The sequence below is a fragment of the Hippichthys cyanospilos genome, chromosome 18 (genome assembly GCF_059441005.1).
Source record: "Hippichthys cyanospilos isolate Australia breed blue-spotted pipefish chromosome 18, RoL_Hcya_1.0, whole genome shotgun sequence".
NCBI classification, from domain to species: domain Eukaryota; kingdom Metazoa; phylum Chordata; class Actinopteri; order Syngnathiformes; family Syngnathidae; genus Hippichthys; species Hippichthys cyanospilos.
Genome location: NC_142386.1, coordinates 9,605,728 through 9,890,527, shown reverse-complemented (window position 1 = coordinate 9,890,527; position 284,800 = coordinate 9,605,728). Strand labels below are relative to the sequence as shown.

The following is a 284,800-nucleotide window of genomic DNA, read 5'->3' as shown; positions in this document are numbered from 1 at the left end:
TCAGTGGTAGACCCCAGACTGTCAGGTCACATCATCGCTTTGGAAACGCCCGTGGTGGACCCCAGAAAGCAGAAGTATCACGTTCCCTCTGGTCCATTTGCCAGGGAGAAACATGATAGAGGGTTTTGCTATACCGAGACTGGCTGTTCATTTCGTAAACAGCCTAATTAGGCTGCATACGTGTTAAAGAGGCATTGCATCACCATTAAATATGTTATCAATGTATGCAGCTCATTATATTTAAGATGCAAGAAAAAAATATGGCTAATGATTCAAATAAACCTGAAATATCACATTATGCAAAAATATATGCTCTCACACATATTACCCATGGTGCATGAGACTGCTTATCTTGCCTACAGGTGTGAATGGGGTTGTCTATCTGTGTTACATCACAACCTGACAGATTTTCTTTGTCTGGTGCTCCGCTGCAAAAAAAGATTATGTAAGGTTAGATAGGCAGCTATTTGAAGTCAAAGTGACGTATACTTTGATTAATATACGCCGACTGCAACATTGGGTCCATTTGCTGGCCATATTTTGATCAGCTTTCACTTATATAGAACAAGAGCTGCGGTAAATTCAGCGGAAAATTTGACAATATGTTTCTGTAAATAGTAATTAAACAACATTTCTGCGTGTTTTTCATAGGTTTGTGCAAGTGTACTATATCTAATGGCCATTGAGTGTTTGGTTTGAATATTTTGCCACGCCCCCTGAAGTAGGAGGCTAAATTCCTTTCAGCACCAAGGACAGTGCCACGAGGGAGAAAAGCTGTTCTTGTTGTGTACACCTAATTAGATTAATTAAATTAAATTTCACAGTCACACCAGGTACTTAATGAAGTTATCACCTTAATTTCATGATGTGCTCTATCTGTGACTGTTGGCTGTTTCTGTATTTGTCAGGACATTGTGAACTGAAAGTGGCTGGTAAATTCCTTTTAGACGATTCATATTATTTGCCAGTCATCCACCCGCAAGATACTTGGAAGCTATAGTATATTTGCAATGTTTAAATGAAACATAAACAGATTTGGAACATTTCATTTCCGGCAAAATCAGAATTAGAGCAGTAGCATGTATGTGTCACTCAATGTAGGACAGTGTTGCTCTAAAAATGGCAGCCACATTATTATCGTTCTACTGTTAAAAAATCTCCCTATTCAATAGTCGCCTGTTCAAAGGTGTATTGTTAAGCATTCCTTCCTGCTTGAAGGAAGCTTTTTGGGATCCGTTGCATAAGATCTGAACGCTGTGTTTCCATGACAACCGCAGTTTGGTGCATGATGCAGTTCCAGTTGTGTGTCCTAATTTTGATGTACATCCCCCACATGGAACTGTCAATATGTTATTTCCAAATGCCCTTCATTATACACGGTGATACTGCACCAATGTTGCTTGTCTAATATAGTCATACTTGTATAAGGTTGCCATTTCTTTCCTGTCACTGACTGCACGTGTACATTGTCAAAAAAAATCCTATTGTACTATTTACAAGTGACAATATAATGGAATATTGATACATCATCTATAGATGTAGATTGTTGTGGATAATACATTATAAAGGGGCAACCACGTAATAGTTCATAGCTAATTAAAAGACTGGAGGTTAAGGGGAACATTTGATGGCTTTTTAAATAGAGTATGCAATTAAAGCAAATACATAAATCTGTATGAAGTGCCCAGTGCGGCCATGTGGCATGTTCCTTCAGTCTACAAAGGTTGGGTCAAAAGTTCTTCAATTAGGGTAAAAAATTGGCAAATTCAATCATCTGGGTTGATTAAAAAGAGTACAACCCAAATTTTGGGGTTAAATAAATAACCTCCAAAATTAAGATAGTCCCCATTTTTACCTAACTGTGTTTAGGAGTGCGGGTTTGCTATGTCACCCAATTTGGGTTACTTTTGAATAAAAATGGAGAGTACACATACCAAATATTGCTATCTGGCCAATACTTATAATTCAAAGTATCGATACTCTAGGTTTTCTGACTATAAACTATAAAATGAATCCACGCATGTACTATATTTTATCTACCATGCAGACTTGCACATCATCATAACCTACCCACTTACGGTTCATACTTGTCCTCTGCCTCTTGTGTGTTGTTTATACCTTGTTTTTTTGTCTTAACTTGGTACTTGCTCTGTTTTTTTTTTTTTACGACGTTCGTGTGGCCAACAAAGTAAGAGAGTAAGAGAAACATATTTCTACTCTGTGCACAAGAAAATAAATACTTTGAATCTTCAATCTTCAATGTTGAATTAATCAGAATATTAAATCAGAATTAAAAATTACATCATTTTTTGTGTGGGTGGTAAATTTTGTGTATCAAAAGTACCCGTGGTATCGATCATTTATACTAGTCTCTGTAACCACTTTATTAGTTAGTACTCACACCACTAGTCTGAAAGTGGTATTGAATATCACTACTTTAACCCAATTTGAGTTAAAAAAAATAGACTGACCCTATACAATTATTTTTCCTAATGTGGTATATGAACAAGAACAGCAAAATCGCATTTGTTTTGTACAGCCCCCACCTCAAGAAAAAAAAAGTCAATTTTGACCTAAATTAAGTTATTTTTTTATTCAACTCTTATTAGGGTGCTGAACTTTAGTTTTGATGTGGCTACTGGGGAAAAAAGTGTAATGGCCAAAATCATAATGCAACATTGACCCCTTGGCAAGGGCAGACACATAAATAATCAGCCATTGGCATCACTCAAGATGGAGCCCGGGCTTGACTGCACTTAGCGCTCACATGCTCCATCAGACTGTCCGCAAGATCAAAACACACTTCAGTCACTTGTTCCTTTGGGAATATAAAGCCTCTTCCTCATTCCAGTATGGACTTTGACTTATAAAGAATCCAATAATTGAAATAGAAATTCTCTGTAATCTACAGCGCCGTTCCCCTCATCAAACAAGCCTTAGTAATGTGCCATAAAGGCAATGTGAGAAAAGTTGTCTTTAGAGGTTTGCATTTCACATGGCATCCTTTTTGCAGATGCACTAACACGTTTGTATTCCTGTCCTTGCTTTCTGTGTGTTTTCAAATCAGAGTGACAATCTGTTCATATCTGTTTCTGCAGCTTTGAACTCGCTGACTTATCTCCTCACACAGAGCCTCCTCTGAGTTACGGCCCGAGCCGTGCATCACATACAGAGGCTCTAGGTAAAAACACTTTATGACCCATTGTGAATGCTTTTCAGCTATGCTCCGTGCTGTTCTAACAACCTCATAAGTAGGTCAAATGTCTAAATACTCCTTTACACATAATTGACAACAAGGCCTTAACTGAAAAGTCAAGTTTTTTTTTTTTTTTTTTTTTCATTCTCTGTGAAAATGGGTGAAAAAGCCAGTTTACATGATTTTGAGCAAATATTTCCATCCGGCTGTAATGATGTTTTATAATTGTATCTAATATTTACCTACCTCGGTTAAATGTTTCATGTGTGTAATAATAGCAAGTGTTTGCATTAAATATGAAAGTGCCAGACTTGCCTGCTGACACATGAGGATGAATCACGAACACCCTGATCTCTTAATGGTCTCAGCGTTTAAAGACACAGAAAGAGGGCGACAGTGAGCATGTTTCTGCTTAACTGTCAGTACTCGCAAGAGCTTGGATGGACAGTTGCCATCTGCAGCCTTAAATTTTTTCTAGTCTAGAAAGTTATAAACGTTCTATCAATTTGACAAAGAAAAAAGTTAAATGTTGCTACTCAATTCTGCAAATGATTGATCTTTCTGTGAATAAACAAATACTGAATAAACAGCTCCATATTGACTTTCTAATAGTTATTGAGGGAATAACAAACTTGGCAAATCAACATAATCTGTTTGAAATCCCCTAAACCGCTTGTATCCAAATCTGAAAATCTACATCTTTTAATAACCTAATCCACACAAAAAATACTGATACTGATACCGAGGCCAAGTGGCTTCTGTAGTCTAACCCAATAACTGATTATTCAACCTGATTCGTCAAACATTTCTTTGATAATCTGCTGATAACTAGTGCATGTGCATCAACATGAAATTTAGAGGTGATGTATCGTGATTGTGCAACTCAGTCAAAATGGGAGTTACTGTATAAGTATTCCCTTGACCACATCAACCCCAAAACACAATGTGCACATTTAATATTTTTCTTGTTAATGTTTTGTCATTATATACAAGCAGTCTCTGTAGGGTCATTCAAGGACTTGCTAGCAGACTGCTGGCAGGCAAGACAAAGTCGCTGTCCTGGTGCCTCACAGTAAGTCTCTCCAGCTCTAGATCAGAAAATCAGGACAAATGTATGCAAAGTACTACTGAGTTCTGGGAGATTTTATTCACCAGATGTGCAAAACATCCTAGTTTCTGGTTTGTTTACTTCAGCACGCTCTTTTACAATTAAATTAGATTCAGGAAAAAACTGTTTTTGATTTTAAAGTACAGTAAATGTCAGATACTCTAAGACCTTTACTCAAATAATAGTCGACAAGCTGCCTGTCTGCCATGCAATTGGTTGGCATTGTAATGAGGGTTACCCCCACCTAATACCTGTAGACAGATGGGATAGGCACCAGCAAGCCAGCGACCCGGGTGAGGAGAAGCGGTTATAGAAAATGGACGGATGGAAGGATGGAAGAATATGCAACAAGCTGCCTTGAACTTCTAAAAAAAAAAAAATGCTTTGACTGAGTAAAGCAGTCTTTAAAAAGAGTTTTTTTAAATGATCGTACATAAATTCCAAGATTTTATTTCATTAAATATCTGTTATAAGCTTAAAAAGGTTATTTATTTATCATGATACATTATAGAAGAGTTTGTGATCAATTACTTAAAGGAATTTTTAGACCTGGTAAGTCTTAAAGTGAAAGCCAAGACAAGCAAAAACAACTTGAGACAGAAATAATGGAATCATTGTATTACTGTAAAACGCAAACAAGGAAATGAGGCTAATATATATATATATATATATATATATATATATATATATATATATATATATATATATATATATATATATATATATATATATATATATATATATATATATATATATATATATATATATATATATATATATATATATATGGTCAAATCTGCAGGTTGGTTTTTGCTTGTTTGTTTTTTTAAGATTTGGCTAGCAACACAAAAAAACCACACACACACAAATTTTCTAACACCACTGTTGGCACAGTTGTTGTCACAGTTGTTGACACAGCTGAAAGAACTCGATTGCATGCTTTGGCTCTCACATTCAGGATGACCAATGTCTGAAAACCTTTGGTTTCTTTTGAATCAAGTAGACTCAGTCAAGTTAATGAAAAGAAAAGTTAATTCAACAGCCAATCAAAGACAAATCTGAGTCAGACACCAAGGAGTTGAAGTTGGGTATGAGTGGCAAGTGTACGGAAGGATAAAATAAAGAAAATATATTTTAATCCAGCAGTTTTTGGAGTGATGGTGTGTTTAAAGACCTCACACATATTTTTTGTCAAGCAGACACAAATGAATGAATGGTAATGAATGTTTTGAGGCTTTATTGCAGTCTGACAAAGCATTTATTGGTGCTTCTGCAAGTTGGAGCGTAAGCACACTTCACTTATTTGATTTCTGAGAATGAGCTCATAGCATTTAACAGAAACTGGGTCAGGATGTGTGTATACAGTCTAGTATGTGTGTATGTGTATGTGTGAGTGAGAATGAGCTCAGGGAGAGCGGTTGTCTTTGTCACCAGACAAGTCACTTTCGATAACTTCAGATTTCTCTCCCTTTTTATCCATCAGAGGCACAACAAAGACTGACTTTTGAAAAAAAAAAGTTTATTCAAATGATCATGATCAAGCAGAACATTAAAGCCAAATAAGCAACATCAAAACCAGACAATTAACTGGACTTGAAAAGAAAGCAAGGCCATTCTCTCCCATTCGCTCTTTGATCCACTAAGTGGAATGGAAGTTTAGTACATTTGATGTAACTCTCAAGTATACAATCTGACTTGGTGAATGGATGAAGCAAAACCGGAGCCGCATTCACAAATGAGAACTGATGACGACAAACAAGCGCCCGTGAGCCAATAGATCACAGTGAATGACAGAAGATATCAAAAAGTCTACATTATAAAAAACACACGTATAAAGTGTTTCAATTTACAGTAAATGCGTCTACTGGTTCGGTAAAACAAAAGGCTGACTTGCTATTGATCAATGTCTACACTGTATATGCAATATATTGTAGTATTTCATAACGGGAAATAGAATTTTACTAAGCACAATCCCAAAACATTTTAATCAGATGAAAGGTTTGCAACAGGGGTGTCCAAACTTTTTTCATTTGGGGGCCGCGTGCGCAAATTTAAGGATGCAAGAGCCACCTTTAAATTATTTGATTAATTTATTAAAACACCATTATCAGTCGAAGAATGAAAGGACATATTGTTAATATATATAATCTATGTATAATAATATTGTTAATTTCAAATTAAATTGATGCTATAGACTAGCTTTCTGTGAAAGGTGATGAGGCAACCAATTTTGAGTGTTTAACGGCCCTGTATCCCACCAGACCTAGATTCGCCTCTGCACTGCGAAGCAACCCAATCCCATCACATTTAGAACCAAAACAAGAGCAAATTGTGGTCAGTTACATAAAGTGGACACTAACATAGACACTTTCTAAAACAAAATTTTTTCTATTCACAGTTTTGCGTAGAACCTATCGTAAATTTTCTTTTTATCTTTGCATGAAGTTCCACAGTATATAAACCAATTCATTAGTAGTAGCATCACCTATATTATTATTATTATTATTATTACACCATCCCGTCTCTTTTTTTTTAATTTCACTAGACTTGTCATTTTTGACATATGTCGCTGGAAAAAAAACAAAAAAACGATGAGCCACAAAGGGCCCTCGGGCCGTAGTTTGGACACCCCTAGTTTAAAAGAATATTTGATAACATTTTCTTTGGCAGATCATAACACTTGTTTTTTTGTTTAATGCTCACAGCATATTTTCCATGTGCTTAAATTGCACAGTGTTAAAACAGGCAAATCTTCTGTAAGATCCTGTTGATTTACAATACTGCTTGTAATTAATTAATTCATTCATCAAAAGTGACTTAATAATTTTTTTACAATCCGGAAGGCACACAGAAAGCTTATCAGATGTGCAATTGAACACATTTGGAAGTGACTGGTTTTTAACTTAATCGCACCTATGCACCTTGTCATCTATAGTTTGTTTCAAGTAATAGACGCAAAAGTAACAAACACGCTTAGTATGATTGTGGAAAAATTATTCTTTTCATTGCATCATTGAGAGTGCTGCAAATCCCTTTTATGTTTTGTGCATATGTTCAAAATGTTGCAGTACTTAGCTTAATACTCGTTTATTCAGCAGTGCATGCATTTAATTCAGTACCTGAGCACTGTATGTTCAACCACATTCTCTTCCCCTGACACAAAGAGTATTTTTGTTAATGTTTTTTGACAAGCACCCAAAATACGTTGCTTTAATCAGCCACCTGTTTTTGAGATATGAAAGTCATGTGCCTTGCTGGAGTGTGATGACATTATATCGGTCAAGAAAAGGACAGCATTCTTTAAAATCTCAGTTAAAAAGTACAGAATACCAAAACATCAAATCCACTAAGCTACACAAATGCAACACAAAATGCCCTTGAAAAAGCCCACAGAAGCAGCATTAAAAGTTAAGACACAAACTGTCAAGAAAACCAAAAGCAATAAACCTTGTATGGACTTCAATTCAATCATAACCAAGATTAATACATATCAATATTCTATTTGTACAGAAATTTATAGCTTTATTACCAAAATTGAAATACTAACTCATTGAATCTCAAAGACATACATTTTCACATTGTTTTTATTTTTTAAGAGTCCAAGCACGCAGACTCAAATACTTGATTCGAAGTGTTTGGCTGAAGTGTCTAAAAATGTCTGTTAAAAAATTAATTAAGAATTAAAATAATCAACTACATTAAGAATGAAAGTAATTGATTACTTTGGTACTCGAATGGCCAAAATAAACGATTACTTCAGTACTCAATTACCTAAAGCTGTCTATTACTTTAGTACTTAAGTATCTGAACTAGTCAATTACTTTCTTTTAGTGCCTAAAGATTACTTTTGTACTTAATTCACCTGCAATTTGTAGAGCCACCTTTTAAGCATGACTGAAAGCCGAAAAAGGAAATAAATTAAATAATTAAAATACATTTGTCATTAATGATTCAAATGTTTCATTAAATAAGTATGTCATTAATTAAACTGATTTGTCATTAGTTAATTACTTTCGTATTCATTTAAATATTTGATATTTTGGTACTTTCGGATAAAAAAAGTAAAAATATTTCTTTGGGATTGAATGAGTTAATCTACATTTTCTGCTGTTTTTCTTTTTTTTTTTTAGATCATTATTGCCAGTTTGTCAGCTTATATTAATAGAAAAAACGATGAACATTTTTTTATGCAGTGGTATGGAGTTGTGGTAAGTTTGAATGTACAATCCACTTTGACCTAAAGTTTTTTATTGTTGTATTTCCTTAAATGTTTGAGGGTATGATTCCTTAAACCCTATTCCAAGTATTTCTAAAAGGAATACATTTTATGCCATGCCTTATGGCCCTGAAAATACCGATGAATACTAACAAATACATGGCCAGTCTGAATATTTAGAACAGTATCAAAGCCCAGAAATTCCCCATTTCATTCTGAAAGTTTTCAAAATATTATCAAGTACAGACAACAGACACACAAAACCCCAACATTTTTTTTTCCCATCCACGATCTTTCATTTTTACACATTTGTCACTATTGAGCACAATATGACAGGGAGTCAAATTACAAGCGGAAGCCTAATTGGACAACAGCTCCGCACGTAAAACAGTCAAAATGTCATTTTAGAAAGGAAACCACACGGCATGGAAACGAATGAATGAGATTGCCCGAAAAATGTCATTTTGCAAATCTGTTCTATGGAAGATTCATGTTGACCCTCACTTTTTGTTTTAGTTGCATTGAAAGAGAAATTGCATTGGGCTACTTGTACTCATATTCAGAATGATGATTTCAAATCATTGTCCAAATGAGAGATATTTTCGAATCATGCAGATTCATGCTGAACATAGAAGGTCTGGGATCTTGAAGCTGAATTCACTGAGGATGATTTCTTCACTTTCCTTACAATATTAATAAAGTATACAGGATCTATCTGCCTAACAAGCTAATGAAAATGTTTGGAGGATTGAAGGATTGAAGCGTTGCCTTGGCGGAGCTCGGGAAACTTTTACATCTGTATATGAGTCCATGACTGTCAGGAAGAGATGATTAAATCACGGCAGTTCTCTTCTGGTTGCCTGCTGAGAGACAGGACACAGAATTAGTCCTGACACGAACATGCTGAAGATTACGGAAAGTCCTCACTCATGCAACAGTGGATCGTGACTGGTTACTGCCACCATCACTGAAATGTTATTGTGGCAATATCTAAACAAAAAAATGGTCAAGGGATAGAATTTCTATTTTACAGATTGTACATATAAAATCACCATAGAGGACAAAACATGCATAAGCAGGCATCGATGTGAAATTTGGCAATTACATAGGCTTGGCCAGAATTTAGGGCGGCCAGATGTGCACAACACGACCCTGACCAGCAGCCAATTTCATTCTAATCTGTGCTCTCGCTAAGCTGTTTTCTTACTTGAGAGCCTGGCCAATTTGAATGTCGCATTTAAAATGGCACAGCGTTGGGCCCGTGTGGACAAACATGGCCAACAGCTGATCCAAGAAAGCGGCAGTCACAGGATTTGAAACCCAACCAGACGACTAAATATATTGAAATGAGCGTGCCGGTAAAAATATACACGGGATTTTCATGTGGAAATAGAATCATATAAAGAATGTTTGAAACAGTGCTTCTGCGGCAGAGCAACCGGCATACCTCCAGTTGTAGAATGGACCTCTTTTCATTTTGAGTACTTAAAACAAAAGAAAGAGACAAGTTGCGCAATGAGTGTGAATGTCAAACACAATGCACAAACATGCATATGTCACCATACATAGTACCAAAAGAAATCGATAAGCACTTGACCTTAGCACAAAAAATCCCAGCAAATATGTGACTGTTTATTTTAGTGATTTTTGAAGTTTTCCTTAAATGCAAGATTTGAACAGAGTATCTTCAGGTATAATAAAATATAATTTAATGCTATTTAATGCAGTGCTGGGGACAGCAATATTTTTCTTTTCAAATTAAAAGATAATTTATTTGAACATGAATAAGTGTATTAAAAAGCTTCCTTAGGATATGTCTTTATTTTGTTCAGTTTTCTACAGATGCAAAAAAGCTATTTTTCAGATGACCCAGAAATGAAACAGCTGATTTTACTGGAGTATGCCTTAAGATTACAACATATATCAAAGTTTACAGATGACAAAGTAGCGTTTTAGGACGTTTTTTTTTTTTCCTATTCAAATATGCTTTGCACTTGAGTATTTGTTTGAAAAAAAATTGGAAAAAATGATGGCGTCACTATGATAACACGTCTCACCTTTGAAAACAAACCATCAATCCAGACTTAGTTATGAATGTGAAAATATTAGTCGTGCCAATGACATTTTTTGCTAAATAATCACCAAATTTTACCAAATTAATTACGCTTAATCACATGGTTTTCTGTGTAGCTTTTAATGCAAGGTGGTCTGGTAAGACCTTTATCTTCATCTTTGAGGGTCACAAATGGAAACCCCTTTTTTTTCCCACTTCACTGACCATTTACCATAACTAATATAGTATTTGAACTTGCAATGTGTGCAAATTGTATTTATTTTTCTTCCAATGACCCCCTTAAGATACTTATTAAAGTAAAGCTATGTAAACGCCCATGTTTTTGTTCTAAATTTTGTTGCAAAACTAACAGGAGTTAATAGAACTGGATCAACATTTTCGCAAATTTAACATCCAAAGTTAACATTTTAACATTGGCAGCCTCTCGAGAATATTTAAAAGCCCTCAAAGTTAACAGAGGTGTCGGGATTGTAAAAATACATCGATGTTTCATTTCTGAAAGTTGCGATGTTTGACCTTAGGAGTTCCACTGTACATTTGCATGAACTGCTTGTGATCCGCTAGACTCCCCGCATGATACAGCTCGTTTAGCACATCTTGTCCTTGAAGAGAAGTGCTCAGTGTCTGCACTCTTTGAAGTATTCCCGCGCTTCCGACACCCACTACTGTGATATGCATCTGGGATAAACGACCTACATACTACATTAGACATTGAACAGTGGAACATTGTGCATGTGCACGAGGTGGGGGTGGTGGATTTGGGGGGGGGGGGGGGGGGGGGGGCGTATTTGTTTGACCTAATTATTCAATGTGATTGCTTGTTGGCTCTTTCAATACTCAAACGATTAAAAGCATCACTGGCTCTTTCGGTTAATTATTATTTACTCAGAAAAGAGTGCGTCATTTCACTCCTCCCCAATTTTATTTTTCTGCTATCCATTGACATACATGCATGTATTTGAGCTGGAACGATGGTGAAAAGTGAAATTTCATTTGATATTCTTTGTTATAATTTTTTATTGCATCTTGATTCAGGAAAAAAAAAATCTAGCGGTGAGACAAAATTTACACACATAATGGAATTGTAATGATCACAATTATTCAGCCATAAACACCTGTGGTCACAAATACTCTGATCAAGAGGGAAGTCATGTCAAAAATGTTCTTTATACAAATCACTCTATGCCACCCAACACAGTATTCTGAAATATGCAGAAAAATACACTCCCTCTTAACCACCGACCAATCAAGTCACAGTTTGGGAGTTACAAGAGCAAATGCTGAAAAAAAGAAGAAAGTAAGTCAAAATTTTTCTTTATAACAATATGCACTATGACCTCACTAGTATAAACTAATGTTTGGTAAAAACTGTGTTTGTGTTGTATGATTTCAGCAGGAAATTTCACCTATACAAATGGTGTGCAGCCATTTTGCCACTTTCTGCCAAGTGAAAATGACAGTTGCTCAAGGCTGAGGTAACGAACAATCACAGCTCACCTGTGCTCAGTTTGGTAAGCCGCGCTCTGATTGGCCATTACATGAGCCCTGCGCAGCAGTGACGTTGCTTTCAGTAGACATGAAGTGGCAAAATGGCCGCCCCCAGAGATGGATAAATATAGGTTATAGTGTTGTGTTTAATATTCGAAAAACAAAACATTAACAGCAAAACCATTTTTATACTTGTGGGGCCAAAGAGAATATACTATTAGTTCCCCTGTAACATTCTGTTTATGGACTATGAATTAAACAGAAAAACCCACATGTTTTACCAACATATTTATATATAAGACCAATGATAGTAATTACCTAAACTAATTGATTGTTAAATTCATTTAGTACCAGCCATTTTTAGACCCTCCTTGAACCAAAAACAGATGGATTCATTCACATACATCAACACGATATTAACCAGAATACCACGTTTAGACGAGTGCGTGCATATAAAATATTATTGTTAAAAAAAAAAATGACATGACTTCCCCTTTATGATGAATTGCATATATTGTCGGTAATGACATTTCGGTGTAAAACGTTGTACATTCTACGTACCTCCAATGTGGATGCTCTGGACTCAGTGGTCTCACTTGGCCCTATGCTCCTAGGTATACTGGACACAAAGTAGCCAGCTCCTTTGGGAATTATGGGCTGTCTCACCACCACTTTGCCTTTCCTGGTCTCTGCCAGAAACAGGCTGTACCAGTAGGCATCGCTGGAGATCAAGGTAGAGTCGGCAATGGTGGAGCTCCGCTGACTGATCACGCTATTCCTGCTGATCACACTGTTCCGGTTAGCAGGGGGAATCTTGATGGCCTTTGGCTTTGGTTTTTGACACTTCAGCACAATAATAACCAATATGGTAATAAGCAGCAAGAAGGAGACGGCCCCTAAACCGATGACTAAATATAAGTTGAGGTCTGTGAAGACGTCATACTCCAGCGGCAGTTCCGTTGTCTCGGAAAACGCCATGGAGTGTTCCACAGTGGATATTTTGATGGTGACTGTGGTCGAGAGAGCAGGGTTACCGTTGTCTTTTGCCACGATGACCAGACGTTGTTGGCGGGGGTCTCTGTAGCTGAACATTCTCGTCGTCCGGATTTCGCCGTTGTATTGATCGAGACTGAAAAGGGAGCTGTCACTGATTTGTAAGAGCTGGTATGTGACCCTGCCGTTCTGCTCGGAGTCCGCGTCGATGGCAATCACTTTAGCCACTAAATGTCCCTTATCTGTGGACCTGGGGATCACCTGCTCCACGACGGAGCCTTGCGCCCGCCACGGTGACACTATGACGGGGGTGTTGTCGTTTTGATCCAGAATGATGATATGAACGGTAACATTGCTGCTCAGCGGGGGGACGCCTGAGTCTCTTGCCTCAATGTGGAAAAGATACTCCCTCTCTCGCTCAAAATCAAAGGTCTTCAAGGCATAAAGGTCACCATTTTCTGGATTGATGGAGAAGAGCATCGACATGGACGTGTTCACTATCTCCTTCTCCATTATGAAATATACCAAGTATTGGTTCTCATTCAGATCTGGGTCAAACGCGCTCAGAGACGTCAGCAATGCTCCCGGCAGATTGTTCTCCATAACGTGGATCGTGTAAAAAGACTGAGGGAATGTGGGCGCATTGTCATTGATATCATGAATATCTAAAGTGAAGGTCTCGCTTTCAGTTAGCGGCGGCGTCCCTTTGTCGGTCACCTTCAGCGTTATTTCATATTTGCTCTTTATCTCTCTGTCCAGCGGCTTTGAAACCAGAAGCTCAAAGTAACCCTCTGAGGATTGATTGAGGATGAAGGGTAGGCTTTCCTGCTGACCTAACGTGAGCTCCACTTCCCCGTTGACACCGGAGTCCCTGTCGCTGACGCTGACCACGGCGATCAGCGTCCCCACGGCGGTATTCTCGGCCACGGCACTTTTTAGAGACTTGATGGTCAGCTCCGGGTAGTTGTCATTCAAATCCGTGATGGACACCATCACCTTGCAGTGTCCCAACAGCGGTGTTGAACCTTCATCCTGAGCTTGTATGTGCATCTCAAAATTCTGATTGTCCTCAAAATCGACAGCCCCCTTAACCTTGATCTCGCCTGAATGTCGGTCAAGGGAGAAGAGCTCCTGCGTCTTCTCGGAAGTGTAGAGCGTGTAAGAATATAATAAGCGTGCGTTTGTGCCTTCATCCAAGTCTGTTGCGTTTAAGGTCATGACAACTGTCCCTGCACCTGAATTCTCAGGAACATTGACTTCAAATACCGGTTGACTGAACAGGGGGGCGTTGTCGTTGATATCGAGGACATTGATGATAATACTAGCTGTGCCGGATCGGGCAGGAACCCCTCCATCCACCGCGGTTAAAATCAGATTATGGGCCGTGTCTGTCTCCCGGTCCAAATTGCCATTAAGAACCAGGTCTACATATTTGGAGCCATCGCTGCCAGTTTGTATGTCAATGTTGAAATATTTACTCTCACTCAGATAGTAAGTCTTGATTGAATTAGCACCAACATCAGCATCTACAGCATTTGTTAATGAGAATCTCTCACCGGGAGGGGTTGCCTCGGAAACATCCAAATAAATGGTCTTCCTCCGGAATATAGGCGCGTTGTCGTTAATGTCCATGATCTCCAGTTCAATGTTAAAAATACGAATTGGGTTTTCTAGTATGACATCCATTTTCAGGAAGCATGAAGCTGTTTTAGTCATGCAGATGCTTTCCCGGTCGATTTTCTCGCGGATGATGAGCTCTCCGGTTTCTTTGTTGATGTCAAGATAATTTTTGCTGTGAATGACATCCAGCTTTGCTTTCCGTTCCACCATGCTTCGAACATCTAGACCCAAATCGGTAGCAAGATTGGCAACAAAGGAGCCCTCTTCCATCTCCTCCGGAATGGAGTAGCGGGTGATTGAGAACGCACAGATCCATAAAGCACTGAACGTAAAAGCGGCGAAAAGAAGATGTGTCCGTAAATGCGCCATGAGAGAAGCCATTTGTCTGCCTTTCAAATATAGCGATCGAGCAAATTCGTCCTAATGTTCAGGCTGTCTTGTTGCGCGGAAGCACCGGTGTCATTCTTGCATCCACGCGTGGGAGCTGAAGCGAGCTTCCATGCATGTACGCGCAGCAACGCCGATTCCTGCAGGGGCGTGTGCAACGTTTGTGGAGGCTGGCCTTGAGTGGACCACCTCACATAAGAGGGGGGAGAAAAGATGTGGGGGGTAGTTCCTATCGCCACAAAAAGAGCAATACTGACGGATGTCTACTCCTATCAAAGATATATTAATGACGTTACTTAAATTCCTAAACGCATTAGTTTATTTAATTAGGTAATGCAATAAATAAATATTTGGTCTTCAGAATAGTATTTAATCCTTCAAATAATGGTCATAAAATACTGTCATTTTAAAAGAAAGCTGTTTTCATGTTCTCTAACCCCCATCAAGGTAGCCGAGGTCTATCCCACAGCGTTTATTTTCTTTCCATTTTTGTCAAATCTGCAACTCAGCACGTTTGCATCTTTCACAAAACTCTTCACATTAACTGTTAACATTAACCTAATTTTCTTTAATAAAAACCCTGAGCCCGCCTCCTTTATAATAACGAAGCTTTCTTTTTAGGTTACCATAGCAACCATTCGCTCTTTGTCATTGTAAATGCCTTCATTAATGTTATAGCACAAGTACAGTAAGGGGATGAAAAATGTTGCTTTCATTTGTCCTGTATTTTACTCCCATCTAGAGATACATTTAAGAATTACAGGAACATCCTTCATTAAGTGATGTACTCTACACCCCAATCCCCATCTCACTCACTCACTCACTCACTCACTCACTCACTCACTCACTCACTCACTCACTCACTCACTCACTCACTCACTCACTCACTCACTCACATTTTTGCAGAGGAAACGCGCTTTATATTTTGATTCAATTCAAAACACAACTTGGTTTATCAGGGGAGGTACCGAATCTGTGGTGGAGTTACCCCCTCTAGTGGCAAAATATTATTCGCTCACTCAGTTATCCAGGCGCTTGGGCAGTATTATAACAAAACACAACTTGATTTCTAGGTTAAACCTAAATATTCCATATGCATGTCCCCTGGCTACACATAGGCCGCTTTCAGCTTGCCTGTGATGCCAGACTGGTACTCAGTCTTGCGTTATTTCTCTGTAAACATTGGCAGGAAAATATGTTTGCAGCATTTGTTTGGATGTTATTCCAGTTGCCTCTAAACGCCAGGGAGTTCAGATGCATTAGAATAGATGGGGTATGAAGCAAGCATGTAAAATCGGTTTGCTTTGACCCATTTGGGCACTAAATTGCACATAAAACGATTGCAATTTGAGGTAGCTTTAAATTTAACAGGCCCCTGACATTTTCCTTAATATTCTCTTCATCGTTGGTGCTCACACAATTCTACTGTCGCGCTCACCTGTTCAACACAGCCCTATTCACATTGATTTACGTATTTATTTCGAACAAAACATGTCACTTCAAAACATATAGGTTCAATGTGAATTTATTAATATATATATGCTATACATACTTTGTACAAAATGAATATTTCTACTATGAATGAAAATATACTAGAATAATAATGAATTGTGGATAAGTACGAATCACATTACAACCTGGATTTCATAACACCTTTAAGTAGACACAGTTTGTATTTTCTAACCATCATGTTTAGTCTAATGACATTAAAAACCTCAAAAGGACCGGCATCAGTGTCCCCCATGCCAATATTATCATTAGTTGCGTGCGATATGAAAAATAGCAGAACTACTCAGAAAAATAAAGGAAAAACCTTTCCACCATATACAACACTTCTTGAGGAGGAATCAACAGTTACTTTTGGATTTTACATATGTTTATTCTTGAGAAATTATCAGGAAATCCTATGGAGAGAGGAAGCGTAATATTTTTTCCACAATATTAATGAATTTGGGGCTGTAGCTTTTGGACAAATATTGGGAAAACAAAATATTTTTTTCAGTAACCCCGTAACTCGCAATTCCAAAGACATATTTATACATTTTTTCAAAAGTCCATATATTAAATTAAAGGTACTTGTTTAGCACCTGAGGTGCTTGAGTAATCAATGACTTTACTACTTCAAGTAGTAAAGTCATGGATTAATTTAGTACTTACTTAAATAATTTATTTTGGTGCTTAAACACCTAAAATAATGTACTACTTTGGGACTTCATTATCTACCCAACCAACTACTTTATTTAATACTTTACTCATTCAATCCCAAAGACATCTTTCCAGTCTAGACATTCAGTCCCATGAACCCCTGTTGTAAAATATGTAAAATCACATCTTTGTGATCAAATCAATTAATTGTCTAAATGTATTGATCACTTGAGCACTTTATTACCTAAAGTATTTACTGAATTACTAACCCTTTGGTATTATCCATTTTTAGACTCTCCCTTGGCCAAACACAAAAAAATGTGAAAGGAATGTGAATAAGTAATGAGTAATGTCTGGCGTAAACGTCAAAACGTGTCTTTGGAACTGAACAATTTAATACTAGCTTGTTTGTTTTTTTTCTAACGACAGTTCGTTACTTGTTTGAAGACCTGTACAACATTCCCATGTGACACATTTTAATAACAAATATATCATACATCAGTGTGAACATAAATACTTGTCTTATTTTAAAATCCCGCTACTTATGAGCTCATCATCTTTGTCATACGGCTGTTCATACTTGGAGATCAATTTCTTTTTCTTCCCAAAAGTTGAAAAGCTGTTGTAGACGTCCAGGTCACCTCGAGGCGCAAGTTTGAGTGTGCTGTAGCCAGATGTGGTACCAGGAATGTACACATTGTGCTGGTAGTCTGCAGTATCGGAGGGAATATACATATTGTGCAGGTAGTCTGGAGCCTCAGATTGAGGCTGCGTGTACTTTGGAGTCCAAGTGAAATTGGGATTGCTTTCGTCTTGAAGAGACATCTTGCAGTCTGCAGAAACAGGCATTGAGTGTGAAAAGTGCACGATGAACCCCCAAATTTGCACTCATTCTATCCCAAACACATATTTTACATTTGTTCAACCATCTAGACGACAGGTGTCAAACTCCAGTCCTCGAGGGCCGGTATCCTGCATGTTTTTAATTATTTTTTATCAAACACACCAGTTTCAAATGATTGGGATGATTTTCAAGCCCCTGCAGTACTTGCTAATTATCTTATCATTTGAATCAAGTGTGTTGAGGAGATAAAACAGGAAAACATGCAGAATACCGGCCCTCGAGGACTGGAGTTCGGCACATATGGTCTTGACCTTTAATCCTAGGTACTAGTTAATGCATTTTTCAAAGGTCTGGCTAAAATAGAAAAAAAAAATCCTTAGAAATGGCTGCCAATAAATGAATTAAGTGCTTAAGCACCTCTTAAAGAAAATTTCAAATTATGTTTTTGGGACTGAATGAGTTGAGAATTGGCAGTCACCATTCATATGGTTTCCCCAGGTCCAGTACTGAGGGGCCACAGAGCAGAAATACTCATCAGGTTCGAACGGTTGTCGTGATAAAGTGCCTTCCATATGACCGGAACTGTACCTGAAAAAGGTAAAAATGCAACTTCAGTCCAATAAATGAAGGCATGTCCATTTCAATCCGTCAAGCTACTCACCTCTTGTATGCTGAATTCCGTTGATTTTTGGTCCAAGTCCAATCCTTGCTGGGATTCTTAAGCTGCATGGTTGAAACGCAGCAAATGCAAATCAATAACTTGCTCAAGTACAGTAAATGTGTTTTCTGCTTGACTGGTGTGCCCTTTTCTCCTTTCTTGATATTGACATTCATCATCTTATTTGGGGCTATCTTACTGAAACAAAACCAACAACTGATGCGAATACTGTATGCATTGGATATTGTATGTAGATTTTGTTATGGATCATTTCATTCTGCCCCATATTACACTAAACATTTATTGAAGGGATCTCAAAATAATCGAATAATCGAGTGCAATTATTTACAGTCATACTTTATGTTTTTAATCTGTTTTATTTGAGTATTTATTAGGCTTGAGTAACACTGAAATAGCTCAAGTTTAGCCTACCACATCAAGGCGAAGCATCCAGCTAACTTAGTTATAATGTTATGTTACTTATGTTCATTTTTAATTCCATGGCAATCGACAAAAGAAAGCAGCATCATTCACCCTAAACCTGAACTAAATGTTGCAGCAAGCACTTGAGCTTTGTCTTAAATGCACCTGACGATACATGGTGATAACGGCATCTGTTAAGGAACATATATGACATAAGCCACTTTTCTGTATCTGTAATTGAAAAAAAAAAAAAGCTCTAGTAGAGGGTTGATCTCCAATATGTTTAGGTGATCTTAAACAAAGATTACTTAGATTAATGAATTAAAGATTGATTAAATTTTTTAATCTCTTGACAGCACTGATCTATTCAAAATTAGGTTTAGCTGCACAATCAAAACTGATCACACATTTATTAAGTTGAAAAAAAATCAACATTACTTTCTCAATGTGCCGTTTTGCTACTCTCAATCATAAAACAAAACAAATAAAAAGAAAAACATTTCATTTAATCCTAATTTTGTGGCTGCATGCTTGATGATTTGATAGTACCCTGCTCTGAAACTGGGTTGAGAAAAGAAAAGAAACACTTTATTCAGGTTGTAATTTGTCATATACGCCTAGGGAGTTAAAAAAAAAAAAAAAGCAAACCCTAATGAGATCATGATGAGGTAATAAGCGAAACAAATTGATTTGGTGTGAAGTAACACTCAACTTGGGGTGCATGAAATGACAAATAGAATGAATAATGAATGTGGGTGCAAATTTAACAGTTCACAGCTAGCTAATCAGGGCCAATTTATAGATATACGTTATAGATATACACCGGCGCAGTCAAATGTGTGAAGACAATGTTTAATTCAGTTCTCTCTTAATTTTAAAAAATCTTACTTGTAAATTACAATGGACATTTTGATGGCTTTTGATTGAAAAATGTTCATCAAAACCAGAATGTTTTATGATTACGTTTTGCTCAGATGAAATTGTTGCCCATTTGAAGGTGACTCTTTTTAAAGTGTCCATTTTTTTTTCTAAACTTAATTCACATATTTACATACCAAATAACATTTGGAGGCTTAATTGAAATTGAGGAAAATAAGACATACATTTTAACAACATTTATTTTTGCATTTATCATAACATAACCGTTTTTGGTTTTGGCTATTCAATCGATAAGCTTCTCAGTAGCACTTTGATTGTCTTTAATATTTAAGAGCTAGGTTATCCCATCCCTATTCAAACAGAGAACAATGATGCTAAAACCTTTCCATGCTAACTGTTAGCTAACTCCTACGTAACAACATGAAAAGTGAGTGAAAATTTAAATTCAGCAACAATAAGGACTGGTAAAGATCATATATTGGTAAAGAACTTAGTGGTAGAAAGTAAGAAATTTTCCGTTTCAGCCATGTATTTACTATCCATGCTATAAACCTGTGAGCCAACACATATAGTGTTATAATTTTAGATGCTAACACTTGCTCTACAGTCAGTAAATCATTGGCAGGTACATTCATCTGTGAAAATTGCAGCGACTGAGTGGAACAAACCAAATGTCAGATGTCGGGGCATTGCTGTAATATTGTTGTTAAAATATTATGTTTCAGCAATGCAATGCGTGTTTATATAATTAGTGTTCTAGCCTGTTTAAACCAGGCTTACAAAAAAAAAAAAAAATCTCTTAAATATTTTTGGCGCAGGAAATCAATTTAGGGGTGCTCACGCACCCCCAAAAATGGGCTAGGAATGTCCATGTTTATTAGCATTGTAACAAATTTTAATCTGATTCGTTTTTTTTTTAGCTTGTTTGAAAAAGACTTAAAAAAAAAAACAATCTTTAAAATTTGGGGTGATTAGATTCAATTTAGGGGTGCTTGAGAACACCACAGACGGGGCCAAAAGCAGCATCAGCAATGTAAAGTATGTGAACACAATTTGTTTTCTAGTGTGTCTAGAAAGCACATAAATAAGTAAATAAATAAATAAATTTAGGTGTAGCTGGAATTCGACTTGGGCTGCACACCAAAAAATGGGCTAGAAAAGCACATGTATATCAAAAATGTGATGTTACTACAATTTGTCTTGTAGCTTTTTTTAAAGGACATACAATAAAAAAAAAAAAAAAAAAACACCTCTTGTATTTAGGTGGTGCTTGGATTCAATGTAGGGGTGCTTGAGCACCCACAGAAAGGCTAGAAACACCTGTATGTATGTAAGGAATGTAATGTAGGTTAATACATTTAGTTTTCTAGCTTGTTTAACAAGGAAATGCATACATATAAATGAATAATGTCTTAAATTTAGATGGTGATGAGATTCAATTTAGCAGTGCTTGAGAACCTCCAAAAATTGTCTAAAAAAACCCATGTGTAAATCTGAAGTCTATCATTATTGGAGAAAATAATAATTTTGAAAGCACCACCAGAAGCAAGAAGGCAAATTGATCAACAAGTAACTTTTTAAGTCAGTTCTTGTGTAAAATAAGGGATAAAAATGTGCAATGTTGATGTTTGTCTCTTTACACAACCTAAGCAACAAAAAGTTCTTTTTTTTTTGTGCTGTTATTGTTACCTCTTTTTGACTTGAAGTCCTGTTGTTGGCCAGCTCATTACGGTCCAGGGCGCTCCAACCCGACGTCAGGTAGTCGGTGCTTTTGGCATTATTCTGTCGTACAGACAAGACCGGACTGCAGGGCTTGAGGAACATGAAGTCGCTTTTGGAAGATTCCGGCGTCAGACACATCTTGTAGCAGTAAGCTTGCGGGAGCGCCCCGTTGCCGCTGCCGCTGGCCTCGCCGCATCCGACCGGCTCTGCTGACATCCTGATGTTCAAATTGGACTTTTTGAAGATGTCAGTGCCGCCGGGTGATACCGAGCGACAGCAGCAGCAGCACACGTTTGCGGGGGGGAAGTTGGACTCTTTGGCGGACGCTCTGTCCTTCAACCTCCTCACAGTAACAATGACGATGATAGCCACTAGAAATGTGAAGGAGATAGCGCCGAGAGACACGATTAAGTAGAGGCTAAAGTTGGAGCTGTGACGGGGGCTCAGGGACAGGTCACCCGGATCGGCCTGCGATCCCGGCAGGCTGTCAACCACTGACAGGATGATGGAAACTGTGGCCGAGAGGGGGACTTGGCCATTGTCCTTCACCACAATGACCAATCTGTGCCTCGTGGGGTCTTTCTCCACAAACTGTCGTATTGTCCTAATTTCCCCTGTGTATAAAGCCACGCTGAACAAGCTCGGGTCGGTCGCTTGAAGCATTTGGTAGAAAAGGCGCGAGTTCTGACCCGCGTCTGCGTCCGCGGCTCGGATTTTGGTGATCAGGTAGCCGGCGTCCACCGATCTGGGCACCGCTTCAATCGGCGGTGTGCCGTTTCGAGGAAGGGGCGACACGATGACAGGCGCGTTGTCATTTTGATCCAGGATAAAAATAGTTACGGTAACATTGCTGATTAAAGGCGGGAATCCAGCATCTTGAGCTTGCGCCGTGATTTGGAAGCTTTTTAGCTGCTCGTGGTCAAATGACCTGAGGGCGTAAATATTGCCGTTATCTGAATTTATGGAGACATATGTGGAGGCGGGCATCTCTTGAATGTCAGCATCTATTAAAGAATACGAGATGTAGGCATTTTGCCCATAGTCTGGGTCCTGTGCTGTCACAGAGCAGATTGAAGCCCCCGGTGCATTATTCTCAGTCAAGTAAACAGTATAAGCCGGTTGTTTGAAAAGAGGTGCATTATCATTCACATCTGACACTTGGACCACAATGGTCTTCCTTGTGAATAAAGGTGGAGAGCCCATATCTCTTGCAGTGAGTGTGATGTTGTACTCTGCCACGGTTTCCCTGTCCAAAAAATCACTTGTCACCAGCGTGTAGTAGTTTTTAAAAGAGGAATGGAGCTGGAAGGGGATCAGATTCGGGATCTCGCAATCAACGTTGCCATTTTCCCCCGAGTCCCGATCCGTGACGCTGATGACAGCGATGACAGTTCCCGGAGGCGCGTCCTCGTGCACAGGTGTGGACACGGAGGTCAAAATGACCTCCGGGAGGTTGTCGTTTCGATCCAAGACGTTCACCAGCACCTTGCAATGGACCGCGACTGCGGAAGGACCTTTGTCCTTCGCCTGGATGTAAATTTCATGCATCCTTGCTTTTTCATAGTCGATCACCCCCTTCACTTTGATTTCCCCCGTGTGCGCGTCTATCATGAAAAGCTGGCGCACTTTGATGGGCGCGTGCCCGCTGAAAGAATAGCTGATGTCTGCATTGGTCCCCTCGTCCAAATCGGACGCGTTTAATTTGATGACAACTGCGCCCTTTGCCGCGTTTTCAGCCAGTCTCACTCTATAGAAGGATTGGTCGAACACAGGCGCGTTATCGTTGGCATCTAAGACAGTGATATCAATTTGCGCTGTTCCCGACCTTTCTGGAGAACCTCCGTCCACCGCTGTCAGGACCATCTGGTGCGCACTCTGCTGCTCCCGGTCCAGCGGGGTTTGGAGGACGAGTTCGGCGAATTTACTGCCGTCACTTCTTGTCTGGATGTCCAAAGTGAAGTGCTCGTTGACGCTCAGCAAATAAGTGCGCAACGAATTGGAGCCCACATCCAAATCTTGCGCGCTCTCAAGTGGAAAGCGGGACCCCGGCGCTGCAGATTCGGAAATGTCCAGATTAAATTCCGTCCACGGGAAGCTCGGGGAATTGTCATTCACGTCCAGAATTTCGACTTCAACTCTGTACAGCTCCAGAGGGTTTTCGATGACAACTTGCAAATGGAAAGAGCACGCCAAACTCTGCTCGCACAGTTCTTCGCGATCGAGCCTCTCGTTTACGAACAAAACTCCATTTTCCAAATTCACCTCCACGTACTGCCGCCTGGTCCCGGACACGATGCGAAATCTTCGTGCAGAGAGTTTACTCAAATCCAACCCCAAATCCTCTGCTATGTTTCCCACGAAAGCGCCATGTTCCAGCTCCTCTGGGATGGAATAGCGGATCTGCCCACATGCCGAGTCCAAGAAACAGATAATAAACGCAAACGCGCAAACTATGTTGCGTTTTACGCATGCCTTTCTTCTTTTCGTCCGATGCGTGTCCATTTGGAGGCTGTCTCTAAACTCCCATCCAAAGTTGACACTGTTGATAGAGCCCCAGTTGCGCACGATGCAGTTTGGAGGGCAAACAATAAAAAAAACTTGACATTGGCGGGACTGATGCAGCTCCTGTCTGCCTGAGAGAAAGGAGAAAAGAAGGGGCGGGGTGGAGGGGGGACTGAGAGGGCTATCGCAGATTAGAGTGAGCGTGCACGGGTGTGTGTATGCGCGTGCAAACTCGTATCATTGGCCCTACTGTTTCAATCGGAGGCAAACGACATCTGCTTGGATAATCTTTACTGCCTACGAGCTCGATCCAATTCATGTCACAGTCCCAAGGCTTGAATTGCATTTAAACGGGCTTGGTTCACCTTTAATCATTGACAGCATTTGGGCTATAACCCGAGGCCTTACTAAAATAACACTGGAGTTTTTGCTGTTATTTGCAATACTGTTTAAATTCAAGTGTGCGGGATATTGAAAAGAAACTATACTGGTATGATTCACTAATATTGGTTCCCTCATTTGACTAATATTTCCACCAAACGGTTGAATTCACTGGCAGCCGACCAAAGAAATGGTTGACTTCATTGGAAACCAATCAAGGGTGTGTACTGCCTTCAATGTAAAGTCAGCAATATGTGTTCCCGTTTCTCTTTGACCATGAAAGGGGTTTATGATTAAAAAAAATGGATGAATGGATTTCATTCATTCATTTTACTTTCATATCACATCAGAGAAACAGAAGACTTGCATCATGTTTAGACAGCTTCAGTCATTATTTTTAAAGAACAAAGGGACATGCAGTACAAAGGTTTGCTGTAGCTGTTTGAAATGGATTGTTTTAAACACACACACGCACACATAGTTGAAAAATGTGTTTGGCTGTGGTTGATTATGAAAATATTGCAATTAATCAGTGACAATGTTTTAATCACTTGACAGCACATATATATATATATATATATATATATATATATATATATATATATATATATATATATATATATATATATACAGTATATATATACAGTATATATATGTGTGTGTGTGTGTGTGTGTGTGTGTTCAAAAAGACAATAATCCTCAGATGCATGTTAATTGAACAATGCGTTGATAATGGCGGACAGTAGTATATTTATTATTATGAGTGTCACTTATAATAATTTGGCTGAAATATCTTACTACATCAGAATAAACTGTATGGTGATGGTATAGATATAATGGTGTAACACGATAATATTGAATCTTCTAAAACACCATCCACTGAATGCATTTCATTTGGCTGTGCAGGAGTACCTGATATGTTGGATTTTACATGGAGAATGAAGAACATTCACACACACCGGAGAGTATTATCACTTAAACAGAGCAGTTTCATCTGTTTACCGTCTACTCAAGGCATGCTCGACCCATTTGCTCCCAAAAACCCAGTTACCCTGGCAGAGAACTGAAAACACAATCTGTCTGCAGCAGTGAAACCACAGCAGATGGCGAGGTTTTCCACGGGCTCATGCTCTTTTTAATTAATGGAATGGAGATTAGAGGGCATTTTCCCTGGATCATTAGTGAACAGAGGAATTAAGACATTTTGTGAGAAATAATCCCAAGGCTATCCATGTAATGCACATGTGGTTTTCTCTCAGTGGTCATATTGACCTGCTTTTCACAGCCTAAGTGCATGGCATCACTTACCCACTGCATAACTAAGTAGCCGGGATAAGGGGACACAACCACCACATTTACGGATCAAAAATACAAAAGAGATTATCTTCCTGTCACTCTTGCTCGCTCTCCAACACACACTGACAATCTCCCCCTTTCGCTCACTCAAGGGCAAAAGTAGCCAAGCGATGCTTTTGTCTTTAAACGCTTTTCAGTTTTAAAACCTTGGGATTTAAAACGACCATCCATAGGCTGCCTCAGCTTCTTACTCTTAATCCGTTTTAGTATAAAACAAATTTTGATGTGCATTCCGCTAAAATGGTTTCAAAAGCATGCCATGTGTGTTTTGAGGACAGTTAATTGCACCGAATTTGATGGTTTAACCTCACAGGGGGGAAATGGTCCAGATTTTCTGCACTACCTTCTTTGAACATGCCATGAGCAAAATGGTACTTTTCACATGATTGACTGCTCTGGTTATGGGGTTAATAACCATTGCCACCACTGTCCGCTCCCTCTTGTGGATCAGTTATGATGCTGCCGTTTTATGTCCATGCAACACAACATGAGGAAAACTCCAAAAAGGTTTGTTCCAAAGGTTTGTTGAAATTCTTATTTTCATTGGAGTATTTTTAAATGATTTATATAGTCCAGGCATTAATTACCAATTACTTATTTATAGTATCTATATGTTTATTTTCTTGCTTTATTTTTTAGATATTAACTATTTTGGATGTAATTTTTAATTTACAAAACTTTGAATTTTAACTGTGCACATGACATTATTATATTATATTGTATTATATATTTATTTGTTTGTTTTTGTGGAGGAATTTTGGGGGAAATGCATTTGCTTGTTTACATATTTTAGTGATTAAATAATAACTATTTTGGATGGATTTTTTAAATTCACAGCACTTTGGATTTTAACTCTGCGCATTTCCTGGAATTTACTTGATAAAATTTTATTTAATTGAATAAATGTTTATAAATCTTTTTTTTGCAAATAATAATTTGATTTACTATATGCATTTCTTTTTGTTCCAATCCAATCTAATAAATTTATCTATCCAAGATAACGTTTGAAAAACAGGGTAAAAAAAAGGTCTGAAAATGGCTAGCACCAAATGAATAAATATTTTTCCCAATACAAATCCATTGTAGGACAATCATAGTTTGATTAAAAACTTGGTTTTATTTAAGTATTCTTAGGGTTTTCAACCCGACTGAAGTGTGTGGCATTGATGGTGTACTTACACTATCCACCGCTAGGGCTACAGGAATTGACATCTTAATAGACTGTAAACGGGTTACATTATAGAGCAACTGCACAGTTTCCCATTAGGTACTTGGAATACTCAATGGCAATATTTTCAAACAGGAGCTAATAGAAGCCTCCAAAGAAGGGCACATGATTCAAACCGCAGATTCCTAATCAAGAGGAACTTTTCAGTCTTAGCTGCCTGACCTTTAAAGTAGCCTGAATAACACAGATTGAGAGTTATGTACACATGCATTTTTATAGGCTACTGCAATTATTGATAAGTTACAACACTGCTTGTGTTCAGAGGAAAAAAAAAATCCACTTTGCGGCTGTGAATAAATTTAACAAATCAATTTATCTATTAATAGTTCTATTAACGAATACTTCTTCCACATGGTTGATAGGTTTGTAATTAAACTCTGTGTTTCATAAATAAATGAATTGATCTAAGTGTATTTGCCTTATAAATACGTACAAAGAACCTGGCTCTAAAGTTGCTTTGAGTCAGTTTGATCTCCTTCATCGAGAAAGCAAAGGTATTACCATAGCTCACTGAACTTGTCTTTCAACAAGTAGCTCGGCTGTGGAACATAAAGCTTTCATTCCGTCATGCTTTGAACCTCCTACTTGGGTTTTCCAAAGGTCGTCACCTGTGACACGAAGCAAAGTACAGTTTTGATGGCTGAAATGAAAGTTGGAAAAAAAAATACTGTATGCTGTATAGCTGTTATAACCTCCAACGCCTTTGACATTGAACGCTCCTCTGACGAAGCCACAGCCACAGTATCGGTAAAATTTGTTTACCTAACAGCTTCACTTCCTTTTCATTTCCTGGTCAAGAATGAGAGGTAATATATTGCCGTATAATGATTTTTGAAAATCATTTTCAAATCCATAAACGCTTGAAGCAATGTCAGTGAAGCATGACATTGTCATTTGTCATTGTTGGCAGGCATATAGTAAACAATCATGTCTTGCCTACATCTCATGCAAGGAAACTGATGGTTGCTACCATGCTTTGTTTTATTAGGAATTCTCCCATTTGGAATTGTGTGCAGTTATGTCTTTTAGTCTCTCTTGTGTGTCCTTGCCCTTATCAGCTGTCATCCCTGTTTTCCTACCTACTGCTCTTTTGCCCCTCTTGTGTCTTGTCTGCTTTCTAGTCCCCAGCCTCAATGAAAACAAATTACCAAAGGGTTTTAAAACAACATGCCTTAAATCTTCTCAGCTATTCAACAAGCATTTTAACACATTATTCATGCATTGTTTGTTTACTTATTAGGTTGTACACTTTTTGACTGTAAAAAATGTAAATTGTAGAAAATAAAAGTTGCTTATAATAAGAAATATATTCTTACTTTTTGCCTAAAAAGGAACATATCTTGTATAGTAAACAATTTTTAAGAATTCTTATTCAATTATATTAAATCTAGGATTTTATATCTAGATTTCTTTGCTCAAAACAATATTTTTTCTCTTATCAAAATGAAAAGACGATTTCGAATTGTCTTTTATCAAAATGAAAAGACGATTTTGAATTGTCTTCAGCTCAAGATGAAAACCAATACCCATACAAATCATTTTCAAAATAAAGGAAATAATGACAAAAGCAAAATTTTATCATTAGAACATATTTAACACATAAGCATCTGTTTAAGCATTAACAGCAAGACACTTAGGTTTTCCGACTCTCTAATTTAGGTTATATTAGCAGAGGTGGGCACTTCAGGTCAGCACTGATGGACTGTCCTTCAGTCCTTCAGTCTTTCGCCAACGGACGCCCGTTTTGCTTATGGAGCGACGAATGACAGGAATACTAAAAAACACGGGAAAATAAAATGCTGGAATTGCAATTTTCATCTGTTGTTGTAATCGTCAGGATAAACATTATGTCAGAATATCCGTCAGGTTGCCACGCTCCTTTTTGCTTACTGGAATAAAATCTACTGTATAGTAGTCATTGTTTTAACTAATAGTCATTAGCAAGATTTTTGGAGTTTGTTTGAATCAAGCAAAACAGGCCTGAATTTTTCAATTCATGAGGAAATATTGCTTACATTTTACAGTATATCAGGACCATTTGCTCACATCTAGTCTCAAATGAGGAAAAAAATTCTTATTCTAAGATAGGTTTGGAAAAAAATTATCAACCAAACAGGCATTTTTTTCTTGTTTATAGTCCAGCACTTTTTGTGGTTGTTTTTACTGAATTTATATGGTAGTTGATTGTCACTAAGCCGCAGCACACAAAAAAGAAGATCATGCAAACACTCTTACACCCATGAGGAAAGCATATTCACACTTTGACTGGCGATTACAACACAATTGAGGTCACAGGCAGATATGCAGGGGCTAAACAATTAACTTGCCAACAAACAGATGTCTGAGATACAACACACCAGTCAAATGTATCAGTAAGAAAAGCTCCTTAAGGGGATCTCTGTCAAGACAAGGGTAATGCTTTACATAGTCTCCTGTCAAGTTCGAGAAAAGATCCACCCTCACGTCCTTCCATTCCTAATCGGAACATTGGATTTTGTCTCAGGTTCAAAATCAGTTCCCTTCTATCAACAGAAACACAGAAAATGTTAACAAATGATTCATAAAATAAGAGGAAACACAAAGAATAAAAATGGGGTCTTTTTGACTTCAGAAGAGGTCAACACTTGCAGGCTCTTCATGGAGATTTATGTACTTTGTCAGATGCAATAGGTTGGGGAGGAAAGAAAAGCAGAGCTGCAGAGGCATGCTATTGCTAGGCTAAGCTAAATGTTAACCACTTAATTCCTATATTAGCAAATCCATAACACACAAAACTGGTGATGTGGAAAAACAAGAAGTGAAAATTTTTTTGTCTGTAATTTTTCGGTTTTAATAATCAGCCAAAATAAAAGCCGGGGGCCATGGAAAACCTGTGGCTCCAGCCACCGGGCCGGGTTCTAAACATGGCACAATATCAAGTTTCATCACCAGATTATTTTGTCCCACATTGCACAGACAACTTGACAACTTTATTGCATGTTTACAACCAGAGTGAGGAAAAAAAATGATTCCAAAAATCGATCGATGGATAGCAAATGGTTTGACCGCTACTACTACTACACTGCAAAAATTGTCCAAACAAATACAAACAAAAAATAAATAAATATTAAAATTTAGGCCTATTTTTTTCAGCAAAGAATTCTGCCAATGCGGCAATGATTCTTTTCTTGCCAAGAAAATCTAATTTCAAATGGTTCTAAGAAGAATTTAAGTGCAAAACAAGAAAGTCTTAATATAAGCAGCTTGCACATCAAATTAAAGCAAATAGCTATCTCTATAAGGTCAAATTCAAGAAAATATTTTTTATTTGAGAAAATATTCATGGTTCTTTTTCAAAATGTGGGCCTAAATTTCGTTTTCATCAGTTTTATCAAAAAATAATTTGGTCATTTGAGCCTAGATGCATGTATATGAATATAATATAATATAATATAATATAATATAATATAATATAATATAATATAATATAATATAATATAATATAATATAATATAATATAATATAATATAATATAATATAATATAATATGCAAGCATTATTTTCTCATTAATTTACTAGAATAATATAATTATTTTTATAAGCATTTTTACTTAAAGCAGTACATATGACTTTAACTTTAACCTTTATCAGACATCTTGCAAATACTGCATGGTACATTTTCCATCTACATTGCGCTGATGTAAATTCGAGAGTATATGGAAATGAGAATAAGACATCTCAACTCCTTTGGTCGGCCATTGCGAATTAGCTTAAATAAGTCACGCAAGTGAATTTGGCTATTGATTTCGGGCGTGGCTAAAACAAAGCTTAAAATCACTTGAGCTTTTTATCCAGTAGAGTTCTTTATTTGTATCTTCTTTCAGTTAGAATCTTTAGCTCTTTTTCTTAGCTCTAGAAACCTGCCATTATTTCAGCCTGCTTAAAATTGCATTTATTTAAAGTCACAACATTGACATTTTGTCAACCAAATGTTAACCAAGCATACCTGAGATTTTTTTTTTTTTTTTAGCTCCACTTAGCTCTGATTTTGCTTGTAATATACCCTGTTGACTAGAGTCTTGTGTCCTCGTGTAAAATCAAGGTTTGGTTTGTGGAACAGAATGTTAGTTTAATGACCATTCTTAGAGAGCAATAAAAAGCAGTCCAACAGCTTGGGTCTTGAAGCACATACACTACACACTGGTAAGATACTATTGGAAAAGTGCATAGTTTCATATGATTAGATTTACAGAGTTAAATAATAATAAAAAAGCATAATACAATAATAATAATGCCGATGATGAAAACATATTTAGAAGACCCCTTTTAGATGGAAGGCAAATAAAATTTAACTTTAAGCTTACTCTTATGGTGTGTCAATAATGAACAGAATATTGCATGCTTGTCACACACTTCAGTATTAATAGTGAAGTCTGTGATGCCTGTTAGTAAAGTAATATACTATCACTACTGCAATTAATTTGCTTAATAATGCATGAAAGTGTCGCTCCCTGCTGGCAGTTGAATATAATGCAGCTTAATGGGCGTGCAAATTGTACATTTTACATTACATTTGGCCTTTTCATATATATATATATATATATATATATATATATATATATATATATATATATATATATATATATATTATTCCCCAGGTGAGTCTTGGCTTTTACTAATAAATAGAAATATTTTAAGCATTAGCACAACTAATACTCAATAATCATTTTCTGAATACACTTCCTCACTTGGATCACTGACCTGGATTACCGGCGCATGTTACTAGCTAAGTAAGCTAAAAATACTTGTCGGCTATATACTAAAAACATGTCCCATTATGTCATGGGGTATCAATATTTGCATGCACATACTCTGTGGCATTATGGGGAAAACTGCCTACCAGACATTTAAAGAAACTCACAAAAATTATGTATACATCTTTTTTTTTTTAACTTACAATGTTTGCAAGATGCTAAAAACATTTTTTTTATCATTTACCCTACATGTATGAACTCATTTACAAGTACAATGGGTTTGAACATATTTCCAATTACTATTGAATATATATGCAAGTATATGCAAGTCTTTAATGATTCCATAGAAAGAACAGTGTCTCAATTGACAAACAATTCACTTACATCAACAAATTAAAGAAGCCTGACCAAATATAACTCCTTTTTTCTTCCTCAAGGTGCGATAAAGGTAAACCTCTTCAAATCACAGTAGGACTTTATTAAGTTTGTGCACAAAGATGGTGCCATTCAAGCTGGCATGTGTGTGGGAGGAATAGGATAAAGTAGCGGACCTGTATCCCAGTAGAGCTATATTCCTAGCAATGCCCCAGCCGTGACAATAAGATAGTAGCTCTTCAATTGAGCAGCGATCCGCGAGATGCTCTCACTCCATGAGAGGACCTTTTGCATGCCACTTCATGTGCCAATCAATGATTGCTGCACTGGTATAACTTTTCCCGCCGCTGACCCTCATTCTACCCCCAACTGCTGCCACTTATATCCTAAAGGCTGTCATTGGCACTCTGTGTGCTGATGCCTACCAGGCACCTCTCCTCCGCTTTATTTTCCCCAATTTAGTCAAGCCTCTGGTTGTTTGTCAGGAGAGGATGATAGCCCAGTTATTCACTTTAGCTTGCAGCTTCCCTATAGCTTTGCCACCACTTTTGGATGTGTGCCCTAATTCTGATGATATCATTCTCATTATCTGGCCTACTCTAGTGTGTGCTGTAGTGAAACATCAAGGGATGCATTCCTGCATAGAAATTATACTGCGGTTTTTAAACATATATTTTATACGATTTTTAATTTCAATGAGAGCCTGGGACGTGCTGCTTGGTTGAAAGTGATGCCTGTCATGGTTGCAGGACAGGGTTGCACCTGTAGAGGTCAGCACATGTCTAATCTTTTTTATGATGGTACATGTTAAGCGTAGTCAGCTCACAGTCACTCCCCTCCATACCCGGAAAAAAAGAGATATGATTATTAATTCTTTTATGCTGTATTATCAATTCCTTATATTAAGGCAACAACCAAACATTGTTATATAGCACTTTAAAACGGGCTTTGAGGCATACAGAGTGATTATATATATATATATATATATATATATATATATATATATATATATATATATATATATATATATATATATATATATATGAACATTTAGATCGTCTTTTTCTGAAACTGATCAAGGATTCCACCCCATTGACAAGTTTTAAAGCTTTATTTCTCTAAAATGAGCCTACCAATGTATATCTTTGTCTATGCAATTGTATACATTATGTAGATTCAGAAAGCCCATTATGCTTGACACTGCATAACCCAACATGCAAATACTAAGCACGCATAGCCCTGGAAGCAATGTTTTCTACAGCATAATAATCATCCATTTATTTGGTGTTTTCATAAGTAAAATGGAGCACAATAATCATTTTGACACATGGATATTGTATTCAAACAACATACTCAACTGAGGGAAAAGCAAATTACTATAACAGGTTACTGTGATAAACTGGATTAGTGAAATATTTCGGGTTAAAATGCTAATTTCTGTGTTCTGTTAACATTTTTTTCTAGTTGCTGCAAGCTAGAACAATACATATTTATGTCTTCTGTCTCTTGACAGATCATATCAAGAGTGGAAATCATCTTTTTTTTAAGAACATGATTATTTAAAGTTATAACATTCTTGGTATAAGTGATACATCCTATTTATTGATAGTCCATTAAAGGTAAAATTTTGGTGACGCTAAAACATTCCTGATCAGTCTTTACAATCTGCCAGAAAGAGATTTGAAAGGCTAAAGATTATATCAGTCTATTGTGTATTCATGCAGTGCAAACAGATATTGGACCACGTGCCAGAAAAATGAGATATGGGCATCCATCATCATGAATTTCTTAAAAACATACTCTTTCAATTTCAGTTACCGTTGGAAACAAAATTCATTTCTTTTTACACATAAATGTTCAGGCCAGCACCGAAGAACTGTTATTTTTGGGTAGCTTTGGCGTTGCTCTTACATTGGGTGGCGGTGTAATACATTTATTAAACATTGTACATATTAATGCTATTTTTAATAGCATATTCTGTCTTTAAATTCTACACCACATTCAGCTTGGTTCGAGGAGTGCTTTATCTTGCCAATTATAATTAGCTTGAATCCCTCAATGTCACATCATGCCAAAATGGATTATTGACTAAATTTATAACTGTTCAAATGCCTCAGGTTAAGTCTATAACATATAAATCAAATCTTTCTAATTTAATTTGCAAATTAATTTTCAACAAAATGAGTCACATTTAGGTGGCAGAATGCCAAACTATTTTTAAGGCTCTTGTAAGTCAATGACTCACCAGATCTCAGATCAGGAAACAAAACAATTTGAAGAATAGAACACTTTAAAACATACAGTGGAAAAAAAAAAAAATTCCCATCATGTTAGAAGTGATTGTCAAGAGAGCTGGGATATTTTCGGAAGCTGACCTTGTTGATACAACATTGTGTTTTACGTACACCAAATGTAATCTATTGTATTATTCATGTAACAATAGATCTAATAAACAAGATGATATCCATTGAGATACAAAATAACAAATAGCCATAAGTCTACAGTACATCTTCATCCGGCTGCATTTCCATGACAGAATCCAGACCTGAGGAATGACAAGTGTGAATCTTTGCAGTCTCTTGATTGAATTCAAAGGGCGAGAACTTGGGATGACTTACTACATTCAAAATCATTAGTAATGAGCCATATTTCCCATAAATGAAAAAAATGACAGACCCTATATTTTTGAGTCTATAAAGAACATCAGATTATAATGCAATCTCAATGCATCTATTTTGGGAAAATTCCTCATTGGTAGGATGCACTGGGTGATAGAATTAAAGATGTGTTCTTTCGGCTACTCATTTGAAAAGCTGCAAAGAGGACCTGTGCACATTAGGATTGGGCAGTGTTCAATTTTGACACCATTTTCCCTTCCTCTCATCATACCGAATTATACGATAATACCGTCACTAACTTGACAAATAAACATTATATAGCACTCCTTTCACTCCTACAAGTCATGTCTCAGGGTAATTTTTATAATAGTTAAAAACATGGAGAATAATCGTGAGTACCTCATATTCAAGATTCAAGCTACAAGATGTACTTTATTATTATTACACTGCACAAGTACAGGGCAACAAAATTGACTCAAATGGCTCGAGTTGTCCAAGAAACATAGAAAGACTAGCAAGGTGTACAGGACAACATGGCTGGATGGGATGTGCCCCAGGAGTAGTGCCTCAAGACCTAGGAGATAAGAAAGTAAACACATAGTTAAGGGAGGAGAGAGAAAAAAAACATTTTAAAAAAAGCGTCTTCGGCCATGCCACAATGAGGGCATAGCACAAGCCTGGAAAAAAACCTTGCATAATATGTGAGCAAAATTAATATCTACTATTATAAGAATATTAACTAATACTACCAACAACTCCTAACCAACTAATATTTGAGTGATTCACATACTTAGTTGGATGGTACCAATAAGTCCACAGTCAGTGAAATAAAAAAAAAATGTGCGGTGAAACATACTGTAAACTTTAATACTTTGAGCTCCCTTCTTTGTTTTGGTGCACAAAGATTTAAATGGAGTCAGTCAGTTGAAAGAGGTATTTCAGCTTGGTAGCCTAGGTGAGTCGGCGGACGAGTATTGGGTATAGAAACCTCCTAAAAGGCCGAGCCAGCGAAGAAGGACTAATTCCACCACCCACAAGTCCTCCAACAGTTGATTGCCTGGGTGGGCAGCATCGGCGGCAATCCCTTCAGTCTACCTCTTTACTCTGCAGTGAGGTGGCTGTTCAGTGGAGAGCTACTGGCAAACAATAACTCTGTCATTCAGAAAACACACTGCAGTTTTTCCCCTGCCGCACGAAAACAGAGCAGGCGGAGGATTTACTGTGGCAGTGCACTTGTGTGCCTGTGTGACTGGCTATTTTACTACACTTAATTACACAGTACGTATTTTTTTTTCTTCATAAGCGTAAAACCAAGATGGTGGCACTCATATTTCTTGAGTTAAGGCACGGCACAGCGTCTGCCGTTTGGCGTTCACGAAAACTTACACCATGTTATGATCCACTGTGTAGAGTTAGGCTGAAATGGAATTTGAGAACAGCACATCATGAGTGGATGATTGGTGGTATTTATGGGTCAAAACGAGAAGCATAAGATCTGGTATGTGAGCAAAGTCATTATTAGATCTTAAAGACGGAGACATGGTTGCTAAACATTCTTGTACCGCATAAGCCAGTACAGTTTTCGCCTGAATGCTGCTTGGAATCCGCCAATAATGGAAATATGAAGAATGAGTGGAGGATGAAAATGTGGAAGAAGAAGACTTATGTGAAGAAGAAGTGGGAGAAGTGGATGAAAAACAGGAAGATGTAGAAGAAGAATGAGACTAAGAAGAGGTAAATGTGCAAGAAGAAGCAGATGAAGAGAAAGATGTGGAAGAAGAGGAAGATGTAGAAGAAGTTGATGAAGAGCAAGACAAAGAAGAAGAAAAAACAATAGATGACAGAGAAAGATGTGAAAAAAGTAGATGAAGAAGAAGAAGCTCTTTTTTCCTTCTCCCATAGGATTCCTATTGACACTGGTGCCATTATCGTAAAACCTGAGTCTTTACATCACCAACCCAAGATCTCTGGTACATAAAACAGACAACTTGGAATTACAACTTGGTGGAAATCTCTACGTTAAGTACGTGACTGAGGTGTTAATATAATCACAGTAACTTGGTTTAACTAAAGTTCATGCGATGCAGCAAGCCGGTCCCCATGGTTAAAAGCTGGGAGGCACAGAGTATACCCAAGCATTTCTAATCCTGGCAGCTTTTACCTGTACGTAAATAACCTTAAACTGAGAATTTGTAGTTAACATCTTGTTTGTTTCATTTAAAATATGCTTTGAGAAATCTTGACAGTGCGTCTCATAAATAGGTGTACCTTTTGTCTGATTGAAATTAAATAGTGTATTTTTTGCTGAACTTTTTGGTTATCCATAATGTGCGGTAATTCACCTTATAACCCACTAAACCTTACACAGTCTATTTCCATTTCCCAAAATAGACTTGTTCATTGAGACTTTGCCTAGTAATATTCCGAAAACTGTCTTTCTGTTTTAGAAATAGCAACAGGTGGATACACAAGTTGATTGCATTTTTAACCATCCAATCAACAGCATTTGTTTCTTTTTGTCTGCCACAGTATATTACTGACATGCACAGTATTGCATTGTAATTAAAATAATGTGAATATTCCCTGCAGCTCGGTGGCGCTGAGGTTAGCACATCCGCCTCACAGTTCAGGGACTTGAGTTCAAATCCACCTCGCTCCGGGCCTCCTATGTTGAGTTTGCATGTTCTCCCCGAGCCCACATGGGTTCTCTCCGGGCACTCTGGCTTCCTCCCACGCTACAACCTCTCTCTCTACTCAATAATATAAATGTAAGAATTGCAATGCAAAATTAAAGAATACAATTAAAATAAAACTAAACATGAATAAAACATACATACATTTAAGAGGTGTAGGTTACAGAGGTATGTCTTTGAGCTTGTTCTTAAAGACATGAACGTTCTCTGCAGCCTTGAGGTTCTCCAGTAGGTTATTTCACAAACGGGGGCTGTAAAACTGGAATTATGCCTCCCCAGTTTTATAAAAGTAACTAATAGACATTTTCATGCTGAATACTAACATAGCTTGATCTTGCTTAAGGAAATTAGGATTAGATTTGAGTTGAAGCTTTTGGCTTTGGTGGAATAAATGTCCATGTTATCAATGTATAGGATGCATCATTATAAACCTCTTCAGAATCATTGCTGGTGTTAAATATCCACGTGATTTCTAACTTCACGAGTAATTGATTGTTTTGTCTATTTGCTAGAGAGCTATTTTGTTTCTTACATAGATAAATAAATGATCTTTTATATACTTAGAACCCACTATGAAATGTGGTGTAAATGTCACTTTATTGGAAATACATGAGCATATCCACTCCCAGGCTGCCAATTGCAGTTAAAATTATGTCCAGATATTATGGATGTTTTAATATGCAAATACCTTAAGGACATAATCCTGTATGGATTGAGAGTGTTCAATGGGGTATGCAAAATTTATACGATATCAAAAAATGTGTCAAACTTTTTTCCTGCATTGGGACTGCACCCAGCTACTGGGGTTTGACAGAAGCTCCAAATCTTGGGAGCTTCAATATTACATGATATGACATACTGTACAGGCTTTTCTACTGGTTAAGCCTATGATGCAACTTCTAACAAATAGTACTCACTCAACTTCTCACACTTCCTTGGGTTTAATTTTTAACATGTACAGGATTACCACTCAATATCTCACAACACAGCTTAGACCAGTTATATGCCATATTTAAACAAATTGTAATAGAGGTAATTTATCCATGCCATAAGTTAGTTAAAGGTTATGCTTTTTATACTATATGGTGATGAAAATGCTGAACATGATGAAGCATAAACATTGTGAATAATCATTTTCAGATGAGAAATACTGGGTTTATAAAGTGAGGTTACAATTAAATTAGATTCATTTTTTGACATTTTCATATACAGGATGCCACGAGGGACCCAAAGGATACAGGAAGCAAGGAGACAGATAAGCTAAATAAATAAATAAATTAAATTAAAAAAAAAAGACAATGTAATACCACTCAGAGGCAACACCAACAAAACCAAAGTGTTACAAAGCACCAAATGAAATACAAACTACAACAAGCAAACAACTCATGTAATAGCATACAGAGACATTGACCTGACAGCTAGCTGAAAACAAACTGGGAACTAAATACACTAAACACTAATGAAGTAACGCATGACAGCTGGACAGGAACAACAGGCAAGAGAAGCTGATTGGTGACACAGAAAAAGTAGAAAACTACAAACAGGTGGACACAATCACATTAACAAGGAGAGACATGAGGGAAACTAACCTAGCATAAGACACGAGAACCAAACAAACCACAACTTGAAAATACAAAAAAAACTCTTTACACAGAAAACCAACACCAATCCACAAAAAAAACATGACAAAGGACACCCTACAAAATGGGTTATAAAGCACACTACTGCAAATTATAGGAAACAAATACTTTATTCAAGTTTAGTTTTAGAACTAGCCATATTCATTTGCATCTGTAAAGTAAATAGAAATGAATTTGAATCAAATATGACCAACTGCAAAGCTGACATCTGATAAGTTGCACTCTCAAGTTTTGCGAAATTTTTTACAATTTTAAATGTGCCTTACAGTCCGGAAAATATGGCAGATCGTTTTTTAACAGTATAAAGTACCCTTAGTTACTATTACTGTCTTTGTAGAGACGGTATCTACACACAATCCTTATATGGAGGTGTATCTAATGAACTGTTTGACAAGTGCATATAGGCAATCTGGTGTATCAGCAGGCTTTATCAACAAAGATAAAATAAATGGTGGTTATCAGGATAAAGTATGCTGATAATGGGTTCAACTTCCTCGTTGCGCTAATGGGTGGAATCAAAGGTAGTGACTGAAAAATACTGCAGAATCAATATGAAGCACTTATTCTGATTGGGCACAGTACCCACAAACAACTGGCTGGGAAGGTGTTAGCTTGCTTTTATCCCCAGACTCTGTGTTGTCTCCTCTTCAGGAAAAAAAAAAAAAAAGTCCAATGCTTGTTAGAGAAATGCATTCGGAGACACACACGTTCTTTCAAAGGAGTTACAAGAATTATCGTCTAGGTCAACGGCATTCATCTTATAACACTTCACTTGTCAAATATCCATTTACGCCATTTAAATTAATGTCATCTTGTTGTCAAATATATTCTTGTATGAACAATGCTATGCCTTTTTGCTTTCAAAGCGACATTGCCCAAGGCCTTGAACATGTAATTTGTGTCCATTTACCAAATGTTAAGCATATGACAGCTCATCAATAACCATGCTATTTTTAACTTTGTTCAAGCACAACAGCTTGGGGAGTATGTTAGATGAAAAGTATTAATCTTCCTCAACAATTCAATTTGTTGCCTTGTAAAATAAATAAACAAATACATCTAAAAAATATGGTGGATTGGGCACAGGCACTCAATCAGCTGCCGCTCTAGTCTTTAATTTTGATATCATTTTTGCCAACTAAAAAAGTGAGCTTTCCAGGTTTGTACAAAGTTCTAAACACAACAGTATATTTTTATCCGCAGTGTATTTCCCCCAAGGTTTTAATCAGGACAATTGGGATCCAGAGTGCATAGCTGCAACTGATTTGTAGCTTCTTGCCAGGCACATGTCCATGATAGAGTCGAGTCTTGCATTTGCCTCCCTCAAAGGCCTGCAGCTCAATGAATCTTACACCTTTCAGCTTGATGTAAATGCACAACGGACACTCCCTCATTCTTTTTATTCTCTCAAGTGGAAGCTTTCAATTGCAAATGTATGCATGTTCTGACACCAAGCCATTGGATCAAATCAATAGGCATTTTTTTTTAATGGATGCGATCAGCTTTTCCGATATGTAACGCACGGGTCTTACAGTAATTAAAGGCGAATTATGCCAGGTACCTAACGGTCTTTAGACAACACAAATGCATATCTTGAGAGAATTGTCAATGATCTATATAATTAATTTCATCTTGTGTTTAGTTTCCGCCATTAAACTCAAAAGGCCCTATTGAAGCAATTATTGTCTTTTTTTTTAACAATTTTAAACAGCGAAAAATCCCTGGAAATCAGTCATTAGATGGATGGATACTGAAGTAGGAGAATATTGAGTTTAAACACACACACGTAGTATAAACACAGCTCTTTCAATATGTGCATTTAATCTCTAATCTACAAGGGAGTTTAAAGAGGTCTCTCATAAAGACACTAACTACAAAAGGGCAAACGTGAGACCCATGGGCTAACTTTGCCAGTTATACCTGACTTAGCAAAAACTTGCACAAAATCTGGTATATTTTGCATAGTTGCACTTGCAAGGTTGTCGAGTTGGTCCTCTAAATGAATTATATCTGGGAAGGGCGTCCTGATTTCTTATTTTGTGTTCAAGATGTCACAAAGCAACTTGAACAAAGGACCAAAGAGAGGTCAAGATCTCAGTAGAGCTCAGTAGGGTCTCAAAAGAGAGAAACCAAAGACAAAATGATGTCATGGGTCGGTATCAGTTGGAGTAAATAATTTGGAAGATGATGATACTTATCTACTTGTCCCACATTTAATAAGCTATCTAAAAAGTATTTAATTCAAAGGTGCGGCCTTTCTACATGTAAACAAATTTAAATAACACTGTACACAAGCATACAAAATATCTTGTAGTGTCACAATCGAAAATTACATGGAACAGAGCTTTTATGATTGACATTTTCCTTTGTTTTGCAGTAGCAATTGCTGCAACACAAAATACATTTTTCCCACTGGTCAAGTGATGCCAGAAGTCACCAGAATGTTTGTTGTGGGGGTCAGGCACCTTTACTTCAGAGATGAGCTTTCACTTTCACTTATATTCCTGCACATACTGTTTATCAAGGATATGAATATGTAATTAGTAGCATTTATACTCACAAAGCCGCCTAAAGTGTGTCGACATTACACTATCAATTTCTCAAGGACCTTAGACAAAAGAGTTTCCTGAGTATCCCTGGGATGGGCCAAAATGTCCTTCCCAATGTAAAATGTTATTCTGAATGTTCTTGATCAGTGATATAGTTATATTGACCTTTTTCTTTTTTCTAATTCATCACCAAGGCTTGTGTTGAGAACTTTGAGGTTGAGATGTTTCCATAGCTTAATTGGAGTCCGCCATTGGTTGAATATGACGAAGAGGCACCCACCTTGTCTATATTAGTCCCATAGTGCATGTCACAGCGCAAGCCAACCATAAAGTTTTATGAAGACCTGGGGGATAGGATTGACCAGAAACATATCTGCTGCTTTGATTGTACCAATTAGCACATCCGCCATCTATAAATGGAAGAAATTCAGAGCCACCAGGTAGATTTGAGAATCATCACCTTGTCAATACCAATACAGTGATGCATGGCGATAGCATGGTGGCGATGGAAGAATGGCCAGGATTGAGTGAAACATTAATGTAGCAATGTAGTGATGCATAAAAAACTTGTGTGTATCAAGTGTTTTTATCCAATTTTGGAATAGAGTTATAACGTGACACAAAGTTGATATAATAAAGCACTGTGAATTCTGGATGCACTATAAGCTAAGATCATGTTCGATGCTTTGCTAATATGACTGCTGCCCTTTGAATCTTGTGAATTATATCCGAACATGTACCTCTCGCAAACAAAATTCAATTATTATTATGAAGGTCAGCTTTGCTACTAGGTGGGTAATATGCTCCATTCTTTGTTGAAAGGTGAATCCAATAAACAGGCAGAAAATAAAACAGACTCTTCAGCTAATCCCAAATCGGATTTTGCAGGAAATGATTCGATTCCCCATCATTTATCAAACAATTATTATTTATTAGTTACAAATACTGTTAATATACCTGTTTATCCACCGGCTGCCATTCATACACAAGACTAAGTCGGATTCTGCGAGTATATCCGATTTGCGTTTAATTAAACAAGCTCAGATTTCACGCCAACTCAGTGAATGTGTGAGTGACTTGAGATGATGCTGTCTTTTTTCTGTGACATTGTTTGGCTATGTTCCATGAGACTTTTTGTAAAATGGATGACCTGGTGCAATAACAGTTGGAAATAATTGCTCTATACATTTTATCATTCATGAGGAGGCTGATTTGGATAGTGAACTGACACATTTGGCACCTTTTACAAGATCAAATGACTCTGCGCATGCCATGGGAAAGTCAGAAAAGACACCTGCCCCCCAGGTGACACAATTCCACAATTTAATATCTGATGTCATCATGGAGTAATGGCTGTCTCACATTCTGACCAAGTATGCATTCTAATATAAAATGATGATGCAATTTGTAGCAATAACACAACCGCAATTAGAAAATAAAATTATCATTTGCAACCACAAAAGTTAAACGTTTTAACTAGATCTTGTTCTTTCCCATTTAATCTGATCTTTGTATTCAATCATACCTACATCTAAATCTGTCTAATTATGCTAAATAGTTGCCATTAAAAATAACTGTCTTTTTGTCCTTTTTAAAGTGTTCCCATGTTTTGAATTTCAAATGATATCTTGGAGAATTGATCTCATGTCTTTCTGCATTGATCTGTTTGTTTTCAATTGCTTTCAGTATGTAGGTAATAGTGATAGGAGTGTCTTATTCACAAGTGAGTGACATTGGAGTCCAGTCGTGTCAAGAAAATGATAAGCCTTTGCCTTGGTGAAAGGTGTTTATTAAAAGATATTGAACTTTCCATAGACATTCTCTATTTAAATTACAAGTAGTAGTGGCTCTGAGTTCCTAATGTGTCAACAGTAGACAGGTTGAATTGTTTAATCGTTGTAATAAAATGAATAGGAAGGAGTGAGAACGCCAAAAGACCTTGGCGCTCTCTCCTTTAGCAAAAACTCCTTTTGAATGGAGTTCTTTTTCCTTTTCTTTGGTCTCTTTTATTGATAACTCTGACTAAAGTGAACAAAGAAAACATAGCCTGACACCTATAGGAGTATGACCCACCTAATCTCCTTTAAGCATTCATAAATTGTTAATTCATTACAGACTTTACTTTTAGTTTGATTCTGCATGTTCATGAAGCTCACTCCTCTAAATTTAAAAAAAAGTAGCAAGCTGTTTAGCTTCATGGTTTGTGAGACTTTGCTGAACAGCGCTCACGGACTTGTAACCAGCACATTGTGATAACAGTAGTTATATGTATCATTTGATATGATCAATTTATTGGTTGCATCAGCTTATTAGGCACATTGTCAGATTTTTAGAAAATTGAAGGCTTTTGGGTGCGCCTTATCGTACGGAAAATGCGGTATACCTTTTGACAGTATGTTTTCCTGTAACAACTGCCAAGGATGAGTCAGGACGAGCTGGGAACTGTGTATACTGTGTATAGTCATGTCTAATAATACCTCCAGAGTACTTTCGGCAAATAAAGGTTACTGGAAAGAATCCTTCCAATGCTGATTATTGGAAAATGGCCAAGGGAGGGAAGAGTGGAAAGGCTTTTATTGTACATGAAAGCAGGAAGACTGCAGTGACTGAATTGATTAATTTACTCCTTAAAGTGTCAAAGCAGAGGATTCAGTGATGGGGCGAACCATTTCAAATATTCAAAAGGGTGAATGTTCCTGGGAAAAACCTATTAATCACTGAGATTTTTTAGCTGCACGAATGAATTGCAGCATCGTGATTCCGCGCTCGCTTCCACAGAATCATTAGCTACCACCGTCGCTCATTCGGAAGAAACATGGCGGCTAATCAGCGGCTCTAATGGACACAGTTCATAACTGTCAATCTCTTTGGTCGAGAGACCCGCACGGGAAGAATGGGAGCATACCAACAATCACAGGTCACTTTTATTTCATGAACTAAGGTGATATATTCCACATCCATTACCTTACCTCCTAATTTAACGCTAAAGTATATTCAACCGCCACATTCTTGTACTTAGTGAAGCGAGGTGAGCTTCCTGTAATTAAGGCAACCTTATAGACGATGTTCCCGGGCGAGTGCACGTATGAATACCTGTGTTGTCGATGTTTCATCTTTATTAGCCGGAGTATGGTAAGCCTAGCTCTTCATGCACTAATCCCCAGCTAAAGAAACAGCTTTCAAGGAATTAACATCAAAAGTAAAGCTTTGCATGCCAACGGGGGAGCTTTCAATAGAGCCTGCTTCAACTATCTTCTAAGTATTTTCAGAGCCTCAGGGATAAAGTAGAAGTTAAGTTTAACTTGCTTGGTGCTCGTCTTCAAGTCTTTGACCTTGTTTTCAGGTTCCCTAATAATCCCGGAGATGCTTGAATCTCAACAGTGGTCGGTGCAGATCCATGGGGCGCTGCCAAGGGGGATTTTTTTTTCTTCTTCCTCCTTTTAGGGCTTCAGGGTGAAGCCTTGGTGAAAGAAAACAAAAACACCAAAAAATCATCGATACTGCATATTATGTAGCTGTATCAGTTGCATTGTCATTGGAATTTGAAAGATATACAGTATATGGAACAATTTAAGTAATTAAACAGAGGGAAATGTCCTGGGTTGGAAAAAAGTGAAAGCTAATATTTGTGTGAAGCTACATTTCCGATAGAGCTGCGTAAATTTGATAGCCAGCTAGTACAGTTAACTTGAAATTTTGCAAAAGTGGCAGAAAGCTGGATGAGTGGATGAAAAGACGTGTTTACAATAAGTACAATACTTATCAATTAATTGTATTTAAAAGCTAGGCCACTTATTTATTCATTTTTTGTCAGGTGCCTTAACCAGGTATGGAGGTTGTAGACCCACATTTAAGGAACCTATGTTGTGAGGCATGTGTATTTAAAAATAAATAAATAGATAAAAAGTAATTTAATCACAGAATGAAAAAAGGCAAACAAGCCACTAAAACGAACTAAAACCAAGTCAAGTCTAAATAAAATAAAGTAATAACCAAAAAAAAAGAAAAACAGGAACAACAAGAAAATAAAAAGACAGACTGGGTAGAAGACAATGACCCAACAAGAACTGAAAGGAAATGATGAGAAAACAATGAACACCTGGACAAGATATAAGTGGTGCAGGGAGCTCATTGGCTGACAGAAGAGAACAGGTTGATGTGAACAGGTGAACACAATCAAATCACAGAACATGACAAAAATAACACCAAACTAGAAACTGAACTAACACCAACACAAAACATAGGACATAACATTTGTATCTGTAAAATTTAATATATTTTATATCGTACATATATTTTTTAGTATATTCTTATAGTATTTTAGTATAGTTTTCACGTACAATTCATACTTTTAGAAACACATGACCATATAGCCCAGTCTTAATATCGAATATAAACATTTAACAAACAATAAAAATCTTTGCTATGTTACACTATGTGAACCATATTTTTCGGAGGATAAAGCACATTAAAAATCGCTTCATTTTCTCAAAAATCTTTAGTGCCTAATGTCAAATTGAAGTCGAGTAAGCTGCTGTTACTGGTTCATTTCCCTTAATGTGCAGTAATGTGGCCTATAACCTTGTGCACTCTATACTGTAGATGGATATTTCCAAAAATAGACCAGTTTATTGAGACTGCACCTTATAAAATGGGCCTTAAAGCCTAAAAAAATATGATAAATAATTATTTTGTAGTTTGTAACACTACTGCGCATAGCACTGAACAATTCTTTTGGGAGAAAGTAGTGAAGCAAAAACTGTGACACACAATTCCTTTAAACATGCAAATGTCAAGTTAAAAATTATTTCTAATTTAATCCACCTTGTTTATGGTAAATATCCTCCTATTAGATTTGCAATTGAGATTAATCATAATGCATGTGGTGTTATGATCAGTTCAATTCTACAGTGCACATACAGTACATAAAGTTAAAAATCACAAACCAGTGTTCTATGTACTGTAGTTAGTTTGTTTGAAGTGATGTTTCTGTCCGGTGACAATTGCTGGTCTCCCGTATTTTCCCTGAACACTTCAAGTCTTTCAAAGATTGAGCTAAGGGACAATGATGATGATTCACTTTTTTTCTTCGCCTCAGATTTGACTTTCTGGGAAATTGACGGAGTGTGGCAGTTTGTCTTGTAGCTTCGAGCAACAACACAACCTATGTCTCATATTTTGCGAGGTCCGGAAGGGATTCTCTGTGGTAATATGAATAGCTTGTCTAATCTGAATGTCCCATCAGGCTGTCATCAGAAAGTCTTTCTTTTTTCCTTCCAAATCTGTTGTCAACTTTCTTGACAGCAGGTTATTTAGGCCATTTATTTTTATTATCCAAAGCTCTGTGACACTCAACTTGGTGAAAGTGCAAAACACGTCATATAGTTTCCCTTTTCTTCAGTAGCTGCTCACCACTTATCGTGAAGCCTAACAGAGTAAAGTACAAAGGTAAGAGGAAAATATTTTAAACAATTTAAAATATTTCTATTATTCCACTGTCAGCAGTCCAGTTGGATTAGGTTACTGCATGTTAATTTCATTTTTTAGTTTTATGGCTTTTCTGCATGATGGTGACAATAAAAGAGAAAAGGCATGCCTCATTAGCATAGTCGTGATGTCATAGAGCACTGGTAAAGGGTAATGTAGCAGTTAGAATTGTACTTTAATCTCTCATGCTGAGACAAAAAGCCCGTCTTTGACCGTGCGCAAGAGACAGCATCTGCAAATCCACTCTTGACACATACTGTGCAAGTATGCTGGACACAGAAACAATCAGTTGAAAGAATCGGAATTCTAAACAGCAGGATTCAAAGAGCACACACACATTATGAAGCCACTTCACAAGGCAGTTTGCCACATGTTGCCCTGCTTGTCCTTGTTTTCTGTCACTTCATGTTTTATACTCACACTTTGCTAGCTTATTCACCTCTTTGTTGTGTGAAGTCTTAGTATTTTTCTGAAACACATTTTCATGCGTGTTGGAAATAATGTAGTGAATTCTGACCTGTTGGTTTTGTTTATACAAAAGATAAAAGATAAAAGTGCTATGTAAGTGTACCATTTATTTAAAGAGACATTCAGATTTAAAAAAGAAATGTTTAAGGTATTCATTTTATCCATTATGAGCACGTTTCAGATACTTGCCATCGGACTGTCATCATTTCTTGGCAAGAAGAAAGGCATTGCTGAAATAAAGGTAAATGATTACCATGTGGGGGGAGGACATATGGAAGAAGATACTTCGCTCAAAGTTTTTTTTTGTAGCAAATTTTGTTCGATGACGATGATCACTGAATACTGTATTCCATGGTTACGGTGACCAGGTTTAAAAAAAAAATAGGACAAGTTCAGCGCTTAGTTCACACTTAGCACACAATCCATGCCCTTTTTGGATCTTACAAGATGGGTTTTAAAACATGACTTCAAAAAAGCATCTTTTTTTTTTTTCTTTTGAAAAACACATTTATGCACATGCTAGTCAAAGAAACCTTCACTTGCCTGGCCTTCAGCAGGGGTCTTAAACTCTAGTCCTCGAGGGCCGAAAACCTGCATGTTTTCCATACTACTCTCTTAAACACACCTGATTCAAATTTTCAAGGTCCTGCAGAGCTTGCTGATGAGCTAATAATTGGATTCAGGTGAGTTAATGACAGAAGCATTAAAAACATGCAGGATTGTGGCCCTCGAGGACTGGAGTTTGAGACCCCTCTTCTAAGGATTACAGGTGATAACATTCGAAGAAAGTAAAAAGTTGCATTTTTTTAAAATTGGTTTATTAAATAAATTGTTATGGTAAATGTGTGTGACATGCACATGGTCCAAACAGTTGGCTTGATGGGATAAAAAAACGAATGCTGGAATTAGTAGCCTTCATAAAATTGGTTAAAACGATGAGCAAATCCATGAGGACCTGAGACCCCGGACCACAAGGCTAAAAATCAGAACGCCCCCCCGTTAAAACGGGACATCTGGTCAAGCTATTTAATGGTGGAGCTCTCCCTACTTCCAAGCTGGCAGAAAAATAGTGCTTATAGATATTGGCATTGCCAACAATGCTGCCGATGAAGTTTGAGATGTTGCTCCACATTTCACAGAAGACAATGAACTCTCCCAGAGAATACAGGAAACAAACACTTGCACAGGAGATGAGTTGATACACACCAATGTGCACTGGGGTAAAAACAGCCCTGAATAGTAGTGATTTAATGAGAAGTGGAGGGGCCTGACAGGCACGTCTCTCATTAGACAGACAGAGTTTTAATTAGAAGGAGCACAGTGGCACTGTAGGTGTTTACATTTAGAGAGAGAATCTATGCCACGAGCAGAGGGGATCACACTGTTCACACCTACACAGAACAGTATGAGATGAGGATGTAAAAAAAAAAAGGCACACGTCGAACAACTTCACTTAAGTAAGCACTGCAATGACTGCATTAATTAAATTTCACCCTTCACTTAAGTTGCAAACAGCCAGCAGGGTGTCATTTTGAAATGAACCTTTAAAATGCATGACAGGAAAAAGTAATTGCAAGTAGTTGTTGGAAAGGGGCTGGTCTTCATTTTTACCACAATGGAAACGCTCTTGTGCAAGGCATTAAAACCATTCGACTCTCAACTCGGATTCGACGTCTCCTCGCATTCCTGCATGTGTGTGGTGTGCAACATCATGTATAAGAAGCAGAGTGTAAAATGGAGTTTCCCTTGAGGGATCATAATGAGTATAATTCATGTAAAAATAAAATGCATCTGGAAACTGGAATCTTTTCAATTTGTAGTATTACCAAGACACCCCTAAGCAAATTGTAATGAAATATTGTCATAAATGTTTTATCCATATCCCTCGAGGGCCAGAATGTAAACACGCATCCCGAACACCGCTATGGTGTTGACAATTTGATTGTTTATATATAATTATTTATAAACTTAGTAAGTAATCATATTAAACCAGCATGAAATGCATTTCATTTAACATATTTTATGGATTACAAGGCACAATTGGAACTGCGCCATGTAAGATGTTGACCGGGTCGGTGGCTTTTTTCTGGGTCTAACAGACAATTGCGTGAGAAGGTGTGTTTCTGGAAGGTTACTTTCATTTTTTTCTACTAAACACTTCTCAATGAATCACAGTCACAAAGGGTCTTTTGCTTTAACTTGATAGACATCACAAATGTGGACGAACAACGGAATTGAGTGATCGAAGAAGAATCACAATTATTGTCAAGATATTTTGGAAAAAAGGTAAATTACCCTCCAGATCTCTGATTTTTTTTCTCCCAACAGCCTTAAAATTTAAATACTAGTCAAAGTGTATGGACATACAGTATGTGATTAGTCTTAAATGTTGTTGTAGTCACCATGGCAGTGAGTGAATTTAGCCAACTTGAAGCTTCCACATCTCGAGGAATTTACAAACTTGGTGTAAAAATGCAAATCTTTACCTCCTTTGCCGTTTCACAACAGAAGACGCAACCCATCTTACCTTGGAACTTGACCTGTCAAAATTAATGGATTAATCGACAACTAATCGTGTGCATTGTTTATGGCTGTAAAAATTGAATTCACTCACTTGCTGTATTGGTATGAGTTTTTTTTTCTTTTCTTTTCTGCCTCATAACCCGGTGTTCCCTACATTTCCAAAAATCTACTTTTTTGTGTTGACTGCGCCTTATGATCCTGTGCACCTTATGGTCTAAAAATGTGGTATATTTGATCAAAAATCGACAGTGAGCCTTTATGTATGGATGTCAAATTGAAGTTGGATAAAGTTTGATTGCACTAGTTTGTTTTTTTTCCTTGTGCCTTATAACCTGGTACGGCTTATAACCTGGTGCACACTAATCATATAAGGAAATTTCCCAAAATGGACCTGCTTATTATGACTATGACTTATGATAGAGTATGCCTTATCATTCGAAAAATATGGAATATCAAAATATATGAAATCTCGTTGACATCCAAATATATCCTTGGGAATGTACTCACTATAATTGGAATTGCATCAGAATAGTCTGATGGGACAGTACCTTATCTTTCCATGACTTTCCACAAAGTCCAATATTTCTGAAATGATTCAAGAAGAATAACCACATATCATCTCAAAAAGAGCCACAGTTTGTTCAGTGAGTTTGTTGTTGTTGCAAAACTCCATTAAATTTAAGTATGAACGTTTGACTTTCTGTATTGATGTTATGAGAAGATTATAAAATCCACTGTCATGAACCAAAACCTCAGTAATGTTGATGAATCCCAAAAGGGAATGGTAGGAAATATATATCCCGTCTTCCACTGTCCTATCATGATAGCGCTGCTCATTAGGCCACGCCTCATTGCATTCCCTCACTTTCAGGCTGCATGGTGACAGACGCTAGATGTTGCGATTAACGCTGTGCTGGGTGGAGGCAGCTAAATTATATTGATCACTTGTTAGATGTGTTGCCTCGTAACCATGGTAGCGGGTCTTAAAGATGTGAAGACACACTTCAGTGTTACTGCTCTTGCACCAAGGAATTCACTGCTGGTGCAAGCAGTCCTTGTCAGTGTTGTTGTGTACAATAATGCGATACCATTACAATTAACACAGCTCATTACGCATTCAGACACGAAGCGCAGCACGGCAGACTGGTATAATCACCGCTCGGTGGAGAAATAAAGCTGGAAAAAAAGCTGTTAATGTCTAATGGTTGTATTATGGGGAGAGCTGTATCACCGAATAATAGATAAATCTTACTCCTATTGTGGGAATCTTTTTTTGGAAGCTGCACAAAAATAAACATATACTTGGGTGTGGTGAGATAGTATCGGCTCCTTTGTTCTGACGAATGTAGTTTGTGCTTGAGCAAACATTTATACTTGGGTTCCACCAAGGACGATTGTCATTTCAGTACAATTCCAGTAGTTTTCCTAGAAATTTGACAATAGTGGACATGTTAACTATGTTTTTTTTTTTACTTTTTTGTATTTTTGAAAATCAATGACTTTATTTGTATCAACATTGAACAACACAGAAGTAATCCCGTAAGGAATATGTAAACTAAATGTATTGTACTATCGTCTTTAATTAAGGACCTTTTTTTTCCAGACCGATTTCAACACAAGTACTGTTGAGTAGTAGTCACAAGATAAAGATACCAAGTATCAATGTAACATGTGGTTTTGATATGCAATATTTTCCCATATTTTAATCAAATTAATGGCAGTTTGTATTTTGATTTCGTAATCGTAAAACTGCTTCGAGAGAGCAGCCAACTTTAGTATCAATTGCCATGTTCAGTATCGACACCTTAAAATAAGGCCAGGAGTCGCCCTATAAACTTGGTATAGGTACTAACCCATCCCTACAACTTTATTGAACCATAAGTTCAAATCTAAATGAACAGATCTATTTTTTTAAATATCAACATATAGAACACACTGCATTATGAAGTGCACCCGATTATGGGGTGCATTACTATTACAACCATTCAAAAATATTTACATTTCATTCAATTATTTGGCTAAAGGAGGGTCACAAAAAATGGTTGGTACTAAATGAATTAAGTGTTGAAGTAATACATTATGTTAGGCATTTACAGTATAAGTATTTTTAAGTAATCAAGCAATATAGATACTAAAGTAGTTGATTACTTTAATAATAATAGTACCGGTCAGTTTTAGATCCAAAGTAAAAATATGTGTTTGATATTAAATGAGAGCAAATAAGTGGAACTTTCTTCAACTTCAATTCTATATGCAGCTTTAAAAAGATTGTATTTTCATTCATATGGAATCACTTGTAAACAGATGGAAAGTACCATCTTTTTAGACCATAAGGTGAAAAGAAATGAAAAGGAGTTTGCAAGATAATAAACATAATTTTAAATTAGCAACATATTAAAAAAAAAAAAAAAAAAAAAAAAAAAGCCTTTCTCGCCAACTCTCTCTCGCTCTCTCTCACTCCCCCTCGTTAAATGGGCCATACTCGCACGAAGCACAGTGGTGGAATTAGGACAGTGAGAAAAGTTTTGTGTCGCCTGGAGAGCAAAAATCAAAAAGTGTGATTAAATATATTTTCTTTCTTTTGTTTTGTTTAGCCTTTTATTTTTACACTTAATAAATGTGACTGTACGGTGGAGCTGACTTAAGGCATTCGTAGCGAAATAAAAAAAAATGAGTGAGCTATGACTAATGAAAGCATTATTCATCCATTAATTAGTAGCAATACAAATTCTAACTGTTTTTGAACCTGTATAGTCTTCATCACCTTCCCTGTTCCTCGATAGGCAGTAAGGTTTAATAATGACAACTTTATTACTCCGATACTCTATTATTCATGGCTTCCTCTTGACACAGTTCCGAAGAGCGAGGGCCACAATTCAGTCCATGTGTCGGCTTAATTGTAAGTGTGCTGACAAGTGTGCTGGAAGTAGCCCAGACAGCTGGTGGAACAACTGTTTACCCCAATTTGTATATTTCCTATGTGTTAAATACAACCCCACCTGGAATTAAAAAGTGCAACATTACAGAGGAGTTTCTGATATACTAACAAAGTCTCTGAGTGTTTTTTTGCTTCATGGGTAGATTCAAAAGTTGAAATTTTGAAACATTTTGCGGCAAGCATTTTTGAATTTTGCAATTTTTTTCTCGCATTGTCGATGGAGGTTTTCAAGTAGGCCTACATCTGGCAAAAAGGGACAATATTAAATATCTACAACACAGCTCACGGCGAATGTAATCTTTCCATAGACCCTGCTATAACATTTTTGCTGAGGAATTATTCATGAACCTGGCACCAATATGATACATTTATAGCTCCTCTTTTGCAGTGATAGTGATAGCAAGTAAACAATGTTTAGTGATATCACTGTTAAACACCAAGTGAATGAAAATCCACATCAGGGCAGTGATTCGTCGCTAGATTGGGCCAACTGCAGTAAGAGACAGTCTGCCTTGTTCAACTTGCACGGTGCTTGCAGTACTTATTATAGGGAGGCAGGGAAGAGTAAAATGACCCATGCAGGATAGAGACATTTACTGATAGGGATGGGATGGGACGAGGTCTTTTTTCTTTCTTTTTTTAGCTTGTTGGGCCAGAAGTGCGATGATATACACAAACTTGTGCTTGTCAGTCCATGACATTATACTATAATAACTGCCAAATATTGTGAGAAAACCAGCCAATACTTCAAAACAATGTGTACAATAACACATAATGCATGACAAGAACAGCCTTGATACACTTTTATTTTTAAGTTTCTCCCAGCAGCATGATCGTGACAAACGTCGACTTGATCATGTTTTTCTTCCAGAGAGGGAACAGCTCCTGAAAGTCAAGTGTTCTGAAATCGCTTTCAATTGTCAATTCAGGGTGAAAAAAAAAAGAAAAAAAAGCAAGCATGTGATCAACGCATTGAGTACCCCTATTGTACACACATTTACAGTAAAACTCCTCTACAATGAAACCTGCATGCACAAAAACACCCTCCAGTATGAAAAAATATTCATGCATTGAAGCCTTTCCCTATTTTTTAATTCCCCCTACAAAGAAAAATCCCTGTTACATAATCCAAAATGTTTTTCTCTGCATTTGCTTTGCACTGAAGTTGACTACAGTGAAAACAAAGCCTGCAGCAAATATCCAGCTTGGTTTATGCATGACGCGCCGGCACACGTTTTACAGCACTTCATACTTGGTGCAGCTTTCTCCTGCAGTCAGATGATATTTTCCCATACTATAGGTGGCGGTAAATGGAGTCTACAGCATACAAACAACAACACTCAATAACAGAGGTAGAGAATCCTAGTAGATTCAAACGACCTAAATTTTTCGAAGTGTTTTTTAACAGACTCATCTCTCTCCAACGTGGTGCTCGCCAGGAGTTATTTATGGTATTTAGGTCACGGTAGTCCTTTTCAGCACAATCATAAAGGTTTTTGTACCGACGAACTTCCATATGCATTAGTTCGTCCACCATGTTTTTCGCTCGTAAAGAATTTCTGGAAGGTACGCCTTGCGGAATATCTGGCCCGCGTGAACTCCCCGCAGATGGCCGTGGTTGACGAAATAATGTCATTTGACGTGTGGAGTTCACATTTGTGTCAAGCTTATACAAAGCTTAACACTTAACGACAGTCATAAAAGTAATAAAGGATGAAGGAAGCAAAGTGAAATAACAGAAGATATGGCAATTTCTGTCTTTCTTTATTTCAATGTAGGCTAGTTGGATGGTTTTGTTTTTAACTTCAGTCAGACTGTAGATTCCACAACATGTTTTTTATGTGCACGTCTGAGACATAAATTTCCTACAGTGAAAAGTTCCCTGTTGTAAAAAATATCTGTCTACAAACATGATCTTGTTGTTGAGGATTTCTACTGTATTATTGGAACCCACTGGCGCAAGGGGCTGCTGAAGTACTCAGATCATGGTTTTTTTTCTCAAGGACACCATAGCTGTGTGCCTGTCTAAAAATGCAAGGGTAGTACTCTATTTCTTTAGTAGACGGAAATTTGCCGCAGAGTGTGCTTCTCAAACTGATTATCATCTTGTGCAGTGTACGGTTGTTGTTCAAGATGTCCAGCAGGTTTTGGAGAGCCCTTTCCTCTGCAACACATGTTAAGTGTTCTTCCCTTGCTCCGATAACAGGGCCAGCTAACCTCAGCAGCTTGTACAGGTATGTAGCCTCCATTTGTCTAATAGTGTGTCCCCCAGCACACAATAGAAGAGGACACTTGGGAAAGCAGTCTGATAAAACATCTGGAGCAGTTTTTGACATATGTTGAAGTACCCAGGTCTCCTCAGGAAATAGAGCATATTTTGTCCCTTTGTGTTCATTGGATCTGTGCTTGTAGACAAGTCCAGGATGTTATCAAAATTCAAGGCACATGTATTTGTAGATCTTTGTGTTTTTCTTCATTTGAATCTTTAATTGTTTCTGTCACACATGCGGCAGTTTGGATCCAGAGAGCGACAGGACCCAGAAGTGGAAAAGCCTAGTTTTTATACACAAAAAGCCAATTTAACCAAAGGAGCGTATCAGAAACTAGATCTGGAAATCAAAACTCGAACTGATTTTTTGCAAGGCTGGCTGTCATCGATCACTTACTGGAAATGTTGCTGGGTCATTAGAACCATCAAAATAATATATTCTTCTTAATATGTGAATTGAAATTGCGCTCCATGATTTCCCAAGATGCTTCTTTTTAAACTATACATCTTAAACAAGTTGGGCTGAAATGGTTTTGTTGCACTAAGAAAGAAGACTTCCATTGAGCAGCACAATAATAATGCTTATATTGTGTAACATGGCACATAACATTGACACAAATAGTCTTTATTTGTGTTGCTTATTACATTTCGAAAAAGAGCTCATTATATAAAATGGCATCGCATTATTTTTGGGACTGAGTATGTAAAACTGAAAAACGTCAAACTATACCCTTTTGAGACTAATCTGGTGCGACAAGATTTGAACAGACATTCCCTTAACTCCTACCAAGAGTGCAAGAAGCAAGAACATCCAACAACATATCTGGTAGTGGTCATAGACTACTTTGCAAATCCTAGATGAAACAAAAGAAAAACAATCTCTTAACCTGAAATAAAACAACTCTACCATTATTATCATGTTGAATATAAAACATAGCATCTGCAATTCAACATTTGAATATGCCCTTTTAATGGGTCACAGTATTATGTTTGTTTCTGTGACAAAAGCTGCGACTAGAAGGTAAAGGTGCCCTTGGAATAAAGTTTCTCTAAAAAGTCAACCACAGAATAGAAAATGAGTTGAAGCAAATGCTAAGCAAAGGCTGCTTACATTTAAAACGTTTAATTCAAGCTTTATCATCACTTGTCAACATTTTTTTTTTTTATGCATTATCATAATACTGTGTTGTATTCCTGTGACTGAAAATGAGTGATCAAATTCCAGGTTTTTTTTTTTTTTTGTATTGCTGTTTCAAGCAGTTATTACTGGCATTCTTACCCTAATATTTTGTGCTAAGTGTAATATTTAGTGCATGAATGCAATTCCTTATAGAAAATCATTTATACCAGTGGTGAATTGTATGTTTTGGAATTTACTTTTTTTTTTTAATTTATTGAGGCATACTGTAAAAGCTTTTGATACAATATGGTGTTAATTGATCACACATTAGATTCCATTACCCTCATTAAATAAAACTGCACAACTCAGATATTTAAATATAGATTTTTTTATGATATACTGTATTTCTAGCAATCGAATGATCAATCAAAACTATATTCATAGAACACTTTTCACACAATGCTTTACAAATTATTATGATTATGATTATGATTATTATTATTGCACTATAAAGCAGATGTATTGGCTCAATAAGCACAAAGTTACAATGTGTACTATCAGTGGGCGATATGAAGCAAAAATAAGATTTGGAATTTTTTTCAGTGTCTAGATGTTAATTATTATGAACTGGGTTTAATCAAAGTGACAAATCAACAGTCATTTATCTGAAGTTGGTTCATTAAAATATGTTGAAATTATGTCCAAAATGTTCAGACAACAAAATCAAAATCCATTTTTACTGTAACCTTTTTCCTAGCTTGCGCAAAAAAAAAAAAATCTATTCATATCTTATGAATAGCTTGCTCAAATGCCACAACGAAATAGAAAATAACTATTGTAAACTAATGTTTACATCAAGTGTATCATTTGTGAGCTTTTGCTGAATTGTGATAACGCATGCGCCACATGCATGCATCCTCTTCACCGGTGTAAATCAACACCTTATTGAAGTGAAAAAAGACCATAAGTGCTCATTTTTCTCTTCAGACTACGCTGCTTGAGTGTTGCTCTGCTTCAGCTGTTTTCAGTTGTTATGGCAACCAAAGATATCGGACGCATTGGGCCTAAGTGGTGGTGTATTGAGACAGGATGGCCACTTTGAAACGGTAGTGTGACTAAAAAGAAAAAATGGCCAATGCTCTGATTTCTGATCATTGAGGTAACACGACAGAAGCATGTCACAGACATGCTTAGAGGACATTTGGGAATTGTTTAAATTGTTTTAAATTATGTATAATATTGTATGTCAAATCAATCAGTTCATTGTGTGTGTAAGTTTGCACCAATTAAAACAAACAAATTGCATTGTGTCGAGAAGCCAGATTTCAACAACAGCAGCAGATACTAAGGCAGGTATCCTTGTTTTGTACGATTGTTTCACATGACTGTCATGATTCTTCACGCTCACTGGTCCCTTTTTCTGAAATGTTTATTTTTTTTTTCCTCCCCTGATGATCCTGCATTTTAATTAGCCATTGATTCAGCTCATCAACCACTATTGTCAGATTTGAAAGCCATGTTGAGAGTCACATACCCCTTTTGTTCCACTTCACCATCCTCAATATCTCATACTGTTTTGTTTTTGGCTTGATAAAACATTTACCAGACGGAGTAGCCTGTTTGGCAGGTCTGTTGCTTTGTAGCATTCTATTTATTTATTTTTTTTAGCTTTGTCACAGTTTTTTTTTTTTTTTTTTTTATTCAGTAGGGAACAAACAAGTCCTAATAAAATCTATGCTCCTGGAAATATTTTTTTTCGGGAACTTCTGCAGCTTTACTTTTACGGTCATCTTGATGTCGTCATCATCTTCTTTGTAATTTGCATTTAAAGAGGCAGTACCACGGGAGTTCAATTTTTGGAGATCTCAACTATATTACAATGTTGATTTATCACCTTAAACACCCCGAAAGAGTTATTCCTCTTCATCGATGCTTTTCCACGCATTCTCTTCTTAATCTGCACACTGAAAAGCGTTCCTGCCCATGCAGATAAAGTTGACTTACGAGAGGCCTGATGACAATAGCAAGTTTTCGTACAAGAGTAAATGTGCGCCAACCTTATCCATGTCTTTTCGTTTCATTTTGGTACCAGAGGAGAGATCTTGCTCGACATGGCCAAGTGAGGCTTAGGTTTAGAGTTAGAACAACAGCGAAGAGGGGAGTGTGTGGGAACACACAGCTAGACAATCAACATTAGTAGTAAATAACGGTTTTTACGAATATCGGTTTCCAATGAGAGCAATGTGATAGGAGGAATGGCTCTTTTTGAGCATGGTCATTTGACACTGATTTGCATTTTAATGTCAGCAAAAAAGCCTGTTTTGGCTCCTTCATTCACTCCAATGGTGTAGTCGCTAGTGCGCCGCAAATTATGTGAGGATAAGCAGTCAAGATGATGGATGGATGTTTCGTGGCCAGCCACCATTGACCGACATCATGAAGGGGGTGAGGCAGTCACATGGTGAGCAGTGGGGCTTCAGTATACAAGATATTTTACTTGCTGGTAAGGAAATATTGGTAACATAAAACTCCTGTTTAATAAGAAATCATTGTGAAAAATGTAATGTATATGCATGTATTTCAGTGTGTAAAGTTTAAAATATCGTTATATGAGCCCTTTAAAATACTGTATTTCTCCAATGCCATTGTCTGACACATCTGTAACACTTTTTGTTTACAAGTCACAAGCAAATGGCAATGTGTGAAGCTAACCCAACAATGTATATCGATCTTCACTCAGTGCTCATCTCTGTTGCTTACACGCACAGATGGGCCTCATGTCACTCACTGACCAAGGGATTTGTGCAAAAAACATGCGACTCTTGAATGCAAACCCTCATATAGCACGTTTTAGATTTGATGTGCCATGCTCAACCTGGACAACTATCAATGTCCGCCTTTCTCTATGATTTCCAGTATGAACATTTGATTCCATTTTTTTTTTTTTTTTTTAGACTATAGGGCACTGTTAGTCAAAAATCAACAGTATACCTTATAATCAGGTGCCTCTCATTAATGGACACTGAATTGGAGCTGAACAAATGTAGACCCTTTTGCTGTACTGATGTTTTCCTCAATATGCAGGTATACTGAGTTAGAAGGTGCACCTAATATATATTATAAGGCTCAGTTTATAACTCTGTGCGAGTGATAACTCAGCGTGCTTTATAAATGGAAATTTTCAAAGATAGGCCTATTCATTGAGATTACACCACAATCCAGTATGCATTATAGTCCTCAAAAATGTGAAAACAAAAACACACGGTCTTTCAAAGTAACCTGTCAATGAGCCCAACACACCCACAACACTGCAGATAATTTCCGGATCCACAACACAAGCTAATTTCACAATCAAGTTGGAAAATCTCTATTGAATTCACGTCTCATGAAAACTCCACAATCCAGAAATTAGAGCTGCCATTGGACTTAGCAGAATCATGCCCCTATTATGGCTGCGCCACTTTTCACCGATTACGAATGGTGGCTGAGACGCCGAGATGGAAGAATGAATGCGAATGGAGAATTTGCAGCATGGCGACAATGGAAAAAAAATATTTAGAAGATGCCGGTAATGTGAGTTTGAGTATATCCTGTACCATCTGTCCTTCAGATCATTTTGGTCATCGTCCTCATTGGAGTTAAGAGAAAGCTAGAGCCTACGCATAATGACTTCAGCCAAAAGGAGGGGTACAAACAACGATTAACAGCAACATTCACACCTGAGGGAAATTTACAGTCTTCAATTAATCAATGAAGAACTGAGATGTGCCAATGAAAATCTGCATCTCCTAACAAGTTGGCAGCGATGTTAGGAAAATCCCAATATACCACCACTTGTGGATATTTATGATTCCTCTCCTCTCTGACATCCTTTAAGAAAATATATTGCCAAAAACAAATGTTTTAATTTTAAAAGAATTAAAACAGAGAGTGAAAGCACAACAAATCTGCTAGACTTGTTAATGCTTTGAGGCATATTGAAATTACCTTGACGGAGGTGGGCTTTTTGTTTTCTTCACTGACCATCAGAAATAGTGGCAATTGGAACAGGACATATTTTGCAATTGGACAAAGTGTCATTTATTCGTCTTGAAGGGATAGTGTGTATTTTTTTAGTGGATGGTGAAGGGATAGTGTGTAATTCATTGATTAATCTAGTTAACCTAATCTAGTTTGTCTAATGTTGTCATATTTGCACCTACCGTGGTTTCTGACTCCAACCTGCATTTTAAATACTGTTATTTTCTTAAAATATTGATCTCATCATCGTTTAAGCTACCCAGCATTCGCCAACATTTGCCAGAGGTTTCAAAATGTTCCTGCACTATTTTTGAACATGTTTACCATTCCCTTGCAACGAGCAGTCCAGGCGAAAGTCTAGTGAATTCTGGTGACAGTTTGGTGAACATCTGCAAACTTGAATACGGATAGTTATCGGCATTGCAAATACTCAGTTTATAGGAGCTTTATGGTTAAAAAAATACTTATTTACACGCATAACCAAAATATGCATACCATCACTACAAATGTATGACATTGAATTCAAAAGGTGTCAACCACCAGTATGTGGAGTTTTGTGAGAAATGTGCATTCCACAGAAATCTGTGTGGAACTAGTGAGGATAAGCGGCTATAGAAGATGAATGGATGGATGGAAATATACAGTATGTATGTATCACACTTTGGATGTGAATTTAGCTTCCTGAGGCTTTATTACGACGGTAACGTGTGCGGCTCATCTAACTTTGTAGGAGCATGGATTTGATCATTCTGTCTTCAATATATCTGAATAAAAACCATTTGATCACAATCAAGACTGAACAAAGGTTTAGATTTGGAGCCGTAGTATCAGTAGAAAAGTGAAAAAGATTGATTGTTGCTCAGCAACCAAGCTTGTATCTTGCAACACATGAGCGAGTCTCTACCAGGTAAAAAAAAATGTTGGAAATCTAATTCACAGTGCCACTATGACAACTTATTGTTGGTGTTCAGTGCTTTCAAACTCCATTTTCCAATTGACATGTGAAAAGGATGTATTTATTATAGAAGTTAGCAAATGGTTAAAAAAACACTTAGATGTACTGATCTGGACTTTTTACTAATATATACCGTAGATTACAATGACACACACACCCACACAAACACACACACACGTGAGTCAAAATGAAATAAAAACTATAATGAAAAATTCAAAACTAATATAACCCCGGTGAGAACAAATGAACACTGTCAACTCTGCAGGAATTGCGTAAAGGTCAGAATTTAGTCCTTGCCTCCAGTGGCCATTTTCTTATGTGGGTAAAACAAGGACGTGTTGAGTAAAAAGCTCTTCGTCTTGATAAAGATGAGAAAAGGTATCGGCAGGGAACTCTGCAACTAAAGGAGTATTGTGGGGTCAATGTCTTGCTTGTTGACATTTATCCAGACAGTAATAGGCTTAAAGGGGGACTTAAACCACAGTGTCGATAATTAACTGTTAATTACAATTTACAATTTACAATTGGTATATCTGAGGTAGGCATTTTACGTTTTTTGTCGCTGGTCCATCAGTCGTCAATGCTCCACTCCCCCTTCTGTTATCATCGGGCCACCATTTTTTAAAGCCAAAAACTGCAATAATCGGCCCGTCGCTTCCTTAGCCAATTGTCGGTTCATTGCTCACTTATGTCATCTTCATCATCATCATGATTATAGCCACTCCCAAAAGATGCGTTTGAACTAATAATTTATATCAATGCCTGGAGTGTGTTTCTTTGGCACCGGATTCAAAAAGCAATCATGTCCACATTGAATTATACGTGAAAAGCAAGGTTTTGCTAATCTTCATTTATGATGATGCCTTTTAATTAATTTATGACTGTCAAACTTGGATTTTCTGGCTAAGAGCATTGTCATTTTGCAATGTGCCCATTGGTTACTGGAATGACCATCTTGTTGCCCGCATTACAGAAAGCTTTGCTCAACTATGTGCATGCGATTAATTCATTCAAATCATTTAAAAGTTAACAAAAACATCCAATACTTTAATCTTAAACTGTGTTTTTACATTAGGCCTGCACAATGAACATGCTGAGCAAGACTGCAGACAGTATGCATTTCATTTCATGAAACTATGGCTGAAAAGCAGCACAAACACTGACCTCCCAGCCATCCCAAGTGGCTACTTTCAATGAGGAGAGGATTTTGCTCAGCACAATACATTAAGGACATTTTCTCTCTTAATAGTAGCTGCTGCATACTAATGCTTCAGTACTCAGCTAGTTATATCTAAGTGTGTGTATTTATGTACACAAAGTTTACCCTTCCATCCATTTTCTATAGCCACTTATCATCACTATAGGGTCGCTGGTTTGCTTGTGCCTATCCCAGTCGTCTTCAGGCGGGAGGTGGGGGACACCCTTGACTGGTTGCCGGCCAGTGGCTGGGGACACAAAGACGAACAACCATTCACACTCACAATTACACTTAAGGGCAATTTGGCTTGTCTAAGATACCAACAATGCACCTGCATGAGCAAGGGGAGAACATGCAAATCTCAAAGTAGAATTTCGGGGCGAGCTGGAATTGAACCTGGAACTTCTGAACTGTGAGGCAGATATGCTAGCCAGTCTTCTACTGTGCCAATATATGGCAGTTGAATCTTTTTTCAGGAAGTTGGAACATTTAACTGGGTGAGGTCAAAATGCTAAACAAAAATTAACTAGTGACAGTTGCTGACGATTACAACAAAAGATTAAAACGACAGACAAAAACTATTGCTTCATCTGTCTTATTCCATCATTTTTAAAATGGTTTCCACATTCGACGGTCTGTAAGTTCTGAAAAACTGCCCACCTCTATTGCATTCAAATGCACTATACATGCAAACAAACAACCAAAAAAAAAAAGACTGTCTTCTTATGTGCGATGTCTTAGACCAATTTGTTTGCTGTCACATTTGTAATCAAAAGGACACCCATGGGTATCTCTTATCTGATGCCTGACTTCCGAAAGCTTTGTGCAGACTAAAAGGCTTGGAAAAGTCAACCATTTAGTTCAGCTCAGAGATTTGGGGTGGCTCTTTGTTTGTGGGTGCTCAAAGGCTTAGAAAGGGCAAATGCTTATCATAGACCAAAAGACCTTTAAGGCTTTAAGGCCACCTGCTCACAAAATTAAATCGGTTTTGTGACTGTGCTGCTGCTGGTGATTAATGCTCTAGCAAGTGGACACGAAAACAGCCGCTCAGTTTTAAAATGATGTTGTCCTTTTCTATCTTCGAGCTTTAATTAGCTAATATTTACTAAGTTTGAAAAGTCACTACAACTTTAACCAGGAATGACAGTCTGTTTTTCTTTCTGAGCTCTTCCCCGCCAGCTGTTTATTTTGCCTGGAATTTAATATGTAATTTATGAATAATGAGACATGAGTTCAGGATCTTTTTTTGTCAATTGGATATTTTCATTCCCTCATCAATTCTGTCGGGGCTTGATATTTTCCTTTGATCATACTGATACCTAAGGTGCCCTCCTACCTGGTTGCTATGGGAACAGTTGTCACATGACATAGAGTGAGACAAACTTCGGATGATAGAGGCTTGGCTCCCCGGAGGTTGTCCGCTGCCCTCTCGATTCATCTGACACGGTTGCCTAGGAAACAAGACTGTGAGACAGGAAGCTGAGAGGAGATGTACAGTAAGTGCTTGTTTGTTTGTAAAAGAGAAAAGACACTTAGCGCCTTGGGGATGTGCTATTATTTTGAAGCTTAAAGTCACCGTCTCTATATGCCTGTCCTCTTTGTCAATCCTGATATTTAGCTGCTAGTAAGCGTGTATAAATGGCTATGGCTTTGAAATAACGCTACACCTTAGTATAAGATAAGTTCAAGCATTCATAACAGAAGCAGCTGCTTTACTTGAAATGACAGTAATCCCCTTTTCTCTTCAACTTGGCGCAATGATTAAACTTTGAGCTAAGAAATACATCCTTTTTTGTTCTGTTTTCACCGATTTAAGATGCAAAATGACCCTCTTGTCTTTTAACTATAGCTTTTGTGGGTCAACTGTAGCATTCCCACAATTTATCTCGCTCCTCTGTTCATGAAACAAAAAGCTTTCACAGAAATGAGGTAACATTGTATCACACCAATGAACTGCCGTCTTCAAGTATTCCTATACGCATTTGACCCAGTTGTTTTAATTACTCACTTTCAAACCCACAGCTGAAAAAAGTAGCACAATGATGTTCTAGCACCAGTTAACAAAGGGTCTCCCTAACAATCAGCATTTGATCAAGACGCTCTCTTGCTCACAATCATGAAAGAGAATGCATTAACCTAATATCATAGACCGGGCTATGTTTTTGTTCAAAGCAAAGGAATACATTCCAAGAAATATTGCATACTCTCCTCACAAGAGAAAAAAAAAAAAATCTATATGCTGTCATTCTAGGTATCGCATAGTGAGCAATAGGCATGTTTACCCCTTTTGTCAGCGATTTTTATATTTGGTCATTTTATTTAACTCATTCAATCACATATTTGTAAGCATTCCAAGGTACTCAATGGACTAAACATTAAAGTAATTGATTACTTAAGGTAATTAAGTATGTACTGCAGTAAATGATTACTTTACAATCAGGTACTCATTTTAAACATTCCAATTTAGATAATAAAGTCCGAAAACTAAATTACTTTTGTACTAAATTATTTGAGGGTTATCTTACTTTAGATCAATGCTTCTCAATTATTTTTTTTTTTGTATCCCCCACAAGTAAAGAGAAGAAAAATTGCACTCAACCCACCCCCTGCGGTGGCTTTAAATTAGATCATTACAGTATATACAAAAATTGTATATACATATATTGTGACTACACCTTTTTCAACATGTACAAAAGAAGAAGGCCTTTTAAATAAACCTTTGGCAAATATTAACCTTACTTTTTATAGGTTTTGTACAAGTTACAGCCTATTCTGAATCAGAGAAAAAAATCGCATGAAGTGCATCAAAGTGCCTTAAATTTAAAACAAAAAATGTCTCTCATTCAATCTAGAAACGTTTCTGTCCCAGTGATATATTTGATGCATAAAGAAAATGAATAAATAAATAAAAATACATGGAAATTGATCATTGAACACCAACAGCAATATTTTCAATATTTTAAACTGAAGAAAATGGTAAAACGTTGTGCAAATGTTTTTGACAGCAATTGAAAAATTCTCAACTCATATTTTGACAATAAGAGCACCATTGCACTACCTTGTGCCTTGAATGTGTAATTACATTACACAGTGCAAAAGCAAGCTCTTCTCAAAACAATTTACTTTACTTTAGGACTTGATTACATAAACAATCAGTTACTTTAGTACTACAGTGAAGTAATTAATTACATTATTACATAATTCCTTTCGGCCCAATCATTTTTGACCCTCCTTTAGCCAAATACTTAAACACATATAGTAAAATAATATAGAAAATAAGAACCTAGGATCAGATGTGTTTATTCTTGAACACAAAAGTATGTCTTGAATGTGTAAATAAAAGGTGGCAATACTCTTCTGCGCACACAGGTGCATTTTACTGGTGTTGCGTTGCATATTTAGCTATAATTATGCATTTTTGTTCCTCAATGAGCTCTGAAACATGACAGGTGAAAGAGATAAAGAGGAACAAAGACCTTACTTGCAGCCTGAAACAATAAATTGTACCATTGCCAGTGAAAGGTTAATAGCGGTTGCTTGGCCGTAAGGTCAGCAGGTGGAGTCAATGATTGCGAAGCCTCCCCCTGTTTATTTCCATCGCGTACATGTTTGACTTATCCAAGCAAGGGCAGCATAGCTACGAATGAAAACAGAACTGATTTGCAATCATTCTCAGTATGGCCAGAGTCAGCCCATTACAAAATCCCGGGCATGCCATACCTGGAATATTAAATAAATAACTCACCGCTAGTCATTGTGCCAGTACCTCTATTTACATGCTTCCTGTATTCATGTGTTGATAGGATGACATTTGGAAACACACATCCGGTTGCCAGACCGAAGCATGGCTGAGCCCTTTATTGTATGAAATGTGTGGAACAATATTTAATTAGTTTAGCTCGTAATTAATGCTTTAACAACTGTAACACGTTTCAGTGATAGAATACAAACGCTGATTGTGAGCTTACATGCCCGTGCTCTGCTTGAAGAGCAAAAAATAATTTGTGAGCCCACACAGCGCGTTGGTGGTAGGAACATAATATGTGAACAAATATGCAAATATTTTCCCATTTATTTGTACATATTTAAGGATTTGATCAACGCTGTTTTGGTAATAGCAGATGTTATGTCACAAGCTCTCTCCTGTCCCTTTGGACTACTAGTGCAAACAGCCACATGCCTCCAACAAATTAGTTGTTTAGTCTTAGTAATTAGTCTTCTTCAGCTGGTGCTCATGGTTTTCTTGGCTTGACTCCTGACTGATCTTCTCTAAGTCTGTCTTGGTCTCCCCACTTTCCCTTTCACCTGTGCAGCCCACTCCAGTGCCTGCCTTTTGATATCCATTACTTTTAGTTAAATATGCACCAGGCATCCCTATTTCTCTATCGCATCCTGGCTGGTAAAATTCTGGTTCCTTCTTGAATTGTTGTTGATTATCTTGTTTGTCTGGCCTGTGGATGAAGCTCTGTAGTTTACTGGTTTTGATCCTTGTCCCTGTGGTAATCCAGCCACTTAGCTGGAACTTCACACCCCCTGGTAGCCCAAATCTCTAAACTATTTTAGAGAGTAGCGAATACAGACATGCCCAACCCAGCAACCGTATCCTGTATATCTGCCACCAAACCGTTTTTTAGGGGGGAAATTAAAATGTTTTTTGTTTTTCAAAATCAAGACATGGCTATATGTTGTTTTACAGGTATACAAAATAAACTGCGCTAAATGGCCTAGCAATATAATGTGATTATCTGCAGCCAGTGATGGCCAAGTGGGTCGTATCACCACAAATTGACACAACGAGTCGGGTGTGTCAACATATGCAGGTGAGGCTTCGCCAAAACCCTGAGACCACCTCACTGGACCCAGGTTAAGGAACACTGCCCTAGCTGTTAAAATTGCCTTCTGATTGCCTTCATATTTACCAAATTTATTTATTTTAAGAAAGCACACTTAAAATCCTTTAATGTTTTTTTTTTTTCAAAAATTGACAGAACACCTTAAAAAAGAGAGGAATGAAGGCGAGTCGAAGCAAGAAGTATATATGTGCGAAAGAGAGGAACCCAAGTGGAAGTAAGACGATACAGGAAGAAGTGACGAAGGAGGTAGAGGATTTAAAGCATTTAGGGTCAACAGTCCGGAGCAATGGAGAGTGTGGAAAAGAGCCAAAGAAGCGTGTGCAGGCAGACTGCAACGTGTGGAGCAAAGTGTCAGGTGTGATGAGTGATAGAAGAGTTTCACCTAAAATGAAAGGAAAGGTGCAAAAGACTTGTGAGACTAGCAATGCTGTTTGGCCTGAAGACAGTGGCACTGAGAAAAACACAGGAGGCAGACTTGGAGGTAGCAGAGATGAAGATGCTGAGGTTCACATTGGGAGTGACCAGGATGGATAGGGTCAGCAATGAATACACCAGAGGGACAGCACATGTTAGAGGTTTTGGAGATAAAGTCAGAGGGGCCAGACTGAGATGGTTCCGAAATGTCAGGATGAAAAAGAGTGAATATATAGGTAAGAAGGATGCTCAGTTTCAAATTGCCAGGTAGGAGGACTAGAAGAAGACCGAAGATGAGGTTTGTAGATGCAGTGAAAGAGGACATGAAGGTTGGTGGTGTGAGAGAAGACGATGCAGGATGAAGAAGATGAAGGTAATTGTCGGCTTCTGAAGGGAAAATCCAGAAGAAAAAGATTGCTAATTCTCATTTGTTCCTATTTATTTTCACCTTACATCCTGTTGAATACAAATATTCACAAATCATCACAATTCAACAAAAATGTTCAATTGAAGTTGAATAAAGTATGACTTATTTTCTTGACTGAATTGCAACTCTTAACGTAAAGTAATATGCCTTCTAATCAGGTATGCCTTATAACACAGTGCACCCTATGTATGGACTTTTTCTCAAATTGAGATGTTCACCAAGACCGGGCCTTATACTCTGGTGACCGTTATGATCCAAAAAATACGGTAACCGTTTTTCTAGGTGGCTTGAGTGGCATCACAGTGCAGACCTTGCGGGTTTGATTCTGGTTCTTGTCTTCCTGTGTGGAGTTTTGGGTGTACCCCGCCTACTATTGATGAATAGAAGGGATTCCATATTTGTAGATTCCCTTTTTTGCAATTTTGTCCAACAAATACACAGACACTTGTTGTCAATGGGCATATATTCAATTAATACAAATGCAAATAGCTTAAAGAAACATGAAATTCAAAGTTTACGTCCATTTTATTCTTATTTAAGAGCTGACATAATTCACATAAATGAGTTTGAATTATGATATTTCCTTTGATAGAGCCACTGCTGTAATAGTGCTGTACCTAAGATAGAGAAAGGAACAAGAAATACACATTTTGATGAGTGAGAGGATCATGATTAATGTTTCCAATGACTGCAATGATCTGTATGAGCTTGCTAGGGTACTGAAAATTTGGAGCTCATGTTAATTTAATTAAAACAAACAAACAAACAAAAAAACAAATATATGCAGTTTTCTAACAGTTGTAAGTTAGTCTGGTACTACACATAGAAGTAACGGTTCAAATGCCCGTTCCTTTTCTTTTCATCCCACCTCAGTGACACATGATTGAATGCTGCCTGACTCTGTTGGGGCGAAGCACGTCGTACATTCTGTACATTCTGTACATTCTGCTAAAATGCTTTAATAGCGCAAAGAATTAAGCATGACGCCAAAAGAATGGAGAGGAATGTGACAAAAGGAGAGCATTAACAGAGCTGTCGTAAATGGCCTGCCAATTTACGGGGCAAACAACAGGAACAAACACCAAAACTCTGTGCCAAAAAATGTCACGGTCAAAACACAGCAAATCGTTCAAAATGATTTAGAACAACACAAAAGTAACAATAAGTGATAAATAATGGTAGAAATGTACAAAATAAGCAGGAAATTACTGTTTTTTGTTACCAAGGAAGTCTTTCCCCACACTTCGAGACACCTTTTAATTTAGTTTCTTACTAAACAAGTGCATTTTGATGATACAGAGAAATAACAAAATTAAAATTTTCCACAAAGCCGCTTATTCATATTGAATAGATGACCACAATAAATGTGAATAATTCATGATGAAAAGCCAATATTCGTAATATTGTATATTTGCTATATTATAAATCACTTTCTCATTTAAAATGCTGGCTGTGCGATCACAATTCCTGCCATCCTGTTTATTATCAATGGCTGGCTCATTGGCAAATTGTTGGCAGACAATCGCAGTTTTGGCTGTGAAACTCTTCCAGCAGTTGTATTAATTGCAGGGAGTGCTCACAGCTTATTTAACCGCCATGAGTGGAACAAAAATGGATATTGGCAGAGTGGTTATATTTCAGGGTGTGTTGACGGGGATTTGAGTCTATATTTTGAGCTGGTGTCATCATAATAACATCATCAAGTGCATGGTAATTATAGCCGCTGCTTCTTCATTGATCCCTGAGCATAAAAGGTGATATCCTCTCAAGTGAAAAATGATAGCTGCACCTTTAACCTACACTTCGCTCAATAAACCTTCTGCGATCTCCCTTGCTCTGAAAAAGACCTGTACTCCCATTAAAATTCTGAGGTCTTATTTCCTCTTAATTGTTATGAACAAAATTAAAAAAAAATGTTGTCTGCTGCTTTTGATTTGAGATGAGTTGATTGCTCCTTTTACTTCTGGTTTAGAAAACCCATTCTTTCTCAAATAAATTATTTAAACTTGTTTTTGAACCAGCCTTTGAGGGACTGGATTTTACTAAATAATTTATGTGTCTATCGTTTATAATAGGCTTTGCATTAAAGGTAATATGCTTTCTGTCATTCCACAGGGCAGATTCTTGCCTGGGCTTGTTATTGCACGAAAATAGATTTCCCAAGAATCCATTGTGCCATACAGCATCAGTCAAGAAGACTTTGTAAGGAAAACCACACAACCAAATAAAAGGTCTCACTGCATGTTAGTAGTCTTTAGTTCATCACTTTTAATACCACATAGAAGCTATGGTAAACCTAATTATCAACAGGGTTTGTAGAAAAGTTAGCTTTACATCTTGGATTTGAATATGAGTCTCTATCGAATGTGAGTTAATGCCTCCTCATGTGATTTCCTCCGACAGACTGGAAAAAAAACATAGAACATTTTTTTAAACATGTTCTCGCACACTCTTGTCGATAACAGCTGCTTTCTCACTCCGGCTTCAGTAGATTTTCAGCGACTTAACATGTAATATAGCAACTTTTTTATTATTATTGTGAGTTGTTCTCAGTTGAAATTGGTGGTTTTAGCTAATTATTTATTTTTAAGAGTCATGTGGCTGAAACACAAGAAAATTATGCAGTTAGAGTACTTAAATGCCTCTTTAACACCAGAAGGTCCAGCATTTGGCTTTACAACCTAAAAAGATCATCGGGTGGCACCAGGGTTTTTAGCTAACACCAAAAATCAACCTTGAACAGTTAACTTTCTTATGTAAATTGAACAGAAGAGAAGTTACACACCAACTTTATCTTGCTGGGGGAGCATCACACATGCAAATGTGTCATTATCTGTGTGTGTGTGTGTGTGTGTGTGTGTGGAGGGGGGGGGGGGGGGGGGGGCTTGCACAGACCCATCTTTTGAAAACTTTATACAAAAAAGTCAAAAAGTATAAATTTACCAAAAAATTAAAATAAAAATATGTACAGTATATGTGTCATCAGGGTACAGTCAGTGTCTGTGAATGAATACATTTCGACAATTATTCACAATCCTTGCACTGCCATCTCTGTTCTGCATGTACCACGTGTATATCTGTAGCAGTCAACATAACTGATGTCTGACCTGACACACGGCCCTTTTACCATGGCTAGGTGAGGACGGTCGTTCCCGAAGTAATTTTTCCTTTTGTGCCTTCTTTGCACCCACGTGACTGTGAGCCGACTCTCTTGCAAGCTCCACCTGTAAGTCCACCCGTCTCTCTTGTTTCCTGATGCATACTTGATACAGCACATATGCATTCAGGGCTGCCATATTGATCATGTTATAGAACACACAGTGACTGGCCGGCGCTGTGTTGTGCTTTAGAGCAATGCACCTCCTTCCAACTCAAGTAAACAGCCACATATTTTGACGTAGTGTTTCTACCAGGCAGCATCACACTTGGCAAATTTCTCCAACAGACATTGAAGGTCATAGTTTGATGGAAGCCTTCAGACGTACGTCATCAACAAATAGCAAAGACGGGACTTTTATTTTGCTAAAATGGACATTCTCGATACTTGCATATTGATATTATGTCCATAAAGATAATCCTGTGGATGAAAGCTGTCCTTGTCCAAGTCAAACTCATTCCTGTAAATTGAAACTAAGCAAAGATTCAAATATCACAGAGGCTAAAATGGTTTGCCATTGCTGCTGGAGCACACGTCGTATGTTAATAAGTGCAACACTTTTCCAGTCTGAGGTTCTGCCACTGAGATTTTTTTTTTTTTTACAACCTCAGCAAAATTTTCCCCAGTAATGGACATTCACACATATCTACCCTGTGTTACCTCTCCAACCCCTATAAGGGGCATCCAACTTAGAAAAAAAAAAAAAAAAAAGCTGCAACGATAACTGAAGCCCTGAAACCCTCCTTCAATTTAGGGTTGTGATTCATAAAGCTGACCTATTAACAAAATGCATATATCTTAAATTAGAGTGAATATAGGTTCAAGATGTTTGATACTGTCAATTGCATCTTTACAGCCTGTCAGGGTTTTTGAAGCACTTGGCAACTATTCATAGTTATTTGGTACGTTATTTGCTTGGATTAAAGGCAGAATGACTTAATGTGCATGACTCATGCTTAGGTTGTGTGCTGTAACTGAATCAGGAATAGAATAAAAACACAGGTTGGTGTAACCTTTTTTATTTATTTTTTTTCAGCCTCTCAGACAAACACCTACTTGACGCTCATAAATATAGTCAGATCCTGATTTGACCTCTTTATAATCAAAATGCATCGAACAACTAAGAAAGTTGAAAGCAGCTTTCTACATGTATCTCCACAATCAGGTGTGCTATTAATGAAGATTTAACACAGAAGTGATTTATTTCCCACTTGTTTTATTTCACATCTGAAATGAAAGGCACAAGGGAAGTAAAGGACAGTTAATCAAATAGTTCTGTTTCTCGCTCAGTAATAATTACAGTTAGACCAGCTGCCCAGTTACAGCACATGATTTATGACAGAACATCATGGATATTAATGGATTTTTTAATTGGTGCATATGTTTAGAAAACTAGCTGTCTGCTGCAACATGTACTGAAAAGATGTTAGCCATAAGCATTTGTCCCATGGCCAGCCATCTGAAAACAGTGTAAGAGCAAAGAGGCTGATACCTCAAGAAGACCCGATTAAAAATAAACATGCTGTGCTTTTAATATTAAACATTGCAAAGGTTTCTTAGACAAAATTATCTATTGAAAGAAGGCTTTCTGCTCAGCTTATGTTTGGGCCTGGTTGATTTTTTGAAATTCAAACGAAGAACAGCAAGCAGAAGATCACAATGTCACAGCATCAATTCTAAAGGTTTCTCAGGAACCCTTTGCCCGGTTATTTTATCTTCAATGCTCACAATGCTCAGAGTACCGTATTTTCCGCACTATAAGGCGGACCGGATTATAAGGCGCACCCTCAATTAATTACATATTTTAAAACTTTTTCCATATATAAGGCGCACTGGATTAAAAGGTGTACCCTCAATTAATGACATATTTTAAAACTTTTTCAATCACAATATAGTAATACTCGAAGTAATAACTATAATATTTCAATAAATCTAAACTCTCAAGAGCATCATAACTCAATGTCAATATGACCACCCTTGTTCAACTGTAAACACACAAAAGAAACGGTAAAGCTTACTTTATCAGTTCATTCCCCATCTACAGATCCCATCTCAATATTGATCCAAATATAAGGCACACCTGATTATAAGGCACACCATCAGTTTTTTAAAACAAATTAAGGCTTTTTGGTATGCCTCATAATGTGGAAAATACGGTAATTTCTAGAAGGCTGCATGATAGTCGTTCAATTATTTAATGTATGCCGGAACAATGGAGTACACAGCTGTGGAGACTTATTCTGCTGGAAGGGGTCTTCCAAATCATAAAATTGTTCATATTCTTATTCTGCCTTGGCCGCCCACCTACAGTGAGGATGACTCCACCTAACCCATGTGACTTTGTGTGGCCTGACGCTCTTGACTGGATCCAACTAGATGATGTGTTCCAGGGAGCGTACGGATGGAAAGATGCAGGTCAAGGAAGGTCACAGCAACACAACGGCCAAGCTCAAGTCACCTATCAAAACATACATGATGTGCCTGATATAACCATTCGAAAACAGCAGTCTGTGCGATGGAATATGAGAGTCTGATCCAATACGACCTCTCAAAATGACAAATCACGACTGCAAATGCTGTGGCAGTTGTTGTTTTTGTTACGAGACGTGCCAGGATCAGTCAACGGCGAGCTGGCTTGCCCTCCATCAACTAGTCACCTGCAGAGGTTTGAAGGTGTCATTGAGCAACATGAACATATGATGTCTGTAGAAGTTTCAGATTTGGCAAGCAGCTGAAGCAAGCGCTCATAGTTTCAGCCAACAAACTGCAGAAGATCACAATTTTGGTGTCTATACCTGTACCTTCTCCAGCTTCTCCTGCTTCAATACTTGAAACTTTCCGGGAGAGCTTTCTAGAACGCAAACTCCTGACATCCAGGAGGGCAGCTTAGAACACTAAAACATAATGGAGACCCAGAAACATATGATGTCTTACCAAAAAACTGCTTCTTGCTGTTTTCATGACAGCCACAATTGTATTTTTGCCTCAAACATAATTGAATTTACGATCAACTACTGGGGGCTCGGCTGTGTGGGACCACAGAGGCCGTGAGACTCTCCAATCATGGCACTCTTTCCAATCATTTTGGTGGTATGGAAGGTTTTTGAATTGGGAGGTTACTGAAATGGCACCGGCACTGAGAGGAACAGGACAGTGGCTGACTTCTTTAGAGACTTCATTACCAGAGCCAGCATGATCCATTGTAACAATTTTTTGTACCCTGTCTGGGCATGAAGGTCTTGCATGCCTCTTTGGCGATTCCTTTATCAGTGTTGGATGGGGTCATTGAGCTGACCTCCCAGACTCCCTGACAGTGTGGAGTGGAGCTTTGAGGCCCTTGAGTTTTTTTCCTGTGAAGTGGGTTATGTCCCAATGATGCTCCCATAACTGCTGCCAGGCAAAGCAGTATGGAGATGGAAATTGGATGTCGGTTCGAATAAGATTTTTTCGAGTAACATTCTGACATCTAACAAAGTCTCTCAAAAAAACAAACAAAAAAACAATATGTTCCTCCACTCTCTTGTGCCAACCTTCTTGTAGAGGGTGTGGCCCTCATACTCATTACCTATGCAAGTGTATACTCAAATGACCTCTTCTTTGTTCCCTGAGAGACCGCTGGGCACCAAGGTTCTATTACACACAGACTCCAGATTCCTATTCCGCGGGGCAATAAAATGACCCTTTTCTTGTAGTGACCCTTACTATCATACAAGGAAAATTCACACGCATTTTAAATTGCTCCTTGGAATGTCCATTACCCACCTACCTTTGTCTCTCCTACCTTTGAAGTCTAAAACCTCCCTCGCCTGAAAAGATCACACTAATACAACAAAAGTTCAGCACTCTTAGAGTTAATAAAAGGTTAGCTTTTCTGTACTATACCTTTCAGTATCTACCTGTGTCTCTTGCTAAATTACCAAGGGAAACAAACTAGTACAGCCAATGAATCAAGTCTGAAAAATGCGGTACATATCGGTTTCTTTATTACTTGTGTCTCACCTGCAGACTGTGTGTAGCAATAGAGACACGTCAACTGAGAGATCATATCATATAAAAGCACACTGTACCTTTTACCTTGGGAAGGCTCTCAACTAAAGCGGGATCTGCTCCTGTCCTTAAAATGTTTTTTGTTTTTCAATAAATGCCTATTTCCAGCACAAGGATTGACACAAGGATAACATTAATACAAGAATAAAATCATAATAAAGAAAATCCACAGGACTTCACCCTCTTTGTCAGTATGCTTGCTTTTTACCTGCTTTATATCTGTTGATCTGCCTGGCTCAGAGGATATCCTCCCACCCCAGACACGGGAAAAAAGGGATTCAGGTCACCTTGTGGCAAGCTACTTCAAAATCAAGTGAAGTGACTGTTTCCTATTGTGTGAGCATCTTGTGTGTGGAAATAAATCTTCATTGGTCCCAAGAACTCTTGTCATGTGCTCTTGGGTCATGCTCCTCTCCATGACATATAGTGTACCTAGTATATCCTGTGAGTGGTGTGTATATAGTCCCCATAAAGAATATTTTCATTCACAGAGTGTAGCAAAGATGTGCGAATGCACTTGCCTCAAGCAGAGTATATACTGTACAATTCTGTTCAAGAAACATGGCCATCTGCCATTCAAAGATTCGTTATGAATGAAAATTTGAAAACAAACAATTCCCCCCAGCAACTACTATATAGCTCATCTACTCTCAGTGACATACATATTTATCATAAGAACTTGACTACCATCCCCTAATATTCAAACCAATAGAAACCTAAACAAAGTTAGTTCTAAACTGTCTTGAAAAAAAATGTACAGAAATTTGATGAAACAGAAATTATGTTCCGGAGAAGAAGAGTCTGCCTGCAAAACCCGATTAGGCAGATTCACTGCATCTGTACTTCTGATACAGGCTTCAAAGCCCAGGCTGGTTACCAACGAACCCCCAGGGAAGTGCAATCTGTTACTCCAAAAACCCTGGCATATCATACAATCTGATTCAACTCCCCCCAAATATGTAACCACACAACCTTGCATTGTTTACAAGGAGACCATGCAAGGGAGAAATATACCAACGGGAGTTGACCTTCTCTGACACAGTCGTCTTTTATAACCGATTCCTCACTGCCATGACGGATGAGGAAACGGCTCACGTTGAATTTGCACTCCAATCCCTACTTCTTCCACTCAGGAAATGTTTTGCCGAATATAAGACCAATAATATAGACTTTGGCCTAAGGTGGCCTCGTTTGTATCAGAGACTACGAAAGGTGGGTTCTTAGTTTAAGAGTCTGAAAATAAAGTACAAAGTCACAAACTAAGTCTTGCAAATTTTCTACTAAACCAGATTATTAGGTTGACACGGAATTAAAGAATGATTCACTTTGTCATCAATATTTGAGTTGAGAAGTGAACAGCTCACACACCCCAGATTTCACTCAGTAGAAACAAATGTTCTAGTTAGCTTTAGCAGTTAGCACGGTGTAATCAAGCTGCTTGTTTTCCTGTGCATTATGCTTCACATTCTGATTTGGCCCATTGACCCATTTCAGATTCAGCTCCAAAAACCTGGATGTACATAAAACACATGCTAACAAAATGGAAAACATGCCATTTTGAGGTAAACCTCTGTTTTGGTTAATAATCTAAAAAATATATGATTATAATCGATTGCATTGCACCATTTTAAGAGCTGCTTCCAATTTTTGCTTCAATACTGTAAAAGCACCATCATATTTTATAATATAAAGTATATTATATTAACAAATACTTGCTTGATGAATATATTGCAAATGTATTATGTGTTTTGTATGTTTTGATCTTATAGTTGGCTTGGTTCACTATGTATCATCATCCAATTTTAAAGTATGGCTAGGATTTATTGCCTGAAATTTAGCTCTCTCTACAGTTTTTTATTCCATTTAATGCACAAAATAAGGATTGACCCCGCAAGCCAGATCATGTTTTATATTAAAAACAACATGATTTACTCACGTTTGCATTATCTAAAAATTGAGTGCATAAAAAAATGGAACAAGTCATGACATTTTGTGAAGATGATTTTCTGCCTGTAATCCAAAACTAATTAAAATTAGAAGGACAGATGTCTGGATGTTATTTACCAAACATATTCCTGTTAGTGGTTAAAGCTGCCTGACGTGATTTTTTTTCTTGTCCACATTTTACAATTCAGACATCTCCTCATGGTATTTACCCTATAAATATGGATTGGAGTTTTGCAGTGTGAAAGGTCAAAGACGGAATCACATTGCCGACAACACTGGCCAGTGGTAGCATCCTTTCGAGGTTGAGCATTGTTGAAGGTGGAAAAACAGGCGGGCATAAAGTCAGCTTTATTTTTGCTTGAGCATCCCTAATATTTTTGTTGATAGAAAAAAAAAAATCAGCATTTGATTGATCTGTACAGACATATGGTAAAGCTGAAAAATAAATGAAATAACTAATGCAAAAGCAGGGATGAACAATAAATCAAATTAATTTGTAATTTTTCACATTGAACAGTTGAAAAATTAGCGGATTCCTTTTGAAAGTTAGACGAATAGTGCAATTAATATTTATAGAAACATTTTTTTTTCACTTTCTGTCAACTGAAATTGGCATCACGTGGTGATGGTTTGGGTAACATGCTTTGACTTATGAATATTATATGAAGAGGTGGGTCATAATTGGTCATTATCAGACCAGTTGAGTTCAAAAACAAATGTTTTAATGTATTAATTGCACATGAAAAAAATAGCTATCAAATATTAATTTTTACTGCTAAAAATGATGAAATAAACATGATTCTTTTCAGCAGTCTGCACAAGTTATGAATGTTAAGTTTCGATTAAAACGTAATTATTTTTTAAAATGAATAAAACTTTTAAATGAATGTTTGTTGGGTTGATTTCTGCCATTGCAATTGAATAAAATCCTAATCATCTAGAATGATTGATGAAAACTGACACTTAAAAATAAAAATTGGCTATATAACCAAGTCCTAGAACAAAGGTTAAAACTGGTGTTAATTTATTGTATGTACTGTAAAATTGTAGTGTCTTGGCTTTCAATATTTAAAGTCTGATCACTTTGGTCTAAAAACACAACAAAGTAATTAAAGACATTTAAAAAACACAACAAATATTACCATAGCAGTGCGATGAAAATGTAAGTCCTTGTTACATGCTATTTAAAGTTGCAAAGTCTGTATACTGTTTATGAATGAAGTCCTATTGTATTTGATCTTAAACCTATTTGAAGTCAACTATTTTTCTTTTTCCGAAGAAGGTTAAATCATGTTTTACCTTGTGTGGCTAGCTAAATGATTTGCATTGTGCATTTCTGAATCATAGCACTTGTGTGGGATGTTCCCTAAAGCGATCAAACCGAGTTAGGCCAAAAAGGGTCAACAGTGTGTGTAGAGACTAGAGGTGATATTTAGCCTCCCTGAGAGCCTGTGTATCAAGTTTTTCACTAAATTTGAACACTGTATGCCAAACTACTCTTCGGTTGTTTGTGATGTTTCCCCGTCTGGCCTGTGGGGTCCTTGTGCATAATCTCCCGTACTGCTGAAATATGCCTCGCTCTCTTCCAGTTTTGAAAAATTGCTTTATTTACACACAGTGTTTGCTGCATTTTGTCAAACCTATCATAGCAGATGTACATAGTTTTATGAGTTATAAGTTATATAAGTTTTATGAGAGCAAGAAATTAGTAAAAGGCTTTAACTCCTGTTGCAGTTCAGATTGAGCCATTGTGTAATATATGGCTTTATAAACTAATAAATGTTTGTGCCCCCTAACCTTTATAATAGTTGAATTGGTATCATGAAAAAGAAAATATTATTCGTGAAATAGAGAGCAATTAAGTCCATTTTGATTTAATTTTATTTTCCAGTTAGACACTTTGTATGATGGCTACAGGAGACGCCAACCAATAGCAGACCAGCATCGTAGTGACACGTTGCATGGAAGTAGTTTGACAGCAGTAGTAAATAAGAGCAATTAACTAAAAACACCTGCAGATAGAGACAAAACAACGCAAATACAGCCGACCCCCTAGGGTCATGACAGTTGTTTTTGTTGCAAAACTGGGAAAATACTATGAAAAGGGAACGAAAAAACTCAGTATTGCACATCGCAACATGAAAAAAACCGTAAGTCAGGGATGCTGTAACACAGGGGTCCACTAAATTATATATTATCCTGGGACGCTGTAACACGGGGGTTCACTGCATTATATATTATCAGTACACATTTCCGGTATGGTAAGAAATGTGTGTGTGTGTGTATATATATATATATATATATATATATATATATATATATATATATATATATATATATATATATATATATATATATATATATATATAGGTGTGTGTGTGTGTGTGTGTGTTAGTATATTGTGTTTTGCTCTAGGCTGGCTTCCTTCCAATTTTGTCCCTCATGTATTTAACAATTTTACAGATGTTCAGACTCACACTAGGTTAAAGTTCCCTCGTTATGGAGGTGCCTGTGATCTGACTATGCTGGGAATGACTCCAGGACATCCTTTCCCAGCTCATATCACCCTATCACCTTCGTACTTTGGCTATGTGAACAAAGGACTTAAAACCAACAATGAGTGTGCCAAACCATGACGGAAGCCAGCAAGTGAACCTATTTGTGCCAAATGAGTTCATCTGTTTGTTGTGCCCAGATCACTGGTCTTCACGATACACTGTATTTTTGAGCTCAAACAGAACACATGCGCATTGCTGATGTCGCCCTGAAAATTAAGGCAGCCTCTTCCCTCTCCGCAGCTAGTTATCTTTTAATTAAAGACCCATTTGGCGTATTTAATTTTGCAATCTCATTTCTTTCAACGCCCACTTCTTATTGTATGTTTCCTCCGGTGAGGAGGGCTGGCCAGTGATGCCAGGCCAGGGTTGTTTCTGCACTAATGAGCTGTCAAGGATATAAAAACGTTGGACTTTTTTCCTCACATTTCTCCCCCTTTAAAATTGGGACTGTAGACGGCAAAGCTTGTCTGGCAGGAGCATCTGTTGAGAACATGCCCCCTGGGATTCTAATGTCACATACGCAATGTTGGAAGCGTGTGGATGAGGTGGTGTTCTCTAACTGCAAATTACGCTACTGGCATGATGAGGACTCTATATATGTGTTGAAGGAAACCTTTTTAATGGTGGTGGTAAAGTGATGAATAAAAACACAATTTTCCTAATGATAAATTATTTTTCCTTTGGGTTTACTCTTTGATTGTGTAGTTGATATTTTTCGTTTGCATTATACATAGAACTTGGCAATAGCATATTCTCCTATATAATGCAGGTATCAGCCATAAACTTTAGTTTCCGCTGAGAATTGTTATAATGTTAGTTTACACTATTTTTCAGACTATGAGGTACATTTGAAGCCCTTTAATTTTCTCCAAAAACAACCATCTGCCTTACACATGGATGTTGGCTTTAGAGTTTGTCATTTTTAATTCAAACCACCTCCTATTTACTTTCCCTTTCTGGTCTGACAAACGCGATATGTCTGTGTGTCTGTGTATATGAGTATATATATATATATATATATATATATATATATATATATATATATATATATATATATATATATATATATATATATATATATATATATATATATATATATATACTGTATATATAATTTATTTATTTATTTATTTTAATTGCCAATATTTATCTTATCTTTCACAGTAGGAATACGATTAAATATGGGCTCTCTTCATGTTTAACAGGCAGTTAGTCATCCAAATGTATTTTTATGATATTTTTGGGATTATAAATCTCTAAGGTATATAAACTGGAGGTGATGCCAGGACAAAAACAGATGGCCTCTGTTTCCACACTCACACATAAAAAAAATAAAAAAAATAAAATAAATAAATAAATAAATAAATAAATATAATAGATAAAATAATATATATATATATATATATATATATATATATATATATATATATATATATATATATATATATATATATATATATATATATATATATATTATTTAATGTGCAAACAAACACAGAATTCTCTTATTGAGTTCTACCATGGACAATATTCAAATCTGTACTCAAAACTTGATTGGCACTTTGCTGTAGTCTTGAACTGGACACAAAAATAAGGCCTGAGAAATTTAAAGCATTTTTGGCAGCCTGTTTCAAAGCTCATCCATGTACTTCAAAGATTTTTCCACTGCCCTAGTTGATAATTTGCACATGTGGAGGTTCTCACACCAGAGGTGTTTAAACTGCAGTGAACACCCCAGAGAAAGTGTGGTTTCACAGGAAGAAAAAAAAAAGCTAAGGATGAACAACAGTTGGTTTGACAAGAAGTGAGAAGGCAAAAAAAAGTTGAAGAAACTACCATACTTTATACCATTTATAACCCAACTGAACAGCAACGAAACAATTGATTATGGAATTCAGCACACTCAATATACATTTCAATTTGTGAATGATGGATTTTACATTGTGTGCTTGAGCACAAGCACTTATCATTTAATTATATGAAAAACATGCTTGTCATACATTTTTTTACCACACCAGAAATATGCACTGATAAAATATAATAGTGGACCGCAGTGTTACAACGTCCCTGGATTATGATTTTTTCATGTTGCGATGTGGAAAGTTTTTTCATCCCCTCTTTACGGTATTTTCCTGGCTTTGCAACAAAAACAACTGTCATGACCCTAGGGTGTTGGCTGTATTTGTGTTGTTTTGTCTCTACTGCATAGGTTTTTAGGTAATTGCACTCATTTTCTGTTGCGTGGTTACAAAACTGTATTTATAGTGCATTTTACTGCTTAATTCAAACTTGAATGGGCTAGAAATGGGTCCCAAGATTGCGAGTGATATTAAATTGAGAAGTAAGAAGATGATTTATATGGAAATGAAGCTGTAGATAATCAAGACATAAGAAGCTAGCCTAGTCTAGGCTACCCTTACTAGGAAATATGGCCATAACAAGCGCCACTGAACGGTAAATACATTCTTTCAATATTTTTTATTTATGATGTTTTCTGATTATATTTATGTATATTATATATGCAGCACTTACTATCAGTGCAATTTTTAATATGTATGTATGATTTTGATGTTTTTACCTGGGGTTCTGAATGCATTAGCTATTTAACATAGGTTTGGATTGCCCACCATACAGTGAATTCACTTTACAAGCCCTACCATGGAAGGGATTAATCTTGTAACACGGGGGCCCACTGTATACAGTGGAGCCCCTAGATACGAACGCTTCTGTACACGAAATATTCACTGTACGAGTAAAAACTCGGACAGTTTTTGCCTCTTAATACAAGAAATATATTCAACATACAAGCAATAACTACCATGTTCTAAGAGAAAACTTGAAATTCTCGCATGGATTAAACGCGCCACACCGCTGCACCTGTCCTTTCCTCCCATTGGTCAGAATCCCTCACATTCATTGTCCTGCTCTCCTATTGGCTGTGCTGTACAGCTTGCTAGTGTACAACTTTCTTGTCGCTGTTCAGTAAGGTCAGCATCATTATTGGCAATCTTGTGCGTGCACGATCTGAAGACAATGCGGGACATCGCAGCAAATAGCCCTACCTCTCGATTTTAAAGCTTCACCTGGGTGCTTCAATAAATTTAAGAGGAGGTCTTGTATCCGTGGCACGACATGGAGAAGCTGCCAGCGATAATGTGCTAATAACCTCACTTTCGGTCCATTTGCATCCATAGCTTCATTAGTCAAATCTGATGAAAGTTAGAATGTCAATGTTTACAACGTTCAAGTGGAATTTAAACTACTGTTTACAGCTATTTTTTCAAAGAAAAATCTGATGAAAATTAAGGTTTCAATGTTTTCAGTTTTAGCTTTTGCGAAAGCTTGAACATGTTAGCTCAAGCATCCACAACCCATTCTCATATTGTGGCATAACAGTCTTAATAAAGCTAGTTTTCCCTGTTTACACCGATATCCAGCAATGTTCCATTGTCGAGCCTCACAAAATTCTCTCGGAAGCTCGTTTTCCTGCTTCCTCCACTTGCGAACCATGGATTCATCTTGAATTCTCCCACAGTTGCTTGATTCCCTTGTTCCTCTGCGTAACTGATAGCTTGCAGTTTAAACTGCGCTTCAAAAGCGTGTCTCTATGTTGGTGCCAGTTTTAGAGGGTCCTTGGCAAAAACAATGTTGTTTTGCACAATGCACACACGGGCACTATATGCCGTGCTTTCGGTGTCCTCTTCACATGTACCTTTCCCCTCTTAATGTCTGCATGCTGTCCTCAGTCACGTTTGCCTTTCCTTTATATAAGCAGCGTGTCGACAGGAAATGCTTCCAGTCAGTCAAGCTCATCAAAGTCACACAACATTTGCTGATTTTGGAACGGGGAATTGTTTTTCTTGAGGAGGGTTGACTACTTGGAACATGGAAACACGGACCCCAATTAGAATGCATCTGGACCTAGAGAAATGAGGAAAAATAAGAAATTGACGTTTTGTGTTCCACTCTAGGCCATTTCTATTCCAGCACCACTCAGCCCACTATGAATAGTCATTTGGAATAAATGATTGACAACAAAGTGAAAGTGTACTCAAACAAAAAAAAAATATTTACATGGTTCAAAACAGACTGACAGAAATGACAATTTAATAATGAGATTATCGTTTGGGCTGCATTTAGCGTTCTTGATTATATTGACAGATATACTCAATGTATCTTAAAAATCTTTTAAATAATTGACATTTTGTAAGTTTTTGTCTTGCGTGTCAGTATGACAAGCCCAAACTGCAACCGTGATACTTAACCTTGATGAGGAACCATAGTAAATTCATTCGAGACAGACAACTTTTACGCTCATTTAAACATGCCAAAAGAAGCTGTTTTGATAATCATTTTACTTTCTGTACCACAGGAATAAGTTTTCCTCTACAACACTACAACCCACCTTTCGTAGTCTCTGATATAAAACACTATTTTAGATATGGGACACACGCCACTAAGATGTTTTGTGTGCAAAACCACGGAGACAAGAATCCGGGCTTTGGTCTGGAACCAAGTGGCTGAATCAAAGGAGAACATTTTCATTTCTAACTTGGAAGGCCGGAACGAAAAATAATGCATTTCCTTACGGGCATATATTTTGTGGAACCCCAGAGATCTCCTCCAGACATACGGTAATAGATGGTAATGTAATCAGAAACAGATATGGAAAGTGTGTTTCCTAACTGTTATATTCAGCATCATATAATCAATTCTGAATGTTCTAACGTTTCTATATGCCACGGAGGTCCTTTTGTGGCCTTGATACTGTGTGTTCATTTTTGTGTCTGCCACTCAGGGTAAACGAGACACTCTTGTCAACGTGTCCCGGTCAGGGAAGGTGGCATTAACCTCCTATTCTCCCTTTGTGAAAGCTATAGGCCATGAGTGCTGGTGGAATTAATGATCAGACTCACGCATGAAAAGGAATCAGGCTCTGCCAAAGGGTACACAGAGCTGTCAGCTGGAATAATGACTGTAGCGTTGCAGATCACTAATGAGAATTGTTCCATAGTCTTGCCGGAAGAATGAAGAGCATGAAGATTATGGCTAGCCGGCTCCCATGATAATACCATTTTAAACCTGATATGTTAACACAAAATTTGCCATCTGCATTAATTCCATGCATTTTGTTGAAATGTGCGTGCAAATAAATAAGACTTTTGAGTTATTGTGTGGACAACACACACACACATACACATTATTTAATGGGGATTATTAAAACGACATGATGGCTTTTGAGATCCAAGTTTTAAATTGCTGGGGATGTGGGCCCTTCAGCAAGTTGAATCTCAGATTTCAGAGGGGCGGGGTGGTTTTCCACCGATTCGAACAAGTGTGGGAATTGGACAGACAAGTCTTAATGCATTGGGGAAGGTGTTTGAGCATGTAACGGGGAGTTCTGTGCAGAGAGGTAAGCATGGGGTACTGAAACCCCTGAATTGGGCTGTTTTGGTGATGGTAGATCTGGTGAGTTTTCTGCAGAGGTAGCTGTAAGTCGGATTCATTTCCTGTGAGGATTGGATTCCACCAAGGCGGCCCTTTGTCACTGATTCTGTTCATAACATTTATGAATAGTGTTCCTCGGCGCAATTTGGTGGCCCAAGTATTGCATTTCGACTTATTGCATATGGTGTTGTGATTTTCAACTCTCGCTGGGGAGCCTTGCATCCAAATGTGAAGTGCATGGAATGAAAATCAGCAGCTCCAAATCTGAAGCCGTGGTTCTAATTTGAAAAAGGGTTTGAGTGCTCTGTCCAGGTCCAGAATGAGCTTCTGCCATGAGCAATGGATTTCAAGTATTTTGCCAGCTTGTTCATGAGTGCTGAAAGAATCGAGTGGAAGATGGACTGGAGGATCAGTACAGGGTCTCCAATGATGCAGATGATGATGTCAGTCAGTAACAGTGAAGAAAGACAAAGCTCTCAGTACCTGTTGATCCACATTCCTGTCTTCGCCAAACCCACAATACACAGCTCATGACGGAAAAGAGAACCTCCTAGATGACAAGGGCAAAATAATCTGTTGTATTATATTGAAACCGTACTAGTGATGTTTCTATTCTTTTCTTTTCTATTCTATTCTATTCTGCCCGACATACTTTTCCTGAACCACTAAACTTCAGGTTATGTTCTCGACTTTGGTCAATACCGTATAGTTATTTGTCTTTGAGAAATCTTTAATTAGCATTTTATTTCCTGAATTCCACTGCACCATTTATTTTGGAAAGTAGTGTTTTGAAGTGATGCCATGGCATTCTTTAACTGCCATAAAAACAGTTTCTCCTGGTAGTGTGATCAGAAGAGAAGGTGACAATGCAAGTTAATTAGGCTTCATCAGATTCAGTTAAACTCCAGTATTAGTTAAATGGTATAACAAATGTGCTGAATGCTTCTGTCTCAGCTTTTGATTTCTAACTCAGGGCTAACTTTCACAAATGTGAACGTTTTATTCATATTTTTACACAACGCTACACTCCTCCAAAGACATTCTATTGAATTTAAAGCTTCAGACGTCAGTGGATTTCTCTCCTCACCTCTAAAAGAGCTTCTTTTCAAAATAGTTAATAGGCGTTAAGCAACAATAGCTTTTTTATGGTTAATGTAAGGAGAAATCGGGACATTAACTACTTTAGACTGAAGCGAGTTCGGAACATAAGTTACAGCGATGGTCTCTCTGGGTTAATAGAGACACCCTGGTGGTTTTATGCTTTACATATTTTAACACACTAATCTCACACACTCCATGTTGAATATATCTTCAAAGTCCTTTTATAAATGGCACCAAACACAATGCCGGCTACATTATGTTTTGGTGCTGTTTTTAGGTATAAAAAAAAAAAAAGAAGGTATTTTAACCTTATTTTATGTGCTACCCCAAAACTAAAAAAAGAAATAAATAGGTTGGTTTTAATTATAACAAGTAAACAACTTAGTTCATTTGAATTAAGTTTTAGAGCATATTCCAGAGCCCTCATGTCTTGTGGAGCCAATGAAACAAAATCATGTAAGATCTGAGATAATGACGGGAGATTAAAGGTTGATCTTGTACGATTTTACAGAAACAAAATGTTCTGCTCACATTAAATATTTGTATTTTTCTTTGCAGCAGAGCACTAAAAACATCTAAAAAAAAAGTAAATATTGTGTACGAATCAAAAACCATTCTGTGCCTGTGTGTATATTCTGTTTTTAAGTGTGCTCCTCAACAAACCTTGCTGGGCTTTCATGCCGTCTGCATATCACCATAGCAACATACCAGGCCCTACAGGCGTCTGACAAATTGATAGTGTAAAACAGAGCCTACCCATCCACTCGTTCATTCAGCTCCTACCCTGACTACCCTCTTCAAAGCAAATCTGTTGGGTTCATACTTACCTAGCTTATATATATATTTATATATATATATATATATATATATATATATATATATATATATATATATATATATATATATATATATATACTGTATATATATATATATATATATACTGTATATATATATATATATATATATATATATATATATATATATATATATACACACAAGACATTTTTAAACATGTAGTATCTTCTAAAACTCATCGACTGACTTTCAGTGGTTCCTATCTGAGGAGAAGCAAATTGCAATCGGTATTTCTGACCTAAAGGCTTACAGGTTGAGATGAAATCAGGCGTAGGAGCAGGATCTTAGTGTAGGAGGATTTAATAGACTCTTACCTGCAGCGTACACAAGCATTTTCAACAATTGAGTCGTGATGCTGGTATGCTGTTAGAATGCTGGAGATGGAGTGCTGGGCTCCAAACTAACTTTTTTATTATTATTATTTTATTTTATTTTTTTGCGAGGAGCACAGTGGGCCATAAACTGAAATGTAGGGGCACCAATAGCAATTTAGAGGTACACGCTGTGAATAGACTTGCAATTAAATATTCAAATTTCCACTCATTTGCACTACATTACTGATAAATGGACTGAAGTTTGGTGCAGACATTTGTCCGTAGCAGATAATATTCAATGATTACATCCACACATAAAATAAAACAGTAAATTTGTTGGTTGCGTATGTGCTAGTGGATACAAGATTTACTTGTACTATTTTAAATTTTAGAGGCAAAAAATGTAAATCTAAAGGTTTGAAGTTCACTTCTATATACATGCAAAAGACAAGACATGTATTAGAAAAAAAACACTTTTTTAAAATTGCTTTTCAATCGCATGACTGACAAAAGACTGCCAGAATTCCTTAAAAAATATCTGACATTGCATAGATGAATTTTTACCGTCGTATACATTTCAGTGAACACCAAAAAGATGAGGCACGCTTAATTGAAGGTTTTTTTTTCCTTCCCAGATCTATTAACAGTGAAGTGAGGCTGCTGTGTGCAAGGTGTTTTTAATAGGCACTCCCAAAGGACTATTGAGTTGTTTTTCATCTCAAGGAAACGTACGTTATCAATTAAAACTCGGAGGACTACGCATGATCACACTCGTGTTATAATTATAAAAACAGCACACATTCCATAGCCAAGCATAAAGTGAGCGTATCTTTAAATTTACTGTACATTATTTGGATGCAGTTGACTAGTGGAATTTTCAGTAGGGGGTTTCTCACCTGCTCAAGCTCGGGTCCTCTATCATAGGCCTGGGTGTTTGAGGGTCTTGCACCACAAACCTGTATCATGAAAAACATAATGGGATATCATAAGTTCCCATAAGACCCATATTTGGGTAAAATGTGGTCCAAGTCTGACATGTTGCTGACATGCAGCACTCAGCCGTCACACAGAAGGTTCAAGCCCTTCAGTGACAGGTGTCAGGCTGAATCCTTTCCATATAAATAAATATAGGAATATAATATTCAAGTCTAGAGGTGTACTTTGCTACATTTGCGGCTAACCAGTTTAATTTGTTTGTCTATTTTGTTTTTCTAAGAAAAAATAGTTGCCACTTTCTAAAGCTTCTTCATGACACTTAATTTTCCACAATAATGGATCTGTTTGGCGACATTGATATGTGAATAATTGCTAAGGAATCAACATCTGAAACTGTGTGTGTGTGTGTGTGTGTTTTTAACACTGACATTGCTCCAAAAATAAAAACGCATCAAAATCAGTGATATGAATTACTGACTTACCAAAGACCCTGATACCGTAATCTAATTTGCATATTCATTTTTGAAACTTTTTAGGGGGAAATAAAACATATTTTGTGTTTGTTTATGTGAATATTGAAAGAAAAACAATGTTTTCTCTGGCAAAAATAGCATAAAACATTGAAAGAAAAAAAAAACAACAATGACAAACTTTATATCAATTGCAAGATCTGGCATTATGGAAACTATCTGATATGTTGAAAGTGAAAAATTTAAAATTTTCTCCATTAATTACTTAAATATTTTTAAGATGAAGGACCGTTTTCAGTTCATATGAAGTATAGTGTGCATTTTTAATCACTGGCATTGCTCCAAAAATAAAAATGCAATGAAATCAGTGATGTTATAAATTATTGACCAACGAAAGGCGCTTTATATAACCATCTTTTGGATTTTTTTAAAAGGTCTATTCAAAATAACTATATTACTATAATTTAGTTTCATTGCTATCATAAAATAGAGAGAATAGCTAGAATAGCTAGGCTAAATTCTAACATTTTATACATTTTGACAAAGATTTTTTTAACCTTTATTTTCATCATTGCAATTAATGTGTGATGGGGATGTTTCCCTTGCACTCTATTGATCTTTTATTACTACTTAAATTTGAATGTTTGATACATTTTATGATTAAAAATCACAACAGCAGCGTGAGATTTTTACCTTTATGCTTTTCCACAGTTTTTGGGGTGGTAGGTCACACTGAGCTAAAACTGAAATGATCAATGCTCATTAACACGCCCTAGCGCAATCTAATTAGCATGTAATAGGATGCCCAATCTAGAACAGGAGGCTTGTTATTTAAGGATAAAGCCCATCTCTCATTTGAATGCATTTTTCATAAGCCGCTCTAATTAAGTTTCATTAGCATTATTAATTAAACATGAAAAGCTTCTCATTTCCTCTGTTTCATGGCGTCTACTTCAAAACAGATCAAACTGACAGTCTTCATAGTTACAGGATTCCACTATCTCACGCTATCTAATGAATCAAAATAAGTGCAGCCAATAAATACCCTCCATTTTTCAATACAACAATAACTCAGTCTGATGTATTTATTCAGTCAGTCATATTTTTCTCAAAAATCAAAACCATATAACTGCAGTTACATGTTCCCGAGTATTTCTCAGTGTGATTCCAACAAAAATGTGCCTTGGACCATGCTAATACACTACCGGGCCTCAGATTTCTGACAGGTAATTGGCTTCAGCTTTGCTGCGTGACGCTTGTTTGGCCAGCATGTTTGTTTCTGCACAGACAATCAACCGACCAGTCTGTTCCACCTTACCTTAAAGTGAGGAGGAGCTTTGCAATTTGTGGAACAGAAATTCGATGGAGCCCCATTTTCGAAAAGCACTGGCGTAAGTGCAGTCATCAGAACCCAGCAGAACAAACATGTTTGATGTGTCGTGGAGTGACATTATATCTTGATAACCTCCAGGTGAGCTAATTATTTTTCTTTCATTCAAATTCATGAGTCTCTTTTTTAATTGGTGTGGGCGGTGGTGTGAACATAATTTGAAAAAAATATGAAATGTAACACATCTGGGTTCAAATTTCAGCTCGTGCCCTCTTTCATGTTCTTGTCATATTTGCATGGGGTTTAGATGAGTACCCCCAGGTTACAGCATCCCTGTCTTAAGTGTTTTTCATGTTGCGATGTGGAATACTGAGTTTTTACATCCCCTTTTTGCGGTATTTTCCCCGCTTTGCAACAAAAACAACTGTCATGACCATAGGGGCTTGGCTGTATTTGTGTTGATTGCTAATGATGTTTAAGAGAGAAGTAGATGAAGTAGAAGAAGATGATTTATATGGAAACGAAGCTGGAAATAATCAAGTAATAGGAAGCTAGCCTAGCCTAGGCTACCCTTACTAGGGAATATGGACATAACAAACGCCACTCAAAGGTAAATACATCCTTTCTATATATTCAATTTATGATGTTTTCCAATTATATACATGTATATTATACATACGTAGTACTTACTATACTATTTTGGTCCCAATTTTTAATATGTATGTACAATTGTTTTTACCTGGGGTTCTAAACGCATTACCTATTTAACATAGGTTTGGATTGCCCGCCATACGGTGAAGTCGCCTTACAAGCCCATCCGCGGAATGGATTCATCTCGTAACACAGAGGCCCACTGTACTTCGCTTTCCAACCACATTCCAAAAATTGCCCATTGGTGGGAAGTTGAGTGTAACTGGCCATTAATATACTCTCGCCTAGTCATCTGGGAGAGGCTCCATCTTACATGCACCATTAATAAATGCAAGCGGTATAGAAAATGGTTGGATGGATGATCTCCTGTTAATCAAGAGCTCCTTGTGCCCTTCATCAACATTACAATCTGTGAGATCACAGCAATCAAGGAGGCATTGTTTTCTGATAGCACCCATTGGAGCCCTTGATAACATAAAACTCAATGTTCCCATTGTGAAAATCGTAACGCTTTATTTTCCGGTATTCCGGATAATTCGGTTCAATGGACGTGAACTGCAAGCTCACTGATGAGCAGTTAGGAGGGAATATTTTTGAGGGGTTATTTCAAAAACTTTTGCTTTGTTGTCACATAGAATCAAAGGTATTTTGCTATTATGTAAGGAACTTACAAAGTTAACTAAAGTTAGGTACAAGTTGAGTTTTTTTCCCTCTTGTTCAACTCCCACATTAGGGGCTTGACTTTCAACCTCATAATTAAAACCAGACCAATTTTCTCCCCTTATGTGTGTTTGAGTAAAATTAATTCAAATATGAAACAAGTCATGCCAAGTCGAGATATACTTGTAGAAAAAAACAGGTCTGTTGTACCGTTTTTCTTAGCTAAGTCACCATTATACAGCCAATTCAATACGATCTTGTAGCACACAAAATTTGATCAGATATTCTTTTCGATTCATTCATAGACTCACACAAGTTACATAGACATAAGTGTATTGAGGAGAGGTCTCCAAACTAAGATCATTACATAAGCAATAGTAGTGTATTGTCATTCGGTACCTGATCAAAACCTTTCAAAGAAAAGCCACCTAAAGCAGTTATCGCTTTGACCAAGACAAGGACGTTTTTCCAAATACGGGTTTTACTTTTTTTTAAATATAGCTTTGCAGTCTTTATGAAGGAGTCTGAACAATGCTTCGAACAATTTAAACTTTAGCAATAGCCTCTTTAATAACCGCCAGTACTTTGTCACTTTCAAAGTTTCCTTCAGTCAACTGATACAAAAAAAAAGTTTGAGAAAAGCTATTTTGTCTGCACATTTTCAAGGTTCTCCGTCTTTACCACTTTGTAAAGGTATTGCGATCTTGGGTGTGCAAGGTCAAAGCTGGTCAGTCTTGCAATGTCATGCATAATATTGACTGAAGAAAATCAGGCTTGGGGAAGAGATTGATGCTTAAAACACTGAAGCCTTTTAGGGCAGTGAAGCAGCAGCTCTCCTCCCAGTGTGCTGTAAAATGTGTTTTTTTCCGCTCCAGTGCCAGTTGCACTTCAGATGAACTGGACTAATTTGCACGTATAAAACTTCAAATCAACAAACAACCTGACAAAATTGATTCACTTGTGCACTTTGCCAACTCAGACTATATAACTGTCCCTCAAATTCCATGTTTATAGTTTTTACAAAATGTAATTGTTTCGTGTGAGCGCTTATATTTTTTCTACAATAGTTTCACTGTGTAAGAAAATGGTTTCCACCTTATATTAAGATTATATATATTATTTCTTCCATGTTATCAAGCATTCCTTTGGGATACGGCACATCACAGTTTGTAAAATGAAAGAACTCCCAATGGTAAGATCTAATTAAAATTTGGAGGCCAGATGCTATGCCTTCACTCTTTCCCCTGATGAATACGTTTGGCTTCCATCAGCTTCTACATTTTTTAAGAAGCTGCTTTGGATTCCCAATAAGGCAAAAAATGTGTTGCACTTTCATCCAGCCGCTATTATCAAAATCCTATGATAGTAAACCATGGTTACAGATTGTATACAAATAGTAAAATCAGTGATGAGCACACATAAATTGTAATTGCACACGTACATTACTGATGCAAACTGCTTAAAATTGTTCTGCATTGTTTGTCCTTTAGACTGAATAAAGACTAAAATGATGATAACATGTTCATGACATTCACTTGCACATTTATGATTGTGTGTCTCTTACCATTGGTGCGTTGTCATTTTTTGACGATCTGTCAATAAATGTATCATTTTGCTTAGTACTGTACTGATTGAAAGAAGTGTTTTTATAGGAACTCTGGACTCTACTTTATGGCATTGGCAAAGTTGGATTTAAATGCATATTTTACACTCTATGAAGTGCTTAAGCAATGCCTTCATGTGTGCAAAGAGCCCTGACAATCACAGCAACAACCGCAATTAACCTATTTCGGCTCGTACAATAGTCCAAACTCAGGTCATGGACACAAATGCTGCATTCAAGGGAGCTAGGTAATCAAATTCATCGCAGTCGGATTAACACAGTTCTGCACACAAAATATTTTGTGAATTCTGGGGTCCTTTGTTTCTGACTTCACAATTCAGATCTCGCATTTCAATTCGTTGAGTGCACTTTTCCTTGTTTGACGTCAGATTTCCCATTTTCAGTGAACACAGCAGAGAACAACCGCACTGCATTATATATAATAGGATGTACAATTGTACATAAGGTGCGCTGGAATACATCAAGCTGTAGCTGGTAATTATAACAATGAACAACACCATATGACATATTTATTAGCTCTCTAAAAATATACAGCCAATGTAATATAATGTTCAAGGTGTGCCTCTATTAACTTAAGAATTAATAACCCTTTTTTCCCCCATCTTAACTGGGCTCATTAAATCTACTAAAATGGATGGGGGCGGGGGGTGTTAAAGTTCATTTCTATGAGTACTAGAGGAGACCAACACCTCAACAAATCTCTAATACAAACCTTAAAAATGTTAAGCACCGTAAAGTTCAGACTTTAAACCATAGCATAAACCAAGAAATGAGCCAATTTGCATTTAACTTTAATACAAATCATTTGTAGGTGGATGTATAGTGCCACATTTTTCGGGAGTACCAAGTACAAATTATAGATGACAAGTTGAAAGTCTGAATATAATTCAAATATAATTTATGATTTCTTAGTTATGCTAAATATGTGAAGAAATTATATTGCATCCAACAGTATGTACTGTTGTCACATCAACACCTCAACCTAGGAAATCTCACTTCATTTAGCACAATATACGTTTGGAATGACCCAATAAAATGTATCAAACCAAAGCAAATACCGTGTTTGTCCACAGAGAAAGAAAGTAACCTGTTAATCGTAGCGTTCCACCTCCCCCTTTCTCTTGCAACACATTTCTTGTATTTCACTTTAAGCCATTTAGAATTTTATACACGATATTATATGGTATCACACCACATGGAACTTAATTTCACACATCATTAGAGGATAACATCTTTTAAAGCACTGTCATTAAATGCAGCCTGTAATCGACTGACTGGTTTAACACAATGCATGATAAATAACCCCAAAAACTTTTAAAAACGACCAGCAATAATTCAATTAATTGAACTGACTATGGATTCTGCCTACCAATTTATTTATGACTTTGCACACATTTTTTTTTAATGAAATACCATTATATAAAGTAGTTTAATATCCTCTTTCCCTTTTATTCGCGAGTTTGCAGTAAATGACTGCAGGAGAATTTAAAGTCGACGGTTTCACTATCAGCAATGTTATTGTTGCTGCTGATGCATAACTGTCAGGATCGGGTGGCTATAATCCTAGCCCGGTGGCAAATATAAACAATAAGCTAAAAACAGAAATGCAAACTACGCCGTGGATTTGGGCAATTTTAAAAATCACTCACACCCAACCCCCTATCCCAAAATACCTAAAAGACAAATACTGACATCCAGCATGACTGCACTCATAAACATTCTGAATGTGATGAAGACTCATAATACCGTACAAGACACATCGATTTCAACTAAGAGGATTACTTCACTTGAACTCCACTCATCGCAAGCACAGGCTTATTCTCAGGTTCATATTGTAAATATTCAGGTTAGCTAATGATACTGCGCTGTAAAAAATCCATTATACTCACAAGACAAGATTTCCCAAAAATGACAGTCTGTCATGAAGATGTCTTGCTGGAATTGCCGCTTCTACCTGAGTGGAACACACTAACAATTTAAAAAATTAGATGGTAGGTTCCAAAGAAAGAGTTGGTAATACGATTATTAATGGGAAAAAATCTGAAAAGCAAACTCACTTAATAATTTCATCTCACTCCTCAATTCTTTCTTTGGTTTTGTTTGTAACTCGGGGAACCCCTTCTACGATTTGGTGCTAGGTTTACAACTATTTGATAATATCTACCAATAAGCTCATCCATGCGGGGTAGCCCACAGCGACAAACAAGCTGCAACAAGGTTAAAAAAAAATGCAACTAAAAACAGCAAGCATTGAAAGTAATTGCATAAAAAGATGTAATCACATATATGTAATGATAGTAAACTTACAACAAAATAAGGGCAAAAACATTGCATTTAAAACCACTGCCAAAAAAATACAAACACATAAAAACGACACTGTGTAGATTTAGACCATTTTTCATTACAGACAGCAGGAGGTGATGCAGGTCGCGCATTTAACATTGTCCGTAGCTATAGCAAACATGGCCGCCTCCAGAGAAGTTCCACCAGGCCACTAGGGGACAGAACTGAAATGCAGTGACCAGGCAGTTATTGCAGCTGTTGTCATCTTGGTGCAATTTTTAAGTTTGTGTCCTTGTAAGTTTTATTGTTTAATTTTTGTCATCCATTTGCTTGTAAAGTGTTTGCAAACTATATCTCATCCTGTTCTTTTTTTTTGGCACTTGTTTTGATGTAAGTGTGCGTTCTTATTTGTGTAATTGCATTTTTTTTGGCTGCATTTTTTCTTTTTTGTCTGCCTCATTCCTGCCAGTTGCAGCACGTTCGCCCCTTTTGGCCACTGCACATATGGCCTGAATTTCCGAAAAACTCAAACACAAACAAACTGAGCATTTTTTCCTGCTAAGGGCACAGCAATGTCAATCTCTAACATTTGCTGTGAAGGATTCAAGGCAAATGGATCGCATTTTTTTTTTTTTTAATGAGAAAATTCCACAAAGACTGCAGCCACATGTGACATTGCTAATTATACCTATTAGCGCCCCACAGATTATTCAGCCTGACCGATTAATTACTGAAAAACAAACAAATAAAAGAGATCACTCATTTTCTTGCCTCTTAGTTGAAATATATTTCTCTTTTTCATTCAGTCTACCTGTTGGACTGTCTCTTCATTCAAAAGCTTATACTTTCTTAGGCTTTTAAGTAGAAAATCCTGCACATTGCAGGTCCTACTTTGGCTTAAATGCATGTCTTGCCACACCTTGGGATGTGAGTGTGGGTGTTTGCAATCAACTGTCAAAAGCAAAAGGCAGGCTGTGAAAGCATCCTTGAAGATGTACGTATGCCCTCGGAAAACCATACAATAGCGGATGTACGTTCTCATTCATAGTGTATTTAGCCTCTGTTTGTGGACAGCTTGTTTGTGTCATTCTGTTGACTCACCTCGTCTTTTTTAAATTTCCGCTCAAATGCATGTGCCCCGTGTGTGTGTGTGTTTGCGGAGGTGGGGCAATGCGCTCCAGGTGCGTTGCGTGATAAGAGGTTAGAAAGATGCAAATGAGCACAAAGCACAGCCACATAGTGTGTCTCTCTGAACCCATCTAAAAAGACACCTCCTGGGTAGGTGAAACCACCATTCCTATCTGTGATATTTGTCAGATTTTCAATCATGTGAATTAAGAGAACTCACAAATCATTAACTGAAAAATGTTTAATCCATTTATTAACAAAGTATTGCTTTGGTAATTTCTCATAGATGTGAGGGAAGTTGGAGTTGAAAAAAAACAAAATTTCTTAAAGTCACAGTTGTAGCTTCTGAATTTCAAGCCACCAAACTCAGAAAACAGCTAAGCTGTGATTGGTTGTTACCTAAGATTTGTGCAACTGCGATGTGTCATTTTCAGTCCACAGCAAGTGGCAAAATGGCCGCCCACTGAGATAGATAAAAACATGGATTTTGCTGTGAATTCATTGGTGGCATGGTTGAAATGTGGTAAGCTTCTGATTTCTCTGATTTTTCTCATATTCTTCCCTTGCCCTCCCACATTCACAAAAACGTTTGCGTAAGGTATTTTGGGCACTCCAAATTGTGCTTACATGTGTTAATGAGTGTGAATGTTTTTTTTGTACAATACAATACTGTAACACCCCCCCCTCCCCTCCCATTGTGGTTACAGGTTTGCAGTCCCAGTATTTTGCAACATTTTGGAAATAATTTTGTTTGAATAAATTCAGATAGGTTATCCCAATCAGTTAGAATATTTGTTATGCAATCAGTTAGTATGTTTGTCATCCGATCAGCAAGTTGGTAGATTAGGATGAATGTTTTCTTTGCTGTTGGTTGTGAAGAAGAGGAATTGATGCGTGTCAAGCAGCTACAAGAAAGAGACAGGCCTGTGACCTGACCAACGGGGGTTTCATGACCCGACCGGTCGCACTTGATGTTTGGATACCAGCCTGGTCTCTAAACTGCATTCCTCATGATCATAAACCGATTGTTTAAATTGTTAACAAATGTCTCCCCCAACCCTTCAGGGTAGAAATTATTTTATACTTAGGGCCAACCCAAATAGGTAAATGAGGAGCGAAAAGGATCAGTGACCAGACTGGAAGGAGCTTTCAGAAGGTAAAGGTTCCTTTTCGCTCTCCTCGTGAGAAAATGTATTTTGTCATCTTTCTGTTTTGTTGCTTATTAAATGTTCTAGGTTGCTCAAATCTAAGAATTTAGTTGTATATAACTGGTTGTTGACAATTTGTGTACCACGGGTAACAAAGCAATGCCTGTATATACTGATTCAGCCAATAAGAGTTTCATTACTGTTTTGTGAACCTGTTTTGTCACTCAACCATGCTGCCTTCCTTCCTGATCACTTGTGTTTTCCATTTTTGAAAGGAAAGTAGTGCTACTGGAGTGGCGCCCTGTTAACTGTCTGCACTGCAGTTCCCAAAGAGCATTTGTGGAGCCACCGAAATGTACAAAAGAAGCAACCTAGTATGCCTGCAACTGCCAATAACCATGTTTAAAAAAAACAAAACAAAAAAAGGTACATGAAAGGGCACATGAACATGCTTTAAGTGGTACAACCAAAATGAGTCCATAACTCTTGGTCTATTCCTCTGGAACATAAATGAGACATGCAAAATATAATTATTCAAAGTGCAATTAACTTACCAACTGACCAATTATTAGATTCTAATAATTTGTGCATAGCCTTGGTGATATTGGTAATCTCTTGTTGGATAGCATTTAAAATCAACATTCAGCTTATCATTTAAACTCTTTAATAAAGGCAAAATTGATGTGGGTAATTTGTCGTTCTGTTGCTTTAGGTAGATCAACATTATCATTACATAAAATAAATATTTTGTCCAGAATATGATTGGCATAGCGCACGTTGGAGAAGCTCTTGTTGAAGCAGTGGCATTTGACTTCCACATACACTCCGAGTAAATTTAATTATGTTAAAACGCTACCTTGACATCCTGCTTTGATTAACACTGCTGGTAACATAGTCGCATGACACAAAACTGTTTACACAGCAACAGTGAAATAATAAATAATGTGTTTTCACTGATATAGCTCATTTGAATGCCATTGCTATCTAGGGCTATATTTATGATTGATAACGCACAGGGACGGATGGAAAGATAAACAGACAGACAGACTCATGATGGCCGGATGGGAAGGAAGCTCAAGATAAAGATTTGTTTTTTTCTGATATGCATTTCTCTTTTGAGAGCAAAGTCATATTGGACCACCTGAGCAAAATTCTTTAATATTATTAATACAGCTGGTTAGGAGCAGCTTTGCGGTAGTAGTGCGTAGGTGGGTGCTCTAATATGATTGGCTCGGGGACATGGTAAGCCTGAGTGGCAGCCCTTAATGGGAGCCCAGGAGAGGTAACCCAACAGCTGTGTGTTTGCAGCTAATGAGAGATGGGGGGTAAAAGAATTGCAGTCTGAAAAGCTTATGATAAACTCTACTTTCGAAATGGGGGGGAATAGAAAATCTAATTTTCTCCAGAGGACACCGCTCCAGGCATTTGCATTGTGGCAAAACAGTGTTTGTCTCATTGCTCCTAGTTCATTACTTATGACTAAGCGTTTATGATCACTGCCATTAGTGTTTTGGAACAAAGGAAGAGAGAGTAATGTGGTGTGGGATGGCTTTCACTCCCTGTAGAGCCATGCTAATTTCTAGCCTTAAAGCAAAGGTACTGTATAAGGATTTTTTTTAAAGATTACACTATTACATGTTTGTTGGTGATTGAACCAAATAGACAAGTCTTTTTGTACAGCCCTTAAAAGGCAATAAAGTCCACACTTGACAAACTTTAGCAAAATCATCTGATTCAAACTCCCCAATGGAAAAAATAAAATAAAATTCCAGATGAGAGGAGAGAACAAAGCAATCTCAAGAAGGAACCACATATGGGATACATTGTCAACTTGGACAGCAAGAAAGTCAATTTAATAAGGCAAGGTGCATAAGAGGCCTTTGGAAAAGTGAATTCACTAAACCGGGCAATAAATCAAATCAAATAAAATGTCATCTTAAAATTCTATCCTCTGAAATAGAGGTGCACAAGTGGCAAATTATTAGTTTTCAAGGCATGTTTACAAAAGTTGCTTGTGGTATTTAAGAAAGCTATGCACAAGAAATCAAGTGCTAGATTGTTTTGCGCACGCTATGGATGTGAAGTTTGCATTAACATTTATTTAAAATTTCTTAATAAATCAAACCTCATTTTAAATAAATGAGTGTGGGTTTTACTGCTTTGATTAACAATTGTACCTTCCAGAATGAATGGAAAAAAAAAAAACTCATTCAGGCACTCATTCAAATTCAAAAAATGTAATAGTTTCAGTTTAGAATCTGAATCTAAACGATGTTGACTTTCCATGACATTACTTCTGCAATATGTCTATTTTGGGGGTGCACTTTGGAATACCGCACTGCATCATAGGGACAACTGTGGCAAATATTTTGACTTCTGCGTGGCTTAATCAGGCTAACCATGCGTACAATCATTTTCCACAAGTATACTGCGACTGAAGATGGAGCCTACTGCATCTCTGCCGACTTTGGGTGAAAGGCGAGACACTTGAAAACTGGTTGGCGGTGAATTACTGACAGGGTACAGAAAAGACAACAATTTTTATGAACATGATATCTGAGTGAACACTGAAAAAAAGCTTGCATGATAATCTTACGAGGCAGTATTGTTATACAACTCCATTAATAAATAGAATGTAATATTGAATTAATATTACTCTGAAAGTGTCGATTAAAGCTCAAGATTGCTATATTGTAAAGACTTTTTTTCTCTCTCTTGAATTGAATCCCATTTTATTGCGCAATAACATTATAGCTCCTCAGTGAATGGCCTCCTTATAATAACCGCCTGAGGGTGGCGCCAAATGAATAAAGAGCAGCAAGCGTCAGCGGCTTGGTTTAGCGGTCCTCTCGTGTTCAACATGGAATTCATATCAACAAGTAAACTGTCAGCGCCTGATACCTGTTGTTACTTCATATCCAAACAAGTGGCGTGATCATTTCCCTCATACCTTGAGTGGGTGTTTTGCAAGCGGCAAGTGAAATGGCGTGCAAGAAGCGCATCCAAGTGAATTAGTGTGCTAATTTAAATGAAGTGCGTTTGACCATTCGAGGTGACCCACTTTTGATGAGATCTCGTTAAACTGCGGGAATCTAACAATTTCGTGGTAGGCAGCCCGGGCATAACGTGATGTTGAGTGTGAAGTTGCTGCGTTATGCAGCTGATGGGAGCCCCACCTCCTCCTCCCACCTTCTGATGAGAGGAGAGGCAGCGAAGGGAGCAAGTGAGCCACAGCATCTCATCACCACTTGCTCTCTGGAACTGATTCAGACGGGCTCTTTTAAATTTACTTTTTGTTTTCAGCTTATCCTTCCACGCTGGTGACATCCGTGTTCTCATCAAACCCCTCGTTGTGTCTTTTGACTGCGCTCCGGGCTTTACTTTTTGATGGACAAACTTGGACCGAGAGGAATGCGCCAGCCAATGCATTTTGGCTGAGGAATGAAGATGGCTCATAGGAACGGAAAACCCAATGGAATGAGGCCGCTCATTTCTCAGTTTAATCGTCAAATAATTTAAAGCGAACCGCAAACTTAGATATTTCTGCTGAGGGAGAGGGGGGGGGAAATCAATCTCCCTTGACCACTGTCGGGAAAGCCAGACGAGGTTGCAGGCTTCTGAATTTTAATGCGGGAAAGTTATAACCGGATTGAGTGACAGCTGAAGTTATATTGAGGAGGTATTCTGGGTAGGTGGATGTACCAGCTTTCGGACGGATTGCGATCAAGCGCTCATTCACGTGTCTCTTTAAGGTACTGTAAACTCCAAAATAATTAATCACATTGCTGTTTATTGTCATGTCATTGATGTTTGTTGTCATGTTTTGTGCTAAAGATGGAATATATTTTCGACTGCATGATCCTGTAACAACAAGTTGCACGCCGTGGCGCACTTAACGCATCAGTCTAGATGAGATGATAGATGCACTGCGAGCTAAAAGAAATCTTGCAGAATGCACGCGCGCATACCGTCGCACTTCAGTTTCAAGAGTGCAAGTCAATTGCACGGAACGCTATGCGGTAATTGCATTCCATAATAGCGTTACGATTCTGTGAAGCAGAAAATGCGATCCATTTCAGACATTTCTCCGCGGTTCTTTCTTTTTAGCTACAAATCTCACTCTAATTGTGTGTATTAGTTAGCTATGTTTTCTCACGTGTAACATTGTGTGCGCAAAATAACAAATAATCGCTCTGTAAACGACTGTGCGTCCATTCGGAGAAGAGTGGAAGTGCGCGCATCCACATGGGAAATCTCCCCCCGAGCTCCAAGTGAGAGTCTTGGGTGTTATTTCTCCTCACTCCACCGAGCACTAGGCTCATTTTAATAGTCTGCTAGACACATAGTGTACACACTACAAGGCCGTCAAAGCAGTCCACAAACACAACAGGGTTGTAAAGCGTTCTAGCTCATATCCCACAAACTGCCTGTAACATGAGCCCCTCTTCAATGTGGTGAGCTCATCTGTGAAGAGCTCAAGGCAGCGGGGATGTTGAGAGATGAGATTTGGCCAGGCTTTGATAAAGGGGGGGAAGTCGTTCAGCTTAATTTGATGTGCTATTACAACCGCTTTCCGTTATAATAATTTATTGCCAGCTGTGTGTTTTTTTTTTTGCACTGAAAAAAAAAACTTTTAGATGTGTTGACTGGCGGTGGTTTTGACCACACGTAACATGGCCACATGAGTAGAAAGTTCAAATACACAGCAACACAATGGTGCAGTCGAAAAAGAAACATATTTGAAATCAATTCTTTGCAAAGACCAACCATTTGAGGTCATTCAATGTGATGCCCGCCATTATGAAGTATGTGTGTGGGAGAGTAATGGATTTTTTAAAGGCTAAAGGCAGCCAATATTGAAAATGACCCTATTTGAGAAAATCATAAAATCATCCATTATCATTATGTCCTCTAACCTGGGAGGAGCAGACCCCCCAGCTTGAAAGAAAATGAACCTTTCCATTTTTTGCAAAGAATTAATGATCCCGCCGTGTCCCCTTTCGTGCAGCTGTTTTAAAGAAACTCAAAAAGTACCAAAATGATTAATTTATTCCTTTAATGACATTTTCCAATGCTCGTCTAGCGCTTTGCAACAGCTTATTGTTAATTTACCAACATGCCTCGGTTGATTTTCTGCTTGAGTCATTTTGTCTGTACCTGTAGCACAGAAAATGTCAGCCAGTCAGTCACTGCGTTGACTCAGTCCACAGACTCATAGATCATCTGTCTCTATGGTAACCAGGACAGGTGCACAGGGGCTGCAGCATAATTATCTTGGACTTTCTTTTTAATACCCGTGTTACTGTTTTAAACAAAAGAACGTTGAACACATTTAATGGAGGATTGGATTACATTTTTTTGTTTGATGTAAAATGGAATGGCTTGTCACAAAAAGACTCATTTAAAAATTGGAACATGTGACAAACCACATCTACATGACACTCTTACTACTCTAAAGGTCTGTGGAGTACTTGATATGATCTGGAACGATCTACTCGCCAAAAAGCTCGAGTCACGTCTCTGAAGCAAGAAATCTAGCGTGACGAAACGTAACCTGACATTGTAGTCAGGATTGACCTACGACAGGCAGCAGTATGCTGATGGGCAGCCAGACTGATGAAACATACAAAAAAGGCTCTTTGTTCTCTTATTTGGTATGTTAAATTTGGAGGAAACATTATATAAATACTCAACAAGTTGATATTCCATTTCTGATGCCTTGCCACAGTAAAAGCTTCAATTTTCTTCCTGATTGGCTGTTGATCTGCTCCACATGACGGTTATATTAATTATACTTGGAGGTTTATATATGCAGCAATTGCCCAAAGATTTGTGATATTATGCTAGCAACTCATGCACACCTTCAACAACAAATGCGTAATGTAGGTGGCATGGTGGAAGAGGCAATACCCTCACATAGGTCATGGATTCATTTTTGGTTCCAACCTTCATATGTTGGGTTTACGTGTTCTCCCTGTGCTTGTGTGGGATTTCTTTGGTGTACGACAGCTTCCACATTTCAAAGATATTGCATTGTAGGTTGATTGGGCACGTTAAATTGTCCTTATGTGTGTATGAGTGTGTGAATGGTTGTTTGTCTATGTGTGCCCTGCAATTGCCCAAAGATAACTCGGATAGGTTCCAGCAAATAGGCCTGGTTTTGTGATCACACAAGGAACTCATGCCACTGCAAGCATTCCTAGAACTCTACCGAATGCACTGAGCTACCACACTTTTACAAACTAAAGGAATATTTTTGCCCCTCAAAAAATTCTTACAACATATAATTAGCAAAACCAATCAATGACATTATTCACTGCTTAGAAAATGCTATGCTAAGACAAAGACAATGTAAAGATATTCTAGAAAATACTGGATGTGCTATTTGATAGCAGTTATATGTGTATGTGATTATTCACAAGTCATTAAAAGTCTCCTATATGTGAGCGCACAGAAGTCAGTAAATCAGTGGCAACATGATGCATATCCCCAATTTTTGCAGAGCTTTTACTGTGTACAAACTTGGCTGGTCCATCCTTTTTAGAGGACCTTGTAACCACTAAGGTCAGCACCGTCTGCACAATAAGGCTTGGAAGTGTAACTCTCGTGGGACACTAACTCTGCGCCGTCTTGATATATAGCTAAAAGTTGATAATAGACTTGTAGAAGTTGAAATTTGCCCCTGAACCTCGAGGTCACAAAGGTTGCGCACTGTGTGAGGGCTCCAGGTGCGAATCAATCACCTTGCAGTTAAACTGATGTTTTGCCACAAGGAGCTTAGCTGTTAGTAATGGCACTGAAGGCACTGAAGCCTTGAGGGAGTGCTGCCTAAATGGAGGCTTGCGGTCAGATGCTGAAAGGAATTGGAGGAGTTCACTGTCATTCAAAATGACATTGGAAGCAATGTGTGGAAAAGAAAAAGGAAGAGGAAGGAAGCTTCGCTGTGTTCTCTAAAAGAAAACAATATTTCCACCTTTTTTTCCCCACAAGGAACCATATTGGCAGTTCAACTAAGAGGTCCCTGTTGACCTGCACCTACCTTGCAATCGCTGAAGAAAAATGTGGTTAATATTGCGAAATGAAAGTTTTCTGGTTTGTACTGGTGTTACATAAAATTAATCGAAAGAAAGTGTCCTCCAGCAACTGTCCAGCTTATACATTTAATGCATTATATCCCAAAGATGTATATTTCCTTTTTTTTAGGAGAAAAAGTAGGTGAGAATTTGTCTTTGGGATTAAATGAGTTAAAAGTAGTGCTAATTCAGTCAGTCCTTAATATTGCTCCATTTCCCAATTTATTCCGTTCTGGTACTGTTTATGCGAAGGGGAAAATTTTTTGTTTGATCTTTGGCATCTCAAATTGGATCGAGGAGCTATAATGCAGATCTCATCGGTGACCGCTGACTCGAGTGACACACAGGAAGGGAGAAAACACCTTGCTTCAACTCTGAGTGATCTTTATCTGTTGAGGTCATTGATCGGTGACAGGGTGTTTTTGGGTGACCCCCTCCTGGGACTTATAGGTCAGTGGCGTGACGGCTTTGCTGTGCATGAATCATGCGACAGAGCCTGTCTCACCCCATTTGCTCTTCGGGCTTGCCACCCTGATGATCTTAAATAAGCTGGCTTTTAGCAAGGTACTGTTCTTTCTACATGAGAAGCCTCTTCTTTGCTATCCTCAGGTTCCTAAATACCATTGCTGACTTTTTTTGTCTTTTTTTTTTATTTTTTTTTTTTTTAGCCTAAATGGTACTGTTTTCTGCAATGTTAAACATCTATGCAGGAGACAGAGCTCATAGCACACCGATTAGGCAGTTATAGACAGCCTTTAAAGGTCCACAAGTATTTTTACATGTTTTCTTTTTCTCTGAGAAGAAATCATCTGGTCCATTGCGTGATCACAGTATGTGATTATACGGTGTGATTCATGTTAAACTGATAGAGGTAAATGTCACGTGATATTACTTTTTTTTTGATGAGGAGCACAATATCAATATCAATATTAGAATATCTCAATGCAAACATTTTGTGATTAACACATAAAGTATGTACCGTATTTCACTGGGTACAAGTTGAACTCACTGAATTTTACAAAAACGCAAGTATAAGTCTACCCTTGACTTTAATGGCTACATAGATCATGGCTTTTCGATTAAAAACATGGGGTGTGTTATTAAAATGTCAAAACTACAGTACTCTTAGAGGCATTTCTAAATAGTATATCAAGTAACATAGAGCTGTGGTTATGGGGGGAAATGTACACGTGTGCATTGAAGCAAATAATGAAACAATAAAAAATTGAAGTTTCAATGCTTTTTTTTCTTTTTTTGAGACAGGTGAATATTAATTGGTCGAAAAACCTAAAAGTAATGATCACTATCTGACACGCCAAATAGCTATTCCCATTTCCTCGATGCCCTCTTCTTCCTCTTCAGATAGTCTTGGACTCATCCAATTTGTTTGAAATGGAGGTCTTTGGAGATGATTTGCTGATCATCTTACTTGGGATATTATTATATTCTTATAAGCTGTCTTTACCTAAGTGACAACTGTTGTGAGATCTATTTTGAGTTATACGGTTTTAACCCCCCCCCCCCCCACACACACACACACACACACACACACACACACACACACACACCTACACACACACACCCAATATGAGGATTGAAAATAAGGAAAAAAATACTCGTACTTGGAGAAATGCAGTATTTGGGATGCAGCTATCAAGTATTTTTGGTATTAGAAAATCCTACAGAAAAGAATCGAATGTTTTTTATTTGAATAATAAAACATTTTACAAGGTGAAAAACAAATACAGAAGACTGCTTACGTTGGCTGATTGCCATTCAGTGTCATATGCAATCAGAGCAGTGAAACTGAAACAAAGTTAAATCTTCGAAGCTAAACAATTATCTGGAACTGCACAATTCTCAGATAGGTAGTCAATGTCATGTAGTGCATGGCATCCCTCCTACACTAAACATTATCATTTTGGAAAAGGCAAAAAATGTATCACAATATCTGGAGGGAGTGAAACAAGGGAGCAGAAAATATACAAGCTTGATATTGTAGTATAATCATTAAGTCGCACGAACAAGAGAATAAATTTGAGAAGATATTGCCTCCAAACAAAATTCTCCCTATAAGAGAAAGTTTCTTCTAGTCAGTAACATAGCTTTAATGCAATTGCCATGGCAACCTCCAATAATATGTTGTATAGCTAAGTAAAGTGACTTGCCTGCACACATAACAGCATCAATTAGTGTCCCCCTGTTTAAAGCTGTGTTCTCTACAGGAAAGATTATACACATAAGAGATGTGTTTGTGTTGACCAGTCGTTGGCTTTGCTTCTTTAGCATAGGAGTGTGCATTTGGCTGGCTCTTTTAAGATCCTTCAGCTTGAAGTTAGCTAGATAATAAATATGTAAATTATGTTCAATTGAACTCAATTATCGATAAATGCAACTAATATGTCGAACGCTACATAAAAGTTGTGGTCATTGACAGACTCATGTAAGTCCTTCATCAACCAAATAAAAAAATATATATGTATATATTTTATGCTGAGTTATGTGAGACATTCTGCCTGAATCAGCTTGTAGCTGTTCAGGTCGACCACACCATCTGGGTCGGCAGATGATAATCACATTTTTAGGGAGAATAAAGTGCTGAGTTGTTGGAAATTGCAGTCCTTGCAGTTGCTGCAGTTTTAATGTTGCCATTTTGCATTATATTTCATTACTTCACTGAAACATTAAGTCTCCATATTAAGCCCCCGAATCTATTACTACTGCAAAGGCTGGAAAAACTGAGAGGCATACTTTCAAAGAAAGACTTGTGAGATAGTTGTGGAATGTCTACAAAAACCAAAAGTCTAAACATGCTGCTCAAACAACATGATGTTGAATGCAAATGTAAACAAAGGGAAAGAAAATAAGCTCAATTTGCTGTGACTGCGAGGCAGGGTGCCATCTGGAAGACAGGCAAGAGGCCAACTGGAAGATATTAAGTCATGAGTGTCATCAACCATAACAATCATGTCACAATCAAGGCACGCCTATTAGTTCTGTAAATAGATGGAATGAAAATGAGGATGGTTACGTCACACAATGGGGAAAAAAATATATTTTGCAATAAAAAATCTTATAAAAATGTGTTCATTACCAATTACCATGGTTTTAGTGGGAATTATGTAACCACTGAAATGACCAAAAGTATATAAAAAAGTTTTGTTGTATACCACCTAAATATCCACAAAGGAAGTATATTTCATTCTGTGCACAGACATCCATTTCATTGATTTTATTTCCATTGGCTGATTAAGAATTAATTGTATTATGTGGTTCATGATTCAAAAGGGGAGAAAAGACAGCGTTGTTACAGCTTCATTGACAAAGAAGTAATGCTTATAGTGGGCAGGTCGATTATTTCCCCTACACAATCGATTAAAGGATTAATGCATCACTAACACTTAGTGATCAAATGAAATGCCTGGAAATTAGGCAAAATCAAGTGTAATGATCTTGTGATTAAACAACCGGCACACACATACAAATGTGGTAGATGTCTATGCCGAAGTTTTTCATTGCGGAGGACCTTGATACCTCAGGCCAAAGTGCTATATTTTTTTAATTATACAAATAACTCACTCACACAGAACATTTTTGCAATTTGTGGGGAAAAAAAATATGTGGAAGATAAAATGGATCAAAGACCTGCAAATAACCTTCTGTAATTACAATTGTTGAAGGGTTAGAATTCAAACAAAATTATTCCAGTGTTTGAGTTTATCTGTAGCAATGGAGCAGAGAAAGACATTTGAATTGTACAATGAGGCAAGTCCAACTAAACACTAATCCAACCATTCATTTTCTCGAGCCGTTTATCCTCACAAGGGTCGCAGGGTGGCTGGTGCTTATCCCAGCTGACTTCGGGTAGTAGGCGGGGGGCCCCCTAAACTGGTTGCCAGCCAATCACAGTAAAAACTAATAGTGGTCATGGGCCACACTCAAAATGAAATATGTATATACAGATATAAAACATACCATTGTAGGTTAGCAAGGATAGAGATGATTCTTTTTCTTTATTTTGCCAAAACATTCAAAACTATGGCAGTTGTCCAAGTGCTAATGTTAATACATCTGTTAGTGTAATATAATGGCCCTGATTTATGTTACTTTGCACATGCAAAAATTGGTGCAAAGTGATTCCTCAGGCAAACAGATGTGGAAGCCGACCTACCAATTATATACCAATGATCCTATTAAATCAAGCCCTTGGGGCACAAACCTAGGGAATCGCATGCAACAATGTCCACCAACAGAGCGGACAGAGTGACCACGAAATTTAGCAACCACAATTTGGAATCTTAGTAAAGTAAGCCTAAAGTGTGCATTTAGTGATTTTGATATTTGAACTTGATTACGCAACTGAAATCATTCACATGTCTCTTGGGATGTGTTGCTGTAGATCGGTATTGACACACTGCAAATAGTTATCAGTACAGTATAATCCACAGTTTTAATTCATGGCACTCTATTGCTGAGCTATGCTATAAAAATTTAAATTCCTGGACTTTCTTTATCACCCTGGCCCACCAACTTTGTCTTTTGTCTAGTTTGTGATATATGTGAGGACTGACTATTGAATTAAAAGTGTATTGCACACGACATCTGTGCTCATGTAGTGTAGAATGGAAAGTAAACATTAACAGAATTTATCTTTGTCTTTTTACAGGACAATCTTCTCATGACGTCATGGAACAAAATTTAGTAGTGATGCTGTTTTGGCTTCTTGTGCTGCTCTGCAGCTCTACTCACGGCAGCATTTTGTACCGAGTCCAGGAGGAACAACCTCCCAACAGTCTTATTGGTAGTCTGGCCGCAGACCAGGGCCTCCCAGACTCAGGTCATCTCTACAAACTGGAGGTCGGTGCTCCTTATCTACGTGTTGATGGAAAGACTGGAGATATTTTCACCACTGAGATCCCGATCGACAGAGAGACATTAAGAGACTGCCGCTTGCTTGTTAGGGGTAAGCCCTGCTTCCTGGAATTTGAAGTATCGGTTACCGATCTGATACAAAATCAGAGCCCAAGACTCATTGAAGGACGCATCGAGGTTCAAGACATAAATGACAACACCCCGCAGTTCCCTTCTTCTGTGCTGACCATATCCGTCCCTGAGAACACGATCATGGGGGCACTGTTCTCCATACCTTTAGCAACTGACAGAGACTCAGAAAGGAACGGAGTGAGTGATTATGCCCTGACAGCAGGACAAGATGCAGCCACGCTGTTTGGTTTGCAAGTGGCAGATGACAGAGGTGGCAAACTCCCACAGCTTATTGTTCTGGGCAACTTAGATCGTGAGTTAAAAGATTCTTATGACCTCACTATCAAGGCAGTGGATGGAGGAAACCCACAGCGCTACAGCAGTGCTTTGCTGCGAGTGGTCGTCACAGATGCCAATGACAATTCACCAAAGTTTGAAAAATTAACTTATGAGGCAGAAGTGATGGAGAATAGTCCAGTGGGGCATTCGGTGCTGCAGGTAAGATGCCAAATCAGCTAATTATGATCGTCAGTACATTTTTTTCACATAATTCACTTAGAGTAACTGATTTTGTGTGTGTATGTGCGTGTGTTTTCTGTTTCTATAGGTCAAAGCAAATGACTCTGACATGGGTCCAAATGGAGAAATTGAATACACACTTCATCAAGCTGGAGACCCCGTGCCAAAACTCTTACGAATTGATCGGTCTACTGGTATCATCTATGTCAAAGGAGCACTGGATAGAGAAGAGATTGACAGCTTGTCCTTCTACGTGGTGGCAAAAGATAAGGGTCCACAACCAAAAAGCTCAAAGACCTTTGTGACCATTGCGGTGACTGACCAAAATGACAATCCTCCAGCTGTGGAGATCCGTGGAATTGGTCTCGTGACACACAGCGAAGGAGTAGCCAATATTTCAGAAGACATGCCCGTGGGAACAGCTGTTGCTTTGGTGCAAGTATCTGACAAGGATGAGGGAGAGAATGCCGTGGTCACATGTGTGGTGGCAGGGGATGTGCCTTTCCAGCTTCGCCCTATCAGTGACTCATCAAGTGACAACAAGAGGAAATATTTCCTACAAACCACCACCCCCCTCGACTATGAAAGGGTGAACGATTACCGGGTGGAGATAGTGGCTGTTGATTCTGGAAATCCAGCGCTCTCTGGTACCAACTCATTGAAGGTGCGGGTAACTGATGTGAATGATAACTCTCCAGTTTTCTCGCCAACATTGTTTGAGGTAGATTTTGCTGAAGAAAATCAACCTGGAGAAAAGGTGTTGGATGTTATAGCCTCAGATGCAGACAGTGGCACAAACGCAGACCTTCTCTATAGTATTGTGGCAGACACATCCATCAAGGGTCTTTTTGAGATTGAGCCAAATACAGGGGAAGTCAGAGCCCGGAACCCACTTGATCGTGAGCACAAAGAACACTATGAGTTCCGGGTCATCGCAGCTGATAAAGGGTCACCTGTCCACAAAGGAACAGCAAGTGTTGTAATAAAAGTCCTTGATCGAAATGACAACGACCCCAAATTCATGCTAAGTGGCTACAGCTTCTCAGTTTTGGAAAACATGCCTCCCCTCAGCCCAGTTGGCATGGTAACAGTCATGGATGTTGATAAAGGAGAAAACGCTCACGTTCACCTGTCAGTAGAGTCTGATGGAGGGAAGTTTGTTGTTCAAAATGGAACTGGCACCATTCTATCAAGCATATCGTTTGATAGAGAGAGAGAGAGCAGCTACACTTTCCGTCTAAAAGCAGTGGATGGAGGGCAACCACCTAGGTCGTCTTATGTGGGCGTTACCATCAACGTACTGGACGAAAATGACAATGATCCTGTAGTTACAAAGCCCTCCAATTCTTCTTTCAGGCTTTTGTCGCCCATTGCTTCCCCTGACAGCCATGTGGAGATAGTAGAAGCTGAAGATCTTGACAGTGGGCCTAATGCGGAGCTGATCTTCAGTATTGCAGGTGGTAACCCTTACCAGTTATTTCGCATCTCACCATCCAGTGGAGAGATTACTCTAGCAAAGGAGATGGCTCCAAAATATGGTGGACTACATCGCCTGGTGGTAAAAGTGAATGACAGAGGGAAGCCCGCACGTCATGCTACTGCCTTGGTCCACATCTACGTCAATGAAACAATTTCAAATGTCAGCTTAGTGGAGGCTCTGGTTGGACACAGTATTTACACTCCACTAGACAGGGATATTGCCGGTGACCCTGACAATGGCTTTGCCGCACAGCGTAGCAACATTTTGTTCGGAAGCCTTGCTGGAGTAGCAGGTGTCGTCATGCTTATCCTGGTGGTGGTTTTTATCCGACACCGCATCCCAAGAGAAACGAAGAGTGGCTATCAACCTGGCAAGAAGGAAACAAAAGACTTATATGCACCCAAACAGGCACCAAAAAACGTGAAAGGAAAAAGAGGAAGGAAAAGCAAACCTCAGAAATCTCCAAAACCACTCGGGGAAGAGGAGGAGGTCAGCCTCCAAAAAAGTCTCAAGTTCAACCTCGATGCAGTCAATGATAGCCCGAGGATACACCTGCCCCTGACTTATTCACCAGAAAGTCCTGATATAGGTCGACACTACCGCTCCAACTCCCCGTTGCCCTCCATTCAGCTCCAGGCTCAGTCTCCCTCAGGCTCGCAGAAACATCAGGCAGTGCAGGACCTTCCGGCTACCAATACCTTTGTAGGGACTGGAGGAGATGACAACTCTACTGGCTCAGACCAATACTCTGATTACAGCTACAAGACCAGTCAACCCAAGTACAACAAACAGGTAAGCTTTCTGAACAATTGTGATTCTTATGGGCATGTTTCATGTAAAACAACAGAAAAAAAAGGGGAGCACACACAAAAATAGACTATAGACTGGGATGAGAAATGGCATTTTTGTTTCTTTAATGAAGACATCAATAGTCCCAATCTCACTGTTGGCTTGGTTGATACTTTCAGCAGATGCTACCTGACATCTTAGGCGATCACAAGCCTTTGTGGATGGTGTCAGTTTAGCGAACAATCACCGCTGTCAGCTTGAATGACAATATAAGCGAACAAAAGCCACCGGGTGTGTCTTCCTCTAGTGACAGCCTTTGCCTGTAAATGTGTCTTTTTGTAAAAATAATGTTTAAAGATGTAAGCTCCCACCACTTGACAATAACTATTCAATATGATAACATAAAGGCATTAGAGAAAATACCCGATGATTGACAGGCTTTAAAACGTCAACAGATGTTTGAGTTCTCTGACATAACTCTACAGATGTTGTTTCATGTATGGCATCTCTTCTCACATCAGGAAGAACAGATTGACCAAAATATATAATTAAAGTAGCTGCCAAGTAATGTGACAGATGTAGCCTGGTGCCCTTTACTTTAAAATTAATAGTGTTGTTCTTGATGGTGGCTTTTGTTGTATTGAATGTGTTACAGTGTATGATATGTAGTGTTTGCTTGTGTCTGTTGTAAATGCACATCCTATTTATTTATTATACATCTTTAAAATGGGGGTTTACTGATAGTCTGCATCCTGTTGTTGTAAACTAGTTTTATGTATATTTTAATATATTATATGTGTATAAATATGGACCGATATACTGTATTGTATACAGCTGACAGTCAATGGTCCAGTGATAGCTTACAGTATGTTCAGATGCACAAAACAAGCAAAAGGAAAAACTGAAAAACAAACAAACAAAAATACTACAAAAAAAGTCATGCAACAACATCTTTAATAAAGGAGTATAAACTACTGCTATTACTTGAAATGGATGAAGGCGTAGTGAAAATAATATTTAGAACCATCCAAGAAATAGAAGAAAAAAAATTAGCCTTTTACATGCCGATTGTATATCCCACAATCAATAGTTGGTGGATACCAGATATATGTTTTCCACTGCACATTGCGGTAGATGATTAAAAAAATAATAATATATACATTTAAAAATATATATCTGTGGCGACTGGCCAACCAAAGTTTTTGTTTGCTACTAAATGGCTCTCAGGGGCACCATGCACATCAAAGTAGATTCCTTCTTGAAGTAACCCAGCATGTTAAAAATAATTAAAGTGAGTACACTGGGAGCTTTTCACGTATCTGGGTGAGGTAAACATGTCTCTATTTTACCCCAAAAGGTGGGTGTGTATATAAACTAAATGCATAGGGAAAATATTTATCCATATTCTGTTTTATGTAAATATGCATGTCTTGTACTGATTTGTAATATCGTATCAATGATACATGGAATTTCCTTGACTGTGTCAATTAACATACTTGGAAATGTTTGGAAATGTTTGATATATATTTTTTTATATCATCTGCAGGCGTTTCTCATAATGTGACTCAATTTAATGGAATTGATGTTTTAGGAATTATTTTAATCCTGTGAATCGGTTTATATAATATGTGTTTAAACTGCATTTCTTAGTCATTAAAGAAAGTAAATGTCACATGAGGTTATTACACTATTGCTGTACAATCATATTCAAAATAACCTATTTAACAACCAAGATGATGGCAAACATCATTATACAACTTCTGTTTTTTTTTTTCTCTTGTCACATTTGAATGTGTGATATTGTATGATGGTTGCTGCAGGAACCCGTGACTCACATCAGCAATTAGAAGCTGATAATTAGCCCTGTTGGGTCCAAACGCTCACACCTTTTTTCACACTCTTCTAATGAGTGTTCCACATTTGTGTAAAACATGTGTTCGAAGTGACGTCATTAAATTCAGAAGTCAAAGTGTGACGGTCCACTTTGGATGTTCATCTTCCTGCTGTTCCCTAAAGCCAAGCAAGAGGATTTAGAGAGCCTTAGAGGGTGAAGTGAGCCAGTCTTAATTAATCGGGACTATTATTAACAAGGTCCATACTTTGTGAACTTTGGACAATTCATTAACATGGAATTATGTCAAATTCAGACCAACAGGCAAAGGTGGATAGAGTGGGAAGAAATTCAGCTGAAGTGAGAGTATTTTTCTTTGGAAAAACAGATTTATATTGTAAAATTATATGGGCAAATTTAGCCAAAAGAGATGGTCTCATAGTGTCTGTTTTTTCTATTATATCTAAGGTCAACACATGTTCAATCGAGACTTAGCTTAAAAAACACATTTCCATTTTATTTTGAATGACCAGTATGTATACATTTTCACTGATCAAAATTTAAACTGCTTGGATGCACACTAATTTCCTCCTCATTCTTCAGATTTCTCCCCATAAATGTTAGTATGATTTTAATTTGCAGGCTGAAATGCACATTTGTGTCTGCGTAGATTATGAAAATGTGATCAGTAGGAACAGCAACAGGGTGAAGCTGTTAGCGTCAAAGTATGCAAAGTAATTTTCATCTATCAAATCGTAGGCCACTCGATTGGTGCTAGCTAGTGAATAATGTACTGTATGCTAGATGCAGCTATAACAGAGTCCGAGCCACCAGGAAATACTGGCAACAGTTGCTGCATGACCATGTCATTATCGGTGTAATTCAGTTGTTTGTTAGTGCCCTAAATTGGCGATTCAACATTATTTCACAAAAGTGTAGTGTTGTTTGTGTCAAGAGTCGGGAACAACAGATGCAGTAGAAAGAGTAGACAAGTTGTTAGACCACAACAAGCTGCTGAGAACAACTTAGAAAAAGTGTTCCAAGGCATATGTGTCCCTATATTTTTGGTAAACTAAGATTTATTTTGAAGGTGGCCTTTCCACATTTCCTGCATTTTTTACCACCATAAAGAGCATTAAAAGGGGTTGCTACAGTTATCTTGACATTTGTGTATGTGTGTGTGTTTTGTATTAATAAACGGGTATATGGGGATAAGGAAAAAACAAACAAAAACAAAAACATTTTTTTAAACCAACATATTCAATTTACTCAAGGGATTTTTTTTCACTGAGTCCCAAGCCAATATTTTTCTGTTTCTGCCATGCTTAAGGTAAATTAGATGTGTGCATTTTGAAAGGCCTCACTGTGTATATTTTTACCACGAGCTTTTGAATTTCGTCTGCAGGAACAATCGAAATTAGAAATGTGTTTAAGCATTGTTGTAGTATATACTGTATTCCAGTTGTTTGGCAGTGCGTGGTGGGCAGCTGTGTCTCCCTTCCATGCGTTTTTATTGGCAATAATTTATGACATCGCAACTTGTGCAATCCGTGGGCAAAATTCGGCCACTCTTACAAATGTATAAATGTACCCCGTTTGTAGTGGCCCTTTGTCATTATCAACTAAAATGATCCATACAATGTGATATCTTAACTCTTGACTCTGTTTCAAAATGGCAACATTTGAATTAACTCATTAAATTGTTACCATCACTGTAATATAAGTGATAATACAATAAATAAATAAAAAAAAGCCTTACTCTAAGTAAATAAAGCTGTAGCATACAGCAATGGGATTGTTTAATACTGTGAAAGAAAATGAAAGGATATGAAAACAACGAGGTTTAAAAGCCAGAATACATTTTCCTTTTCCCTCTGATTTATTGTGTGGACAGGGTGCTTCAGTAGAAAGGAAAGTATCGTCAGAGCACAGAGGTATACTGAGTTTTCATGCTCCATTTTTCTTTAGTACATACTGCCGTTTTGATTTAATTTCAATGAGACATTTTATGTTTTCATTTCTTTTTAAATTTAATCAATCATTTTACGGCTGATCGTCACACGGCACTAGCATGGGTGTATGTGTAATTCTGCCCTCCATGAGCATCCGGCTGTGAATGAAGTTTGGCAGGGAGCAAGTGATTCCTCACAGAGTCCCATCATGAAATTTCCTTGCAATATTTTTGATTATTATTATTATAATCGATGTGATTCCTCATCGTACTCATCATGTCAACCTTTGCTATCTACATGAAGTGACAACATCGAGGCACAAACATTTCTCCAAACCATGATTCAATGACTATTTTCTGGCCCAAAATGGAGGAAGAATATCATTCATACTCAATAAAATTACTTGAGTATGAGTACAAAGTATGCTCCAGTGAAACTTACTCTAACAAGAAAGTGAACGCCCCACTTTTGCCAGTAACTGGTATGTTTACAAAACGTAGACTTGAGAGAAACCTTGAAAACATTCATTCTTCTATCAGTGGGCAATGCAAGAACAAGTTTTTATCCATTATGTTATTTCTCCAATATTCTCCAATATATCTGGCTTTCAGCATTTTTCAGACAGTCGTGAGACAAACACTGACACCCACGCAGACACAAAATCTCTTTGTACACCACATGTTTTCTTGTCTTGATTATCCAGAATAAGAATTCTAAAATCAAAATGTGGATTGTCTTTGCTGAAATAATTCACCCTTTATGTAATCATTTTTCTATTGTTTCCTGGCCTCAAAACAAGGTACTTAATTATGCATTCTTTGAAAAACGGCCGTCATAGCACAATAGGGAAACCAATTCACTGGGTTGTGACTGCGGTTGTATAATTACACCTTTTTGATTATGGCATTGATCGTAACAAAATAATTAAAAAAAAATAATCCTCTAAGATTTAATAATCATCCATCTGAATTTGAGACCGTACATTACCCCTTCTACTTAGCCGTCCAGTGTATACAAAATTTGTGTTTTTTCATGTATTTTGAAAGATACAATTTTCTTGTGTGTGTTTGAAGGATATTTGTTCATACAGATATTTTTAACTGCAGTTTCCAGAGTGATGGTAAGCCCAAAAATAATGATGCCAATACGTTTTTTATCAATCCAGTAATATACAGTTAAATGAGTCATTTACAAACTGAACTAGCTATTTAATAACACATTTTGTTAACATTTCTGTATCGTCATGTGTTGGTGGTTTGAACTGATTTTTTTCAGATGAGGCAGAGTCAAACAAACCAAAATGTATCATGACAAACTTAAAATCTGGCATACAGACGAGAGACTGAAACGGAGCTATGATGAAACAAATGTCCCTTTTGATTGATTTGTAATGCAAAGGCAACAATTAACATTACAGTAAAAAAAAAAAGGACCATTTGTTTAAAAGTTCAAGTACTACCGAAATGTACCTAACCCTTAAATAAACAAAAAAATCTTGACTATTGCTACTACAAATTTAGATTACTAATAAAACTGGTTGTGAGGTTCCCAAATACTTTTCAATTTCAACATTAAAGTGGAAATTGGGTGAGTTAGACATGTACCGTCATGGCTGGATTATCATAAAGATGATACAGACTCTCAAGAGACATTGTACTTTTAAAATCATTTTCGTTTGAAATGTTTGTCTATAAACAACAGGTCATTCATGAGGGAGAGCAATACTACTCTTTTGACTCAGTGTTTCATAGGTAATGGAATTTATTTCACAAATTTTATTCTAAGTCAATTACAGGAAAATCGGTAGACAGGATGGATGAGACGTCAACAACGCAGACATCAGTTCTGACAGAGCAATTGATGAACAGTTTTGAGTGAATGGTCTTTCCAACTTAATAAAAAAGAAAAAAAAAAAGCAAAGCAGTTGATTCAGATGAGGCAGCAGCAAGATTAGTACAGTGCATTTTATGTCCATTCTGATTGTAACCCAAAAGATGAACATGCATAACTTTTTGTGAGAAGTTTACATGTCTACTATGTTAAAACTTTCAGTCACAGAAAATACATCATTTACTGAATATGTTCAAAAAAGTGAACCAGAAAAAAATGCTTTGGTGTCGTACACTGTGACAGCTAACCGCTATAATGATCTGGTTGAATGAGCAGTGGCCCACTAACATTGTTCAAGAGATCTGAGTAAAAATCTACAAAAAAAACAACCAAAAACTTGCAAAGTTACCAAGTGTGCAAAGTTACCAAGTGTGCTAAGTGAGAAGAAACTATTTAGGTCTGAATTTGATAACGACTGGACCAGCCCCAAAATATTCACATTGCATTGCCAAACAGTTTTTGAAGTTTTGGGACGGACGGGCAAGGCATGTGTTTGAGTTGAGTCTTGTAAAATGATGCATATGTTTTCCTCAGCATACTTACATTCTCCTCAAAACCTTTTTAACCTCCCAGACTGAAGTGTTTATTCGAGTTCCTTTCGTTACGCATGTGCTGGCAACCAATATTCATTACAACATTTCCGTTAGCAAGTAGATTATGTACAAAAATGTAAATTGTCTGGATGTGTTCTCCCAAACACGCATTTAACGCCACTTGGGCTTTTCATACAGTAAAACTTTTCACAAATAAATAAAACATTGCTGTTTACATGGCCAAATCAGTCCAAAGTTTTTCCTTCAACCCAGAATGAAACGTCTGTGAAATGTGAAACTCTCTACAGATAAGATGGGTGTGTATTTACTCTTGCACAGTCGGTACAGTGTAGAGGCCCTACAAGGGCCTTTTCTCCTTACTTTGACATTACAAACAGTGATGAGACGGACACCCTTTATTACCAGCGTGGACGGTGCTGCCGATTCAATCTACGATTGAAAATCTTTCCTTTTAAGTCCAATGGAAAGCCAGAAATGTAACAATGTAACATTACCTTTTCGTTTTCTTTTCGCCTCAATTTTATATGCTCGTTTTGTGATCGGCACATGTCAGATTCCTGTTATTTAGTCCCCCCCCCCCAAAAAAAAGAGCAACTCCTCTAGGTAAAGCTGTGTGAAGGCTCAGCTTTCTGATGGCGTTCCCCTCAGCTGCGATATTATATCACCACACATCCCAGCCTCCTTACCTTCTGCCAGGCAGATTACTGCTTTTATCAATAAGCAGCTTAGCACCAAAGTGTCCCTCAATAATACGCCATGGTATTTTTCTTCCTCTGGCAGCTTTAATGTCTTTTTAGGTGTCCCCCCCCCCCATTACAGATTCTCATAACCTTCCATTTCTGTGTTTTCACTCCCACAACACTTTCCACTTTATTTAACCCTCTCGCTGAGAGAACCTACTGATACATTATGTATCCTTCTCTTCAGGTCACATTAGGAACCTAGAAATGGCCCAGGAGGGCCAGAGAGGAGCATCCCCATCAGACATACTGCCCCATTAGAAGTCTGCACCGCACTATAAAACCCATTAAGGTCCATTAGGGAAGCGTTCTGGTCCACAGACACCTGTAAGGCCAGTCAGACTCAAAGGTGCACGCTTACAGATGGTATAAAACTGATTTGATTTGTCATTAAAATGCCATCTATTATCGCTATACCCAACAGCATGTCAGTAGTATTTTATCAAAAAAAGCATTTTGGTTTCAGAAATGCAGCTGTTGGGTCATGATTACGTTCAACTCAAAGACGTTTTAACTGTAGACTAATTAAATGATGTTTCTCATTAGAAAGGCAGTACATAATGCACGATATCATAAAATGTAAATCAGCGCAAGAATCAGTGCGCTTAAATAGATCCCATCAGAGATTTCACACACACTTTTAGAATTTCTGAGCATTCTCTTTAGCAAATGCCAGCTCGGTCACCTCCTCTATTGGGAACAACTGCATGCAGCTGTGAGGTTTCAGCACTGTGACTGGCGCACTGCTTATTATTGCTTGATGAGCTTGACCCAAATTTTCCACAGACCGACACATTTTTCAAAGTGACGTTTAAAATCTAAACACTAGATCAGCTCAAGAGTGAAAACCTGGCTTGGTGACAAATTCAATGTTAATTTTTTTTAACCCTTTTTTTCCCCCCAGGGGAGACTTTTTTGACATCCGGTCCACCATTGAGTATTTGGGATATGTTTCTTGCACAAAATGAATAAACATTGTGAGATTGCTAGAAATGTGCACATATTCTTTTGAAGCATTTCAATATGCCTCATGCTGACATCAAAACAGATGTATTGGATTACTGCCTAACAAAATGAGTTTCTATTAGATGAAGCGGAAAGTTTTTGACAAACTAATTCTGCACTAATGGCTGTGTGTATATGTGAAAGTGGTTGGGCGAGTATCATTGTGTTGTAAAGTAAGCGGGGAAGTTGGAGTAATGAACAATCTTCTAGTAAATGAAATAATGAATGAATAACAATCTTTCCATAGTATGTAGTAATATGATGTGGAGCTTCTAAGTAATTTGCCAAACTGTCAAATCTAAACACATCTCTGAGCTGCTGCTTTCAATAAACGAGCTCCTGTTACCAAGCAATAGAACAACCATGGCTGCGTTATTGATGTTTGGTGGAAAATAAAAGATAAGCAGTTAATAAATCACCAGCAGTAGAGATGAATGTCAACGTATATGAAATGATGGGAAAGAAATTAAAGTTTATTGAATGAATAGTCGTTCTGTCAAATTGGCAAAGGTGCTTCTTGGAAGAAAAAAAACGTCCTCAAAATAAAGTGAGACTCTCAATCTAGACATATATATATATATATATATATATATATATATATATATATATATATATATATATATATATATATATATATTCCTCCCTAACTTTCATCCATGACAACCAAGCCTGAGCTGAAAATTTTTTTTCCTCTAAAAAGTGGCTCCAAGATGTTCCGTGACTTGAAGTTTTCAGTCAGCCATTTATGTGACAAGTCTGAAAAGGGAACGTGAATGTGGCACAACTTATTGCTAACAAACAAGCTAGTCGAGAAGCAATAGCTAATCGCCCTCTCGCTAGGTGGTAAGACAAACTGTAGGCAATGCAAGCTTTATGTAACAGTTTTCTCCCCGTCTTTCATAAAGCTAAGTACACTCGTCTCATGCCGTTTATGAGGATATTTGTTTGATTACTGAAGCGACTTAGACTGGCTCTTGTCTTCCTTGGACTATTTAAAGGTTTCCTGAACGAACCACGCAAATCATAACTGAGGGAGTGATGAAACTTTTCAATGATGAAGGATGGCTGTGTACACACAGACAGTGCGCTGTGTGTATATATATATATATATATATATATATATATATATATATATATATATATATATATATATATATATATATATATATATATATATATATATATGTATAGGCAACAGGTGCCCTATGTCAATGTCACCACTATTAAGTCTTTCTTAGTGCCCTGAAATGGTGATTGAATGTGATTTTTGAAAAAAACAAAACAGTTTTGTATCTATCAAGAGTCGGAATCTCCTTTTGCACTAAAGAAACCAATCAGGTTGTTGAATGCTCCCGGGAACAACTTCAAAGTAAAATTGTGCCAAAGCATTTTTGCTCGTATATTTTCTAGTGAACTAGTTTATTTCTAAAATGTTCTTCTAGTGGTATTTCCGGCGTGATTTACTATTATGTAGATCATTAACAATTGTTGCTGCGATTGTTTTGACAGATTCTGTTACTGGCGTGTTCATTATCAAGCGGGCGTAAAAAATGCCTATAGCATTTTTCGTACTTGAATTTGATGACTCGTTCCATCCCTATCGAGAGTATTTGTGAATACTTTCACTCAAGTTTACGAATCAACATTGGCAGCCCCACATTTCGATACACTTGGGTGCAGCAATTGCGGGCATACCTACATAATAGCTAGTTCAAGTTAATTACACTTGCGTACACACATTTTCCACAGGGGAACAAACATGCAAAATAATTGCCAGCAGCTTCATGCTTCTTATGCCAAAGAGCATTTTAAAACCTTTGAGAGGGTTTTCCTGAGGAAGCACTACTATAGCATGCATTACATTTCCTTGGTTGAGGTAGATATCCGGCCAATAAAAGCTCTTCTACAACTTTGTCAACATGCTACCGCTTCTGCGGAGGAGTTATATTGCATCTAACAAGATGCTGTATTTACAGTATACGGTATGCAATAGGATATCTATTTAGATCAGCGTCCTTTCAAGGACAAACATTTCACATTAATTTATCTGACAAAACAAATGCCAGAATCCACTCAGGCAAGCCATTGGAGAGATAATTTACCTTCAGGCTATATGTAGCGACTGCTGCTGGGACATGTATTTGATTAAGCTCAATGAACATGTCCACACAGGCAGACAGAATTGTGTGAGTGCAGAGAGCAGTCTTGCATGGTTTTAATCCCCAGCGATGGGAGGCAGGGCAGGTGCTGGCAGAGGTTGTAGGATGGAAGATGATGGGGGGGATCGAGGCCCGGGTCGTGGGCCAGATCCCGTCCTTGCATTTATGAAGGAGAAACTAACTGATGTGACAGTGACAAATGAAGTAACTCCACGTCCCCAACTGCCACTTTTATGCCTCTCAAACTCCAGGAGTCTCTTCCCAACCCACCCACTATTTTCTTCTTGGGTGCTCTCATCCCTTCAAGACTTCTTTATTCTTACCTACTGAGAGCTTTTCAGCTTTCACTCTCCACTCTGTGCTAACGTATTTTTAACTTTCGCTTTGTACATCGTGTGGTGCTCTTTCACATCTCTACCTTCCTTCATCACCCCCTCCTCTCCTTTCTTTTTGCTTGTGAAGTCTTGGAATATTTTGCACCAGGAGATGAGCCATGCTGGATAGTGTCCAATGAAAATCTGACATCCGTAGTGTTGGTTAACATATTGCCGGATGTGGCCTTCAAAATGATCACGTTGCCATCAATTGGATTACATTGGATTATGGATCAAATGTATTGACCAAATCCTGGACTTTGGTGTATTTCTGGTGAAGTGATTCTAATTGATGATTAAAATGTCATGCATTGCTTTCATAACAACCTTATTATGGAAACATGCCTTGCTACACAATTCTAAATCTTGCAGTGTTAAAACTGCAAACAAAATTAGAATGGAGCCTCACTTTAGTAATCCTCCCCCATCCCTCATTATTTTCATACTTTTTTAGTCTCGAGATCTGTCCAATTCCATTTATTGCATTTTCACTTACTTTCGCTTGTGAAATGTGTGAGGATTTTTTTTCCTCAAATTTTTGGCAGTGGATATGGTGTGATCGCATGTGGAAGTGTGCTTGCGATGACTGTGCCCAGGAGATTTACACCTCTGTGGTCAATTCTTGATTTCTGTTCAGTTGTTTTTCAATTACTTCGATGGGTTCTTAAAAAAAAATAATTATAGGTACAAGATAAGGCCAGAAAAGGTTCATCTTTTCATGGATCATCTAAAATCACAGGTGTCAAATGTATGGCCAGCGAGCCGGGTCCAGCCTGAAAGATGATTTTGTGAAGCATTTACAAAGTAAAATAAAAGTAAGACGACCAAACCATTACTCTGCTGTAAATAATTAACAGACAAAAAAACCTACTTTTACAAGCAACACCCAGTTGAGCACTGCTTGTTACACGCGGAAGTGATCAGTAGCCACTCTTGTGCAAGATAGCTATTGCTAATTGGTTGTGACACATAGTAGAACACTTCACTAGCTTTCATGTTAGCATTAGCATCGAGCTTCGTTGTGTTACTCCTCAGCTCTGGTGTAATAGTTCGTTTACCCCGAAGAGTTTCACAGTGTTCGGGTGTCGCCATCTGGAAGAATACCAAGACATTCAGCGATTGTCATTGTTGGATTAAAGACAACCAGTCTCGTATTTGTTTTCAGATTTATTTACAGCTCAGCATTTCGTGCATAGCACTTCCGTATTTTACAAGCTACATGAGTTTTCTACTTCTTCCGTCATCTATATCATTACATGGGACATCCAGTGTCCAGGAGCACCATTTTTTTTCTGTTTATGTTTCTTTGCACACCACTGTACTCCTTGAAAAGAAGTTAGATAACTACATAATTTGATTTGGAAATTTTTCTTGTATTTTGTAATATATTCATTTATTCATTTTTTTCAATTATTTGTTTGTAAGTTAATCTTATGTTTTATGTACAAAATATGTATTTTAAGAACAAATGAAAAAACATCGAGGAAAATTTCTCATGACTTCATAAAATTTAAGAAAAAATATTGGGCTATGTAGAGGACCAAAAAGGAAGGGTTTTTTTTTCTTCTTTTTAAACCAGTAATCTTTATTTTCCCATATATGTATTTTACAAGAATATATTTACAGTTTGATGGGAATTAGGACCAGGCTGCCGCACATAGCAAAAGTCGACATACAAGTGACACCAATTTAAGTTATATATGATGATTTTACCAGTCCGACCCAATTAACAATAGATTTGCCTGCATGTGGTCCATGAGCTAATATGAGTTTGACCCCCCTGAGCTAAGTTATGTACTACTTTCAGGTCACGGTTTTGTACCGTTTTAATCCTTTAATGGTTGGATAAAGACATTCTCATTAACCAATAAATACATCTTTGTATTTCTTGTTTATTAGAGATATAAATATCAAAAAATTATCAATTTAAAGAAGAATATCTGAAATTTGAGTTAAAAAATAAAAAAAATAAAAAATATTCTCCTTTTCTACAATTCAGGACAAGTGTTTAATGTCAATGATTTTATAAATTAAAAAATATATAGTAAAAAATAACAAAAGTGTTTTTATAAAATAAAGAACAAAAAAAATACTTTGTGGTCAAATTTTGAGCTCTTGCCAGTTTGTTTGTTTTGTTTTTTTTCTCTTGCACATATGCGATACCATTTCATTTACGGCCTAGAAAGTGATTCCCTGCATCAAAACATGTATTGGTGAGTAGAATTGACACAGAAGAGTGTCATTAAACAGGAGATGGTGAAGTAGCACAAAGGATGAAGGAATAGCTCAGCAGTGATTATTGTTGAGGTTTAATGACTGTCTTGCTCCTGTAATAGACCTTCTGGGCTGTTGAAATGAGATGCCAAGCAGAGAAGACAATTAATTGCTTGGCTTCCTTTTGTCCCTGCCCCCATCCCCATGTGTATTGGGCTGAAACTTGATAAGATAAAGGCTTAGGGCCACCCTAATACCTTCAGACACTCATCTCTCTATCTTGAATTTATTGTGGGTGCATTGTTTGAGTCAGGTGGCCCAGCGCTGCTATTTGATACGCAGGAGGAAACATCAAATAATATGGAGGTGCACAATGGCACCTACAGCTTTTATTAGATAACGCTGCACATATAATATAGCTTGAACACATTTAGAATAATCTTTGCAGGGTTTCTGCATAGGATAGATATTTTGTCATTTTGACGAAAAAGAAAAAAAAAACAGAACAAAACAACAACGACAAAAAACATTCTGAAGTAGAATTTACGGTTCTGTCCTGCCCTGTGCAATACAGAGCGGTTTAGTGACAAGTTATTAATAACTACAGTAGATTATCATATGAAAGGCCTAAGCTCCCCCTATGGGCCGATCTGCATCTAAAAACGCTCATTGCATTGTTAATGTGCATCACATCGCTGATCACTGGTGTGTGCAATTAATTTGCGTTGCTTGCAGGAAACAACTAATCAGTGTGATTTTCAAAATGTTTAAAAATGCATCACTCAAGTTCCTTCAAATGCTGATTGGTAATCAAAACCTCAGGCCGCCTATTAATCTGACGCGTCTTCCGGAGGCAATTGTATAACAGCGTTTTTTTCATCGGCGGTCGACTAATGAGCAATAATTTAAAGACAGCTGTAAACGAGTGGCAGACCTAAAATTAAACTCAACATCCGTCTTTGTGTTTTAGAGTCCTATGACGGCAGAGTTGCAACAATTATGGCAACCGCACGAACACTTCAATGCCACGGTAATACTGCGCACATTCCTGTTCATAAACATTAAAAATGCATCGGTCTTCTAAATCATTATGATGCAAATGTGAGTCTGTTAAGCAGCAGTACATAGCACACATTAAATGAGTGCAAATCCGTCAGGCAGAGCTAAGAAATACACTGTGCCGAATGTAATTGGAATAATAACGAGCGGACCGCACTATTCAACGTATGGTCGACACAATACGCGTTGGAGTCGAATCGAAAACTAAATAAGAAAGCGGCAAGATGTTTACCACACCATATTCATCTGTGTGCACACAATGTAGCAGTGTTATCAAGAGGACAGCGTGCAGCCGGTAATGGAAAGTGTGATAAATAATACAATCTCAAAGAAATACTGCAATTCAGTTAAATATGCAGGCATCAGGCTCCTAATGCCTGCATAGAGTTGCAATATAGTGTGTCGCATATTTGCATTATTTTAAAAGATTATACTCACCGAATTGATTTAAAATCGGATGTAATTTTTCCTTCTGCTTTAATATGAATGTGCTGAAGCGGTGCAGTGTGAAATTTCAGCCCTCAACATAATGACGCTGGAGCTGCAGTGACTCACATAGGAAAAGGCTTGTTTCTGGTCTGCAGCCATATGAAATGTCATCTGAAATTTGACAAGATATGAAGAAGCAATCCCCTTTGAGGGCTCCACTGAGCTGCACATTTTCTTATATTGTTCCCGTATTATAATTGAGCCCCTTACGGGTGACCCGTGTCTTTCTGAGATAAAACTAATTATTGCCAGAAGAATTACTGTTAGCCTCTCTGTCTTCAGGTCAGCATAACTGTTAGCTGCCTTGTTACAATAACGATGTTGCCATGTGTCACAGGGTTTTGCCTTTTGAAGCATTGTTGCAACACAACTAAGACGGGCTCTGACAAAAGGGCCCCCGTGTGTCAAATTATGAAAATTGTGTTGTTCGTCATGTGATGTGTTTTCACAATATTATGCTCATGTATCTGAAAATTAATTTTGAGATATCGATATATTCTAAGTCTACACTAAACCCTTTGAGCAACAAACTAGTAAAATGTACATATTATGTCTTTATCTTTAAACATCAACAAACTACAACCATATATATATATATATATATATATATATATATATATATATATATATATATATATTAGTTTTATTTTCTGCTGAAGAGTAACATTTTGCTGCATTTATATAAAGGAATGTCATTTGAGACAAGGATTTCCGGCTTATTCGTTGACAACTTTCCGGGGATGCATTAGATAGCTAGCCGGATATTAACATGTTATAAACATGTTAGCATCCATGCACATTATCTTCTAATCTCTTCTTTTCCTACATTTTGAACTAAATTCAACGAACTGTGGACCATTTTGCCAGAGCAGGTCACATTATATTTCAGTCATGGTTGTCAGGTTTTTTTTTTCTTTTTAATTTGAATTGAATGTTAATTTTCAGGTATGACCCTAAAGCCGACATATTACTTGTAGTGCTGTATCTCGTAGTGTGCTTTTTATGAGAAAAATTAACAATTTCACTGGCAGCTCAGTTGAATTGCATCTCTGACGCCTATAGCCATCAACAGCAGTAACTGCTATATAGGACATGATGCTTTTTTCTGCATGAGTCTTCTGCGTCCACTCCATTGACTGACTATCACGCGTGTAATACAGATTCAAACCCTGAACATTTTCTATTTGATTCCGGCTATTTCAATGATTGGTCGCACATTTGAGGCTACATCTCCTGCTTCCTTGGCTGGCACGCAAATTGATGAACAATTGCTCCAAGGCATCTTGCAACAGGATTTTCTGATTTCCCCTTCAAATCGAACCATATGCATCCTTGATGCATTCACTTTTGCTTATTGTATCACAGTTCTGCACCACAAGTCACCAGTGCACTTTCTCACTGTTTTTCCACTCACTGCTTCAGACACACCCACCTATTTAAGTCTTTCCAGATCACTTACTCACTGTGAGATTGGTCACTACATGTCCACCTATGACTCTCCATCACTTCTCTGTGAATTGATCTTTCGTTGATGAAACTGCTTGCTCTGATCGTCCTGCCTCATTGTTCTCCATGGAAACCCTTCAGGCTTTTGCCCCCAAAAACTTGTTCTGCCAATACTCTTTTTACTTGTCCCATGGCCGTTTAGTGTTTTTTTGACACTGGGAATGAAGTGTGACTTTCCTTGTCCAGAAATGTGTGGATTATGTCACATTACATGACCTGGTCCCCTTCCCAATCTTCAAATACTCTTTGTATTGACTTTGAAGTTAACTGTAGCTCCCCTCACCCATTTGTTTTTGGACTTGTCACAGGTGCTATGAAAAGTAATTTCCTTTGTCCCGGTGTACTGCATTTGGATTCTAGACACACTCGTGAGACACTGGCAGTTTATCTGTGGATATTTATGGTTTATACTCTACCATAGCAGCATTGCATCGCAAATTCAGATTAGGTGTTCCTTTTCTGTCTGTTGTATTGTGTTTTCAATAAATGCATCTTGTGTTGTTATTTTCAAAACTCCAGAATTTGAGTTTGACAAGATAGATTAAATTTGCAAGAATATCATCTTCCCCTTCAATATTTTACTGTAATGTTTTATTATTAATTTGCAAATAAAATACAATGTTGTAATATATTTTAGCAATAAATTGGAACTTCCTGTTATTTTAAATCATCAGTGACACCTGGAGGGTTTTGTCCAAGGAAGGTGGGGCCATTTCTATCTAGAATTGAAATAAACAGTTTCACATTGAAATGTAATATGATTCAAGGACGGTGCATTATCAAATGCATTTTTTCCCCATTTGGTTCACTTAACCCTTGCACCTGCAAGGGTTAAGGTACAGGTTTTTCTCCCACTCCTTCGATATTTAGCATTTCATACAAAATACAAAGCAATTTAAGATGACACTAAGAAGCTGAAATTTCACCAAGATTGTGACAACGCAGCAAAGGCACAAACACTTAGTTTTACTGTGTGAATGTGATGTGAAAGAAAATGACCTATAAATGAGTTTAAGAGTTTGTTCAAAACATTTTTTTAATCAGTTTACATTAGTCCCCAAGGAAAGGGACCTTTCAAATCAAAACAACATAATGAAGTGTTATGTGTCTTTGAAATGCTGGCAAAAAGCAACATTAAAGTATTAGAGACTACAAATGAGCCTCACATCTTAAAAAAAAAAAAAATGTGGGAAATCGGTTTGTTGCAAAAAATCCACATTCCCGGACACTTAATTAAGTACACTCTGCTTGTTCAGGTTTGGACCTCCCCCTTGTTGTCTTAAAGTGCCTTAATTCCTTCTGGCATTGATTCATTAAGAGGCCGAATGGACATGATCACAGAATGGAGCCGATGCAGATTTGTAGACTCAAATCTCTTGTCCACATACCAAAAATTCTGTATTGGATTGAGTTGTGACAATGGAGGCCACTCAAATTGGGTTTAAAAGGAAAAAAATAAATAAAAATGAAATAAATGGACTCGACGAGATAAAAAAAATATCCCACATTGAAAAAAACACCATCAAACCACCATCATGACCCTTTGATGAGAAAGTAAAGATACACAATAACTTCTACCATTCACATAGTCTTACAATTTATCCTTTTCAGCACAAGACGGGGTTGGTCAGACTTGCAGACGTTTGGTCTGACTTGTGCCGTGCATTGAAGAGGAGGTCTGTACTTCTCAATACCCATTGCTCCATCAATAACACTGTGAGTGAAGATGTTAGAGATCAAAGTAGCTTCTGCCAGAGAGAAATCTGTACTGATCAATGCCAGACACCTTATGTTATGTGGCAAAGCAAAGTAAAACAAACACAGGTCAATAACTCTTTCGGCTTTTCACGTTTCCTGAATAAAAACCGAGCTTTACAGTTCAATGTATAATCACAGTAACAAGCAGCACCAGCTCAGCTTGACTCTTAGATATTTCTCCTGCAGCACTTCTTGTATACAGCCAGGCATGCTTTACTTTTAAAACTGTTTGTAAAATCACCGGGGCTTAAATATCACTTATTCTATCGATTATTCCATTGATTATTCCATGAAATAATCAAGTAATTTACTGCCCCGGGCATCCACCGAAAATGTACCGTAATAAACAAAAATATTATTTTGCATATATGGTGTACACACACATATATATATATATATATATACATATATATATATATATATATATATATATATATATATATATAAAATTTACCAGTCCAGGGTGTGACCCACCTGGATGGATGGATGAATTTACTAAGGTTGAACGTACGTGAGTGGATATAAATACTCGTAGTTCCTAATCTACACATAAATGATCAGACACCGACAAAATATACAGTTAGCAATTGTGATTAGCATTAGCATGCTAGTAAATACAATTAAATTTTGAAAAAATACCATAAAATACCACTACCATTAAATCTCTCATACAACATAATGTTCTGTGTACATTACACATGTAATAATGTACAATGCTTCAGTAATATTCCGCAACTAAACCAATGAGGGGTGTTGCCAGTTAGCAACAACAAGGTGAATAGCTTCCTCTTTTTCTTGAGCTTCTTTTTGACTAGCAGACTCGGCATGTTTTCGTGCTTGAAAACCCACTTTAATTTGAACAAGCAAGCCACTGTAGATTTTTTTTCAGTGACAGTTATATTCCAGGACAATACAGCCGAAGTGCTTTTGAGCAAGTTTACATCTTTGTTTTCTTGCAACACTGCATATAACTGTAAGAAAGGTCCATGATCCCAACATGGTTCCATGGTGAAGCTTCTAGGCTAATATTTAGTTGATCTCTTTTTGAAGTTAATTGACCTGATTTGGTCAACTTTTTCCCCTTGCTCTAGTTCTAAAAAAATCATGTAGGCACCCATGTTTTAAAACTGAGATGGAATATGCGAAGAAGCTGTCATACATTCTTCATAAGGCATCCTGTAATTCTCCTTCGTAAAATTGAGGACCAGATTTAACTCCTATTTATAATACATTACAAAATAAAGACCGTTAAAGTCGTTTAAAATAGTATCTGTTAAATGTTGCTTATTCATTCAGACAGCAACGTCCCTCACTGCATTTTGTCCACAAAAAGAATAGTTCACATTTTCTGCTGTTCCAGTTGAATATTGAGCGAAATCAATCAATCTGGGCTTCTTTGTGCATCTATTCAATTTTAGCCACGGGCAGTTTGGTCTTGAGCATTCATAACACTCCTCGTAAATTTAATGTGAACTGAGAGAATGTGAACTGGCTCTGCGATACCAGGCACAGGGCCTGTGTAAATTAGCCTTGGATTTGCATTAATTGAAAAAAAAAATCAACAGAACATCTCAGGCAGAACTGAGTGCTAAGCACATTTTACACAGAAGGCTCATTTTACCAATTACAGTTGAGGCCATTCATATGTTGGCTGCGGCTAGAACAATTGTAGTACTGGTTACACTGAACCCACAATGGTATCACCAGTTATCAGCACATTTTTAGTAATTAAGTTATAGTGCTCCAACATGGGCAGTTTTATCGCGTTATTATATAAAAAAGGTTATTGGACGGTTCCACCTTGTCTCTTGGGCACACACTTAGGTATTACTGTTCTTCCCTAAGCAACACAAAAGAAACAACCATTGCAGAGTAAATGTTATCTGACAGAGAAAGTGCATGCAGTGCCCCCTTTAACTTGTCTCTCCACCCTGTTAAGACGATGAAGACATTCTGCTAAGACGGATAAGCTCACAATACAGTGCATCAGAAAACTGAACAGTTCAACAGGTTTTTTTTTTCTTAAGCGTATCCCAAAAAGGTTTGAACAAATCCATGCATTTCTAAGTGTTTCTGTATGTGCTTGATAAGCTTATTGTATGCTTTAGATCAATGTGCTGCAAATGTGTGATAAGACCCACATTTGATTACAGTTTTGCATAAGGCGTCTGATTGTGCCGTCCCCCTTGTAAAGCCTATGGATTATTGTCTGTTACCGTGTGTCTTTTATCATGTTAAGCTGATTAGTTTGCATTTCATGTCACACTTGGGTTGTAGCACCTTTATTAAATCAACTTTTTGAATTTTTGCTCCGTGTTGGACATACGTTTTAATTGTTGCTTTTTATTACTATAGCCTGCAAAAAGATTGCGCCTCATTCACCTTGATCAGATATAGTTTTATAGGGTCACTTGTTAATGATTCTTCACCTTTCAGGTATTGTATCTTTGTAATTTGTATCAAAGATCAAAGATTTCTTGAATAATGTCAAAGATATCTAGTGGTATATTACCGGTAGTTGCTATGCAGTTGCTATGGCCATGTATTTGTCATCTCTGGCGTAACTGTCATGAATTTGTCACCGTTTGTCATGTACTGTTGTGATTAGTTTTTCCTGGACTGGATCAGTTGTCAGAGACTTTTCGTTTTTTTGTCAATATGCTTTATTATGTCAAACAGAATTCATGTCTGACAGGATTCAAGCACTAAGGTTTCAGTGGCCTATTAATAATGTCAAGTCAAGCTGTAAAGGTGTCAAGCTGTCTTCCAAGATTATTTCTGAGTCAAGTTTCCGAGTCTAGTTTTATGAGGTTAATTTCTGAGTCTAGTTCTCAGTTTCTATTTTGCCAATTCCATGTCTTGTCTCCTTCTCTTTTCAAGCTCTGCTCTACAAATGACGTTTAATTATCGGAGATATTGTACCTTGTCTAATTAGGTGCTTTTTTTTTTTTGGCTTAATTTCCCAAACTATATTTTTTTGTATTATTCTCTACATCTGGGAGCTCTGGGTTTCTCAGATGTTGTTCTTCAAGGAAAGGTCTTATGACATAAAAATAATTAATTTCTTCCATTTCACAAGTAATAACATGACAGTTTTTTCATTTGTATGAAACCCACGTACTGTTCACAGTAGTGTATGATTGCTGGTGGCTTCCATTCAGCTGCACCTACATAGAAATGTTTCCAATTGTGCGTCGAAGTACAAGAAAAACAAAACATAAAAAGAGATATGAGGTTTTATGTTTGTCCATCTTAGCATCATTTCTTTCTAACTATATAGTCTATACTGAATAGTTAAACCAACATTCACTGCTCACATTTGTACCCATGAACAATTAAAAACTAATTGATTAGCCTTGCGCGCACGAGATGTTGCAGTAGGTCAAGTACCAGGAAATATTCATACAATTGATGTAGAGTCACACTAGTTCTGCTCACAGTCAGTCCCCTGAGAATTTTTCTTTTTATTTGTTCTCTTATTTATTTATATATAAACACATTATAAAAAAAAATGAAAGTGAAGCATCATCACTCGATGTCACAGTTCAACACAGTTAACATGTTCAAAAGTAGCAGGAAGAAGTCCTATTCAGTAAGCTAATGTATTGTATCAGAAATAAAACAAAACCAAAATACACCTCTTAACAATCTCATGTCAATGTGTGATTCATATATTTATGTAACAGTCTTTTTCACAGTAACATATTTTACAGAGACTCACATTTCGTTTTTGCTAATTCTTATCTTAGACTTTTTTTTAAATCACTTGTGCCCTTCAAACGTCAATGATCCGTTCTGATTTCCAAAAACCTCAGAATACTGTGGCAAACTTGATTATTCTATGCTTTATACATTATTTCTGATGTTTCGAGTTCAACCACGTCAAAGAATTTGAGCGTGTTTAATTTAATGAATAAAGGATTAGTCCAAGGTTCTTTATACTTTGAAAGGTTGATAATTCAAATTGTTTTTTTGAAACTTGAAGACAGGCAGAAGAGTGTTTGTTTCATATGTGTTACCCCATCTCCACACAATAAGTAAGGTATGGCAGTCATGATGAACTTTATAATATATAAGATCATTGGTTTTATAAAGGATACGTATAGTTTTACGTCATTTTCTTTTAACGTTTTCCATAGGCAGTTTCCATCATAGGTTTGCATCAAATATAACCCCAAGAGATTTTATTTTATTTACTTTTTCTATTTCAACTGTCAACTGTGATTTTGACTTGATTGTTTATTTTTTCTCTTGCCGAAGATTATTAATTTTGTTTTATTTAAATTCAAGGATAATTTGTCTGTGTCAAACCAGTTTTTAAAATACCAGTATATTTCATTCTTATTCCATAGAAATCAGAAGTCGTTTAACATATTCATAAGATCTATATTTGTCTTATACATGTTTCTTTAAAAGAAATGAGTACTTGCATTGCTGTTAAAAATTAGTTCAATATAAAAAAAAATGTTTTGAAGTGACATGGCCAATTGAACCAAAACGACTCCTTTGATCAAAACGCCATCCGACTTTGTAAATTCATTTTTATACACACCATGGTACTTTTACAATCCAGCATGTTTTGTGTTTCTTTCATCACCAGATAAAAGCAGGGTCTTGGTATTTGTCAGTTATTCAAAGGATGAAAGGAATGGTTGTCGTCTTGGAGTGAATGTCAAAGATGTTTTTTTTTTTTTTTTTCTACAATGTGGTGGTAGGTGAGCAGCAACTGGTTGGTAAATGTCAATACATGAAGCTCGTGCCCAGCACTGGAAGGGAAGGGAGACAGACGGGTAAAAAAAACATGCCCCGTATTAGATTTTCAGTATTAGAGAAAAAAGAAGAGCAGTGAGTGGGTTGAGGTGAAGAAAAATTGTAGTCAGAGATCGGTGGTAGTGGCTCACCTGGGGATTAGGGCCGGTGTAGAGGGCATCCAGACATGAGTGGGCTCACAGAGTGGGTGGATTGGATGTGAATATTGACGTTCATACTACTAGTGTTTAAAGTGCAGAGTGTTGCTAGGATACAGGAAATTAGATCAAATGCTCTTTATTGACGTCACATGATTACATATTGCGCTGATTCAAACTACTTAAAATTATAAATATATTCTGGATTTGGGTGGAAAGAAATGTATGCCCACTTTTTGCTATGAATCAACTCTTGATCAATTATCAAATAAATAATTTTAACAAAGCAATCATTTTAAGCCACCGTTTAATGTTGAAATCCTCTTATTTCAGCCTAACAACAGTAAGTGTTGATATGCAAAGTTCTTTGTGAAAACAGGTCCATCATCTTTCATTCAGACAAAAATAAAATAGTTTGAAAACATTTGCTTTTACTTTTCAAACAATGACCAAACCACCGACATTAATTACTTTAAAAATGGTTGGTGAGTACAACATCAATCTCATCACAAATAGTGTTGCTGGTATGATGTGACTGGAGAGCGAGGGATTGGTTGAGTGAAAGAGAGAAAGAGAATGTGGAGGCGCATGCGCTGCAGGAGAGGAAGTCGTTAAGGAGGGAAAACGACAGAAAAAGAAATCTCTCTTTTTCAAGTTCTCCGCAGCAAGCTCTTGTATAAGGTCCCAAGAAGTGTAGTAATATCCGAGCACCCCTATTAACGAGCAGTAGAATCTCATGTTGCGTTTAATTCAAATGGAAATTTTGAGATTTCAAGTGTTGTTTTGTTTTATTTTGTTATGGATCTTTTGCTGAGTAATTTTTGTGATATGAAGGGGAAAAAAAAAACATACAGAAGCGACCGTATCGCAAAGTTTCACTGTTTGATAAATTATAATGCTATAATAATTATATCTCCCTGTTTTTTGTCATATTATTTTCCACCAATGCGAGATACAATTGAAGAGCATATATATATATATATATATATATATATATATATATATATATATATATATATATATATATATATATATATATGCCATAGATTGTTTTTTTTTGTTTTTTTTTACCAAACACTACCCAATATATCGCAATACAATACACTTTTAAGACTCAATACCCAGCCCTAATATATATATATATATATATATATATATATATATATATATATATATATATATATATATATATATATATATATATATATATATATATATATAATCACAATTGGTAATGAGGGGGCAAAATTCCATTTGTTTATCAAATGAGCAAATAAAACCAACGAGTCAAGTGTAGAACCCTCTCACATCTCTGTGGACGCCAAGGTTTTGATATTGTGAGCTATGGTAATTGAATAGCCTTCTCACTAATCGAAATGTGTCAAGACATCCGTTCTTACACCCAGCAGACTGCAGAGAGTGAGTGATGGAGCATAGAGACAAGTGAGTGAGACGTTGGAAGTAGAAGAAAGGAAATCCAAACTTAATATTTTTGCTTGGCCGCGGAGAAGATGTCATGATGAGAGAGAGTGGCGAGGTCATGCTGTTCCTCCTTTTTTTGATCTAATATTTATCTTATGACAAACTTGCAGTTAGCTCCAGGGCTATCTGAGTCCTGTTGGTCTTGTTCTCATCAAAGCCCTCCGGGTTCTTTAGTTAGGTCTGACAGCATACTGAGGAAAGCTGTTCTTTTCGCTTTATTGGAATGGCATATAGTATTTGCGGAGTATGTAAGAAATTATAGAAACGTTAGGATCGCATGGGCTATGACATTTGAATTAGAGACATGCCCTCCTACTCTTCAAAGTGATTTTTTTTTCACCATCTGTGCAGCTAAACGCGTGTTTACAGATCGTAACCGTGATGCGTATGTGCTACAGAGTGTATAATGCAATCTATTCTGGCTATATTTGTTGCACCTGCTGCGTGAGTAACACTAATCAGACCATGTTGACACAGGCTGAAAGACGCCATTGTTCATGATTGTCGATCCTATCCAGCCATATCAAAATCTGGGACTAATGTGGCAATGCTTTTGTACTATAATGTGTTTGTCATACAGAGCAAGAGTACTAAGTCCTTCCCACACTGGAGGGGATAACAATTCATAGCTCTGTGTTGACTGTTGCGCAATGTCTCATCCCACAGGGTGTAAAACAATGCCTTAAAAGCTCCCGTGTGTTGGAATGAACCGTCATCAACGAGGGAACAGAGAAAAAAACAAACAAAAATTAGAATCTGCCGAACCGTAAATCTTATCCTCTATAAAGACACAATATGAAACCAGCACGAATTGGGATTTTCTCAACCCATTTCAATATAATTACAGTATTTGACTATCGCAACAGTAAGAATTTTCATGTTTTCTTTCTTTTTTATGGCAGCACAGAATTTGAATTTATTCAACATACTAATGTGAAACCTGTGAAACGATCATAGGTCTCTAACGCCTGTCCCCGAAGGCCGCAATCCTGCATGTTTTCGACACACCTGATTCAGATTTTCAGCTCATCAGCAAGCTCTGCAGGAGCTTGAAAATGATCCTAATCATTTGAATCAGGTGTGAACTTGAGGACTGGGATTTGAGACTTGAGAGCCATGCTACCCATGAGAGCTATGCTATCGTAGGTCACTGAGGCCGTGTTTTTATTCACATTTGTGAAAGGCATCTTTTCTGCTTTATTTGTCACCAAGCTGCTTTGATCATATAAAAGGCACTTTCAAAACATTACTGTACTGGGAGCAATTGCAAATGTAGTGAGGACGGCACGGCAAAAAGCCCTTGCATGATAAATAATGAAAGCTCTGTTTTTTTGTTGTTGTTGTTTTTAAACCAAGCCAGTGAACCAAATTCTGTGCTTTTTCATGTCTTGCATTTTGTTTACGCAAGAAATCATTAGGGTTGATGGAAATGTAAAAATGCAATAGCAATTACCACCCACACTTTAATCACAGATTATACAGACATGGAAGGCATCAAAAAGTAGTTAGCAGTGTGCAACCTTTCTCTTTTTGAATTCAAATTTAATCAAATCTTATGACAAAAAAACCCAGTATTTTACCTTTGTTTTTAACACTGAAACAAGGGCTGAGAGCAGAGGCCATTTTAACTATGTTCAATTCGTACATGCATGACCTCCACTCTTAGACAAATTAATGTTATTTACCATTTCATCCAGCTAGGACATGGCGATTAAAATGCAAAAAAATATATTTTTGATTTTCACCAGTCATTCTGGTTTATCATGATTTTAATGAGTTTAAACTGAGGTAATAAACCAACAAGCATTCATTTGCAGGTGCGGTTTATTTAAGAAAAATTAAGAAAAATACATGTAATACATGTAATGTATGCTGATTTAAAATCAGTAAATTTAAGATTCATAACCTCTTCATAAGTAAGTTAAATATCACAATTAACTCATTCAATCTCAGACATACATTTTAAGCATATTTGAGGAGTCTAAGCATTCAACCCTAGGTATCAATTTATATTTATTGATTGACTGATTGGTGGATAAATTTTCAAGTGTTGGCGTATAGTGCGATCAGAAATGGATGGCACTGAATGAGTTAAGTAGCCAATAACGATTGTAAACATGTCTTGTGGGTACTCATTCAGCATTCTGCCACTTTTACAAAACATCAATCTCACAGTTTTTCCATTTTTAAAGACAGATGAATTGAATGTATTTGTTTTATTGCCCAACCCTACATCCATCCAACTATTTTCTGGGATGAGGCTTTCCCCAGTTGATTTGGGTCGAGAGATCAACTGCCAATGGTCACCACTCCAATCAAACACAGAGTGATTGTCATTGTGGCACTCTGAGGGAATTGATTCAACAGCAGTTATGCAGAATTCAGCTACAATACAACCCCGATAGCCAATTCACTTATTACTTTATGCCGAAAGTATATATGTTTCTCACCATGGGACCCAAATTCTCATGAAGTTGTGACCTTTTATAGAAGTAAAACCTAACAAATATATGGAAAAAACATAAAATAAAAACACATTTACACATAAATATATATATATATATATATATATATATATATATATATATATATATATATATATATATATAATATTGTATATAGTATATGTATATAAAGAGAGATAGAGAGAGGGAGATTGTAAATGCAGAACAGCTGAGAAGGAAGCTGCATGTATAAAATTGTCCAAAATAAATCCTGCAACTCAAAAAATAAATAACTATAAGCTACCCAATTAAGACACATCTTCCCCCAAAATGAATGAGTGAGTTGAAGATTTTAATCCCTCGTTGAGTCCACATACAATCTGTTTTAATTCATTTGGACTTGTTGCCTGTTATCTAGTTAGGGGTTTAATTTTTACAATTGAACACAGCAGGAGGCTATATTTTTGATAATGCCAGGTGCGTAGCAGCTTTTGGCACTTTTGCTTAACTGAGCCCTGCATCCCTCAGGCTCTCCGTGTCACAACTGTGACAATGAAGGAGTCAGCCTTCACGTTAAGTACTTTTCGCTTTGGTGAAGTTAAGAATTGACAGATTAAACACAGTCCATTTACCGCTCTTAATGGCAAATAATAATATATATCATTTGACAAATTTGAAGCAAATGTTCTCTGTTATAGTTATGAGGATAGTGTCACCATTTCTGCCTTTGGCATTTTTTTTTCTTTTTTTATCATGCCGATGATTGTTCATCCCTCCAGCGGGTGGAGTTTTTTCCGAGAGTGATGTGTTGTGCTCCGCTTCTTCTGTTTGAGCAATGCAACACCCCAGCAAAATGTCGACAGTTGACAGGCCCTCTTGAATTCCATTTTCACCATGACAGCATAAGAAAAGAGGCACATAATGTGTTGTTTTGTGGGTTGTTAGCTCCAATAGTGTATCATATAAAAGTAAGAGTGACTGAAATGTCTATCTGAATACCGCATTTAAAACTTGCTATTTCTCTGACAGTACAACAAAATTAAGTAGAGGTGAACAACATTCATTTGATGTGTTGTCGTATGATTTTGCGACAGCTTAAAATTAAGCGTACTAAATAGTGGTTTATGTGAACACTGTAAAATGTTCTTCGTCAATATTGGAAACCAGCAAAAAGGTTTTTGAAGCTGTGCTCAAAGCATCTCTGCAGTTATTTTGTTCAAGCCTTGGTAATTACAAAATTCAATACCTCTTGTTCTTTATAAATCAAGTTAGCACATTGATCTACCAAGAAGCCGTTCTACAACAACAGTGAGTGGGCCAGGAGAAAATAGCATCATCAGTCTTTCGAAGTTAGCAGCACTTTGCTGCATTTACAGTTATTGCAAACCCCATTTTTGTCTGTGGGGATTTTTTTTGTAATGCTGGATGTTATTGGTGTCATTTTATATATATATATATATATATATATATATATATATATATATATATATATATATATATATATATATATATATATATATATCTGTAAACAAAACCAGACCTACTAATAGATTTGTGATTAAAGAAACTAATTGAACTGATATTGCACTTGGAAACATCAAAATGAATCAGGTAAAGACAAACAAATTCCAGCTCGAGATCTTTCAGAACAAACTATCTTTTGAGAGGTGCAATGCAAAATGTCAGCGCTCTCTCCCAGCAGACAGCAGGCGTTGTTTCAAATGTTGTGAGCACGGTTCAGACTATTTCTGTTGTGATTGACTGGCATGTCAGCAACAGAGCAACCGTCAACAGCTGCTGAAATAACCCCATTTGGGGTTATAGCTGTTTGTTTTATGGTTTGATTTTTGTGGGTCAGGATGCAGAAGGAACATCACTTAGAAAGGAATATTTAACAATGTGCCAAAATGGAATATCTAGGGACATAGTCTGTTGAAACCAGGACATATTCATCTATTTCAAAGAGCCCTCTGGACTCCTACTGTGTCACTGAAACTACAGGCGCGGGCTACATTTGATGTTACCTCTCAAACAAGTTCTATTGTGACAGCATGCAGAAGAATTTTGGCTGTTTAAGCCAATCAAGTGAGTGGGCAATTCCCTCCTTTACCACCAGGATAATGTGATTTAGTCACGGCATGAAGAATTGCCTCAGTGATGGCGTAGTCACAACATGATTTATCTGAGCATTCTCCACCAGATCCCCACTTTCTCTTCTTCTTTAAACCATCAATTTGCATCACTATGCCCTACAATATATCTGTGTCTCCATCCACTATGCAGGTAATGAAATTCTGTCTGCCTCACTATACCTACAATTTAAGCGGTAGCATCAAAATCATTACCCCGCAACAACCAAATATCTCCTGCGGAATATCAGAGGCAAACGTAATGCTCAGACCATTAGTCAAGCAGTGGACAAATAATTATGCCTTGCACTATTAAACCAAGAAATGGGAAATGCATAGCAGATAGGGTGCATGAGAGCGATGGATTTGAAGGGTGGGGGAAGGTGCAGGGCAAATAATAGTATGACACAAAAGAAATTAATCCTGAATATCCACCGCTCCCTATGCACCTCTACGATTGAAGGCTTACAGTCAGTCTAGTCCATTCATGAATCACTGGGCCTTGGAGACATAGGAGAAAAAAAAAAAACACCACTTCTCATAAACAAAGCAGCAACTTACTCCTCTTGTGCCAATGAGTCACCCAAGTCTGCTCTCATCCACTTTGGAGAGGTGGAAAAGCATTTTAAACCACCCAAAATCTCCTTTTGCATACTGCGCTTCACCTTTTATGAGGAACATATTTACCAGAATTTTGTATCAGAACGTAATCTCCAGAATGCGTAACTATTCTCGTTTACAGCTATGTCATCATCGTAACACTTAAATACCAAACAATACTGTCTTGTCAGAATGTTTCACAAAACATGGTAGACATTTCAAGAATGTATTATGGGTCAATGACAACATTAGGCCATCAATACAAACTTTTGGCCAATGATAGGGAACAGTTCCTGCTGCTATAAAAAAAGCCGCTAGTACTTGTTGACCTGCTGAGAATCTTTAGAATTCTCTCTATTAACAAGGTTATGCTATGCTCAGACCAAATAAGAGTTGAGTTCTATCACAGGGATTTCTATAGGTCATTCAAATAGATATGGAAAGGAGCGTCACTTTGTTGAGAAAAGAAAGTGCCTCAGTGTGCTCCCACTTCTTTGCTGAGGCTGTGGCCCAACCAATCTTTGCATCCTTCATGTTTTTTTGCTACAAAAAACCTCTGACGGAAAAAAGAAATAAATAAAAAAAAAACATTGAAGTCAGGTGGTTATGATGAATACTCTGGCTATGGCTAAACAATATCGCTATCTCAGTACGGTTTAACGACTGTAAGTAAGATGCACTTAAAATCCTTTCATTTTCTCAAAGGTCGACAGTGTATCTTATAACCCCCTTTTCTTCATGTGTTATATGTTCTCTGCCCTGCACATGAACATTTTCTAAGATACTGTTTATGAGAAGGTGCCTGATAATACGATCCGGTAAATACGGTTCATTTGACTTTCATAACGTTTATTTGAATGTCCTCACTCGCCATCCGCCAAGCCTGATGTTTGTCCTGCTGTAGCTAGCTGTGTTGCAAAGCTCTGGTATTCATTCTTTCCTCCATTGTTGTCGATGTCATTTTTTTTTCCTCCGTGGTTGTCAAACATATGATGCAGTACAATACGGAAACGAGGTGATACGTGACAAAGAAACGATTTTCATGAAGTAAAGTGAATGTGGATATTTTGGTCCCACTACTCCAAATGCATCATCCACCCCACCCTATGTGGGATCCCACCACCTGAAATACTCGCCTCACTTTTGGTCTGAATGTAGAATTAGAGAACTCTAAATTTATCATGATCCCAAACACTTTAATATTTTAAGCCATCTTAAAACATTGCCCTTGATATAAATAGTTCACAGATTTGATTTGATTTGGGGGAAAAAAATGCATCATTAATGTGTGCACAAGTGGCAAAGACTTCAATTTTAAAGTTTACTTAGCTCCTCGTCAAGATACAAATGTTAATCTCTCGGGTGAGATGCCTCACTTCAAAATGTATTCTTGCCACAGATTGATTTTCACCTAACAACTTTGACACTTCTTATAGTAGCTGAACGCCATGAATGGTTGGATATTCTAACAAATAGCAAAAACATGATTGCAATAATATTCTAATAGAGAACAAAAACTAGGCCTTGTGCTGAGAACCTTTCAATGGAACAGTCTAACCAAAAGGAACAATAAAGCCCGTATCCCACTTAGGGATGAATTTTGGTGAGTGTTGGCAAAGGTAGTGGATCTTTTGATCTCGTCAGGTTTTGTTCAAGGTTACAGTTATTCAAAGGATGTTCTTAATAGTCATGATTATTATGTTTTTTTTTGTGTGTGTCACAAGGAAATTTTTAAGGTTTTCTGGGGCAACATAAACAATTGACTATTTCATAATTTCATAGGAACGTCTTAAGAACAATTACAACCTTGAACGTACACTGAAAGGCAGCATGTAATCATTACCTTTGCAAATCCTCGCATCTTAGGTGGATAGGGCCTGAAGGTGGCGAATGGTCACGTCAGGGTTTCGCTTGGGTTCGTTCAAGGTCAACATTTTCCTAAGATATTCTAATACGTCTTATTTTTCATGTTGCAAGGACATTTAGAATATGCTGATGCAACACAAAACACAATCATGACTTCTTCCAGAACAATTGAGACTGTTTCAAAATGATGAAGTCTTTGGAACAATTGCGACCTTGAACCAAACCAGAGAAGAGCCGCTACTTCGCCGACACTTACCAACATTTATACCTCAATTGGGTAGGAGTTGAAGCAATGCTTATAATGACATACGGTTTGCTAAAATGTGATCAATTCCCATCATTGGTTATGATACAAAAATAAAGCAAATAATACAATACAAATGCAATCAGACTACGTTCGCAGGGCTTTATGCTTAATTCCAAATTTTTGCGGGCATGCTTTACATTCGTGTTTATTTAAGTACCACCGTGGATGGCCCAACGAATGGACAACAGAATATTTCCAATCTGTTACATTTAAGGAGGACATTGAGGAGGGGAAGGGTGAGGTTTTTGGCCATGGCATTTTGTGCAGTGCCAGCAATGTGCAAGAGAGAGATAGAGAGACAAAATATGCAATGCTTCTCCTCAATTGAGTTGTCTCTGCCACATCTGCTACTGTTGTTTTAGGTTTTCCAATCCGTCCCCCCCCCAAACCATCATTGTGACGTTGACTTGTTTGTTATGTGCAAATAGAATGGCTGTGATCTGGCCGTTCAGACTTCAATTCGCGTCACAAAAGATCAGATATGTTTTGGATTCAGGACCACATACCCAAGTGGTCTGTGTCGCATTGGGTACAATTTAGAGCTGGATCATTCAAACTGCCCGAAAAGATCAGATGCAGTCGATTAGGAGCTAAAAATAGGGATTGGGTAACTTCAGGATGCAGTGTGAATTTAACCTTTGTTAGAAATCTGTTCAGTGGAAATTTTGTATGGACCGTTGGAAATTTTAAGGTATCGCCACGTGAAAGCAACATAAAAATGTGGAAGTAAGATGTGTGAATTTAGATGTAGTCCGCTTGTGTAAGGTAGTGTGTGATGGATGTTTTGCTTGAAAAAAAAAAAAAAAAAAAGTTAGCTGAAAGCAGACAAGTTAATTTGCATAAACGGTCTTATACTGTGATGGTAGAAAGCTGCTTTCTCTTTATAATCTCAACACTGCTTCCATTATACCAAGAATAGAGGCAGTCACCATTACACACACGCGCTCACACAATCCTCTTTGCTAAGGGGGCAACCTGTTTTAAAGATTAGATAAGAGGCATGCATTTAATTCCGTTTTATTGATTTAGAGTGGTCATCTGGATTTTGGCTCCCGCTATCGATTTGAGATAGATGATACGAGATGCTTATCAGGCACCAACAACATCGCGTTTGAACATGTTAAAATACTGTACCAGATTTCTGCTCAAATCACCGGAGAGGCTGCACATCAAAATGTCTCTAAAATGCCACTGGGGAAATTGAGCTGTTTCTTTCCCATAAGCCTCTAATGTTTGTAGCGGGGAGAACAGCAGAAAAATCCTGCGGCGATTGTTCATTATCTTTGTCAAATAACACTGCTATCAAACCAGGCATATCTGGTGATTGCTTTCTGGCCAGTTTAGATTTCTAATATGAACAATGCAGCTTAGAGTGTGATGCGGCATGAGTCGTCGTTGTATCAATGGTTGTTTTCATCAAACTATAATGTAAAATGTAATGTCCATTTCACAATATCCTAAGACAATTCATATGGTATGTTCTCCATCCATACATTTTCTTTAGCCACATATTCTTATGTGGGGACAAAGCAAAACTTCACTGAAGAGAGCATAATAGCTTCCCTCAAGGCTGTGGCAAACTTGTGCAATATTTTCCTTTTAGAAAACCACACAAACGTACTTAACGTGCGCTTACACACTCAATGTCTTAAATTTTGGATTAGTGTTTTGCTCTTTTTTTCAAATATTTTAATTTTTGTGTCAACACAAATGTCATTTTATTCACTGTATTTTTCCGTGTACAAGTCAAGCTTGTTTTTCCTCGTTTTCAACCCCATATTGGAGAGGTTGATTTATATAACTCAAAACCAGACCAATTTTTTCCACGTAGCTGTCTTTGAAGAACATTACTTCAAATGTGAAATAAGTGATAGCATGTCATTTAAAAGGCTTAAAATACACCTCTAATGCGATATAGTATGCGTCCGTTTTAGCAAAGTTGCACTTTCAAATGCACCCTCGTCAAGTGCCGCCTCATTACATTTTTGTTGTCAACAACAAGGCCACATGAATAATTTTTCCAGTGACTTTGACCCAATATGAAAAGGAAAATGTGGCTTGATTTGTTCGTTCAAGACAAAAATGCAAGAGCAGTGGCATGGCATGCGTGAATAGTAGCATGGGGGAGAAACAGAGCAAAGAGCGCCCGATTAAAAAAAAAAAAAAAAAAAAAACCTTTTTAAAACATCACTTTTCTGGTTAAAACATCACTCTTACGGTTTAATGACATGAACGTTGATGATTCCAGGATTGCTCTTAGAGTTGGAATGAAGTCATTGTAATGCCACAATGACCATCAAAGATCTAATTTTCCCATGTTAATGAAAGACTGAACATAAATCTTCTCTTTATTCAAGATAACATTATGCCATACTTTTGAGTTGTGATCGTTTTATGAATTTAAAACAGGTTTTAAATTGAGCTTTCATCCAATTGCGTGTGCTTGTGTGAGTGTCTGCGTGTGTGTGTGTGTGTGTGTTTGTTTTAATATGTGTTCTGATTATAGTATCCATGCATAGCAAACACCTGATTGCAGGTATAATGTGCTCTGTTAAATAAAAACAATAACAAATTATATTTAAGTTTGTCTCATAATCTGAAAAAAAGTGTTATTATGTTTTGGTTTATTAAAAATATCCATTGTACGGAGATTGACTAGCAAGTAGTCCAAGATGTACTGGCGTTCTCCTCCAAAGCAATGTATAATAGGCTCCAGTTACCCATAACTCAAAGTGTTATAGGAAATGGACAAATGGGGGGAATATCCTTTGCCTTTGCAGCATATCTAGCTTATAAAAAATGTATTAACAGCACATGTCAGCTCATTTGTGGTATTTTACAATCCAATTTAAGAATTCAACTTCCTCTGACAAGAAATTGTGACCACAGTCAAAACCTTATTTGAGGCATAAGACCACAATTGATCATTGCAAGTACAGTACTGCATGTGTTGCGACGCTTGAATATTATCTTTGAAAACACACAAATAACTGTAATTAGTATGGAATTGTGACTACTCTCAATTATATGTTTTTTTTTATTGTTTTTTTTTTTTTTTTGCAAGGACTTGTGGTATAGCAGAATTTAAATTTTACACTACTTAAGTTTCCAGTTACAAGAATTGTGTGTGTCTATATGTTGGAAAACACTTTAAAGAGGCTGGATCTTCACTACAAGCAAAGCATTAATTACTTTGAACGGGTTTCATAATTTAACCTTTTAATAATGCATAAGGAGTTAGCCATGATAAACAAATGTGAGATGGGCTGTGATTTAAGGCTATGTTCACATGCAGCCCAAAGTGACCCAATTCCGATATTTTTGCACCTATGTGACCCATATCCGATCGTTTAATCGCAGTTCGAATGACACACATCCCGTTTTTTCAAATGAAACCAAGGCCACTTGACAATGCGGTCCTGAATCCAACCAATATCCAATCTTTTGTCATACAACCAGTCTGAATGGCCAGATCACCTTCATACAACCTGCACATGAGCAACAAACATCACAATTCTTCAACCAAAATGGTGGAAACAGGTTGGTAAAAACAAAACAACAGAGGACAAGGAAAAAAACAACAACAACACAATTTCCTCCTTACATTTGACGCATTGAAAAATATACTGGCTTGACTACAGCAGTCATTTAAACCTCACAAGGTACTTCATTAGACTATCCATTGCACGTACTGCGTGAGCACTAAGGTTACGCACCCCTTCTGTGTGTGACGTCATGGTGTCCTAAATATGTATTGGGCTGTTTGTCTTTCACATTTGGAACACCTCACCAAAAAATTGGAATTGCACATGAAGCCCTTCCGTCTGAACTTAGTATAAGCTTGCTTCTTCTTACTCTATTTTTGAGCAGTAAATATGGAACTTGTTTTGTTTTTGCAGGTGTGCATGATTGCTTTTATGTTTTTTCCGCTGTTGTTTAGCTTCTTATATAGTATACATTCTATGTGTTGTCCTGCAAGTAACAAACAAACGAAAATGAAATGACCATGGGAAATACAGGAGCCAACTCACTGGATTGAAGAGTCAATAGCAGCATGTGCCGTTTGACCTTTTGAAAAGTGAAGCTCGCTCATTCTTAAGCATTATAATGGGAGTGGTGATAACCAATAAGATACATTTTAAGGACTGACAGCAACTTGAACTTCTGATCCAAGCTAGTTTGAGGTCATGTAGCTGCAGAAATGCGCCTTTCAGTATGCTGATGGATAGGGTCAAACACCACAATCTGTATTTATCAGCAAGATACTGTTCCTGTGCTGTAAATGCGATTTTAAAGCCTCTTTATCCTCTTTCTGAGGATTTGCAGTATAGCAGATCACATGTGAGTCTCCCTGCACTTAAGCCTCACTATCAGCAGCCCAGTGGGCTGTCAACATGTGCAGGGACATAGTTTCATTTTTGTATGTATTTAATTTGAGCTTATGCTCTTTGGAACTCTATGGAGTGGCCTAAAGCCATCCCCTCAACGAGGGGATGGCTTTAGGCCGACGGCTTTCAGTTTTTAATAAAAGCTCGAGACAGAACTGTGTGAAAAAGATCTATCTCCCTTTTTATGAATGAGGCATGTATTTGTTGTTCATATATAAATCATTACCTATCAGACCAAGAAACAAAGTCATTAAATATTTAACGACCGTCAAATATGTTCATATTGTATTTTCTCATTCCCATTCAAGTTTACACTCAAGGCTGACTCTCGCTAAAAGTATTCTCACATTTTTTGCTCGATTGCATTGTGCGAAAAAAAAAAAACACAGTTTTTATATCTCCTTAGGTGGTTGGTTAACAGAATTCGTGACATTCATTTCATCCTATCAGAGGTTTACACGGCAAGTCACATGATTTGTTTAGCACATTTTTTACATCATATGCGGTTCCTGAGGCAACCCTCCTATTTATTAATATTTCGGATAAGCAGTTGCCAGGTAATGGGACACAGGCGACACAGCATCAAACCTTTACTGTCTGCATAGAAATTATGTACCCCACTAGTGCATGCAGGTGAAAAAAAAAAATATAATAATAATCATCGCTGATCTGCGTCTTCATGTGAATCGCCATGTGATTATTTTGTAGATTACATGCCAAGAGATAGTTTTGGGAATTTTCATCAATTTTGCTATTTTATCATGGATGATTGTTATTCATATGATATTAACATACATTTGTACCTGACACAATTCATATTGTGATTGACCTTTGTCATGTTGTGACACACGTTTGACCTAAGTTAAAATGTTGCTTCTATTAGAATCGCCGCTTTTTTCGAGGAAAAATAATAACATTTGGATAATTCCCCCAACATGTTTCAAAGGCGAGTAATGGAGATAATAATTCATAAAATCACCAATTTTAATAATTTTTTTTTATTTTTGGAGCAATGCCTGTGTTTAAAAAAAACCCCAAAAACTCACATTGAACATAATTCCTTCAATTACTGATCCGTCAAACCTGTTTTGATTTTAACATAACTTCTATTTTAGCTCACAAGTGTTTATACCGTTAGTAATGTGTAAAATAATCTGACGTTAAAAAAAAAAAATCCTCTTCAAATGGGTAACATTCCAAAAGGACTTCCATTCTATCATAGCGATGTCTTTCAAACATGACGTTATACAAGCTCACAAAAAGAAAAGGTGGAATATAAAGGAATACCGTGTATTTTGGCAGCAAGTCCTCTAACTGTTAAAACAGACTTCATAGGGAATAAAGAAAGTTAGGGGATGCTGCAGGGACGAAGCTGCGAGTAGCGGGGAATCATGTGCTGTCAGAATCGTGTCTGTCTAAGCTTCAGGAATCTCGGAAGCTAATTCTCTTTGATGTATTAACCATGATGAAGGGGGCAGGGTCTGTTCGTTCACAGTCCTATGAGGATTTGGCTACATTGTCTCTTACGGTCGCTATGCAAGTTTGTCCGCATACTTTCTGTTACGGTTGCGCCCATTGACGAAGTAGTTCCGTGGAAGCGGAATTGCGATTTATGTTGTTTGACGTATTAAAGATGTATATGTGGGATTGGGAGACTTGTTCCGCCATTCCATTAGATGCTCATTTGGGTCCCTCGGTGTAAATCTTAAGTTTGTTTAGCAGAAAATCACAAAAGCAGATTCTCCTTCTTGTATATACATAAAGCAATCTTGGCTCAATACACATTAGACACTAACCCATTTTAAAGCGATATATATCAAGCAGCTCTCAGTTGTCGTACGCAAACAGGAAATGTGTTTTGAAACAGCAGCTGAATAAATCAATAATTCAGAGGAGAAAGGTACCGTGCTGATCTATATCCTTTCGTAGTCTATCACTTCCATGTCCAGCCCTGTGATTTACTAAATTCCAAATGCGGGTATATGCTTATTAAGGCTGCCTATTTTCAACCTGCACCTTTATTTTGTTGGCTTCCATCGGTCTTCAGCCGTACACACATCATAAGAGCATGTTATTGAATCACAGCATTTTCTTTTTCATTCATTTTGCAAACATTGCAATATAATATAATAGGCAATAAAAAATTCAAAACGATCCATTTTGATTTGGATAAGCCTATATATATATATTTCATTTGACACCTTAATTCACTGCTGAGCTCTACTTCTGTTGCCAAGCAACTCTGTTAAGGCGCACACAAAAGGATCATTATAGATTTCTTGGGTTCCACTCTTAACCTGTTCTTCATGAAAATTTGCAGAATTCTTCATCCAGGAGAAGCTTTGTGGCGTGCACACCTGTATTTGCTGTCACTAATGCAATCTATTGAGTTCAACAAGGTTGTTTTCACTAAATAGACGCCCTCGTAAAATCATTTCCTGCCAGTAATCTCACTCACTTTACGCTCTGGATTTTTTTCCGCAACGCAGTCAGAAGAATCAAGTTGAGCTCCTCTTCTTATGCATCTTTCAGACATATGTTACTAACAGGATATGACAGCATAGCCCTGAGTATTTAAATGGTTCATGGTGCTTGTACTGTGATGTCTACGATACGACACAATCAGCCATAAATATGTCAGTTTTGACTCAAATGGGCTCTGAAAGGAGAAGGCAATGGTGTATTCATGCTAGATGCTTTTTGCTTTGGGGCTTTGTCTAAAGCCCATTTTTAAAGACCCTGCCAAAAAATCATCAGAAGATTAATCAGATCTGTCATCAATATCATACCATATCTGGATCAACCGACTCCTCGTCTCCCCCTTCGTAGTATCAGAGCGAAAGACGTTCTGTGATCTGCTCATATTTTTTTTCCACCTTTTCAAAATGAGAGCACCTCCTTTTAGTATGCTCAAGGCAGTCCACTTAGATGTCTTAATATATTTCTTTTTCTATTTTTTTTTCGTGGGGGGGGGGGGGGCGATAAATGCGGCATTAATAATAGTTTCTGTTTTGCTGAGGCTTAGAATCTAAGGCAATATGGGGCATACATCAAATATGTGTTCATTAACTCTCTAAACACGAGGGATGCGAGCTGCAAGTTGTTGTTGGCCGCCGTTGCATGCGTTGGGAAACGGGCGAGCTGGATCCAAGAGGGGGAAATGATTTCAGGCAGTAACTGAGAAATGCAGTTGGATTTAATTTGCATGAAGACAGTGAGGCAGAGGCCACGACTCCTTGCTTATGTTCTTTTTTGCTTTTCTGAAATGATTTCACATGCAGTAGTTGGATTACAGATCTCTCGCTCCTAAAGGCCACAAACTAAACACACAAAGCAGCTCACTCAAACGGCATAATCTCTTCATCTGATGATTGACAAGTTGTTTTTCTGCATGGCTTCACAGAGCAGGATTCTTCTTGACGGTTTGAATTTTGAGAACATCTCCTGCTTCGGCATTGACTGGACGCTCACAGCCAGGCATGAAAAAGGTCATTGTGAATCTAATTAGGCTTGATTTTTTTTTTTTTCTTCCCCCAGCGTCTTGATAACAGAGGAGCATGCGAGCGCCCCATCTTGTTGCATCAAAATAATTACTTTGAGTGCAAGAATAAAATGCACACACACTCTTCTGAAATAATCCGACCCTTGAAATCTATTGCCAATCGGAATGCGGGGAAGCAAATCTTGACAAGGAAGACCATAAAAGATGCTATTATTAGCACAGCATATACATAGGCATGCACACGCAATGTGAAACAGGGAGTCACAGTTGGGAGTCACATGCAGACGATATTAGAAGGGGGGCGAAATTTCAAGCATGTTTGAAGGATTTTTAGCCCCTTTTCCCAATCCAATTAGGTCCTCTTTCGAACAAAACATACAATAAGTATATGAATGTCTCTCATTCAAATTCCGCAGCAATATATATTAACTCTAATGATGGGAACTTTGTAAGGAAATAAGGTATCCGGTAGGGAGAGGATATTGAGGATTAATTTCTCTCATTTCTGGTTCTTTACAGCCCATTGTTTTGTTTTTTGTTTTTTTTTTTTGCTCCTTTCTAGTTTTGTTAACTCTTCCCCCACAATCTGTGGAGAAGATTTAGTTTACAGAATACTCAAAAGAAAACTGAGTGATATGTGAGCAAGAAGCTTAAAGCTAAACGGCAGTCTTTTACATAAGTACATACTTCAGGAAAGTCCTTGAAGTGAGCCTTGTTGAAATCAGTTAAGCATTTCTTGCTGACATGAGCACTCTGACAAAGTATACACGGACCAAGAAACAGCCATTACGTCGTTATGGCTGCGCAACTTCTGCTTGAAAATATTGCTAGGATTCATAGCTCCTAAAATCCCAGCTGGCATTTTATATTTTTAATTTATACACACATCACAGGACAATCAGCCAGCAAACTTAAATGCAGATTGTAATGAGACTGATCCTAAATCTTGAGCCAAGGCAGACAGTTTCGGTTCTGCAAGCTTCTATAAGTGTCATTATTTTCAGTAATTGTCAAATAAACCTGTTAATCACAAGGATTTACACAACTCTCTTATATCCCCCCCATTTATATCGTTTTTAAACACGAGACAGTAATGACAATTCAATTTTATTCTATTCAATCCAATTTACAAAATGTGACTTTGCAAGTTTAAATAAAATTAGGGATGTGTTATACTACCGTTTTCCAGACTGATACCATTGTGTAATCCACTTCTGTAATCACAAAACCAATAGCACTCTTAATTTTGATGCATAAATTTTCCCCCCAAAAACAATGACAGGACAGTTTAACCCTTTAATGCACACTGTATCCATATCTGATCATTTGAATTAAGAAAGTGTTGTACTTTAGACACTTGCCACTCCCAGCCAGAAACACATTTTTCTAAAACCACTCCTCACTTATAACATAATTTTAATTATTTTTTGAAAGATTTTTTTGGGTGGGAGGGGGGCATTTTATGGTTTTATAAACACTATTAATTTACTACATTTCTAATTGACATTTATTTTGTATGTTTCCATATTAAATATGAAATATAAGACCTTTTTTTTATGAGAATTTCTTACTTCAGCCCATGAAGGTTTAAAGAAAGATCTGCCGATTCAAAGATAACATATTTTATTCAATTAATGGCAATGATCTGGTCTTCTGTAGTTTCTGGTTCATAAACAGACATTGCGAGCACTGAGACCTTAAAATAAGGTCCCGTATAAGCCCATCACTTGTTATAGATAACAGGTGTCGAACTCAAGGCCCGAGGCCCAGATCCGGCCACAAAATTTTATGTGGGCCGCGAAATGTTAATTATGACTTCAAGTTTCTGACTAAAATACCACTTTTTAAGTTGTCTTCAACTTTTGAACATTTTTTTTACTGATACCTCTTTTAAACAGTTTTTAGTGTCCTCTGATTTCTAAATGTGTAACTGTGTGATGATGTGACTTATTTGAAACAATGACTACAATGGGGGGCCCATGATAAAAAATGAGTTTAACACCCCTGTTATAGATACTTGACCATGCCTAAATGAAATTAAACATTTCTCCATAGTAGCATTATTATTAGAATGATTTCTAGTTCCATCTAAACCCTCACAATTTATTCTAATTATTATTTTTACTGCTGACTCGGTATGACAGGAACTAGCCAATCAGAAACAGAAGGGAGGAGAGAAGTGTGTTCCTCATTTACCTGCCTTTTGAATCAAAGCCCCTGTGGTTAAACTGAAAAATCGGTGGGATTTGTTCCTTCTTTCCTGGATATTCTGCCCTATATGTAATTAGAAAAAAACTGTTTGATTGCCAGAGCCCACTGCTCTCACTGCGCTGTTGGCACCAGGTGTAAACGTGGTGAGGACCATGAGTTTTAAAAGAGGGTTTTGTGCTTTAATGAGCTCCGGTGGTTTTCAGCATGGCAGCCCAGTGATAGATTAGTTAGCACATCCGCCTCACAGTTCTGAGGTCTCCAGTTTGCTCTCGGCTGCAGCCTTCCCGTGTGAACTTTGCATGTTCTCCCCGTGCCCGCTTGGATTTTCTCCCAGTGCTCAGGTTTCCTCCCATAATCCCCAAAACATGCATGTTAGGTTTAGTAGACACTCCAAATTGTGTGTTTGTGAGTCTGAATAGTTTTTTGGCTATGTGGGGCCTGTGATTGGCTGGCAACCATTTCAGGGTGTACCCCACTCACTGCCCAAAGACACCTGGGATAGGCACCAGCAAGAAAATGGATGGATGGGTTTTCAACATGAAAAAGCTAGTAAGGCGCAAAGGTGATAAAAATTGGAGGTGTTAGTGGAAGCACCAATCATATCATTGTTTTCAGACGATGAAATGATTGTGTCATTGTGATGATTAATGAAGAAACCTGCAAGCGCATAAAATCTATGCTTTGTGAAAGCTCTCCCCGAGAGTGTCACAGTTGGCTTTACACTTATATGCAGTCTATCGCCTGTCTATAATTGCAATTAAAACATGGCGCATATCACTCAGAATAGTCTTTAGAGACATCTGCTTCATTTGCTGACATTACCTGTAAGGCTCAGAATAGACCCTTTTGTCGGTATGTACATATTCCTCATCAACGTGTAATGTCAGAATTTTTTTTTTTTTCTCTCTCTCGTTAATATTTGTCTCGGATCTTTTCCCTTCTGTTGTTCGGGTGCAGTGAACAGTTAGCCGTCTTTGATTCCGACGAGAAACATTTACCAGCGACATCATCAGCTCATCACATCTACTGAATGTTTATTGCTATTATGATGATGCAGGAAAGGGAAAGGCAAAATTGCTCAGAGAAAGGCCAGCAACAATTGTCACGGTGCGCTAAAATGAGCCAGATGCATGGGAATGAAGATTCGAAATAAATAAATAAATAAATTACAGTTGTCATAAGTGGCATGGCATGACTCCATCCTGTGAAATGGTATTTGCCCAATAGACAATATGTCGCGATACATTTTGTTGCCAAAATGTTCACATGAGCAGAATTACTTTTCCAAAAGTTTTCGATGTGTTATATATTGTCTTGCGGGTTGATTTTTTACCTGCCTTTCAGATGTGTTATTTTATAAAAGATCAGCAACCACAGTTTTTTGCAGCAAGTGTTGTATGGTTTCATTTTATGACTCAGGAGCAACTTTTCTGTTCAAATTCAAAGCAGACAAAGCAAAACTTTTGGTATTCATTTAGACACGTTCTAAGGTTTCTGTTGTCTGGAAGAGTAGTTTCTCACTTAACATCGCCATGACAATCTGTCAACTTCTCTTGATTTTTTTTCTGGCAGACAGTTGCTTGGTGCGCTCTCTTTTTTTTATTGTTTTTCCCTTTTTCTATTTATCTTCTCCATCTTGTCATCCATTTCAGTGGCCTCTTACCTTTTATTCCTCTGCATTGAAGAGTTATCCTTTTTTTAGAATGATGCCTACAAACTTGAAGTAATGTCAAGTAATGACTTTTCTTGTCCTTTGGGCTCAGATAAGCATATTTGGTCCCCGTTGTTTAAGAAAATGAGGGTCACGTAAAAAAAAAGGAATTCATTTTCTTAACCCAAAAGCTAATCAAAATGTTAATCCTGTGCTCTTCCCAATTAGGTTCTCGCACTGATCCTTCTGTATTTTCCAAAAGCTGACAGCACCAGCCTCCCCTGACACCAAAGCATATTATATTTGTCTACCACTTTTCATCATCTCATTTCATTTTGCCAGAGGAACTATTAATTGATGTATTTTGTGTGTTGTTATTCCACCTAAACAGACTCACCATTAGAATCTAATCTTGGGCAAACCATTTTTTAATGTAGAAGGTATATTGTACTATACCACAGTTACATTGTTATTGTTATTCACCCACAATGATATGGGAAAAAAATACACAAAATGTGCATATAAGGGTTACACATACAAGACACTGCATACTTTGATGCCCACAGCCTGACACTGTTGCTGTTCCTACTGATCACTTTTTAAAGGGACACTGTGCAAGATTTAGGCCGTATTTATTAAAAAGGAATAAATTAAATGATTATAAAGTTCAAAAACTTGCACATAAATATGTTCTTAACAACCAACAGTATGTTTTAAATCTAATCGTATTTATAGTTATCATTAAATTATATTATATGGGGGGTGGCACTTCTCCGAGGTGGCCATGTTTGTTATAGCTATTGACAATTGTAAATGCAGTTCTCATGCTGTCCGTAGTGAAAAATGGTCTAAATCTTACACAAAATCTTTAACAAAAGACTCAAATTTGCTGATTCAACTGGCAAAATTGTTTCATGGACCAAAATTTATGGAGATTTGTACAAAATGTAACGTTTCCAAAGAAGAGTGCAGTTTGCTGCTTACCAAAGCTTGAATTTAGAATTTTCTTTAGGATAGCTAAATAGTTACAGCCCTAGTCCAAGCTTATCTGAGTCACCAAATTGCTTTTGAATCTATTTGGTTATCGCTTTTCATATATGTCATTTAGAAAGACAATGAAAATTGTTCAGTTTTTTTTTCCTTTTTGAGTTCCTTTATCAAATGTTGCCATGAAATAACAAAACTAAATCAATAAAACAATTTCATGGCATCCATCAACATTACCTACTGGTGCAGGAAGGAGGATGTGTTTGTCCATGCAGGAAACTGCTGTGATTGATTCATGCAGAAAAAAACAAAACAAAACATAACCAATAGATTTTAATTGTTTTTTTCTTTTTTCCTTTCAAACAACTGATCAGGCATTTAAGATGACTTCCTTCATACAGGGCTGCCATTATTGCGAGTTTTCTGCGAGTTTGCTGTAGCAGTGGAACCGGAATCATTACTAGATGATGGCCCGCAGCTCACCAAAGTGAACCAAGCAGAATATTTTCCCCACGCCGCCTTGAAATGTGTTCCACAGTGAGACGTGTCCTTGTAATGGAGAATAGACATCCATAGCTCATCGCAGGACAGAGGGGCTGACGAAGAGCTTTTTGTCAAAGGGTGATGCATTCACGGCAGCACTCCCACATCCTGTCATATGGAATGGCGTGAACACTCCGATTTGTCATTAGATGTGGCAGCTATATTCACACTTGGTGGGTCCCGCCGCAGTAATACTTGATTTTACTGTAACAACATTATGGTATTTCAAGGCCAGTGCTTCCAGTGAAATGAAATTTTCTTTGGGGTGGGGGGGAAGGGAAGGGTAGCAGCGGAAAAGAAGCGCTCCAGAATAGGTGACACGGACAGTGAAGGATGTGAATTCAGTCTTGCCTATCAAGACCATTAGGACCTGTGTGATTGTTTTTTAATGCATTCACTCCGGCCGTTTTTTCTCTCCATTAACAGTATGTGAACAAAGGGACTTCTGGTCTTTATCTACCTCCCTTTCCTCTTCCCCTGTCTGATCACTTCATCCTCTACCCAAACCCATGCTGACTCTACTGCACTCTTCTCCCCTCCCCGCCTCTCGCTTATGTTCTTTCCCTCCCCCTCTGCAGCGTGTCCCCTAGTTTTCTGGTAGCTGTGTCTCTTTGATAATCCAAGACTCTTTGAAGACTCCAATTCCACACTGCTTGCCTCCGAGCTATTGCACCTACAAAAAAACAACTGTGTGTTCGTGTGTGTATTTGTGTGTGTGCCTAAGGAGAGCCAAGAGAGCAGTAGAAAGGATGTAAATGGAGGACATGATTGTGGAATTTAAAAAAAAAAAAATCATAATTGTATATGCATTTCCTGCGTAATACCTTCTGTCTTTATGGGATTACAGACTATGCTGGCTGGATATATGAAACAGTGCACTTCTTCATTGTCAACTTTGTTGGTTGAGACAATGTTTCGGGGGCTTCATCGGTGGGTACTCATTGATCCCAGCTTACATATAGTAAATGCCAGGGCAAGTGAACTCCATATGAACGTTGGTATTTTTAGCCCGTGTCCAACATTGAGCACAAACACAACAGTTCCTTTTAGAATTGAACGGAATAATGTTTTTTTTTTTCTGTAGTATTCCTGGAAAAATAGGCATACACTTATGCATTCCAAATAATAGATCTCATACTATTTACTATGGTTAAGTAATATATCATACTAGTTTTAAAATTAAATAAATGATGCTGTATTCACATACCATATTTTTCAGAATATAAGGCACACAGGATCAAAAGCCAGAACAACAAAAATTTAACAGGAAATCTATTTTTGTCATGTATAGGCCACGCCCACCTTTAAGCCACAGGTTAGGTCAGGGGTAAGGAACTCCGGTTCCTCAAGAGCCATATCCTGCCTATTTTCGATGTCTCCTTCGCATTTCACACCTGGTTCAAATAATCAGCTCATCAGCAAGCCCTGTGGAAGCCTGATAACGATCCTGAATATTTCAATCAGGTGTGTTGAATGTGAGACATCAAAAACAGGCAGTATATGGCTCTCGAGGAACTGGAGTTCCCTACCCCTGGGTTAGGTCATTAGATATTTACACACAAAAATGGTCCATGGAGGTTTTGAAAGTTGTTCTTTGACTTTAAACATTTTTTCAAACTGCCAGGTTACAGCAACATCCTGCCTGCATGCTTAGAATTAAGAGCAGTACCAACACACCTTCAACACAGATTGAACATACCTGTACCATTACAAATAGGATCAGCACCAACAATTTTTCAACATAATGCGACACTTTGATTGTTAAAATACTGCACCAACACAACAGTACCACACCTGTTTGTGTTAACTGTAGAGAATGCCCGCTGGTGGTGAGTAAAATAGCAGTTCAGAGTCAAAATGCTAGTGGCTAGGAAAATAAAAAAAAAATAAAAACTGCAGATAAACCACAGGGTTTAAAGCAAGAGAAAAAAGTAGCAGCGTGTAGTTCAATATTTACTGTACATTATTCTGTATCAATTCAAATGTTCTGCACATTATTTTTTTCTTATGTTGTGTACATTGCTTGGAAGATTGTGACGAATATTATTCAGAGCTTGGCAATTTGTCACCAAATGTATCCATCGCTAAGGGAACGCCCACCTACCAACACTATCACACTTTCAGCAAGTGCTCTATTATGTGAAGCCTCATGAAGATACATATACTCAGTAGGACCATTCATGCTGCTATAAGGCTATTCAGGTTAAAAAGTGCATTGCGGCATATTAAGTGATGCTAACCTATATAGCAAGTAAGTTAAGCTTTGTTCAATTTCTAAACCATGTTTAACTCTATTAAGTATTTTTGCTATTATATAATTATTTGTGCACAGATGTACCAGACTTTTCTCACCATACTGTGAAAGTGACCAAGAAGGAATTTAAAAGATGACTAACTGAAAAGGAGCGGCTTGGTGACGCACCAGTTAGCATGTCTGCCCTACAGTTTCTGTGTGGAGTTTGCATTTTCTCCCCTAGCCCGGGTGTTCGCTCTGAGCACTCTGGCTTCCTCCCACGTCCCAAAAACCTACATGGGAGGTGTATTGGACTACATAAATTGTCCTGAGTTATGATCAGTGCGTGAATGTTTTTTCTTCTCCGTCTGCCCTGCAATTGGCTGGCCGCCACTTCAAGGTGTCCCCTGTCTGTAGCCCATTGTCAGCTGGGATAGACAGCAGCATGCCTGCGACCCTTGTGAGGATGAGCTGCAATAGAAAATGCGTGGATGGACAAACTGAAAAGCTGACATGCTTACATAAGGAGTACCAGATAAGGTCTCCTGTCAAAGTTTTAGAAAATACAGTTGAAGGATTAGAATAGAAATACAAAATAGTCTAAAAAAAACACTGTATAACCAATGTGTTAATCGGCTAATGTACATCATGTTTGATGTGACTTGAGTGATAATAAATATGTTAATAGTTGGGTTACATATCACAGTCAGGAGTTACCATATTTATTAGACCTTGAGGTGCATTGCATTAAAAGGTACAGTTTCAATGACTCGGTCTATGTTTTGGGGAATTTCCTATAAACTAGGGTGCACCGGATTATAAAGTGCACTGAGTTTTAAGACAGGCAATTGCAAAATGAGGCAAACAAACCAATGCCGCAAAAAAGTCAAAACTTGTATTCAACATAAAATTGATGCGCACATAAGTGCACCTTGTTATAAGACATACAAGGCATACTGTATAAGACCGTTGATTATTTAGATAAAACGTGTTTTGAGTATGCCTTATACTCCAAAAAACATGATCATTTGAAAATAACAAAATATTAGCTTTGGAACGACTTGTGAATAGACGAAGGAAAAGAAGATAGGGCAAGGTTCTAGATTCAAACAAACGGGATTCACATACTCTGCTGTCCGTCAGATAGAATTGTGTCAAGGGTCAAAGTTTATTATTGCGAAAATAATTTCTTGTGCCCACTTCTTGTTATTGTGCCACAACCCTCCTTTTACCTTTCATAGAGTCCGGCTTTTCTCTCTGACTCGGCTGCTGTTTTCACCATTCTTTCAGTCTCAATCTGCAGACCCTCTTCTTCTGTCTTTGTCTGCAGCCCTCCCTGTTTGACTCGATCACTTTGGCAGAGGAGTTTGCCACTGGGATTTTGAAGAAATTGAATTGAATTATGAAGGAATTTCTCTGCAGTACGATTGGCATCACTCCCGCCACACAATATAACATCATTGTCATATCTCTCAGTGTGGGGCGAATGAAAATAGGCCTTGCACCATTCTTTCGCTCATCCTTTTAAATTGAATTTTTCATATCATGGGGGGCACCGAGACATCAACCGTTTCCTTTAACATGGGCAGGAAACCCATTTCATAATATCTGAGCGACACATAACTATGATTCACTAGAAAATGGCTGGCTTCCAACTCCAGTACACGTCGGATATACTGCAACTAAAAGTTGATAAACAGGACCGCAAATGTTTGAAATCGCAAGTGTTAAAGCAGAATATTCTATGGTATATCTTTTTTTTTTTTTTTATCAAGAACCGCTCTTATGGAGGAGCGAAGCGCTCAAAATCTTATACAGCCACCTGTCTCATTGTGTGAAGTCATGCAGACTCGAAACATTCAACTTCTAAGTCCTCCTGTTTAATTTTTGCCTGAAGAAAAGATATGACTCCCAAGCTGTTTTTGCAGAAGTTGAATTTTCCAGTTGCAAATTTTACTTGCAGAGTTGGTGATTATTCAGAGTTATGAAACGTTGTTGTGCTTTGAGCATGTTTCTGAAATTGCGTTCTCGGCATACAGAGTATCACTTAACTCTGCATAACATTTGTTAAAATTCTAGGGACACAAAGCCCCAAAAAGCATGAACACATGCATTACCCTTTTTTTCAACGTGGTGAGCACCAAGAACACAAGTAATAGAATCAAATGCAATATGTGACTATACAGCAAATAAGTGAAAGAAGTTTTAACATGTCCGGTAGGTCTTAAGGTGTGCATGATGCAAGTATATGTTACGGTAGAATACAATTGTGTTATGCTGTGGATTAAAATAAAAAACATACAGCTATATCTGGGGGGAAATGATTCACAGAGTAAGGCATTGCACACTGGGGTTACACTTACTTGCCCCTTTATACTCTTGCCTTTTGAGAAAAGTGTACCTTAAACCTTGATGTTGATCGATGTTCCGTGTAGGTTGCATCAGTTTAGGGTCACCCAACTGACCCCTAACAGTATTTGTGAAAGCCCATGTGCTCCAACAAGATACACTGTGGAGGCAATTTAAATTCTACCCACACAAAGATTGGAAAACACATACAGTATCATCCATATAGAAAAAGGAGAACATGAAACCTTAGACATGATTCAAGATTATATTCATTTGTTGTTGTCAAATACTGTATGTATCCGTAAGAAAAATAGATCCATTCCTGTACTCTATTATAATGCATTGCAGTTTTGGAACTGATAGTGCATTTCATGAGCGGGCCGCCCAAGATTTTTGTTGGCCGCCCAAACTATTCTACTTGGCTGATTTTTATATTTAACGCTACAGCATCCAAACCAGGAAAGGAAACTGAGCGTTGGCGGTCTTGCTATACGACTGTAGCAAGTGGTGTCTGCTGGAAAGAACAGATTTCCTGAAGTGAATAGAGCCACTGTTGTGTTGTGAGGGGAAGTGATCAACAATGTGCACTCCCAGATACTTCACACCGCCGCTGACTCTCTCCACAGCAGTCCCCCCGACATGAGAAATGCAAATTCTAAGTCTACCTCAACGACCACTCTGCAGAAAGTAAAAAGGTGATGGAGTTGATGAAAACGCTTTAGCATCTGCATAAGTACCGGCAGCTCAGTGCTGACAATCAGTGAGGCTTGGCTGAGTGACAGGGCACCTGACGGCAGAGTGGTGTCAGATAGCTTTGGGGTTTTCAAAAATGGACTGAATAGCTGGTGCAGAGGGAAAGCACAGCGGCAGTGGGGTCCAATGTCCCACTCGGGACCGGTGGTGCAAATCAGCAGACGCTGCACAGATTCGCTACGATCACCAAAATGGTGGCCCAGAAGTCTGACTATATCGACTCAATGAAACTGTGCGTAGTGTGGACGATATTTAACACGGAATTAGCTATGACTATTAACGCTGTAGCGGGAACAACGCATGTGATGTGATGATGCTCTGTAAAACCAAGAAACATATTTTATAACCGTGCCGTACAATTAAAAAAATACAGTTCTGTGAATTATAAAATTCAATATGACAAATTTCAGTTCACCAGCCAGAACTTTAGCGAACTTTATCTGTTCTTCCTATTTCAAACAAAATGGCAGAGCGACAGCAGGACAAAAGATGGATTTAAAATCCGTCACATATTACATTAGACCTAACTGATGAAAACGGTTGATTTTTTTTTTCCAGTTTTTTCAGCATTAAGAATAGAATGGTTTTATGTAAATTTGGTAGTGTCTATCGTAATAAAGTCATAAGGGGCATCTTTCAATTATAACACATATCAAACTCACTCAGAATGTGTTTTGAATGTTGTATGGCTCTAATTTCGGAATACTTTCATCGTGGAATCGGAGGAAAACACAGGATACTAATTTATTATATACCAAGTTTGTTGCACTATTCTGCGGTTTACACATTCAGTATGAATTGTATCAGCTTGATTGAGGATAGTTTCTTGACTACATTATCAACACAAGTCACTAATATCACAAATCATCTCTTCCTATTAGAAAGAATAAGAATTATATTCTTGTGTGCTTTATATTTGAAAGCTATGTCTGCAGAAAGAAGGATAAGGGTAAAAAACAACAAAGAATAATCAAAACAATTTTACATTATAGGTATTGTCATCTGTTTGATATTGCCATTTTTATATAATAATGAAATAATTTAAAATAAAATCATTTGCTACTGCATAATAATAATAATAATAATGATAATAATAATGATAACAATAATAATTATATATATATATATATATATATATATATATATATATATATATATATATATATATATATATATATATATATATATATATATATTATTGCTGCACCCAGTATCTTTTGGGAGCATTGTGAAATTGTGAAACATAGTATAAATGTGATTGGAATTAAAAAATTAACCGAACAGTGGAAAGCAACAACGCCTGCCAGTTTGACCGGAAAAAAAAAAAAAAAAATCCTGAATGCTGAGGGAGCGCTGTGTGGGCGGCCAAGAATGATTGGTGTTTATAATTACTTTCAAATGTGACTTGACCTCCTTGAGAAAAGACCATCCTTCTACCTGCATTAAAATCATAATATTATGTGAACAAAGAAACAATTAAAGCTCAGGGTAATTGGAAGTAGACATTTTTACTTCCCGCAAGATTAGTGGAAAAGTGACGCCAATTTGTCTTTATTTGAATTTGTCTCAAACAATGTGAGGCAAATGTTTATTTACTTACTTATGCCAGCTAGCATTATCCAGCCATCCAGTTTCTATACCAGCTAGGCTGTTTAGAGTTGTGGGAACCAGATGCCTATTCCATCTGGCTTTGGGTGAAAGGTACCTTGAACTGGTCACCTAACCAAACAAACACAGTCACTGAGTTGGAACTGAACATATACAGTCAAGTTTTGTAAAACAACCGCTACAGCACTGCAATACCAGATTTTAAGCGAATGAATGATTTGAAATGCAAAACAAGCTATATCTCTTGACTCTTTATGCAAAGCCTGATTTGATTATTTTTGATACTATCCAACAGGTCAATAATGAATAATTTTAGGATTGATTATTCTATCGATTATTTCACCGTTTAATCACATAGTCGTATAACATTTAATTTTGCATTAAAGTGTATTGCAAACCCATTTTACCTTAATTCCTGCTTAACAAGCAATTCATGTTTATTTGTTATTGTTTTGAAGGAAAAGATAACAATTATACTATGCCACATAAGAGGGATTGACGGCGAGCTCACCAAACCTTTTGAAACTAATTTAGTTACTGGTTTGGAATTGTTTTCTAATAGCTCTAAAATACTAAATAATTATAAGAGTCATCAAATAATTTGATAATAGATAACTTGTCTATTAACTGATTAAATTGACAACCCTATTGTCTAAATTTCATCATCTACACTGTGTACATCACAAGTTTATGTATTTATTTATTTTAGCCCAACCATGCTTTCTGAAGTCTAAACGTGGTGAATAGAATCTAAATTAAAAATATGTAAGTATACAACAGCCATTGCTTGTGTATGGGTTATGGGCCAGAATCTCCTGATTCTGAAGGCCCTAAGCAGATTACATTGACATGGTGACATTCAGAAGCTGAAATCTGTTGAACAAATATATATATATATATATATATATATATATATATATATATATATATATATATATATATATATATATATATATATAACATACACCTACTAGAAGCTGGCCAGCCAAAAAAATAGCTATGAAATGAGGATAATCAGACTGTTAAAAATATGCGATTTCATTGAAGTTATGAATATAGGTCAATGTTTCTGTCTGAGCCAGCAGAGAAAACCTTACAGGACCCAGCTTCACATTACTGATTGGAACAGATAGACTTATAGATTAAAGTGCGTTTTCAGTGGAAAACAATTTGCTTGCAATAATTGCATCAGACTTTGACGCTGGGATGGGTTCAAAGCATAAATAGAGGGAATTTGCCTCATCGTTCCAATACTTTTGGAAGCGAGTGCAGTCTTCGTAAGCGTTCCTTCTTTCAGTCTTATTCCCTTAGCTAACCACAATGCCTAAACAATCCACTACGCCCGCCTCCAGTCTCCCAGAATCCAATCCTTCTGCTTGTGCCCTCCAGCCAAAGTGTTGTCTTTGTCTGCCTGACCAACTCACCACTCCTGACCGGCCTCCCTTCCAATCCTTCTGTCTTGCCTCATCCCTGCAGCCCTGAGGCCTGGCAAAGGATTTGCGCTCAGTCTAAAAAGAGAATCTATTTCCCATCTCGGCAGCCTTTGCTAGTTATCATACCCTGGAAACATGCTGACTCTTTGGAGTGAAGCCTTGAGGATAAGTTTAAGTAAGAAACCATATTTGAACAACTAAATGCTACATTCACATTTAAATAGTCACTGAGCCGTAGCATCATATTAGCAATGCACCACTGAAATAAAATGCATATTGCTGGGGCAGCTGCATTGGATGTTTGATTAAATATCATTAAAAAATAATAATATCTTAGGGCATTCTTGTGCTTAGAAAACAAAGGTCAGTCATACCCTGAAGTGGACAGCACGATGAGGTGAAAATGGAAAGCGTGTGAGATTTATAGGTCCGATGAAATGGTACGTTTAAAAAAAAACAACAACAAAACTGATGGAACCTTTGATAAAGATAGACTGATATGCATTCTTAGCAGAATTAGATCAATATTAGCTTACCACATCAATGCAAAGCACCCATCTGTGACTGCACATACTGCTAATGATAGCAGCAAAGATGCTTACATAGTGAGCCAAAGCAAAGCTCTTTGCCAAATTAAATTCGTGTTTGAGTGGGTCTGCAAAGAACTGGATGGACAATATTTCAGTTTAATGCTATTTTCTATTTATTTGGCAATTGACAATACAAAACAGCACCATTCTTTCTGATGATTGAAACAAAAGGCTGTAGTTAGGGTTTGGGACTAGTCCTAAATGCAGTTAAAGGTAAATGGTTATAACTGCATCTGATAAAGAACATAAATGAATGAATCTATATTTCTTTATAGAGTATAATCTTCAACCACAATAAGAGAGTAAAAAAAAAGCCTGCTTGAGGGATTTTCTTAGATTTTTTGGCCGGTGAAATTAAAATAAGATTTAGATGACTTAATTACAGATCTTAATCGTTCTGTCTTAAAATATTTTGACGGCACTGATCGAAATATTTGCAGCGTGATGCTTATATTTCCCTGTGTTGCCGTTCAACTATATTCCTTTAAAGGGCTTATTTAATTGAAGGAATACAAATGGTTTATTCTTATCAGTCCGTAGGAAGCCCTACTCCCTTTTCTTGATGTCCGGGCATGCATACAAATCATAAGGACTATAAGGAGCCATTGTTTGGTTGAGAATCGTTCACTTCTATTTGGGAACCCACCTTCGTTTCCATTAAACTATAACGGATATGACCAAGACAGTTTTATGTTGCATACTGTGTTTGATGTATAGACATAGCAGCACTGCTTTCAGAAAAAATATGATGCACACTAAAACTCAAATAAGATGAACGATGAGGAGATGCAGCAGTACAGCCCAGAAAAAAAAAAGAGCAGTTGAGATAGCCAGAGATGAAGAGAAAACATTTTTGAAGCCCTTTAACTCCATTACGGACATAGAGAGCGTAGCAATTACCGACACTCTAAAAGCATTTTCTCCATATCTGGTATGTATGCACTAAAAGGATGATGATTTGCCTGATTTCCAGCAGGAGTTTAGTTTGACAGAAAAGTGGTTTACATGGTGGAAAGCAGAGACTCGCGGTATCGATCCAGGCTGACGGGTCCAGCCGAGGCAGACCTGTTCTGCTGTCGCAGTGCTTTCCTGACTTTTGCAAGAGATGCACGTGTGGGGGTGGGGAGTTCGATTACATGTGCAGCGTACAGAGTCATCTTTCTATTGTCGATCGGCGGTAAGTCGCCATTAGTAACCTGATCTTTAGAAGAAAGAATTTAATGGTCCCCTAACTGTATTTACAATCCATTCAATTTGATAAAGGGTGTGATCTTGAATGATTTATACTTTGCCGCCTCGTCCCTCCTCCTGCCATTGATTTCAAGATTCCATCGGCTCGCTCATTCATGCATTCGCTCTTTTATTCTTTCATCAAACCTCATCAGCATGTAACGAGGAAATACTGAGTGTCACAAAGTATAATTGCAAATTCTCTTCTTCATTCTTTTTTTTCCAACGTAGAGACCTTAAGGATTCATTTTCCGCTAAATCGCCTCATATTTCCTGTCTTTTCTGCTTTGTTAAACTTCAAAATCTGTGGAAAAGTATGCTAATATGGGGATTTAAAATCTCATTGAGGTTTGTGGCCTGATCATTGGAATCCGAATAGCTTTTTTGACGGAGAAAGAAAGAAGAAACAAATGTACCTGACCTGAATAATATTATGAGAATTAATGCTTTTTTGAACAGAAGCAGCAGTTATAAATGAATAAATAAACAAACAAATAAATAAATAAATAAATATGCATTAAACTCTGGAAATGTTCCTCACAAAGTTGATTATAAACCAAGGATTGATAATTGACTTCACTAGTCAGGCTATAATAATTTGGTTTTGAATATTTTTGATCCCTCTCAAAAAAGTGCTGAATGCATCTCTCATTACCATGATAACTGGTGGGGTGGGGGTGTAGGGGGGCGTATGGGGTGGTGGGTGGGGGTCTTCTCTTATACTCTGAAAGTTTTTGGACCCCTATTTATTCCATAACACTGGTTAGTTTATATATGTGTCCGTATAAACACTGTCTACATGAGATTATCCATAATGTGCAAGATACAATCATGGGATTAACTGAGTTAAAAAATAAACATTTTGTGGATGACTTGAGCATTTAAGTCAGAAATGTCTGCATCTATAGGAAAGGTACGTGCCAAATGTGATGCCACAACTATGATTCCGACAAAGTTTGAGGCAGATAATTCCAGTCGACCTGAGTCGGATTGCCAATCCACTGACCTACTTGGTCAACTTTTTCCCCCCCAGTCCTACTCTCAACATATTTTAAAGATAACATTATCACACAGCATGTTTATATACAAAGACATCTACCTAAATTGTATATAAGAGACTCCATATAAAAATATACTGTATGCTTCTTCCAATTATACCGTTTTTACTACTGTTGATGCACTATAACAGACCTGTAATATACTGTTACAATCTAACAAAGCATAATTCCTTCGAGGCAGAGTACCATTCCGCAATATTCCCAAATACATCAAAGTTATTGTGACACACACTTTCAGTTTGCTAAATTAACTAATCAATCACTAGTTGAGACAGACCTCTTAGTTTCAACCTACAACAACTGAATGTCATCTCGGAAGAATATAAGTTCTTATAGCCGCCAAGGGTACAACAACTTGATATTGTCTTTCTTTTTCGGTTCCTGTAGGTGCAATAGCGAGCTGTACCAATACTTTTCTCTGTACACTGTATTTCATCTGTAACTGCAAGGATACAACCTGTTGTGTCTCTCAGTGGAGAACACAAACAAAAGGATAAGCGTAGCTGTGAAAAAAAAAAAAAAGATCATGTGTCTACTGTATTTCTCTGTTTTGTAGCATCCCCATCGGCGAGTGACCTTCTCCACTACCAACCCGGTGCAGGACCTGCAGGATGCCTCCCAGCACAGTTACTATGACAGCGGCTTGGAAGAATCAGAGACACCCAGCAGCAAGTCGTCGTCTGGCCCTCGCATCGGACCCTTGACCCTGCCTGAAGATCACTACGAGCGAACCACTCCAGATGGCAGCATTGGAGAGAGTGAACACCCTGAAAACGGTACATTGATAACACCCACTTCATTCTTGCTCCTATGAATATGTATTTAAATGCAAATGATCTATTAGTGCTTCTGCCCGTGTATCTTTTCAAAACATTTGTGTGAGGTTTGTTTTTGCTCCCTGGCAATTTGAAGAGTTGAAATGTTGTGGCGCGGTCGATGTTAGGCTGGTATGTTTCTTCATGAATTCTTCATTTATTTCTGCTGTTTAGTTGCTCATGTGGGCGAATTCAATAAACAAACCAATGTTTGAACAAGGTGTATAAATTGGAGTTGGCCAGGTCTCTGTCCCCATGGTCAGCAGGCCCTCTCAGCCATCTTTAATGAACCTTTCACAAGAATGCTAATTAATAAGTCAAATCATTAAACATTTGCCTTCTAAATAAGCTAAAACCATCACATCATCTGGGACTGAGTTTTATACCGTCAATATTCAGGTTTCAAAATTCTAGTTTCTTTCTACGTGTGAGCTCAGAGCAGACAGTTTCTTCTCTATAGATTTTCGACTATTAGGTGCCGTCTCAGTGAACGAGGCTATTTTTTGTAAATGTTCATATGTAGGGTGTTTGGAGTTATAAAACATACCAAGTTATAAGGCACATTACTGCACATTTAGTGGAATGAAGCAGTAGCATTATTTACCTTCAATCTCAGATTATTGTCTGTACATAAGGTGCATTTGAATATAAGGGCACCATTGAGACCAGACTTCAAATCCTCCTGGCTCTGACCTTCCTGTGAGGAGTTTGGATTTTCTCCCCAAGCTTGTGTGGGTTCTCTGTGCACTCCGGCAGGTGAATTGGACATACTAAATTGCCCTTAGGTGTGATAAATTGTGTGAATGGTTGTTCATTCTTGTAAGCCCTGCGATTGACTGGCAACCGGTTCAGGATCCTCACCGCCTACTGCCCAAAGCCAGCTGGGATAGGCACCAGCAAGCCTGCGCTTCTTGTGTGGATAAAATGCTCTAGAAGTCATAATATTAAGATTATTCCATAAAATGCTGCGCCGGGGCGTCATGACACAAATCAGTCTCATTACTGCTTCTCTCTATCTTTCTACTGGCAAAATTGTATTGTCACTGTATCTTGCTATCTAATAAAATAGTCAGTTTTTATTCTCGCTTAAAAGGCGTGCTGCTGTGCCGCATCTGAATTTCGCCTCGTTTGTCTTTGTCTGCTGTGTTTCCGGTGAGTTTCACAATATACATGGTGCATATAAGCAGTTTATATACACAAAACCCCTGATTCCAAGCCGATAAACATGTGTCAGGAACGAACAAAGGTTCCTTTCGGGATTATCCAATACATGTTTATAAGACCAAATATTTGAGTTAGAAAAAAGTAACACATGGGTCTTATTTTATTTGATTTTCTTCTGCAATATTGCGTTTTATTGCAGGTGCTTACATGTACTGTCATCAATAATCTTGGTAATAATCAAATTTTCACTTCATGTCGGTTACTATGCAGAGAATAATGTGCTTATAATCAGTAGCCACTTGTTTCCTGTGACCATAATCTACACTTTTCTTAAAAGATCAACATTGACATGACAAAAACATATCAGTCAATAATAAAAGACAGTCATAGTTAAAAGTTTAACTGCCATTCTGTGCACTGACGGTCATAAAAGATGTCATTAGATGTCCAACATTATTTGCAACACACTGATTCACAAATTGTGCTTCTGCTTTATTATAGCTTTTACATTGGGCTGCCTCTTCAGAACAGGCATTTTTACGTGGCTGCATCTCCCCAGACCACCGAGCAGCCGACCATTTTTCATTTCCATTTTTATTTGTGATGATGTATAGTTTCGCCTTAAAAAAACGGGGATGCCTCTAATACTGGCCGTATCAGACAATTTGAATTCACTACACAACCTGTATGTTGTAAGATATCCTAACGTGCACATTTTTCGTTCATGAATCAGATGCATTCAGAAATTCAATCTGATGTCCTAACACTACTCTGAGAATAAGAGTGTTCGGAGAAGTAGAGCATTTCCCCTTTTTTACCAACATTTTGTTGTCAAATCCCCTGTCAGCTCACAACCCTTGGAACTTTTCTTGTATAGCTTTCATCCATCAACTGATGCTCAGTCCCCACTCAGAGCGGCTTGAAATCACTTTGGGAACCCCCAGATTGTGTTGCTCTGAATAACCGAACGATATATTCCAACAATGGAGTGAGTTTCTGAATAGTCAAAATGGAGCAGATGCTCTCTGGCCTCCCTGGATGACATTGACTGCTCTTGCTACCTGAGCAGAGTGAGGAACACTGTCAGAGACATAACTTATCCCATTCATCAAGTTTTCAACCTGTTGCCCTCCGGTTTTGGTACAGGGCTAAAAGAAAACGGTCAAACAGACTCAGAGAGTTATATATGTATATATATATATATATATATATATATATATATATATATATATATATATATATATATATATATAATTTTTTTTTCCCCCCAGAGCTATAAACACTCTGTACAACAACAAAGCAAGAAGATACTGAAAATAACAAATTCACTCTGCGAAATTAAGTGTTATGTCTATATTTATTTCATATATTGTTCATGCTGTGTTTATATAATCCGCACAAATCGGAGCAGCACTCCCAATTTCATTGTATACCAACTATACAATGACAATGAAGTCCTAGTTAATACACAACTGACACTCTATTAACAGGGAATTTGTTTGTGGTTGGTTACCATAGATTTTATCATTATTCTAGAATTTATTATGTTCATTTTTTCTTATACATTTGTATTTTTAGTCATGCATTGTTGGCTCGTATTGTTTAGCTTATGAATGCCAATAAATAAGGAGAGTTCTGTAAAGTTAAATGCGAATTTCTTCTCATGACTTAGTGTTTTCAGCTCTAGCCTTTTAACGTGTTTTTATTCTTGTTTTAGTTTCTATTTTTGCTCCTGTTTTGCCCATCTGCAGAATGCAGGTTTTAGTCACACAGGGCACTCTTTGTTGTCAGCAGCAGGAGAGCCTGACTGTGAATGGAGATGGAGCCGTTACAGAATGAAAAGATGGCACAAGATCTGGGAGATGTTAGATTGTGACAGGAAGTGGGGGACTAAGAGTCTCTGACATGCAAACCCATAGGGCGTGCACATAGGACAGGGAGATGTGATGATGTACCACTAACCAAGGATAGACCTAATTAAAATGTGATTCCCGCTTCAGGGAAATAACCCAGAGCCCAGATAAAAGGAAGGTTTAGACAGAAAAATCAAAAGAGACAGCTGAAATTCTCCCTAGCTCCACCTGAATAGTGACATGAAGTTCTTTTTAAGCATTTGAGTGACAGAGTGACAGGCTGCACTGGTGCAGGGTTGTGTTCATCATAGTGGAGATGACTGGCAGGCATAAAATGAGGCAGGGAGCATGATGTGTCACTCTATTAAAGTAAAATCAAACGCAGTGTGAACCTCAGACCCTTTCCCCTTTGCATCTCTGAGCTCTGGCCATATCGACAGTTATGTCTGTTCGGTTAAACAAGTTGAACTGTAACATTAGCTAGTCTATTACTGTAGAGTGCCTTTGGCCCTTGTGAAAGAATACTGTATGTAATGCTAATGTGTGATATTAGTCAAAGCTGAATCTTCTAGGTCAGGGAATTATTCTAGGTCTGGAAATTATGTGCTGTTTGTTTTTTTTTCTTCTTTTTTACACAATAACTTGACAGGGTTCATTTTACCCCGACTTGAACAATCACTATATCGTGGTGGGTGGATTTGTGTAGCCCCACTGATCCAGAGAGCCAAGTTGCTGGAGCTTCATATCTCCAGTAGTGTCACCCAGGGCACAAAACAGCTCTGAAGACATGGATAGTACATGGGTAGTGTTTCCCCTTGCATGAACGCGAGAGCTGGGAGCATCCCTTTGCCTTTAGGTATGGCGACAGGTCCTCAAAATTGACATTGATTTTATAGGTATTGTATTCTTGTATTTTTTTGTGAAACAATAACAGCACAAAACGACGTGAGCAATGAATTAATCTCAAGTGTTTCATTGCTGGTCTTCTGAGCTCATCATGGATTGAACACAATGTTCAAACATAAGGATATCCATATGCACACTTGTTACCAAGACATCCAAGGCTGCGGGTCGACGTGGTCATGTCATTAGACTTTTGGGTGCATATCTTGGGCATTCAGATCAAGAGGGAAGAAGCTGTCAGATGACAGCTGATCACCACCTGGTTGTCTGTTGGCTCCTATTGTAGGGGATGTTTTTAATCAGGCTTGCCCAACCCACACATATAGTGGGATTCTGCTGAGAACATCTGTTCCGTATTCCTCCGCGTACAAGTTGTGTTATTTTGGGTTTTTTTTTCCTCGTTTTCAACCACCATATTGGGGGGGTCGACTTCAACCCGCATAACTCAAAACCCAGACCCATTTTCTCCACATATCTGTTTGAATAACAGTAATTTGAATGTGAAATAAGTCATATCATGTCATTTACCAGGCTTAAAATATTATCTATATTTTTATATAGATATATATATATCTATATATCTATCTATATTGAATTTAGTATGCATCCGTTGTAGCACGTTCGCACTTTCTTATGCACTTTCGTCAAGTGCCGCCTTATTGTCTCTTTGTTGTCAACAACGAGGCTGCGTGGATCAATTTCCCAGTGGACTTTGACCCATTATGAAAGGGAAAATACGGCTTGACTTGTACGTTCAAGACAAAAATGCAGGAGCAGTGGCACGGCACGTGTGGCTCTCAGCAGGTGGGGGATGAAACACAGTGAAAATCAACCTATTCATGCTCTGATCTCACCCCAGTTGCCACTTGGGTATAGAAGGCTTCAGCAAAAAATTTCTGGAGATCTCCATTTCAAATTGCACGGGTCAAAAAATGACTGCCCGTGTAGAGTAACTAGCATGTTTGTGCTAATGATGAGCAGGAAGCGCAGGACATCCGGGATTTAAATGGCAACATTGGTTTCAGCATCTGCGTCTACATGTGCATTCCCTTGCACTTTTCGACCCCCCCCCCCCTCCATAACTGCACAATTTCTTATTCGATACATGATGAAGAAATGTGTCTTAAAATACCGTAATTTCGTCATTTGAATCAAACACACCAAGTGTTTTTATTCAACAGCCATAAAATGTATAACCACTTAAGTCAAGGGTTGACTTATATTCGCTTTTATGTAAAATTCACCCAAATTGAAGTCAAAAAGAGGAGCGTAAACTTGTACACAAGGTTGACTTGTACACGGAGATATACGGTATTTGTGATTATATTATTATAAAAATAAGGTGTTCCGTATCCCGTTTCTTAGAGAACTTTGACCTCACAGGGGAAGGCACATCACACTAAATCCAAATGGAACATGTTTGTTCCTCCACTGTTGAGGAAGACAATCTAAGCCATGGACTCAAGATGCTTGGTGCGTATCATGGCGGAGACACTGATAGTAATGGATGCTGTGAAGCTTACCAAGTACTTGCGGCACTATAAGGAAAATGTAGCTTTGGTGGTCATTGAGGCAAAAAACACAGGCTGGGGGAGGAGTTCAGTAAGCCTATTGACAGCTTTGAGGAAATTGTGGTCTGCGATCTTAGGTCTCATGGGGGCGGGGAGGCATAGAGAGAGAGAGAGCTGAGAGAGAGAGAGAGAGAGAGAGAGAGAGAGAGAGAGAGAGAGAGAGAGAGAGAGAGAAAGCGAGAGAGAGAGAGATTCTTTTAATTTAGGTTGTAAACCACACCCCACTTTAGAAAGAAAGAATAAGCAAAGGCACAGAGACACTTGAAAACAGGTTGGTGTCAGTTAAGGCCGTCCTCTCCTTGCAAAAAAATATGTTTTTACTAAGGTTGTGATCTTGTCCTCTCTTACTTATTGTTATCTCTTATAATGGCACACCCAGCATTGCCATATCATTTTGATTTCAGTATTACTTTACTTCAATAGACTCTTATCCTAATTATTGAACTCTGTCACTCTGTGTAAACCATCTGCTTTGAACACCATTAGACATCCAATCTTGTGTGTGTGTTAGTTGTCAAGTAGAATGGTTTGTCAATGACAGATTTACGTATTGTTTCCAATCTGTCTAACCACATTCAAGAACTGCATATTGATTATTGGACTTTTACTTTTGCATGGGCCCATATCAAGTTCTGATGGGATGATAAATTGTCACGATGTGATGGTGAACACAACCTATTTAGATAGATAGATAGATAGATAGATTGAGTATCTATCTATCTATCTATCTATCTATCATTGATAAACTATTTTTAAGACAAAGACCTTTTTCTTTTCTTCCATGCATGCCAAGAAGGTTAAAAAAGAACAGACACATGCACAATTGACATCTAATTATTTCCAGAGGGTGCTTTCTGAGTCAACTTCGTAAGCACTAGTGATACCGTATTGCCGCACTGCACCGCAATGCATGAATGTCCACTTGAGGAAAACTAGGCTTAGAAAAACATCTCTAAAATAATGATGCAATGCATTTTCTAAACAACGTTGACTGTCATCAGCTGTAACCTTTAAAATTATACAGAAAACATTTTTTTACCAGCATGAAAAATGATTTGTGTTTTTGATCAAAAATGGGCACTTAAGTTTGCATTTTTCGAAGTTTTATTTTGAGAGTCATCTTTTAAAATCCATAAAGGGCACAGAGGACTTGCTAAGCATCATAGCTCGATTTCAATTGATAAAGCTTCGCCCAGTCATCTTGAAGTGGGCGACATCATCAAAATTCAGCATATTTATTGGTTTAGGCTTGCAAACGTATCATGTCCTCCAAGATGCTGCTTAAGTCCAAAGGAGTTAAAACAAATACCTCCCTCTAATCCTCGATCTATGTTAAATTCAGAAAAAAAAAAAATAGTGATTGCCATCTGAATATTTTCCACGAGGTAGCTTTTCAACTCTGCAAGCAGCCAATCATATTATGCTGTTTAAACACTTCCTTATTTAGATCAAGCAAAAAAAAAAAAAAAAAAGAAATGCACTCATTACTGGTTATAGACTGTTTCAGCGGTTATAGAAACCTTGACTTTTTAACACCACAATAAAACGTCGACAGTGATTACTGCCTGGATTATGGTAATACACAGTGCATGGTATAGCATTTTTGTGCGATGGGAAAAAGGAAAAAAAAAAGATACAGCTAGTAAAGCTGTGATTATACAGTTTCCTCTCCATAATAAACCAGGTACTTTCAATTAACTTTAATCCAATTGTTTTTCTAACGCTGCAAGCCAGCTGCATGCATGAAACATGCCAACTGGATCTGGCCAACCTTCAAACTGATATGGCTGGTGTTGAACAGAAAAACTACTGTCCTTTTTGAGTCAATTGCAAAGCAGTTACAAATGCGGTTCAGAAGCTGTACGCAACGTAGAAGCAGTTTTATCAAAGGAATTTTTAGGTTTATCACGCTGAAAGACAGCAATCATACATGATTATACTGTAATAAGATAATGGTTGCTCATGGTTTTATATATATATATATATATATATATATATATATATATATATATATATATATATATATATATATATATATATATATATATATATATGTAGTTCTATAATGCAGTTCGAAACACATCAGGAGTAAAATCAAAATCAAAAAACTAATGACATCCACAGATGGAGGAATTTTGATATGTACGCTTTCCTCACGTGCGGTCTCACTGTCACTTCCTCTGTGCGGACTCAATGCCATGTGGGATACCAAGTAGGGTGAGATTAAATGGCATGAATGCCATTTGCATGATAATGAGGTTCTTTAGAAATGCTGTCTGATTTTCCAGCCTTAGATCTCTCAGAGGATGCATGTAGTGTCAAATGTTTGTTCTTTTTGAACTCCTGTCAGGGATTTCCTTCTGCTTTTAATGACTGTCATACCACTATCATGCAGGGATCAACCTTTTCAGCCTTTATTGCCTCTCCTTGGAAACAATCTGTTCTGTGTTTATGCAAAAATAATGAGCAATGCTTTTTACAAAGTTCCAGAGGAAGACAATGTGCAGTGAGAGAATGTCACCTTAATGGGGCTTTTTTGTCCATGAGTCACAGCATGGGCCCTTCCTGGTGCCATAATATTACAGTAATGCACAAGTGCAGGTGTCATCCTACAGGTGTCGTGTCGTCTTTGTAGCTAATACTGGAGTGGACTATGTCTGTCTGTACTAACCGTTGGATATACTACCAGAAAAGACAAGTCATGGGCCTTTTTTTTTTTTTTTCGGAAGCGCATCCCTATCAAGCGGTCCCCTGCGGCAAGTTGTCTTGGGTAATAGGTCTATAATTTTGAGATCTTTCTAGCACACGCATTGTGCTGCTGCTGTTTGTTATCCCCTACATGTTTGTGATTTTATCGCAGAGCAAATAGGTCACTGGAAGAGCCTAACTGGAGCAGAATTAAACTTTCTAACCTGGATTAGGCTTTGACACCACAAAGAGACAATGGTTTCTCATCACCCTATCGTACCATAGGCCTTAAGGACAATTGCAAATGTGCCAAGTCGTGCCAATATTCAGAATAATAACTTGGGGTGGGTGAAATGTGCTTGCTTGTGTGATCACAAACAGCACAACTACACACTGAAATGTTAGTCCTGACAATAGAAAAAACATAATTATCAAACGGCAGCAGGAAGGCCAAACCTTTGAATGGGGTAATATAAGATACAGACTATTAACTGAGGCAAATTATTAAATTGGCTGATTTTAAATATGAGCTGACATCTAATAGAGGAGTGAAGATTGCAGCCACATGTGAAATCTAGAAGGAACCAGAATAGAAACCCCATTATCTCAATAAATCTACTCCCTCGTTTCGTTTCACCTTCTTCTGCGCATTAAAGTGATTTCTCTGTAGTTTCATCATTTTGTCTCGCTGACATGAATAACAATTGTGATTTTTTTTTTTTATCTGTAAAACTGAAATTAGTTGAGTTTACTTGCTATTATGTTTATGAGAAAAAAATTACAAAGTATATAAAATGCATGGACGTAATCATGGTTGAAAAATAAAGAAAGAAAGGACAGCGTTAGAGGAATCTAAAATTGATTATGATAAAAGATTCCTTTCTCATGGCAGAGTTGAAGCATCTTTACTTAAATTTAGGCTTTTGTTGCACGTGAAAAACATTGATAAAATGATGCAAACCCTCCTATTCACTTGGAGGAAATAGGCTTTCATTTGTAATGCAATTTTATACATATACAAAGCACTTTAATAGTGTTTCCTCATTGCTGATGACCTCATTCCATAATGCTTCACGGATACGGATGTACCGGTAATAGTTTCTTTTATTTGTATATGCTGCAAAATGTACTTTTTCATGTATGTTTACCAATTATTTTTTATATGATAAGCTGCATTGCAGCACATTGAGAAACGCATTAAAGATTGTATTTTTGCTCAAATCTAATCATTTGTAGACCGATGCAAAGTACTGTATTTTAAGCTGAATGTAGAACATGGTATATTACAATTAAATGATGACAAAACTGATGAGGCAGCATGGATACATTGGATTCTATAGTATGAAAAAAAAAAACATTAATTTGGTTTAATTGCAACCATGGCATGCAACCAAACCTGCATGGAACAAAGTACACAGTATGACTGGATTTGCACCAGCTCAAAAAAGTTCAAACATGCCACTTTCTACACCAAGTACATTTGTGCTGCTTAAAAAAGAGAGACCTATGTGTCTGCTACCAGAATTATGGGATTGTGAGGTTAACCCATAAGGATGATTACAGAAATAAACAGTTCCAACGTCGGAAGTGCTCTTTTACTCTCATGAGCAGGGGTCTTTTTAAGTGTCACCGCATTTGTGATTTGCGGACGTGGTAGCGCGCTATGCATTTTGAAGGCATTGCTAGTGAGAGGACCAGACCCACTTCAAACCCAGTTTGTCAAGCAGTTCAGGCAGGCATCAGAGAAAATCCCCAAGGGGTCATCCTACCATGCTGCGTTGCTGGCCAGCAAGAGCTGAAACTCCCTCTCTCACTAGTGTTCTGACCCTTAATGATGGATAGAACCTGAGGGACTGGATTCACACAGTATTGCTCTGACATGAATTCCCTGATTTCAAGTGAGTAACAGAAAAATGGAGTGGCTTTTAGATGCTCTTAGTCAATTGATGATCTTGCGACTGGCATTGCGGTTCAAGGAGCATCCATACGTGATAATGACTCGATACAATAAGGGTGGGAAAGAAATCTGATTCATTTGATCATCTTTAAAATAAGTTTTGCTAATTAGCCAAATTTACAATAGGTATTAACTATTTAATTGGAGTATTTAAAGCGATAGTCCACATATTTATTTATTTTTTAATATACTTAATATTGTATACATTTTATACATTTCATATATTGTATACGTTAGACACTCCTTAAGCCTAACATTGGAAAATATATGAAAAAAAAGTGATGAATAAATACTTGGGATTGAGTATGCTTAAAAAACACAACATTACATCTTTGGGATTGAATGAGATAATGCGATAATATACGTTAAAAATAGGTTCAATTAATATTTTTAAAATCATATTATTTTAATGACATTGTATAAGCTGAAGGCTCAGGTAATGATCAATCAATCACAGTTCAGTTTATTAGTGCCATAACCAAAAAATGAGCCATGATTGGTCGTTACCCAGTCTTGAGCAAAGGTGATGTTACAAGTAGAAAAAAAATATTTTGAAGTTATTATTTGTACTTGAGAACTAATTTATTTATTAAATTATAAAAGAAAACAGAATGTGGTACAGCAAAATATGTTAAAATATATGGATTATCCCTTTGTTATGCATAAGCTATGAATGTTGAAATTACATTAAAAATGATCTCAAATTAGTATTCTTTATTTTTTTTAATACTCTCCATTTTTTTAGATGAATTGAAGCTTCAAATAAATGTTTGTTTTGTGTATTATTTCAATTAAAATTGATTAACATGATAATGTCCAAAATAATTGAAGAAAATTGAAATGTAATTCATTTACAAGAACAAAGTAATGCAACACATCAGTATGGTTATGATCATTTCCACTGATATGAAAATAGCCTCTCTGTGAATGGATCAATTCAGAATGTATTGTTAACATAGTTACTGTGTTTGTATTCAACATGCCTTAAGCAACAGCGGACATCCCTTTTTTCTCCTTTTCTTTCCCCGCAGCCTTTAAACCATGCATACAGCATGCCATAACATGTGTTATATTGTGAGTTAAAACAAAACGCCATTCTTTTTTGAACAGCGTCAAATCTCGCTCATCTCTTTGCCATGGTTTGAAATCTCTGTCGTTCAAAGCATACCTTTTTTGCACGAATTGTCCCCGAAGAGCTCTTGTTCTTCAAGAAGCCTGACAGAAAATTCCCATCATGAAACTTTCTTCCCATGCCAGTTTTCTCCTGAATGTCTGTGTTAATTAGGCAGTCAACTCCATTCCAGTGGAATATTGTTACTGATTTGTGTGGCGTTCTGACAGAGATTCTTGTAGCTCTTGCAATCCATCGGTGGAAACCAGAGGTCTATTGCTCTTTAAGCGATATATTGCAAGGCTTCTACACTTGTCACTCATCTTGATGAGCTATCTACTTTGAAACCGTGTCTGGCAGGGAAATGAGGTAGCCATCATACACTGGCACTGAAGAACAGAAGGCAAGTACAGCCATAAAAAAAGAATGATGTTTACTCGTGTGGTGCAGTTGTTTCTTGGGATTTTTTTTTTCTTTGTTTACTTCTTCCAAATTTTCTCATAGCATATATTTATTTCGATACACTAAACCACCACATCGATAGATTCATTCAAATACTATCAATACTTTTCCTTGTCATTTTTTATTAAAAATAGCATATGTAAACACAGATTATGGGCAATGGTGACACCATGACAGAATGTAATGTCTTATTTATTCATTTCATGTTATTATGAAATCAAAGCTCCAAACTTTAAGCCTTGAGCAGTATTTTGATCATTTTCTTCCACATCATTCTTGCTGTATTTTAACCAAGGAACGGCAAACTCTTGGTAGTGTGATAAGTGGTCATGTTGTGTTTATATGTTGTTACCGTCTGGCTGAAATTTCAGCTTTCAATACTTTCCCTCTGATGTGAAATCCCTTTGATGTGAAGATCAATGGCTTGGACAAATACTGCACATTAATATAGGTATATTGTGAATATTGTCAATTATGTGATTATTATGATTTCATTCAATTTCCTCTATTACACTGAAAGTGCTTATTGGACCACCGCATCTGTTTTTGGATCAATTTTAGACGGTAAATAGACAAAAAAATAAATAAATAAATAAACTCAGTCCTTAGAAAGATTCTACATTTGGAGAGTTTGAATTTGATTTTAACGTTTAGAGGTTAAGAACTCTTGATTTTGTGTATAGTCAAACCAGAAAGGTCTTTTGTGGCACTTGTTTGGTTTGCATCAAAAATTGACTTTTTGTGTGTGTGTGTGATTCCTTTTCACACGGTACTTTTTTGCAGGCAAAGTGTATTCAGTAAATGCAAAAAGCATTTGGCGTTCAGCGGCAAATGACAGGGCAGTCCATGCAACATTTAGACATGTTTTATCCTGATCAGACCAGACCCAGGAGTGACTTCTGCCACCCTGACATGCTTGATGATGCCGTGCAATCTAAAACAAGAGAAGGATGTTCTTGAAAAACAGTCATAGAGAGAGAAAAAAAAAAAGGATGATTAGATGCAAAAGTCTAGCAGTTGCGTGGGCTGGAAGCAACTTCTCAGAATAGACGTCAGTTTGTATATATTGATAGGAAGCCCGGATGTTTACAGACATTTAGAGATTAACGTTTAAGACTTTTTCAGTCAGCTTTCAAAACGTTCAATGGTAAATGAATGCACCACAAACAGTAGTTAGCGACTAGCTAAAATGTAAAAATGTATTACACTTTCATTTAGTGTAAACCTGTTCTGTTTTGATGGCATTTTTTGTTTTTTTGCAGTACGTACATTATATCTGTGAAGGTTGTTGTGGCTGCCCAGTGATGCTCGTGTTGCTTAAAAAATATATCTTCATCCCTTCCACCACTGATTCGGGCAACAGCCTAAGCATACACGAATTTTCTATCTCCTCCGGTGCTCTTACCCAGCTCTGTTTTTTCTAACTAGGTGATGATTCTCAATCTGAAGTCTAATCACACTGAACTTTGATCGGTGGGAGTCAAAGATCTTGGCCTGATGAAAGCAAAATAATTGCTTTATCTGCAAGAAAATCAGACTAAATAGAGAGGGCCAGATATCCTCAACCTTGTATTGGACTTCAAAATCCTGTTCAAGAGGGAATCATTGAATCAGTACCCCTAGGACCCAAATATCTAAAACGGGCCTCAGTGAAGTTATTCTCCATGGAGAGAGGTTTTGCAAATGCTCTTGTCTGCTCCAGGACTCTGCAGAGGGTGTCTGGCCTGCCCATAATTCAATTATTATGATAACCTATTGCTTGCCTACAACCTGTATTCCGAGCGAAATTATAACATTGCAAAGTAAATGCCAGATCCTGTTGTGTTCCTTTGTTCTTTTCAATCGGCCTTTCATCTGTGTTATGTCTTAAATCTGCCGCACACACACAAGGCATGGGTCTGTACCAGATGTTGACTGTATGATAACCTTCTTAATCTTGTATTACATTCAGACTACCACGTAGGGTGGTAGATACAAGGTTGTCTCACTCTGTTGCGATCAAAGATGGAATTAACTAAGGGGTTACATGACAATCAATATGGTGGAGGGGGCAAAATAGCAAATGCTTCATGGAAGACATCTGTTTTACATGTCAACACAATCAATGATTTAATGATAAGCGGATCATTTTTTCTCTCTCCCAAGAATCCTTGAAGGGAATTATTTGACAGCCTATTTGGTAACGATATTTTTGCATTTTTTTTCTGTCAATGACAATTGTGCATGTACTGTATGTATATTTCATGCCAGCGCTATGTGGGAGGAAATTGACATTAACGCGATGCAACTTGACTAGGAAAATCTATTTTGGTATTCTGTAGGTGGGACATTTGGTTAAAAGAATACACATAAATGTTAGCGGTAGGCCTAAATATAAGTGAGGTTACTTTACTGTTGTTGCACTGACGCATCATGGATCTGCTGGGGCCAGAAGGTGAAGCCGCCTTAGCAAACAGGTCAATAGGGTGAAAACATAAAACGCTTGAAAGCTTTCAAACGCATCAGAGGCAGGGGGCCAATAAAGGAACACTGCAGGGATAAAAAAATAGGAATAGACACTCTTGGTCTTTCCAAGTAAATGTCACATTCATCAGCAAAGGTCTTTGTGATTAAACACTCCGCTGAACAATCATGGCAGCATTTTGCAGGAATAAACCTCTGAAAAAGTTTATTTTTGGTTGGTGATCTTATTCAGCTGCACCTTGAGATCTAACGTTGGTGCTGTCAAAATTACAGTGTGATGCGTTTTTATAGTATTCATTTAACCAGAGGGTAATCTTGATGACAATTGAGGTGGAAGGGGGAGCGGTCTGAATGAACTCTGACAACAACAACACATTTATAAACAACAACAATGGATTTACAAGAAATTTAAGTTGCCCTTTTTTATGTGGCTAACTTCAGGTTTGAACAACATTGTATGATTAGTACAATTGTTTTGTTTGCCTAACCAAATTGTGGGATATGTAAATTTTGAATTTGGTATTTTATAACTAAAAAAGCTCAATTTAATTGAGGAAAATAACCACCTCTCTAATACATAACTTGTTCAGTAAACACTGATCAATTTTGTTAACCATAAATATACATTATACCAAAACAAAGATAATAGTGGTATGAACTAGGAAGCATCAATTTCAAGACTTTAGATTTGCAGTACGTTTGGTATTTTATAACTAAAAAAGCTCAATTGAGGAAAATGACCACCTTTGTAATACATAACTTGTTCAGTAAACACTGCTCAATTTTGTTAACCATAAATATACATTATTCCAAAACAAAGATAGTAGTAGTATGAACTAGGAAGCATCATTTTCAAGACTTTAGATTTGCAGTAAGTAATGCTGAAACGATTACCCAAATAATTTGTTATTAGGTGTACTGTGTCTTTCATAGCTTTTCACCTTGAAAAAAAAAGGGTATTATAAATTATGAGCTGCATCAACAAAAAAATTAAAGGACAATCTATTTCTATCATGTATAGGCCTCTGCCGACTGACTATAACATAGGATATTTACACAGAAAGATGCTACATGGAAGTTTTGTAAATTGGCTCCATTTGTAACATTACAAAAAAAAAAAAAATCTTTCCTGAGTGTATTTTTTTTTAACTTGGCTTGTTATAATTCTCTGATGGGTAACTGCAGTTGATTAACGCTTCACTAAATATAGAATAACTGTTAGCTGTGCTCGACATTTTTGATGTAGCTTTCCTAACACCGATATAGCCTAACACATCACATATCAACTCCTCAATTGGAGGAGCCAGTGCATAGCGTGATCTGTCAGAAGGTGCTAAGGCTGTCAAAAGCAACCCCTCACAAAGCAGTCTTCAAAATTAAGGTCTTCTTAGACAAAATTGCGCATGTCGGAAGAACTGACAGGAGTTGTACCGTCACACGGTGAACTATCCGCAGCAGCTCTTCCTGACATGCCGCTGGCCGTCATGTCCGCTCATCAGGCACTGTCAGCATGTGGCCTTACCTGCTAAGCGAGACAAACACTTCAAACTCATATTGCTGAAGCGAAGACGAACAATCCTTTTTTATTAATCCCTCAGAGGAGCAACTTTTGACGGAATCTGAATCCACAAACAAACGCTGTCAAGTTTGGCAATTTTTGAAGAGATATTTAATCTAATTTTGGACTGGAGATCAAGAATTTCAGGCTTCATAATATCCAGACTCACTGACAGACATGACTTGATTGCTTGAGCTGTATGGACGATCAGTAAAGTGACGATTCTCCAAGGGCTTTTCAGTGGACTGAATTAGCAATGATTTGGGAAATCAATTTTTTTGTCTGAACAACCAATCACGAGTTGTCATTTCCCCCGTCATCCTCGTGTGTAGTTAAGGATTCCAGGTGAGATTTCAAATGGTCTATTTTAAATGGGGAGGGTATTGCCTTGCTCAAGAACCTGTTGGCAATAACAGATTATATTCGTTGTGTTAAAAATTAGGGCAGTAAATCCAATTAATTAGTAGATTAATTTGTCATTTTAAAAATGGAAGATTTGTAAATGAGCTAAATTGGGGATATGATGTTTTGGAAGAATGGAAGAATGTTGGATGAGTGTTTTAAAAGACATATTTACAATAGTTACTAACTACTTAACTCATTTTGTACCATCCATTTTCTGACCCTTCTATATCACTTGAACACAAATAATTAAATACATGAATACATTAACATGATTGAATGCAGAGACTCAGGAAATATATGTAGAAGTGCACCTTTGGGATTTGATGTGTTAATATTGATGTTTAAGCAAGTTGTGCACAAGCTATGGATGTTAAGGTTACATTAAAATGGATTTGATTTCATTATAAATGATTGCCTTCTAAATATTTACCTCTTTTTTTTTGATGAATCAAACCTTTAAAAAATTGTGAGCGTTGTTACAATTTAAATCAAATGAAATCTAAATTTCCCACAATGATGGGTGAAAAAGAAGGTTTTATTCCTTAGCCAATATCACCCAGCCCTCGTTTGAATATAACCAAGAATTAGAAGGTTGAAGCAGAGTAGCATAAAGGATTTTGCTTCCTGTTGACCTGTTCACAAAGCGAACTGGTAACTTCCCGAAGTGAGTCATTCTCCCCTCAGTTATGACTCATCAGCAGCCAGGGTTAGATGGGTTGGTACTTGAATGTAGTGAAATGCGATTGTTTTTTGCAAAAGAGTTATTGAGTGAACATATGCCATTCTGCATTCATACTGAGTCAGTGACTGAACATAGTTCTCTTCTCTGATGCATTTGCTTCTCCTGACCCAATCAGTGAGCGAACGTTTATCATTTCCCATTCAAGAGAAATCGATGAATAATATTTATGTCAGATTTATGTGTCCCGTTCAAGATTAATCCGTGAATCCATTCATTCATCCATCCAAACACAAATCATTCCAGGTTTGGAAAGAATCCCTGAGTAAAGTGTCGTGGAAATCAACGCATAATTAGCGCAAATGCAGAATGATCCGAAGGGACATTTTTTCATTTCCGAACACGTCCTTAAATATGCTTCGGTTACACAACGGTGCGAAAACAGGTCATGCCAATACAATCATAGAACATGGCTTCGCACCAACCAGATGCGGCTTTCCACAACACCTGTTTTCATGTGGAATAACATCACAACACTTGTTCAACTCGGAAATAAACTTCTATCTTTCATTGGCATTTGTTTATCAAGCAGAATGAATCTTTTGAATTGATTTTAAATTATTTGAATTATTCAGTATCGTTAAATGCCCATCACTACTTGCAGACTGAGCTACTGCTGCTCCAAACTTCTTATCCAAACAACCACCAAACCCTTCACTCGCTACAAGACTGACTCTAAACTAATTGTGAACTTGTTTCTGCCAAAACAGTGAATCATTTACATTCACTGTTGCATCCACATCATTAAACTTGTATTTTTTGTTTTGGATACAAAATGCAGACACAAAACCACCACTAGTGAAAACTGTTGACGTGCATGTATATGATCGAAGCTTTAAAAATAAATTCCACCCCGAAAAAGCTGTGAAAGACAGAGGAAGCTTTGTATTTGAGTCGCTGTATACAAGGAACGTTTTGGAATAAATGTGTAAAATTACCTCCAAAGTATGATAACAGGTAAATAGCTGCTTGACTTCCAAGTCAATTCCCCGTGACTGAAAACATTCTAAGAGATGTAAAAGCACAAGTGTCGGGTTACTTGTGCTGTCTTTTTGTGTGTGTGTGTGTGTGTTCCATTATTCTGCAAGGGGAATGTGTATGTCAACATTGCGTGTGGGCTTGCACTGCTCGTGTCGCTTAAAAAATGCACCCCTCTGGAGAACAAAGGGGCTGTTTCTGGTTCCTTCGGCTCACTCTGAGAAACTGTTCTGAGCGTTTCGAAATATATATAAAAAAAGAAAAAAAGGCTTGACATGTCACAGCTTAAGATATACAAAACTCTGGCCTCTTGTTGTGTTTCTTCCAAGTATGACAAACACAGTATACATTCACAGCTAGTTATTAAACTGACAGCCAGAACCAGGCACTAATGTCTGTTCAGATGTGGAGTATTTTTCTTCTTGGAACTTTTTCTTTTTTTAATCATTTGCCACATAAACTGTTTGCTGGCACCACAAACACACCCATTAATATCACCCACACACTCCCAAACGATAGTGGCTGTTATCCCTCTATGAGCTGTGGCTCTCTCATATTTTTTCCACCATCGATCATAGCCGTGTGCCACACGCACTAGAAAGCAGCCGGTGGGGAGACGCAGCATTTGCAATCAAACGGAGAGCAGCAGTGTGAAATCTCAGGAAGAGGCAGCTTCCCCACCACCACCTCCCAATGCCTTTGGGCAGGGGATCAGACGATGAGGAAGCCTGCCTCAGACACTCAACACCTCCCACTGGCACCCTGATGCAAGCGGCATGCAAACCCACCCTTCACATGTATCAGTCAGCCGGGGGATGGGGCGGGGGTTAAACTGTGCCGATACCCCTACCCCTGTGACTACGCTGCAGAGTGCATGTTATGCCACTGCACCCCAGGTGCTTTAGCGGCTTTGCTAAGCTCCGTAATGAGTTGGTGGGGAAGGAAGAAAGTGAAGAAAATTACTTTTCTGATGCATGATCTCGGATTGCATATGAGACATATATAGCATAAATGGTGAATACTGCAGGTGCATTTGCTTCCAATGCTGGAGACAGGATATCATTTCTGGTGTCTGCGCTTTGGAAGAAATACAACTCCTCATTAAATCCAAATTCACAAAGCCCCTGAAATCAGGAAGCCAATTCAACTTGCAAAATAGAGCTACAATTTCCCATCATCGTTTCTCTTAAAGGCGGCTTCCATTAAATAACTGCTTAATAATTTTTTTTCCAGGAAACAGAAAACATTTTGCGCCCTCCCACTGTCACCGCAGTGACTATAAATAAGATCATCATCTTTGAAAATTGTATAAGTATACCTAGAATCATATCCATATTTAACATTAACAAAAGAAAAAAGCAATACTTCACTAACGGTCACTTTTACAGGGTTTATATAGGTTACAGGCAAGTCTAAAACAGGAAGAAATACTACTTAAAGGACTCAAAGTGCCTGAAAAACAAAAAGTCAATCCTCATTAAAACTAGAAACGTTTTTGACCAATTGAACAGTCGATTGTTGCTCACCTTGGGTTTTAATTCATGGTTGACATTGTTGCAGATGTAATCAGCCACGTTAAATGACAAAATATCTGTAAATATAAGTCATCCATCCTATTTCTAGACAGTTATGCATTTTTCATCAATGGTCACTATGTGGGAAAGGATTGCTCTCACAACTGACACAGTGTACACGGTGTACATGGTGTACACACTCGCTTTTTTGGTCCGATAGCAACATATGTCCACTCGTAACATCAGATATTTATGCAAAAAGATGGTATATGGAAGTTTTTCTTTTAATTTTATAAATTCCTCAGAGAAAATGGATGTGTGGAAATTTTCAACAAAACACAGACAATACTGCTGAAACAAATAACATTTCAAACTCAAAATCAATACTTTTGATTTTCTTCTGTTTACCTGTGTTTCAAAGATATATATATATATATATATATATATATATATATATATATATATATATATATATATATATATATATATATACATATAGCAAGAGAGAGAGAGATTTACATGTCAGAACGTTTATCCACAATCTTGTTTAATATATACATAATTTTTATATTTTTAATACTATATTTTTGAAACTTTTTGAGCACAGCCATTGAGTCACATATTTTCAGTTCTATTGTATAGTTGTTGACACTGGACAAATATGTGCATATGCATTTGCTATACTTGCGGTCTGTGACTATAAGCCGTGGGGCTCAACTCATGAGAAAAAAGGCGCAGCGTATCGTCCGAAAAATACAATATTTGTAATTATTCGAGGCAAACAGGTGTTACAGTTATGATTTGTGAGGAAGTTAATTCTAGCAATTTCCAGAAAAAATTTGAGTTTTGGTCTTCTAGTCTCCCTTTTCACCCCATGCTTGGTCGTTTTTTTTCAGCATTATCTTCATCATATGTTAAACTTTATAACCATCAGTTCAGTTGTTTGCTCTGAGGAGCTAAGCAGATCATTGAGTAGTTCGGTTTCAGTCAATCTCCAATAAGATATTCTTTGTTTATTTCAGTGTGTTTAAGTTGGGGTGAAAAAGTTTTATACAGGCATGTGCATTAGCGCTCCTGAATGTTGTCAAGTGCTGTAAGCTGACGTGCACGGGCTTGAAATGATCTGCATACTGATGAAAACAACAACTCCGACAGAGCAAGCTGCAGTCCCCGAATTTAGACCTCTTGCTTGTTCAATTATCAACACGCTTTCACAAATAAAACCATGTGAAAATTGAGATGAAACACAAATGGAGATGGTACTTTTGAGAATTAAAATAGCTGCTCTTTGAAACATGGATGTTGTCTCCCGGTACACCGAGTGCAATATGCGCTTTGACATTGCGAGAAGAAAATGTTAGACTTTGGCAGGCTTTGCGGTGTATTTAGTTGTCATTGCGTGTTTTATGGTTGTTGATGTTGTTGATGAGCACTCAGTGGTCCTTGGCATCAGGATGCATTACATGCCTTCTTTTGGTTTCATTAAACATGTCCAGCACTTTAAAAACTCCAGTCAATTAGTAAAACTGACAGTTAAGATGTGTCAACGTTTTGACCCTCTTCACGAGAACATTAAATATAAATGAGTGTAGCGCATGAAAAATATATCCCTAATTGCTGCATGGAGAAAAATGGGATTCAATAAAAATGCGTAAATGATTTTCGGTCTTGCAGCGATGCGGAATTTGACACGAGGCGGCTTGGTGTGGAGTAAACCTCCTGGAAGCTGTGGAGAGGTTTTAATCAAGTGTGAAATCCTTTTGGAGTCTTTGCCTACACAAGTGTGCTCACGCTCAGACGCTCCACAATTCACCCAGCACTCCTCCCTTGAACATATTTTGTAGCAGGGGTCCATTTCAGCACATAGATGCATCCATACAATATTCTTGGAAGAGATGAGAAATAAACTTCAGTCATCGTGCATGAGATATACACGCACAAACAATTTTGTATTGTTTTCCTGGCTCGTATTTAAAATTTACAGCTATGAATTTTGTGTTTTTGCCGGCATACATTTGGGTTGAATTATTTTAAAAGGTAGCCTTTTTTTGTTCATAATTGTAATAGAATGATCTAATAAAGCATTGTTTAGTTGTGAATCAAATGCCTTGAGACGCCTTAAAACCATCAATTAGGATGAGGGGAACAATAAGATTAAGGGCAACAAAAGATAAATCAACAGCCTTTGAACAGTAAATATTAGTCTGACAAACAATTGGCCATGCAGTATGGATTATTGCGTATGTATGTTGGATCATTTTACCTTTAAATAATATTTTCAAAATTGCTCATACACTGGCGTGAGATATAAGCAAAGAACATCTCTGTCATTGCCATGGCAACCCCGTATCACCTACAGCTGTGGTCTACCTAGCAGTGCTTCTCAAATAGGGGTACATGAAGGCACTTTAGGGGGTATGGGAGATTTTAATGGGGTTTATGTAGGTAGGTCTCTAATCTAATGCTTTATGAAAGCAAGGCAGAAACAGACCAGTCTTTTCAAATTAAGATCAAATTAATTGGAACAGGATGCAACGTATTGACAAATTATGTGATAGTGACTCATTTGATTGCCTGTATTTTTTGTAAGGTTTATATGGATGCCCATTACCAATAGTTACACAATTTAATCCTATGTTAATTGGAAAATGTTGAGAAACACTGGTCTGTTGTAAATAATGCCCTCAGACCAGCTGTGGCTCATCATGTTAGCAATAACATTAATGCAAACAGTCCTATTCAGAAATGCAGCTTTTTTTTCAAATTAGGAGCAAATTAATTGGAACATGATGCAATTTATTGCTAAATTATGTTATAGTGACTCATTTGCAAAATGTTGTTTGCCTCTATGTTTTATATGGACGTTGTCCATTGTGATGCAAATAAAAAAAATATTTATTGAAAAATTTTTCAGAACCACTTATTTGCTATATGTAATGCTGGCAGACCATCATGTTAGCAACGCAGCACCAAAGCTAACGTTGCCACATATTTTGATGCCCAGCTTAATTTCAAAACAGGATGTTATAAAACTGGCAACTCTATTTGGATACCATATTCATTCATCAGCTTAGATGTTTTAATATTATTTCCATTTCTTGCAGCTTGAAGTCAGTTAGATACGGCACAGTCAACTGATGTGTCCAACCGAGAGATTTATGAAGGGATGAAAAATACACGTTATGCAACATACTTGTTTTTGCCTTCTGCAGAGAGCTTATTACTCATGCCAGAGAACAATTTGAACCACATAATCACAAACAGCCATGTCATTTTTGGACTTGTTTGGAAAAAGCACCATTTCGATATATTTTTATATCAGTTTTTCTTCTACTAAATTGACACTTCAGATATACATAAAATTGGTCATGGTTTTAAGAAGCACTCAAATATTCCAAAAAAAAAACATAAATAACACAAAGCCTCATAGGCCAGATTCTAGTCACTGTGGTCTGACATTTTATGAGATAATTATCTTGCCGCTGGTCAAGAATACGATACTGATGGTGAATCTCTGTTAAGATGGCATTTCCTCCATGGGCAGCTTGAACTGCTTGTGGTACGCCATCCCTTGTGGTTACATCAGTCGCATGCAGCAACATCTTTTTTTTTTTTTTCTTATACCCTGGAACCACCAAGCTCCATGCGTTCCCCGCAAATAAAATCACTCAAATCCTGCCCTGTTTCTGAAAGAACAGACAAGGCATCAGTGATGTGCATGCTCTTATATTGTATGTGCAATGTTGACACGACATCACACTAATGTACTTATCGAAGGCATCAGAATGTTACACATGGCTCGTGTCAGCGTGATCTTGTCTGTTCTTTGCTCTACAGACATTGATTGCCTGTCCTTGTCAGAGTATGAAGGGATAACAAAGACAAATTCCAAACGGTTTCCATTTAACCGCAGACAAAAGTCTAGTCTGTCAACAGGTAGACCGTGCGGAAAGTCAGCCGGCTTATCTGCTGCATGGGATTCACGGCACATTTGTGGGGAAAAAAATACATACTAAAATACATGCAACATTGTGATTCCAAATCAAATAAAGGATTCAAATATAATCATGTTACAGTGGGCCCCCAGTTTACAAGATCAATCCGTTCCACGGTTGGGATCGTAACGCAAATTCATTTGGATGGCGGGCAATCCAAACCTATGTTAATTAGCAAATGCGTGTAAAACCCCAGGTAAAATAATCAAAATTGTATATACATATTTAGAATTGGTATCAAAGTAGTGTAGTGAGTGCTACTTATATAACTATACATGTTAATTGTAAATATATGAAATATATTTAATACAAATGTAATATAAATATAAATATACAATATAAATGCAAATATACATGTATACAGTTAAATAACATCATAAATAAAAAAATATAGAAAGGATTTATTTACCTTTGAGTGACGTGACGAGCTTGTTATGGCCATATTCCCAAGTGAGGTTAGCTGTGCAGCTCTTAGTTCTGAACATGCAGAAGGCATTTTATTGATGTAACCAGGGAGTATGAAATAAAAGTTTTAAACAAAAATGTAAGACTTTCATGTACCATCTTTCTGTGTGTAAATCTTGTGTTATAAATTCATCTTCCTTTTGAGTCCTTTCTAGCCTAAACGTGACAAAAATGTATTTTCGTTAAATTGTTATAATCTGGAGCACCTCCTAATCCAAAATATATGTTTGTTAGTTAGTTAGGATGTTATTGCTCGTGGAAGTGAGGTCACTGAATGTGGAATCAATTATCGAATTAGGAAATGGACAAAAAAAAAATGGGTGGTAAGGAAGATATCGCTGTCAATCAGTAATGCTTGTGCTGTCTTAATATGTATTTTTTTCTTCTGCTCAAATATTTTTGATAGTACCTTTCTTTTTCCAGATCACAAAATGCATATTGTAGGAATCAATAGGCTACTATTGAAACTGTTAACGGTCCAGTGAGATAATATTTCAAGCACGCCAGACTAACTGCTCCTAAATGACACAAACACAGCACGCCATCTCCTGAATGTATCACATCAGCTAGTGGACTACACACAATAGTGCTCATTACACAGCCATAGCAACAGCTACATGGCAACTGCGGCTCACTGCATAGCAACAGCTGCAAAGACCTCAAAAGAGGAGAGGGAGGTGGCGGCGGTGGTGGGGGGGGGGGGGGGGGTCCGTGTTCAAACGACACCGGTTCTGATCGGAGATGGGTTTAAACAAGGCTGATAAATGTTTGCGTTTGATGAATCGGATGTTTCAAAACAAAATAACAAAGCCTTTTTCCCTCCTCTGCCCGCAGACATTCGCTCACTGCCCGATGTGGCGATGACCGGAAACTGCACAACCGAATGCAGCGAATTGGGCCATTCAGATGCGTGTTGGATGCCCGGGCATCCCTCTCCGGTGCGCAGGACGAGGAACCCCCCGAAACTCTCCACCTTTGTGCCTTACCAGGAAAGAGGGAGTCTGGGGCGCCTGGCAAACGGCAGCGCCATTCTGGGTGGCGAAGAGCACCGGTCACGCCTACCGCCCTCTCGCAGTGCCTATACTAGCAGCGGTCACGATGCCAGTCAGGACTGCCCCTTGGAGGAGATGCCGCTTAGTGTCACCTCTGAGTTCCCGCCCACCTCGCCATCTGCCCACACTCCTAAAAGAGAGATCTATCTGTGAGTATCAGCCTCTAATCAGTGCAGAAATGAAGAAAGATCAACGGTGGCAGTAGAACAAACACATTAAGGCTGCCTACCTTGCCAACGCCCAGTTGAAATTAACAGTTAGTCGTTCATTCAATTACCGGCGTGATCACCTTGGGTCATTTGCCATCTCCACCTTTGATTAATTTATACGCGTATTTATTACAAATTCCACACGCTTAATTGATCTACTCTCATTTATTTATTCCTAAGGACACAGATGAGTTTGGAGTAACTAATGATTGTTGTAGTTAGCCATGTCCGACGCTGTCAAGTGATCTTTTGAATTGAAACTTGTGATCAGTGCTCTTGTGCCATTGTTGGAGATTTTTGATAGACAGCCAGCGAGGCCCTATTGGATGGCATTTTTTCCTTTTAACTAACAATCAAATGAAATGTTCTCTTGTTGTACAGTGCTGTAAATACATTTTGAATGGTGTGCTATACATATTTTTTGTCCGGCAGAATCTGATTAAAAAAAAATAATAATAATCATTCGGTTCAGAATTTGGGTATCGTTAAGAATTTCTTTGCTGCTGCTAAGATGCTGTTTAAAACTTGATTGAAAACATTTCCCGGGAGAGAAGCTCAACATAGTGGAAAGCATTTATCCGCCCCATATAATCACAAACACCTTCAACCCCTAATCATAGCAAAATGGCCTTTACCTCTGCTCCCTGCAGAGTTTCACCGTGGGTGGAGAAAGCTCTGCAGCAACATTTGAACACACATTATGTTCCATTGACTCTCAGCACTGTGACCTATAGTTTATCATCAAAACGCTTGACTTGGCCATAGTCCCCTGGAGTCACAATGACCAAATGCCAAATTGGGATTGTTTTTTGCCTCAAATCCTTGTGACTCACTCAAAACATGAGAGTGTGTCATGTTTTATTCTTTTTTTTTATTTCGTTTATAGCTCTTCTCTATCCAGACAATCGAATTGCCGGGGCTTTCCCTTCACAAGCCAGGACAGCTCTAGAATTAATGAATACGTAAGGTTATTTATCAAAGTGCTGAAAAAAACAACAATAAAAAAAAAAAAACAACACTTGGATCTTAAGTGGGGAATTGAAGTTCTTGTTGTGCTTATGGTAGTCCTCTACATTGTGAGAGCTTTCGCAGTTCTTCAAAGTATTCCGTCATATCTCAGGCTACATACAGCATCTTCAGAAGTAAATCCAATGTCCTGCATATCCACTTACTGGAGAAATTCACCAGCTCCTTGAAGCACATAAGTAAATTGTTATTTTTTTCAAGATCCCTCATATACTATCTAAATACTAAACTAATGTGTTTTCTTTTTTTTAAGTGGTTGAGGAAAGGAGGTTTAAAATAGGTTGCTGTGCAAATACATTAGTACTTATGTTTTACTAGAGTGATTGATTATTTTAGCCACTCACTCAAGGTCATTAACTACTAAATCAATCAAATGCCAATTTAATCTATGACTTTATGTGTTTAAGGAGTACAGTAATTGTTTACTAAAGTATTTACTAGAGTCGTCACTTTATTACCCGACTACCAAAAGTGATCAATAACTTCACTACCTAAGTAACATATGAAGTTACTTGATTATTTACCTAAGTAATTGGTTTGGTAGTTGATAACCTAAAATAATCAATTACTTTAGTATTTGATTATTTAAAATAATTTTCAGCACTTAATTACATAAAGTAATTGATTACTTTAGCATTTAAGTAACTTGAGCTACGCACTCTTAGGTATGTAATGTGATAATTGCTGGTGATCAAGTATCATTACTTTATGCACTCAAGTGCGAATCGATTAGTACTTCAGTACTTTACATTACTTATTACCTAAAGTGATCAGATATTTTATTGCTTCAGTCTTGATAGTACTTTAGAATACGTCAGTACTTAATTTAGTAATATCCATGTTTAGACCCTCTTTAAAATAACCACTTGAAAAGAAATTGTAAAAAAAAATAAAATAAAATAAGTACGCGGGATTAAATGTCTGTACTCTTAAAGATATTGTCTTCTTGGGATTGAATGAGTTAAAATATCAAGCCAGTGGGCTTGATACATTATTTTTCCTCTCCTTGGCTCCAAAAATGTAGGGATTTGTATCCCCTAATGGAGATTTTCCAAGTCAATCTGAAGGATATGCCTGAAGGACACTTTGTATTAGTCAGTAATTGGAAGCTAGTAACGACTACATTAGCCTGTCTTGCAACACGGTGCAGCACCAGGCGGTGTCTTTGATTCAAACATTGATTTGATTAGACTTGTAGATACCTTTCACCTCTGCAGCAAATTTCCATGGTGATATTGTGTCTCTAAGTAAGGGAGAAAGATCCCCGAATAGACGCATCCTAATTAGGGTGAGTAATGAGTCCTGAGCTGTGGCGTGTGTGTGTGAAGCACCTCCCCAGGACAAGGCACCCACCAAATAATGCACATCTAACCCGCAGCACTACAATCAGTTAAAAGGATCAGCACTTACCTCATCACGCCGCCATTGAAAACTACATTTAGAGTAATTGAACTGAATACATATGGAAATTACTGGACATGGCCATGATTAAATAATGTGGGCGATTATCCTGCCTTGAGGGGGAGAGAGCGCATTATGCCATTTTCAAAGCCATTTAGTGACTGAAATAAAATTCAAACAACAGCCATGATGCACTGTGATTAAACCCCCAACGAGTACCCCTCGGGTAGCCGCTTCATGGCCCGGAAGCAGCGGGTGCGATCACTGACCTGGAATTAACCACAAACTGAAAGACGGCAAGGAGTGATAAAGCCAATGCCACATCGCCTCAGTCACAACTTTTATCTGTTTGTGTCTTGACTCATTTATTTAGGACTCGCGACTGCTTTGCATCAATCTTTCTTTTGCTGTTTTGTTTTGGTTTTTTCCCCGGGATTAATTCGAACCTGATACCAGCCTAAGTAGACTCTTATCACTGGCGCATATCTGAAATGTATCTCCTTGATCATCAAATTAGGACAGGGATGATCAGGCATGGCTGCGAATGGAATAGCAGGAGGCTGACTTACTGCGGGCCCTCCACAATATAACGGTTCTGTTTTCGTTCTCGGGCCCTCAAACTGAAGAACAAAATTGACCTATGTCACCTGTTGAGTCTTAGTCCTACTGAACGACCCCTAATAGAAAGCTGACCCTGGCCAAAAGAATCGCACTGAAATCCACTCAAAATATGTCAAATAATGTTTGATTTGTACTTTGCATTGGTTTAATGTTGAATTCACTTGAGTATATTTTGCCTCTCTGTAGTCTGTATTGTACAGTGATCATTTCTGTGGACAGATGGACACATTTCTGTGCTGAAATTGGCCAGCGGTTTTGTTTTTGTGTCAGTCAAAGACTCTTAGCAAAGCGGTTGTGTGAAGAAAAAATTAAAAATAAAAATATCTGTTGGTGGTGTTCGTGTACATAGATCTCCACACCCCTTCGTCTGCTGTCATCGCAGGCCGGGATTTTCGCATGAATTCCAAAGATAATTGGTAGAAACTGTTTACTGTTTCTTTTCTTTCAGTTTCTGAAATGTCAGTGCTGGTTTAAGGCCCTATCTTCTGCAAACAGAAATTTTACTGCACATGTATTTCTTTTTTTTTTCTCTTTTTTTTTCACAGTCCATGGAAAACAAAGATGATTGCCTTGAGTGTGTCTTTGCAAGAGAGAATCTAGTTGTTATTCTAATTATTGGTATATTTATATAGGACAAAAATGCTTGTGATGCCATGTTTTTGTACAGTTTTATGTACATACGAGTGACGCTTTCTAAAAGTTGCGAGAAAAGCCGATGGCACATAAAAATTGTAACCTGTTTTCTTGAGCTGTGCACATCTTTGCCTTGGTTGGATTGACCTTTGCTGAGTCGGTGTGAATGTGGCCGTTCTATGCCTGCACTGTAGTCATTCACTGGCTCCCACCTCCTGAAGAATTAATCAAGTTATGTTTATTGTGAACAGTGGATTGTCCTATCTTACCAGTTTGTTCAACTCCTGTGTTCAACTTTGTTCTGTTTTAGCATGTTGACAACTTCTCTTGTAATACTGTCCCCATGAACTTTGTAATAAAAATACTTCAGGGAAAAAAAAAACAGATGTCTGTTTCATTTTATCACCACTGGTCTAGGACTGGCAAAAAAAAAAAAAAAACTGATCAAGTCGGATAAGTCAATTTTACCGTATTTGACTTTATTTGCTCCCTTTCTTCCTGGTTTTAGTTTCCGTGCTGGTTAGAGCATTTTGGAAATGCAGAACAAATTTGCATTCTTTCTCTGATTGGCTCTTGGTAAGGAAATGCAACATATACGTTTTTAAGATTGAAGTTTTATAATTCCCGAATTAAATACAGTTTTTAGGATATCACAAATTTGAGTTGCTTTCCGAGTAATCAAAGTGACAAAAACAGAGCAACGAAAAAAAACAAAGTAAAAACACGTACATATGTCTTGAAAAAAGGCTCTATTGCTTGTCTATGTGTCTTTGTCATGCTTGTTGTACTTACCAAATGGCTGATGCTGTTTGTGTGTTTAAAAACAATTAGTGATTTACTAGTTAGCATCGACTTTCATTAAGGATAGTAATTAGGCAATATTTTTTTCAAAGCGAACAATGGGATAGGAAATAAAGGAAATGACATCCCAAAAAGCAATAGGTCTGTATTATCTGGGAATATAAGGTCACAATACATCGCAGCTTAATTTTATAAATTCAAATTTTAACCACCCGGAGGCAGTCAAGTACGAAATACGTCCTTTCTACTCGTCAAGAAGAAGAACAACAGGGAATTATTGACGCCATTGTAGCTAGCAGGCAGCTCCACTTTCAAGTTTACTCATGGAATTTTGTTCAAGCATTGTTAGTAAGTGATGTTAAGGACATCATTCGAAGTAATATATATAATATATAGGGTACATATTACATTATGTATGTGTGAACTATATCTTAGTGTTCGTTGGCCTTAAATGGTCATTTCTAGTGTGCTAATGGTGATCGCCAACTTGCTAGCATAGGCAAATTTTGTTGGTCTAAAAATTCATAATCAGTAGTTATATCCACTCACCTCAACTGTCATTCAAGCATAGTATTTTTTTATTTAAAAAAAAAGGGGGGTGGGGCCTATTCAATTATTCATTGGAATAATTGATAGGATAACCAATTAAAAAAGCAACTTGCAAATGTTTTATTTTGATTCAACATGAATCTGAATTAAAAGAAAATCATCTAAACAATGAATAGTCTATTAACAATCATTTTAATAATATTGGTGTCAATTAATGGATTAATTGTTCCACCTCTGGAACAGATACTTTGTTTGAAGCTGACGTGATATCGCACAAAATTACAGTTAAAAAAATTTGCCTTATGAAAAACAATAGTTTAATAACAACATAGTAGCAAATAATAAGTGGGATTTTCATGAGAATGTGCAGAAGCACACAGGAACTTTTCTGATCCAGATAGAAAGGGCATGTGATTTCCCTACGAAGAAAGAACTATTATCTTGAGAAAGGAGAGATCTCAGGGCCTGCAGCAAGACAGTCCCAGGACCTGCATTTAGATTTTCTATTACTTGATAAACAAAGTACTAGAAGTGGATAATCCCCATCCTACACTCAGCATAATTAGAGCAATTCTATAAAGCGTTGATGAGCTGGCCCCAACTCCACAATGAGCGTTGCTGTTTTGTGATGTTAATTTTAAGATGCTTGTTTATCTTAGTTTGAAGCTTGTTTTTTTTTTTTTTTTAACTCAGTGAAAGCGTCCTTTCAGTGTCTGAATGGTAACACTTTGCGTTGCATTTACAAAAGCTACACGGCTAAAGCGGCTCTCAATAGAGGAAGACAACCAACCTTATTAAACTGGCAACAGAGTGTTTGCAATTAAAGTAATTAGTCCGCCAGAACCTTTTCATTTCAGTATGTTCATTTTAACACATTCTCCTCGGGTGTCAAAACAAAGCTTAATGTTGTTCTGGAATGAAAAGACATTCTTTTTACATTTTTTTTCATGTGTGTTAATAAATAGGAAATATGACTTTTAAATTTGCATTCAGTCATATGTGACAGGCAGCCCCAGTAGATTTCGCTTTTTATTTTTCCACTAATAAATATAATGGTTATTGATGATTTTGCACATAAGAAAGAGAAAACGTATCAATGCCATTAAGGAAGTGTTAAACCAGAGTAACACTAAACTATATTGAGGTGCTGCAATCTAAGTACTGTCAAGTATTTTAATATCTAATGAAAACAACATGCCAGGACTCATACTAGTGAGTTGCTGTTTTCAGTTGGATTTTTTTTTTAATGGTGCGAAAAGGTCACCATTATACCCATCCATTATATACATTTGGCTTCAAAAATCATTCTCAAGAACACTTGTACTCTTTAAGAAAGTAGTCTGTGTTGTTTAAAAAAAAAAAATCAGATGAAATAGGCCTTAAATGAACAAAACGTTTCTGAGGTACACAACTTGAAAATAAGTATAATCACTTGATTGTGGTTTATGTGATCAAATTTGAAGTGAACAAGAGGGTGAGAACATTTTCAAAATTAAAATCTGAAACACCACAATTTAGCTGAAATTTATTATAACTGTCCTGATTTTTGTTTGTCAAATAAATGATAAAATGTTTCCACATCCTCCTAGCAATGTGTTTACAGACCAGTCATTTCTGCTAAGAGTTTGGAATTTGTATTTCTATTTCTATTCTATTGATGAACCATGTGAATGCCCCTCTAGTAAACTCCATGAGCAAGTAAAGTTTTCACTTTCTTTTGCTTCTCCATGTAGTTATCGATAGTTCAATGTAAGCATTTTTTTTCTCCAAAATTGTGTTCTTAAAACCGAAAACTTAACTTGCTGCCCTATACTGGGAATGTGCCACCAGAAATCTCAGCTTGCTTTGTTCTGACGTAATTTCCTGTAATTCTTCAACATGGAAGCAGGAAGTATAGTTGTACTTCTGGTATAATGTTAAAGTGAAGGTAAAAAGTTTAAAATCCTTTTTAATCAGTTCATCGTATGAATCACTATGACAACTTTGTGACTGATGTACACAACGGCCAAATACACAAAAACTTGCATGTGCAAAAATACCCCGCAATGTGAAAAAAAAATCCATGCATTAAAGCTTTTCCCTCGTTCTTACTTCCTCATACAAGGAAAAAAATCCCCCTGTAGCATAATACAAAATGTTTTGTTTTTTTTTTTCTGCATTTGCGTTGCACTGAAATTTACAATAGCGAACACAAGCCTACAGCAAAAGTGTAGCTCGGTTTATACTTGACGTGCCAGCACGCGTTTTGCAGCACTTAATACTCGGAACGGCTTTCCCCCGCAGTCAGACAATATTCTCTCATATTATATGTGGCAGTAAATGGACTACACAGCATACAAACACTACCATATAACAGAGGTAGAGAATCCTTGTACTGTAGATTCAAACGATCTAAATTCTTCCAAGACTTCTGATCTCTCCCCAAAATAGTGCTCCACAAGAGTTGTTTACGGCATTTAGATCAAGGTATTCCTTTTCAGACGAATCATAAAGGTGTTTCTACTGGCGAACTTCCAGAAGCAATAGTTTGTCCGGCATGTTTTCCTTTTGTAAAAAAACTCCGGAAGATACGCTTCGCGTGGACTCCGCACAGAGGGGTGTGGTTGCCGAAATAATGTCATTTGACGCATGGAGCTCAGAAACAGTTTTTATGTTTATGTCCGAGAAATAGTTTTGCTATCTTGAAAAGTCCCCTCTTGTGAAAAATTTCCGGCTGCAAATATAATTTCTAAGCAGCAGGAGTTCTACTGCATTTAGTATTTTCCAAACTATATCCAAGCACTCTTTTCTCATAGTTTTTTTTTTTTTTTAATGTGGTCTCAGTATAAGTAAATTTGTTAAAAAACTGCCTGTTTCAGTATTTTTTTTTTATTTGGATTACTTAAAATTGGATAGGTGGGACATAAAATGTCCTACAATTCTGGAATGAGCCATGTGCTGAAGGCTCAGGTAACGATCACTCAATCACAGTTCAGCTTATTAGAGCAATGACCAACAGATGAGTCATGATTGCTCGTTACCCAAGTCTTGAGCAAAGGTGCTGCTGTAGCCAGTCAACAAGTAGAAAAATGTGTTTTTCAAGGTAGTAATAATAAATGAGAAATAATTTATTTATTAAAATATAAACAACATATTAATACTTTACTGCAAAATACTTTTGAATTAATTTGTCCCAATGTTTTGCATAACCTGTGAATGTTAAAGTTAAGTTCAAACTTAATTAGTGTTCATTATTTTTGTTTGAATAGTCTCATTTTTTAGATAATTGAAACATTTAAATAAATGTTGGTTTTGTGTATTGCTTTAATTAAAATGGATTAAAGTGATACTGTCCAAAATGGTTGAAGAAAATTGAAATGTAAATATTTGAATACATCACACAGAGTAAAAAGTAATGCACCACATCAGTGTGGTTATGTTAATTCAAATAATCTCTCTGTGAAAGGATCAATTCAGAATTTACAGGTTGGTGAAATCTGTCAGTACTGAGGACACAAGGTTGAAAATCGGTAATGTCCCAGTTAAAATAGGATGTCTGCTCACTCTTTTTAAAATACTATGATTCGTAAAAGTTTTTTCCCATTTGGACTTTGTCTTTTGTTAATTCCCAGGGAAGCTTCGATTTCCTATGGCACAGAAAGGGTCTGAGCTAGTGTTCGAGGTCAAAAGGCTCCAAGTACGGTAGATAGGAGACACACAGACCTGAATTAGTCCTCTTGAAAAGGGTTGGAATCTCATCGACACTGTGGCTGCCCATAGTGAGAGGTGCCGAGCAACGTTGGGCGTACTTATTGCCCCATGACATGCTACATTAAATTGGACTTCAATCTGATAGATGAGGGGGTAGTTAGCCTACCACTACTGGCAGAAAATATTTCTTTTCTATGTTTTAAGTCACTTGCCTGGGGACAATTGATGTCAATTAGCTGTGTGCTAAATTCAGCACGTTTTTAATACATTAATACTGTAACTATCTCTAATGACTAAATACATTCAGTATTCAGAAGTCAAACTAAGTGAAATGTGGTCAGCATCAGAGAACGGACTTCAGTTTTGTGCACTTTCCCAATTTGAGCAGGTGGTGCAATTTAAAACTGCATTGTGTGCAACAGCGATCAGACGGTGATTCTTTACAAGTGTATGTTTGCAAAGCCTGTCATCATCAGTTGAACATACAAAGTCAGCATTATGCGTTGTGCAGTGAGCTCCTTGCAAGCTCTTCGGCAGCATTGGAAATGTTGCAGTTAAGCCTTTTTCAAAACTAGAATGCAATATTTCATGTCGCCTTGCTCTGATGTTTCCCAGCCTCTGAGCTCATCCATCTTGTTTAGCTCAGTGTGTAGCCCCAGCTTGCTATCTCTGCCTTTGTGTTGGCTCTTTGCACTACCTGCAACAAAAATGATCCCAGTGCACTGATGAGCTCCTCTGGCATCCGCTTTTAGTGAAGGTTTGAGGCGATTGAATCTACTGTGGATTTTTTTTGGGATATTATGGTAGTTGTAGGCCAAATATGTGTTTGTGGACTTCTTGGAGGGGGGAAAAAAAGATAATCCTGGGTATTTGTATGAAATTCCCCCCTAAAATATTTCTTTCAAGCACAAGCGTAGGTGTTTTTGCTGCAGAGATTTCCCTCATGTTAGTTTTTCCCCATTCTTACTTGATGTTACAATAAATGGAGCTGTCAAAATCGAATTAATTAGTTCCTCTCTGTCAGCCAAAGTACATTTTTCAGGCACACATATAGATATAGCTTTTAAATCAGATCTCGCCAAGTAATGCATGTGTACATAATGCGGTCTTGCGAATCTACAAAGTAAGAGTGTTATGTTAATGTCAAGATACAGTTCCCCGTCATTTCAATTTGTACACATGAGCCACGTTATGCACGACTTGACAGACAAGAACACTTATGGGTTCAATGACTGTACATGATTAATTCTGCATAATGGTCTTCCAGCTTGCAAATAAAGTGCCTATCTTCTGTAATGCCACATTTTTAATTTTTTTTCCTCCTATTGAAAGCGTTACTGGCAATTGACCAAAAAGGCGTTTGGTCAGACAAGAGAATAACCTCCAAATGAGCAATGTAGCGTATGATTGCGATGCATGGTTTCACCCAATCGAGATGGATGATGAAAAGTATCCAAGTGAACCATTCTCAATCCAAAGAGATCCCAATGGTTTTGGTATGAAGGATGGAGTATATCTGTGCTTCTCACAGCTCCTTCACCCTGATGAGAATGTAATGATCCGAGAAAACAAAAATACTTTCTTTTTTTTAAAAGATTTTTTTCATTCGTTCAGCAGAAATTAAACTTACTATCATGAAATTACAATCCTTTTAAGAATAAAACTCAAACAGGGTGGAAATGTGTATTTGGTTATATTGCTCAATTGTAAATCACTATTGAGCAATAACAAAGTGAAGCATCTGGTGACAGTGAATGCCTGTTATACAACACAACCTCTATTATCCATTGCGCTGAACCTGCTTGCAAAGATGAACACGCATCTTGTTGTGTACCTCACCTCCTTGAATCATGCACCAAAGAAAGGTGCACCAGCTGTGTTTGTCAAAAAGCTTATTAGCAAATAAGCCTCTCCGCTACAGCGCATAAATGCAGAATGTAGATTTCAGTTCAAACGGCACCTTTATCTTGTAGAATATTTCATTGTTTGTTTGTTTGTTTGTTTTTTTTAATATATTATTTAACTACTCCTGGGTGTTACAAAGCAGATCCATAATGTATATCACAGCTGCTATAAGGTGATAACAGAAAATAACTTACTAGCTACAGACATACTGTGCGGCTAGCTAATGGCTAATCTAGCTAACCAGACCGGCGGATTGATGTGTCATATTCACACTTTTATTTCAGTAATTACAAGTACTGAAATTACAATCTGAAGGATAGTATTTACATTTAAACAGCATTGCCCGGATATTAGCAAACAACCAATCCAGAGTGAATTCCAGCTCACCCGTGACCCTATTGGTGAAAAGAGGCCGAGTAAATGAATGGCTCTAACCACATTACAGAGATTGTCCATTGGACCCTGGCGAGTAGACTGAGAATCACTGTGGGCGGTGGGGGTATCTCAAAACAGCACTTCCTGACATTTACAATGCTGGACTTATAGATGCAATTAGGAGACGTATTACCATACCACTTGAGTTCAGGTCTAATTAGTCTCTCTTTCATCCAAGTAATAGGGTATAAGAAGTAGGCACTTCTTATCAGTCAACCTTGTTTTGTAGGATGTAGAAAGAACCCAATCAATATGGATGTAAACATGGTCGTCCGGGCATGAGATAGATAACTTGCTGTGACATTCTGAGAAAGGTACAGAAAATATGGTGATGATCTTTTTTCTTTTTTTCTGGCTTCTTCGATCACATTTCTTTCACACTTTGCAATACTTTCCCTGTTCAACTTAGCAAGGCTATGCATGCCATTAAGTTTGTCCCAGTATGCCATATAGGTCCTGTGATAGTTCTCAAATCCAAAAAGCTGTGGGCTTTTGAGTGTATCATTCATTTGAGAGTTAGGGTTCCAAACGTGCCTGAATCACATACGGGCAACTTAAAATTCCGATTTCTCATTGGACAAACAGATTTGCGCATCAAGTTTACTCCACATGTCAACAAAATGAGGAAGCCACACTATGGCATTACGAGGTGGCACAACTGGATTTCCTAAGTCGGATTTGTGGAAGCATTGCATTATACTTTGTCAAGAGCATTGTCAAGAGGATTTGCTTCGTGTGGGCGTTCAATGTGATTGAAAAAGATCGTGGTATGTATTCTTTGATATTTTATATTCCCTGCTGACTTTTTCTAACAATGGGGAAATGATGACTACTGCCTCCAGTGGTATGGAGGGGAATTGCTTGTAACGCATGCGCAAGTAGGTGCATCTCTGTCTGTCTTTTGTGGTGTATTTTACTTCATTTTTTATTGTGATGTGCTGACAATTGGGCCAACAACCACATTTGGTTGCCGTTTGGGTTGCTGGCGGTTATGACAAGGATTTCAGTTGACCGATCAAACTGACAAACGGCATGATATTCAGGTTTCTGTTTTGTATGGATGTAGCTATTTCACTTCGTCATCTTTATTACAAATTTCTTATTTACTTTTATCTTATTGTCAGCAAAAATACTGTGCTTTACATCTCTATAAATACTTGCATGCATATTACATGAATGAAGTTTGATTCACTTGCTCTATTTGGTTTGTTACCCTCAGTATGCAGAAATGTGCCTTACAACCCATTACATGGAAATATTTAAAAAAAAAAAAAAAAGTTTCCATTGAGACTATGCCGTATAGTCCGTAATAGTCCCAAATATATGGTAGATGTTTTTTCTTTCGTAAATAATCAAATGTATTAGGTATATAGCTGGCGGCACATGTATCTTAGACATAGCTGTTCCTTATGCAGGGCAATCATGTTCTGAAATGAATGGTAATTGAGGGCAATAGTCCGAATTCGTCATCAATTTCAGTGTTTTATAGTTTCAATTCTCTGTTGTAGTAAAGGATGACAACACGCACCTGCCGGCTTCTGAGAATTTTTCCTGTTGTAGGCATCAGGCCTCTCAGAATAGCTGTGTAGTGCTGGCTTTCTATCTATCAATTATTAATGTGTCAATGTTCTTTTGGAGACCCTCACACAAGAGGGATGTGCTGTCTCAGTATTATGGTTATTATCTGCTTTTTGACGCATGGTAGTGTTTTTGTATTCAGGGTAGTCACCCAGAATTGTGTGAGGGAGACCCAGGACCATGTGATAATCGACAATACGATAAAAATGGGATGGGATGATGATAAATTAAAGATGTTAAATCCAGTCAATAGCTCCAGCACATAACTCCTAAGCTCCCTGTCTTCTAATGTTTTACAGCTCATATTATCTTTACTATGTAGGCTGGATGCTAGCATTATCTACTGCAAGATGTGAATTTTGTGTAAGGGTCAGCATTAGGTGAATGTTGAGCTCAGACTGCCAGAATGGTAAAATTAAAAAGAAAAATAAATAAAACAAAAAGATGAGAGATTGAGTAATTAGTTTAAATAGTTTGACTTTTTTCAAGTTGAATTAACCGCACCAAAACTATTCAATTGGAAAAATCCAATTGCATGTACACACTCACATTGAGCTAATATATAATATATACTGGAATAGCTGGCAGGCTTATGGCGGCTCTTAACAACATTTAATTCACAAGAGAAGAAGCCTGAGCTGGAGGTGGGCAGGGGGTGTGTTTGGACCGACAATGTAATAAATTCATGTAACATGAGCTTAAAGAAGTCGATGTTTTAAAGTGGAAAGAAGGGAGGGAATTATTTCTGCCAGAACATCAATACAACATTATAAACTGTCTGTGGGATGATGCCCTAGCGATGCTATATATCAAATGGGTATATTTTGTTATCAAACAAACAATGCTCTATTCATAACCCTAACTAAAATAATAACACAGTGTTTTTCAGACTATAAGATTCACCTAAAACCACCCTTCAGCCTTATAATTATTATGGTCCAAAAACATTCTGATCCTTCGTAAAAGTGTGGAGTCGTTGACAGAATGCCCTCCTTGGGCAAGCGCTTGTGCACTGTACGCCATGTACTTTATGATATGAAGCCTTGTAAAAATGCATGCATTGAGAAGGACCATCTGTACTGACTCAGATTTTTCTGATGTAAACCTGTTAGTAGGTGCTCATTACGTATATTTTTCAAGGCTTCATATAGTAAAACTCATACTGGAAATGCAAAATCTTTAGCCGAAAGTGTTCCATCAACCTAGACGCTTTGGCAACAAATTGCCATGCTTATAACCCAATTTGTCCTATTTATGGAAATTAAAAAAAAAATAGAGCTGTTCATTGAGAATGTATGCATTCCACTACAATGAATTTATCATCAGGGGTGCACAATTTTTTTCATGGGATACTCACATGAGTACCAGGACGTACTGTTTGGCACGCACCGTTTCTTTCAATAAAAAGTCTTCCTCGATATCATTTTGTTTCGCTCCAACATTAAGCGCACTGTCTGTGTGAACTCAGCGACATTGTGCTATTCAACCCTGCATTCTTAAAAAGTTTTATCACTCCATTAGTTATGATTTGCACGGTTTGATCAGAACCCAGTTTAATTAGTCCAAAGAAGTCAGAGGTAAATTCTTTGTTACTGTGGAGTGAAAATGTGAATCTCATTTGACACCCTCATGAGAATGAAACACAGCCTGACAGCCAGTTCAAGCAGTTTCATCAACAAATATCCTCAGAATAGGAAGACATGGGAAACGCATGCTTAGATTTATGAAAGGCAAGGGGAAAACTATAATACAGCCTGCGTTGTTCCTTCAGTTTGTTACGTCACCTAGCAAGAGGGCGATTAGCTTTTGCTTCTCGATTAGCTTGTTTGTTAGCCATGAGTCGTGCCACATTCAAATGCTCTTCCCATGCTTGTCAAATAAAAGATGACTGAAAAGGTTGACGCTGTATCAAACGCACTGGTTTTGTCTGCTAGCTGAGTACATGAATGGTAAATCTAGCCCCACATTTAAGTGTGCTTCCAAAGGGAAAAAAAAAATGCTCAGCTCAGGCTCTGTTGTTGTCATGGATGAAAGTAGGGTAAGGGTAAGCAAATCTGCAAAATGAAGCATGTGATGTTATGAATCTGTGATTTCCGTCACGTGTACCAGTTACAGTATGTGCATCCCCGTTTAGAATCCAGCATGCCTTTAGGTCCAAAAACTGATACACTGTACAAATAAAAGTTTGAATTCTCATCACAAAGGATGATCTGTAATCTGTAATTTTACATTGGTCTTACCTGACTATAGGAGGCTGCCATGTTTCGCCGTCATCAAGAAGAAAACTCAACGAACGTAGTGCAATAGTGGTAGTTGGCTTTCAACACTAGCGTGTGTTCTTTAAAATTGGTGCGTTCATTTAGTTCACCATAAGATGGCACTAATTTCTACACACTCACTATAAAAAGCATGCCCACTACCAGCATTGACAAAGTATAGTTTGACTTATGATTGTAATCAGTGCATCAAAATTGGGATGCACAATCGGAGCACATAAGCTTTGTCAATAATCCAATTTGTGTGCGTGTAAACACACATGCTGGGATTCCCCACAACATTTTCAGACACAATTTCCTTTTCTTTTGATCACAGCAGACCACTTTGGCAAGGTAGCATTTTTTTGAGTAGCCATAAGCTTAACTTTTGCAGGAAACGTCTATTCCTCTCAATTGTAGTGACCCTGCTCTGGTTTATCTGTCAATTTTTCAGCCTTGAAAGATTTGAGCAAATATAACAATTACAGTATACCATGGGCATTTATTATAGAGCTTCAGGAAGCACAGCAGGGAAACACTGCTCTTCTGTAGCCTTTTCCTCTAGATGAAAACACTACTTGGCTACCGCTGCTGTTGCCTTGGAAACCTGGTCACTCGCACTCCTATATACCCACACTCTTCCCCACTCGCTTCATTAAGTGCATTGCTACTGGCAATTAGAATGAAACCAGCGGCAGGCCTGCCTGTCTTGAAATGCAGTCTCCAATTAAATACTTTCAAATAGCAATGCTCCTTCAAGCTACATCTGCTCTCTATATAATAAACCACGCACCTGGGAGCGATGTTCCTAAAAGCTTGCACAGTGGTTGCTGTATTGATGAATTACCACAAAATCCATGTTTTCTTTTATTTGTTTTTTACTTGTTTAAGCGTGGTGAACACAAAAACAACATGTCTTGTTTCGTTACTGCAATGCTTTTGCAAGCCTGGCCTGCACAACTAAATAGGTAAACCAATGCTCCTTACATACTTTGCCTATTTCACTGAAGGGTAGATCAAACATACATCTTTATGAGTGTGATGTTAATATAGTCCTTCTGAAATAGTGGGGCAGTGGGGGCACATATGATCCCAGGGAACAAACTTTGCTTTTGCAGAGTGAAGTGTAACTTCACATCAGCGGGGGGGTTAATGGCGCAAATGAATAAGGCATACCTGTAGCAGTAAAAAGAGAGGTGGTGTGTCGTGTAAATAAAAATCAAATTCATTTCAACTAAACAGGCTCTCGTTTGGACGACATGCAATGGCCGATACACCAAAGGCAATTCAAACTTTGGAGAGAGAATCCCCTGTGTCTCCCAACTACAGTCAAGGGACGAGAACATGAATCAACAACACATGCTAAACCTGGCCTTTTAAGAGAACATTCCATTTCAGCAAATGGCCGTTGTGTTTCAGCAAGGCTGTTGAGGGAGCGGCTTGGGACTGCTGAGACTCGGGGAGAGTTAACAGCAGCTCAGCATGTGCTGGCTTACTGTTATGTTGTGTGTTGTAAAAGAAAATCAAATCTGTGAAGTATGTCTCTGTACTATGGACATCATTAGGCATGGGAGGGTTTTATTGAGGACATTTCTGACACTATTTATGTATGTATAATGTCCGTAGATGGCAAATTCTACTTACCGTATATTACGCACTATAATGCGCACCTAAAGCCTTATTTTTTTTAAAAAGCCGATGGCGCGCCTTATAATCAGGTGCGCCTTATATATGGATCAATATTGAGATTGAGATTCGTAGATGGGAAATGAACTGATAAAGTAAGCTTCACCTGTTTCTTTTGTGTGGTTAAAGTTGAACAAGGTTGGTCATATTGACATTGAGTTATTATACTATTGAGTAATACTATTGAGTTATTATTTGAGTTATTATTGATATTACTTTGAGTATTACTATATTGTGATTGAAAAAGTTTTAAAATATGCCATTAATTGAGGGTGCGCCTTATAATCCAGTGCGCCTTATATATGGAGAACGTTTTAAAATATGTTATTAATTGGGGGTGCGCTTTATGATCCGGTGCGCCTTATAGTGCGGAAAATACGGTAATTACTTAATTATTTGCAGGGGCTTTCCAGTCCCCATTAATAGCGAAAAAACAAGTTAACACTGAACTGTGATTTAGGGGATAATCAGCAAAATGTATATCTTTTTCTTTGGATTAAAATGTTAAAGAAACTGATGTCCCTGCGTTAATGTTGAAGGTCGATTTAATATTTTTTTATTAGCATTGTTTCATTTGGTCAGAGATATTTTCCATTTGAATAAGGCTTGAATAAGGGGCGTTCTCTTTCAAAATTAAATTAATCGGACTATTCACCTAGATAATTTCACCTTAAATACCAGATGGCAATAAAAGTGAAGGAGTGAATAACAGTGTTTAAGTGGATATGTCCACTCGAGATGCACTACATACTGTATGTTTCATATACAGCTGTGACATAGGAGGCTTAAAGTGTGTGCTCTAATGAGGCTGTTCATGGTTTGATCCTGCACTGGAGTTGTTGTCTCCTTGAGCATGACACTTAACACGGAACCGCTGCTAATGCCTCCGCCACCAGCGTAGAAAAGCACTAGAAAATGGTGATATCAATGTAAGATATCTGCCATTATTTTTCAGCTTTGCTTGCTCATATAAGGAAAAAAAATAGACTTTGTGGGATGAGCCGATTAGCTGACACGCAGTCTTTCCTGAATCACCTATCTAGCTGCGTACCTCATTACACAGAAAACATGTTTATTTCGTTCTCATTCCACTGTAAACCCCGCAGCGTTGTGCAAAATAGAGTAACATAAAAATAATGGCTGTCACTCTTAGTGTCTCTATAAACATTTCAGAAATTAATTCCCAAGTCAATATTCTCACCTCAATAAATCACTGTCTCAATGGAGCCAGTGGCTGAATGCTACTCAACATTAATTCAAACAAAGCACAGCACCAATGAGATGAAGCATCTGCGCTGACACTCATGGTGAGATTGTTGTAATGTTTTATCGTTCATGTTGTACAGTTGAGTGATGAAAAAACGAACAAAACATAACACAAGTGTGATGATGAACTCACTTATCTTTAACTGATTCCGTCACTGTTTTGGTCATTCTTTTCCCAAATTAAAATTCAAACTGTTGATTGTTATTTTGGTATGTATGTGTTTGTGTATTACCTCAGTTCAGAGGTCCCGGATTTAATTCCAGTTTGACTCAGCCTTCCTGTGTGGAGTTCAGTTCAGAGGTGTCTGGTTCAATTCCAGTTTGCCTCAGCCTTCCCGTGTGGAATTTGCAAGCTCAGGTGGGTTTTCTCCAGACACTTTTCCAAAGACATGTATCATGGAAAACAGTGAATCATTTTCACCTCTTTATTTAGCCAAATAGTACCCACATCAGATTTTGGAATGAATATAAAATTAACCAACTTGTGAGTTATCTGATTTCGGCCCGATGCCAGAACTATATAAAATGTCAGGAAAATACATCACTCATCATCACTGAAATAATTTCTAAGAAGAATGGGACGTGTGGTGTCTTTGACTTATAACATAATCAAATCGTGCGGCTTCCCGATATATTTATTGCTTAATTTTCCTTTTACACAAGGCTCCCAAACACCCCAAATCTGCATCTCATTGAATATATTAAATAACTTGTCTTTCTTTTGACAAGAGCCATGTCTCATCCACTGGTCCCAGCACCTTCCCTAAAGAGCAACCACTGACATCCCATTGGCTCTGAGGAGGTAATTCAGCTCAGGTGCTGTATTAAAGATTGCCCCCGGGTGGTTGTGGCACACTTGGCATTGCGAGGTCACAAAGTAGTGTGCTGTCAAGGCAAAATTTTGCTTTCTGAGGCCAGTGGAGGCTGTTTGAAATACAATTATCCTTTTGAATCGAGAGGTGATTAATAACTGTTGCTCTCACGGTAAAAAAAAAAAAACAAAAAAAAAACTGACAAATGCAAGGGAATTTATTTCCAAATGATTCCTGAATTGACCTGCTGGATGTTTGGTTGGAATGATCAAATGCCGTTTCCTTCCCATAACCTTTCTAGTTTACATCAGGTATTCATTAAAATTTTATGTTAATCATCTCCAGATTGAAATGTATTAGTGATCCAGATGAAATTAAATCAGCCACATGACCTCGTAATTAGCTATGGGACAAATGTTCATTGCATCCTTAAATGATACATTTAATGCTTTTCATTTGCATTTCTTAACCTTACAAACATGGCGTTTAAGCAATAATCTAATGAGGCAGCACTTATAGTCTATTAAAGCATTCAGTTTCCCAAATATCAGTTCAGTATACTGGACGAAAACAGTGTTTTCAAATGTTCCAAATGCATTTTCTTTATGCCGCTTATGATCACAGTGCTGCTTTGCGATTCACTGCTTTCGACTAGTTTAATATACAGTATGCTACATGGTAGTCTTCATTTTACTCGCGTACTTGTTGTTTATGCATGCATATACTGAATATTTTGGACTACAAACATATAGTTTCAATGAACATGTCCGTATTTGAAAATTTACATATCATAGTTTAAAAGTCGCACCGGTTTGTACGGTGCATTGATGCACATTAAGGAAAACAAACCAGTACCGCGAATAAGTCATCTCAAATTTTGAGAAAATTAACGGATTTTAAGAGTGCGTGATTGTCTGGAAAAGACTGTATAGAACGTACCAACACATACACACTCTCTCTCACACACACACAAACACACACACAAGATACGTTGTTAATGCTGTGCTTGTATTAACAAAGAATGGATCATTTGGACCACACTGAAATTGCCTAATGGCCTGAAGACTCCTTCATATATACAATATAGTATGCGAACAAAGACCGATAGCGGTCTGCTCAGTGAAGTGCTGCAGGGAGTGAAGATGTGGGACACTTTATGTAACCACCAGCCTTCTCCGCTGCCCTCGAGAAATTTCAAATCGATCATTGCACTCACACAAGGTGGCACTTGGGTGGGGATGGGTGCAGCACCACTCATTCGAGAGACAAGTCAATAAGCAGCTATTGGGAGAGCGAGTTGTTTTTCAACAGAGGAAAAAAAGGCTGATGCTTAACATTTTAGATACAGACCACGGTACACAGAAAACATGTACAAAGGTGGAAAAACGTTTGATACAAACAGTAAATACTGGATTATTCAGATGACAAGGCAAATCGTTTTGTGTACGGATGTCAGTTCTTCAGTTACTTCTAATTCCTTCCGATTTATTTCTATCTAAAAAGTTTTCCATATTAGCAAAAATGCAACCTTAAACTATAGCTATAGTATATATATATATATATATATATATATATATATATATATATATATATATATATATATTACAGATGATTCGATCAAATAATCGGAAAAAATAAGCTGGTTGCTTTGCATTGATGTAGTCGTCTAAACTTGAGCTGTTCCTGTGCTTAACAGACTCTTCTCACAAAGACTGCATATCATTCTACTTTTATCAAAGGTGCAATTGGGGGCGTTTTTTTGAAGTGAATTTCACCATTCATCACCACTCACAACTGGAGCCTATCAGTTTATGCCAAACACAATACTGCCAATCATTGTCCACTACAGGGTGTGATTGCCTTTTGTTTTCCGACCAACAACTCAAACAGAAGAAGCATGATGCATATGAAAGGTTGTAATTAGCATATAGAAAGCATGAAGTTAAAGATTAAAATTGAGATTACATAATGAAACCCTACACATTGGCTATGATTGTAATTAACTCATTACAATTAATCTGTAAATCTTATACCCCTAGTTAAAATTATAAGCAATTAATAAATGTCAACTTTACTGTGGAAAATAAGTGCAAATGACACAAAATAACACACAAGCGAAGATAATATCCCCCATGTAAAAAAAAAAAAATATGCAAAACATCCTATATACATAAATAGAGTACACAGGTTTACGATATATGCATGCTCCATAAATGTCAAAGCTATGGTACAGACACTACAAAATACTGCGGAAAAATGCACACATTGAGTAATGGAAATGCTAAATATTTTGCATGTTAATGTGTCAAAAAAAAAAAATAGAATCCTTTTTACATATATAGTTTACTTTTCAAATTCTATGCATGCTGAAGATATTTGTTTTGGTGTTCGTTAATTCAATGTTATTGTTTCCCACATGTTATAATTCAAATCAAAAGGGTTTTAAATGTGCTGGAAATTCAAGCTCACATCATTCATCCATTTCTGTAGTACTAGAAAAGAGAAAAAAAATGTTAACGTAACCTTCAGCAGATCTGAGCTTAGTGAAATATGCATGCTTCAACTGAAGTAGAACAGGTAAACATGTCAGAGCTTTTTCGTTCATTAAGAAATAAGATGCATCTGCAAGTCAAACAGGATGTTACAACTTAACAACTTAGAAGTCTCACAGCAAATAAAATGTTAACACAATGTAGAGCGCTACCATGCCCCTAGGCAATGCAGTCTATTGTTGGATGATTGGCTGAGTTATGATAGCCCACTGCCTCAGATTTGTAATTAAATGTTAAAACAAATTGCCGTTGATGAATTTCTATACAACAGTCTACGGGAACCTCAGTCATTTGTTCCTGCATAGCTAAAGGGCTACATCTTGCTCTAGTGTGGGGTAATTATAGTCATGGTGCTGGATTTTTTTTTTTTTTTTGGTGGTATTGGACGAAGAAAGCAGTTTCAACACTTCCAAGTTGTTTGGGTGTCTAAAAGTGAAGTGCAAACTTGTTACGGCACTTTTCAGTGTCATATTAGTTTTCTCTCCTTTAAACTTGGTAATAGTTCGCTAAGCACAGAGTTCATAGTGAAAACAGCTGAACTAATCACCTGCCTTACACAATCTGTCAACCTTTCATGAAAGCCTCCAGGTGACAGAATAATTGGTTGTGCTTGGCTTTCTTCTCGGAAGGAATTCCTTTTTTTGTTTTATGTTCCTCCCCTCTCTGAGGATATTTTGGTTTTGGTGACAGTGGAGTCTGTCTTGCGCATAAAAGAAACTCCCAGTGCCATTCTGAAGGCCGTAAAACTTTGCTGAACGCTGCACTGAACGGAGCCAACTGCCAGCACATCTCAATAATTGATTGGCTAATTAGCGTTGGTCCCTCCATATTTTGCCCATGGGACCGTTCGTGTACTTTTTAATAATCTCATAACTGTTTGAGCAAGGTTGATTTTGCACATAATTCACTGATGGTTTTGACAGTCTTTTGAAATGCGCTAAAATGTTTAACATCAAACTATGCGGATTGTATTGTTGGAAATGAGCCCAGCAGCTGTGGATTTTGCAGGCTTTGAACATTTTTAAAGCATTTATCTTTGAAAGTCATCTTTGCCGAGGTAATTTTCCTAGGGAATTATATCAATATTACATACAGTCACTTAATAGTCATAAACGATCGGATCCAATTATGTAGCATACACATTCATGTGTGAACAAAGCGGCACGTCTGCATTCACCTCATCGCCTTCCTCATTCACGTCTTTTTTTTCGATATATGACAAGAAAAGCAGTTGATTGTCAGCAGCATTTTAGTCCAAAGGATAAAGGTAATATCCCATTTATGAGATCTAAAAAGGCATTCCAGAAAAGTGCTCATACAAACTATGGTTTGATTGGAAACAATTTGCCCTGACAGCAAACATAATCTTTTTTGGCAGACATTGCAGCAATGGCCAAGCGTGGGTTGAGTCATACATTTGTGCCCTCTTATCTTTTCCACAGAGTCCATATATTTACCTATCATTTTGGTTATCTGCGCATTGGTATTTCAGGAGGGCGGGAAATGGTAAAAGAGTGATATTGGATATGGCTCTCTTGTATGTACAGTAGATTGGAGTGAGGGTAGTAGCACAGCAGTTTGATCGTAATCTATAAAACCCGCGGCGTCTCGTCTCCGCTTGTTATTTTGTCTTAAGACAAACAGAGAGGCAAGAGAGTTTGGTATTCTCAATTTTTTTTTTTTTGACAGACGAAGAGAAGTTAACTCTATGATTTGCTTTAGGTTATGAATCATGGATGCAGCTATTGAGTATTTTTGGAATTTGGATATTCTACCCCTTAATTATCAATGATTAAGATTCATACATTTTTCAAGATCAACATTTTATTTGTTTACAATTCAAACTGTGTTTAGCAGCACTGTACTCCTCCCAATCTCTCCCCATAAATTTTTGATCTCGGAGACAATGTTACCACGCATTTCAGGCAGCATGGCTTGTTGAAATGTGATCAATTGGAATGGCAACTATTAGGCTATGGGCATCAAAGTGTGCACAGTCATTTACATCTATCATGCCAGCCTATATGGAGCACTTGGGTGCAGCTAGATAGAGGCTAATTTATGCTAGAAGCAGCTGAAACGGAGCCCAAATCACTGGTAAACACTGGCAACCGGTGCCATCTGTCAATGCAGTCATGTTTTAACACCTTAAATTACTGATTAAATGTCATTTTGTTTGCATCGGGAGTATCACATTTACAGTCATAATAGCGAGCATTGGAAATTGTTGATGCAATTGGATTGGAAGGAAATAATGTTTTGGACTTTTTTTTTTTTTTAATTGAGGTACTCAAATTACTCATGGACACTTTCAGCTTTGACCTGAGCAAAACCCAAACAGAATTGGCTGGGAGTCCTGCCAGATAAAATACATGGCTATATAGACATATATTATGTAGAGTATATGTGACACAATCAGATCTGGGCAGTTTTGTATTTTGGCTGTGTTTTAGGGATTGCAATGGCAGACTGTAATCAAAATTTCCACTCTGGAGGGTGTTTTACATTTTCTGTATCCTTCAGCCCGAAAATTGTGTTATCCTCTAAATGAAAGGCATTTCTGATTGCCCTTGTCTCCTACAAATGTCCATGTATGCCCTAAGTTTCTGATCTTATTCAAATAGGTGAGCCGTGTTAATCCTGCGTTCCTTCAAAGAAAAAGACTGATATCTGATGTTGTTTTTTTTTTTTTTTTAAATAAACTGCAAAGAAGGAAAACTGTTTGCCTTGAATATTCACTCGGTGCAAAGTGAAACTTTTAGCGGCCCTTCATTATTCACACATACCTTTTGTGGTTATCACCATGAAGACTTGATCGTCCTCCTATGGAATAACACAATCTAACCTTTAGAAAGAAGTGACCCTTCTCCTCAGGGACAGTAAGTGTAGACAGCAAATTCACAGCAAGCAAGTCTTTTAAGAGTCGGCTGAAAGGGCACTAGATTGTTGAGGCGAAAGGCACACAACACAAGGATGTCAAATCCTTGGAGCTTCTCCCTGTTCATTGCTTGATAATTGGTGGTCTGGCTATTCTCTAGTGATTACCAGTTGAGGTCCAGCTACTTGGGCGAGTCAGTTATTTCAGGTTTTGTTGTAGCTTGGATTTTCCACATGTGTGGTCAGCTGTTTACTTCTGGTCCCATGACCAAGAATGCAATTTTGTTGTAGCAGTCAGTTGTTTGTGGCTCCTTTCAAGGAGAATGGAAGGAAAAACGGGGACGCACGCATTCCTCGGATGATGGTATGTATTGGGTTTAGAAACTATAAAGCTGGGCAACCTTCTTATTCTTTTCTGTGCATTTTGGCACAGAATCGTACCCTGCGTCCTAGCAGAGACTCTTCTCTCTTATAATACACCTGACACTTTCTTTCACCCATTCCTTCCTGCTGAGATACATTTCTTCACCTCCTTACCAAAGGCAGCAAAGAACGTTCCGTGCAACATGTTGAACAGACGACGACCTAAGAGACGGTTGGTTCTGTTAATGTGGAGGAGGTTGTTGAAATTCAAAGTGGGATTATTTCTAGCTTTGAATCCGAGGAGGAGAATCTTGTATATAATGAGCAGCCAATGAATTTGCCATCCAACTTGTGTGATATGACGTGTCGCGTGAATATTGTGGGAATGTGAGAGTTTTTGACCATGTATATTATATGGATGGATTTATTCAGTAGGCCATTGAGAAGAGTATTGAAGTAATCAAGATGAGATGTGACCAGTGTATGAATCAGACTGGCATGGAATAAGTGTAATGGAAGAAGGGTGGACAGAGGAGGTAGAAGTGGAGGTGAAAATAGACAGGCCAAGTGATAGAGATAATGCGTGACAGAAATTAGTATGGCACCGAGGATGGCATCTAGATGATTAAACTGTGAGGAGGGGTGGATGAGGAGGTGTTGATCCAGATAGAAAAGGTGCCGGTTTTTGAGAGGGTAGCCTCAGTGCAATAGATGGGAATTTTTATTTTTTTTAGCTGTTAGGTTTAAGAAAGTTATTGGCATGCCAGGATTAGATTTTCCTAAACAGTCAGTTGAGGAAGTGGGCGGTAGGGTGGAGGTGGTATCAGCAGGGAGGATACACATCTCTGAAACTAGAGAATGCAATTCTTGAAGAAGTTGTGTGGGAAGACTGAAAGGGTAAATACTAAAATGTAGAATTATTCAGAATTAAATTGAATGAAGTCGGATGATATGGAATGATATGCAAAGACCTGGAATGAGCTGAGTGTTAAATTCCACTGATACATGTAAAAATGACAGATTATTTTTTGTGAGTAAAATGACAATAATTTAGATTTTTTCTGATAAGAGTCAGAATTTGGCTTTGAAAAATGATGCAAAAAAAAAATAAGTTCGGACAAAAAATAAATGGAATTATTTTTAACCATTTGTGGGTGTTTTAAGGATGAAAATTATGAGGTTTTGGTAAATATGAATTTTGAGCGTGTTGAGATTAATAGAAGAAAGAATATTAAGAAAATATTTAAAAAAACAATTAAAAAATATAAATATATATTCACACAAATACACTTTTTCAATTATTTTAAAACATACATGTCTTCTTTGCTTATAAATAACACAGAATAGAATGGGACCAAAGACAGTGCCTTGGGGGGGACAACGAAGGAAAAAGGTGATGGTGTAATGTAATGTCAATTATTTTAAATTAATCAATCCGTGTGGTCAGAGTTTAAGGCAATGACCCACCAAAGCTTGACATCATTTTATATCATACTCAAATTATCATTTGAATGTATTTGCAGGTATGTTTTAACGTGTTACCAAAAATGTCAAATTGACAGCCCTACACTTCTCTACAACATGATGCATTAAATACATGTTTCAATTGCTACACTGTGCTGTACATTTAATGTCATTCCTTGCTCAACTTGTCGGTATATTTGTCAGTTGGTAAAAGACTTAGCAAACATTTTAGCTGCATGGATTACTGGCTCCAAAAGACTCTGCTTAAGTGTTACTCTGTATTGTCATAAAACATTAAACAGACGGAGCTCGCCACAGAAGAAAAGCGTTCTGATCTCTTGACTTCTCCAAGGGAACAATTTTGAATGCCGACTGTTACTGCACCTTGACTAGATACCTTTTTTCTTCTGTTCCAATATTATTTCAGTTTTTTTTGTCTGTATTTTTTACACCATTGTTTAACTTTCCGGATTCCTTGTCCTCTTGTGAAGTGTTTTAATAGCTTTGGATGACTGGTTACTGGTCCCGCTTACAGTTCAGAGGTCCCAATTCCAGCCCGCCCTGGCCTTCTTGTGTGGAGTTTGAATGTTCTCCCCATGCCTGCATTGATTACCTTTACATACTTTTTGAGGAGATAGTGGATTAGTTGATCTGATCCATCTTTTCACACCCATCTTGAACTCATTCAGTCATTGTTGTCAGTCATTTTTAAAGCTATCTTCACAATGATTCCGCTTTTTATGAATATACTTGTATATACCACTACTTTTGCTACTTTTCTATTTTAAGCAAAACTAGTACAGGTTGAGGTTATTTGTTTATTGGCCAGTTAAATGTAAGCCATCGCAAATACATATTTAGGAGAGCATGCCACCAATTCATTACTTTTGTATTTCAATACGTTTTTTTTTTTGTTTGTTTTTACCTCAACCTATTGGTTGAGTCCAACTTTCAAATTTATCTCGAAGCCTCAGAACAGCCTCACAGAGCTGCCTATCTTGATAAAACGGCTGCTGAAACACTTAGATCCGTGAGTGTACAGCACAATTCTTTGGTGCCAAATTGTCCAATTTGTGTTGACATTTCCCTTTAGTGTGCTTCCACTCACATTTGGGAGCAAGTGATGTCGTAGAGTTCCCTGGTTTTGCCAAACGTGCCCAGGAAAAGAAAATATCTTGTGCCCAATCAAGTTGTCACTTTCCAGAATTGTGAGCTTCAACTGTCCTGAGACCAAATGACACCACTCTGCAGAATGAAAATTAAGTTGAAAGGAAACTCATTTGCTTGTAAGACAGTTTGTAAGCGCTAATCACTTATTGTTTAAAATGCGACCCATTGTGATTGAAAAGATACACTTTTCTTGTTCCGTTTCATTCGGTTACAATGGAAATTCTTCTCATACAGTTGAGTGATCTTGCTCACCAACGTTTTTTTTTCCTCCTTCATCCAGTTAGACCTTTTTTTCTCTTCACTTCTTAAAGGTCTCTGGATGTCATTTTTCTCTTATCATTTAAAGGTCAGAATCTTACCCTTTTCCCTAATTTGGCTGGTTAAATATCATATAATTCAAGATAATTCCCCAAATCTGTAAAGTTCCATCACATCACCACAGTCACTTAATTAAATGGCCGTTTCTTTTTTTGTATCATGCATTATGTGTAGGCTGTTTGTTCCTCATCAATTTCTCAATCCCCCCTCAGAAATGCGTGTAATTTTTTTTTAATGAATTAACAATAAACGAATGCAAATCTTTTCAATAATGGTCTGATGATCATTGCTGGAGTTCATTATGGTCGAGTTTTAAAGTATGCTCAACAACATACAGTGTGTTACATATAGGTTTTGGGGTTCTCCGAAACAAATGTCATTGACAACACAAGTAATGTGTAAGATCATGTGCGTATTCTGTTAGCATACATATTAAAAACAGATGGGTTAAAAATGCCCCAATAATGGGCCAAAAAAGGACCGATCCCCAATTTCCTGTGTTGCGCACAAAACAACCACCCGTAAATGGCCTCAACCTCCAACATTGGGTTGTTTTGTATAAATTAACCCAGAAAAGTGGGTCAAATATTGGGTGGGTCCTTTTTTTTTTATGTAATTTGATAATTTTTTGAGCGTAACTTTGCTTTTACCGAGATAAATTTGGGGGATTAGGATAAAAGCAGTAATATCAAATCCTGCCTTTTCAAAGATAGTAATGCTTAAAATAATATGACATATCATTGTTATGATACAGTTGTGTTGCTGACAATCTCATGACAAACTGCAATAATAAACTTTATGGTGTCTATCTGATCAGTCTTATCTGGTGTCAACAGAAATTATAATTCATTCAATCATCATTATTATATTTGTGATGTTTTTTTCTATGAATCGGATATTGTTAGATGTCTACATATTAAAATTTACATAATGTACCATGTTGTTGCTAATATTTGTTTATATTCCTGTTGAATTACTAGATATGGGTCTTACTATGGCCACGCAGCCTCTGAGCAAGCTAAAATCCTGATAACACAACAGTGAGTCTACTGCAATCTTAATTTCCCAGAAGGCTTTGCAGATTTCACACAAATGCGTGAACTTTTTCAAAGCTCACCAAAACCACAAGTCAACAGTGATGTCAGTAAAAAGCACGAAAGCGAGCCTTTTTTGTCTGAAACTTCAACTACAAAGGGGAGTCTTCAAAAACCAAGTTAAATGAATTATATTTGTTTTGAAACAGCTTAAAGATCCTTAGACTGTTTTTTGTCCTCACTTGATCAGCAAACTTGTGTCACAATCTGGATTCAGTGATTGCTGTACCAGAAAAACAGTGACTCAGAGTATCCTGAATCAATAAAACAATTTATTCAAGTTTCCCCTAACTTCAAATAATTGTTATGCGACGTTTCAACATTAAAAAATAGGTTTACAGTGAAAATGTGCCAATTTTGTAAAATAAAGTCACCACACATGATTTCATCTATATGCAACTGAATTTATATTAGCATTGCGCTTGTATCGTACTCAGCATCCAGACACATTCCCACTATCACATAAGGAGCAGAATTAGGATCTAGAAGAAAAAGATACATATTTGGAGGAATAGGAATCAAATAGAGGACTCAAATGTAACAACTCAGACCCTTACCTAGAAAACTAGACTCAGAAACTAGACTATGAAAACTAAACCTGGAAATTACACTTGGAAAATTAGACCCAAAAAGGAGAAACTAAGCCACCCTGGTATTTCATCTCAAGAGTTTCACTGATAACCAAGAGCTTAAACTGTCAGATATCAATCCCATATGAGAATGTCGTTATACACTAAAATCCAAAGTAACCACAGCGAGTATCAGAAGCTAGGTCTGGGAAATGAGAAAATAAAGTAAAAAACTATACGAGGAAAACTAGACTCGGAAAATAGACTTGGAAAATAGACACTAAAAAGACAGCTTGACATGAGAGCTTGATCATCAGTCCAGTATGACACAATAAGTCTTTTTACACAATAATCCAATGAAACCACACAAGTATCAGGGAAACTAGAAACTACATTCGGAAACCTTGACTCAAAAAGTAGACACCTAAAAAGACAGCTTGAGAGCATCACTGAGAACCGAGATCTTAAATACTGTCAGACATCAATCCTATATAACATAATAAATCAAAGTAAAGGACCATAGCAACCACATGGCAACTGATACATCAAAGAACAAAGCAGTCACAGCAGAAGATTCAAGACCTTGTATAACAAAGGTGATACAGAAAAAAAATAAAGATGACAAAAACATGACCATAGCAACCGAATAGAGAACTTGTACAACAACACCGGCAATATTATAAGTTTTGATCGATCGTTACAGACTATGTCTGCAGATATTTTGAAGCTTTACCCGGCCTCCTGATTTCCACCGAGGAGCAGGAGCCTGAGCGATAACATGATCCCTTGTTATGATTAAATGTGACGCAAATTTAAATGTAGTTTTATTAAATGAAGCTCGCTGACAACCCTTGTTTATTTGTAGGAGCTGTACATCTTTCTCCCAGGCAGTCTGTGCCTCACGCTGCGTGTGACGATATGGGGGCTACGGTAAAGTGTATCTGCGTGTTCCGCGGAGATAACGGCTCACATACTCCAGTTTGCCTCTTTCTATCCTCCAGTACAGGAAGTGCCTCGGAAAGCTAAGTGAAGCCAAATTAAAAGCTCACATCTCACTCCAAATGGTTTATTGATTTATTTCATTCGACATCATCATGGTGAGCTCTACATGGAGGACAGCTGTATGTTTGCTCCAAACACACCAGGCGCGAACAAGCCCTGACAAGCTCATTAGAGTACCCGCTTAATGAAAGACCGAGCCGATTCAAGGGCTTTCTCCTGGTGGACGGAGAAGGTTGGGTGGTAGTGGAGGATATTCTAATACTGTGCTTCCAATCTCTGAGACTAGAGACAACAATCCCACAGCAGCTTTCCGCCACGATGCCAGGGATCAACTCAAGCCAGCTACCTGGAAAGTGAAGACATGGCATTATCCCCTCACTCAAAGGAACTCATTCGTGTAGTTGTTAATAACTCTGTGTGAAGTCACCCACCGGGTGGTTTTCTCCTGGATGGACTCCAAAACCAACTCTATCATATGCTAATGAGGAAGGCTGTCTTTTAAGTAGCGAACCTGTGCATGTGTAATTGACTCGATGCTTCGTTGAAACGGCACTCTCAGGTACGGCCAAACAATGATGGAGAGTCCTCTAACCAAGTAGTACAATCCACCTGGCCAAGTCGGGCAAAAGAAAAGACATGTCGTCTCTCTGGAGCGGTCCAAATTTGCGTGTTGAATCTCCTCGCCAATAGGACGTAAGAGTAGTAACTAATTAGATATGGATAATTATTCAAAGAAAACACCAATTGAAATAGTTGGCAACATTGACTTGTTATTTTCTTAAATGAAGATTGATGCTTATTGTTTTAGGTTTGATTATCTCCTCGTCCAATCTGTGAACCATTTTGGGAATCAATAAAATCAGTTGCATCTAATGCATGTAGGTTCACACTGCAGTCTGATGTGACCCAATTTCCATGTTTCTCCCCCTATGTAAACTGTATCTAATCTTTTGATGGCAGTGTGAACATTTTTTTTTCCAATGTGGCATGTGGTTCAGAATTGGATTTTCATATCTGAATTTTTGTCACGCAAGAACCAGGTTGCACTCATCTGATTCTCAAGCAAAAAAAACATTGACAATTCAGCACTCAAAAAGGCGGGAGCAGGTCAGAAAATACACTGTCACTATCAATTTTTGAAAGCAAAGAATCAAGGATTTGAAGCGTGCCTTATAGGTCCAAAAATATGGTACTTGGGGTTCTGCGGGATTTTACCATGAAATATTAGGCTGGTCAAGTCGTCATGAAGTGGTGGGTTATCACAACAAAGCTAGGTAAAAAGTCAAATTATGCAAACGTTTTCTAAATTCCTCATACAGAATGATCATAAAGTGTCTGTTTTAAAACTATTTATTCCAAATCTAACGGACTGAAATACTACAAAAAATATGGATTTGGATACGATTGTCAATTGTTATTATATACTGTAAGCTCCACGATTTTAAAATGCTCACAAAATTGACTCCCTTTTCTTAAAATTGTGTACATTTTTCTCAAAGCAGAAGGAATGAATCCCCATGATGTTGTGGTTCATCTCTTTATGGTCGTAAACATGTTTACATTACAGTGTAGTGATGACCTGTGGCTCTAACATTATATGAAACGTAATTTAGTTTGAACAAAACATACGTTTTCTATAATTCACAACTAGAGAAGTCAAGTTGTGTCTTCCGCTTTCCAGAAGCCGAATATACGCTGTCAAGAAATAACCTTTAAAATAATGTCTGCCTGTTTGTAATGATAGCACAGCCTGTGTGTGTTGACTCTCTTTGTTGTGTTTTCGCCATTGGGCTTTAGGAAACTTTGACAGTAAGCGAGATACGGGGAGGTGTTTGCACTGCACCTGCTTTCTGTGGACACATTCACATTTTATCTTATCTGATTCCGCAGTATAAATCAAATCTTTTTTGATGTGCACGACTCATTGCCCCGTGGCAGCGTCTCTTATCAATTTTAAATGTTGTCACCTTCACTGTAATTTGTAACACTATCACTTGTAAGACAGGAGATTAATCGCATGGGCTAAGGACAGCCAATAATACACGTGTAAACTCGACCACCAGATCGGATCAGTCTTGGAAGTCGATGTTGTTAAATGAGTGTAAATTTGAGTTAAGCGTTCCATAATTAGTCATTTAGAAGGCGGCCATTCTTAAAGCGCAGGCACAAAATTTGAAAATATCAGTGTGGGAGCTGCAGATATGATATAATTCAACATGATAACAAAACCTATTTTTCACACTTGACTGTAGTTCTTTTTACGCTTCCAAGACAGCGGCCACTATTACCCAGCACAGGAACGTTCAAGTACTGTAGATTTGACAAGCCTGGCAGGTTATTCCTAGTCAACCTCAAATTGAAGAGGAGAAAGCTGCAACTTCTGAAGCCAATTACTTAAGTTTGCCCTATTTTCTTTCAGCCTCCTCTCACAAGAATGGATTCAAAAAAGCAGGCGTCTTATCATATGATAATAACGTATCATGGCCTGCATGTTTTTATGTGCCAAGTCATCTTCACATCATCCATTCCCTTGATTTTTGTGGGGCATTGTAATCCCACCCTCTTCGCCTAAAAAAAAAAAAAAGGTACTTAGAAGATCCTTCAGCTGAATAGTCCGTTTCTGTGCTGCTGAAAAGTGCCAAGAGAGAACATTTACTCTGAGATTCTTTGCACTATTCTGTTAAGACTCTGGATGCTGGTGACAAATCAAATGCATGTCAGTGGGAGTGTAAGAGGACAGGGAGAGAGCCAATCATGCAAAGCTGCATGGCCAAGCTGCCAAAAAAAGATTCATATCAAGAGTTGAATAGCTGTTTTCTGGGGGAAAGTCGACAAAACACTCACCAGCTATAGCACACGCCGCTTAGTCTATGTATTAAAAATAGATACATTAATGCCAAATAACAAAACAATTAACTCTACTTAAATGAAACACAATTTTGTAAGTTAGAACCCATATATATATATATATATATATATATATATATATATATATATATATATATATATATATATATATATATATATAGAGAGAGAGAGAGAGAGAGAGAGAGAGAGAGAGAGAGAGAGAGAGAGAGAGAGAGAGAGAGAGAGATCTTCAAGTTAAACAACAAATTAATCCCTAGTCAATGTATATGTGGATTGGCTGACTGTAAAGAAATTGAAGAAGAAGAAAAAACATTGACATTCGTTGTCTTAAACCGGAGAATCGTGTTTGTGTCAAGAAAAGAATACATATGCCGGTGCACAAGGTGGTAACAGGTCTCAGCGGGACTGACCTTGAAAAAGAAAATAGAAGTTCATGCTGAAAAGAAATCAATAACTCATTCAAAAGAGTAAACAGAAAAAAAAATCTAGTAAAACTAGTAAACAATTAAGTGGCCGTATTATATATATATATATATATATATATATATAGATATATATATATATATATATATATATATATATATATATATATATATATATATATATATATATATATATATATATATATATTAGTTAAAGATTGCATTTACACTACATTGCATGTTCTCATTATTAATGGTAAGTTATTTGAATGCAAACACATTTCATATCATCTGACAACTTCATTCGTAAAAATTGTTTTCTCTAGGCAACGTGTTCAACTTTTTATTAGTGCAGACAAAGTACACATGAGAGTCCAGGTGTAATGTGTCATGAGAGGCATGTGATATGTTCTAATTGGACTTGTCAAGCAGCTGGCGCTGTCATATGCTGAGGTCCACAGGGGGGATGTCAATTGCTTTGAGATTTAATATTTCATTTAATGATACCAACCACTGGACACGACTTCATTGTTCTGTAGCGACTTTCAAGACATGCGACAAGATGTGAAAAAAGAAAAAAAATAGTGAAGACCTTTAAAGGCCTGGCCGGGTTCTGGACAGTTTGAATGACATGTCTAGCTTTTTCATAGCTGTTGTTTTGCATTTTGGTTTAACTGTGGCACGTGTTAAGTCTCAGAGGAGAGTAACTCCTTTTTGTGACATTTCAAAATGGACAGCCAGTAACCATTTCTGATGGAGATACAAACTTGTAAAACCCAAATCATGTTTGTGACCTTTCCCATAGTCTGAAACTGGGACAACCACAACTGTGTAAATGTGATATTTATTTTTTTTGCTGCAAATGAATCACATGAAAGCGTTTTTTTTTGGCTACATTGTTTTATTCTGTGTACTAATTTAATTTGATTACATTTTTTGTTCCATCTTTCTTGCTTTTTTGTGTTCAATACCTCTTTGTGCATGCTTTTCCCTTGTGGTTTGTTTGCTTAGACTTCATCTCATTTGGAAACAATAAAAATGCTACAACAATGGTACTGCTGCATTAGTAGATTGCAGACTTGACAGCATACACCTTTGAAAATTGAGATGTCTTGTCTCCCGGCTAGACCTGTCAAATGATGGTTGAACTTCATTATGCTGAATGTTTGTTTACATCAGTGCCTCTCAGTTATATTTTGCAAAGCCACCCGAGGAAAAAGAAAGCTTTCGCACCCCCCCTCTACTTTCCGAGCCGACTATAAATAAGATCATCTATTAACATTGTATATTTCTGCCTATAACTGCATCCTTTTTAACATTAACCAAGCATTATCAACCAATTTCAACAAGTGTTTTTTTTTTTTACAGCTATTATACAGGTTAGTCTAAAACTGAAAAAAAACAAAAACACAAAAACAAGTGCATCAAATTTCCTGAAATAAAAAGAAGATGCCAGTCCTTATTTTATTTTGACATTAACCAAGCATGATCAACCAAATTTCAACAAGTGTTTGCTTATTTTACAGCTATTATACAGGTTATAGGTTAGTCTAAAACTGAAAACAAAAAGAAAACACAAAAACAGGGGCATCAAAGTGCCTGAAATAAAGAGAAATGATGCCAGTCCTTATTTTATTTCGACTGCGCTTCACATGGCAAAAACCAAGCCTTTTCCCAGGGGTTATGCCCGCACCCCCTGGCATTGCTTTGCACCCCACTCCCTGGGGGCCCTCTATTTGAGAAGGATTTTACATGTAAAGTTCATAAAACATAAAACACATCGCAAGACGAATGCACATTTGTGATGTTGGCTCTAAAATTAAAGGATTTTTTTTTTCTTTTTTTGTTTCAGAATGTAAAAAAATAAAAATAAAAGGTTGGCCTACAGTGCACTGCAACACTGTAAATACAATGTAAATAAATTTTTTAGACATCTTAGAAATTCTAATGAGCAAGCTCCTTCAAGCTTTTCCACAATGTTTTTTGTTTTTATTTTGATACTATTAATCCTCTCAGTGAAAGCTAAAAGTTTTGCATGAGTGGCCATTTATTGCAACGTGCATTTCGATGCTTAGCTGTGTCCTTCACAATTCACAAATGAGCATCCAAACCACTGAAAATACTATTACATAACTCTCATGACAAGTTATTTCAGGAGCGTATAATAACCTTCCATTTTAGGCATTTCTGAGTATTTAGATTGCCAAATGAGTGATGTCACTCCCCTTATTGTTGTATTATATGAAAAATGGGAAAGAATAAGACGGAGACTCAACTAGCACGTTTTTGAGAGGTTCCAGTTCTTCCCTAAGATTTTTCGTCTTCTTGATATAATTGGTGACTGGATAACGGCAAATGCTGGCTCACCTAGCTACCCTCCTTTTTGGTTTTAATTTGCATGTCATTTCTATTAGTGCTATCCCAGATGGATTTATGAAACAGTCTTGTAAAACAAGCCATCTGGCATGTCAGGTTGGTTCATTTCCTCATACATAACTCTCTGCTTATCATAGCAAACCGGATTTCTCCATGATTTGGAGAAAAGGCCAAAACACTTGTCCTAATTACAGAAGCTCATGCGGTACCTCTGGCTGTTTGTGCTGCTGCTGCTGCTGCAGTGACGAACATCAACAAATCACTTTGCTATATTTAATTGTGACTCCTCCTTGTTGGTTGAGCTATATAAGGATCTTGGAGTCATTTGAGAGAAAACTAATTCTGATGTGCTGTTAGTTGGAAAATGCCAGAATGGATACCCATAGGTATATTTGCAATGTGTTGCAGTGAATGTGAGTAAAACACTTGCCATATGGCATGTTCTGAACATTTTCATGGCTCTGTTGAGAGAATGATTTAACACCCAATCGCGGGTTTGTATAAAGAGTATGCAAACAAAATGCATCATCATAATTTGGTAGATAATCTGGACCATATTTTAATCCGATCCAATATAGAAGTCAAATACGAGATGGTGCTTGAAACAAACTGTTGACTTGTTTTCTTCCAAAAAGTGGCGCAAATATTATTTGCAATATTATAGGTTGAACTGCAGTAAATATTTTAATATAGAGTATTGTATAGTACTGTCAGTGTTATGATATTGTACGAACCCTTCACATGTTTCTTCAGTATTATTCCTCCCCTTTTTTCAAGTGCTATTTCTTCACAAATTTTGACTGTTTCTCACTCACCATTCCAACTTCAATATATTACAAAATTTCAGGGTGTAATTCTCTTTGTCTCATTCCATATACCCAGTTTTCCTAAATTCTAGTTCCCACCCAAAAATCATTTTATCAAATGAAGTCCCCATTAGTTCTTTACCATCCATTTAACGGCAGGAAAATATGACAGATTTGTTCAATTTGAATTTCAAAATCGTCAGCAAATTTAATTAATTTTTGAGAAATGCACTAAAACTGTTGCAAATACAAAAAAAAAGCATAATTAGATAATTATTTGCCCTATTAAAATAATTCCAACCTCACCATATTCATGTCGTTCATTTGTTATTCTGATTCACAAAATTGTGAAGCCCAAAATAAAAAAAGATTATAAATGAAGCACAAATTACAAAATTACTAGACAAACAAAATTAATTAATTTCATACAAAAAGGAAAAAAAAAAACACATTACAGAAAGGAAACACAAAGCAAATTCAAGAGATTGAAGAGATTTATTGTCATATGTATAGTTGTACCACACAATGAAATTCTTATTCTGTTTCATTTCCCCGAGCAGCAGACTACATTCCATAATTGAGCAATAAATAAAAAGCAATAAATAAATAAATAGCAATGAACAACAGAGACAATGGTGCTAGTAATGTACTGCAGAATATCGTGTTGAGCAAAATTTGAGTGCAAGATGTTGTTTATATCTATCTACCTATATATTTAGGTTGTGGGTAGAAACTGTTTGCCAGTCTGGCAGCCCTGGCCCTCAGGTTCCTGTAGTGTCTGCCTGATGGCAGCATTTCAAACAGATTGTTTTGTGGGTGCGTCTTGTCCTTGATGATGTTGCGTGTTCTCCACAGAACCCTGGTGTGGTAAATGTCCTGCAGTGAGGGTAAGGCTGCTTCACAAATACCCTGTGAGGACTTGATCACACGCTGGAGAGCCGTGTAGTTGTCACCTCAGTTGTCCCCTAATAAATGACGGGATACGTACCAAGAAGCACATTACCGGTCCCCACGTATGTTTAAAGGTTGTTGGACATCATGGGGTCATGCAGATCACATGAATTCCAAGCTGCCTTGCATCATCATTCCAGGGCTGCAGCTATGTCCCTGGATATACTCTACCCCCCCCCCCCCCCCCCCCCCCCCCCCGAGTGATATAGGTCACTCAGATTTGCACACGACGACTCAATGCGTGCATGTCTGAAGTTGCTCACCTTGGTCCAAAGCCTGCTCAGGGAGTTTGTCCAAATGCTCAGACACATTGAAAATTAGAGCTAACATTGTTCCAGTGCAATGTCAGTGAGATGTGTGAATCACATACAGTGTACAGTTTATTTTCTTGATAGGAGAGAATGCACATTTGGTGGTTCTGCTGTGTTGTTTCTGGCCCAGCAGCAGTGCAAACATGTTACCGGGGGAAGTGTGTACCTGCACTGTAATGTATTTACTGTCTAATTTGTGCCTCAGTGTGAGGCCATATATCCTGTTTAGGGAGTGACACCTCTCCTCCTCCACTTTATGGTGCTGTGCAGGCATTTGATGAGGACGTGAACATGCTGTGCTGATGGATGAGCTTGTCAAAGTGCTACCACCATGCTTCGCTCCCCACAGAATGCACATGGCCAAAGAAACACCAACATACAGAGCAGCATCATTTGAAACAATATGCTAGTCAAAACAGTGCAGTATATTTGCGGTGTATGGGCTTTCAATTTTAAGTTGATGAGCTACAGTGCCATAATTTAGACTTCCACTTGAAGATGTTTGACAAAAAAATGCAAATGTATTGTCACGACAGCTCCCTACCTACGTCAACAAGCTTTTATTTATTATTTATCAAATCATGCCCTTTTTGTTGTTCCTGCTGTTTGCTTTCACTTCTCCGTGTCAGCTGCCAGTGTGCAATGTTGTACTTTGTGCCTCTATAGTCAGGAATTCAGCTCAGGAATAGGAGTGTGATTCCCTGAGGCAGAAGTTCTGAATCACTGACAGGTATTTCAAAGTGTTCAATTTGTGCAGATTCTAAAACAAATCCTTGAAAAAAAAAAAAAAAAAACTTTCACATGTCTTGCTTGAGTTTCTTTCAACACTATTTTGGTGCTTCTATTTTTGCTCTGGAATTTTGTGAAACAACAATAGCAAAGGCCCATAGCCACATTTGTTTTTACTTTTCATCTGTAAACACAATTACAAATTATTGTTGATATAAGATGAAACTTGTATCTTGTAGCTATTTTAATATCTAGCGCAGGATACAAATGTATAGATCCTTTTGATATGCCAGGATAGACTACATTTTTTCAGTCATCACGAGTGGTTGGGTTGATCTCCAGGTGCAATGTGGGATTATATGATATAAATTTAGACATGAACAACAAATCTAAAACTGAAGGGTAATTTACCCTCCTTTTTTAACACCTTAAATTGCTGTTGATGGGAAAAGATGTCACTGAAAATCATACCAAGAAGCAGCATCAACATCCAGTTGTTATCCAGTTGTTCATTGTTGTCTTGTCAGTTTGGAGCGTATTTAGTTTCTTGTTTTCTTTTCAGTTCTTGGTGGGTCGTTGTTGCTGTCATCACCAAGTAGTCATGATATTCCTGTTTTTTTCTGAGTCTTCTAAATCCTTAATTTGTAATTAATTTTGGTTCTTGTTTTGTTACTGTCAGAGAAATCTTTAAAAGAAGACTAAGACACGCCAATCTTGGTTGGTTGCCTTAGTCTTCTTTCTCTGACAGTTACTTTTATGCTGTTTTGTGATTTTATTCATTTATTTATTTATTTTTTTATTTTACCTTGCTTGGTTTTCATCTTCGCTATATTTAATTATTGTTTTTGAGCACTTCAGCCTCCCTGCCCACATCCACCACACCCATGCTTGAAGTTGACGGACTCAACCTTCTTAATGCTTTCAGTAGCTTTCTGTAAATGAACATGTGACAATATTAACACTTTGAAATGACGTCACTGTAAAACACTAACAAGGAGCGCCATTGACGTCAAATGACACCGTCTATGTTTTAAACATGCAAAAGCTTTGGGAAAAATATCTAAAACATAACTGTGGTGAGTCAGAATAATCACAATAAAAAATACACTAAAAGAATTGCCATTAAAATAGTTAAAAACAACCATTAATGGATGACAGAAATGTTGAAATTTGAGGTCCACTTATCTAGCCAATCAAAGCTTCTGCCTCATCACTTTATGAACAAATGGCATATTGTGGTGCAGGGAAAACAAAAGTAGAGAGACCAAGGAGTAGAATACCAATGCTAGTGGAGCTTCATGGCCCAGCCAAGAGGTCTCAACGAACAAGTTAGGATGCATTGTTGCTTCTAGTCTTGTCCTCTTGAAGCAGCGTCAGATGGCAGCTGCAGGTCTTTCACCCTTGAAGCAGAGACAGAAGGGTGACGGAGCTCTCTGGCTGTACAGCTGGGGTAGGGATAGACGATGACTGGCACAGCTCCAACTGCTATGTGGGAACTGGGGTCACAGGGAATTCACCCACAATCTCCGAAGAAACCACTTTATTCATAAAAAGCAATTGCGAAATCTCCTAACCGTCCTGCTCATAACAACAAAACAAAGTTATTTCAGTATCAAAACAGATGAGGGATGAATTCCTAAAATTATAAGCGGTATGTTGGTTTGAACCCTAGAGTGGTGGCGCTTCCTAACAACACCCACAATGAAGTAATGGAGCAAGAAAAATGTAGCATGGGCCCCATTTGTTAAAAGATTTCATGTTATTGAGTGGTCGGGGTATGCAAAACATCAGGCTGCCAGATCATTTGTTTCAAATTAACCTTTGCCAAGGAGATGCAGACTTCCTGAGATTGGATGCAAATGAATAAGGGCCATTGTATTAGGGGGAACTACTTTATTCTTTAAAACCTTGTATTTATTCATTTTCATTTCACAAGGCAATAAAACGCATAACAAATCCTGCTGCATTTGTATTGTTTAAAAGTGAGTCATAAGGCAACTGAACTGAGCTGAACTTTAACTGTGCATCCATCCTGAACATGATGTTAATGGTGTAAACACAAATACCCAAACTCCCTCCCCCCAAAATCAAGCAAGTGTCCTATTTGAGGTAGCAAGCAAGGTGGAAATGTACAGTAAACGGATGACAAAAACAGAGAGGAAAAAAACTAAAGCATCACATGCAATTCAGTCACATTGCTAATTAGGCACATTACACATGTCAAGTCATGGAACAAACCCTGCAGCATTTTTGGTACCACTTGATTTTGTTTTGTTGTGCGTGTGAACCTCCACTTTTGCACTGAGGAAAAAAAAAATATGATTGGATGCTTGGATGGAGATGTCACAATGACAAAATGATATGTGACAGTTTAGAAATCTGACCAAATGATTCATGAAAGTGCATCAATGCCAAATGACAAGCTGTACAAGCTATAGCTAAGGCGAGGATTGACCTCCATGTATTGGCTTGAACAACAAAAGTCCTCTTCAAGGTTGTTCCTTTAGCTCAGGATAGATAGACATCAAAGCTTTCATACAACTAAAGCTTGGTACTGCCGGCTTAGTGGAGCAGTGGTTAGCACGTCTGTCTCACAGTTTACGGAGCCGAGTTCAAATACACCTCGCTCGGGCCTTCCTGTGTGAAGTTTGTCCTGAGTTCCGTATGGTTTCTGTCCGGAAACTTCTTCCTACTTTCCAAAAACATGCACGGCAGGCAAATTAGACTCTCTAAAATGTCCTTAGGTGTGATTGGTTGGCATAATGCAATTGGCTTGTGTTGAGCTTTCAAGCACTGGTTTGAACACCGCTTTGAATGATGTCAAAAATAAGTACAATTTGCATAGCATGAAAATATGATGAATTCATTAAATCTGTGCAGTAAATAATGTTGAGAGTGTCATTTGAGAGCGGGATTTTGGACCCAGAGGAACACAGGACATGGATGTAGAAAAGTAAATGTATTTGTGAACAAAATCCAATGTAAAAACTAATTCAATGTAACAACAAAGAACATGATGCATAATACTAAAATGAAAAGTAAAACCATCAGGGCAGATCTGAATACTGAAGACAAAAAAAAAAAAAAAAAAAACAACATAACAAAAGAGAGCAAGGCTAATTGCGGAAAATAATTAAAGAAAGCAAGGCTAATGCTAAAATCCAAAGTATCAACTGAAGGCAGGGCTGAATGCAGAAAATCAAAAGTCAAAGTAAAACCATTAGGGCAGATCTGAATACTGAAGACAAAAAAAAAAACATAACAAAAGACAGCAAGGCTAATTGCGGAAAATAATTAAAGAAAGCAAGGCTAACACAAAAAGTATCAACTGAAGGCAGATCTGAATACAGAAAACCAAAAGTCAAAGTAACAACAGAACGACAGGTTAGATTCAGAAGAGAAAAAATAATCAGTAACAAAAAAAGAACATGGCTTGATACAGAAAACAAAAATTCAAAGGGACATCCTTGGAGCGGGGCTAGATGCAGTAGACTAAACTCTAAGTTGCAATGGTTGAATAAGAAAAATGCATGGAAAAAAATAACATTCTGAGTGGACATGGAAGAAAGCATTACATTCTTCCAATGTGCCAACAAGCAAGTAGAGCTTAAACACTGAGCCATTCCCAATCCTCCTACAAAATAAAGGTAAAACATTGTCACAAGTAGTCCCAGCACAGAACCTCTACAGGATCAACATTTTTTTTTTTTTTTTTGATTGAAGTTCCATCTTTCAACTCCTAAAAATCATGATAACCTATCCAATAAAAATGTTGGTCATAAGAAGCCGAGTTGCTGCATGTCTTTGGGCTGTGGCAGGAAACCAGTGGTTGCTGAGAGACCCACAGCGCGAAATGGTGTTCCACAGAAATGTCTTGCTTGCGCTTCCATTAATAACCTCAAATGCACTTTAAAATGAACACATTAATATGCATTTGGGAAAAAAAAAAGTTGTTCTCTCTCCAATCAAAAATGATGCACGGGAATGAGTTTACTCCTGCGTTATTTGCAGGAAAAGCTGGACGATGAAAGTTGAGAGTCAAATGTGACGAACCCTTGCCGTCATTGACCCCACCTGGCAACTGATCAGTGCTTAATCCATACAGCCAGTCAGGAGGTCACTTTTTAATTAATTAATTTATTTATTTTTTCCGTAGCGCAGATGTGGGCAAAGCGGTCAACATTAGGCCATTGATCATTTCAGTTTCCTGTCCTCAAAATAACATCTTCTTTGTAACTTATTCCATTTGCGAGCAAGTTTGTCACAAATGTATATGATTTTAGCAAATCACAAAAACTTCTCTGGTGATATAATCTGAAGAAGAAAATTAATGTACATTTTGAAATGGTGGACAATATCCGATAGATGAAAATTCTGGACCATAATTTTATGCTACTACATGTCAACAAATAGCCTATGTATGTATGAAAACAATTGTACTAGTATATAACAGAAGATACATTCCTTAACATGGTAGTTCACTGTGAAAGATTTTTTTTCTACCGAGTACCAGTTCAAAGCATTAAAAAAAAAAAAAGACATCAAAACAGTGCTGAGTCATCCCTGTCTGCTTTGATCAACCTTGGAACTAAATGACTAGTATTTTATTCACCAACTCCATCAGGTAGATCGTGTGACATCAGGTGTTTGCTTTATTTTTTTATTCATTTTTTTCTGGCTCATCTGCCAGAAAATTGCCATTAATGAAAATGTGCAACTGTAAATAAACAAAGAAAAATGCAGATAATGTTTTTGCAAACATAACACACATAGCACAATTTAGCAATAAATTAAGTCATGTTCCAATTAATTAAATCTTCATTTAAAATTAAAACTACACTGTTCCTGTCATGGCATTACATTAGATTTGCTGTAACCTGCAGAGATCCAAAATCCCACATGCCCCCCAGAAGTGCTTTGATGTACCCCAATTTCAGACCCACATAAGGAACCGTATAAACTTTTGAACCATTCGTTTTCGGCCGTATATCAGGTGATATTGATAATGTGTGGTCCTCGTGCAAAAGTGCACAAATAGACCTTATCATAACTCATTTGATTTTATTTGACATTGGCAGTCGAATACGACCGCCATCATTATTCACCATCCCGCATTTCTGTAAGTTCTTTCTCTTGACTTAATTTGTTGAAATGAATAATAATTTCAGTCTGTCGGATAGACCACTGAGCACCAAACACACCAGATCAGGAAACAAGCAGGCCCAACGTCAGAAATTCATTGTCTTCATTAAAGCATCATGATCTATTCTATGATTCATGATGTCCATGTTGGAGACTCATGTAATTGGTGTGTAAGGGGAAAAAAAAATATGCCGGTACACTGAACAGGATTTCAACTGTGCACTATCAGAGTTGTTACCGTTCCTGCGTCATTTCTTCTTTCCCTTTCTACTTGCACATCACATACACATCAAAGTCACATTTCAAGCAGTGCCCAGCAGTAATGATTGCCCCACATTCCTGAAGCTTAAATGCAATGCGGCATTGAAGTTTTTTTTCTTCTTTTACCACAACTGTTTCTTGGCATTTTACTATCCGTTTTTCGCTGTTAGAACATTGTGTTGAACAAGTATAATGACTACCTTCAGCACAATTAGTAGGTGGCATATATGGTAGAGCCCGTAGGAGGTATGTTCTTAAATTAAAATGCCGAGAGTCATGGGTACAAACAGTACCTACAGAGATGTTTCATCACAATGACAAATCACCAGAGTGTACACTGTAATTCTTTCTTTTTTACGGATTTTTTTTTTTATGGTGGAAAAAAAGCAGCCTTCTTATTTTATTTTGTCCACTCAGAGAGTTTGTTTGCCGGGCTGCCCGGAGAGAACACATGCAGGCTCTCAGAAAACATGCAAACTCCACACAGGAATGCCGAGCCTACTGGAATTGATTCTGAACTGTGAGGCGGACGTGCTAGCCACTCTTCCACCGAGCCACCAAGTCATCTTCAATTATTGCAAAGTGGAAAAGGCATATGACAGCAGTACTATGGAAAAAAAAAAAGTATGCTTTTCAAAAAAGTTATTGACGTCATGGACAGCTCCACTCAAAAGTTTACTCATGGAAAATTATAGATAGATAGATGGATGGATGGATGGATGGATGGATGGATGGATGGATGGATGGATAGATAGATAGATAGATAGATAGATAGATAGATAGATAGATAGATAGATAGATAGATAGATAGATAGATAGATAGATAATTCTTCGCAGTTTATGGTGAGTCCAAGATACTTACTATTAAGTTGTTTTAACAAAGCAAAGCTATCATGACATACATCTTACATTCCTTTGGTTTTAGTAAAGTGTTTAAGTGCAGTCTCATTAAAATTCACATTGTCACTCAAAAGGTAATTGTGCAGAAAACAACTAAAACAATATTTTTGTCTTTTTTTTTTTTTACTTTGGTCACTTATTGTGTTGTGATGGAAGTGTAATGTCTGTACTTCATGCGTACTTACATTACACCTGAACAAGTACAAGGTATGAAATTTTCACCTAACAAGTTAAAAGCATCTAAGAAACACACAATACAACACAATTGACTGACAGGAGGAGAAAGATGGCAAGGTCTGTTCGGATGCGCTAACACTGTGCACTCAGGTGATCTTAGCAGAGAAGGAAAAAAAAACAAAAACGAAAAATATGATTTGAAGATAAGAAATAATGACAAGCTGCATCCACTCACTCAGAGGAAGGGTGTGATTACACATGTATTCTGGAACAATCAATAGGATAACCGATTGAAAAAAAAACAAAAAAAAAAACGATAGACACCCATACTTGAAATCCTCGCACAATCGTCAAGGACAATACTTATCATCATCTCACCAATAGCCTGCTTGTGTCTTCGGTCGAAATATATTTTCTTCCCCATTACCATTCATTTGATGTCCGTCATCCAGGAGGCAAATTTATGATAATTCTAAGTGCTTTTTGGAGGCATCAAACCGCTGATCAGCCAGTGATCAACACCCTGCTTCAATATTTATACATCAGCCTTTGTGGAGTATATTAGTGTATTCAATACCTGTTATTGTTTTGCTTTTGCTTCATTTGCAAACTCCGCTAGCAAGAGTGTTGTTTTTGGGGTCAAATTTGACATAATGGTTGTTTCAAGGAAGAAATAGAGCACGGGGTTAGAATGTGCAGACTCAATGAGCAGGTTTATTTTGTTTTTAAATTTACATTTATAGGGCACATTAGTGCACATTAAGAAAATCAAATCAGTATAGCAAAAGGGTCAAACTTTATTCAACTTCAGTACGATAACCATAGATAAAGCACACAGGGACTATAATGGGCTGGGCAATGTAAGATGCAAGATAACATTTCCTTTGATTCAGGCGTTGTAGTCATATCTTGGTCTTCATTCTACTCACCCTCATAGTGTTCATGTGATACGTAGTAAGTTCCTGAAAAGCGCAGTAATATCCACTCCTACTCAACGAGCAGCCATATTAGTGAGCGGTAAAATCTCATGTTGCGTTTAACTCAAATGAGAATGTTGAGATGTCAACTTTTGTTTTATTTCATTATGTTTCATCTATACGTTCGGTAATTTTCGTAATATGAAGAAAGAAAAACAGTACAGAAGTGATGTATCTCGAGGTTTCACTGTATTTTGCAACACGCCTTCGCTGCGTCGCAATATATCGCAATACACTTTTCAGACCAGCAAAAACTGTCGACTTTCGAGAAGGATTTTAAATGTGCCTTGTGTCCCAGAAACACAGTACGGTTTTATAATTGCATTCTAAGTATTATATTCAATATTTTAATATGGCTTTAACATAATATTCACAGCTGTGATGACTCACAGTTTGCTTGTTTCATTATTCATGCCTGAGCATGTGTGTTATAATTTTGGGTTATGTTCGCGCCTAGTCTTGTATTCTCTCGACATATTTTTTTTTCCCTTCTGCTCATAATCTTAGGGCACACGTGTTGCATTAAATATAGAGGCTCACAAACCTATACTGCTGGTTCCTACTAATAATGGGGATTTAATGATCTGATGATCTACAAATCTAGTACTGATTGCCTCTTGAATATGAGTCTCCCTACTTGATTGGGATCTCCAATTAAACTGACGTGTTAATCTCATTTAGAACTGTGCTTATATGTGCACTATGTGCTGCTGATACAGATGAACTGATTTTATATGCGTGGCTTTATATACACTGTGGCTGTATTGCATTGTTGAGGGAAATTGAAATTATGGCCTCTATGATTTACACCCCCAGTCAAAAGTATGAGAACAGAATAGCCAGGTCTTTCTTTTTGGGGTTAGATATTAAAAGATATTTCCCCTGGTATGTACAATAATTTCACGTCCACAATTATTAAAGCATTATTCATTAAGTCAAGTTCATAATCGAGTTCTGTTATTTTCCTGTTAATGCTTTTAGCCTTTGTTCCGCTGTTATTAGAAAACACAATATAGTGTGTGCTTGATAAGGTTTAAGTCCTTCCTTATCTTGTGCCATGATGGACTTACCAATTAGTTTGATTGTATCCCTTTTTAAATTAATAGACCAAATGTTTCTGTAGTCTTCTTGGCTTGCTGCAGCCATCGTGTTGCGTATCAAAAACTGTGATTAGTAAGCCTTTCCCAGAAGAAACCATGCAAGCCCAAGCCATGACATTTCCCAGACGAGCTTATGCGTTTGGTATCATTTTATTAAGACCATAACACTTTTTTTCTATATTTTTTTTAGATTGTTTGATACACTGCCAATTCTAGCCTGGCTTTTCTTTTCTTTTTGCTAATTAGTGTTTTGCATTTTCTACCGTATCCTCTGTGCTTTCTTCTGTAAACAGTGGGCCGTGCTACTGTCTCTTCTATCCTTTAGAGATTGTTGTCGCTAACTGTTGTTGTGGGTCTTTTGGCAGCTGTAAAAATGTTTTTCTCACTAACTGCTGATTTTCACCTCTACATATTCAGCATGTTGGAAGCGATATCTTCCACAGCATCCGTTCTCAAATGGAGGATGAGAGATTGTAACAGGGGGTGGGTATTAGCAAATTTATTTTGGTGCTTTATAATGCCGTGGTGGGAACAGTACATGATGTTTTCATATGAACACGTTGTTCACCGTTGATGTGAAAGGACGTCAACAAAAACCCCACTGAAGAGCACCATCAGGATCCATGGACATCAAACTATGTACTGTTTTTTTAGTTTGTTTTATTTTTTTTTAAAGGGAGTGGGTAGAGAGAAAAATATAGAAAAAACATTTTAAAAAACTGTTTTTTGGGGGTGTGGCGGACATGAAAATAGTTTAATTTTTGTACAAATATGCATTGTCACTTCGACTGGAATGTTCCAGTTGATGAGCCAGAAATAAAACAGATGATGTTTCATGAATACAGCTGCTGAATAAAATATGCTTGTACATACAACCACAAATATAATTCCAATCATTCACGGACAGCATAGCACTGTTTAAAGTTTTTTTTTTTTTTTTTTTTTTTAATTGAGAAATGCGAGTTAAAGAGTTAATTGGCTCAAAAATATTCATATAATTGATTAAGGTTGAGAGCTACTATTCTAGAGAAGATTTCAAATATTTGTGTTGGTTTTTCCCAAAACGTACGCTGTAGTACCTTCACATGTTTTTAATTGCATGTGGAATACTATTGCTTTTTAATATTTGAGAAATTAATACATCATGTTAGTCACGTAATACTCTTTCATGAACAAAATTTCACACTATAAACTGCGTATCGGATTCAGATGTAAATAAGGGTCCCTTGACTCATTATGTTTTGTTTAATTTATACTCATCATTATGTATTATATGGTTTGAAATGCAATTAATCCAGTATAACCTCAAACCCTTTTCAATGTTTTAACAAAGAAATATATCACTTTTAATTGCGATTGTGCTGACATTGGGTCAGTTGTCTTAGACTATGATGCACTCCCATAGCATTAGACTCAACTGGGCCGACGCTTGTCATGATTTGACAAAGCAACATTGCAACCTTTGTGCTATATATAGACATATTTTGAGTGAGTCTGGTTATTTCGATTATGCAAAGTGGCTGTTATCAACAACCCGCAGGGGAGAACTTGGATGTTCCTGCATGTACAGAAGCAACCATTAAAGTTAATACTTATTTTTAATTGGGAATATTAGTTCTGTTTATGGAAATTACAATACAAAATGATTTTTTTAAAATCTTTGTGTCTGTAATAGATACATCAACAGATTCCAATTTATTTAATAGCATCATATTTAATACATCAATTCTATAGGAATTAGGATGTGATTGAATCCTTCGGTAGCCTCGACAATGACATTGGGAGACTTCAAGATTCTTTCCCGAAGTAAACTTTTGCCTCAACCATATTAAAATGTAAAGATCTTAAGGAAAAATGTTCACTATGTGTTTTAGTCACTTAGACCTCATGAAATATTTCCGAGAGTGCAATGAAGCGACCAAATGAGGCGAGGCGACGACTTCTTTCAGGCCTGGCCGCAGTTCTCACATTAGACAGCCCATCAACGGCCACATTTGCACAGGGGGGTGGAAACACTGATGGTGTGATGAGGCTGGAGGTGAATCCCTAGGCGTAAGAAAGCAGTTAATAGTTTGGAATTCAAATGTCATATATGCATATACATATTATATCATCAACCCTGCAACCTGGTTGCTTTGCTGTTTTTTTTTTTTTTTTTCTAATCTATTTCCACCAGTTGCAAATCATCCTCTGTAAACATGTCTGAAATAATGTGAAATGCATTTTTTCCTGCTCAACCTTCGAAAGCAGAGAACATTTGCAACATTAGCTATGAGCCTTGAATTGTGGTGGAAGGACACAAGGCAAATCTTTTAATCCTAGACAATCTGGACAGCAATCCAAGAGAAAAGAGAAAAAGGATAAGTGAATCTGTGTATTTCCATCTGTGTCCACACATCAAGTACAGCTGTTGCCTGTACATTCAATTTGGGGGATACTTAAAACACACACACACATATATATATATATATATATATATATATATATATATATATATATATAGTTGGTGTGTATACTGATAAAACAGTATATTTTGACTGACAATGTTAGTCCATTACAAATTAAAGTTCTCCAATTAGCATAATTAGCTGCATTTTATGATACAATCAGATAGTCATTCACAATCGTTGCTGATATAGAATTTCCCTTACATTTTTTGCCAGCCTCATCAAATCTATGTGCACGAAGGCAGGTGAGCTTTCTATTGTTTCAGAACATACTCAGCGTCGTGCAAAAGCTGTCGACAGCACTTTCATACAATAACAGCCGCAAGGAGCAAAGAAATGAATGTGAGTTGCTACACATGCCTTTGTCCATTGTACTCACTTTTCCTTCCCTCACACACTAATCAACAATCTACGTTAGCCCATGTGGCTATAAAAATGGACTGAGGAAACCTAACACTCAATTCTAGAGAGAAAATAGCTATGAATTCTGAATAAAATATGATCATCTTTTTGTACAAATGTATGTATGCATATATATATTTACAGTATGTATGTATATATGAATTAATTCATGTATACAGTATTTGTGTGTTCAGAATATATGTAAATCTATTTACATGACATATGGATGTTTGTATGTATGTATGAATGGGTGAATGTACAGTACAGTATGTACACAATCTAGTATACATGTATGAATTTATACTGCATGTGTGTACAATATGAAAGTAAATGTGTGCATTGTACTGTATGTATGTAAAGTATGTAGAATATCTGCAGTATTATGCATGTATCAATATTTATTACTGTATATCTCTGAACAGTACGCATGTAAATGTAGGCACTCGTATGTATGTATGTATGTATGTACGTATGTACGTATGTACGTATGTACGTATGTATGTACCTATGTATATATTTATCTAAGTGGAAGTATATGTATGTATTTTGAAAATCAATGTTTTGCAACCTAACAGAAATATTTTGTGTTTGTAAGGCCATACAAGTGCGAGTTTTTCCACAAATAAAGCACCTGTGTTTTTGTTTTCCAAAGTCTACAACAAAGATTGGATAATGTTAAGGCTGCAGCAAATCTGGTCAGAGAACTGATGCTTGTGTGACCTTCTGCCACCCACCCAAGCTAAAATGCCCTAGGCAAGACTTTAAACAAGGCATGGACAAACTGCAATGCGAAGTGTGTTCAGAGACCAACAAACCTCAAATCTGCAAGTGTAGACACATCTTGTGTCTTATACCAAATATAACATTGCTATTTTGCTATTTTGGTTTTGTGTGCTGCTTCTGCAGTGACAATGACTTTGATAGCCCCTTAAGAATTTGAAAAGTGGTTGCCTCCATGTACTCCAGGCCCTTTTTTGAGAGAGATATGGGCACTAGTCTAGTCAGCAATCTCAAAGATTTGGCGTAATTAAGAGTGTCACCATTCCAACAACTATTGCTGAGCAGAATAACCCCCCCACAACTGGCCTTGTGTAGTTCCTTTGTTACTGTGTTGGTTATTTTGAATTGAATACAGTAAACTACCTTCCTGCTTCTGTCAAACATATAGGTGCGAGGAAATACTTACGTAGGTAGGAATAATGTGGTTGGTAAACAAGGAGAAGGGTTATTGGTGAGAGCATGTTATACTGCATCATCACAGGGTAATAACTGCAGTAGTTAACTGCAGTAGGTCTATCTCGATCATACTGGCTAATGAAAAAAGGAGATACTTCACAATGGGGCCAACAAATTGCTCTGTTTCAGAGATTACGCTGAGCTTAAAATCATATCAGATGTGGGGCAATTCTCCAGAAGCATTCGGTGATAACATCCTTAGTGATCCATATTTGTTGGGAGTAATTAACTCAAGGTGCAGATTGTGGGAGATTTCCTCCTTACACCACGCAGAATTCACATGATGACCTACAAGGCCACCACAATGTACAGATAAGCATTTCAAAAATAACTTGTTGTTTTGATTTTTTTGATTTTTTTTTTTTAGTTTGTATCATGTTTTGCAATAAACTGAATATTTTAATTCCCTTAAATTTTAGACAGCATTCGACATTTTCAAAGCATGCACTGACTCTTAAGGAGACATTTCAGTAATGCCTCGTTGTAAGAATAGTTGGAAGAAATGATAGCGCATATAAAGTATGAGAATTGTATGCAAACTCTAGCCGTTTCAACTCTATTTTGTGCCAAAATGAAATCCCTCTGAATAATATGGTCTGTAATGACCTTATAATTATGAATCTGATCTGATCTCATCCACCTGAGGACATTGCTGAGATAAAAAAAAAAAAAAAATCAGTTCAAAGTACAAAACATGTGCAGTATACTAGTTGGTGTTGTTTGTGATTAAATGTTGCCAAACACCTACACTAGTGAGTTGAATAACACCATGGAACGTGAACTAAAAAAACAAAAAAACATGTTGTTACATGTTTGAACTTGACTGAACTGCCACTTAATTTTAACCTATTATTCTTTTTAGGTAGCAGTCTATCAGCATGGCACATCTTGACTTGACTTTATCTGCCCAATTCCTTGTAAAAGCAATCTGAATCTATCAGATCACCTCGTGCGTCAGGCCTCTTTTGGTAAACCCCGAGATTTTCAATTAGATTCATGTCTTGGATTTGACTGGGCCAATCTAAAACAATCCCCATCTTGTAGCGAAGCCATTCTTTGTGGATTTGATCCCTTGATTGAATTTAAAGGTTCCTACTTCTAGCAGTGAAGCTAATAATGTAGTGTTTTGAGGTTTATGCTGGGTTAATTTGAAATCCCCTCCATTTTCAGCTTCCAAGCACATCACTGTGCATGACGATGAACGGCACTTGAAACTCATTGAATTCGGCTTCAAACAGGAAAGTTGCGTTGCAAAGTTCAAGCCCAGCTTTCGAGACTTTTTTTTTATGAATCAAGAAGTAGCCTGTTAACTAACAAACAGATGGACAAACACAAGCTGTCCCAGTTCAGCTTTGGCGGAGGCTTAGGCTGTACTGAGTGCCATATTTTTAGTTACTCGTATGGCCGTTGTTCTGACACCACAGCCACGCCAATTTTCCTCTGGTTTTTATCAGTCCTCTCCTCTGTGCTGCAGCTGCCATCTGTTGAGATCTACTATGTTGTTTGGCCTGGGCATTTTGGTCAGCCCTGCTGTCCCTACCCTCCCCCAAAAAACCCTTGGTTAGCCACTTGTAACACTCCTCCTCAGAAAGTCTCATTGCACTAGAGATCTGTCCTCCAGACCCATGTACCATCTTTGGAAAACTTTCCACCCACCATTTTGTCTTGTTGGGATAATTTATCAAGGATTATCTTCTTATAGCAAATGTATGTTGGCATGATATCGCTAAAACAAACATTTCATGCAGCTCCATAGCTCAGCTGTGCAAAATTTCTCCATCCTTACACTTGTCAGCAGTTGGAAACGAATCTCGACAACACCATGGCCCCATTTGTCAACTATTGCAGGGTATAATGTCAGAAAAACTTGGTCAAACTTGGTCCTTGTCATCCTACAAAACTTATAACATTTTGATAGCAGAGATCTTCCACAAACGCTCAAATCAAATATGAAGTAAAACTAGAACACAAAACAAAATCTAAGTGCTCTGTATAGATATTGGCAAGTCTGTCTCTATGGCATCAAGATGATATGCTTGGTGCTTTGGCTGAAGGACACTCCAATCCAGGAAGACACACACACACACACAACCTTAGCTTCAACACCTCTGTTATTCCCCACATTCTGCTCACATGAACGTGACCTGCTGTGGGGCCCCTGGAATGGCTGCCAGTCAACCTGGTTGTGTCATGCCCGAGGACTTTTACGTATATGTATGTGGGACCCTTTTTTCCAGGGTTATACTTTTGCCCCCATTGGTGACCCAGTGTTGTTTTTTATTTCTTGTTCCTATCCGTCGTCTTATTTTTTCCTCATTTAAAATGTCGGGGCGCTTCCTAGCGAGTACCCACAGACTTTTTCATCCTGTCTGTGTCTGTTGGTCTTTTGAGTGAGATTTCATTGGTTTGTACTTTTGCAGGTTTTTAGACAGTAAAGCAACTTTGTGACAATTGCACTAACGTAGAAACAAACACGTAACAAGTATCATGAAAGAAACTTTACAAGATTAGATGTTTTGTGCTCCCTCTTATGAGCACAAGTTAAGAGAGCAACCAACTGGAGTCGCTTGAGTGATGAATGCGTAATTCCAAGATAGATTGCATTACAGTAATCCAAATTGATATGTAATGAAGGCGAGGATTACTGTTTAGATTGGCTGTTTGTAACTGTGCTATTAGTTTTCACAATCAGTAGCATTCCACATGAATTTAATGCTTATCTGCAGTAGCAACTTCTTAAATTACATTTCATTTTGTGAGCATTATATAGAGTGTTTTAAAATTAGGCTTATGTCAGAAGAACTGCAGTGACTACCAATGTACTAACTGAGTAGCATTTTGTTCAAAGGCATTGACTATAAAAATTTGTCATAAAAAAAAATTGACATCGCCAGTGTGCTGTGAGGCCTTGCATGAATAGTCCAATCATGAATTAAATATAAAGAGGCAAGACTTTTTTATGATTACACATTAGCTGGTTCAAGAACAATTGAAAGCTTTGTGTGTCACTTTCCGATCCATTATATATCAATCACCAACCTTACAAAAAGCCATCTCTTGTGCTCTGTGATTACTGCCTACCCCAGCAATGCGTTTGAATATTGAAGTTGCTGCTATTAACGGAATTAACTCCAGCCAGGAACACATCTCAGGGAGAACATACCAATTCCATTATCTCAGCTGGACGGTGGCCATTCTGAGCTTCTCTTCCGCTCGGCTTCCAAAGTGCTCCAAGCATGGAACCCATAAGCATCGCTCTCCGATGCAGCGTGCACCTACTTTCAAATGCACTCGATCAAAGCCATTCTGCTTGAAATATTCATCCGGCTGGAAAACCGCATTTGAGTCGTTTGGAAAAAAAAAAAAAAGTACAAATATATAATTTGGTTTGCTTGTCCTTAGTGTCTTTAAATGAAATACAGGAGAATAATTGGGACACTTTTATTTGCCTTGTCTTAAAGCAATTTGGTAAAGTCAAGTTTTCCTCTTCTGGCTGTTGAATGCATGCAGTAAACTGTTACAACCGCACATGAAGGTTGCGAAATGATGATTCTCAAATAGAAAGCCTAAGTGAAAGTTAACAACCAATATATGTCGTTTTTAATAGAAATAATATTCTTGTTAGATCTATTGCTGTCATGCAATTTCTGTTCAGAAGAATGATATGTGTCCTTTTAATAAAAGAAACATATCAAAACAATATCCAGTTACTCATTTGAAAATATAAAGAAATAAAGGCTCATGACACTTCAGTAGATTTTTTTTTCTGTCATGAAAAAAAAGAACAAAACAAAAAAAAAAACAGATTGGCATTTCTCTGAAGCTCCTTTGAGAAGGCACGGCTTGTTTGTGCTTCACAGTTAATTCATCACTTATACAGTGGGAATACATGAGGGAAATAAAGACACTGAAGAGCGCAATTATTTTCATTTGACAGGTTGTGCACTTCATGCCTCATGTCATTCCTGAAGAGGATGTTTATTATTGACTATGTTAGGTACATGTATTTTGTGGATTTGAACGTTTGTCTGCGTGCACACATGAAGTGTTGGTATTACAATTCCATCACAGCACAGTATGTGACAAAAGTAAAACCAATTGCAAAAAATGTGTTTTTGTTGTTTTCTGTCAAATGACAATGTATCTTTTAAAGAGGCTGTGCATGCAAAATGTATGCAATGTTCTATAGATGCCCTTATTCAATAGCATTTGTATTTTCTAAAACAGCTTGAAATGATTCATCTTAGACTGTCTGTCTGTCTGTCTGTCTGTCTGTCTGTCTGTCTGTCTATCTATCTATCTATCTATCTATCTATCTATCTATCTATCTATAATTTAAAGTGAAAAGACTTTTTTATGATAGCACATCAGTGGAAATAAAACCAGCCTAGCTAACTAGGCTAGCTAACCTTCTATCCCTCTCATTAGAACGTTTTGAGAGCAGGTAACTTATCAGTATTTTTGTTCTCAATTTTCCATATTTATACATTTTCCAGAGAAGGCACAATTAATATCATTTAATTTTCTCAATATACAGATGTTGGCTTTTTAATCTGTCATGTTTAATTCAGATGTTCTCCCATTCACTTTCACCTTGCTTTTTAGTTAAAGATAGTACTTTACTTACCATCTACAAAAAATGATATATTAGTACAAATAAAATCTTAATTGGGCTTGATCTAGAATTGATGTTAAATAAAGTTTGACTTATTTGCTGTCTTGTTTGTTTCCCATAATTTTCATTTCTAACCATTTGCAAAAATCAACTGATACCGCACAAAGTAGCTCTATAAAAAAAAAAAAAAGTTTGCCATTGTCATGATCAGTATTTTCATAAATTTGGATTTGGTGAATATCAATCATCATCTTGTGTCCTGTTCAGGTCTTCCTCATTGACTATTCATTTTGCATGTATTTACTTCTCTGGTTTCTTTCTTTTTTAGTACATTGTTTCTTTTTCGACTGGTGACGTGATGAGGCATGCTAATCCTTTTGTGGTTCTGAGCTTATTCCTTGTGCCTTTGTTTCTTGAACCTTATTTTTTTGGACGTTGTTCATTTGGTATTTTGGTTGATCCCCGCACCTTGTTTGCCTTTTTGTTCTTTTCAAATTAAATATTTTGGGAGATTACTCACGCTCCTCGGTTTTGGCTCCCCGCCCTCGGCTCCCCATTATGCCCTCAATACCATGAAAATCCCTCAGTTCATGTCAAATGCGGTGTACTGCATGATGAGATCAATATTGCTCTTTGTTAAATGTGTTTTCATCTCTCATGCAACTCATTTAATTCCACAACTGTGCCAATGCATTTTGAGGTTGAAAAAATATCTTGAATAATCAAGCACGACCCTCTTCTTGAGGATTGACAACACCGGAGACACACAAGGGGAAGTCACAAAACAGTGCCGCACCCCTTCACAATATCCCAAATGCGACAAAGATTTATTACCATTTGTTTGACATTGAGCAACTTTTGTTCCTTCTTGCACAGAGGGGAAAGTGCACTCTGTCAAAAGAAAAACTACACAAAACCCTCAATTCTGTCTAAGACAAAAACAGAACAAGTGTACGTCTCAGTGTTCTTCAGAGCAAGCATCAAAGGGAGACGCACACGCGACCTGACAAACACTGAGAGGAAAGAGCATTATTTCATATACAGCACACTCTTGTAAGATCGCCTGCTTCATGTGGGAGAAATCATAGGGAGTGTGAGATCAAAACAACAAAATGCAATGCTGGAGTCTCATGCGGAGGATGTAGGCGCAGACTTCCAAGAGAGGCAGAGAACATAAGTGACCAAGTTGCTCACATTGTCAGACAGCAAGTTTGAATACAGCAAACAAGAAGAAGCTAGTGACACAATTGCATATTATTATGCCATCTGACCAGGAGTTTGCAAGTCCTAGCAGCAGTTTTTAATACATTAAATATTAACTGGCTTTTGTCTTCCTCGGATCTTGTTAGTTTTACTGAATCCCAACACTGATGCCATAACAATCACAATTTCAAACCTTACCTTTACCCATCCATCGATTTTCTACAGCTTGTATGACCTATGCAAGCTAAGCACCCTATCCATCTCACCAGTCAGTGTCAGGGCACATTTCGAGCAACGATCATTCACACATACTTCATTCATGGCTATGAATAATATGAGGCTTGAAAACAGGTGCATATTTGTGGATGTGGAAACGAATCTACCATCCAGGTTAGAAAAAAAAAAATCCATCTGAAAATCCACTTTTGAAAACGTCTTCAAATTAGGGCTGGGGGAAAAAAGTTGCCCAGCTTGGGTAAGTCCACTTTCAAAATAGGTCGACCACATATATATGTGTTGAAGCTCGGCTGAACCATATTTGCGCCATTATTTTACCACAGACCTTTCTTATTTGAATGATGATGAGGACCAAGTCCTTTGCAATGGCAGCCACAGAGATAGACTGACCAAAAACAGGATATCACAAGTTTTAGAAAATGTCTAACTAAAAAAGAGAGTAAGGAAGATTCAATTATTGCAATGTGCACGTTGGATATTAAAGCAGTACTTTGATTGTTGCAGCACTTTAACAGAAATCAACCAAACGTAAAGACTGTCTTGATATATGGCTACATTTGTTGTCTTGGTGCCTAATGGCTGACAATATGTGTTTGAAACACATTGATTTGGTAGTTAGTGAGATTTAATTAAATAACATTAACATTAGCAAATGGAGCTTCCCAAAAAAAAGGACAACCACTTGTGAATTTCCCAAGAAGCACACGGGCTGTTTCAGCTAACAATATAAGGTGTCAGTGCAAACTAATATATAAAACATGATTTATTATTGTGGAAGATAGAAGAGGAAGAATAGGAAGTTTCTGACCTCCAGTAAGTTCCAATCTTAGGTTTACTTGTAAAGTATCGTTGAAACATAGTACGTCAGTGACTTTAATGCCACAATTACATTTAATGTATGCGTGAACTGAATTAGTAGTTAGCATTTGTTGACTTTAATGATAATCATAAGTGTTATATGGCAATCATGATTGTTAAGGTTAGCATTGGCATTTTTTTTGCTGTATTTTACATTATATGTGTAGAAAATAATAAATGAAGAGTACATTACCTCACTTTCAACGTTAGTAAATTATTTAAAAAGATGAAAGTAAATAAAATATAGTTTTGTTTTGTTTTTTGTGTGGGGTGGGGGGATGATTACTCAATTATCTGATGGCATAATTGAGAGGCTAATCGATTTGAAAAATATTTGATAGTGCCAGCCCATTTACAGTTGAAATGGCCTTGAATACATTTAGTAGTCAGGAAATTCAAGCCATGCCTGTTCATAATGCACATCTATGAACTGAAAGTCATTTCAAGTGTAATCCACATCATAACACTGAAAAATACAAAGATTTGCAAAGCTGTTATAGTGGCAACAACTTACTTTGAAAAATCTAAATTACAACACATTCTCTTTCTTTTAAGATTTTTAACCAATACATCCATTGGTGCTTTCTTCTTCCAAAGCCCTTTTGCTTGTGTTGCGTAAAAATAGTCAATGTGATTGATAGACATAAACGGGTGAACATTTCAAGTTAAGATGTGATGAACAACCAGCTCTTTGCTATCTGGAGCACCAGAAGGAAAAGATCAATGACAGTAACAATATACGCACACATGAATATGAGTTACACCTAAACTGGCTATTTTTTTGAGCACTCCTGGTATATTCCAAAAAACACATCCACAAAAGTGATTGAAAATCAACATCTTAGACCATTCTGCCAATCTACTTTGCCGCCATGTTTTTGGAATGTGGTGGAAACTAAAACAGCACAAAATGAAAGTTATTATTTTAAAAGTAAAGTAAAATGCTAAATAAATACAAGTATGCTTGGTTACATATAGGGTGAATGAAACAGACAATTTATGCATGCTGCCATTTCATTGTCAATGCAAGCTCTCATTTTCAATTATGTTAAATGGTCTGCGAGCTGCAGAATCGCACAACGGGTCACGAGGTAATTCCGAGTGTAGAAACAGGACATTTCCTCTTTACAGAACTTATGTCGCCACTCCAAAGTTTGTGCATATTGTTCATAGTGTTTACCGTGTTGGAAGAAAGGTGACTCCGTTTTGATCTGACCCCTTCATGCAAAGCTTTTAAAGCTACAGCGCTTTGGAGAAAATATCAAGGGGTAGCACAGGTCAGGTAACAAATAGCAAAATGGTGTTGTGAAGCTCTAAATCAAAACTTTGAAGAATATGGAGCAGCCACTAACCCAGCTATTGAAATGGCAATATCTACATCTGGGGAAAATTGTACTGGTACATTGTATATCGCGCACCAAATCACAGAAGCTAAAAGCTAATATGCACATACTGTATAGTACAGATTTATACTGTATATATAGTACAATATTACTGTAGTTTTTTTATGTACTTTTGTACATCATTAACTTCACCAAAGTATTGTTATTATTAGATAAAGGGATACTGTACCTTTTTTTTGTCATGCTTGTGAATTTAAGGTAGCGTGCATGCTGAGGGTGTAAAGATTTCTTGCGTGGTTTTTGGCTGGTGTTTTAGTAACTATTTTTAGACTGTATATGTATATATGACATTAAACACTCTCACTTTGAATGTGCACAGTGGGGGCTTTATGCCCTGCACTTTATTGTAGGAATGTATTTTTAGATTGCGTCTGTATAGGATTTATAAGATGTGCATGTGATGGAAGTTTTGTTTGTCTTTGTTTCTTTGTATTGTGTCTTCTGGGTTTATGTATGGAGTACAAATGGAAATTAGCGGCTCACTAAATCTGGTGCCGGCATATTTTCGAATGTGATCAATGTCATTACAAACTGGTCATTTAAATGTCAAAAAAAAAAAAAATAAAAAATCATAGTAGGTTAGCTGCAGGAAAAGTTAAAAAAAAACAAAAAAAACACAGGCACCCCTTAAATTGTAATAGTAAAAAATGCTCTATTGCTTTTGCATTAATTATTTGTTGTTTATAATATCCATAATGTCTTGAAATATAGTGGGAATATTAAAAGTGATGCATTGTCTCTCCAAAATGCTGCATTCTGCTTTCCACCCTGGTGCCAACCTGTCTGTGCTCTAATCTTAACATGTTGCAAAAATGTTGACTGATATTATTGTGTTGCGCAACCAACCAAAAGGGAATATCTACTAATACTGAGAGAAGATTAATACAGTGAAACACAGCAGATTTTAAAGGTCCATTGGGGTGTAAAATCCAATTCCTCTCCGCTTCCAGAGTATTAGCATTGTCTTATTCATAACCATCCATCCATCCATCCATCTATCCATCCATCCATCCATCCATCCATCCATTTTCTTGGCCACTTATCCTCACTAGAGTTATGCTGGAGACTTCCGGGTGGAATGTGGGAGAAAACCCAAACAAGCACGGGGAGAACATGCAAACCTCACAAAAGAAGGCCAGAGCCGAATTTGAACCTGCAACTTCTGCACTGCGAGGCAGTCGTGCTTACCACTCTTACACCATACCGCTATTTATAAACAGTATATTGGATATTATTAATTTAAGGATTGAAAGGAGTTGCATGTTTAAATACTTCAAAGAAGAGCACCTTGAAACTTGGAAATTAGGTTCACAATCTGTACTCTTAAATTTGGCAACAACTGTTTGAATAAATTGCACGCTGCAGAGTTCTTTTTTGCATTTATTGACAATGATGATGATGAAAGCCACTCTTCTTTGAAACACCATTAAATGAAATTGGTGTGGGAAGATGATTCTTTTACTTATTCTGCAAGCTGTCCTCGTGCTGTTGAATTCACTCAGAGCTGCTTCATTTAATTCATGATTAATTCCAGCGTATGTGGATGATCAACCACATGTTTTTCAGCAGCCTTGCCAGAATTGAAGTAATTCTCAAAGGTGCGCCGAAAATAATTGTGTTTGTACTTAGAACATGTTTTGCGTTCGCAAACTTCCCAGCATGTTTGGATTTGTAAAGAGTAGGCACTTGTGAAGCCACAGCCATTGATCTATTTGTGGTTTCAACTCCATTAAGATCTGGTCATCCATTGCAGCAAATTAATTAGTGATGCAGAAATGTCAATGTTTATTTGAATAACAAAGTCCGCCTATATTACGCCGATGCACCACATTTTTAATATTGCCAGACCATAACTATTCTTTTATCTGGTTGACAATATAGTACTATGGTCCATTTTTACTACCCGACATGTGTGAAACATACGGACCCACAATTTTATTGAAAAACACTTGTTTCCTAGTTAGTATCCGATGTGGAATCTCCACACATCTATTTACAGTATCTGTTGGTAGAAAGCCACAAACATCAACATAGCAACGTTCCATTTTAGTAAATGATGTGTTAAAACCACGCTCTCTTAAATAACTAATATAACTATTTTGTAGAAAATGTGTGAAAAGGAGTTCATAATACAGATGTGTAAGTTACATTTAAAACTTAGAAGCTCACATGATTTGTAATTAAAGACCAAACAGTGAACAGTATTGCTTCCCCTTCATTTCACAGATGAGATTTTCTTTGAACGGGGCGTGTACGCTGCTGTGAGAGAGAACACAGCAGAGGTGTTTACCATCTACTAAAAGGGCCTGCCTTCATTCCAGCAGAGGCTTGCTGGCCACGTGGCAGACCGATGGAGTCCATCCATGAGATTAGCATGCTTGTGATGTCATTTCAGTAGACACCAAGTGGCAAAATGGCCGCCCTTTGAGATGTGTAAAAACATTGATTCTGCAAAATTCATGCTCCACAAATGCAATATTAATCAGAATGCCATGTTGAGACAAGTAGCAGTACATAGAACGTATTATTCTAAATACATTTGACTCAACTTCCTCTTTATGTGTAGCAGATGTAAAAGAATTGTGTTTTGAAAATATCTCAGACTCATCTGATGTGACTGCTTAACATGAGCGGACACTTTCACTGGAAAACGGTCTGTAACGTTATGGTCCTATTTGACTTCATTTGCATGGACAGCTACATGGTCACCGCTGTTACAGATCAAATATCTCCCAAATCAACTTCACTTGGCTCCCAATTCAAGCTGTGACCAGTCTGTCCACATTTTTTTCTTCATGTCTGCAAATCTGTCACATCGTCAAACCGACACATTGAGCTTTGGCTACATTGCTTTTTAACCACCAAAAAAACGAAGTGTTTTACATCTAAGTGTTGCAATAAGATACAGTAATGTTAGTCTTTTTTTTTTTTTTTTTTACAAGGGATAAAGAATATATGATAGTCCTGTAATGTATTCAGCCCTAACAATTTCAATTCAAACGTCACACTGATGTATACAGTTAAATGATGAATACATGAGCTAATTACAGTCCCTGCACTCCAAACCAGGTGGCAGTGTTGCACCAAAATCGTCAGTAAAGATGCAACACAAACAATAAAGATGGAGTCATTGCGAATTCAGAACACAACCAGAAGATTTCCTTGTGTTGTTTTCTGATCCGCCAGGTGCCGTAGGCTGAAGAGTAAACGGAATCAAAAGCGGAGCTGCCAAGATTTGCTATTGCCAGGCTGAGCCAATTGCTAACCCCTTAAACTCCTTCAACCTTATTGAGCAAACTGTTAGGTGGACTGATGTGTGCTAAAAAGGAATGAAAACAAACAGAGAATTATGCTTTTTGGACTTTTTGTTACATCTTCCTGTTATGGAGAATTCGAACAGTCATCGGTACATATCAAGTTATTCCAGGTTCGAAATGACATTATGCTGTATTAGCTGTTAGTTGCACTAATATGTGCTAAAAAAGAATGAAAACAAATAGAACATTTAGATTTTTGGACTGTTTGTTGCTTTTTTCTGTTGTAGTGAACTCATACCAAGATATGTACAGAATCATGACTTCTGTGAAATGTTATATACTCTTAATATATGCCTGAGAGTATTGTTTGATTTTGTGACAATTTTTTGTTCTCACAGGTTTTTCACCACTTTTTTTCACCACCAAAACAGTTTACCACTGTATATATTCACATCAAATTGATATTTTAGCATATGGAAGACTCGAAACAATGCCTATCATCCATTAACATATTGTCTATCAATGCAAGCCTTTCTCAATACTTGAGTAATTCAGAAAAAATGGATCCCTAATATTATTATTATATTGACTAAATGTGGACATAGTAGGTTTTTATTCTATGGTGAAAATACATTTCGTTCTGTCCACTTCCATCTCTATGACATTGGACCATCAGTTCAAATAGGAAATAAAACTAATTAGATTGACTGGACTGCAAAATTGTTAATAAATATTACGTGCCATAACCTGCAATCGGATGACCTGTCCTCTTATAAAAGTAGAATACAGGTTTATGGCCCTGAGCATTTAAAATACTGCAACATGTATAATGTAGTGTTTGCAACCATCTTAATGATCTCATCATAAAGACATCATCTCAAAAGAGCCATTAAAAGCCAAGTAATTAAACATGTCTTGTATGCCTGCCAACCTTAGAAAGTCTGAAAAATCAGATCACATTCCTGCCAGTATGATTTTAAACGGTGCAAATTGTTTCCAACATTCCTTCGATTGTCTCTTCTTTGTATTCAGAATTTGAAATGTATTCCCTCTCCGCAGATACTTATGGGCCCACTTCTGTTCTTTCAGATCTTGAGATTGGAAACTGCTGCGCACAGATTTTGGGTCTTCGGTGTATACAGGCTTTATAAATGAGCCTGCAGAGATCCCCGTGTATGATCTGTGATGTCACATTGATGTACAGCCCGAAGCTGTTCTTTTACTTCAATGAGTGGGAAAACGGCTGGTTGAATTTTTCAACCGCAGTTTATCCATTACGAGGAATTGTGCTCATTCTATTGTGAGGTGTAATTGCACTAACAAAGCCTTCCAGGTATGGCTATTGTTTCCTCACATTGACTCTGCTTGGAATTAAAGTGTTTAGGAAGCATATTCGAGGGAAAAAGGAGCTTGTTCCTTTCAATCACAATCTCATAAAGACATATTTTTCAATATCATATATTTATTACACGAGCTCTTTCAACAAGTCTGCCATTGAAAAAGCTCGGCATTGTCCTACGGTTTTTTCCAATGTCATTGCTATACTGTTCAGATGCCCCAAAGGCATAATTTGTACACAATCTCAGGATCGCTATGATGGTAATGGTCCCCAAGGAAATTTTTTCTTTGGCATGTTACCTTCGCCACAGCTCCTCAATATTCTTAAGCCTTTTATGTGTAATGTTCCTTCTAGCACAAAACAAATGCTACCTTTTCTACTTACAAGAGCAATAAAGGTTTAGCAAGCAATATTTTTGTCTCATTCTGCATATGCACCTGATGTTGTGACCACCTTACCATAAAAATGGGTGATATATATATATATATATATATATATATATATATATATATATATATATATATATATATATATATATATATATATATATATAAATATTTATATATTTTTTTTTACCCCCAAGCCAATCTGCTAATTTCTTCATTTGTGTTTTTGCTCTTTCTCACTTGTGTCTTGTTTTCCAATATTGTTTTGTGTAATTAGCTCTTTGGTCTAGTCCTAGTTGGTTTTTGTGTCTGCTTTGGTATGATGTTGTTTATGTAGCTATTGCGGGTTTTTGCTTTATGAATTTGTGTTTCTTCTGTTAATTATGGTGTCTCTTGCTTGATTTGAGATGTGTTTGTTTTAATTGAATAAACCAACATGAAAAGAAGCACGGGGAGACAGAATTCACTTGCAGTGAAGCAACAGGAATTACTATTTACATTTTACACCCTCACCCATCCGTTGTTGATAGCCGCTTATCCTCACAAGGGTCGCAGGCTTGCTGATGTCTATCCCAGCTGATTATGGGCAGTAGGTGGGGTACACCCTGAACAGGTTGCCGGCCAATTACAGTGCATACAGACGAACCACCATTCACGCACCCAATCACACTTGAGTACAATTTAGAATGTCCATATAGACCATTCATTTACAGCAAATTGCATCATTAATTTATATTAGATTATATCATATTATCAGAAATTCATAGAAATTGTAATTGGAAAAGAGCTGAGGTGCAGTACTCGTGACACTCAAATCCACTTTTATGGATTACTTATTCAAATTTCGGTTATGCCACAGACATAATAATCTGGGTTTGTAGATTTGGTCCTGATTAGATTTTTTATCTCTCATATTTTCCCTGTCTCTCATTTGGGTTTTGTTTCGACCTGTGCTGCATGGTAGTTTTGTTCAACCTGTGGAGAATGTGTTCTTGTCTCCATGGGAATTCTGTGGAGGATTATTCGGGAATTTGGGATACCGAACCGCATAATGCGGGCAGTGTACAACTATTGTCAGAGTTTGGTCTACATTACTTGTAAGTAAGTTTGGTTAACTCTTGCATTTCTTGGGAATGAAGAGGCCTAAAGTCATACAGTACATCCTTTTATCCCTCGAGACACTTTGGATGCTCTGAACTTCATTCATTTCATTTCTTCTCCAACAAACAAAGCAGACAAAAATAGGGACAAAATTGTCTGTAATATTTTATAGAGCTCAGTACATAATACATGTGTTATATGTACATAATTGTGTTATTTCGTGAATGTGTGAGGGTATGGATCCTTGACTCCAATTTCAGCCTAAAAAAAGGAAATACATTTGTCAAATCTTTGTTTTTGAAAACATTTAAGAGACTTTTACGTCTGGAAAAAACAAAACAAAACATTAACTCATTTAGTCGTATGCATTATTGGAAAAGGAAAGCGCTAAGGGCCAGCATATTTTGCCTTTTTACTCATCTTTGAAGTCCAATAGAATATTGTGTGCCATATCTATGGAAATATAGGTGGTATCAAATGAAAGATTGACTTCCAATCCTTACTTTGAATTGCATGTAGGTAATAACTATCTTCTATGTGTGGAAACACTGTCATCACAGTTATCACTACAGTGCTCAGTTGGCTTATATTAAGTAAGCATTAGTCAAGGGTGTCAGCTACCCTCCATTAAAAATATTTGATGAGATTCTTAATTTGATGAGATTTTTATTATTTATTATTTTTTTATTTGTTATTTGAAAAGATGAGAATTCTCATCCATGGCACTGAAAAGGTTAAGCTAACGTGATCCACAGTCTTCTATATATTGCATAATATGGAATCCTTGTTGAATTCCCTTTCAAACGATATGCCGTTTGAAAAGATTGACCGAGATGTTCCTGAGATCTAAAGGTTCAAAAGACAGCAGCCAAAATTTGTCAAGCCATAGCTCCCAACCTCCTGCTTTGATCGACCTTTTTTTTATTTGTTGAGGCATCACTATCATTAGCCTCCTTGGTTAAAAAAGTGATTTGGCATGGAATGACCATGGAGATGTACGGTCCCAAGGCTGCCCTCCATCACTAGTTGTGTTTGTAGGCCAGGACCCAGTAGAGAGACTTTCATTCGGTTTGTCTGGGAATGCCTTGGGGTTACCCCGGAGTGAGAAGTCTGGGATTCCTTGCTTAAATTGCCGATACTGCGACCCGACCCTGGATAAATATAAGAAAATGGATGGCTGAAAATAAAAATCAGCTCTGTGTCACAATCTTGGATCTAGAACAAACAATCTGTCATTTTTGGCCATGACACATAACAGCTGCTCAATACTTGTAGATGCCAGGGGCAGAAACAAAGTGTCTCAATATTCACAGCCAGGTGGACACTTGGTGAATATCCTCTTCCTTCCAAAATTCAAATATTCCCAATCACATTTGTTGGGATATGTAATAAGTTGCTGGAATTCAATAAAGCTGTTTTGATTTCCAATTTGAAAAGCTCGAAATGATCTCCGTCGAAAGAAAAGCAGCATCTGCATGTTAAATGCCACTGAACAATTTCTGCTTTTATGGTGACTAAAAGGTTAAAGGCTTTTCATCCAGGAGGAAAAATGCTCTCCGCATGCATTTATTTATACTGCGGCTGTAACTGCTTTTTCAAGTGTCCCTACAGGGATGTCTCCACTTGCAGCACCTCTCCACTCCAACACACTTCCCCTAGTGGGCCTTGACTGTGCTTGTGCACATGTAAAACTCGACTTGGAGCACTCTCCCTTCTGCCTGGGGAATGACACCCTCAGAAAACACCTACATGGAAATGCAATTAAAAGCTTCATCTCAGAATGGCACGGACTGTTTTCAGGGGCCAGTGGCAGGAAATGTAGGTTGAGAGCAACATCGTGCAGGATGGACAGAAGGAGGAGGGAGTCAGGCGAGGAGTACATGCCATCTGCATTCTCCACCTAAGATACTCATCTTACATCCATCATTTCAGCACTCTGACTTAATTGAACTACTTTTTTTCTGATGAGACACACAAGCACACACACTTCCTATTCATAGCTATTCTAAACTCAGTTAGCATTCAACTAGATACAAAATGTAATATTTAACAGGCTTTTCTGGTATTTTTAATTGAATTGATTTGACCTGCCTGAAAATGCAAAGCACCCTTAAACAAATTGGATGTTTATTTGACTTCTAATGAGAGATTGACATAATTATATGCATAAGTAAAAGCGATAATGAGCTGACAAATGTGAAAAGTGGAGTATCTGATGTGAACAAAATATCCATTTATAGAAATGTTTCTGTGATAGTCCATTCAAGTCCATTCAAGTCCAAGTCCATTCTTGGAAGGAGGTTTCAAGTACATGCATCTTGCTATGCGCTTTAAGTTATTGATTTTTAAGCTTTAGCTCGCCCCAGACCTTCCAGGTCTCATATATTGGAGTTTGCATAGACATTATATCTTCAATAATCAACATTTTATTAACCTGACCACTTAAAAGATAACAAGGATGCATAATCCATTTGAACATAGCTGCGGCGTAATAGAGCAACTACTTATTTGCAAGGTATTTAATGAAAAAAAAGAAAATAAACACACAAATCCAAAAATACTTTAAAAACATTGGATTGTTTTTATCAAGGCTTTCAAATTTTATAGTCAAATATTATTCTAATTTATTTGTGATCTACTAAGGTTGAGATATGAATTTAGGCTTTGCATATAAATACCCATTCTGTGTTAACATCTGGTGAAAAGTACTGTAATCATATAACAATAATAAAATATGGTTAATCCACTGATTAGCACAAAATATATTTTAATGATAACTTACGTTTATATGCAGCTGTTCAGGTTTTAAAGTAAGGGAGAGTGAAATAGGTTAACCTTTTTAGATGAGGAAGGGTGTTGAGTAGGTGGCAAATTAAGGCGCAAGACATGTCAACGATGCTAGCGCCATTTCAACATTCCTGGAGATGCTTTAACACGTTTTGTTATTAGCTTGCTCGTTTATCATCTGTTCTCTACTCTGAAATAAAACTATAGCCTTTACATTTTACTGTGTTTTTATGACGTGTGAGTTTACAAAATCAAAACTGGCAATAACTTCATATTGGGTTGTTTCGCTGTGGGATATCTAGGCACCACTGGAATGCTATCAAAAAATAATTATCCCAAAACAACATGAAATGCTGCTCTTTTTAAGTGGAAAATATGAAACAATGAGGGAAGATATGAATATGGTTAGGATACCATTTAATCAAACTTTCTCATCTTTCAAGGCATCATGCTGGGTTTGTGCTTGACTGCATATATTAAGAACTCGAGAGTGCCATTCACATGTAAATCAATTTGCATTTCTCAAATGCATGTGCATCGCTAACAAGCATCTCCCCCAATCCCCTCCCCCAGGCCTTGCACATGCCATGAGCTGTAATCTTGTACTATTTTGGCATCTTGACTTTTTAAGTACTTCACTTTTTGTAGATTGTTTTTTTAGCTTTAAAATAGTAAAATGCATTTTACAGCATTTGCAGTGGTTTTGCTTTGTCAATCATGCAAATACACTGTGCATCAATATTGATTGAAAGATTACTGCTTAAGCAATAAAGGTCCTTTCTTGGAGTTTAATTACTGTTCCTGAGGAAAATCGTACCTCTGCCAGTCTACAACAATAATGATTGTTTCCTTACATAGTAAGATTAATTACATGACAACATCATAAACATGTTTTAATCATCAATGACAACATTTTGCAGAATTAATCATAATCAGTTGTAGTTTTAACTACAACAAAGCTAGCAACAAATAATTACTGGAGTAAAATCTTAATGTAGAATTAATGTAAAATAAATCCATCCATTTTCTATATCTGCTTTTTTCACAAGCTTCTTGACTAGGGACAGTAGGAGGGGGTACATCCTGAACTAATTGCCAGGCAATTGCAGGTCACACAGAGATGGACAATCATTCACACACCCAATCACACCTAATGACAATTTATATCTAACATTAGGGTTAGGGTTAACCCTAACCCTAACCCTAACCCTCTTTTATATCTAATCCTAACCCTATATCTGGTATCAGGTTTTTCGAGTGTGGGAGGAAGCCAGAGAGCTTGAGAGTGCTTGAACCCAAGCGGTTTTGGGTAGGACATGCAAACTCTCCACAAGAAGGCTGGAGCGAGATGATTTTGAACTTGAGTCCCTGAACTGTGAGGCAAATGTGCTCACCACTGCTTTACCGAGCCGCCTAACCCTAACCCTAACCCTAACCCAAACCCCATATAATAAATAATTTGTTTCGAATACTAATATGTTGGATTAGTTGCTCTTCCCTGTGTTTCTCCATCCACATGATGACATCCACGAGTGACATACCACTGCTCTCGCATTTTTTGTCTTGAACTGACAAGTCAAGCTGTCTTCTCCTTTTCATAGTGGGTCAAAGTGTGCCGGAAAAACTATCTATGCATCCGATCATTGTTGAAAACAAAGAGGTGATGAGGCGGGGCTTGATGATAATCCGTTTGAAAGCGCAAGTAAGTTAAAACGGATGCGCACTATATCGAATTACAGATATCTTCATTTAAAGTCCTTTAAATGACATGATGTAACTTATTTTGCATTCAAATTAATTTGAATCAAACACAGATACGTGGACAAAATTGGTCTGGTTATATTGGTTGAAAATGAGGAAAAAAGAAAATCAACTACATGCAGAAGTGCGTGTGCAAGTTAGTATATTTCATCATCTCATGTAACCATGTGTCTTTGCAAAAACCTCTGATGTGCAAGTTTGACCCAACACAGGCGGTACAGAAGTCATTCATTACCATTAAAAAAAAACAATCTCAGGTTGCCATGGCGGTGACGGAGCCACTTTTCTTGTTTGAACAAATCCGTGTACCATCTTTGCAAATGGACTTAATACAGTGCTTTGTGGGTTCAAGCAGGCGACCACATATTACATTTAGAAATTGCCATCATCTTCTTCGCATTTGGTTATTTTTTGGAGGGATGCTAATTAAACTGTAAAGTGGTCTTTCGTCATCGGAGGCACCCACAATCTACATTAAAAAATAAGAAGCATGAGGCTTTTTTCCATTTGCCACCAAGAATCTGGATGGCCTTGCCCTGAGAACATATTTATAATTAATATGCAAAGTCTGGTGGTAAGTGGCTTCTTCGATTGAAAGGTCTCTGCACGACGCCAGCTAAATAAGAAAAGACACGTAAACTTGACATGGACAACCATTGCGTTTGAACTATAGCATACATTTCTCATTACACTGCATTGGGGGCACATTGGAATCTTGGGCTTGTTATGAGACGTCAACAACAGATCAACCGGCTCCAAGCATCAAAACCTATTTTAATCTGTTAATTTGAAATGGATATGTAATAAGACAACATTCACAATGGTCACAGCAAGTTATATCTTAACGGTTTGAAATCATAAATAAAGCAGCATGAAGTTGCTTTGCAGTTGAAGGTTCTGCCATCTTTAGAATTCAAATGGATGTGGAAAGAGGTAAGCAAGGGCTTGGTGGACTTGATGAATATGAATGGGCCATGTGGTGCAGCGGCAGGCATTAAAAATCAAGACGTGTCGTGCTTATGTGTTGCAACATTTGGAAACGTACGGCAATCCAAAAGCAGTGACTGCCACCAATGACTATGTTACATCAAGGCAGGGCAGCTAATGGAGACAAGCTCTTTCCATTAGAACACCATCTGTTCCACCGCAACCGTACTGCTGGCAGCTGCACACATGTTGGAGCAAGACCTCCATCGGATGGAAAAAAGTCCATGCCTTGGCAGAAACCGAAGACCTTATTGGGTCAGTAATTTTGGGGAAAAAAAAAAAAGAAAAACATCAGTTGCTTAATTGATCATCAGGGTTGTCCTTAAAATCTCTCCTTTGCAAAAATAGAATTTAGTCATGAGTTTTGCTTCAAATTTCACCACTGAGGCAAGGGCATAGGCCATAATTGGAACTGGCATACTAAATAAAGCCCACAAGTCATTAAAAAAGCTGGACTAAAGCTACGAAATAAAGGCATAATTAACTTGGAAAAGAAATATGGACAGAGAAACTGCAGAGTGTTTGTAGGTCAGCGATTATACAGTTATATATATATATGGGTGTGCGTGTTTGTGTTTTCTAATTCCATACTTAATTATGTTTAAAATGATACAATACATGAAGGTAGCTCAAAAACCTGATGATGTTACAACAATTTGAATGTTGCCAAGTCTTATTCCCTAGTTTTGTGAAAAAATTGTTTAAGTTTTGGAACATCAATGTTTTAACTGTGCGCATCATCTACTAATCCCTTCAATTACAATTTGAACTTTTTGCTGCTGGGAAATGAAAGTCGAGACCTTAGGAAGGCTGTTTATATATATATATATATATATATATATATATATATATATATATATATATATATATATATATATATATATATATATATATATATATATTAGGGCTGTCAAAGTTAGAGTGCTTTGGAGTTTTATTTAAATTTTTAAAAGCATCAAAAAACACATTTTGCTAAATTTATAATTTTCTTTTCTGGGGGCACTGGTCAAAGGATCAACTGCGAACCCCCCAATGTATTTCTACTAATTTTCTTGCAGAAGTTTTGAGCGGTAATAACATGTTTCTTTCCGCTTGGCCGTGCCGGTTGAACGACAGGAAGACTGTAGGCCATAATTATCCTGTTTGTTCAGCGGCCCAGCGCTTTTTATTATTTAAATCTCCCAGGGCTGTGTAAGTGCTGAGAGGCGATGCTTTCTCCCCATTTTTTGCCATGCTGCGTTAGTCAATGTTAATGCTGCTCTGTAATTTTGTTGTTCTGTTGCCTTGGTGTTCATCATCAAGAATGTGATAGATGCCTTAACCCAAAAAAAAGTGTCACAAACGTGTAAACAAATAAGATGAACAAATTGCCTTGTGGACAGGATGTGGCAGTAAAAGGACATTAAAAAGAACTGTTCGAATTGTTGCTAGCTGCCCGTTACCTTTACACTTCGGCTCAAATAAGAACATTGAATGCTACCTGAGGCGAGAGCTGTGACAGGTTAAGGAAAACCTGCAGCGAAAGCGAGCCCAGCAGGCCAGTACTGTATCCTCTGTTAACTCAAGTGTGCAGCAGTAAGCGAAAAGGCCATAAGCTCTGCCTTGGTTAAACTCGCTTGTCATTAGTAGTCAGGCATATCTCTCCATTCCTCGCTAGGTGGTTTTTACTTCTCTCCGGATGACCGTTTGCGCAAGTTTTTAACAAACTTTGCACATGTTGGGGTAACGCAGTCCTTTTCAAATACTTGTAAACGGGTCAATAATTTCAGATTTTTTTTTTTTTTCGGCTGAATGGCATGTATACAAATGTTTATGTACTAATAAAACATTAACCATTTCCCTTTCTTTTGAATAACAGCAAACAATATATAGAGCAATTAGACACTGGGAAAATGCAAAAGTCACAAAATACCTGGATAAAAGTGATCTTTATTAATGTCTTTTGTGATTGTCACCCCCTGGAAATTGTAATTAGAGATTGTGTTTTTTAAAGGGATACTATGTAAGATTTAGACTGTTTTGTGCCATCCCCCATTTTCCCAATAAAAAAGATCTACTATTTTGACAATACAAAAGCATCATTTACTGCATACAGTAGTATTCTCACATACATTAAGGAATGATTGTCCATTAACTTCCAGATCCAGTTTCTTGATCTCATTTTTATCTTCATCTGAAATGGCTCCATAAAAACAAATACATCAGATATTTTCTCGGCCATTGGCCCGTTAGACACCAGCCATAATACAGTGTATCTTTTGTAATGTTGGGGGGAAAAACAGTCGACCAAGTTGGCTCAGTTAACTGAAAACAAGTCGCTGTAAAATATCTGGTAAATACTATTGGTGATCTGTTAATTCTTGATGTTTGAATACGTTGGTTTGATTTAGATTCATGTTTGAATTTCATCTGCATCAGTTGTTGTCAGCCTTTGTGTAAACCAATCAGTTCCCTCCGGTGTCTTGTGACTTGTCCAGGTGGGCCTCATTGTCTCATCAAATTGTTTGTATTTATTTCTCTGGTTCCTTTTAGTCCATGCCATGTCATTTTTGCTGTCATTTGTCATGTGGTTTTCTCCATAATTTTGAGTGTTGTGCTTTTTTTACTCCCTTGTTTTGCTATTTTATATAGGGAATTTCAAGGTGTTTTTTGTGTTTATTTTTGTTTTGCTTTAGCCATAAAATTGTGTACATCCTGTACTTTGATCTTTTATACACATAAGGAAAACAAGTATCTCAACTAAAACCTATAATAGCTTCAGTAGTGTCTGAATATTCACCAAATATCAAACATAACATTTTATGAAGGTGTTTATTCAAGTGATATGTTCTGTCCAATTTAGTTTGCAATAAATAGGTAAGGCTCCAGAATTTTGCAGTGGGAACCGCTGCTCGATGGACCTCAGGTACCAATCGAGGTCTGCTTTCAGGTCCTCATTCGAGCTGTCATGCACCATTATGATCTCCTTTAGAAGGCATTTGAGGATGCAGTCAATGATGCTGCACAAAATTGTTTCGAGGATCGGGAGGACCTTCTCATTCAGAGATAGATGTATTCTAGAAATATTTCTTGGTGTATTCTAATGGGAACTGAATTGTATATGGTCACTATACTGAAACTAGTAATGACTGTCTTTGAATTTTATTGTTTTATATTTTCTTCTAGACTTCACATGATTTGGACCAATCGTGATTGCCTATAAGCGAGTTTAAAAATATCTGATCATCGTTCAGATCACAGATAGTACAATGTGTCTATTTAAATAACTTGTTTATTTACTGCATATATTTTGACACTATATCAACAACAAATGATTTAATTAGACTTTACACAATTGAGACTTTAAAAACAAGTGATAATCACAAATTTAGTCACAAGATGGGACAATTTGTCTCTTTAATCTGCATATATTGGTGCTTTGATACTAATTATAGGATATTACCAAAAAATACATACATTATATCTGTTAGATTTTACACCATCAGGACTTTTGTGGCTGATCACAACTGCCAATCAGAGAGTTTAAAAGGAGCAATAATCATTGATACAATCACAAGATGGGGCAATATGTCTATTTGAATAACTTGCTTAACGTTATATACCGTTGATCAAACAATTAGGATCATCAACAATTGACAAGATTGAAAAATATGTCTGTTTACTTATTTCTTCAGACTAAATAAAAAGCAGGATTTTCAGTACGGTTTAAAAATTAAAAACACAAGTGACCTCTAGAGGGCATTCAAGAACTGGCCAAACATAAAGTGAAAAATCAGGGAGTTAAAACAAAAACAACTTGAACGAGAAAAAAACGGGTGCAACAACTTACTGTAATGAAATTACCATATGTAATTCACATTGTTTTACTGCACTAAGTATACTGCAGTAAAAGAACTTGTGCTTCCTATAAATCTGTAAAATTAGCATACTAGTGTAAATAAAAGGTGCAATGTTGACCCTCAAACCCTTCTTCGAAAACATAATTTGAAGAACCAATTAATGATCCCATTGATCACTTGGTAAATGATGATATCATAGCCGGTCACAATTCTTCTCCAAAACACGATCAAGCCGATCAGATCGGTGAAAAGTGTAGTTTTTTTTTAACAGTTTTTATATGTCTGATTCTTACCGCACTTTGTATGCAGCTAAGGTTGTTTTTAAAGTGCCCCTATAAATAAAGTTGAGTTGAGAAAGTCCACACAACAAATTCCAGCATGAACAAGCATTTTGGCAACGCTTGTGAAAACAAAACTATCCTATTAGCAAGAACGGACCTTGGATCGTCTCTCTCTTTTTTTAATGCCTCTGTACATTTAAAATCTGAAAACAATTGTGTTTTTTCTTGGTGCTTGGTGTTTTCTTCTTTTCTCTTCAAGTTCCCACAATAAATAGATATACTTTCTTGCCTTCCCAATCCTCTTCTTTACCTGCTCGATAAATCTGTCTCTAAATTTATACCTGCCTGATATTTACTACCCTTAAAAGCCATTTGACGGCCCCACTATCAATTTCAGTGGCATTTTTATCAGTACCAACCCACACCCAACGTTTAAAAGAAACTATCCTTAACAGATACAGCAGAATTGCCTGGACTCCAACTGTAAGAAACCAACAACAAGAGGAAACAATATCTTTTCATTTTTTTTCTTGACTCTGAAGACACTAACATACAGCATGACATTAAAGCCCAAGACCTAAGGGGAGCATTGTCCTTTTTATAAATGCTGAGAAGGCACAATGGCATTCCCCTCCTCTCTTATGCTGGTTGTTTACAGTAGGCTGAGTAACAGAGTTTAGGATTTATTGGCAGTTGTGCTATGGCTGAGCACAAACACATGAAAATGTCACGGTTTGTTAAATGGCTTCTGACCTGAAAAGAAAAAAAAAAAAGGCATGTTGAGCAGCGTGAACAGCACCGTTTTCATTATAGCACAATCACCACAAACAAATACACCTTTATTTGAATACACTTTTGCATCAAAGGCTGTCTCATATACAAAATAGATGTATTTTCATTGTACTGTGTGTGTGTGTGGGGAAAAAAAAAACAACCTCCGCGAACATGCTTCACGGTCCTTCAGCAGCCGTATGAACAAAAACACAACATGTCGTCTTTTGCATGAATATCCATTATCTTCCTGTAGTGTTAAATTAATGTGATGGTGAATGTGGGCAGTCACTCGTGCCACTGTCAAAAGAATTGATTCAAAACAAGCATATTCAAATAAAGCACAGCACACCACATTTCTCCTGGATGAACAGCATTTTATTGTTAGTGTATGAATGGCACCTGCGTGCATAGCCTCTACAAGACTGGAAAGCAGAGCATGTAAATGGTTCTGCTGGCGATAGTTCATTTCGAACTCTTGCTTTGGTCACATTTAGACATGTCTTTTTTTTTTTTTTTTGCCGCAGTCTCCTTTTGGGGTTTTTGCCCTCATTTGAACTAGTGATGTCAGATTAACAGAATAATTGCAATCAATTGATTACAGTCATAGTCAACATTATATATTCATCTTTCTTTTTAATATTGATGTGTTCTGAATGTTGATTAGAACCATTTGATATGCATCAGGCTTGTCGGGCTTCGAAACAAAGGTCACGCTCACCCTGAAGTGGACACTGATTGACTGTCATTGTGAGGGCAAAATCAGAGACAGAAGGAAGACAATGGAAGACCTTACTAGAGTTGTGGGTCCAACAAATGGTAAATTTAACTTGCCCTTTAAAATGCCCTGACAGGACCTTTGATGAAGGTAGAGTGATATGCATTCTTTTTAAAAAGGCACCTATTTACCACAAAAGCAGCTCGAGTTTAGATTACCACATAAATGCAAAGCATCCAGAGCTAATGATAGCAAAAAAGACGCTAATGTAGTACAACATAGCAATGCTCTTTGACAAACAAAACGGGAGGATACAAAGTGTTGGAGTGACAATGACCATTTTTTTTTTTTTTTTATTGTGACATTTTTTAATTATTTGCCACTTGACAAAAGAAAACAGGAGCGTCCCTTCTGATGGTCATAACTAAAGGTTGCAGCCAACAGAATAGAGCAGAAGGAACATATTTACAGTTGCATCTGAAGAACTGAAACCACTTATTTGCTGTTTTATATCTGGCTGCTTAGCACTTAGTTTGTATGTTACGGTCATATTAAATTTGAATGCCAAAATTGCAATTTCAGAGTGTACTTTGCACATTTTGACCTGGCTTTCTAAAACTCAAGGGGGATTTTTTGTACAGTGAAAATAATGCTTTTGGGTGATTCAGAATCTCATTTTATTATATATACATAAGAATGTTTGATCTCTTGACAGCACTAATTTGAGTTATACTTCTTACAGGTGTAATGATAAAAGTGTATTTGATTTAATCTAAAGTGGCTTTCAGCTCCAATTGTTGAAAGGATGAACCTCACTTTTGTCACATTATGGAGGTAACCATTTTTCCAGATATTATTGTCAATATATTGAACATGTCCTGTATAGGAATATGAATAGCACAAAGAAAGGTCAAAGCCAATGTCTTATGAATTATACACAATAAAAATGCCATCTTTGCATGCAGCTGCACAAAACTACTGAACGAGTGATGCCGCATTGTGATGCAGCACTGTGATATTGGTATTAGCATACAGTTCATGAACCTTTTTATTTTTTTAAACTTTTGAATTGCCCACAATAGAGTATAAGCATTAAAAAATGAGGTGTCATAATTACAAACCATTTTCATTTGTAGGGAAAGTAATATAGCAAGCCATTATCAAAGCAACTTTCATTAAATTGATAACTTCATATTGCTATTATCAGTGTTCTGGACCATTTCTTAATTTGCTTGTTGAGATCAATTATGGCTAATGAATCCTGCTGAGTGGGCTGTGGGACTGAAGGAGAGACAGCTGTGCAAATCATATATTTGAGAAACTGATTGCTCAGAGGGAGAATCAGCTTGTTACGCATCTCAGTAATTTTTACAATCAAATGTTGTCAATATTGAGGAGAAAACAATGATTCATTTATCAGTTTCATAAATGTTGCAAAATGATTAAATGAAACAATGTTGGGTAATTTTATGTAGAAGAAAACAAGATAGAAACTACTAAATTAAGAAGTTAACATAACTTATTGTTTACTGATCTGCAGTGGTAGTAGTAAAAAAGTGTATTTCTTACTAATAATGTTAATAGCTGTGGTATGTTAATGTAGTTAGTAAATCTGTGATTACTGTTTTAGTTTTCACTTGTCAATGCTTTAAGTGTGGGTACTCCTCTTTAGGCCAATGTTAACAGTTAAATTTTGTCGTGGGTAAAAGAAGAGCAAGTTATTTATAAATAAATCTGTAACTGACAGTAAGTAATAAATAAATCCTGCCTGAATATGAAATTTCGTAATGCATTTGAATGTCTCGTGCGAATTACAAGACTTAGCAGTAGGCCAGTTAGCGCCGAGCTGTCGTTGTATCCTACAGTAGCATGAAATTAAGTGAATGTTATTTTATTTATCTTATCTTTATCTTTAAATCTGGGCTGCTCAAATTATCCTTTTTGGGGGGGGGTACCTAAATTACTGAAGTACTTGTATGAGTATCACAAAGAGCGAGAGAAATATAAAAAAGAGAATGTATTAGCTGGGTTCTTGTGAAGCTCGGGTATGTCATAAAAAGTCCCTGAACGCTCGAGCAGAGGTCCCCAACCTCCAATCTGTGGTTCAACTGATACTGGGCCGCACCCGAACTAATGATGTTTTGGAACTGATTCAGTTTACCCTTTAACAGTTCATTCATTTGTGCATGTTTGGCTTGAGCGTAGATTTTTGGCGCCACCTCTGGCCGGTGTTTATATTACATTTTGTAGTATTGTAGTGAGGAAGAATGGTGTAGCTTCACTAACCAATCCAGTGCACGCTGTGTTAGTGATAAAATGCACTGTGTATGGAAGTTTTTTTTTGTTGTTGTTTTTTTTAATGTTCTCATTTGTGTTGAAATAAACAGTGATCTTGTTGGGACTTTCAATTCCAAATTAGATTCTTGATGAAATGCATGAATATTGTTAGAAGGAATTGTAATGTATTTTCGATTGATACACGAACATGGATGAGATTGTTTCTCCTCATTAAAACGTTGTAATCTAAAGTGGGCCAAAATGAGTCCTGAAATTCTAGGGCTAAAAATGAGGTCCCTTCTGCTCTATTCTCAATTCCCAATTGAGAAAGCTACATGTTAGAAAAAAATAAAATAAAATAAACAGTGAACTCTTGTGGAATCGTGTATGTGAAATGAGGCAATGCGAGGAAATACATTGCATCATATGACCTATAGATAACTGCATAATATGCAAGCAGACACAAGAAAGTGAAATGTGTCAAGCCAGCACCTAAAGTGACGAGGCTGAACGCCACTGAGCAATTCTGTCGTGTGTTCTGAAACTAGTTTTCATGAGCTGCCAGCCATCTGCAACTAGTTTGGCTGCGTTTCAAAATCTTGCGCCAGCCCGTCGTCCACAAGCTGTACTATTAGTGTGTATGTGTGTTTTAAAGACCAAACCAGTACAGTGGGCCCCCGTATTACGAGATTAATCCCTTCTGCAGTTAGGCTCGTAAGGCGAATTGGCGGGCAATCCAAACCTATGTTAAATAGCTAATGCGTTTGGAACCCCAGGTAAAAACGTCAAAATTGTACATAAATATTACAAATTAGTACCAAAATAAAAAAGTAAGTGCTATATATATATATATATATATATATATATATATATATATATATATATATATATATATATATATATATATATACAATCACAAAACATCATAAATCAAAAATATAGAAAGGTTTCATTTACCCTTGATTGGCACTTGTTATACCCATAATCCCTAATAATCATTTCCATATACAGTAAATCATTTTCTTACTTCTCTCTTTAACATCACGAGCAATCTTGGGACCCATGGCTAACTCTTTCAATTTTGAATTAATCAGTAAAATGCACTATAAATACAGTTTTATAACCACTCACAATCGAACAAAGCTTTACCATTTTAAACAAGTGATGCCGACCAACAGCAGACCATCTCCATAAGGCGACGCCAACCAATAGCAGACCAGCATTGTAGTGACGTGTTGTATGGAGGCATTGACAACTGAAAGTGCAATTACCTAAAAACGCCTGCAGTAGGAGTCAAAACAACAGAAATACAGCCAACCCCCTAGGTTCATGACAGTTGTTTTTCTTGCAAAACCGTGAAAATACCATGAAGAGGGGACAAAAAAACTCAGTATTCCACATCACAACGTGAAAAAAATGTAAGCCAGGGACGCTGTAACACAGGGGTCCACTGTATTTATATTTTCACAGGTAGCCTACCTGTATCTAAAAAGCAAAGTGTCTTCTCACCCACAACGTGTCAATCAATGTCAATCAGATGATCATTTCCTGGAGCCTCTTCCCTTTATTCTAGCCCTTTTCTCTTTGTGTAATCTGTGCCAATACAGTACAGAGGCCAGGGCCATCCGCTTCTTACTCATAAATTGTGTTGAGCGTTCAATAAATCATACTAAATCAAATGTGCCTCTTGAAAATATTTTTCCCATGATTAAAATCATGTGGTTTCAACATCAACGTCTAATAGGTTATTTTAGTGTCAGTTCAATCCGCATTTCCACCACTAAAACTTTGAGTGCCAGTGACGTCCTTCCACGTCAACAGAAACCCCTGAGAAAAACCATTGCTGTCAATTGACGTCAACTATTTTTTTTTTTAATGAGAATGAGTAGATACTTTTTTTCTTTTAACAAAATGCCTTCTAATAGCTATTATACCAGCAGGCATGTACAGTACATTGTATACCATCATCTTGACATTTTAGGTTGGCAGTTTCACATGCCGATACCAATATGTTTCTCTCCCCATCTGCTCATTCCAACCTTCCGCTCGAAATCTGTACGCCCACATTGCTTTAAAGGCAACTGAATGTCAAGACATTTCACAAAGCAACAATCAACCTCCTGGTTATGAGTGCTGCCTGCAGCAAACTTTCTCCGTTTTTTTTTCCCCCTGCTGCTTTTGTTCCTGCTTGTCAACAGACTTCACCGTGATTGTCGAAAATAGTGACAGAGCATTGAAGACGGATATGAGACAAAGGATCCAATTCCCAATTATCATAGCTTCATTTTTCTTTTCTAAAGCAGTACACTGTATACATGTACTGTAGGCTATGCACTGTATGCATGTACATACATATGAAATTGTTATATGTATGGACATATAATTCCATCTCATTAATGACTTGCATTTGATGTTGATAACGTTTACCTTTAAAAAAAATCATATTATATCATATTTTTGAAGTAAATGACATTCTGTTTGTAACACCTCCCTTTTGATACTGTCGTGATAAATGCATTGTGTCTTTGCAACCACAAGATGACAGCAAAACGCATGGGCTTGGGAGTGATGGGCAACTACTGGCTTGATTCCATTTTAACAGCATTATTAGCCTGGTGTTAAATCGTCGGAAAATATTACTATTATTATTATTATTATTATTATTATTAATGTTGTTATTGTTGTTGTTATCGTTGGCCTCATTGAATAAACAAATTAATTAGCTTCTTTTTTTTTAATTGACCCTAATGTGAATCTCAAAATTCAACAGTTACAATGAATGTAACTAATATAGCAAGGAAAGGTCATAGTGATAAAAAGACATTTTGATTGATGATCTAAAGTTCTTAATCAAATTGTACCAAACGTTTGAAATCAAACACGAAATTGAAATAAAGTGCAATTTCGACCAGATTTAATCACAAATAAAGTGTATGAAGCATCGCAGTGACGTGTACCATGACTTTTAATGTGCTTCAATGTGTAAATTATTTTGAATATTGTATTAAATGTATCGGTGAAGCTTGACAATCTACAACATCATTAAAAGCCACCCGAATTAGTGCATTTGCAGAATTTTTAGCCAAAGAAATAATCTGTCAAAAGGTAAGAATGAATCTATGTTTATTTTTGTGCAGTTTGCAATAGCGTGCTGCTTCACGGTTACCTTTTGAACCTGCACGTTTAAATGCCTAGTGTGGTACATTGGGCGAACTACTGCGTTTGACCACTTGAGGGCAGTGCAACTAAAGGGATAAAAGCTTGCTTGAAATAATACTGGCTTTAGAATGAAAATAACAAGAAAGCATTGATCGAAAATATAAACATGGTTGTAGTTGCATTGTGATGAAACTATTTGACACGCATGCTTTGAAAAAAGGCTTGTTCATTTAACGCAAAAAAAGCAGTACAGTTAAGACTGGATTTGAAGATAATACAAATATATCTGCAGTGTTATCCTGCAAATACTCCCATACACAGTTGTTCGTTCAATGTGTATCTTTCTTGTTCATTGGAGCAGAAGTCCAGCAGGCACAGCTCTGTTTGAAATACAACAGCAAACAGCACTGCAGAGCCACCATCGGTGTTGTGAAGACCATAAGGCCTGCTGGCCACATTTTCATGTTAAACACACCAGTGTTTACTATACCCATATGAATATTTTACGCTGCAGCATGCAGTGGGATGACCTGGCTGTCAAATAGAATTTCTTTATTAGTATTCTGTACAAATGTAAAGCACGCTGATTGTTGGGGTTTTGTAGGTCAAGTAGGAAAAGCTAAATATTAATAATGTTATATTCTAGATTTTCTTGAACAGATTTTTTGTTGCAGATAACCATTGCTGAGTATAAAAATAAGCAATCTCTGATACGATCACAAGATGGGACAATATAGGTTTTTTTTAAAAAAATACTAGGGTAATTCAATGTTTCAAGAAAATATGTGTTCATGAAACACGTTTTATGTTCATTCGGTTATTCAATTGAATTATTTTAAAAACTTAGATTCTTGACCACACTAGAATGGTTTGACCCAACTTGTCACGTGCCACCGCTTGTGCTTGTTGTTGTTAATTTTTGTGGACAAATATTTATAAGTATAAATAAGTTACTTTGCTAACAGATCTCTTCTATGATCCATAAGAGGACACTTTATGTTGATTACTTTTCTTATAGAATAAATGGTGATGTAAAGGTTCTGAAGTTTTTGATTTTACTGGTTGTAAATTAGACACTGATGGCATGCTGTGATTGTTTTGTTTTTTTGTTTTTTTTTTGTTTTGTTTTAACACCCCAAAATGATTTGAGCTAGTCTAAGGGGTAATTAGGTGGAAAAAAAAAAAAAAAAAAAACATCTCACTGGGGGTACATCACTTAAAAAAAGGTTGGAAAAATTGTTATATTATAGAAATAGTTGTTTATATATATATATATATATATATATATATATATATATATATATATATATATATATATATATATATATATATATATATATATATATATATATATATATATATATATACATACAAACAACTATTTCTATAATATTTAGTAGACTTTACCGGATCAGAGTTTTGGGTGTCGATCACAATTGGCAATCAGCAAGTTAAGAAATAACCACTCATTGATCCAATCACATGATGTGGCATAATGTCAGGTTAAATCTTTTGTTTTTACAGTATATACTTTTCTACTGTTTATTGAATATCAACAAAAATATTTATACAATCTGACATGAAATAACATCAGTGAAATCTTGAGACAGAAATATTGGATGGAAAAGATTGTTGTAACTAAATTCCTGTTTTTGTAATTTAGAGGTGGAATGTTGACCCTTAAAATGATCACTCGGTGGCATTGTTGATTTCTCAGCAAACTATGCTAATATATTTAATCACCTAATTTTTAAAATGCCAGATCAGACCAAATTTGATTATATTACTGGAAAGTCATATTCATACAGCCAAACTTCACTCAGTTTGTAAAGAAGGAAAAGAAATGAGGGTAACTTGAAATGTACTCTCATCCAGTCGGAGAATTGTTTCTTTGGGCGTCTGCATCCTGCCAATCACACCTCCCCAAAAACAACTAAGCACAGGGAGCTTGACCTCTGAGGTCAGCTTCCTTTTACCACCAATGAATTTCAAATCCTTTATATTGAAATCCCAGAACTGCTCTTGCAAAGTCAGCACTCATGTCTATTCAGTTCTGCTCAGGGAATACTCACTGCGCACACTGTCTCGGTGCATTGATGTGCCCGGTGCACGGTTCCCTTTTCATTAGCATCTCCAGCAGAGTTGACCACAGACATATTGACATTGTCTAAATGTTGTGGTCTGCCGCAGTTATAGGTGACCACCATTGTCATGTCGCTCTAAGCAAAGCAAAACAACTTACCGATCAAGTTATTTACTTTGAGGATATTTTATATGACAAAGGATTTTGGATTTTACTATTATATATATCAAATGTTAGGGTTTGGGTTACTTACTGCTGATAGTCTCAGATTTAAAAAACAGCTTAAATGTCAAGAGGAATTGTGCTGGAGTTGATTTTGTCATAAAAACACTGTGTGAGTTAGTGGAACAGTACTAAAAGGCAAAGAAAAGGGATGCAAATTAGTCATGTAATGGTCCTCAAAATTATTTGAATTTCAGGTTCAAGCAAGAGAAAAACAATCGGTAAGTAAAGTAAATGTGAGGAAAAGTATTCCTTCTTGTTTAAGATACACCTGCACCAAGAAGATAGTGATTTCCATGAGATTCTGCAAATGAAAGCCAGACAAAAACTGCAATGCTAGCTTTTTCTCCAGACGTGATGTCACCTACAAACCCCATAGTGAAACTTTACATATTTTTACAATGTTCTACGTTAGAGGTGTGCCAAAATGTTTTGATGAACTAAAGACTCAAGATTCTCATAAACATGATTCAGAATTGAAATAAAAAGCCGTAAAATCGATAAAAGAAAAAAAAAACTTCAACAAATTAACTTCCTCTTTTCTCGTTTGTCTAACTACACAGCACAAACACTGCCAAAAAAGACAATATGTCATGTGACAATGGTGTGATGTGAAGACCAGCTTCAGAATAAAGATCAATTTATACATGGCCGCCAATGCAATGGTTGTAACTTTTATTTTGAAGGTGGCCTTCACATCTGTGGTTGCCAGCAGCTAGCTTTATTGTTAACTCGCACATACTTGAGACAGTCTCAAATTGCTCCACACTAGAGCTTTGCCAAAAACATTTGATTTACAAAGTCAAAATTCTCATAAATACGATTCAGAATCAATATAAAAAGTCCTAACATCGATTTTGTCAATTCAAAAATATCATGTCACAGGACTGTGGTGTGATGTGAATGCCAACTTCAAAATTAACACATCAAGTAATACATGGATATCACTGCAATTGTTATAGTATATTTTATTTTGAAATTGGCCTTTGCAGCAGTATTTGCTAGCAGCTAGCTTCACTATGAACTAACCCTAACCCAACATCAACACACCAACATTAAATTAATCGTATTCACTGATTAAGCATGTGAAAAAACTCGCTAGTCAGTTACAAAATGGGCTTTTCATCTATCAAAGAATGATAAAGGTGCAATTACTTTGATATCTTACTTAAATTAATTAAAAAAAAAACCCATCACATCAGTTTGGTGGGCAATACATAATCAAATGAACAGTGTTTCTGTCATCTATTCTTGCGGTTGGTATGTCAAAGAATAATAATAAAAATATAAGTTACAGTCCACATGATGTTTTTTTTTGTGGAAATTGGCACATTCCTTATAATTCAAATTAAAAAATGTAAAAAAAAAATGATAATGACACAATATCTCTAATTGTCATTCTTTCTATACAGACTGGAGTAGCTCATGACAACTCATTGTACATCTATAGATTGAAGCAGTAATAATTGTCAACCAAATAATGTTATATATCGCAAATCATACCACTAAAAAACAGAATCAGCTTGACAGACAGTCAACAATTCCCAACCTGTCGGTGATTAATTAAAGTAGAAAAAAAAATCAAATAGAGTAATTAAAATACAAATAAAAGCTCATCATTTTTTGTGTTTGTTTTTTTCAACGGCGGTTTTTGTGCTAGCAATTTATTGTGGTGCCATGTGCTTTAGTTAATTGAAAACCTTGGTATGCACTTGTGTCACTGTTTAGGGCAAATTAACTTTTCTTAAGTCCTTCCTGTCATCCCCAGTTAGGCTCTGTGGCTGTCATTCTGGGGGGGACATGGGCAAGTGGTACAAGGTGTGTCAGTGAGATACCGCCGAGTCAAAAGCCCTCGGCACCGCGTGTGCATTAAGGTTAATTTGAACTGATTAGATGAAGCGGGAGGGGGTTGTTGCTGTGGGGAGGGTGAGCATTGTGTTGTGTCTGGCTGTGAAGTGGGATTTTTTTTTTTTTTTTTAAAGTGTCGTGTTGGAGTTCCCGTTGAAGAATAACAGGTTGAATGGGTTCACTTTTTGATAGCTTGATGGAAGCTTCCTATTGCTGACATTCAACAAGCAAGTCTTTGAAGGAGCACTTATTCCTAGACACTTTACTAAATGTTTGTTGTCTTGAATTCCATCCCTGCATTTGTGTTTATGTGGTGTCCCTGGTGAAGTCATTTCAAGGTCAATCACCATGCCATTCATTCTTTCAGCACATATTTCATTACGCTTTTGTCCCCCTCACCATTTTTTGATCTGGGCTCTTGCTCGCTCAGCAATATGCTCAACTGAAGCGTTCGAGCACCTCAAATTGGGGTATAAGTACCCCTGCAGGTATTTGAAGGCACTTCATGGCATATGTGAGATTTTCACAGGGTTTCTGCAGGAACGATTCAATATAATTGAATGTGTTTTATAAGGGTGTCATTTTAGCAGATTAATTGCGATCAATTAATTACAGAGATAATTAAATTGCATTAATCTCATTTTTAATTTCTAACTTCATGCTTTTGTCTCTGATTCAGTCGGTTTTTATCCATTAGGCTTATTGAGCTTGAGTTGTACTTGGTTGGAAAACAAACGTCTGTTACACTCTGAAGTCGGCACTGATTGGCTGCCATCATGTTTGGCATAACCTGATAAGCTCCTGTTGTATGTGTGAGGGAAAGAGTTGTCAGTCCAATGAATGAGTAAAACTTTAAAAAAGGTTGAGTGATATACATTCTTTCTAAAAAGCTGCTCAAGTTTAGCCTACCACATCAATGCAAAGCATCCAGTTTACAAACGCAGCCACAAGTAACAATAGCAAAAAAAGCTATTGCAGTGAGCCGTAGCACAATAGTAAAATGTATCGAAATGTGTTTGGGTGAGATTAAAATTAGACTAATTAGATCTATTAATTAAATGTTAATGCAGCACTACTTGAACTATCTATGACTCACAGTTGTCAAACTCCAGGCCGGGGGCCAAATCCAGCCTGCCATTTCATTTTATGTGACTCGCAAAACAAAGTCATGTAAATTACCATGTTCATTGCTAAACCCAGTTCAAAAAATTTAATTTGTCATGTACTATATAAAAAATTATAAAGTTGAAATTTATCACTATTTTGAGTTTGTTTTGTTACAGTAACACCAATAATAAATCAACAAACTTATGCTTTACTTCTGATTTCAAAACGACTTAGCCATCAATTTCTTGTGTCCAGTAATAATACGATAAGACAATTTAAAATTGACTTACTTTGCCATTGTATCGGCCCCATGAGGAAAGTTGTAGCTACAAAATGGCAAAAATGAATTTGACACCGCTAATCCTACTCCAACTTCTGAGGTTATTGGTCACTTAATAAACAAACTTCTGTAAAACAAAACAACTCATATCTAGCAAGAACAACCACGTCCAGACAGACCTCCAAGACATGCCGCATTCCCTTACTCAGAATAAAATTCCCTTACAGAGCTGAATAATTATGGTTAATGACACTATTTTACCACAAATTCAAGAGGCTGCCAAAAAATACGACTCACAGATAATTTATGGTAATCCATCGAGCAGTTGTCAAGACGTTTCACAAAACACTCAAATGTCTGCTTGTGGTGGCAGATGAATTTACTCTTGTGAGAAAAGTGTCACAATGATAATGTATTTATTTTAGTATGGGGAAGCAGTCAGATTTGGAATAAAAGTTCAAAAAAAATGATATCACAAACAATGTAAAAATTCTATAAAATAGAAATAATGATTTCTAAATGGGCATGTATGCGTTTTCTATTGAATTATTTTGTCATTAAGGTTATGTATTAAACGTTTAAAAAAAACAAGTGAAAGGTGGACGCATAAATCAATACAGATCTGCATTCAGGAAAATGTGTGCAAGAGAAAATCCCCCAAGATGCTTGAAGAAACGATTAGCAGCTTGGATGAGCTAACAGGTCTTAAATCTGTTTGTGCTGCACATTGTACGGGGGAACTTTTTTCTCAAGTCTGGTTAATTAGAATGATGGAGACAGCTGGGAATGGCAGAGAGAACTACAAATCACCCCACAATTATGTCAAATTATCTGGTAATATCAATATTGGAGCAATGTGAACCATAAACCTAACACAATAACAATAGTATTCATTTGCTTTAATGCTACAATGTAGATAATAAACATTGACAAAGTCACACCTATGGGTCTGTGATTTGGGCATACTCTAATGCAACATGTAATATTAACACTAATGTAACATGTAATATTAACACATTCCATGTTAATACGTAATGTGGAGATGTGCATATGTAATGGCAATTGATGAGTCGTTTAGGTGCCATCCAGGTTGTAATGATCTGGTGTAATGTTGTCAGTAAAATCAGTAAATCTTAGAATGTACTCAAAACAATCCAATACATATTTACAATGTAATACAGTGGTACCTTTAATTACAAACGCGTCTTGTTATGAAAAATTTAGCTTACGAGCACCTCGGCAGGAAAAATAATGTCTCTATTAATCAGAGAAAATTCAGGAAACAAAAGATTGCTAGCATGTATGACATACTAGACACCAGCGCTCGCTCCAACACGATTGTAATGTAATATGCTATCACAACCCGTGATGTCAACCTTATTTGTTACAGTTTATGATGCATTTTTTTAATTTACTAATATGCCGGCTTGTCCACAAATGAGACACAGTTTTTTCACCGATGTTTACTGTGGTCTTCCCTTTTCATCCTTCCTCATTTCATCCACACTTTCCACCAACAATTTACACCTAGAACTAACAAACATAAAATTGACAGTAGTTACGGCTAACATTGTACATATTCACATAAAAACACATATGTAACATACCATTTGCATTCGCATGTGAAATTAGCTTTGTTCGCACGCCGTAGTACTTAAACTATGACATCACATACTTCGCATGACCCCAAACTAAATTTAAGTAAAATTACAAGATTACAAAATCAATATAATCCCAAAATAAACATTATTGAACTTGTAAATGACTCATGGATTAATATAAATGTAAAATAAAAATGTACAAATTAAACTGAACATTGTCTTTGCTCTGCACTCATCACCAACACACCAGCAACATCACAAGGCAAACAAGTGACATTCATATTGTCAACTACTAGAATAATGTGATTAATTTGAAGGGTATAGGAGTGTTTCTTTACATGATATATTTGAATTTTTTTTTTTGCATGGATGTGATTCAAATATGTATTTGTCACCATTTTTGATGTATTTTTGTGATTTCTGATTACTGATTTAACTCTTTTAATGACATCCCAAAGACATAGTTTTCCATTTTAAGAGTCCAAGACATTACGATACATCTATTTATTCATTTATTAATTACTTTTTAAAGTGAAAATAAAACCTTAAGAAGGGGATTTTGGAAGAAATGTTGCCAATATTTTTGTCCGCACAATCTACATTTATTGTTTACCTTATCTGCAGACGTGAGTGTTTTTGATTTACAATCTCCTATCTCTATAATTATATACTTTTAATCCAACATGTATGTAATCACAGATAACCTGATTATTTAAAAAGTTAAATTGATCAACTTGTTGAGTGTCAGGATAAGAACCCACTTTATACGGCTTAATCCAAAAGTTTGAGTGTTACAGTGCATC

General features: G+C 37.2%; 3 protein-coding genes and 1 long non-coding RNA gene across 9 annotated transcripts; 1 reads left to right on the top strand and 3 right to left on the bottom strand.

The window, feature by feature from the left end:
- Nucleotides 1–5,802: 5,802 nt before the first annotated feature.
- Nucleotides 5,803–15,203, bottom strand: LOC148408882 (protocadherin alpha-C2-like). 4 transcript variants are annotated; one of them, XM_088441575.1, is made up of 3 exons: nt 12,644–15,203; nt 9,968–10,004; nt 5,803–9,383 (listed from the first exon to the last, which is right to left on the bottom strand). In XM_088441575.1, exons 1-2 carry the CDS (start codon nt 15,074–15,076, stop codon nt 9,993–9,995), a joined length of 2,445 nt encoding a protein of 814 aa, XP_088297701.1. In that variant the 5' UTR covers nt 15,077–15,203; the 3' UTR covers nt 5,803–9,383; nt 9,968–9,992. The 4 variants fall into 4 exon arrangements, with proteins under 4 accessions (XP_088297701.1, XP_088297702.1, XP_088297699.1 ...); XM_088441576.1 differs by having other exon boundaries at nt 5,803–9,380; XM_088441573.1 differs by lacking the exon at nt 9,968–10,004.
- Nucleotides 15,204–16,591: 1,388 nt separating this feature from the next.
- LOC148408881 (protocadherin-10-like) lies at nt 16,592–24,380 on the bottom strand. Its single transcript, XM_088441792.1, has 4 exons — nt 21,721–24,380; nt 18,733–18,794; nt 18,550–18,659; nt 16,592–18,060 (listed from the first exon to the last, which is right to left on the bottom strand). Exons 1-4 carry the CDS (start codon nt 24,253–24,255, stop codon nt 17,750–17,752), a joined length of 3,018 nt encoding a protein of 1,005 aa, XP_088297918.1. The 5' UTR covers nt 24,256–24,380; the 3' UTR covers nt 16,592–17,749.
- A 20,453-nt stretch (nt 24,381–44,833) lies between these two features.
- LOC148408880 (uncharacterized) lies at nt 44,834–64,943 on the bottom strand. Of its 2 annotated transcripts, XR_015868645.1 has the most exons (4): nt 64,815–64,943; nt 64,143–64,257; nt 62,933–63,053; nt 44,834–45,288 (listed from the first exon to the last, which is right to left on the bottom strand). It is a non-coding gene; the product is annotated as an uncharacterized LOC148408880 (long non-coding RNA). The 2 variants fall into 2 exon arrangements; XR_015868644.1 differs by lacking the exon at nt 44,834–45,288 and having other exon boundaries at nt 61,691–63,053.
- pcdh1a (protocadherin 1a) lies at nt 64,193–198,759 on the top strand. Of its 2 annotated transcripts, none has more exons than XM_088441600.1 (5): nt 64,193–64,302; nt 109,897–110,711; nt 110,821–113,004; nt 169,360–169,579; nt 194,279–198,759. In XM_088441600.1, exons 1-5 carry the CDS (start codon nt 64,296–64,298, stop codon nt 194,647–194,649), a joined length of 3,597 nt encoding a protein of 1,198 aa, XP_088297726.1. In that variant the 5' UTR covers nt 64,193–64,295; the 3' UTR covers nt 194,650–198,759. The 2 variants fall into 2 exon arrangements, with proteins under 2 accessions (XP_088297726.1, XP_088297727.1); XM_088441601.1 differs by lacking the exon at nt 64,193–64,302 and adding an exon at nt 101,430–101,909.
- Nucleotides 198,760–284,800: the final 86,041 nt, after the last annotated feature.

What these genes read in the sequence shown, in the direction of transcription:
- LOC148408881 (XM_088441792.1), bottom strand. Translation starts at nt 24,255, where the DNA reads ATGGACACGCATCGGACGAAAAGAAGAAAGGCATGCGTAAAACGCAAC. An exon ending in GGACTTCAAGTCAAAAAGAG is followed by an intron (nt 18,795 to 21,720) that starts GTAACAATAACA and finishes TCAACCATGCAG; the next exon opens with CTTAAGAATCCCAGCAAGGA. An exon ending in CTGGGGAAACCATATGAATG is followed by an intron (nt 18,061 to 18,549) that starts GTGACTGCCAAT and finishes CTGTTTCTGCAG; the next exon opens with ACTGCAAGATGTCTCTTCAA.
- LOC148408882 (XM_088441573.1), bottom strand. Translation starts at nt 15,076, where the DNA reads ATGGCTTCTCTCATGGCGCATTTACGGACACATCTTCTTTTCGCCGCT. An exon ending in CCAGAGCATCCACATTGGAG is followed by an intron (nt 9,384 to 12,643) that starts GTACGTAGAATG and finishes CCTGTCTCTCAG; the next exon opens with CAGGCAACCAGAAGAGAACT.
- pcdh1a (XM_088441600.1), top strand. An exon ending in TGGGGCATTCGGTGCTGCAG is followed by an intron (nt 110,712 to 110,820) that starts GTAAGATGCCAA and finishes CTGTTTCTATAG; the next exon opens with GTCAAAGCAAATGACTCTGA. An exon ending in GAGTGAACACCCTGAAAACG is followed by an intron (nt 169,580 to 194,278) that starts GTACATTGATAA and finishes CTCTGCCCGCAG; the next exon opens with ACATTCGCTCACTGCCCGAT.